Source organism: Dasypus novemcinctus, chromosome 16, assembly GCF_030445035.2.
Source record: "Dasypus novemcinctus isolate mDasNov1 chromosome 16, mDasNov1.1.hap2, whole genome shotgun sequence".
In the NCBI taxonomy this organism is placed as follows: Eukaryota; Metazoa; Chordata; class Mammalia; order Cingulata; family Dasypodidae; genus Dasypus; species Dasypus novemcinctus.
The window spans coordinates 26318762-26607119 of record NC_080688.1 but is presented as its reverse complement, the minus strand read 5'-3'; the positions used below and the strand labels follow the sequence as shown (position 1 = coordinate 26607119).

The 288358-nt window shown below is 44.0% G+C and overlaps 2 protein-coding genes, 1 long non-coding RNA gene, 1 other non-coding gene and 1 pseudogene across 7 annotated transcripts; 2 read left to right on the top strand and 3 right to left on the bottom strand.

Moving 5' to 3' along the window:
* The first annotated feature begins 8331 nt into the window (after positions 1-8331).
* On the top strand, positions 8332-35061 carry RAB12 (RAB12, member RAS oncogene family). The gene is made up of 6 exons (XM_004464734.4): positions 8332-8794; positions 19175-19235; positions 29421-29559; positions 31857-31946; positions 32691-32795; positions 33842-35061. Exons 1-6 carry the CDS (start codon positions 8347-8349, stop codon positions 33953-33955), a joined length of 957 nt encoding a protein of 318 aa, XP_004464791.2. The 5' UTR covers positions 8332-8346; the 3' UTR covers positions 33956-35061.
* On the bottom strand, positions 21941-28959 carry LOC101437306 (myeloid leukemia factor 2 pseudogene; annotated as a pseudogene).
* Positions 35062-91809: 56748 nt separating the features above from the next.
* LOC111761296 (uncharacterized) lies at positions 91810-99151 on the bottom strand. 2 transcript variants are annotated; one of them, XR_011645933.1, is made up of 5 exons: positions 98380-99151; positions 97640-97754; positions 96207-96313; positions 95482-95596; positions 91810-94696 (listed from the first exon to the last, which is right to left on the bottom strand). It is a non-coding gene; the product is annotated as an uncharacterized lncRNA (long non-coding RNA). The 2 variants fall into 2 exon arrangements; XR_009180913.1 differs by having other exon boundaries at positions 97640-99151.
* Positions 99152-99560: 409 nt separating this feature from the next.
* Positions 99561-234154, top strand: MTCL1 (microtubule crosslinking factor 1). Of its 3 annotated transcripts, XM_004481100.5 has the most exons (15): positions 99561-100695; positions 108184-108408; positions 114958-115116; positions 176936-176995; positions 182318-183655; positions 184809-184964; positions 195462-195692; positions 197787-197987; positions 206302-206469; positions 210954-211205; positions 216233-216529; positions 218536-218567; positions 222105-223614; positions 230437-230493; positions 232967-233058. In XM_004481100.5, exons 1-14 carry the CDS (start codon positions 99631-99633, stop codon positions 230473-230475), a joined length of 5733 nt encoding a protein of 1910 aa, XP_004481157.2. In that variant the 5' UTR covers positions 99561-99630; the 3' UTR covers positions 230476-230493; positions 232967-233058. The 3 variants fall into 3 exon arrangements, with proteins under 3 accessions (XP_004481157.2, XP_023441151.2, XP_058133359.1); XM_023585383.3 differs by lacking the exon at positions 230437-230493 and having other exon boundaries at positions 99562-100695; positions 222105-223662; positions 232967-234154; XM_058277376.2 differs by lacking the exon at positions 230437-230493 and having other exon boundaries at positions 99563-100695; positions 232967-234154.
* LOC111761298 (U6 spliceosomal RNA) lies at positions 150659-150765 on the bottom strand. Its single transcript, XR_002794703.1, has one exon. It is a non-coding gene; the product is annotated as a U6 spliceosomal RNA (small nuclear RNA).
* Positions 234155-288358: the final 54204 nt, after the last annotated feature.

The window sequence follows — 288358 nt, the reverse complement described above, 5'->3', positions numbered from 1 at the left end:
CGCAGCGCCCTGCTTGAGGGAGTCCCAGGCCTAAGATTTTCCAAATGGGTCCTGAATTACTGATGAAGGACCCTGTTTCCTCTCATTAAATTTCTTAAATCTAAGAAACTGAAGAAGTAGAGACGCGCAAAAGACGAAGGCCAGCCGTTTCCTCGAAAAGCCTGGCGACTCCCTGTGTTGAGAAACTGTGGCTGGAGACTTGAGGGGGATTTCTGGTGTATTGTGCCCAGGCATAAGGAGGAAGGACAAAGAGTAAGATGAAGGCAGCTCGGAGTTTCTGGATGACAATTCCTTTAGCCTTCCTTCTCCCTGATGGGGGAGAAAAGAGATGTTCATTCAAACGCTAAGATGTCTGCCTGGCCAGACTGAAGTTGAAAGAGAAGAGAGAGAGAGAGAGGTGAAAAATTGGCTGTGTGTGTATGTGAAAGCCACAGTTCTAGCATCAACAAGCCATCATTCCAAATCAAAAGCCTACTTCCACAGATGGGTGCAGTAACTTCAACTGTAAGGTGAAACTAAGGGAACAAGTTCCGGAAGCATGCATTGTCTGGGTAATGGAGAAGCTTGGGCCACTAACGTTTTGTGCACGTGCCCTGCCTGGAGCAATCTGACCTGGTCAGATGGCTGCATGTGAAACACTTCCTGGGAGAATTTGCCTGGAGAGCACTCATTTCACAACTATTAACGCCAACGAGCTTGTTCAGTATTAAAATCAGCATCATGGGGTTCAAGTTTGAATGCCTCCTTTCAGGGAAACAAAAGGAAAGTCTTATTGCTACTTCTAACAGCATGACCGTCAATGAGGAAATCCATTAGACTAGTTGAAATAAATAATAAAACTACAATCTTGGTTTGGGTGCAAATCTTCCATAGTTTGAAAATCCATTACGTACTTTCTCGCTGGCTTACTTGCTTGAGGTGAACGCAAATGGACGCCTTATTCATAGCTCGAACTTTTTTCTAGCAGCTCTTTTGTGTCTCCTAATTTTGAACAAAGGAGTGTAGATACAAACAATTTGAAAGCACTGCTTTCTGAACTCTAAAGTGGTATCTAAATGAAATGCATTATCATTTCCAATTTTCACTCTAAAGCAGAGGGAGATGCAGCCCCTCAAATGTCTAATGTTTAAGAACGGATGGGCTGAAAACAAAGGGCACTTGATTTTTGACTTTAAAAACAAACCGCTTTCAAAGGTAAAGCAATATTTATTTCTTTAAAGTTGAAACAAAGATTTAAAGGGAGCATTAGGTGATGTGTATTAGGATACAAAACCAGAATATTGGGAAATATATTGATTTCTGTATTCTTCTCCAGCTATTCCTACTTGTTGCCACCCCTACATAGCCAGTCCATGGTACAGTTGTCACCTGACATGCTCTGAAACACATGTGTATGGTTAAATGATTACTGACAAAGTAACAAGTTTGTGGATTATGTTCTTTCAAAAGATTAGAGATGGTTCATGCTTACTTCTATAATGTCCCTAATTTGTTAGGATGCATTCCTATTTTTCAGGATTCTTTCAGCTCCAAGTTACAAAAAATGTCTTATTTTGCCAAAGGGCTGCCAATGTAAAGTACCAGAAATGAACTAGTTTTATAATGGGGATTTATTTGGGGTAAAAGCTTATAGTTCCGAGGCCGTGAAATTCCAAATCAAGACATGAGCAGAGATGCTTTCTCACCAAAGTCAGCTGCCACGTGGTGAAGCAGGATGGCCGCCATCTGCTGAGGTCTCTGCCTTCCCCTCCAGCCTATACCATCTCCTGCCCTCAGCTGAGGGCAACCGGGCACAGGGCTTGTCTCTTACCAGGCCTCCGCTCTCAGTTTCGATTGCTCCCACTTTCTTCCCGAGGTCAGCTGTAATCTCTCAAGCATAGGACTCATCTCTCCCTGGGTCTCAGTTCTTTGAGCCTCTCAGGCTTCTCTCCTTGAACTCAGCCGCGGGCAAACCTGGAGTCCTTTCTCTTCCATTGCAGGATCTGATATGGCATCTTCCCTTTCCTCTGTGTCTCCATTTTTATCAGACCCGGCAAGAGGACAGAGACTCAATCTGACTCACGCCTCACTGACGTAGTCCAATCAAATGGGTCTCACACCCACAGGAATGGATTAGTTCAAAAACATAATCCTCCTCTTTTGGGGATTCATAAAAGAATTTCAAACAGTCACAAAAATCCTAACTCAAAATATTTAAACAATGAGGGAATGTATTTATTATCTTGCGTTAATAGGGAGTCTCCATGATTGATCAGCTCAGTGACTTTTTAACAACAAAATCCCAGCTTCTTTTCATCCTTCCATTCTGCCCTCCAGAACATGAGCTAACTTTCCTCAGGGTTACAAGACAGCAGCCACAGCTCCAAGCATTACATCCTCACCCACAAAGGTCTGGAGGCAGTAAAGGGACGATCTCTTCCATGGGTCCCTCTTTAAGAGCCAAGAAACTTTTACCCAGAAGCCTCCATCCTTCAAAATATTTTCTTTGGCTCTATGCCATTTCCTAAGCACTCACTGGCAAGGAGAATAAAATTGAAACAGCTGACTTAGACAAATCCACGTTCAGCCCCAGTCCTGGTGCTTGGACAAGCTTTAACCGAAGCACAAGACTCCACAGAACAGGGCGGATACCTGAACAAATATCAGGGTTCTGTTAGCAGAGAAGAGAGGGGTTTCTGAGTGGGTGAACAACACTGATTGCAAAAGTGCTTGCTGGCATTCTTAGATGCTCTCTTGAGTGAGGAAAGGGGTGAAGATATAATTAGGGCATTAGGAATTGCATATAACACTGCATGTCTCTGTGGAAATGTATAACGCATGAGAAGCTAAACGGCATTTTGGGAGGAACAAGATTGAGACCTGCTTGCTTCTTTATGTTTATGGACTTTGCTGGGCATGTTTTACTCAGTCCAATGCAATCCGCTTCCCACCCTTATTGAAATGAATGCGTGCAGTTCTCTATGTGTCTGGTTCTGATGTGCAGGTATCACAGTTGAGTTCAATAGTGCCAGTCCCCCAGCAACACAGTCCAAATTTCAGGTACCCTGGGATATTTACCCTGAGTAATTATATCAAGGGGAAAACCTCCCACTAGCTCTTCAGTCCACAAATCACGACATAAATAACGGGTGTGCATCACGATCGGTGGCCAGTCGGGTTTGTGTGACCATGCTCCCCAAGTAGGATGGACCCCCACCCCAAATTTGGTTCAGATGTTAACAATGAGATGCCACACACAGACGAAGAAGATAGGAAGAGGCTCCTTACTTTATGTAGTCATAGCTTTGGGGAATGAACAGAGCGGGCCTCCCAAATTGGTTCAAAAATGTCTTGAGAGCAGGGAAAGGAGACTGGTGTGGTTTTGACTGTGAATAGGGGGTGAGGATAGGGAGAGAGTTTCCACTTGGGTTTGCGTGGTTTGACTCTCCCACCAGTGCCAAAACAGGGAGCTCCCAGGTTTTTTTATCAGCTTGCCCAGATGGGGTCAAGAAGAGGGAAAAGTGATGCTTAAACGCTGTTGGCAGTCAAACATCATAAAACGGCATCAGGCTCTGTGTTTCACTTGCTAACACTGCCAATGCAAAATTGGCTTTTTTTTTTTTTTTTTTTTTTTTTGAGGTACGGGGGCTGGGGATAGGAACTGGGGCCTCACATGTGGGAGCTGGTGCCCAACCACTGAGGCACACCAGCTGAGTTGCCTTTTATAATGGGATTTATTAGGGGAAAAGCTGAGAGTTCCAACGCTGTGAAAATGCCCAGATCAAGGCATCATCTGACATGCTTTCTCACCAAGGGTCGATTACTGGTCAGCTCTTGGACTCCTGCCATGTGGCAAGGCAAAATGGCGGCTCTCCGTGTGGTCCCTGCCTTCTCCTCCAGCTCGCTTTCCCTCTGAGCTCAGCGGTGGGCAGTCAAGCCCGTGGCATGGCTTCGACCTTGAGCAGCTCAGTGGGTTGAGCCTCTCCAGAGCCTCTTTCCATGCCTCGTTCTCTGCTAATTTAGAGCCCACGAAGTCTCTGGGTCTTCCCTCTGCCTCTCAGGCCTTCTTCTGTGACTGCAGGAGACCCTGGAGTCCTTCTCACATGGCAGGGTCAAATGACAGTTGTCTTTCTCTTTCTATGGTTCTGCTTTCAGTTCTCAGTTTATATAAGACTTAAGCCAGGTCACCTCTCACTGATACAGTCCATTCAAAGGTCCTAAAACAGTCTAATCAAGAGTATAAGGGAAGCGGACTTGGCCCAGTGGTTAGGGCGTCCACCTACCACATGGGAGGTCCACGGTTCAAACCCCAAGCCTCCTTGACCTGTGTGGAGCTGGCCCATGTGCAGTGCTGATGCACGCAAGGAGTGTCGTGCCATGCAGGGGTGTCCCCCACGTAGGGGAGCCCCACGCACAAGGAGTGCGCCCCGTAAGGAGAGCCGCCCAGAGCGAAAGAAATTTCAGCCTGCCCAGGAATGGCGCTGCACACACAGAGAGCTGACACAACAAGATGACGCAACAAAAAGAAACACAGATTCCTGTGCCACTGACAACAACAGAAGCAGACAAAGAACACACAGCAAATAGACACAGAGAACAGACAACCGGGGTGGGGGGCAGGGAGGGGAGAGAAATAAATTTAAAAATCTTTAAAAAAAAAAAAAAAGGAGTGTAAGAAAAGGGTTGAGTTTAATTTTCACACAAGAGGGAAGCCAGAATCGGCTCTGCCAATGGAGGAGGGAGGGAAAGGGGTTTTAGCGGCTTTGGAGCACCAAGAATTTGAAAATGGAGCCAAACAAGAGAGGCCAAATGGGGGTGGGGTCAGTAGTGAAAGCAGCACCAAATTTGAAAAGCCCAACTAGATTGAAAGTGGTGCTGAGCTCACCCAGCTCCCCAGAATGCAGTAGTGGGGACTCAGAGCAGAACCACAAGTGAGTTGGATCTCTCAGATAGGCTGTAACCCCTGAAGTACCCAATCAATGGGGAACAGGGGAGGGACCCACGTGCTAGGCTTATGTTGTAAACATCACTATTTCTTGTTGTTTGGCAGGCAGGCCATTTTATCCAGGTGGAGTCACTGCCAGTTCTTGCAAGACTGTTAATAAAATTCTTTTCTCCTCCACAATCAGGTGAGCTTTTGTTCTCCTACAGGTGCAGCTTTCTTTCTAACAAGAGTGACTTAATCAAGTTCCCTTAACTGAATTGAATGCAATCAAAGGGCCCCACACCCACAGGAATGGATTAGGTCGAAGAACACAATCTTTTCTGGGTTTCACAAAACTTCAAACTGTCGCAGGCTTTTATTACAACATCACTTCTTCAAGTCTGTCGGTGACTGGTGGCTACACCTGTGTTATTCAGTTCACACTCGGCCAAGCATGGAGGTGTGTTGCGTCCTCATCTCCTAGTGATAAATCCACATGACATTTTATCCAGAATGGATAATCAAGAGGAAATTGGCCAACAAAGATGCAGACACAGCAAAGAGGCAAAACGTGATTATGCTTAAAGTGAAAGTTGAATCAAATGTAAATGGAGTTAGAGAAGAAACAGCTGGCCAGGGGAGTGTTGACATTGCTGTGGTTAGAGATTCTAGTCCTGCAGCCAGAGGAACCTCACAAAAGGGAATTTATTGTCATAAAGGAGAAAAGTGGTTGTTATGAAAAGGATGAAGATGTCCCAGAGGAAAGGGTGCCAGAAAAAGCTTAACATTAAATGAATTCTTGGAGATGTTTCATAACATTGAAAGCACAAAGAATAAAATTTTAGAAGTTGATCCAAATTTAGAAAGGAATATAACAATTTGCCAAGGCGTACAGAAGATGCTTGCTCTGAGTTGTTGTTTGGCAAAAAGCAGAAGGCAAGCCTTATCCAAACCATTTTCTCAACGCTTTCATTCCCAATGTTTCTGAAGTTTCAAATTACAGCATCCTAGATAAATACTAGTGAAATGATTTTTTTCATTTCCTTATACATTTATAACAGATTGTTGTCAATGTTTTGACAAAATGTTCTCAAGGTCAGGGAACAATCAAAATTTTTCTCATTGATTAAGATGGCTTTGCCTGTTTTGAGTTTGCTCAGTTATTTTTATGGTCCCCCAGCAACACGCAAAGCAAGGACTCTTGATCACTCCCTGCTTGGTAAAACTCAGTCCTCCCCTGATTGTCCATGATCCCACTCTCTCCAGATTCCTACTTCCCTCCCTCCCCAGGTTTCTTGGCTTCTCTTTTCCTACCTCTCAGGTACTGATGCGCCTGGAGGTTCTGCCCTTGACTCTTTGTGTCTTACTCTCCATACTCTTTTGATCCTGATCCTCTGTAAAACTCGCAACTTCTCTGTCTTAGGAGGTGACATCAACTCTCATTGCTGAAGGCAATCTCATTTGTTGATGGTAGATGCAATCAGCTGTAGATGCAATCAACAGATGCTAACCCATATACAAAATACCCTCACAGTAACAATGAGGCCACTGCTTGCTTGACCAAACAGCTAGACACCATAGTCGAGCCAAGGTGACATGTGAAATTGACCATCAGATGGAGCAGGCACAGTTTTAGGGCCTGAGAACATCATGGAGTGACAGATGATTGGAATAAAGCTGCACACATGCATTTAACTGTGCCCTCTAGAGGTACCACTTGAACCTATAAAATTTAACCCATTAATTATTCTAATGGAGGAAATTACAGATCTGCTTTATGGGAAGATCTTCTGTTTGAGGCAAGAGAATCTTTGTCCTCACAAGAAACACCACATTCATCAGCCTATTAGTACAAGCAGGGCTATAAATCAGTATAGACCTAATTAATAACTTTGAGATAACCTTTGCAGTTGTGTCTTGCTTTGTGAAACCGAAGTATTCCTGAAAAGTTGTTCATAGATCAGTTTATTTACTGCCTTACATTTTCATAGTCCTTTATGGTTTACAGCAGACTTTGCAAAGACTGTTAGTTGATTTTTTCCCCTGATGAAATTAAATGGCAAGAGGGGTCACTTTCTCATTCCTACTGAACAGAAGAGAAACCCACCGTTCAGAGAAGTTCTGGGATTGCTAGTTAAGTGATGGAGCTGTGTTTAAAATAACTAAGATCAAAGCCTATTTTAAATATCCGAAGAATTACTGAAAAGACTCCGCTTGTGATTGCTTTTGGGAAACCTAGTTCTCTTATAAAGGTAAACTCCCAATTTACTTTGTGGGCAATGCTAGATTTTTACAAATCATGTTTGGAGATCCACATACACACTACGTATTTACTAAACTTAGTTCTAAATAAAGCTCGAGGAAGCCTGAAAGGAGATCTTTCTCGGCAATGTGCCAGCCCATATCATGTTTAGAACCCTCTGTTCTCAAGTGCTCAAGTCACGCTGAGGAATTTGCTATACACATCCCTGGGCAAGGAACTGGGCAGGAATTTTCTGCACCATGAAAGCCTTTTAAATAGAAAAGGCAAAACATACTCCCGAACTCCGTAATTCCAAAACTCCTGGCATTTCAATTTCTCACCAGTTTGAGTTTTAACTCACTGGCTTCCCCAAAGGGGAATGATGTTCGTTTATTTTAAAAATTAAACGGAACAAAATCTTCCGAATTTTAAAATTCTAAAATCTTTAAGGCAGAGACCAGGGTTAAAAATAACAGATGTCGTTTGTTTCCTGTGGAAAATGGATAGGAAAAGACAGCGGTGTGCTTCCCCGCTCAGGACGGCCTGGAGTGACAGCTGTGTGTGGTGTTGAGTACGAGTGTAGACCACAGGGGATTCGGCTGGGTTTGGGGGGCTTCTCGGCGTCCCGGCAGCATTCGCCCGTGGCGGCGATTTGGGAGAAGGATTTGAAGAGTGTAAGTTACGGTGGGGGAAGGGGAGGGTCCACGGCTGGTAAACTGAGCACGGAACTTTGGAACTGTGCCAAGGGCAGGAGGAGGAAGCAAACATTAGAAAAAAGAGGGAGGATGGAAGAGAAAGAAAAGATAAACGAGCCGACAGAAAGGGGAGAGAAGAGAGGGCTGGAAAGATGGTGACGGTACAAAATGAGACAAAACGGGATGCAGTGAGAAAGCAGTGGAGACACTGGGCAGTGCTGGGAAGGACCGGAAGTCCCAGTCCACTGGTCCTCCGACCGGCAGGGGGCGCTCTGCTCCTGCCCGCCCTCTGCGCCCACCAACCCCTGGTCAGGTCCTCCCGCCGACTGGGGGCGCCCTGCTCCGGTCAGCACGCCCGGTCGGGTCCTCCGGTCGGTAGGGGGCGCGCTGCTCCAGCCCACTCACCCGGGACGGTCCTCCCGCCGCCAGGGGGCACACCGCCCCCGGGCCTCCCGCTGCTCCGCCCGCCCCGCGCCGCCGCCGCTTCCTGCCCCTCCTCGCCCGGGATGCTGCTGCCGCTGCTGCGGGGCGGCTGCTTCCCTTCCTCCTCTCCCGGCGGCGGCGGCGGCGACAGCGACAGGGGCGCAGGGGCGGGGCCAGCGGCGCAGCTGCAGCGCGGAGCCCGCGGGCCGGTGGGGCCGCTGGAGCGGGCGGACGCCGGGCGCGGGGCCGAGGCGGAGCGGGCGGCGGCGGGCGGCGGCGGGCTGCGGGCCGCGCGGGAGCCGCATGTGTGCATGGATCCGGGCGCCGCGCGGCAGAGGCGGGCCGGGGGCGGCCTGGGCGCGGGCTCCCCGGCGCTGTCGGGCGGCCAGGCCCGCCGGAGGAAGCAGCCGCCCCGGCCGGCCGACTTCAAGCTGCAGGTCATCATCATCGGTTCCCGCGGCGTGGGCAAGACCAGCCTGATGGAGCGCTTCACCGACGACACCTTCTGCGAGGCCTGCAAGTCCACCGTGGGTAAGGACAGGGCTCCCCGGACCCGCGGCCTGGCTCCTCCGGCCACCCGCCCTCGCCCCTCCTCCAGCCGTCCGTCCCGGGGGTGGGGGGGGCTTCCTGGGGCTAGGTGGGCCTCTCCCCAAGAAGCCCCTCGGGGCCTGTTCTTCAAGCCAGGCAGTGATTTTCGTTCCACGCAGACACGTCCTTGGGCCTCTCCGGTCACAGACCCCTCGCGCCCCTCCCACTTCCCGAGTGGGAGCTTCCACCTCTCCCGCATCCTCCAAGCGTCCGTCCTGGGTCCTAGGATCAGCGCCCGTAGAAACCCCCGAGCCTTTGCGCTACTCATCTAGGAAAGTAGACCGAGAGGGGAAGCAGGCAGGCAGTGCACAGAAATTAAAGCGCAAGGCCTCTCAGGCCGCCGTCGCGCTCCTGGCCAGATGGTCTAGGTGGGTCTTCTAGCTAATTTTGATCCCGTTAACTCTGCCTTAGGAGGAGGAATATTTCCCCTGCAAACCAGGGCTTGCTTGAGAATGGTGAACCCATTTTTATGATACTCTGAAATAATGAAGTTTAGAATTCTCTGTGGAGAATCTGTAAAGACTAGTAAAACTAAAATTGTGCTAAAAATTTTTGTGTTAACCACAAAATGGACAGTTATTTCAGCTGTATTTATCCGTGACATCAAATAACCCAGTGACTCTCAAAAGTGAGATCAGTTCGTTCAGTACCACTTGGGCCAGGGAAGTCCACTGATGGGGCAAGCTCAGCCTACTGGGGCTCAGGAAGTGCAATATGCTTAAAGGTCTAAAACGGAAACTGCAGGGGAAATTTTGTAATGAAGTCAGGTGGGCAGAACTTGACATTGAGGTTTGTCAGGTCTGGTGGGTGCTTCCATGGAAAATCCCTGAAGAACGACAAAACACCGGGAGTCCCGTGGCTGGGGTGGGTCTTCAGAGTAAAGGGAAGTCACCTTAAGTGATATGCAATTTACCCATGGGTGATCCAAGAAACATAGAATGGTAGTTAGATTTGAAATAATAGAGTTTAAAATATCATTCCGTGTACTTATACAAGGTTCAAAGAGCCCTGGCTGGTTTAATTGGAAGTCCTTATCTCACTCTATCTTCCTTGTCCTCATAGAACTTTTGCTTGGATCTAGAATGCTATTTAATATTGTACTCAGTGGTAGTTCCAAAGGCTCTTGTATGTGTTAAAGAGTACAGTACAATTTTAAGATGAACTAGTTTTAAAGTGTGGTATGACAATATGGCGCTACATTTAAAATGTCTTTTTGATTAAGTAAGCCAATTTTTGTCTTTTTTGTTTTGATTTTGAGAACTTATTTTCTTTCATGCTTTTTTGGAATAGATAATTTTGGAAATATTTGTGTTCTCTGTTTATTTTTAAAACGTAGGCTTTGGGGCCATGAGATTAAAATTCAGTAGCATAACTAGACTCTGTTTCAAATAGCCAATCTTGGATCATATAGAGTACAGGAAGTTGGTAATCCATCAGTTGAGGTTTATACTGTCATTTTAGTACCTGGCATAAAGGAGGATTAAAAACAGTTCAGAATTATCAATCTATTGTAGACCCATGCTTAAAAATATAAAAATGAGAGGTGTACTGTGCAATGAAAATAAATCAGTATAGGTTTAGTGGATGGGGTTGAGACAAGAGGACTGGATAGTTTGTTTCTCTGCCCCCTGTACTGACAAACATAAATACACACTCACATACACACCTCTTTCCCCACCACCTCACCCACAGGAGTTTCTTGTGTAGTTGTGTCTAGTCTTGCACATTCTTGTTTCCTGCTATAGTGCTTGGCGCAGTAAATGTTTATTGTGGAAAGTTCCAGGAAAGATGATATCCTCTGGCCTGGTCCAGGATATTTAGACAGTTTAAGAATGCTCTCAAGAGACCCTTCTCTACTTCTGCCTCCAAGTTGCTTTTTCCTCCCAGCTATCAGGTCATTTAGTGAGCACTTACCGTGTGCTGGGTGCTGTGCTACCCACTGGGGATTCAGGGATAACAGGACAAGGTAGTGGATTCCAGGTGAGTGAGGGCAGTGGCAGAGACATGTGCCAATCTGGGGCCGGCTGAGGGCTGGCCAGAGGTGGCTCTCTCCTCCCTCACTGGAATGCTGGGCAGATGAATTCCTTCTTTTAGAAGAATGCTAGTGGAGTGTGGCACTGGGCGTGGTGTGGAATTGTGCCTGCCTCACCTGAATGCTCACCGTTTGAGGCACTCAGCTCACGGATCCTTTACTGGCCAGTTTCTCAGGTGTCATCTCCATAGGGTATAATTAGCTCCACACAGAGAAGGAGTCTTTTCCATGGGAGCTGCTGCTGCTTATCCTGTCGAGGCTTGCAAATGACAGCAGAGGGTCAGAGGAGACTGTGAGCCACACGGCGTGCTGGGATGGCACCTCAGTGCACATTTGGGGCATGTCCAGACCAAGGCGGGTAAGCATCATGTCCTTCACAGACTTAAATAGAGATCTTCAGAAAGTGCCTTTTTAAAATGACTGAGACCCACTTAAACGTTCTGTAAAGATGGTGGTGGAAAGCCTTAGAGCTTTGAGATGAAGCATCTACTATATAAAATTATAAATGAGCAAAGTTTTAATTTTTTATATTCATATCGAATTCTAACTTGATTTAAAGAGACAAAATTCTGGAGTACAAAAAGCTAAAATGATTGTTTTTCATAATTGACCTACTTAATGGAAATTGTCTAATTGTGTATTTTCTAATGTGATTTTGTATTAATGGGATTGAGTTACTTAGTATGATATTAGTATGATATAGCTAGCATAATTCGATAGATTCTCTTGAAAGTACAGGGGCAGCACTTTAATAAAGGGTGGAGAGTTGGAATCTAGTTGGCCATAGAAATGTACAACCATGTAACTTACCTGATCTGTTCTTTCCCTCATACCAATGTGTGTATCAGAAGCATATTTAACCATCTGTCACAAATCTGTGCGTGTGTGCACACATGCGCTATTACTTTCTGGATGGAAGCTGCAGAAACCATTACTGTCTAGTAACTGAATTCTTGGTCTAGTTTTCTTCCTGTTTGACTTAACAGGTAAATAAACTTTTTAAAAAGTATATTTCAAAAAATAACCCCATAAAATTTACATTTTCAACCTTCGTTTTATTTCTATATAACTAGGGCATTAGCCTGTAGAATAAAGTAAGCTAAAGCCCCAAGAATGCTTTTATTTTGGTTAGATTGAAATAGTTTCACCAGATAGAAACCCCACACCCACCCCTGCTCCAGCAGCATTGCATTCTAGGGAAGGAAAAAAAAAAACATTAGATGAGGAATGAGATGAGGAACCTGGGCTCTTGATTGAGGCGGGGTCACTAACTAGTCTGTGACTTTGAATAAGTAATTTGGTTCTGTGCATATTAAATACAGCATTCTGTTGGTAGTAGCTCCCATTTGTAGAGCATTTACATTTGCCAGCAAAGTACACTCTTTCTAATTCTTGCAAAAATCCTAAAAGTTATCCCCATCTGGCAGGTAGTCAGGGCCAAGGTACGCAGTGAGTTCTGTTTTCCTGCTCGTTCCATAGCTTACTTTGAGATTTAAATTTCAACTTTGTTGAAAATACTGATGTAAAAGCTTCACAGGTGTAAAAGCTTCCTGCACCCTAGAGCCCTTTCCTGGTTATTTAATTCCCTCCCTCGCCCCAACCCTATAACATAATGAGATATTTCTTCCATGGTATCAAGGAAATTGACTGTCTTACTATGCCTCTGTCACTTGTTACTTGCCTTCTGGATATTAAAATGATTCTCAAACAATTGCATTTCTTACCTAAAATATTCTTAAATTCAACAAAATGGGTATATTTAGTTGCAGAAGAAGTAGTACAACTGTCTAGACCAAAACTCTGATTTTCACGGACAGTAAAAGTGACCCTAAAATGCTGGAGATCAACACAGGGTCACCAGTTCTTTTATTCTGTTGAGTAAGGACATGTAAAAAGGTATCAGGAATATTTTAAGAAACTATTCAGACCAAAGAAGACAAAAGAAACTTCCTTACTACTTTCTCTTCATTTTTTTTTTTTTCTCATTTTGGAGTAGGGGGTTAAAAAACTTCCAAGACAGGCCCCTGAGGATCCCTGGTCTGAGGAGATGCTAGCGCTCACAGAAGCCCCGTTTGTCCTCAGCTGCTGGTCCTGGCCCCTGAGCTCTTGGCCTCTCTCTGCCCACAGGAACCAGGGTACACTGGAGCACCCCTTTCTGTTGGAGGGGTCCAGGCTGTGGGCTCCTGGGATGCCCATGGGCCCCATTCTACCAGGGCCCGCAGCTACAGGGAGTCTAATTCACCTGCAGAAATTGCTGACTGGATGTGGCCTTGGAGGTTAGGTGACATGGCTTCTAAATGCAGTCCCCGAGGGCCAGGTAGCTTTCCCTAGAAGCACTACAGTAACTGTCAAAGGGGAAGTTGACCACCTGGACTCTATTCTAGAAACTTCAGAAATTTCTGTTAGAAAAGCCAGAATGAACATCTAAATTGGATTAAAATCCTAAACTGTGTGTTTTATTCTGCTCCTCTGTGATCAAATGCAGCCTTCAAGCCAGGCATGCTCTGCTCAAGTGTTTCCCTGGTGAGTGAACTGGGAGACATCATCCAGAATTTTCACGCCAAAAGCCCCAGAGGCTGCAGCTCTCCAGTGTCGTTCTGCTCCATCTGGAAAGTAACTTGTACTAAAGCGTCTAACGCCAAGATGATGTAACATGATGACTCAGGGAGATGCGTGTGTGAAAGAAATGCCTGGGGCCGGGTTAGCATCGGTTTTATACCACATAGCCTGGCCTTGTGTGATCAGGTTTATTTAATGGATTCAGTGCAAACTCATGCTTGTTCAGAGCACGTCCATGTTTGTGGAATAAGGTAGCTGTCTTTCAGAGAAAGTATGCAGCTTTAGTTGGGGTCAGGTTGTCTCGGTTGAATAAAAATCTCTTTAAAGACCTGGCTTTAAATCTCAGGGATCTTCACTCAGACTGGGCCCCTGGCAAAGAAGAAAGGTTTCAGTAGGTGTGATAGGGATCCACATTCTCCCTCCAGTCTGAAATGTGCCAGAAGCAATCTGTTCGCAGATCTCAGAACAGGCTTAGGAAACAGAGTGGGTTCCTTTGAGAACTGATAGGTCCAAAATTATTCTCTAGTGTTGTGTGCCAGATACATTGTTTTAATTAAGCATTTGTTTGAGTTGGTAAAGAAAACATCGTTTTGGACAGTCACCACTCAGCAAATACTGTTTGAGTGGGGATTTATATTTACATAAGACACCACTCTGGTAGCCGTTTTGTGGGGTGCACAGCACGTGCCTGCTTCCCTGCTCTGGTCCTTTTTAGAAGGGGACGTGACTCAAGAAGCTTACCATAATAAGATGATACAGGAGAGGTGAAATGTTGCTGCATTTCAACTGGGGAAGGCACTGATTGTGCTCCTTCTGTCCTTTTATCTCACATCTTTGACATTTGGAAAATATTTGGAGAACCAAAACCACAAACCTAAAATAGTACCCTTATTGAGTGTGGGTAAACAAGGAAACACAACATAGGGTTAGAAGAACAGTATATAATCCTGAGAAAACCTTATCCCCAATCTGACAGATTCCACTGTTCTGTTTCTGGTGCTTATGTAATGCTTTCTTAGTTTAAAAACATGGCAAAACAAAGAGACAACATTCCCTAGTTTCCCCAACCCTTGATTTCATGTAGAAGCTTCAGGGTCCACCAAGCCAGGACCAGGCAAAGAAACAGTCTCCTCTAGATGAGTAATTACCCCTCAGGCTGGGCGCTTCGCAGCTCTCCAGTGCTTTCTCTCCCCTCTGCGCCTGGTGTCTAGGAGAACCAACCCCCCTTTACAGGCTGAAGCATAGCACACCTACACACAAATTATCACTTTTAATTTTTTTCTCCAGGGAAAAAGTGCCAACCCTTCTTGGCCATTGTCTTACCATTCTAAATGTGCCAGCCCGCCAGGGCTGCCAAATGGACATGGTACTTTCCCCAGGTCTTGTGTTTATATTTTGATATTTCATATTCATCTGTATATATTTCCATATGAATCTCTAAAGGCTTAGGTTTTTTTTTTTTTTTTTAAAGTGCATCAGAGTCTTTGCAAAACAGCAGCTACATGGTGGGTAAAAGAAAGGGTGCACAAACCAGAGGTTAATTCCCTCTCCTTCCTGCCTAATGGGAATGCTCCCCGGAACACGTCAACAGCAAGTTTATACCTCCCTCCCCTCCTTGCCTTTCTTTTCTTTTTAAAGATTTATTTATTTATTTCTCTTCCCTCCCCCCCCCACCCGGGTTGTCTGCTCTCTGTGTCTATTTGCTGCGTCTTCTTTGTCCACTTCTGTTGTTGTCAGCTGCATGGGAATCTGTGTTTCTTTTTGTTGCATCATCTTGTTGTGTCAGCTCTCCATGTGTGCGGCGCCATTCCTGGGCAGGCTGCACTTTCGTCCGCGCTGGGCGGCTCTCCTTATGGGGCACACTCCTTGTGTGTAGGGCTCCCTTACACGGGGGACACCCCTGCACCGCACGGCAGGGCACTCCTTGCGCGCATCAGCACTGCACGTGGACCAGCTGCACACGGGTCAAGGAGGCCCAGGGTTTGAACCGTGGATCTCCCATGTGGTAGACGGACGCCCTAACCACTGGCCCAAGTCTGCCACCCCCTTCTTTTCTTATCCATTATTTGACGTAATAGGTGAGGAGGAGCATAACCCGGTACATACCAGCTCGGTGGCCTTGGCAAGCTACCTACTCTCCAAGCCTTGGTTTTCTCATCTGTGAAATGGAGACAATTATAGAAACTACCTCTGAGCTTAAGGGGATCCCTTAAGTTAATGTACATAAAGCCCTTAGAATCGTACCTGAACCGTAGTAAGCACCAGAAGAGTTCATTCTTCTCAGTCTTAAACTTTTGATATGCTTAGGCCTGAGAAGCATTTTTTATGACATGGTGATTTTCCTACTTTCACAGCACCTATTTCTGAGACATATTTGATTTGATGTTTGTGGTACTTAGTTTCTATTCCATTGGCTCAGGTAGGAAATAGTATGATTTCACAAGTTAGGCTGCTGTCGGGAGTCAGTACAGGAATGGAGATAGAGGTCTACAAAGGGCCAGTTCTTGCCTGTGGTAGGTAGTCAGTTCAGGCTGAAGCCTGGGCTCACAGCAGGTGGTTTGCTCTTTAGTGTGTGACTTGTCACTGTTCATTCCTGGATTTCTCTAATTTTTCCAGAAGTAGCCAGCATGTCTCCTGACATGCTCGAGATACCCACGATGCTGCCCTTGGGGCACGTGGCCTGGTGGGGGGGACTGATGAGCACCTGAGACCAGCGGGCACTGAGACAGTGTGAGAGAGAGTGGGTCCTGGGGCTGGGGACGCAGGGAAGAACGTGAGCAGGGGCTGGGTGCAGGCCCGGAGGGGGTTAGGTGGCGCCGCACTTGGACCCAGACGGGTGTTCTGGACAGATGAGGAGAGACAGACGGCAGCAAGGGGTCACGCCTGCGGAGTCAGGGTACGGCCGGGAGCAACCGCTCCAGCCAGCTTGGTGCTTACAAGCCCTGCTCCTGGGGCTGCTCCTGTGAGGAGCCTCCTCTGTGCTGACATTCGGCTGAGTGTTCGAGGGTGACAGTGACGCCTTACCCTCTGAGGGTCCTTAGGAGTTCTGTGACATGCAGTCCATCTATCCCAAACATTAAAAATCAACAGGCTTACAAGGGATTTTGACTCTTGCTTTAAGAAAGTTTTTAGAAACGTTTAGTTGGCTGTATACTTTGATACAAGTAGAATATGTGTCTCAGAACCATAAAGATACTTCATTTAAGAAAGAGGACTTTTAATGAGCTCTTTTATCTGATGGGATTTTAGACTTAGTCACTGAATGTTTTTCTATTGCTGCTATTGATGTTATTGTAATTAATCTACTCACTAAAACTAGATTTGCAGAGTCTTAATTCTAGTCTCTGTCAGTTAATCTTTGTTTTCATATTAAATTTAATAATGTACTTCTAATCATGGTGATAATATTACCCCTTATTTCCTGATTTTAGATATTAATGCCCTTTCCTTTTATTTTTAATTAAACTTTGTGATTACAGAATAGCTCTAGTGTATGAATCTGAAGTTGGAAAAGTTGCTAAAATTGGTTGAAAAAGAGCATCTGACACGTTCGGATTCAGAAGAACAATTCTTAGCAGAGAAGCCTAATCAAAACAAAAATTATCTGCTCTGGGGTTCTTTTGGTTGATTCAAAGCTGAGCTCACAAAAGAGGTATCATGACTGTCAGTTTCTAAAGTAACAGCCACTGTGACAAGTTTTTTAAGTTAAAGCTCTCTGAAATAAATTTTTTTAAAAACCTAATTTAAAGGAACGGGAAACAAAAATAAAATAGAACCGTGCTTATGTGACAGAATATGAATTTGATTTTTAAATTGCCATTGCAGAGTAACATTGTGGCATTGAAATCCTAATGTTATTTTAAATATCATGAAGACAGTGTTTCATCATTAATCTGTGCCAATTAAAATTAGGACATAACATATATATCCAGGCCATGTTTTGTGTTTAGTAGGACATCACTTCTAGTTATGCTATTACCTTTTGTTTGCCTCATTAAGAAACACTGTTGAAAGATAACACTTCTACACAAACTTGCTTCCTGTTTCAAGGCCATGTCAGAGTCATTTAACTTTGGAAAGGAAATCTATTCCAGATCTGAAAGTGAAATTGGCTTAACCAGCTTTTGTTCAGTGACATAAAATTATATCTGGCAGGCGAGATTTCTTTAAATGCCGTTAAGAATTGAAATGTAGTGGAGTGTTCTCTAGCTTTGTTGGCTCGTGATGCTTTACGTTTACACGACTTTGCGTCGTTGTACAGGAGGGCTCCTTGCACACCCTCCTGTTGTAAACATGCCTTTGAGTGTTGTTGGTGTCTGCGGTGTTACTAATTATAAGAGCGAGTCACATGTCTTTGACTTCACCTCCAGTACCATCTGACCCTGAAGTGCTGCATCACCGCACTTGTGTGCTTCCAGCCAGCTGCCCGCAGCCGGCAAATGGCTCCGGCTTCCTGTGCCCTGCAGGCCCGTCCAGGACCTAGGTCTGCAGGGCGCGCGGTCAGGAAACCGCTCTTCTAAGGAGTACGCTCCTGCCGCTCTCACTGAGCCAGCAATCCCTTTCGGTTATTTTCCTTAGTTGTAAAAATTGTGTAAAAGGTTTGTTGAAATATTTAAGTTTTCTATAACTGGGAAGCATATATGTTAACATGCAAATAAAAATGTGGTTTTCAGAAATTTATCTGAAGCTTCTAAGGGCTGAATTGGAAAAAGATGATACACAGCAGTTTACTTAGTAATATTAAAATGAGTAAAACCTTAACATAGGTAAGTTAATCTGGATAAGAGTACATTTGAAAACAGTTTTCCCCACTATTGGGATATAATAAAGAAGTCATGTTTCTCTTTACCTAAGTTTTTGCAAATATTTAAAAAATTTAGTACAATAGTTTCTAAATTTAGAGTAAGGCTCTATGAAATCAAGATTACATTTCCAGGAAGCAGACTTGGCCCAGTGGATAGGGGGTCCATCTACCACATGGGAGGTCCGCGGTTCAAACCCCGGGCCTCCTTGACCCATGTGGAGCTGGCCCATGCGCAGTGCTGATGCGCGCAAGGAGTGCCCTGCCATGCAGGGGTGTCCCCCATGTAGGGGAGCCCCACGCACAAGGAATATGCCCCGTAAGGAGAGCCGCCCAGCGCAAAGGAAAGTGCAGCCTGCCCAGGAATGGCACCGTGCACACAGACACAACAAGATGACACAACAAAAAGAAACAGATTCCTGTGCCGCTGACAATAACAGAAGCGGACAAAGAAGAACACGCAGCAAATAGACACAGAGAACAGACAACTGGGGCGGGGGAAGGGGAGAAAAATAAATACATCTTTAAAAAAAAAAAAAAAGATTATGTTTCCCGTGTTCCATACAAGAATTTTCCCTAAGATAACATTCTTTGAAAGCCATTCATTTGTTAATGTAGTTTTTAAAAGATTTTTTGGCTAAACTTGGGGGAGTAATGAATTATATTATGAACACCAAATGCTAGAAGACAGTTCAGTATAAAACATGCCATAGGTGGGTTTTTTACAGCTGTGTATTAAGCATGACTGTGGCTCAGTAGTTACAGATACAGGCATCCTTCAGCCTTTTCCTTTGGAGTCTTAGTGATATCAGTGTTTCCTCTTCCCATTTTTCTGGTACTGATATACAAATACACAAATAGGGTTATTTTTATGGCTAATTGCCTCCTGATTATTTTGCTTCTTACTCCTTGTGTTTTGTTTTCTTTATAGGCGTTGACTTTAAAATCAAAACTGTAGAGCTAAGAGGAAAGAAAATCAGATTACAAATCTGGTAAGTGGAAGAGCGTATGCCAGTGATGTGCCTCATGTGTCTAACACTAGCCCATATGCTTGTCTACTAAAATTAACTGTTTGAGCTGGTTTGCCTCTCCTACTTTTCTTTGCTCAGTTTAGAATAAAATGAACAATGCCTTCTTCAAGAGAATTTATAATAAGAGAGTCTACTTATTTCATACTCCATTTGCACATGGGGAATTGTAGAAAGAAGAATTTTACTTTAATGACAACTCACTTGGAGCCTTTATGCCTCTATTTTAAATCATTCAACATGCATAGCAAAACTGTCATTGCCAAAGTGATTGCTCAGATGCTTGCCTTCATGGCTTTAAAGTTATTTTGTGTGTTAGTGTTCAAAGAAAGTCCAATATGTTCATGACCAGATTTGCACAATTTAAAGGCTGTTATTCATGGCACAGTGTGACTAGCACTGGCTGGGCATAACCCCCCCAGCTGTGCCACTGGTGCCATGGGATGGTGACTCCCCATTAATGCCAGGTCCCTTGCCAAAGAAAAGCCCCTTTCTCAGCCGTCAGCCTTCTCAGGTCCTAAGCCTGACGAGGGACCAGACCAGCCGTCCTGTAGCCGTGGTCTGTGCCAGGAGCCTCTGCTGCCTGTTGGCAGTCCGCAGGTGGTGTTGGGATGCACGCTGTGGCGGGCGCCATGTGTGCACAGGAGGAGCCTGGGCCTGGTGTGGTGTGAAAGTGGTGCCTGTGAGGTTTTCAGAGAATGCCGTTTTGTTTTAATGACACAGATGCAGCGTATTCAGCTTACTAACTCCTCTTGGCAGGTCACCCTCAGCTCTGGTTGTCTGTCCACCATGTGTGTGTTTGCTTTCATCTGCGTTAATTGCTGCTTCATCTGTGGCACCACCGATCACCTAATGCTTGAATGTTAGTGGCATGTCTTCATTCTCCATCTGTGTGCCTGTCCGGGCACACCTGCAGCCGAGCCAGCGTTGCTTGCCCCCGGAGGTGTCTGAGGTAATGCCTTCATTTGCTCATCCGTGACTTTCTCTAACTCACTTTAAGGATGTGTTTTGTTTTGTGTGTGTGTGTGTATTTTTGGTTCTGATTTGATTATGAAACATTGGCATTCCTGCCTAAAATAATTGAATAACAAAAAATAGATATTTTTCTTTTAGCTCATCCCTGAAGAGGCCGCAAACTTTGTTTTGGATGTCACTCCTCAGTTTTTGAACTCTGGCAATGACAACAAAATATCTTGCACATAAGTTGCTGTTTCTCATTGTAACTCTCTATGGTTTAGCACATCCTTAGGGTTTTGGGTCTGCCCATCTCTGTACCTAGCACCAATGGGTGAAATACTTGTTGATGAGGAGATCATCTCACAGTGGGAAGATGAGCCATGCCTGATGTAGTGGCATAACTGAAAAGATGTATCCTGTATACGTTAATGTTCGTCTTGGATATTAACGATCTGAATTATAAAAGTATGTTCAAACGAGACTGCGATGCTGGTGACATTAGATGCTTCTGGAATCTAGCTGCAGTGCCTTGGAGTCTGATCGGACAGGGCCCTGCCTTATCATGCCCCCTCTGTGGAAGAAAGTGTGATCATACCATTGACCCTCAGAAACTGCTTTTCTCTTGGAAAAACATTCCCCAAAAACAGCTCCTCCCTCTGACTCTTCCCTCCTTTGCTTCAGTGGTCTTCGTTTTTAAAACTCTTTATAACACTGGCAAAGGATATAACTAAGGGAGGGAAAAGGAGGCTCATCGGATTTATCAGAAGTTTGATTGCAGGTTTTCTACATGGAATGAATATTCCAGTGATTCAGTCAGGAAGTCAAAGTTGACTTCCTGAAGGGATTTTCCACAGTGAATGACACAGTCACAATCTGTCGGCCATTTTATTAATCACATAAAACTCAAAATATTTTTATCTCCTGAAATATTTTATCTAAAAGACAAAAACACCTTTTTATTCATATTGCTCTCTAGCAGGTAAAAAGTAAATACTGGTGTTAAGGTTCTAATTCCTGTCGCTTACTCGAAGTACTACGTGGCTCGTTCTGAGTTATCACTGTCCCTGGCCATTGCTGGGGTCATCTGCTTCATCATGGGCAGAGTGTCGTCGTACTCTGTAATCAGTTGAAGCCACGACAGGAGCCAGTAGAGTTGAAAATGGCCCTCTTCAAGGAGACACAGTAGACCGTGCTGTGCTCCTAATAGCTGTGCTCAGATTTCTGGACCATAAACCTAGCTGGTTTTCAATGGAGAGTTCTTGTTAGGAGAAGTGCATTTTTTTCTTGGTGATTTCAGAACATAGCCAACCTAGCAAAATAGTGTTTCCTATGGATTCCTAAAGGTCTAAAGTATCAAAGGGTGCAGATGCCTTTGCCACGTTTTTTAATTCCTTGATTATCCTTGGCCAAAAAAAGGATCACTTTTCTCATCTCCGACTTAAGGTATTTCCAGATATATGTATATAAGAACTTTTTAGAACTAGAGGTAAAATAAAATGGGTTGTTTATATGATTCAGTTTCATGAATTTATATCCAGAGTGCTTTGCATTTATATCCAAAGTGTTGTCCTGGACATATACGAGGTATACTTCAATTTGCTGCTTTGAAGTGAACAAGAAGCCATGAAATATGTTTCCTTCCTTTAGGCCACCCTAAAATGAAACGTGTTCAGTAAGGATTCCTTTATTCTTTTTTTTTTTTTCCATTCTCCTTTATTCCATAAACACCTAGTTAACAAGTTGCACAAATCAAAAATAAAGGCAGGGGAGGGTGTAGGGAAGATTTTTGTGATGAGTGTGGTTGGTTGGTGGGAGGGAAAGAATTGGGAACGAGACCAGTCCTCTCCCTCCACAGCCTCGGGCAGGGGCTAGGCCTCTGTGGCAGGGGCTCTGAGGAAGAGGTGGGCAAAGACCCAGGGTAGCTGAGGGTTGGAGGAGGCCCTACAACCAGAGCTCACCCCAAAGACCTTCCCTCAATGCATGGCAGAGGCAGAATGGGGGAGGTGAGGAGGTTCAAAGATGGAGCAGCAAAATAAAAAATCAAGTTAGCGGATACAGGAGAAGTGGAATCATCATGGTAATGGGGATTAAAGAAGGAAGAAGTAGGTAAAGGGGGCAGTGAGAAGTTCTCCCTGAGACCCCCAGGGAGAGGTGAGGGCCAGCTTGCCTGTTAATTTAATATTAAATTGGGGGCAGGAGTTGGAGAGGGAAAAGTTATTTCAGGGGATGATTTCTCAGCCTCTCACAGTCTGTACAAGAGAGGCTGAGGGCCTAGGGCCCTCACCAGTCATAGCGGCGGGACTGTCGGGAGGGGGAGTCCTCAGGTCCCTGTATAGCCAGGCGGGGAGGCCCCTCAGCCCTTCGGCCCCCACCCCCTGAAGCCTCATGCCGTCGAAATTCCAGAGGGCGCTGCTGCCGGAATCGGGAAGTCTCCCTCCGCCACTCATCATCAAATGCTGCAGCCTCACTCTCATCCAGGTTGATGTAGTCCTGCCGCTCCTCCTGGTCCCCTGTACGGTGGTTTCGGGAGCGCTGCAGGATGTGAGCCCTGTCTCGGATGTGATGCCCAATGGACATCTGCTCTAGGCCACTGTCTGAGTCCCGTACAGTCCTCCGTGTCTCCCGGATCTGCATCCTGCGGCTGGCAGGCCTGGTCCCTGGCATGTTGCCATCTGTGATACTGAGGAAGGGGCTATATCCAAAGCCACCTGACAACATTCGGCTCATATGCTGACGGTGAATAGCAAAGGGGTCCATCAGGAACATGGGATCCTCAGGCTCCGCGTCCCTCATGAAGCGGAACATCCTGCTCTTAGCTCCAGGGGGCTCCACACGGTCCCCGATTCGGACTCAGCGGTGCAGGCTCGGGGCTGCGGCCCGGGACGCGAGGATTGGTCCGGGGTGGAGATCCTCGGTCTCGCGCGCCGCCTCCTCCCACAGCAGATACCTCAGTACCCCCTGCTCGGCCCACGGAGCCCGAACCGCGGCCAGGCCGGGGCGGAAATGACGTCATGATGGGGCCGCCCACCCCGGGGCTGGGCCCGCGGGAGCTCCCTCCTTTATTCTATAAATCATTTGAGTCTATACTGCTGGGAAATTGACAGCATCCTTTCTGTTGGTGTCAAGTTCATTTCCTTCCTTAGAAGAGATAGAGCCTTTCATGTACTTGAAAACGGTTACTGCCCTGCCAATTAGTGATTGCATCATTTAAATGAATATATTCAGTACAAAAAGTTAAGAATCTATAAGTTGCCTAAGTATCTGTTTTACTAATCTGGAAACAGGATTTCAGGAATTTTTCAATTTATACCAGAAGCAGAGGGAAAAGTAATATCCCATGCCAGCTGTAGTAAATGATGATTTAACCGATGTTATTAAGCTGCAAATTGCTTGAAACCTGTGCTCTATGAAATGAAAATTCAAGTTTGTGGAGATAAAGATAGGAAATAATCAGGATTCCACATTCTTCCTAGAAAGATGAAAGCATGGTCAATGCATTGGTATTTTATTATGATCTAAATTTTTGTAAAGTGGAAGCTTGTGCAGGATTTTTATGGTACTGGCAAATAGGTGTTTAACAAATACTTGCTGAACTGAGGACATTTCATGACCATACATGATAGCAGAGAATTTGTGTAGTGGAAATAAATCAGACGGGCTTTTGAGAGGAATAGAAAGTAAAAACTTCCATAGCCCACGTATTTGGGAATATGGAATAATCTTTCAAAGAAAGATGCTTTCCACCTCAAGCATTCAGAGCCAGGCAGAGAAAGATGAACTCGAGGAATGGCCATAGCTGGGCATAGTGAGCTATTGAATTGACTCTCCTTGGGAATTTTGTAAACTAAAACTGTTTGCTCATTTATTTGGATTAGAACAGTTGCCTCATTTTTTGTCTGACTTTAAGCCAATAGAGAGGGCAAATTTCTTGGTGTATTCATGATTCTTAAGTACATTATCATGCAACTTTTTTTTTTTTAACTATATCAAGTCTTTTACTATCCTAGTCCTTGATTGTTGGGTTTTTATTAAAACTTGTTATCTTTAATTTCTCTGGTTTTTTAATCTCCCAATTGCTGGATCCTAATTCATTGAATGTGTAGAGAAATGAATGTGAATTGACTTACACTAAAAGCCAGATTGAAGTTACTTAGAATAAAGATTTATTAAATGTGAGTTCCTAGAATGCTGCAGTGAAGATCTTATATCTTCTTCCTAGTTAAATTTGCAATGCGGGCTATGGTGTACAAATTTCAGAGTAGAAAAATACATGCTGTTTTTGACTTCTTAAAGAAATGGGAGATGTTTCTTAACAGTATTCAAGCAGCACCGAATAGTTTTTAAAACATTTAAGATATTTCATCAAATCCTAACTTAAACAGGCCTTAACTTGTGGTAGGATGCATGGCCAGTCTCTTTTGACTCTTGATTTGACATATTTATGTCTGCCCCCAAATGCCTAGGCTTAGAAAAATAATTTTTGTGCATTGATTCTTTAAGTAAATGAAATGATATCTGAATCACTTCCTTCTCTGGCACCTTGCAGTTGCCTGTTAGTGTGGTCTTTAAGTTGCTTTTAGAAATCTGAAGAATTCAGGCTCCATCTAGCATTATTCTTCAGTTTTTACTTTTTTTTTTTTTCTTTTTTTGGCAATTGTAGGTCTTAAAAATAAATTTCATTTTGCCCTGATACGGCATCAACTTTCCACCTTTTAGGCGTATCTCCTTTGGCCCAGCAGATGTTTCTTGGCTGCTGCAGTAAGCCAGGCACTGTGCTGGACCCGGGCGAACCAAGCAGGCCACCTCTGCCCTCCCACGGCTTCCAGTGAAGGGTAGCAGTGGGTCATTAACATCTCTCTTTTTTTTTTTTAAACAAATCTATTTTATTGACACAGTATTAAGGAAGCATAAAATTGCTACAACGTGTACAATCAGTGGTATTTGGTATAATCAACGCAGTTGTGCATTCATCACTTCAATCATTATTAGAGCATTATCATTATTTCAGTCATATTAATAATAAAAAGCAGACAAACAAGAAAATTCATCACCTCTCAATTTCTCTAGGCTTCCCCTGCTGTACATAGCTGCTATTTCTGGCTATTCTTGTACATTTGCTTTACTTTTTAAGCCTTTTTATGGAGATGTAGTCACAAACCATATGATCTATCCAAAAATTATAATCAGTGGCTTTTAGTATAATTCCAATGTTGTGCATTCATCACCGCATCTTACAGTCTCTTGAACAAAGCAAATGGCCTGACTTTACATGAAAATTCATTTACCATTTTGTTTAACATAGTAATAACACATCACTGATGTGAACTAATTTGGCAGAACGTTGTCTTAGTTTGCCAGAGCTGCTATGAGAGGTTGGCTTAAACAACAGGAATCTGTTGTCTCACAGTTTGGGAGACGAGAAGTCAGCATCAAGATGTGGGCATACCATGCTTTCTCCAGAGTCTGTGTTAGGTGACCACTTTCTGGCAGTCCTCCATCACAGGGCCATTTGCCTCTTTCTAGTCTCGCTTCTCGTTTCTCCTTCCTGGTCCAGTGTCCTCTGCTTCTAAGGGCTCCAGCCATTTTGCATTCAGGCTCACCCTCATGCCGTTTGGCCACACCCTAACCAGAAACATCCTCAGGGGTCCTGTTTGCAGATTAGTTCACATACAGGCCGGGGAGTTGGGGCTGGGCACGTCTTGATGGGGGACAGGCTTCAGTCCCCAGCAGAAGTCTAGCCTGGAGGCAGCCGTAAACTAAAGCAGCATTTCCAAAGGGGGTTTTTAGGGCAGAGGTCTTTGACCAAATAAATACATTTGGAAAGTGCTGTATATCTTCCCCTTTTGGAAACTTACGTGTTATTCTATTAGGGTCTTTCAGAGCCCCCGCAGTGAAGAATTCTGGTTTTTTTTTTTTGTTTACTCCACTGCTCCCCAACCTACCAACTATGGCACACCTGTTTTCTCACACAGCCAGTAGGAGCCACAGGTGAGGGTTCATGGGACTCACTTGGAGAAAAGCTAAATTGTGTATTATGTTTAAAGACAGTGTATTCCTTGTAATCAGAAGCCCTGCTGTATTTATTCAATGAAAAGAGCCTCGTTTAGAACTAAAAATATGTGATGGTTCACACCACTTCTTTTTTTTTTTTTAATGTTTATATCCAATATTTTATTGGTACATTAGAAATGGAAATAAACTGTGACAAACTACCAAAGCATACAACTACATGACTATAAGGGAACAATGGCAGTACCCATTGGAGAAGGTTAAAAGTGGACTATCCTGTAGGGAATGCAAAAATGACATACAGAAATGTCATCAGTGGTGAGATTGTTCACAGCACTGGCTATCTGGAATTTACACATCAATGGGAAGCTTTAAAACAAAGGTAGTGGTGGAGCATTCACTGCCCCTGTCCCCTTAATCAGGGAGTATGAGTGAGAAGACATAAGAAAATGCCTAAAATCTCTACAGACACATAAACTTACAATTAACAAACCCATAACCAAGACAGTCAGGTAATGCTGAAATTTGCTCTTGTGAGGAGACACCATTTTATGATGTTTGAACACATTCTTTCTCCTGCTGGATAGTTTCCTTTGATGGGAGAGTATTTTTTTCTTCAGTGTTAGTTTTCTTCAGGTTTGACGTGTCAAACTTCTCCTTCCGACAAGTCTGGTTTATCACTCATCTTATCTGAAAGCTTGAAGACCTGTTAAGAGACAACTACTGGGCAAGGACAGCTCCTCACCCTAGGCGAGGTACCACACCATTTCTTAGTTCTCAGATTGAGAAATCCGCCTCAACCAGCTCCTGCACACCACCATGCTCATGTCGTTTTTCATGCTGAAAACGGTCAACGTCAGCTTGGAGAACAGTTTTTAGACTTCAGATAGGCAGTGGGCATTAGTGGAGTTTACAGTATTTGCTAAAACTCTTGCTTTTCTTTTCGCCACCTATTCTGTTTGAAAGCATTAAGAAAATAAGACTGATTCTACAGCATTTTTTTCAGTAGGGGAGGGGCCACTGGTCATTTTTTCCGCAAAATCTGATATTAGCCATCTGTGTGACTTAAAGGAGAGTTGCAAGTTTAAAGAGTTTCAGTTATTTTCTGTGCATTTTCTCATTGTTAATCATTACCTGCCTTAGAGGGGGTTATCATTTCCCCCATTTTACATGTTAAAAAATGAGGTTCAGAAAGGTTGGGTTTGCCAAAGAAACCAGATCCGGGAGCCAAGGATGGAGCCCCCATGCCCAGGACTCCACCTGGGGCTCTCCATGGTGCAGGAAAGGGCCGCGGAGCTTCCCAGAATCGGCCATGTAGGGCCTGAGCCAACACTAGCACTTTTGAGAAAAGTGCGGGAAATAATAGCACATTTTCCTGTCACTGTACCAGTGTATAGAAGCAAAATACCTGGAAGCATAATTATTTGACTTGCGCATACTACTTTATGACTAAAACTAAAGCAGTTTACTGTCAGCTCAGCACCAAACTCCTTGTACATCTTTGCTATTCCTCTTACTCCCTCTATATCAGTTTCCTCCAGACTGTAGTAGCCTGGGGTCTTAGAACCTTCTAGAACAAAGTTTAATAGTGGAGAGGAGTATATTATAGTGCACTCATGTCATTTACAGTATTAAATTACTTTCTACTTCTGTCATTTTATTCCAGAATGTAAAAAAAAATTCATTACAAAGGTTATGTCAGCTTAACTTAGCTCCTAGGAAATGAGGTAAGGAACCAAAAGTTACTTTTATACTGAATGATATTTCTGTATGAATTTTCACATTGGAAAGGCAATTCATTTGACAAAAGTTAAGATTTGGTTTTGTGAAGGATTTTAGCATCTTCAGTGGGAACCACCTCCTCCCTCCCCCATTTTGTTGTGCCTGTCTTTTTGCCATAATTCTTATTCTCTTTTTTTCAAAATCTTGGTTTGATACAAATTGGGTGTTCTTTATGTGTTTCTTTGATTGTCACTAGCTCAGAAGAGCTCCTGTCATCCATAGCAGTGGCTCTGCCTGGGGTCTTGGCACAACTGAGGCGTCACCTGGAGAGCGGGACTAAGCCTGCCTTGCCCGGCAGCCCGGGCCAGGGGCGGCCCTGCTGCTGGCTGTGGGCAGGAAGCCTTGTTCTCCTTCCTCAGGTGAAGTAGTAATAGGTGGACTGCCACAGGCACCCAGTCCCCCGAGCACTAGCGCCGCGGGCGGGGCAAAACGGAGGGCCTGCGCTTCTTAGCATCTTAGGATACTCCCGGCTAGCAGAGGGGTGTGAGCATGTGTGAAGGCTGCACTCCCTGCATGTCATCACTTCTCTCTGATCTGTTAAGAATTGTTTTGTAGGGAAACAGACTTTGGCCCAGTGGTTAGGGCGTCCGTCTACCATATGGGAGGTCCGCGGTTCAAACCCCGGGCCTCCTTGACCCGTGTGGAGCTGGCCCATGCGCAGTGCTGATGCGCTCAAGGAGTGCCATGCCACGCAAGGGTGTCGCCCGCATAAGGGAGCCCCACGCGCAAGGAGTGCGCCCCGTAAGGAGAGCCGCCCAGCGTGAAAAGAAAGAGCAGCCTGCCCAAGAATGGCGCCGCCCACACTTCCCGTGCCGCTGAGCCGCTGACGACAACAGAAGCGGACAAAGAAACAAGACGCAGCAAATAGACACCAAGAACAGACAACCGGGGGGGGGGGGGGGGGGGGGGGGATAAATAAATAAATAAATCTTTAAAAAAAAAAAAAGAATTGTTTTGTATGTCACCTTAACTCACCTAAAATGTACGCTTTTAGAGGTTACTTTTTACATACTGTTATTTTAAAACTTCCGTTTTCTTTTAGAAAGGCATGATCATATATTTTGGTGTCATGTGAGCCTTACTGTTGGCGATTTTCTGCCTTTTAGGGGAAAAAGATATTCTGGGAAGTTTGTTGATCTCAATTTATAATCCATCCCCACCCATCCCATTGCACCTCTGTGTGAAGATACCATGTATCTCAGATACCGCTTTCGTCAGCCTGAATTTTTTTTCCTACTCTTTAACTAGTCGTCATCATCAGGGAAGGGATTAAAGAAAGCAGAGGCATGAGACTCTTGTTCCCTCATGCTGGAGAAACAGAATCGTAATGTGTGTTTGCACAGGAATGTGGACCTGCTGGCTCTGTTTCTTGCTTGGGAGCTGATTGCTGCTATTTCTTAGGGACACGGCAGGTCAGGAGCGATTCAACAGCATTACCTCAGCATATTACAGAAGTGCCAAGGGGATCATACTGGTGTATGATATCACCAAGAAGGAGACATTTGATGACTTGCCCAAGTGGATGAAGATGATCGATAAGGTAGGTGTTGCAGTTTGCCACCAGTATCAACTCACTGCTTTGGGGTGATAATCATTTTAAGAGAAAGAAGGGGAAGCATATTTCCTGGCGATACTTGTGCATATTGGACATCATTTGGTCCATGTTATAACGTGCAGTGGGGAGATAGGTATATGTCCCTGTATTATAGACTGCCAAAGCGGTAGACTAATCTGGGATCACACCACTGGTGAGTAATAAACTTTTATTCTGGTACCCCGAATTGCCTGGCTTCAAAGCTGAGATGGGCTTCCCTGGACTTGGACACATGGCCTTCTTGTCCCTCTGTCGTGTTCACATGAGCGCTCAGCCTGTCCATGCCCATAGAGCAAAGCTCAGGGGGGGAGATGGTCTTCCCCGCAGTGTTTGGGTGGCCAGGAGGGCCTCAGTCACCCATTGTACATCTGCCCTCAGAGGTACAGGTGTTGGGGAGCTGACATAGCTCAGTGGTTGCACTGCTCCTTCCCATATACAAGGTCCTGGGTTCAATCCCTGGTACCTCCTTAAAGAAAAAAAAAAACTACAGAGGTCCTTTAGTGCATGACGTGAACAAAAGAAGATGTTATTCTTTGGCTCATGATTAGATATAAATAGGTCACAACTGTTTTAAACCTGCCTTTTAAGTAACGTTGAAGACTGTATCTGCCGGTTTATCAAGCACTTCATCAGCGTGAGCCTCTCAGGAGTGCTTCCAGGACTCCAGCTGCAGGGGGCGTGGACCCAGGACGAACCCCACGCTGCGCTCGCTCTGCCCTTGCCTCGAGTCCCTCGAGCCCTGGGCTCTGCTGCCGCTCCCCAGCCAGTGCTCCTGAGGAAACCCGGGGGGCAGTCCTCCTCGTAGTCTGAACGCTCAGGCCTGGCGTGATGGGTTTAAACCAAGAGTGCCTGACTCCAAAGGGCCCAATTCCAAGCGTGCTTGAGTCTTTTTGTTTTCCTCTACGGGCGAGTCCTTGGATTGGCGAATACACCAAGTTGCTACCTGCCAGAGTCTTGAGCTCCAGAGTTCTCCTCCCTGCGACACTTGGCACTTGTTTGCCTTGCACTGAGCTGTGCCAGCTGTCGCTTCTCGAGCACCCACGGTGCCCCGCCGGGGTCCCAGGCCTCACCACCGTGCTGCTGGCTGCATCACCAGCCTCCGCGGGCAGGGCCACACCATCAGCTGGTTTTTGTTTCGGTCTGTCTCAGAGTATTTTTGGAATGCAGAAAGCCAAATCAGTTCCTCAGGAGAGGTTAGCCTTATTAAAAAGAGAAACCCTATTGTGCTTCTCTATATATATATATTCCACCTAGCTTTTTTCCTGACTATAAAATTAGCTCTACTTCTCACTATAGAAAATTTGGAAAATCAAGAAAAACACTAAGAAGTGAATTTAAAAATCTATAGCTCCACCATCCTGAAAAACCAAATTGAACTCTTACTCCATTTAATTTTATACCCTGCTTATTTCACTAAACATTTTATCATCCTGAGTCTTCCTGTGTCATTAAATGTTCTTCTAAATCATGTTTTTTTGTTTTTTGGCTTTTTTTTTTAAGATTTATTTCTCCACACACCCCCACTCCACCCTCCCTATTGTCTGCTCTCTCTGTCCATTCACTGCACATTCCTGTGTCTGTCTTCTCTTTAGGCATCACCAGGAACCAATCCTGGGACCTTCCAGGGTGGGAGAGAGGTGCTCAATCTCTTGTGCCACCTCAGCTCCTTGGTCTGCTTCATCTCTTATTGTCTCTCCTCTGTGTCTCTTTTTGTTGCGTCATCTTGCTGCACCAGCTCTCCACGTGGGCCAGCACTCCACTTGGGCCAGCTTACCTTCACCAGGAAGCCCCGGGAGTCGAACCCTGTACCTCCCATATGGTAGATGGGAGCCCATTTGCTTGAGCCACATCCACTTCTCAGTGTGCTTTTTTTAATGACTGCATTTTGGGTTTACCTTACCTTATTTAATTCTGATTTATCCTGTTGGACTTCTAGATTTTTTCAAATTGATGACTGTTTTACATATGGAGCATTTCCTAGCTTTTGAATCATTTCCTTAGGAGAGAATCTTAGGAATTATTCGGTCAGAGGCAAGGAACACTGCACTTCTGAATGCCTGTTCCCAAAACATTGGGAGCCCTGTGAGAGCTGGTTCTGCCCAGAACGTCAGTGGTGCTCACAAATTTGTGGAGGGAAGGGACAGATGAGAGCAGAGTGAAAACTCCCATCCCAGTTTTCATTTCCTCCATCAGTGTAGACAGTGTGCGTCGTTGAAATGCAGTTATTTTTTTTATTTCCACAGTATGCCTCAGAAGATGCAGAACTTCTTTTAGTTGGTAATAAGTTGGACTGTGAAGCAGATAGGGAGATCACCAGGCAGCAAGGTGAAAAGGTAAGAAAAGCGTGTACATAAGAGATGTCACAATTCTCACCCTCTTTATGGTTGGCACTTGGTGGACTTTTATTTCAGTAAATTGTGTATTCTTAATTACGTACTATTTCAGACATCTAAAAAAAGTACAAGGAATAATATAGATAAAACAATTATTAGCACGTTTTAAAAGAAATTAGTATAGATAAAATTATTATCCAATTACATCCTTCTCAAGATTTAACTATTTTTAACTTCCTGCTCCTTGAAATTCATTTTAAAATGGAGGGGGAAAGTGTCAGTATTCCCTGCATTATTATCTAATCTGGCATGTCTTTAATGAGAAAACATTTATTTTAAGCTGTAAAAACTGCTTTCATAGTTTTCTCTTACTCTGATGTATTTTAACCTTCCTTGGTTTTTGCTGAGGAGTCAGTCATGGAAAATCATCAGCATTATTCACATGATGGATCCATTACAATTTTCGAAACTTAGGCAAATAACTTGGAGGACCAGTTATCGTTGTAGGGATTTTGTTTTGTTGTTTACTTATAATTTCAGAATCTGCTGGAGTTTATGAAATTCCTCTTGGAGTATGAGTGGACTTGACAGGTCTTCTGGCCTCAGCCTTACCTTTGAAGCGGAGCTGCTGGCTGGGATTTCCCCGGTCCCAGAGGACACAGGCTGCGGTGGGAAGCAGGCTGTGTGCTTAGCTTGGACCAAACTACACCCCACACACAGAAATGCTTTTTTTCCTTTTCTTAGTTTGCACAGCAAATAACTGGGATGCGGTTCTGTGAAGCAAGTGCCAAGGATAATTTCAATGTGGACGAAATATTTCTGAAACTTGTTGATGACATTCTGAAAAAGGTAAAAAAAAAAATCTCTACATCATAGGAGCATTTAATGTGTAACTGGTTATAGTTATTTATTTTTTTTATTATCTTTTTCACTAATAATTTTTTATTTAGAAAGGAAAGTACAGTAGTTACTTTGAGTCTCAAGAACCAGGTAAAGTTGTCTAGGCCAGAAGCATCCAGCTTTCTATGGCAGCAGCTATTTTCCCTCCTTGGGTCTTCAGTGTCACTTCGTATTGACGTATAATATTTTTGCTTAACATTAAAATACAGTTTGGTGGAATGGACTGAGCATGGTATAATAATGCACGATACGTATTGGACATCTGCTCTCCCCCATGAGAATTAAGTTAGATGCAGGCAATGGTGACCTAGCAAAGTGTGCAGATCTCTTGGCGGAACTGAGCACCCTTGGTGTTTGCCTTGCACAACCCCATGCTCTGCTTTCTAGCGGAAGCAGCAGCTTTTCCATGATGCCAAGTTGTAGGAGAATTGCTGGACAGCTTCACTGAGCAACAAAAGCTTCCTCAGGCATCTTTAGGCTAAGATTTCTAGTAAGAACTTTCTCTAAGTTGATTTACAGTATAATTAAGTATAATCTGCTCAGTTCAACTGAAACTTCAGAAGCTTGGAGGAAAATCCAAAGTTGTTTATATCATTGCCAAAGGTTAATTCTTTAGTAATGCTACAACCCCTCAGAATGCAGCCACTTTTTTTTTCATTTCTTGATGTGTTAAATTCCCATTATACTTGGTTCTATGGAGGTAATTGTTTCTAGACTTCAAGTATTTATGAGGTTGGTCTCATCTCTTTTTAACCTTGGATATTAAAGTAGGCTGGGCAGTATTAGGTTTTAACATGAAGCTCCATGAACCTGGTTTTTATTTGTTGGCCTAGCAAAAAATAAATTTATTTTTAAATTTTTTTTAAAAATTGGAGAGCTTTATCTAGCAATACTTTGTTTGCATATTATTGTACTATTCATAGAGCCTGTATATATACATTACGTCATTAAGATGTTTTTGTCAAAAAATATTTGTCTTTTTCTTTATCCTTAAGATGCCCCTGGATATTTTAAGGAATGAGTTGTCTAACAGTATCCTCTCGTTACAACCGGAACCCGAGATTCCACCAGAACTGCCTCCACCAAGACCTCATGTCCGATGCTGTTGAGTTGCTACTTTGGAGACAAAGTGGAAACAATTCCTGGGAAGGGGAGTAACAGTCTCTTCTGCACTACAATCATTTTGACAGTTTCCTTTCGCACTTTGTAATCTGAGTCAGAGCTATACACTAACTTGTAAATATGCAAATAAGCAATCCTGGGTAAGTCTGGGGTATAAATTCCGTATTCCCCTCCAAATTATTATATTTCATTCATGGCCCCAGTGTCTAGTGCACATACACTGGGAAGCGTAGTACTTCTAATATGAAGAATGGGAGAAATACAAGGTATAATGTTTCTTGAAATAAATAATATAATTGTCCTTGTTAATTATATTATGAGGACAGAAGAGATTCTGATAAGAGAGAGCGTGGTGCTTTGCTTACTGTTTTAAAGAAAATTTGTAAAGCTAAAGACTTTGAGAAATGCTATCTTAAGTGCTTTTTTCTTTATTTACAAGACATTTTCCCCCCAACTATAGCATCTTTGAAGTATTGGAGTATTTCTGCCACAAAGCTAAGATCCATTTATAGCCATCATTTAAGATTATTTATTAATGTTATGTCATGGTAGAATATTACTAGTTTAGAGAGATTGAACTCGACTTGGTTGGTCTAAGGCTACAGACTCATTGTCACAGTTTCCTGAAGGACATACCCTGTACTTTTAAGAACTACACAGATTGAATGACGAAAGAAGTGGTTTTGAAACTGTAGAAGACTATTTTAAAACAACGCTGCTGTCCTAAATAAATCCTGTTTAAAGGAATTTTAAAGAGATACATTTTACTATATCAGAGAACATACCTGTATTTGCCTAAACACTCTGTACCTTTGTAATGATAGAACTTCCCCCTTTATGGTGAAGCTTAGCCTAGTAAGCCTAGAAGCCTAGACTGTGCTCTTTTTTTTTTTTTGGAGGGGGGTGGTCTGGTAATGAATTTGTCAGCTCTATCTTTGGTATATCTTTTATTAAACTGCACCTTTTTGTTTAGTCAAGATAAATAAGTAATTATGTATTTGAATAACTCAGCGTGTCTTGAGTGTTGTGGTATTGAAAAGCATTGTGGTCTTTCTACACTAATGAAGTGCAAATAAAATTTTGTATTTATGAATGACAGTGAATTGTCACATTTATTTGGTAATCATATATCTGACAATGTTCACTAGCTCCACTAGTCTTAATCTTATGAGTGGTTTACGTAGGAAAAATACAGTATCATTACCTTGAAGGAAACCTTTCCTGAAACATGTAACTTTTATCCCCAACAGTTGATCGTGGAGCGGGCCAGTTACTTATCTAGTCTCTCCCCCCCCCAATCCCCCTGTGTCTATGAGGCCGGGGCCAGAACCGTAAGCTATACTTGCCCACCCCTCTTGCTTTTCTGGATAAAATCTGCTAATGGGAGGAGGGAGGAAGGCACACAGCAGACCGTCGGCTCCATTCCCAGCTCCCTCCAGGACCCCCACTCCAGCCCTGCTGCCCCTGTCCTGTCCTCAGAAGGCCGTGTACCTGTCAGGCCACCCCTCTCCCCGCCAGGTGTTCAAGTGCTCCTTCAGGGCCCTTGCTCTGAGCACTTCCCTTTTGGCAGCACCCTCCCTGCTGCCTTTTTGTCCTCCCAGCTCTCGGGGTAGAACTTGCTTCCTTCATTTACTAATCACTGACTTAACTTTCGCAGTCCCTTCGGTTTGTTTAGCATTTCAATCCTGGTGTAGCTAGTTCCCTGTCTTTCTTCCCTTTTGTTGAAAAAACAGTTTCTGCATGCCGCAGCATTTGTCCCTGAGTCTGTAATGTATGTTCTATTTTAGATTTCCCCCTCCAGGTTAGTTGCTGCATTTCTGTCATTTGTAGGTGTAGCCACCAGTGGATGCAGTTTTGTGACAGTAAGATCAAGATTATTTTCATTTTCTAGACTATCTACAATTTTTTTAGGGCCTGGTTGTTTGGTGTGTTTCACATGTAGTTAGTACCTTTATGACTAGTTAGTATCCTATCTTGCCCATGATGATGGCCCAATAGGAACCTCCACCATCGTGTGGTAAGCTAAGCCTCTTGATTTTAACTCCTTTTTTAAGAAACTGTAACTAATACTTTTAAGTTTTTGTAGCTCATTGTCCCAGCTTACAGTCTCATTTGATTCTCTCAGATGCTGAGATAACTAGAGTCACATATGAAAATAATTTTCAGTTTCCATATAGATGAAGAGGAACATAAGAAAATTCAAGTAGAACTCACCTAAGAGCCCGTATCTATAGGTTTTGTTATGACCACAAAGTCATAATTCTAGTCCATGAACAGGCTATTTAGCTTAGCTGGGGTTCTGCTGCTTCGTGGAGATTACTAGTGAGTTGACATACTTTCCAGTAGGCAAACAACAGGTTATTCTGTATATTCTGATCTCTACCCTTTCCTTTTTTCTACCCCCTGGGTTTCTAAAATGTGAATGATGAATACTAGTTGATATCACAAGGCAAGAGTTTAGCAGTGCTCTAGCTGTAAAACAAACGACCTGAAATAGTTTCTTTTTTCATGAGTGACTTATTTTACTAGAGAGAGAGAAAGTGCTTGTAAAAATTACTTAGTGCCAAGAATTTGCCACTAGTTCCACACACTGCAGGTAGGGTGGGGTCAGGACATGAGGTATGGGCCTATTATTTATGTTGAAATTCTGTAGTCAACAGAACTGAAATTTATTGAGTGGTTGCTCTGGGCCATAGGCCCTGTGTTTGGCACAGGCCCTGCCCTGAAGGGGTTCATAAGTACAAGAGACAGACAGGTCCATAACTGGAGTGCCAGCCAGAGCCTACCTCATTGCGGAGAGAACAAGCCAAGTCCTGCAAACGCACCAGGAGGGGAGCGCAAGGCCAGTGTGGAGAAGCGGGGAAAGGGGAGCAATGTTTGTCCTCAGCCTGCAAGAATCAGGAGACTACCTACTGATAACAAGGCAGACACGAGGGGCAGTATATTCAGTAGCTGTCTAAATTTGGTACCAAAGGGTACCTCAGGGAAAAAGAATGAAATAGTAAAACGTGCCCTCGTGGCTATTCCAAGGAACTAGCTCTGAAGCTCTTGCTGGGAAGACATTGTGAACTCCAAGTCCTTCTGAGGCTCTCCCCCTCCAACCCCAAAGTACCCTCAGCTTTACCTTTGGGGTCAGCTAGTCAAGCCTAGGATTATTTGAGGGACCCTCTGACCCACTAAGGATCTCTATCCAACTTCCTGAAATGCCCTATAATTTGAAATACGGCTTTTCATTCTATAACTAGATGCAAAAAGTTTGGGTATGTGTCATTTGTTTTAAATGCTCATCACGGAGTAATCTGTCACTCAGTGAGTACAAATAACTACGTAATAGACCCTGCCTCAAATTGAGCAGGAGATCCCTCAGAACAGGGAGGCTTTGGATACCTGAAGGAGAATCTTGAACGTAAGGTAGGAAAATGGTTTAGAAAGAAACAGGAGATCTAAGACAGGAGCGGACTTCCCATTTGGCCATTTGGCTTCACCCTGGGACAAAGCCATCAGCCATTTCCCAAAATGTCTGGCCTTAGGGCCTGACCGCTCCTCACAGGACATGCGGGCACCACATGGGAGTATCTGTCTCAAACGTGCCCCGAATGGACGTCCCCTCTCGCCACCTCGGGAGCCATGCTCCGTAAAGACCTCCCTTCTGTACACTCAACTTCTCTCTGCTAACCTGTTGTCCTTGACCGATACTAGCTTAAACATCGGAAGTTCATAAAGCTTTCCTCTGTCCTGATGCTGAAGCTCCCATCTTTCTCCTCAGGAGCTAGACTCCTTGAAGGAGCCATTCACACTCGCTATCTCCACTCTCACACTTCGTTCATTTCTCAGTTGCCTGCAGTCTTCTAGCCCCAGTGCTCCACAAAAAAGTTTCTTGCCACAGTCTCCAACAGTCTTTTGTGCTGAACTAGTGGACAAGCCCCTGAAATAACTGCCTTCACCTCAGCTTTCTAGCTCCCCTTTCAGTGGGGCTATTTCATGAGCAATCACGTACCAGTGGCCAGCTTGTGTGAGTTGGACTCTTTATCACTTATCAGCTGGGCAACATTCTGGCAATTACTTAACTCCTGTGTTCCTAGGTTTCCCCATTTGAGAAATGGGAATAATGACTAAAGGTGCCTGGCACAGAGAAAATATTCATTATTAGCTATTAGTAGAAGACATTTTATTTTGAAATAATTTCAGACTGACAGGAAATTGTGAAAATGTGCAGAGTCGCCAGAACCCTTCACCCCCCTTCACCTAATGATAGCCTCTTAGGTAACTTCAGTACAGTTATCAAAAGCAGGAAATTTTCACTGGTACAACACTATCAACCAAACTATAGACCTTATTTAGATTTCACCAGTTTGTTATTTTTTAATAATCATACTCTCTTTCCAGAATCCTATTCCTTGGCTTCTGAGACCTCAGATATTCCTGGTTCCCCTAAGCGCACATTTTTGGCCCCTTGTCATTGCTCATCCCATTAATGCCAATGTCCTCAGAATCTAAGCATTTCTTCCTCTGCAGGGAGTAGCAGACGTGTTGGTTTCTAACTAGCAGTCATTTCCTCACATCTGTCTTAAATCCCTAAGACAGGGAGTGAACCTTGGTTGGTATAAACCCACCATGACAATGCCAACCCTTCGCCTGTGGGAAATGGGCATGTGACCACAGTCTTGCCAACAAACGTGGGTTCAAGTCTGCTAGGGGATTTCTCACAAAGGGTTTGACTCCTAGCATGTACACAGGTACCCTCTTTTTGGCCTCTGTAGCTGATCATCATGGGCTGCTTGAAACTTGCAGCCCACTTGGAACCATAAAGGAGTTCTCTGGCCACTGGAGGTGCTGTAGGCAGGGAGAGAAAAAAAGAGGTGTAATGTGGGGGCATTTTCAGAACTTGGAATTGTCCTGACTGACATTGCTACAACAAATACAGGCCATTATATATACTGCCATGACCTACAGAATTGAGTGAGAGAGAGTGTGAACTACAATGTAGACTATAATTAATCCATGCTGAAAGGCACTGCTCCAAATGTGTTCATCAACTGCAATGATTGTACCACACTAACGAAAGGTGTTAATGTGAAGGGTGGGAGGGTGGGGAGTTGGACATATGGGAATCCCTTATATTTTTGTGTGTAACATTTTGTATAGTCTAAGTATCTTTTAAAAAAATATATTTAAAAAGTATATTTTAAATATGGGGGGTGGGGGAGGGAAACAGGTGAGAAAAATGGAAAGAATCCAGGTCCTTTGGTTTTAGAGCTGCTGAGTTAATGAGCTCTGAACCTTTGGTTTTCTTGTTATGTGAGATGATAATGGTTTATATCACTTTTAGTTGGGGTTTTCCTTTCAGCTGAACGCATCCTCAATGGCATACCAACGGTCTGCCTTCCAACGTGCTTTTCAGCCATGGCTCCAACCTCCACCCATGTGCTAATAACTTCCAAATCTCTAGCCCATGCCACTCCTGAGCTCCAAATATATATATAAAGCTACTACTGGCATCTTCACCTTGATTTGCCACAGACACCTCAACATCAACTGACATTGACTTAAAATGGTTATTATCTTCTATTTGTAAACCACCTCCCTCCAATGTACCCTCCTGTATTGCATATCTCAATGAAAGGGACCACCATCTACCCAGTTTCCCAAATATGAAACTTAGAAGTCATGCTATACCTCTCCCTTTTCCACCCCCTATATCCAGTTGGTCTTCAAACCACATTGAGTTAAATCCTCTCCGAACTCCTGAATTAGATGATATCCCAAAATATCTCTTTGAATTCTTACAGTCTCTGATTTGTATACATATTCTAAATTATTCTCCCTGTCTACAAAAAATATATTCTCCAAAGCTTACTTATGACTATTTGGTAAATCAAGTTTTATCAACCAAACACTTTCAGAAATCCCATCTTCTCTGGAGCAATTTTCCCAAATGGGAAGGAAGTCTTTCTTGTAACTCTACCCATGTTCAGAGGTAGCTCCTCTAATTCCTTGTAGGAGGTATTGTTTTTATCTATTTAACTGAGTCCCAGAGAAATTAAGTAACTTGCCCAAACCTGCACAGCTAACTAGGGGTAGAGAGCTAAGACAGAGCCCAAGTCTCTAGACCCCCAGATCCCATCTTTCACAATCCTCCAGTCCTTTGGCTTAAATATATAGTAACATATTCTTCATTTATTTGTAATAACCACTCAGTGGGCTACTAAATTCCTGCCAACTGGAAGATGGCCCTAAAGGTGTATGTTCTTATTGTCACTTTAATTTGCGAAAAAACCACAAGTGTCATTACAGCACAAGCACTGTCTTTTAGAAGATAGTAGAAAACACTAGTAAGATGGTGGATTTTAGCCCAATCATATCAATAATTACATTAACTATAAACAGTCTAAACTTTCAAATAAAAAAATAGACTAAACAGTGTGGCACACTTTTAAAATAATCATATAATCTTGGGAAAATGGGAAAAATCTTGTTGACTTGGAGGTGCCCTTGGCCATGGAGTGCTGGTGGGAAGCAGATGCCAGTAGCTCCCCAAGCTGGTCCCATGCAGTCTTGAGCACCCACAGGTCACTTTCTTCTTTTGCCCTTGTGACTTTGATCAACTCAATGGATGTCCCTCAGTGGATGAATCCTGTCATCCCAGGCACTGATATTTGCAATGAAAATGGAATGACAGTGGGATTTCCAGGAGATCTTGACACTAAGACAAGGCATGTATCCGTGATGGATTCCCTTGGTCTTGAAACACCAAACTGCACTTACGTCCTAGACCCAGAAAAGCTCACTCTGAGGACTCCATGTGAGATCTGCACCAGGAGAGTGCAAGCTGAGTACCAGATGACCATCAGACTCATGGACAACAATGAAACTATAAGGCGGGTTGTCCTGGATCAGATCAGCTGTCCAGCTCTGCTAGCAAAAGAGACTCAGCCAGTGGGTTTTCAGGATCTACAACCTGCACTAGGATTTTATGTCTCTCTCCCTTCTATATATCATCCCTGGCTTTGGTGATGAGTCTATGGTATGAAAGCAACTTTAAAGTACATACCTTAACAACACTTAATTCTACATTAAGGGGTGTGATGGATGCTAATCCTGATAAAATCAGAAATTGTCAGGTTGTATAAAAAGGCAGTATCTAACTTTACTGTCTATAACAAACCCATTTTAAATATTAAAACAAAGATAGGTTAAAAGGAAAAATATGGAAAGAGTTGTCATGAAAACACTAAGCAAAGGAAAGCTAGAGTGGTTATATTATACTAACAGATAGCATAGATTTTAGAACAAGAAATAGAACCAGGAAGAAAAGAGCACTGTATAATAATAAAACGGTCAATTCACCAAAGAAAACATAATGATGTTAAATGTGTATGAACCTAAAAACAGTTTCAAAATACATGAAGCAAAAACTGGTAAAATTGAAAAGAGAAATAAACAGATCCACAGTCAAAGTTGAAGATTTCAGTCCTCATTTCTCAATAAATAGAACCAATGGAAGTTCTATAAGGAAATAGAAGTCAGTCCTGAACAACAACTTGACCTAACTAAACTCCATCCAATAGCAGAATATACATTCTTTTCAAATACACATGAAACATTCTCCAAGATAGACCATATTATGGGCCTTAAAACACACTTGAACAAATTTAAAAATAATGAAGTCAAGCTAAATATGTTTTCAGATCGTAACTGAATCAAACTAGAAATTTATAGCAGAAAGATATCTGGAAAATCTTTAGATATTTGGAAATAAACAACTCGTGTGTCCAAAAAAAGCCAAAAGGAAATTAGAAAATATTTGAATTGAATGAAAATGCAAATAAAACATATCAAAAAATGTGGGATATAGGTAAAGTTATGCACAGAGGAGAATTTATAGTATTAAGTGCTTGTGTTAGAAAAAGAAGAAGACCTTGGGTAACTAAGTTTCCACCATAAGAAACTGGGAAAAGAACAAATTAAACCTAACTCAAGCAGAAGGGGGGAAATAATTAAAGAAAAAGCATAATTCAGTATAATTAAGAACATAAAATAATGGAGAAAAATTAATAAACCAAAACCTGGATCTTTGAAAAGATCAATGAAATTGATCACCTTCCAACCAAATTCATCAGGAAAAATAGAAAACACAAATATATCTAGAATGAAAGATGAAACATGACAATAAACCCTAACAATGACTTTAAACATTAAAATATTCTATTAATGGAATACCACAAACTACATAAATTTAACATCTTAGGTAAAATGAACAAATTCCTTGAAAGACACAACTGCCAAAACTCATTCAAGAAGAAATAGATAATGAAATTTCTCAACTTGATAAAAGTTACCTACAGAAAACCAACATCTAAGATCTACTTAATGGTGGAAGACTGATTACTTTTCCTCTAAGATTAAGAATAAACAAAGTTTTTGCTTTCCTATTCAACATCATACTAAAGGCCCTACCCTGCAATAAGGCAAGAAAAAGAAATAGTGGGAAATAAATAAAACAAATAAATCTGGCTCTATTCACAGATGACAATATTCTCTACATGGAAAGTCACAAAGAATTTTTTTTTTTATTAATTTTTTTATTTTTTATTGACTTTGTAATAATATTACATTAAAAATATATATGTGAGGTCCCATTCAACCCCACCCCCCCACCCCCCCTCTCCGCCCCCCCAACAACACTCGTTCCCATCATCATGACACATCCATTGGATTTGGTAAGTACATCTTTGGGCACCTCTGCACCTCATATACATTGGTTCACATCATGGCCCATACTCTCCTCTATTCCATCATGTAGGCCCTGTGAGGATTTACAATGTCCGGTGATTACCTCTGAAGCACCATCCAGGGCAGCTCCATGTCCCGAAGACGCCTCCACCTCTCATCTCTTCCTGCCTTTCCCCATACCCTTTGTCCATTATGTCCACTTTTCCCAATCCAATGCCACCTCTTCTATGTGGACACTGGATTGGTTGTGTCCATTGCACCTTTATGTCAAGAGGAGGCTCAGATTCCACCTGGATGCTGGATGCAATCCTCCCATTTTCAGTTGTAATCACTCTAGGCTCCATGGTGTGGTGGCACAAAGAATTTTAAATGAAGCTGTTTGAATAAGTGAGTTTAGCCAAGTGATAGGATACAAGGTCAATATACAAACTCAATTGTATTTTTATTTACTAGAAACAAACAATTGGAGGTTGAAATTTTTTTAAAGTACCATTAATTAGTACCAAGAAGTGAGAAATTCTTAGGTACAAATCTAAGAAAATATATGCAAATTTAGAGTTTATATGCTGCAAACTCTAAAAAGACCTAAATAAGTGGAGAAATAGCCTATTTTGATGGACCGGAAGGCTCAGTGTTGCTAAGATGTCCATTCTCCTCAAACTTACCCACTGATACAATACCAATCCAATCAAAATCCCTACAGGATTTTTTGTAGAAATCAACAACTGATTCTAAAATTTATATGGAAAGGCATGTAAACTAGAATAGACAAATCAATTTTAAAAAGAACAGAGTTGCAAAACCCACACTCTCTGATTTCAAGACATACTGTAAGTCATTAGTAATCAAGACAAAGTGGAGAACAAAGCATAGACATGTAGATCTGTGAAATAGAATAGAGTAAAAAAAATAGACCCACATATATATTGTCAATTGATTTTCAGCATCAAAGAGCTATTCAATGGAGAGAGGATAGTTTTCTCAGTGAATGGTCCTGGAACAATTAGATATCCATATGCAAGAAAAGAAAAATGAACCTTAATATATACCTCTTCCCATATGCAAATATTAACTTAAAATTGATCATAAACCTAATGTGACACCTAAAACTATAAATCTTCTAGAAGAAAACATATGAGAAAATCTTTGTGATTTCACATTGTGCAAATATTTCTTGGATACAACAACAAAAGCATGATTTATAAAAGAAAAAGTGATACGTTGAACTTCATCAAAATGAAGAACTGCTCTTCAAAAGACACTGTTAAGGGAATGAAAAAAGAAGCCACAGACTGGGAGATATATATTTGTAAACCACATATCCGATAAAGGACTTATACCCAGAAAACATAAGCAATTCTCAAGCTCAGTAATAAAACAAAAAGCCAATTAAAAAATCGGCAAAGTATTTGAACAGCCACTTCACTCACCAAAGGAGATGCAGGGTTAGAAAATAAGCACAAAAAGAGGCAGCATCATTTGCCATTAGGGAAACAAAGTAAAACCATAATGAAATAAAATCTCAACCTTATTCTGATGGCAAAACAAAACAACAAAACCTTGATGATACCAAATACTGGGAGTCAGAGCAAATGCAAGCCTCATACATTGTTAGTGGGAATACAGAATGGTACAGCCACTTAAGAAAACAGTTTAACAGTTCCTTGTAAAGTTAAGCATGCACTTAATTTTATGACCAGCAATCCCACTGCTGGATATTTACCCAAAAGAAATGAAAACTGATATTCACATAACAACCTATATGGAAAAAAGAAAAGAATAAAAAGGAAAAAAATGAAAAAACAACAACAAAAAACCTATACGCAAATGTTTTCTAGCAGCTTTATTTGTATTCTCCAAAAACAGAAACACCATGTCATGGGTTGAACTGTATTCCCCAAAAAAGATATATTGAGGCCTCAACTCCTGGTACCTGTGAATGTGACTGTATTTGGAAATAGTGCCTGTAGCAGTTTGATGTAGTTATGAATTCCAAAAATAGATATTGGATTATGTTTGTAATTAGGTCTGTACCTGGGCATGATTAAGTTATGATTCGGGCTCTGATTGGGCCACGTCCTTAGGCGTGGCAAAGATAAAAGGCATGGCAAAGGACAGAGTTGAAGCTTTTTGATGCTGGGGGTTTTGATGTTGGAGTTTGATGCTGAAGTCTTAAGCTGGAGCCCCAGGGAGTAAGTACACAGAGGAAACAGAAGCCAGCCCCAGGAATAGAGGAACCCTGAGCCCAGGAATTAGCGAGCCCTGGGAAGAAAGGAACTCTGAACCCAGAAAGAAGCAAGACCCTGGAAGAGAGGAATCCAGGAAGCCTGAGCCCTCGCAGACGTCGGCAGCCGTCTTGCTCCAGCACGTGAACATAGACCTTGGTGAGGGAAGAAGTAACTTATGCTTCTGGCCTGGTATCTGCAAGCTCCTACCCCAGATAAACACCCTTGGTAAAAACCAACCAGTTTCTGGTATTTTGCATCAGCTCCCCTTTGGCTGACTAATACAGTGCCCTTGTGGAGTCGATATGAAATCATGCTGGATTAGGATGGGCCGTAAATCCAATGACTGATGTTCTTATAAGGAGAGAGGGATTTGGAGACACAGAGACACACGGGAAGAAGGCCATGTGATGATGGAGAAAGAGATTGGAGGGAAGCACTTACAAGCCAAGGAATGCCAAGGATTGCAGCAACCCCAGAAGAAGGGAAGCAGCAAAGAAGGATTCTCCCCTACGAGTTTCAGAGGAATCAGGGTCCTGCCAACACCCTCAGACTCTTAAATAAACAGAACTGTGACAGAATACATTTCTGTTGCTTTAAGCCACCCAGTTTGTGGTAATTTGTTACTCTTGACCTAGGAAATAAACACAGATTTTAGTACTAGAAAGAGTGGTGCTGCTGTAACAAATACCTAAAAAGTAGACATGGCTTTGGAATTGAGTAATGGGTAGAGGTTGGAAGAATTTTGAGGAGCATAATAGAAAAAGTCTAGATTGTCTTGAAGAGACTGTTGGTGGAAATATGGACGTTAAAAGTGCTTCTGGTGGGAAACAGACTTGGCCCAGTGGTTAAGGCGTCCATCTACCACATGGGAGGTCCGCGGTTCAAACCCCGGGCCTCCTTGACCCGTGTGTAGCTGGCCCATGCGCAATGCTGATGCACGCAAGGAGTGCCGTGCCACGCAGGGGTGTCCACCGTGTAGGGGAGCCCCACGCGCAAGGAGTGCACCCTGTAAGGAGAGCCACCCAGCGCGAAAGAAAGTGCAGCCTGCCCAGGAATGGCGCCACCCACGCTTCCCGTGCCGCTGACGACAACAGAAGCGGACAAAGAAACAGGACGCAGCAAATAGACACAGAGAACAGACAACCGGGGGAGGGGAGGGAATTAAATAAATAAAATAAATAAATCTTTAAAAAAATAAAAAAGTGCTTCTGGTAAGATATCAAATGGAAATGAGAAACATGTTACTGGAAACTGGGGAAAAGGCAATCCTCGTTTTCAAGTGAAAGAAAGTGGTTGAATTGTGTTCTTGTGTTGGATGGAGAGTTGAAATTATAAGTGATGAACTTGGATATTTAGCTTGGAGATTTCCATGCAAAATGTGGGAAGCACAGCTGGATTTCTGTTTGCTACTTACAGTAAAATGCAAGTGTGAGGAATGAGCTTCACAATTTGGGAAAATATCATCAGAATCAGAACTTGATGAGTTGGAAAACTCTCAATCTACCCACGTGGCAAAAGATGCTAAAGCATGCTCTGGAGAGAGCACCAAGGGCGTGACTGGACGACCTTCACTGGAGATATCAACCTTCACTGGAGAGATTAGGCATTTGATTCATGGATCCAGTCAACCATCTCAGAAGAAGCCAGGAATAGAGGAAGGGCTATCAGGAAGGAACCTCAGAGAACTCTGCTATCTAATGGCATGGGTGCCAGTGACTAAGAGGGTTTTGAGAATGTTATACCATTAAAAGTGCTGTCAGTTAGACTAAGAGGGACAGAGACAGGGCTGTTTGACTTCTGAGAGGCTACAGCCAGGAAAGGGACCAATAGAACTACTTGGCTGTGAACTTGTGTCATCCTTCAGACAAGTAAAGAATGACTCTGAGGACAGAGCCACAGGGAGAGAGGGTGGAGCCACCACCACCTCAGGCCACGAGGACAGAGCAAGGAGCCACAGAGATGATTCTCACCCTTGAAACCCAATGAAATTTTCCCTGCCGGGTTGCAAACTTGATTCGGACTAGGGACTTCTCTACTCCTGCATTTTCCCGCTTCTGGAATGGAAATGTCTATTCTATTCCTGCTCTACCATTGTATTTTGGAAGTAGACAACTTGTTTTCTGGGTTCACATCCACAGGTGAAGAAGGCTTTTGCCCCACAACAGACCATACCCAGAATCTCACCCTTAACTCATTTAGATGGTTTATTAGATTAGATTTGGGGCTTTTTGAGTTTATGATATTTAGATAAAATTTTTGACTTACAGTTATGCTGGAGTGGCTTAAGACTTCGTACTTAGAATTCTTTTGTGATAAGAGCTAATTAAATCAAATCACACACAAAAATTCTAAGGCAAACATAGAAGTAATTTAAGCAGCTCTAGGTTTAGTTTCAGAACTAGCCCACGGGGTGGTTTGGAACTGTAATGTGCTGCATAAAATCATGTTCTTGAAGCTAATCCACTTCTGTGGCTGTAAATCTATTTTAAGTAGGATTTTTGAATAAGTTACTTCAATTAAGGCATGGCCCAGCATGGTTCTTAATCTTCTTACTGGAGGCCTTTTTATATGGAATTACTACAGAGAGAGAGAGAGAGAGAGAGAGAGAGAGAGAAAGTCACAGCAAGAAGCTGAAAGCAATGAAACCCAGATTAGAAGGGAGAGAGCAGCAGACACCACCATGGAGCAGAGGAGCCAGGATTACCTGCAGCCAGTCTTCAGGAAGAAAGCATCCCCTGATGACATCCAGATTTGGATATTCTTCTCAGCCTCAAAACCACAGGCTAATAAATTCACATCATTAAAAGCCAAGCCCAGTTTATGGTTCTACTTTCAGCAGCCTAACAAACTAAAACAGCCCACATCTGGATCCCAGTCAGGAGAGACTGCAGATTGCAGGTGGCTTTTGTATCCTGCAGGGGGAAATGTAGACACGGATGCAAGGTGCATGAATGGAAGAGTTTTGCACACGGATCACCGGCTGATCCGTTCCCTGTGTTTGCAAGAAGAAAGCACAAAGTACATCTGTCCAGGTGATCAGGACTGTGGCACACCTCCTGCTTCTCTATCATCTCGTCCATTTGTCTATAGCCGGTCGCCTGGCAGGGAGTGTCCAACCTTTGCAGCCACACAGGTCTGCTACCACCTGCCAGCAACCCCTCTCAGCCTCATGTGTTCATTTGACAGGTAAGTTTGTTGAGTTGTTGTGGAATGTAAATGAGACAGAAAATCAAGGTGGTTAAGGCAGTCCCTGCTTTTTTGAATATTACTCCCCTTCTCTTCCTCCCCCCGTGACTGATCCCAAAATAACGTATCACAGCCCATTTTAGAAGAGCCAGGAGAAGAATTAAGGGATCGTGAAAAAAATCAAATTCGAAGAGATGTTGAATGGGTTAGGGTGTGACAGCCGGTGTCGACCGTTCGGGCTAGCATTTTCATTAGGCTGTTTATTTTCTCTCGAAATGAAGGCAGCCCCACCATCTGCTTGATGATTTTAAACATATGGATTGCTCTCAATCAGCTACCCAAAATGCCCACCCTGCGAGCTGCTGAAGTTGAATGCGTGCTTCAAATACCTGCTTCTGGACTTCATCAAAAGCTCTGTGGAGGAAGGGGTGGAGCTCAGTGGTTGAGTGAGAGGTCCCGGGTTCGAAATTCCTGGTACCTCCTGAAAAACAAACAAAACACAAAACCTCTGTGAAGCATAGTTCAGATTTCACTCTTTGTTCCTTTCTTCCAGGTTATCTCTCGGCTCAAGAAAGCTGGTAAGGAAACCCATCTCCCTGGCTCCCAGGGACTCTTCACGGGGCTTGCATGTCATACCTGCCATTACCATGGATCGACCTTAAGAAACCATTTCTGGATTCCATTATTAACTTTAGCGAAAGGGCATTGTTGAGCCCATCGTAAGCTTGAATTTCAATTTCTTTTCCTGCTTTATATTAGTGCGTATATTCGTCAAGCCACCTCAAATCCCCTGGAAAATGATCTGGCCTCTAAATACAAGGTAATGTCTTCCTGATAGTGGAATGATCACGGAAGGGCTTCTGCGATAATGAAAGCTATCCAGTAGGGGGCACCACAACACTAAGTTTTAAACATACCACAGTTTAAAATAAGAAATTGTAGAATTATTTCAAAATTAGAATCTTTTTTAATGCTTCAGCTATCTATAAAGGCCTACATAATTAAAATGCATCATTTGAACAAATGGTATAATTTAAAGGAGGAATGTAAAATTTTAGAAGTATGCCCTATATTTAATCAGTAATTTGAACAAACAAAGAATTCAGTTTGAGTGCAGGGGAATTCAAAACACAAAATTTGAGAGGTGGGCAAAGTACAAGAGTTGTTTTAAAGATAATTCTTTTGGTAAATTCAAATCAACTTTATGGTTTGCTTTTTGACCCGGTGCCACTCAAGGAAAACAAATCCATATTTTATTCCCTGAATCGACTTGGCATTTGCTTTTTCAGTTTTAGTCATGAACCACACTCAAAGTTGGCTTCTATGACTGTTGACAGATACCACAGGACCCATTGAGGAAAGAGTAGGAACTGTTGGTGACAGAGAAAAGAGGGTGGTGGGAAACGGAAGGCAGCCAAGGACGGGGTTCCTACAAAGCTTCCCAGTCCCCATGAGGCTGGGGAAGTTTAAAGAGAACATAACTTCAGTTACAGTGTGAGAAACAGAGACCGGAAGTAAGAAAAGGAGAAAAAGAGGGGGAGAATTCAATACAGGAGTTGAATTTTGACAGCATGTAACCTGGCCAGGACATGATTTCTAAATTAGACTCTCTTTTAATGCTTCTAGCTTCGAGCAGCTAGACGTAAAGCATGGCTTCTCTTGCTGTATAATTGTAATCAAAGGATGATTAGGTTTAGGATACAAGACAAAATATGCACTTTCCTCTGACTTCCCTCCTTGGCAGTAGATTTAGGCAGAGGGCGTTCTTGGTTCTTGGAGGGACCACGATGGGATAAGGGGTGAGCAATAGGTGGTCAACAGGAATTGGTGGGGAAAAGGTAATTCTCTCCCAGCCTCTTAGACGGTGGGGAATTGGGGGATACCAGAGGACCAGGGTCCCCTGGACTGGAGGGGACAGAGCTTGTCCAGATGTGGGAGGGCAGGGTAGGCTCCCCTGGAGGCTTTTTGGTTTGGTTCTAGTCTGTCTTGTTTGGGTAATTTTATTGCTGTATAGCAAATATAAAGAAAAGGACACAGACCATAAGCTGTACAACCATAGATTTTCTCAAAGTGGCTATACCTGTGGGGCCAGCTGAGCAAAGAGCAGAGCCTTATCAAAATCTCAGAAGCTCCCTCTTCTCCTTACTTCTAACTCCATAGTGTCTTTCCCTGCGTTTTGAACTTTATATAAATGAGCCAGACTAGCATGCATGCCAGCTTCTTTCACACAATTTTATGTTTTTGAGATTTCTCCATGTTGTTGCATGGGAAGTCGTCCTCACTGTATATAGTATTCCATTTGTGAGTTAACTGTGACTTATCCACTCTCCTAGAGATGGGCTTTTGAATAAATTGGGGTTATTAAAACTAGGGCTGGTAGACCCTGGGGCCATCCCAGGGTCCATGGAATGGAGGAATAAAATATGGATTAGAGTGGACTTACTGATATTCTACTACAAAACTACTGTGATGAGTAATAGAAGAAATTGTAGGTGGAGAAAGTGACCACAGTAGTTGCTGAGGGCAGGGAGAGGGAAGAAGAGATGTGATGTGGGGGCATTTTTGGGACTTTAAGTTGTCCTAAATGCTATTGCAGGGTCAGATGCTGGACTTTATATATCCTGCCATAGCCCACTGAATGCACTGGGGAAGAGAACTACAGGGTAAACTATTATCCGTGTGGTGCAGCATTGCTCCAAAATGTGTTGACCGAGTGTGATGAGTGTGCCACAGTGATGGGGGAGGTTGTTGTTGTGGGAGGAGTGGGGTGGGGCAGTGGGGGGTATTCAGGAACCTCTTGTATTTTTTAATGTAACATTTTTTTTTGTGAAGTATGTATCTTCAAAAAAATCCAATTTACAAAATGATGGGGTGGGGGTGGGGAATGGGGTATATGGGAACCTCTTACGTTTTTTATGTTTTTTAATGTAACGTTCTTTGTGGTCTATTAACTTTAATTTAAAAAGTGTAAAAAATTTTAAATAAAAAAAAAACTAGGGCGCATATGAACATTTTTATTCATTCTTTTGGTAAATACAGGTACTTATTTCTGTTAGGTATACCTAGGAGTAAAATTCCTGGGACATGAGTTATGTATATTCAGAATAAATACTACCAGAGAAGTTTCCCACAGTATTGGCCCTAGTTTACTGGGTTGAGTATACCAGCTATTCCAAATTCTTAAACTGGAAATTGTCTATCTTTTTTACTTTATCCGTTCTGATGACCATAAGTTAGTATGTCATTATTGTTTTAACATTTTTTCCCCATCATTTCCCCATTTTTCTTTTGACTTGTCTGCCTTTTTACTTATGGATTTGCAAGAGCGGTAGCAGTTTGAAATAGTTTTATGACTCCCCAAAAGAGAAAGATTGTGTTGGTGAACTAATCCATTCCTGTGGGTCTGAGATCCTTTCAATTGAAGTATGTTGGTGGGGCATACTCAAGTCGAGTCTCCACTCTCTTGCTTGGGCTGATAAAACGGAGACACAGGAAAAGGAGGCAGCCACATTTGATGCTGCCACTGTGAGGACGGACTCCAGTTCCGCCCACAGCTGAGCTGCAAGGAGAGACGCCCCCAAGAGGCTCCAAGAGCTGAGGCCCAGGGAGAAATGAGCCATGTGTCTGCTAGCTTGCTGCTGAGCTCAGGAAGAAAGCAGAGCAGCCAGAGCCCGGGAAGAGACAAGCCCTGAGTCTGGTTGCCCCCAGCAGAACTCAGGGAGAGAGAAGATTCTGGAGGGGAAGGAAAAGATCACAGTCATCTTGCTTTGCCACGTGGCTGACAGCAGGACCAACAGTAGCTGACTTTGGTGAGAAAGCATCTCTGCTGGTGCTTGACTTGGACATTTCATGGCCTAGGAACTGTAAGCTTTTACCCCAAATAAATCTCCATTATAAAAGCCAACACATTTCTGGGACTTCCTATAAAGCAGACCTTTGGCAAACTCCCAAAGTATTCTTAGAGAGAGATAAATGCTAGTTCCTGAGACCAACATCCTTGAGCAGACAGCACCTCAGATAAAAAAAAAAATCTTCGGGGAGGACCTCTCCTCTGCAGTGAGTGGGCTTCTCTGGGTGATGATTCACAGAAAGTAGCAGACACCAACACCATTGCCTAGATCGATTCTATGAAGCACAGCCTAAATTAAAACAATCCAAAGAATATGGGACTTTGTGTTTTACTGGACAACTTTTTGTAGCTCCTTCCAAAGAAATTCAGAGGGTGTTTGACAGCAAATTCTAGAAGGGAATTTTCTTTCAAATTTTGGTCAGCATGATTTATTGACACAGCAAGAAAACTTCACATATGGCTAATGACTTGCTTAAAAACTGAATCCAAACATTTAGTCCAAGTCGAACAGAATCTTGGCATAGTTTCACTGTTTGGAAACAGTAACATGGTCTGCTCACTTTTCTTTTAGATGAAATTATAAAGTAAATCCTGGCCTTTTTTACTCATTAGGGCTTTTCCGTTTAACCCATGTGTGGTGGATTGGATTGGGTACCCCAACTTGGACAGTTTGGCTCTTGGTCTACATTCTGGTGGGTGTGGGCCCTTGTAGATAAGTTCTCTTCAAGATGTGACTTCAGTTAAGGCATGGCGGAATGAATCAGGTTGGGCTTCAGACCAGATTCTGGAGTCCTTGATAAGCAGAGTGAAAAGTCTGATGGAGGGAAATGCCATGGGAAGCAGCCAGAAGCCAAAGTCAGGAGAAAGGAGAGGACATCGCTGCGTGCATTGCCATGTGGTGGAAAAGTCAAGGACCAAGGATCACCAGCAGCCAGACCCAGAGTGCCGCAGTCTTGGGGAGAAAGCATTGCCTTACTGATGCCTCGATTTCAAACTTCTCCTAGTCTCAAAACCATGAGCCAAAAAACTGATTAAGCTAACCCCTTGGATGGTATTCGCTTTAGCAGCCAAGAAATTAAAAGAGACAGGCAGCCTAAGACCCTCTCAGAGTTGACCTGCTCCGGCTCCAGGTATAATGCTGGCAGGCTGCCCCGTGACTCCTCTAACTGACTTCAACCAGAAGAGCCAAAATATCTTATCTCTCACCTGGGGGATAAGAGTGATAACTTGGAGAAGAGATTTGATAAGAGGAATGAACACCTGCTCATTTGGCAGAACCTGACCCTGAAAACGCAGGCTCAAAACCAGCCCAAAGCCTTTTCGTGTGTATTGCAGCTGGCATGATTTGTGACAACTACTTGAAATTGCCACTTAAATGAAATCCAATTTCACTTTATAGGAAAGGTCTGATTTCACAGTAAGGAATACTTTAAATTCAAGGCAGTGAAAAATCTGTAGCTGTCTGTCAGCGCTAAATATAAAAACGTTGGCGTGCTCACTGGATGCTGAGGGTGGTTGCAGCCCTTTCATTTCCAACTCATCTAGCTTTGTCATGGCCAAGGTCACTCCCTGCCCCACCCATTACTCCCTACTCTTCCCCCTACCCTGACAATCACTGCCTGCCCTCCAGGCAGCCACCTTAGATCTTCCCTTTCTCCCTTTTCCCATTGGGGAGGATTTTAAGCTCCACCATGATAATTATTTTCTTACTATTCCACTCCTTCATCTGCAATGCCCAGCAGCTGGTCATTTTCAGCTTTCCACTGTTATCCTTCCTTTTCTTTGCCATCTGTGCAATTTCCTTTATCACCATTTTACAAATTTCCTTTCATTAGAAAAAGTCTGGCATATACTTGGAGCTCTTTCTGGAACCCCTGAGCCCACCACAGCCCCCATGCAAGCTTACAGCTGCTTGGCCTCCCTCCTCTTAAGCCCTCATCCCACGAGGATGGGTGGTCCTCATGTTACCATGGCAACCAGCATCCTGGCTGAGTCCGCTAGCCCGGGGTGAGCTCGCCTGGGCCTTGGGTTCTTGGTCCAGCCCACAGATCCTCCCTTAGCATTTAGTAAAATGGCCCTACTCAGGGTCATAGAAGACCTGGAAGGAAATCCCTCTGGTTCATTGCAGGCAGACGCCCCTAGCTCTCTGTTCCCACTGTCCTGGCAGGGTGATCTGAGGGCGTGAAGCTCATATCCAAGTGAGGCTGACCACAGAACCTGAAATATTTTCTCTCCAGGGAGATTCAGTGATCACTCTGTCCTCAGAGAATGTCTATTCAAAAGTCACAAATGTCTCTTAGGTTGAAATACTGGTTTGTGCTTGGTCACAGTGTCTTCATAAGGAATTTAGCTGGGGGCAGAGAAGAGAGATAAGGACTCTAAGAAATCTGAGGGAAACCAGACAGATTTTATATCTCATGGGCAGAAGTGATTATTATTGTTTTTTTTTTTTTTAAGATTTATTTATTTAATTAATTTCCCCCCCTCCCCTGGTTGTCTGTTCTTGGTGTCTATTTGCTGCATCTTGTTTCTTTGTCCGCTTCTGTTGTCATCAGCGGCACGGGAAGTGTGGGCGACGCCATTCCTGGGCAGGCTGCTCTTTCATTTCATGCTGGGTGGCTTTCCTCACGGGTGCACTCCTTGCACGTGGGGCTGCCCCACGCGGGGGACACCCTTGCGTGGCACGGCACTCCTTGCGCGCATCAGCGCTGCACATGGCCAGCTCCACACGGGTCAAGGAGGCCTGGGGTTTGAACCGCGGACCTCCCATATGGTAGACGGATGCCTTAACCACTGGGCCAAAGTCCGTTTCCCTATTATTGTATTTTTAACATCTCACCCTTGTTAAAATGTATGAGGAGCTCTTCTCCCTAGGAAAGTTTCCTGTGACAGCGTCTCCCCATGGAATTTCTCTCTCATGCACTTCTCTAGAAACTAGCAGTAATGCAATGCAGATGGACTCCCGGGTTATTGATAAACCACTGTGGAAATTTGATACTATTTATGAATTCCAAAAAAAGATACTTGATTATGATTGTAAACCGGTCTGTTCCTCTGGGTGTGATACCCCTTTGATTGTATTAAATTCAGAGGTTTCACTTTTACTTTATTCAATCAAGATTAGGGCTTTGATTTGACCATGTCATTAGGATGACTCAGTTTGAGTCCCCGCCCCCTTTTGGGCTATATAAGGGGACAGTCACTCCAGTAGAACACAGAAGTAGACACAGAGAAGATACACAGAGCATCCTGTGGCCTTGGGAAGAGAGATGAGCCTGATCGTTCACAGCTGACCTTGTGAAGAGAACAGAGCAGCTGAGCCCAGAAACAAACAAGCCTGAGAGGAAGAGCTACAGCTGAGATCAGAAGAAGCTGGGACCGTGGAGCCTTAGGAGGAAGAGGAAGGCTGAACCCTCGCAGACATGGCCCACCATCTTGCTTCAACACGTGGCAACAGACTTTGGGTGAGGAAGTCACTTTGGGTTGGACTCTTTAGAGCCTTCTAACTGTAAGCTAGTACCCCAAATAAGTACCCTTTATAAAAAACAACCGATTTCTGGTACTTTGCTTTGGCACCCCTTTGGACTCACTAAAATACAAACACTTTTTCATGAAGGACCTCAGGTACTAGTCACCAGGAGAGGCTGAGATTTGGGAGGCAGCAGCGGGGAGGGACAAGTCTCACAGAGAGAGAGGGGAAGGAAGGCAGAGAAGCAGGAGGGAGAGGAGACGGCCCTTAGCCGCCACAATTTTACTAGTCTTGTAGGAAACATAAGCTTCAGAAGCCGTAAACCACCTGACCGTACGATAATCCTCATTGCTCAGCCAGTTGTCGGGGGCACTTAGAGATGATGAAGTTAAAAAAGACTTAGCCTTTGCCCCACAGAACTTTCCTCCTAAGGATGTTGGTATTAATAGCCGCGTTCAAATGGAAACTGGGTTTCCTCACAGGATGTCAATGAAAGGAGGAGACACTGGAGACGATGGCTGTGCTGTGGCTTCTCCGCCTTGGGGGATGGTACAGCCCGCTGAGGCCGGGAGGACAGGGCTGCAGGCACCCTGCCGCAGGCACCTTGCCGCAGGCAGAGACCCCAGCCTGGGGCTCCAAGCAATTTAGTTTCAACTCTGCCGATTACTAACCGTGGGGATTTGGAAGGTTCCTTTTTAAATTTTCCTTTCTTAAAGCAGTTTTATTCATACACTATACAAGCCATCCAAAGTGTACAATTAAGGGCTCTCGAGATAATCTCAGAGTTGCACATTCATCACCATAATCAATTTTAGAAACTTTTCTCGGGAAGCGGACTTGGCCCAGGGGTTAGGGCGTCCGTCTACCACGTGGGAGGTCCGTAGTTCAAACCCTGGGCCTCCTTGACCCGTGTGGAGCTGGCCCATGCGCAGTGCTGATGCGCACAAGGAGTGCCCTGCCACGCAGGGGTGTCCCCCGCGTAGGGGAGCCCCACTCGCAAGAAGTGTGCCCGTGAGGAGAGCCGCCCAGTGTGAAGAAAGTGCAGCCTGCCCAGAAATGGCGCCGCCCACACGGAGAGCTGATGCAGCAAGATGGCACAACAAAAAGAGACACAGATTCCCGTGCCGCTGACAACATCAGAAACAGACAAAAAGAAGAACATGCAGCAAAGGACACAGAGAACAGACAACTGGGGCCGGGCGTAGGGGGCGGGGGGGGAATAAATAAAATAAATCTTTAAAAAAAAAAAAAGAAAGAACCTTTTCTTTGCTACCAAAAAAAAAAAAGTAAAGAAAAGAAAAAAGCCAATACACACAGACCCCTTATATCCCTCTATTATCAATTAAAATATTACTGTTAACCACAGTCCATAGTCTGCATTGGGTATATTTTTTCTCATATTCTAACCTATTATTGGTACCTCCTAATAGTGATGTACATTTGTCCTAGTTCATGGAAGAACATTCTTATGTTTGTACTATTGACCACATTAATCATCCACAACTGGGTTCGTTATGTTATACAGTCCCATGTTTCATCCTTTAGTTTTCCTTCTAGTGACATATATGACCCTAAACCTCCCTTTTCAACCAGTCATAAACCACAATTCAGCACTGGTAATTACACTGAAAATAATGTAATACTGATTTTGTGCTCTCATTGTCCAGCTGTCCTGCTGAGCCCTCTTCCCACACACTCTCCTTTCTTCAGGATCTCCCTGCCCTTCTCCGGTTGACCAGATGACTCTCTGCCAAGAAATTGGCCTGGTCCTTGATGTCTAAGGACTATGACAGGGTGCTGATGGCTCTTCGAGGTGGACCCTGGGAGCCCAGGTAGGGAGCAGCACGCAACTGTTGGATGTGGAAGGCAGCCGTGTGCTCCTGAGGGCCTGGCCAGATGGAGCGTCAAGGTGAGCCATCATAGCCAAGGTGCCACCAACACCTTAAAAGAACCCTGCAGACGTGTTCACGGACTTGCCCAGGTATCCCAATCCAGACTGCAGCCCACTGAAATCTTAAGTCCCAGCTACAATGAAACTTCCCCAAAGCAGTCCTCGAGCTTTCATCTTACTCAATATTTCCCCTTCCTCGAATTGGCTTTAGGGCTTAGCACTTCTGTTGGAGTTTTTTTATCATGTTCTCCTTTGAAGACATCTTCCTTCCCCCCTGAAAATACCACCTGGTTTCTAACCCCACCAATTTTGCAGTCTTTGAATATTATTTGAATGGACTCCAGGGGCATCCTCTGGTTGGATTTTTACAAAACACTTACCTGCTATGTTTGCATCCCAGGACCAAGTCTGGAGGTCAGTTCTGGGATTGGAGGATGGGTTGCTGTCCCTTCGGGGAGCTTTATCTGCATCCAGTAATCAGGACTAAAGTCTGGAAAGAAAAGCCTTTAAAAAGGTGGTGGGGGTGGGGGGGGGGGGGGAGGCTTGGGGTGGGGAGGGAATTCCTACTAAAGCCTAATATAAGACTGTAGCAGGATTCAGGTGAGTCTCTCTGACCTTGACTTTGAGCTGTCTGGGATTCTCTGTGGCTTCCTGGCTACCATGAGACCCATGTACTTGAAGAAAGATCCACATGTGAAGATCCAAGCTAAATACAGCTGATTAGTACTGACCGTTAGAAAAGGACAGTAATTTTCTCGCTTCGCAAAATGATTTGCCATTAGGTTGTTTTCAACTGTAAGCTCTCTCTCTGTACTTTAAAATACATGGCCTAAAATGAATTTAACCAATTTGGGGGCATATACCCTGAAGTGCACCTGAATTGGGCTGTAGTTTGTTTATATATTCATTCAATTCTTTCTTTGTTCCTATATCCAGTCATTCTAAGCCCAAGGGGAATGATAGGGGGCTTCCTAAAAAGCTAGGTAAGAAATGCTCAGCTGACGGCCACCACTGAGGAAGGTGCCGGGGTCTGCAGTCAGAGGTGGGGGCAAGAAAAGGGACTTGGGATTTTTAAGGTTAGCAAGACTTTCTTGACCCCATTGGTTGGTGAAGCCTGATTGGTATTTGAGCAATAATTACTTCTTGTGTGTATCTCCCCAACTAGATGATGGGATCATGAGGGCAAGCCATTTCTGTCATTGCAACCCAAGTGTCCAATGCAGAGCAAGCATTCAATGAATGAATGTTGTCAAGGAATGTAACCACCTCCCCACCTCAAAAAGGAGAAAGCAGTGTAATTGTATACAGTTGCAGTGTGTGGTGTGTTCAAGTAGGTACATGGATGGACACACAGACACATTTTAACCACGACCTTATGAAATTATTTTAGAGATGCTACTACTCTGAGATGGAGAAAGAAAAGTCTCTACACTCACACAAGCTTTATTTACCTTTTGTAACTTGAAAATTTAGCATTAACTGCTACAGAGAAAAGCAAGTAACTAACTTGTGAAAACAAATTGCACTATTGCATTTTTTAGTCTACCACAACTTGAATAACAAAAGGTGAACAGCGGCACTTGCAGTATTGCTCGTGGGAAGGGTAAAGGTAAGGGAGGTAGAGAGCAGGTTCCAACAAGGACCTGGTTTACCTTTTGCAGCGGTTCCTCCAGCCTCAGGGACCAGCCTTTACTTGTTTAAGAGGGTTAGTTCATTCTCAACCTCATTTTACATTTTTTTTCTCTCCTTCTTTTTTTCTCTGGTGAATTCACCCAGGAAAAGGATATAGCTCATCACCTAGGAAACTGGCTCTCACTCCGGGCCAAGACACCCTGGAAGCAGCCCCTTTTCTCATTACAAATGTGCATTTGCCGCTGGGCTCCCGACGACTGCTGCTGCGCAGAAGGACGGAAAGCTAATCCGATCCTGCCCTGAATAAGGACTTGCAGCCCGGCAGGGGCACCTGACGCCCTGAGAACCCAGCCGGCAGCATCTGCTTCTGCCAGGAGCCTAGTTAAGCATGAAACACGCCCATTTCTTCCCTGGAGGAGGAGGAGGAGGAAGCCGGAATCTGGTTTTGTTTTGAGAAGAAGGGGAGCTGGAACCCGAGCTTCCTGGATTGGAAGATGAGGGGCGCATCTACACAAAGCCAGTTTCCTTCTCTTCCTCCTCCCGTCCTTTACGTCATGATGGGCGCTAGCACTGTAAGCCATTAGGTACTATTCGAAGCACTTCATTTGTAGGAAATCACTTAATTCTTTCAAGAAACTATGAGATGGGCACTATGTTTATGCTGGTTTTAGAAATGGGGAAACAGACGCAGAGAGGTTAAGTGGCTTGGGCCAGGGTGTTCTGACCTAGAAACCTGCAGCACCATGCTGCCCCTAGCCCCCCACATGGGTGCCTGAGTGGGCAACTGGGCTTGACCTGGAAGAAGATGAAGAATTCCCAGCGCTGGGGGGCAGGTGAGGGACCTGGGTTAACGACCCGCAACTGGAGTCATCGACCCAACTTCTTCCATCACTCTTTGGCTCAGAGAGCTACTGGGGTCCTGCAGGACCCAACTCCAAGCCTCAGCTCTGGAAATCTCTTGGTCCATCACCCACAGGGCCGAAGCGGTCAGTGCACTTCTTGGCCTGGGAGCTGGTCTGCCAAGGTCACACCCTGGTGGTTCCTGCCCCTCCGTTTGTCCCCGTGAGAGCCTAGGCAGGCTGTGCAACCCCACGGATGCCCATGGTTTGGTGCTCTCAAGGAAAAGACACTTGAGTTCTCGGCTGTGTGCATCAGATGCCCAGGAACGTGATTCATGAGTGAATGATCTGAGATGCCAAGCCCTGCTCTACCGCCCCTGGAGGCAAAGAAGGCAGGTGTAGAAGAGTTAAAAAGCAAGTTGTGGGGTGACACCAAGTCCTCATGTCTTGGGACAGAGCAAGCGGGCACTGGGAAGGCCCAGCTCTCCAGGGGTGGTCCTAGCTGAGACGCGAGGGGATTGAGGAGAAGAGCATGTGTGGGCTCTGGACTTGAGTCTAAATGCAACTGTTTGGAGAAGGAGAAGGAGAAGGAGAAGGCCCCATGTGGGAATCATGGTCCTGAATCACATCCAGATGTTTGCTGGCTCAGAGGAGGAGATTCGCAAGCAGAGGTGGTTATTTTTGATGATGCCAGCTAGGCTTGGTGGAGGGCTTTTGGGGAACCTCATAAGCGCCCCGTTATTCCCCACAGCCCCCCTGGTCACTTCCCCAGGTCTGCCCAGCAGGGTCAGTGGTCCCCCCCAGCCCCCTCTGCTTCAGTGATGGCAGCCACGGAGCCCATTAGCATTTATTGACTGCTCCCCATGGGCCAGGCATTGCCGAGTGTGGCATAGGTAGTTTAGCAGCCCCCAACTCATACTCCCCTTTTCTTAAATTAAACTATAAGCTACATTCAGCATGCCTCAGCAAACAATTGCCTGAGAATAAGTCGATTGTTAAAAATTTTTTCCTTTTGGCATAGTTTTTAAAAATTGTATTTTTATTTATTTTTAAAAGATGCATAGATCACACAAAATGTTACATTAAAAAAATATGGGGGATTCCCATATGCCCAGCTTTCCATACCCCCCATTTTTCCCACATCAACAGCTTCTTTCATTAGTGTGGTACATGCATTGCAATTGATGAACACATGTTGGAGCACTGCTACACAGCATGGATTATAGTTTACATTGTAGTTTACACACTCTTCCAGTCCACTCAGTAGGTTATGGCAGGATATATAATGTCCTGTATCTGTCTTTGCAATGTCATTCAGGACAACTCCAAGTCCTGAAAATGCCCCATATTACACCTCTTTTTCCCTCTCCCTGCCTTCAGCAACTCCAGTGGCTGCTGTCTCCACATCAATGATATAATTCCTTCCATTGCTAGAATCACAATAAGTCTATAGTAGAATACCAGTAATTCCACTCTAATCCATACTTTATTCCCCAATCCTGAGGACTCTGGGATGGTGATGCCCACTACAAAAATAAGTAGATCTTAAAGTCAGTAAAACTGTAACCATGTGACCTTTCCCTCTTTGAGTAAACAATCTGAACATCTGCTTCTTTGACTGTAATCAAAAAAGCATTCTGTAGAAGTCACCATACACCCCTGCCTGCCTTGATAAACATCTTTAAATGTATGTACCTTTAATCTTGAACAAAGTGCTGAATTCTTTTAGAGCTATGTTTATGCCATGATAAAAGACCCAGCAACTTCTCAGTAGGCATAGACAATCAAGCTCAGAACTGTTGTCTTTCCTCCTGCAGCCAAAAACGAGGACCCCTGTAAGAGCCCTAGTAAACATTCATTTACCCACCAAGCTGGACTTGTCCAAGTTCTTCTTTGGTCTGGTGTACCTCTCTCAGTTTAGCAGGAAGCTGATGTTTTACATAGCTCCTCACTATACACAGGACACCGAGGACCATAAGGAGAGCTGCCCAGCACGAAAGAAAGTTCAGCCTGCCCAAGAATGGCACCGCACACATGGAGAGCTGACACAGCAAGATGACGCAACAAAAAGAGACACAGATTCCCGTGCCGCTGACAACAGAAGCGGACAAAAGAACACGCAGCAAATAGACACAGAGAACAGACAACTGGGGCTGGGGAGGGGGGAAGGGAAGAGGAGAGAAATAAATAAATAAATAAATCTTAAAAAAAAAAGAAAAAGAGTGGATCTGTGCTTACCAGGGGCTGGAGATGGGAGTGGAACTTGAGAAATGGCTGTTAATATTATAGTGTTTCTTTTCAGAGTGATGAAATTGTCCTAAACATAAGACTATGGTGATGTTTGCACAACTCTGTAAATGTATTTTAAAAACCACCAAACTGTATACTTTAAATGTGTGAATTTTGGGTATATGAATTATGTCTCAATAAAGCTGTTAAAAAACAAACAAACAACCTAATGGAATGTTGTAAAGAAAGGAGACTTCAAAGAAGAATGGGAAGTGCAAACTCCTGGGAGCAGGACTGAAGGTTCTTGACAGGCTGGCCAGCCTATGCAATCTTCCAGTCTCTGCAAGCTTGCCCATCTCTAATTTCATCCCTCGGACCCTAGGCTCCTGCCACACCAGAGTCCCCACCACTACTCAAACATGGCGCCGCACCATCTCATACCAGCATTTCTCACGTGCCCTTAGATGGGAGAACCCGATAACTCTTTGAGAGTCTACTGTTATACCCCCAGTAATTACACTTTGAAAATAGTGCTTATCTTAGTGAGAACTAGATCACAAGCAAATGGAAGGAAGAATCTACATCTTATACAGGTGGGAAAGTCATCAGAAAATTGCTAACCCCTCTGCAGAGGCTGCTCCCACACCAAAGGTAAGGCTCCATGGAGGGCAGCCAGGAGGCTCCCTTCGTAGAACAGGGGGCGGGGGTTACAAAACCTGGAGGAAGGAAAAGGGTGATGGAGAATATAAAGGCTAGCTAATACTTGCTGCACAATTACTGTGCTCCAGGCATTGTACTTTGAACTTCATACCATTAGTTCACCTAATCTTCCTAACCCCATTAGGATGAACTGTGTTGATTATAAAGTGTTTACAACAGTGTCTGACACATCCTAAGGGCTATACATGTGCTTGTTAAACCAAATAAATACCTCAGTGGAAAAAAGGTAGGAACCATTGTTTTCTCCATTTACAATGAAAGGACCAAGGTCCTGAGGCACAGAGAGGGTTAATAAGTTGCTTGAAGGTAAAAGCTAGTAAGAGGCACTTAGGGCAACCTGATCCTATACTAAGAAAATGGGGAGAAAGAAAAATAATAAGAAAGTGAGATAAAGAGCAAAATTAGTTTTCTGCTTCAAATTAGTTGCTTGGCAGGGGTTTTGGAGTTAGCTTAGTAGCTTGGAATGGGGCCAGCTTGGAGGGCTAATTACCTGTGACTGGAGGTAGAGCTTTACTACTTGGAGAGAGTCTCCTCTGTAACTTCCTATTATAAATTAACAGTGAACAATAACATTAAACAATAAATGCAATTTTATATGATATTTCCAGATTGTATCATAGCCAGGAAAACCACTTACATTGGAACTTTCAAGAAGAAAGCAGAACACTTGATTGTAAATAGATATTTGGAAAAAACAAGTCATATGAGTAGAGGAAAATTTGAAAGATAATACATTACATAATAACATTTCTTTCAGCTAGTCTTTGAGTTTCTTTTAATTTGTTATTTTAGATTACATTGGGTAATATATATTCAAAAAGTTGCTCTTTGTTGAGGATGTTTTCTTTTAATGATAAAAACATAAACACTAAGGATTTAGTTTTTAGAAGGAAAAAAGAAATAAACCAGTGGGAGGGTAAAGACTCATCTATTGTCCTGGCTTTAGGGAAATTTGTATGGAATGTGGGAAAGATTTAATTGCTCCAAGTACTCTGAATTTAATGGACCACTGCAGATGAAATTTTTCTAGGCTTTGCAAAAATGACTTCCATTTCCCTCTACTTTTTCACATAAAGATGGTTTTCCTATACATTTGGATAAAACAGTTTTACACAGCCTTTGGCCTATACAACTTGTTCTCACTCTACTCTGAGCACCAGAATTACCTGAGGAAACTTTTGACAATACACCAATGCCTGTACCCCACTCCTGGAGACCAGTTTAACTTGAGGTAGGGCCAGGCATCAGTGTTCTAGATGATTCTCATGGGCTACCAGGCTGAAAACCACTGCTCTGAGCCCTTGGCACTTCCCACTGGTTCATGATTTCTGACTTCTGACCAATAATACTTTTCTCTTGGAAAATTTAAAATAGGAACCAAGGATATTTTCCTTTTGGAAATCCAGAGATAGGGAAGAGAGACAGTCAGCAGCTGGTAGTGGAAGTGGGGTGGCCAAGATGGTGCTGTGAGAGAGGGCATTATGGGAAACATCAACTGTGAGTGGGGAGAGGAGAGGGTCACTGAAGAGAGGGGGAGGGAGAGTGAAGGAGATCACCATGGAGAGAAAATTTTACTTTCAAAGGGGTTCATGAACCCAATTGATAAAATGACTACCCTAGGCAAACTGGGAATTTGAAGAGCATCTGCCCCTCCCTACTCTAGGTTGGGATTTAAATATTTTTTCAACAAATACTCTGATAACCCTAGAAAAAAGAGAACACATGTAAATTGGTGCATTCAGGGCAAATCCTTTTTTTTTTTTAAGATTTTTTTCTCTCTCCTTCCGCTGCCGCACCCCCCCGCCACCCCCCCGCCGCCCCAGTTGTCTGTTCTCTGTGTCCATTTAATGTGTGTTCTTCTTTTTGTCCGCTTCTGTTGTTGTCAGCAGCATGGGAATCTGTGTTTCTTTTTGTTGCATCATCTTGCTGCATCAGCAATTCCTGTGTGCCACGCCATTCCTGGGCAGGCTGCACTTTCTTTCATGCTGGGCAGCTCTCCTTATGGGGCCCACTCCTTGCGTGTGGGACTCCCCTACACAGGAGACACCCCTGCATGGCAGGGCACTCCTTGTGTGCATCAGCACTGTGCGTGGGCCAGCTCCACATGGGTCAAGGAAGCCCGGGGTTTGAACCGCGGACCTCCCATGTGGTAGACGGACGCCCTAACCACTGGGCCAAGTCTGCTTCCCTCAGGGCAAATCTTAAAAGATGTGTGTGTATTGCACATGTCTGTACTGTTTATTAGAACATATATGGAAGAATAATGCCATATGTTGGTGCTCCATTAAGTGTCATACACCTTAGTGCGGATATAATTTCCACCACCCATTTTGGATGATCTACTAAAATTAGAGCTAACAGAACTACATGCACACCCAAACTGAAGATATGCTAAGGTGCCTGGCATCAGTTCTGGAGGGAGCAGAGTAACCTGGTGCACATACTAAGGGGCAAGTATGTCTGTGCCAATCTGTCTGGTGAGATGTTGGCTTTATAGAATGAGTTAGGGAGTGTTCCCTCCTCTTCAACTTTTTGGAAGAGTTTAAGCAGAACTGGAGTTAAGTCTTCTTAGAGTATTTGTAGGAATTTCCTTGTGAAGCTCTCTGGTCCTGGGCTTTTCTTTGTTGGGAAGTTTTACTTTGAATTACTGATTCAATCTCATAACTGGTAATTGGTTTGTTGAGTCAGTATAGGTAGTTTGTGTGTTTCTAAGAATTTGTCCATTTCATCTAGATTATCTAATTTATTGGCACATAGATTTCCATACAATTCTGTTATAGTCTTTTTTATTTCAGTGGGGCCAGTAGTAATGCCCCCCATTCAGTTCTGATTTTTGTTATTTGTATCCTCTTATTTTCTTTGTCAGTCTAGGTAAAGTTTGGTCAGTTTCATTGATCTTTTCAAAGATCCAACTTTTGGTTTTATTGACCCTCTCTACTATTTTTTGTTTGTTTGTTTTTTATTTTAATTATCTCCACTCTAATCTTCATTATTTCTTTCTGATCGTTTTGGGTCTAGTTTGCTCTTCTTTTCCTAGTTCTTCCAGTTTTGAGGATAGGAAATGATTTGAAGCCACTGTTCTTTTTTCTTGACAAATCAATTTTATTGATACATATTAATAATCATAAATCACCCAAAGTATACAGTCAATAGTATTTTGTATAATTACATAGTAGTGCATTCATCACTTCAATCATTACTAGAGCATTTTCATTCTTCTGATAATAATAATAATTTAAAAGCAAAAAATCCTCATCACCTCTCAAGCTCTCTGTTTCCCCTACTGTGCATAGTTGCTATTCTGTCTTTCTAGTTTATTTGTATTTATATTTTGTAAAAAGTCTTATATATGCAATATTACCCAAAATCATATTTCACATGAGGTTTCACTATGTTATATAGTCCCATGTTACCTTTTTTAACTTTCGGTTTAGTAATATACATAACTTTAGACTTTCCCTTTCAACCACTGTCATACCCATAAAATAGCTCTGCTAGTTATAAACACTCTGATGTGTTTTCATTATTTTTATTCATTTCCAAAGATTTACAAACAACCTTTTGACCAATTCTGTACAGATTAACCCTCAGCTTTCCATGCTCTAAACTCCTTCTCTTTTCTGGTAACCTGTATTCTAAGTATTAACTTCAAGAGTTTACACAATATATTTAGTTCATAATAGTGAAAATTTTTGGAAGAGCTTGAATAAGTTTGATATTAGATGATCTTTGAATCTTTGGTAGAATTCACCTGTGAAACCACCTGGTCCTGGGCTTTTCATATTTGGGAGGTTTTTTATGACAATTTCAATCTTTTCACTGGTTTGTCTAGGGTCAGTGTAAGTGGTTTGTGTGTTTCTAGGAATTTATCCTTGTCTACATTGCCTAGTTTTTTGGCATACAGTTATTTGTATATCCTCTTACGATCTCTATTATTTCTGCAGGGTCATTAGTAATGTCATCCCTCTTATTTCTGATTTTATTTATTCACATTTTCTCTCTTTGTTTCTTTCTTAATCTATCTAAGTGTATGTCAATTTTATTGATATTTTCAAAGAACCAACTTTTGGTTTATTTATTCTATTTTTTGTTGTTGTTGTTCTTGATTTCATTTTTTCTGCTCTGATCTTTACTATTTCATTCCTTCCACTTGGTTTGGGATTAGTTTGCTGTTTGTTGTTGTTGTTTTTTAGGTACCGAGGCCAGGGATTGAACCTGGGATCTTGTTTGTGAGAAACAAGCACTCAACCGCTGAGCCACATTGGCTCTCCTATTATTTTTCTAGCTCCTTCAGGTATGCAGTTAGATCTTAAATTTTAGTTCTTTCTTCTTTTTAATGTAAGCATTGAGGGCTATAAATTTCCCTCTCAGCATTGCCTTTGAAGTGTACAATAGGTTTTGATATGTTGTGTTCTCATTTTCATTCATCTCAAGATATTTCCCGAATTCTTTTTCAATTTCATCTTTGACCTAGTGATTATTTAAGAGTATGTTGTTTAATCTCCAAATATTTATGAATTTTCCCCTCTTCCATCCACTATTATTTCCAGCTTCATTCTGTTGCAGTCAGAGAAAGTGTTTTGTATAATTTCAATCTTTTTAAATTTTTTGAGTCTTGACTTGTGAGCCAACATATGGTCTGGCCTGGAGAAGGATCCACAAGCACTTGAAAGAAATGTCTATCCTGCTGTTTTGGGGTGCAATTCTCTATAGATGTCTTTTAGGTCATTTACCATATTATTCAATCTCTCTGTTTCTTTATTTATCCTCTGTCCAGGTGGTCTATCCAATACTGAGATTGGTATATTGAAGTCTCTAACTATTATTGAAGAGACATCTATTTCTCCTTTCAGTTCTGCCAGTGTGTGCCTCATATTTCTTGGGGCACCCAGGTTAGGTGCATAAATATTTAGTAGTTATTTCTTCTTCATGAATTGCCCCTTTTATTAATGTATAATGACCTTCTTCATCCCTTATAACAATTTTACATTTAAAATCTAAATCCAGCTCTTTTTTGTTTGCTGTTTGCATGGAATATTTTTTCCCAACCTTTCACTTTTAACTTGGTTGTGTTCTCATGTCTAATGTGTTACTCTTGTAGACAGCATAGAGAGGACTCATATTTTTTTATCCATTCAATTAGTCTATGCCTTTTGATTGGAGAGTTCAAGCCATTAACTTTCAATATTATTATTGTAAAGACATTACTTACTTCATCCATTTTTTCTTTTGACTTTCTGCATTTATATCTTTCTACTGTCTGTCATTTTACCCTTTAATTTATCCCTCTTAGTAATCTTCATTTCTACACTTTTCTTCTAGTCACTTGTCCTCATTTTTTTTCCTTTCAGGCTGCAGCACTCCCTGGAGTATCTCCTGTAATTCTGGTCTTTTGGTAACATATTCTATCAGTTTTTGTTTGTCTGTGAAGGCTTTGAACCCACCATCATTTTTGAAGGACAGTTTCATCTGATACAGAATCCTTGGTTGGCAGTTTTTCTCTTTCAGTACATTAAATACATCATACCACTTTCTTCTCACCTCCATGGTTTCTGATGAGAGGTGGGTACTTAATCTCATCAAGTTTCCCTTGTATGTGATGCTTTGCTTTCCTCTTACTGCTTTCAGAATGCTCTCTTTATCTCTGATATTTGTTATTCTCAACAGTAGGTGTTTTGGGGTATGTCTATTTGAATTTATCCTTCTTGGGGTGCATTATCCTTCTTGGAAATTGATATTTATGTCTTTCTTAAGGGTTGGGAAGATTTTTGTCATTATTTCCTCAAATATTCTTTCTGCCCCTTTTCCATTCTCTTCTCCTTCTGGGACACCAATAGTGTGAATATTTGTGCTTTTCTCCTTGTCATTCAAATCCCTGAGATCCTGTTCCACTTCTTGCATTCTCTTCTCTTTCTGTTCTCTGGTCTTTTCCAGTTCTGATGTTCTATTTTTGAAATCTCCAATTCTGTCTTCTAACAATTCAAATCTGCTCTTATGTGCCTCTACTGTACTTTTAATCTTGTCCATCATGTCTTCCATTTCCATGATGTTACTTTCTTTGCAGGCTTTCAGATTGTTTTTTATGCTCTTCATATCCTTTACCTCTTTAGTCATATTTTCTTTTAATTCTTTGGATTGATTTAGGAGAGTTCTGTGATTATCATTGATTAATTATCTTAAATCCTGTATCTTTTCAGGATATTTGGGTTGTTCCTTTGGCTGGGTCATCCCTTCCTGTTTTCTAGTATGTCTTGTCATTTTTTGCTGATGTCTAGGCATCTGAATATGTTGATGAACTTATGCCAATGGCCAGTTTGTCTCTTTTGCCTATTTTTTCCCCCCACAGCTCTTCTTCGATATTTGGTTCAACCTTGTTCTAAGTTTTGTGTTTTTTTTAATTTAAAGATTTATTTTTATTTATTCTCTACCCTTCCCCCTTCTCCCTTCCCTTCTTCCTCCCTTTCCCCTATCCCCCTTCCCTCCCCAGTTGTCTGTTCTCTGTGTCCATTTGCTGCGTGTTCTTGTTTTTGTCCACTTCTGTTGTTGTCAGCAACATGGTAATCTGTTTTCTTTTTATTGCATCATCTTGCTGCGTCAGCTCTCTGTGTGTGTGGTGCCATTCCTGGGCAGGCTGCACTTTCTTTCGCACTGGGCGGCTCTCCTTACGGGGTGCACTCCTTGTGTGTGGGGCTCCCCTATGCAGGGGGCACCCCTGTGTGGCAGGGCACTCCTTGCGTGCATCAGCACTGCGCATGGGCCAGCTCCACACGGGTCAAGGAGGCCCGGGGTTTGAACCGTGGACCTCCCATTTGGTAGACCAGATGCCCTATCCACTGGGCCAAGTCCACTTCCCTGTTCTAAGCTTTTAAAGTGCCTAGCTTAAGTTATCAATAGCTTAGGCTATTTTCACTTTTAATATTTCTTTTTACTTTCTGTCTTTTTCCTTAGCCTGTCTCATTTGAAAGTCGTGTCTTCAAGTTCACTGATTCTTTCTTCTGCCAGGTGCAATTTGCTCTTGAAACCCTCCTGGGCATTTTCACTTCATTTATTGTGGTTTTCCATTCCCTTAGTTCTGTTTGTTTCCTTTTTAAAATTTCTGTCTCTTTACTTTGTTCTCATATTGTTTGTTCATTTCTTCTGTGATACCCTTTAGTTCTTTCTCTGTATTTTTCTTAATCTCCATGAGCATTTTTAAGATAATTTTTTAAAGGTTTTGTTCTATATGTCCACATTCTCATCTTCTTCATTGCTGTTTTCTGCATTTCTATCATCTCCCTTAGAATGGGCCATCATTTCTTGTTTCTTTGCTTGTCTCATGCTTTTTTGTTGCATACTGTACATTTTAATATTTTAAAATGTTAACTCTAGGACTTAATCCCTGTGATGTCTGTTTCTTGGTTTTGAAACCAGCTGGTGATAAGACAGAGATTTTCTTGAGCTTCAACCCTCCTATCAGGAAGATCTGCCCAAGGCAAATTCAGTATACAGGTTTTCCCTGTCTTTCTGGGCTTCTGTTATGTGCTGGGATTTTGCTTGTTGGTTGTTTTGGAATTCCCTTCTTTACAAGTTTCATTGACCCCTCTGTTTCCCAGAAAACAGATCTCCTTCTTGTAAGTGTTTGAAGCCCGCAGGCCTTTGTCCCAGACTGTCTGCCTCTCTAGTTTTTTATGCTACTTTCTTTGTCTCAAGCTGCTTTTACCTGGAGGGTAAATTCTGAGAGGAGGGGCATCCCAGAGAGGACTTTCCCAATTTGATCTTTCCCAGCCAAAATAGGGCCATGAAGCGGGTGCAGACCAGCTCCAAAGTGCCCTGGGGAGGGGATCAGGAAGAGTGCCAAGAGCTTCTCCAATGGCTTCCCAAAGCTGAGCTTTCCTGGCCTGCCAGCAAATGCAACTCTTCATCTAATTGTCCCTCATAGCCCTGCACAGTGCTGCATGTTTAAATCTCCACTGCCTCTGCCTTTGTCTAGGAAGGGCTCAAACAATGGCTGACTCCACCTTTGTCTAGGGTAGAGGTGGGATTTGAAACAATAGCTTCCCTCAGAACTGGGAGCCCAGATCCAAATTTGCTAAACAAAATACATAGTCAGTGATTGGCCATGCCTACTCTGTTCTTGGGGAAGAGGATTTTTAAGTCCTTTTCTGTCACCAGCAACCTAGCCAGAGACTGGACCTCAAAGTGGCTACTATGAGAGTGGGGATGGGCACAGTAGTTACACATGGAAGGAACAATTTACTGTTTTTTCCCATGCTTTATCATCCTCTTCCTTCTGCTCTTCCCTGGATGCTGTACACTGTTCTTCTGGCCTCCAGAATTTTAAAATAGTTGTTGCAGACAGTTCCTCCCTGTTTAATAGTTGTTTTGGGAGACAGAGTGAGTCCTCGAGCTCCCTACTCAACCATCCTCCCTAGGAGTCTCGAGGAATCCTCTTTTGAGGATGATGAGGCAAGGAGATTCATTGGATAAGAGCCCTTTCAAGTCCTTTCTCTCATCTGCCCCAATTTCTCCCCTTCTTTCAAGGATCTTGTCAAGGCTTTCATTTGTTCTTGAATCTGGAAGTCAACATTATAATATATCAGACCTTGATACACATAACTTACCACATTTGTGACTTTTCCAGCACAGGCAAAGCCCACCAATTGATTTTTGACTGCTGTGCCATGTCCAGTCATTGGGCGAAAAGAGTCTGTTCAACAAATGGTGCTTGAAAATTGGGAATCATATGCAAAAAAATAAAAGCGGACCCCTACCTCATACCATATACAAAAGTTAAGTGAAAATGGATCAGCAACCTAAATATAAGAGCTATAACAATAAAACTCCTAGATGGAAACAGGGAAATATCTTCAGGACCTTGTATTAGGTTTCTAAGATTTTACACCAAAAAAATATGGGAACAAGAGAAAAGATTAAAAAATAAACCAGAGAAAAGACAATCAAATCTAAAAAAATCAAAGGTTGTTATAAAGAAAGTGAAAAACAACCAACTAATGGGAGAAATTACTTGGCAAGCATATATCTAATAAAAATTTAATATTCAAAATATATAAGAATTCCTACAACTCAACATCAAAAAAAAAAGCCAATTTAAAAAATGGACGACTTGATATTTTTCTAAAGAAGGTATGCAAATGATCAATAAGCATATGAAAAGATGCTCACCATCATTAGTCATTAGGGAAATGCAAACCAAAACACAATGAGACTACCTCACACCCACTAGCATGGCTGTTATTTAAAACATGGAAAATAAGTGTTGGCAACAATATGAAGAAATTGGACCACTCACGCATTGTTGGTTGGGAATGTAAAATGGTGCAGCCACTCTGAAAAAGTATATGGTAGTTACTCAGAAATTTAAACACAAACTACCATATGACCTGGCAATTCTACTTCCAGCTATATACTCAAAATAATTAAAAGCAAGGCTTTGGATAGATATTTGTGCACCAATGTTCATAGGAACATTTTTCACAGTATCTAAAAGGTGGAAGCAACCTAAATGTTTACCAAGAGGTGAATAGATAAACAAAATGTGACATATGCATACTACTGAATATTATTCAGCTATTAAAAGGAATGAAGTTCTGATACATGCTACCACATGGTTGAACCTTGAAGACAATGTATTGGGTGACGTTAAGTCAGACACAAAAGGACCGGTATTGTATGATTCCACTAACATGAAATACCTAGAATATGCAAATTCATAAAGACAGAAAGTAGAGTACGGGTTCTCTGAGATAGTGGTGGTGGGGAATGGGGATTCGATGCATAATGGCGCGGAGTTTCTGTTGGGTGGCAATGGGGAACTTCTGGTAATGGATGATGGTGATGGTAGCACAACATTGTGGATGTGATTAATGCCACTGAATTGCAAGCTTGGAAGTGGTTGAACTGAGTAAGTTTAATTTGTATATACACTTCCACAATTAAAAAAAAGAGAAACTAAAGAATAATAACATAAAGGGAATACATGATCCTACACTGGATTTAATAATGGAGGAGAAAAGGCCCAAAAGGACATTAATTGGCACAACTGGAAAAAAAAATGGAATGTTAAATTTCTTGAACTTGATGGCTGTACTTAAGGTGGTTACATAGTGAATATCCTTAAGAAATATATATAGAAGAGTTCAAGGAGCACGGTGCAAGCAACCTACTCTCAAATATTTAGACAATATATAAATAGATAATAGATACAAATAGATAGCAGATTGATAGATAAAATGAATATATATGGCAGAATGTTAAATCTTGGTAAATCTGGATAGGGGTTGAATTGGAGTTCTCTTTTGGTTTTGTATTGTTTTTGCAACTGTCATGTTAATTTGAAATTATTTCAAAATTGAAAGTAAAAAAAAACCCAGTAAGATCAGATGAGATCAATCCCACTAGAGTGGTGAGTGTCCAGGGAGCTGATGAAAGCAGTGGGGACTCAGAGGACTTCAGGTGGAGCTGGACTTTTCTCTTCCACTGCACACCAGTGATCTGAGCCCCTTCTCCACCCAGAATCTGTGTTGTGAAGGAGAAGGGGAGAGGGAACAAATTTGGAAGGCTGAGTCATCAGTGAGGGTAAGAAAAGAGCTTTTAAAATATCTTCATCAGACAGAGTTAGTGGAATAAACTAAAATTTACCAATCTGACATGGTAGGGGACTCCTGAGTAAGATTAAATGAATTCTAATGAAGCAAAGAAGCCATATTTTCTTTGCACATCTGAGTGTAGAGTCAGTAAACTGCAACCCTTAAATCATTTAAAACCAAAATATACATTTGGTATATTATGTTTAATCAGTAGAATTTTTGTTCTCTACTTTTAATTTTAATATAAATTATGAATTTTTGTTTATTTTCTGTCTAATTAGACTAAATAAAGGCATTTTTACTTTTGTATCTCTCAACTGAATTTCTACAATGTATTTATAACCTATGTAATACATAATACATCATCTACCCAAATTGTAGAAAATGATTACCCCCCAACTGTTCTGTCTCCCATTTCTGAGTTTAAAAAAATTGTAATGCTGTCAATTTTTACTTGTTAATTAATTGTCTCATCTTTGGATGGTTACAGTTTTAATCTAGAAGGTGTTAATGATAAAGTTCTCAACTAGAGTGAGGTTGAGAAAAGGGGGCTAAACTTTGACACTTACAAATGAAAAATATGCGTGTTTTCAGTTTCTCCAGTTGTTAGAAAATAAATGTGAAAAATTTATTAGGTCAGTAATTGACCAAAATTCATTTGTTTAAGATGATATTTAACATGAACTTTTTTAGTCTTCTGTTTGTGCAATTGTCACTTCCCCTTTATAAAATAGAAGGGGGACATTTGTAAAAAAAAAAAAAAAAGATCTCAATTCTGGACTGCTAAATTTTGAGTCTTCATTAACTCCTTGAGATTCTCACTCAAAGTTAAAAGCCAGAGTGCAAAGTCAATGGGGTTCAATAACTAAGGTCTTCTTTCTTCTTCTTTTCAACTTTTAATTAAAAGTGAAAAATTAAGACTTTGCTTTTCCTTTAGGAATTTTTCTGTCTCAGAAAAGAGGACTACTTTGTTTGTTTGTTTATAAATAAATGGGAGACAGCAAAATGTGGTGGGGAAAAACAATTGACAGAGATAAGGAGATTTGTAGTGAAGTTTATAAATGCTTAAACCTCTCTTTGTTTAGTTTTCCGGCTTTTTTTAATGTGTGGAGGCTGTATAATGCATAGCATTGTTTTTCTATAATTTAATGCAATGTTTGTAAACAATTGAAAGGTGGTGTTTTTGTGTAAGATTTGAGGGTCCTGCTTCTCCTGAGCAGAGGGCTGCAGTGCCGAGTTCGGCAAGGTGAGCAGGGGATGAAGTCAGGATGGAGGACAGGTAGGCAGGGCTCAGAAGGGAATGCCAGCTCAGCCACTGGCGGCTCTTCAGCTAGACCATTGGTTTTCAAAGGGTGGTCCCTGGACCAGGGGCATCAGCCTCACCAGATACCTTGTTAGAAATGCAAATTCTCAGGTCCCTCCTCAGACTCACTGAATCAGAAACTTCGGGAACAGAAGTCTTGGGGGCAACCGGCGTTTAAACAAACCCTCTGGTGACCCTGCCATGGTGAGAGCCTGATGGAAAGAGATGGCGTGCAGATGGGGACTGGCAGTGAGCTCTGGTTCCCTGCCCACGTGGTCTTACTGCGGGAGGGAGCAGAGAAGGGGCAGCCTGATCCTGAACTCTAGCGCTGTGTTCCAAGGCTGCCTTTTGGCACAATGTCTTGATGAGTCAAAACATTACAAATAAAAGTGCAGCTTCTTGGGAGCAGTCCTGGCTCAAGTGGCTCAAGTAATTGAGCACCTGCTTCCCCATGGGAGGTCCCGGATTAGGTACAGATTCCCAAAGCAACAAGCAAATGGAAAAAAAAAACCAACTCAGGGGAGGCAATGTGGCTCAGGAGTTGAGCGCCAGCTTCCCATATAAGAGGTCCTGGGTTCAATCCTCCTCCCCAGTACCTAAAAAAAAATTTTTTTAATGAATAAATAAAGTACAGCTTCTGTGGCCAGAAAGTCCTAGAAATATTGGTAAACGTTAAATGCAAAAACACACACACAAAAGAAGGGAAGAAGAAAGGAGTGGAGGGAAGGGAAGGGAAAGGAAGGTAAAAGAAGGGAAGGGAAAAGAGAACGAATCTCCTGGAAGTATGTCTAAGTGAGAACAGAATGCTTATTTTTAATAAGACTTTTTTGGTGGTAACAACTCAGAATTTCCCATTTTCGCCATTTTTCAGTGTATTCTTCAGTGGTATTAATGACATCACAAGAGCTCCAGGTGGTTCTGCTGCTTTTGAAGATGGCGGCTGGATTCCTTTAAGGACTGCCTTGGGGCTGGGCTGGCGGAGGTGGAGAAGAGCTATCCACAAACCAGCTTTCCATGTACTGATGGGTTCCAAGTGGCCTTAGTCCAATAAATGAAGTATCCCAATGACAGGGACTCAGACGGTGACCCAGTGAAAAGCCCACCTATTGTGTAAAGGGTAGACTGTGGAGTCTTGTTCAGGGAACAGGACTAACTGCTGTTTGCCTCGTCTCTTGATAATCCCAGGCTGTTGGTGAATCCTGGTTTCCCCATTAACGAGCAGCTCCTGCTGAGCTCCCCTCACAGGCAACATGTCCAAGCAAGCCAGAGGAACTCTAATTTGTTTGCAGCCTTATTAGCCATGCTGTTCTCCTGCTAACACATTTAGCGTGGGGGTAATATGATGTTCCCAAACGAGAGGCCTCAGACTCTGCAGATGAGGAGCATCTCTCTTTAGAAGGAGGAGAGAAGAAGCCTCCAAAATGGGGGTACATAAACTTGGAAAAGACAAATAGGGTCACTTCCTTTCTAGACCATTCCTCACTACCCTCTCTGCCTTCACCAAGGTAAAGCTCTTCATGATTTACTGTCTCCACCACCCTCATGTAGCATCCATCTGCCCCAGCATAACACAACATTGCTGTTCCTGCTTGCTTATAGGTTGCCCCTTTTTTAAAATTCAAACTTTATTTCAAACTTTAAAAAATAACAGGCAAAAAGCAGCTCAACAAGTTATGGAAGGATTATTCCTAAAATGTTCTGTCCAGGCACTTTTATCTCAGGCAATCCCAACAACAAATTCAATTGTTCCTCCAGCGTTCAGAAAGATACACAGATGAACACAGATTCATTAAATGACATAGTCAAGGTCTCCTTGTTAATGAAGAGGAAAAAAGTCCTTGATCATATTCGTATCTCACAAAACTAAACCCCATTTTCTTTTTTTTTACCTTTGGCATTAATCTTATACCTTCTTCGTTATTGCTACCAAAACATTACAATATTATTGTTGACTATAGTCTATAAGTTACATTAGTTTTATTTTCTCCATGTATCACTACATTCTTAACACCTTGTAGTAGAAGAACATTCATGTATTTATGTTATTAACCACAATCCTCATCTACCACCAAAATTACTGTTTTACATTTCCCATATTATCCTCCAACTATCCTTCAACTGGCATTAATCTCCCTAGACTACCCGTTTCAGCCACAATCACATCCATAAATACAGTGTTTGTTACACTCATTAAAATGTTCTACGATCAATTCCATCCATTACCACATATTTACAATTGACCTTCTTAAACATGCTACATACATCAGCTTCCCCTTCTCAACTCACATTCTGTCTCTGACTAACCTACACTCCATAGTCCAACTCCATAAGTCTATCATCATATTTCATTTATATCAGTAAGACCATACAGTAATCGTCCCTTTGTGTCTGGCTTATTTCACTCAGCATAATGTTCTCAAGTTTCCTCCATGTTGTCATGTGTCCCCAGTTGATTTCTTCTTGCAACTGAGTAGTATTCCATATATACACACACACACATACATACCATGTCTTCTTTATCCATTCATCAATTGATGGACATTTAGGCTGTTTCCATCTTTTAGCAATTGTGAATAATGCCACTATGAATATTGGTGTGCAAATATCCGTTCACATGCTTGCTTTCAGTTCTTCTGAATGTATTACGAGTAGCAGGATTGCTGGATCTATGGCAGTTCTATATTTAGTTCCCTGAGGAACTGCCGAAGTGTCTTCCACAGAGGCTGCACCATTTTACACTCCCACCAACAGTGAAGGAGTGTTCCTATTTCTCCACATCCTCTCCAGCACTTGTAGTGTTCTGTGTTGTTGTTGTTCTTAATAATGGTGACTCTGTATGGTGTGAGAGAATATCTCATTGTAGTTTTTACATGCATTTCTCTACTAGCTAATGATGCCAAGCATCTTTCACTTGTCTTTTGGCCATTTGTATTTCCATTTTGGAAAAATGTCTATTCAAGTCTTCTGCGCAGTTTTTAATTAGGTTGCTTTTCATTTATTGTTAAATTGTGTCATCTTTTCTGTAGAACGGAAATTACTCCCTTGTCAGATAGGAGGTTTCTGAAGATTTTTTCCCATTGAGTTGGCTGACTTTTTACCCTCTTCACAAAACCGTTTGAAATACAAAAGTGTTTGTATTTTGAGGCAGTCCCATTTATCTTTTTTTTCTTTTATTGCTCATGCTTTGGGTGTAAGGTCCAAGAAACCACTACCTACCACAAGATTTTGAAGATGTTTCCCTATGTTTTCTTCTAGGAATTTTATGGTTCTAGTTTTTATAGTTAGGACATTGATCCATTTGAGTTAATTTTTGTATAAGGTGTGAAATAGGGGTCTCTTTCTTTTAGATACGGATATCCAGTTTTCCTGGCACCATTTGTTGAATAGGCTATTTTGACCCACATGAGTGGGGTTGACAGATTTGTCAAAATTCAGTTGACCATAGATGCAAACTTTCAATTCAATTTCCTTGGTCAATCTGTTTATCTTTACTCCAGTACCATGCTGATTTTTGTGGGGTTTTGTTGTTGCTGTTTCTTTGTTTGTTTTAACCACTGTAGCTAGATAATATGCTTTAAAGTTGGGACGTGAGAGTCCTCCAACTTCATTCTTCTTTTTTAATATATTTTTGGCTCTTTGTGGATCCTTGATAATTGGCATTTTCAATTTTATAAAGAAGGCTATCAAAATTTTTATCGAGATTGCATTAAATCTATAGATCAGTTTGGGTAGAATTGATGTATCAATGATATTTAGTCTTCCAACCCATGAACACAGAATATCTTTGCATTTATTTTGATCACCTTTGGTTTCTTTAAGAAATGTTTTATAGTTTTCTGAATACAGGTCATTTATGTCCTCAATCAAGTTTATTCCTAAATATTTGATTCTTTTGGTTGCTACTGTGAATGGAATATTTTTTTCTGAATTCCACCTCAAATTATTTATTAGTAGTGTACAGAAATGCTTTAGAATGTTGCATATTAATCTTGTATCCCACCACTTTGCCGAAATTATCTGTAAGTTCTAATAGTTTCATTGTGTTTTTTTTTTTTTGATTATTTAAGTATATGATCATATCATGAGCAAATAGCGAAATTTTCTATCTTCCTTTCCTATTGGGCTGCCTTTTATTTCTTTTTCTTGCGTAATTGTTCTGGGTTTAATTTCTAGCACTGTATTGAATAATAATGTAGAGAATGTCTTTGGCTTATTCCTGATCTTAGCAGGAAAGCTTTCAGTCTCTCACCACTGAGCCCAATGTTAGCTGTAGACTTTCATATATGCTCGTCATCATATTGAGAAAGTTTCCTAACTTTCCTATCCTTAAGAGTGTGTTTTTTTTAATCAAAAAAGGATGTTGTATTTTGTCAAATGCCTTTTCTGCATCTATTGAGATATTCATGTGATTTTTTTCTTCCTCAATTTATTAATGTGGTGTATTACACTGATTGATTTTCTTGTGTTGAACCACCCTTGCATACCTGGTATAAAGCCCACTTGATCATGATGCATAATTTTTTTTCTTAACAAATAAATTTTATTGATACATATTAATAAAGCATCAATCCATCCAACATGTACAATCAATGGTAGTCAGTATAATCACACATTTGTGCATTCATCACTTCAGTCATTCTTAGAGCACTGTTATTATTCCATAATAATAATTATAATAAACAAAAAACAAACAAAACTCATCACTTCTCAATCTCTCTTGTGCTTTCCCTGCTATACATAGCTGCTATTCTTTTTCCTTCTCTCTAGTATATTTGTATTTACATTTTGTAAAAGCAGTCTTATATATGCAATATCACCCACGTTCATGTTTTACATGAGGTTGTACTATCTTATACAGTCCCATGTTAAAGTTTTTAACTTTCCTTCTAGTGACATACATGACCTTAGACTTTCCCTTTCAATCACAGTCACACCCATACAGTAGTACTGCTAGTTACAAACACCATGATGTGCTTTAACTATTTCTATCATTTCCAAAGATTTAGAAACAACTTTTTTACCAGGTCTGCACAGATTAACCCTTAGGTTTCCATTCTCTACCTTCCTTCTATTTTCTGGTGACATGTATTCTAATTATTAACTTCATGAGTTTGAGTTTACACAATATATTTAGCTCACAATAGTGCAATCATACACTATTTTTCCATTTGTGCCTGGCTTGCTTCACTCAGTAGAATGTCCTCCAGGTTCATGCATGTTGTTACATGCTTCACAACTTCATTTCTTCTTACTGCTGCATAATGTTCCATTGTGTGTATATACCACAACTTGTTTATCCATTCATCAATTGATGGACACCTGGGTTGTTTCCAACTTTTGGCAATCGTGAATAATGCTGCTATGAATATTGGGGTGCAGATGTCTGTTCATGACTCTGCTCAGTTTTTCTGGGTATATACCTAGTAATGGTATTGCTGGGTCCCATGGCAAGTCTATATTCAACTTCCTTAAGAACTGCTAAACAGTCCTCCAGAGTAACTGTACCATTCTATAGTCCCACCAACAGTGAACAAGCATTCCTATCTCTCCACATCCTCTCCAACATTTACAGTTTTCCAACTTTTTAATTGTGGCCAGGCTAATAGGTATGAAATGATATCTCATTGTAGTTCTGATTTGCATATCTCTAATCGCAAGTCTTGTTGAATATTTTTTCATGTGTTTCTTCACCATTTCTATTTCTTCTTTGGAGAGTTGTCTTTTCAAGTATCTTGCCCTTTTTTTTAATCTGGTAGTTTTTCTTTTTATTATTGAGTTGTATGATCTCTTTGTATATCACAGATATTAAACCCTTATTGGATATGTGATTGCTAAATCTCCCATTGAGTTGACTGCCTTTTCACCCTTTTGACAAAGTCCTTTGAGGTGCAAAAGTATTTTAATTTTGAGGAGGTACCATTATCTATTTATTTTTTTGTTGCTTGTGCATCAAGTGGAAGGTTTAAGAAACTACTGCCTACCACAAAATCTTGAAGATGTTTTCCTACTTTTTCTTCTAGGAGTTTTATGGTTCTTTCTTTTATATTTAGGTTCTTGATCCATTTTGAGTTAATTTTTTTATAAGGTGAGATATGAGTCTTCTTTCTTTTTTTTAGAGATAGATATCCAGTTCTCCTAGCACCATTTGTTGAATAGACTGGTTGGCCCAGCTGTATGGGCTTGACAGCCTTGTCAAAAATCATGAGGATCTATTTCTGAGTTCTTGATTTGGTTCCATTGGTCAATGTGTCTGTCTTTATGCCAGTATCATGTTGTTTTTACCACTATAGAGAAGTAACATGCTTTAAAGTCAGAAGTGAGAGTCCTCCAGCTCTCATTTTTCCCTTTAAAGATCTTTTTTGATATTTGGGGCACTTACCCTTCCAAATAAATTTGTAATTGGTTTTCCACTTCTGCAAAAAAGGCTGTTTGGATTTTTATTGTGATTGCGTTGAATCTGTAAATCAGTTTTGGTAAAATTGGCATCTTAATGATATTTTGTCTTCCAATTCATGAACATGGAATGTCCTTCCATTTATTTAAGTCTTCTTCAGTTTCGTATAGCAATGTTTCTAGTTTTCTGAATACAGGTTCTTAATCCTTGATTAAGTTTATTCCTAAATATTTGATTTTTTAAATTGCTATATAAATGGATTTTTTTTCTGATTTCCTCCTCAAATTGTACATCAGTAGAGTATAGAAATGCTAGTAATTTTTGCATATTAATCTTGTATCTTGCCACTTTGCTAAACTTGTCTATTAGTTCTAGTAGCTTTGTTGTGGCTTTTTCAGGAGATTCTAGATATAAGACCATATCATCAGCGAATAGTGAAAGGTTTACTTCTTCCTTTCCTATTTGGGTGCCTTTTATTTCTTTTTCTGGCCTAATTGCTCTAACTCGGCCCAACAGCACAATATTGAATAACAATTGTGACAGTGATCATCCTTGTCTTTTTCCTGATCTCAGCGTAAAGCTTTCAGTCTTTCACCACTGAGTACAATGCTACCTGCAGGCTTCTCATATATGCATTTTACCATTTTGAGAAAATTTCCTTCTATTCCTATCTTTTGGAGTGTTTTTTTAATCAAGAAAGGGGTGCTGTATTTTGTCAAATGCCTTTTCTGCCTCAATTGAGAGGATCATGTGATATTTCTTCTTTAATTTATCAGTGTGGTTTATTACACTAATTGATTTTGTGTTCAACCACCTTTGCATATCTGGGATAAAACCCACTTGATCTGGTGTATAATTCTTTTAATGTGCGTTTGGGTTCTGTTTTCAAGTATCTTGTTGAGGATTTTTGTATCTATGTTCATTAGAGTTATTGGTCTGTACTTTTCTTTTTTTGTTGTATCTTTTTGGTATTAGGGTAATGTTGACTTCATAAAATGAGTTTAGTAGTTTTCATTCCTGTTCAATTTTTTTGGAAGAATGTGAACGAGTTTGGTATTGGATCATCTTTGAATGATTGGCAAAATCCACCTGTGAAGCCACCTGGTCCCAGGCTTTTCATCTTTGGGAGGTTTTTGGTTTGTTTGTTTCCTTTTATGTTTTTAAAAAAAATTAATTAAGTTTTTTATTGTCTTTTTTTAAAAAGATAAATAAATCACACAAACATTACATTAAAAAACATAAGAAGTTTCCATATACCCCACTGAGCACTGCTATTCCTCATGGACCATAGTTTACATTGCAGTTCACAATCTCCCCCAGTCCATCCAATGGGTTACGGCAGGATATACAATGTCCTGCATCTGTCCCTGCAATATCATTCAGGACAACTCCAAGTCCCAAAAATGCCCCATATCATACCTCTTCCTCCCTCTTCCTGCCCTCAGCACCTCCTTTGAGAGGTTTTTGATGACTTTTTCAATCTCTTCACCTGTGATTGTTTGTTGAGGTCTTCTGTTTCTTCTAGGGTCCGTGTAGGTAGTTTGTGCGTTTCTAGGAAACTGTCCATCTCCTCTACATTGTCTCATTTTTGGCATACAATTGTTCATAGTATCCTCTTATGGTCTCTCTTATTTCTGTGGTCAGTGGTAATGTCCCCCCCTCTAATTTCTGATTTTACTTATTTGCTTCTTCTCTCTTTTTCTTTATCAGTCTAGCTAAGAGTTTGTCAATTTTGTTGATCTTCTCAAAGAACCAAATTTTGGTTTTGTTGATTCTATTTTTTAAAATTTTCTTCTCCCTCCCCCCAACTTGTCTGTTCTCTGTGTCCATTCACTGTGTGTTCTTCTGTGTCCACTTGTATTCTTGTCAGTGGCACCTGGAGTCTGTGTCTCGTTTTGTTGCGTCATCTTACTGCGTTCAGCTCTCTGTATGCCCCCATTCCTGGGCAGGCTGCACTTTTTTCATGCTGGGCGGCTCTACTTATAAGGTGCACTCCTTGCATGTGGGGCTCTATTGCTTTTTTGTTGTTGTTCTCGATTTCATTTATTTCTTCTCTGATCTTTACTATTTCTCTTCTTTGGCTTGATTTGGGATTAGTTTTCTGTACTTTTTCTAGTTCCTTCAGGTGTGCAGTTAGATCTTCCGTTTTAGCTCTTTCTTCTTTTTTAATGTATGGTTGAGGGCTATAAACTTTCCTTTGCAGTGTCCCATAGGTTTGATATATTGTGTTCTCATTCGTTCATCTCAAGATATTTGCTGAATTCTCTTGCAATTTCTTTTTTGACCCACTGATTATTTAAGAGTGTGTTGTTTAATCTCCATACATATGAATTTTCCCTTTTCCTGTCCATTATTGATTTCCAGCTTCATTTTGTTGTTTTGTATAATTTCAACCTTTTAAAATTAATTTGGACTTGCTTTGTGACCTAACATATGGTCTATCTTGGAGAAGGATCTATTAGCACTTGAAAAGAAAGTATATCCTGCTATTTTGTGGTGAGATGCTCTATAGATATCTTTTGGGTCTAGTTCCTTTATCATGATATTCAAGCTCTCTGTTGCTTTATTTATCCTCTATGCATATGTTCTTTCCAATACTGAGAGTGGTGTATTTAATTCTCTATTATTATAGAGACATCTAATTCTCCCTGCAGTTTTGCCAGTGTGTGCCTCATGTATCTTGGGGTTCTCAGGTTAGGTGCATAAATATTCTTCTTGGTGAATTGTCCCTTTTATTAATATATACTGACCTTCTTAATCCTTTATGAAAGTTTTGCATTTGAATCTATTTTGTCTGATATTAGTATCGTTACTCCAGCTCTTTTTTGGTTACTATTTGCATGGAATATCTTTTTCCAACCTTTTACTTTTAACCTGGTTTTGTGTCCTTATATCTGAGGTGTGTCTCTTATAGACAATATATAGATGGCTCATATTTTTTTATCCATTCAATCAATCTATGCCTTCTGAATGGGGAGTTCAAACTATTAATATTCAATGTTATTAATGTAAAGGCACTATTACTTCATCCATTTTGTCCTTTGACTCTCTGTTGTCATACCATTCTATTGTCTGTCTTCTTACACTTTAGTTTACCCTTCTTAATAATCTTCATTTCTCAACTGTCCTCCAAATCTCTCACCCTTGTTTTTTCCTCTCATGATGTAGCACTCTCTTTAGTATCTCTTTTAAATTACGGTCTTTTGGTAACATATTCTATCAGTTTTTGTTTGTTTGTGAAGATTTTGGACTCATGCTCATTTTTGAAGTATAATTTTGCTGGATACAGAATTCTTGATTGGTAGTTTTTTCTTTCCATATATTAAGTACATCATACTGCTTTCTTTTCCCCTCCATGGTTTCTGATGAGAGGTTGTCTCTTAATCTTATTGATTTTCCCTTGTATGTGATACTTTGCTTTCCTCTTGCTGCTTTCAGAATCCTCTCTTTATCTCTGATATTTGTCCTTCTGAATAGCAGGTGTCTTGGAGTTGGTCTGTTATAATATATTCTGTTTAGGGTGTGCTGTCCTTCTTGGATATTGGTATTTATGTCTTTCATAAGTGCTGGGAAGTTTTCATTAATTATTTCCTCAAATATTCTTTCTGCCCCTTTTCCATTCTCTTCTTCTTTTGGGATACCAATAATGTGAATGTTTGTATATTTTGAATTTTCATCCAATTCCTTGAGACTCTGTTCCATTTTTCCCATTCTCTTCTCTTTTTCTTCTCCTGTCATTTCCAGTTCAGATGTTTTGTCTTTGAAATCATGAATACTGGCTTCGAGCAAATCACATCTGCTCTCATGTGACGCTAATGTATTTTTAATTTCATCCATTGTGTCTTTCATTTCCTATAAGGTCAGTTACTTGTCTTTGAAGACTTTCAAATTGTTCTTTATGTGCATGCAGTATCTTCTTAATATCCTTTATTTCTTTTCTTTATTTTCTTTCAGTTCTTTGAAGCGAGTTAGGAGAGTTGCATGATTATCACTGTTTAATTGTCTTAAATCCTGTGATTCTTCAGGATATTTGGTTAGTTCATTTGGCTAGGCCATCTTTTCCTGTTTCCTAGTATAGCTTGTAATTTTTTGCTGATATCTAGGCATCCGAATTGGTGAATGTATCTGATGGTGAATTTCTCTCTCTTACCTATTGTTTTTTTTTTAAAGATTTATTTATTTTATTTTATTTATTTCTCTTTTCTTCCCCCCCTGCCCTAATTGTCTGTTCTCTATGTCTATTTGCTGCATGTTCTTCTTTGTCCACTTCTGTTGTTGTCAGTGGCATGGGAATCTGTGTTTCTTTTTGTTGCGTCATCTTGTTGTGTCAGCTCTCCATGTGTGTGGCACCATTCCTGGGCAGGCTGCACTTTCTTTTGTGCTGGGCGGCTCAACTTATTATAAGTATTTAAAATTAACTGGGTTAAGTTATTGAAATCCGGCCAGGGGTTCACTAATGGGGTGCACATTTTCTCCCAGGGGTTAAGATAGAGTACCTTAAACAGGTTTTGTCCATACAGTTTCCAGACTTGCCAGCGGATGGCACTCATCAGTGCACCTTTCCATGAGGTGTTCCAGTCTGGGCTTTCCTGTGTTCCTCTGTGTTGAATTTCCAGAGCAGAGATTCAAAGCAGGCTCTGCTGGCCAAATTCTCTGAAGAAAAGACCCCTGGCTTCCCATCCCTTTTCCCTTGAAACAGCTGACAGGTAGGAAGATGTCTGTTTCCTTCTCATTCCCAGTAAACCAGGGGTTAACCCAGCCTAATATCTTATGGGGGGGGGGGGGGAGCCCTTCCTGCCACCACTGGGGCTTGCTAACTCATGTTTGTCATTTCAGCTTCTTCATCTTTCTGTCCCTCACCCTCCTGGGAGTTATGTAGCATTGACCTTGTCTGCTGACTCCCAAACCAGGTTCCTTGGACAGCTTTTGGCTCTTTCTCCATTGTTTTTGTGAGAGCACTGAGCTCTGCTTATTAGACCATCACCATCTTCCTGCAATCCCCCTATAATTTTTTTTGCATAAAAAACCTAAATTTTATGTACATACATTTGATCTAACAATGTCCCTTATAGAAAATAATGCACAGATGATAAACACAAAGTGAACAAAGATTAAGCTACTAAGATATGAATCACAATGTTATTTGCTATAAAGGAAAATTGAAAATCACCCAAATGTATGATAATAGCAGGTGAATTAAATAATGTAAGGCACAACCATATGTTGAAGTAACCCCTATAAAGTTTTAAATGAGTTTTTGGATTTGGTTAGCAAGTATTTTGTTTGAGAGCTTGAATAATGTAATAAATTAAGTTGACTGAATATACATGTATAAAGCATTACAACCTAAAATAGCAGGATAGATGTTCTTCTCAAATGCTCATGGATCTTTCTCCAGGGTAGACCATATGCTGGAACCTAAGTCAGATCTCAATAAATTTAAAAACATTGAAATTATACAATGTACTTTCTCTTATCATAATGGAATAAAATTGAAACAGGTGGAAAAAGGGAAAATTCACAAATACATGAAGATTAAACAATACTTTCTTAAATAATCAGTGGGTCAAAGAAGAAATTACAAGAGAAATCAGTAAATACCTTAAGAAAAATAGAAATGAGAAGACAACATATCAAAACTTATGGGATACAACAAAGGCAGTGCTGAGAGGGAAATTTTTAGGCCTTAATGCTTATATTAAAAAGGAAGAAAGAGCTAAAATCAAAGACCTATCTGCACACCTGGATAACTAGGAAAACAACAGCAAACCAATCCCAAAGCAAGCAGAAAAACAGAAATAATAAAGATTAGAGCAGAAATATTACAGTGAAATGAAGAATTTTTTTAAAATTAGAGAAAATCAACAGAACTAAAAGTTGGTTCTTTTAGAAGATCAACAAAATTGATAAAACCTTAGCTAGATTAATAAGAAAAAAAAAAGAAGATGCAAATAAATAAAACCATAAATGTGTAGGGGGACATTATCATTGACCCAGCAGAAATAAAAGAGATCTTAAGAGGACACTATGAACAACTGAATGACAAAAAACTAGACAAAGTTGATGAAATGGACGAATCACTGGAAATTCACAAACCACACTGACCCTAGAAGAGATAGAAGAGCTCACGAAACAAATAAGAAGTAAAAAATAGGAACAGTCATCAAAAACCTCCCCAACATGGAAAGTCCAAGATCAGATGGTGTCACAGGTAAATTCCGTCAATCATTTAAAGAAAACCAAATACAAGTTTTGCTCAAACTCTTCCAAAAAATTCAACAGGAAGTAACACTACCAAGCTCATTCTCAGAAGCTAGCATCATCCTAATACCAAAGCCAAATAAAGATAGGATGAAAAAAGAAAATTACAGACCAATTTCTGTAATGAATATAGATGCAAAACTATGTTACTTCCTTAACTAGAGTCTCTAAGGGACAAAGCAATGATCAGTCATCGTCGTGTTCTCTGTGTTTGGCAAAATCCATCTGCTGAATGAATGTGCCTTAACTAGGACTCTATGGGAAATGAAGTCAGCCCATAGTTCCTAAGACCCATTCCATCCAGCCCTCTTCCTGGACTCTACAGATTTCTGTTGGACACACATGCACATACACACATTTTTATGGAGATTTCAGATCCGTTAAAATTCCCCTTCAGTTCAAAAAATCTTCAAATGGCTGTCATAGCTAATTGCAATCATCCTTCCAGTTGGAAATAGCATCCACCGCCTTCCCTTCCATCAGCTCCCACCCCCACCCCCATCCACTGCACCCTGTGAGGATGAAGCCCTATTCATGCATTGGGACATTTCTGTCTCCATCACTGAACACACAGAAGGCTTGAGAACTCAAACTACCTCATGTCAACCTTGTCAGTTCCTCAGGGGCTGGTGGGAAGTGTACCATTGTGCTATCAGTGAACGAGGGTTTGCTCAGGAAATGAATAGTGTAAATAAGATTGTAGACACTGCTTGCTCAATTGAGAGCGGCTCCATTCGGGGACTGGGAGAACCATTTACACATAAACAGTATAACTGCAGTGTAAGCAAAAGCTGGCACAAATGAGCCTGGTGTTTGATATGCTAATTACAATAGTCTATAATCCACAAAAGGCTGTTTGGAAAGAGAATTTTAGCGTTGGAGAGAAGTGAAAGCCAGTGAGGCTTAGTGACTTGCTCAAAGGTCAAACTCCTAATTAAGTGGAAATTTGCTGCATGTTTCTAATGTGCAAAGGGTTTTCCAGATATTTCATTTAATCTTTGCAACAACTCTGGGGTGAGCAGTTGATTACTATTATTGTGATGCTGTTCGTAGAGAAGGGAAACAACCCAGAGAGAAGTGCAGCAGCCACTTGCGTAGACTTGCTCTCTTTGCAGTGGAAGTAGTGGCTCAGCCCCCAGGAATTTCAGCTTAGGTCAAACTGGCCCCAAATCAAGACATTTTCAGGTCTTTCTTGGTTTACCAGGGACAGAAACAAGATTGGGTACTCCAATTCTTAAATTGGTAAAGAACACATGCTGCCTAGTTCCAGTTATTGTGCATAAAAGGCTACATTTCCCAAATTGAAAAAGAATCAAACTTTCCATAAATTTAAGTTAGCCTTCTATTTACTTCCTGGCCAAGTTTATTATTATGAAGATATTTATGTTTCATTTGATTCACAAGTTGTCTAAATAGCAACAAAGGTTTCATTAACATTGTGAATCAGAAGCAAAAAATTGCATGTGTCTTCTTTCCAGTTTTTTTTTTCTCATTTGAGATTTTGCAGTCTATTTAACAAAGATTGATATGGTATATTCTCTGTCAATTTTAAACATTAAAAAGAAAAAAAGCCAACATCCAGGTTTAAATATTTGGAGATGAGTAATTATAGTTTTGCACAACAAAAAATAAATAAATGTCTCTTTTAGCCAAGAAATTTCCCAGCAGCTGGCAGGACAGCTCTTAGGTGTCTCCTGGCATTTGTCTTCACTCTGGTCCTGGCTGCGCTGCAGTATAAATGTGGAAATGTGGCATTCTCCAGCACCACAAGCCCCGGCTGGGCATTTTCCCTCCCTATACGATGCCGTGACACTGACCAAGCATGCACAGACAGGAAATTTGGAGTTAGTCATTTACCCAGAACCTCAGGCAAACTTGGGTGGTGCAAGGGGTGATGCCAGTGTGCATGGGGTGAGGTGCTAACGACAGGGTGCTGTGGAGGAGAGGGGTGTGGCTATGCCTGGGGCATAGTAGATGCTCAACAAAAGTGTATTACCTGGATGGATGGTTTGGAAGACTTCTGGGAAGGAGAAGGAGAGGGAGAAAGACATACCTTTCAGGGCCTAATATCAACTTAAAGGAGCAGAAAAGAAGCATTGGGAAGGGGCATTCCCTTTTCCTCAGCTTCTGCCTGTCCCTCTGTTCTCTAAAAGTTCCCTCCTATTAGGATTTCAGGGCCAAGCTCTTGGCCATCATTTCACTACCTCTTTGACCCAGATCCACTCTCAGATAGAACAAACCTCCAGTGAGACCTCGATGTCCTCCAAAATGGACAAAATGGAGGAATGATATGATTGTGGCAACTCTCCCCTGCTCGTGAATGTGGAAAAACTGCCAGGCAAGATGAGGAGCTGAGAATGGGTGACATGGGAAGATAAGTCAGCCACAAGCACACACGCACGTGCATGCACGCGCACTGTAAATCAGTAATAACATTGTGAATCCTGGTGCACGAGTTTTGCATTTTTGTCCTTTTTCAGAGCCCGCACACTTCTGGCTTTCCTAAAGCATCTTGTTAAGTCAGCATAGGATCCAACCCACTGTCCCTGTGCTAAATGAATGTCTGAACTTGAGATAGTTTTGGAAGGCATGGCATCAAAGTCATGCTTCTTACTCATTCTAGAGACCATAAGTACATCTCTAGAGCACTCTTGTTCTGCTGGGCACTTTTCCACTGTTTATTTCATCGTGTAGCACAAAAGAAAAGGGTCCGAACACAATTGTGTTCTTGAATGGAAACTGAAAAAATCACAAGCAGGTTCCCTAGTGCTTTAATGGTTTTTGTTTTCCCAGAATCTCAAAAAATCTAATTTCTTCTTCCTTTGCTTCTCTCAAATAATATTCTCCCAGGACCACATTTAAACTTCTGGGGAGATTTAAAGACTTGTTAATTCAGGAACTTGAGGCCAGCCTTTCCTCGCATCCCCTTATGGAAAATGTGCTGCTCCGTGCTCAATGGCTCTATTCAAATTTTTAATTAAAAAACTGCATCCCATGGGAAGTGGATTTGTCTCAACTGATAGAGTGTCTGCCTACCACATGGGAGGTCCAGGGTTCAAATCCAAGGCCTCCTGACCTGTGTAGTGAGCTGGCCCATGCGCGGTGCTGAAGCACGCAAGGAGTGCCGTGCCACAAAGGAGTGTCCCCAGTGTAGGGGAGCCCCACGCTCAAGGAGTGCACCCCATAGGGAGAGCCACCCTGCATGAAAAAAGCACAGCCTGCCCAGGAGTGGCACTGTACATATGGAGAGCTGACGCAGCAAGATGACGCAACAAAATGAGACACAGATTCCTGGTGCTGCTGACAAGAATCCAAGAGGACACAGAAGAACACACAGTGAATGCACACAGCAGACAATGGGGGCGGGGGATAGAGAAATAAATAAAAATAAATCTTTAAAAAAAAAACCTGCATCCCTGCCTTTTCAAATTTTAACTTATACAGAATTGTATAAGTTCTATACAGTTCTATACAGTTCTATACAGATTCCTGGTGCCGCTGATAAGGATGGAAGTGGGCACAGAAGAGCACACAGTGAATGGACACAGAGAGCAGACAACGGGGGAGGGGGGGAGGAGGAGAAAGAAATAAATTAAAAAGAAATCTTTAAAAAAAAAAGGGTCACTGACAACCAACCCCAGGATACCACAATCTTTGGAGAGAAAGCACCACCTTGCTGAACCTAGATTTTGAATTTCTCTTAGCCTCAAAACCATGAGTCAATACATTCCCTTTGCTGAAGCCAACCTATTGTATGGTATTGGTTTTAGCAGCTAGGAAACAAGAACATCATCATCTGGAATGGAAGTTCTAGAACTGCTCCTAACTTTCAGAACCCAGAGAGCAGGCATCTAGCCTTCAATTTCCCTTGAAGAAGTAAGACCAATCTGGATACCAATCTGGTCAACTCTCCAGCTTCTCCCTCATCTGTACATCCTATGACGTGTCCACTTCACCCCTAAGACAAGTCCCCAGGCGACTATGATCATTGCCTAGTAACCCTAGTGAAGAGATCTGGCAGCAAGCAGGGAGGACGGGGTTCACCAGTCTATTAGTGTATGTTGAGAGTCAGTACACACTATGACCATTGGTGTGTAAACCATATAGGACTTCTGAGGTCAAAGCCTGGCCTTGCCACTTTGTAGTTAGTGATATTCAGTGAATGGCTCATCTTCATTGTGCCTTGGTTTCCTTATCTGCAAAACTAAGAGGACAATAATACCCACCAACCTTACCCTAGGTCCTCTTTTCCATTTGATAAGGCTCATTTGCTACCTCGACCATCAAGCCTTGCCAGATTTTATCACTTCCACCTTTATATTTTTGTTCTTGATTTTTGAATTTGCAAACCAGAATACCTATTTTTTATTTTACAATGAGAAATGAAACCATTATGCAAATTCGTTGCCCGTAAGCAGATTTATATGGGAAGCTAAATTGTTGTCAGAACGTTGGTTGGCGAGCAAAGATTCAGAGTACTGGTATTATGAAACAATGAAAGCCTCATATATTCGTCTTCATTAATAATAGCTGATATTTATTCAGCTCTTGCTAGATGCCAAGCAATATGATTTCAAATGTTTACATGTATTAGAACTTAATCCTTAAAATAATCCTATGGGGTACGTGCCATTAGTGTCCTCATTTTACAAGCAAGAAAACTGAGTTACAGAGGGATTAAGTAACTTCTCCAAGGATATATAGTTGGCAATGCTGAGATCTGGCCCCAGAGCTGTGTTCCTGGCCTCTGCATTGTGCTGTCTCTACAGGGAGAAGCTGCATGGCCCGGCTTCTGCTTTTCTCTGCTCCTTTTAGACATGTTCAGATATATGGCCAGAGTAGATTCAGGGGCCTGGACTGCACAGGTCCTGTGCTTAGCAGTACTAAACCTTTGCTTTAATACTCTACTTTTGCATTAAATGTGAAATTCTTAATACATTTATCTTTGAACATGTATTTTTTAAAATTTTGAAATAATTTCAAACTTATAGGACAGTTGCAAAAGTAATACAAAACCCATATAGTGAACTCTAACATGTCCCTCCCTCCCCAGATACTCGGATTCACCAATTTTAATATTTTGCCATATTTGTTGTATCATTCTATTTATTTTCTAAACACTTTGAGACGAGTTTGCATACATCATGTTCCTTGAAAACATAATACTTCCAGGTACATTTCTTAAGAACCAGGATATTCACTTATGTAATAACCTTAAGTGCAGTTATCAAGTTCAAGAATTTTAACATTGATATGAAGCATATAGTCTATATTCCAATTTTCCCATGTTCCAATAATGTCCCTTTGGGCCTTTTCTCCTCCATTATTAGATCTAGCCCAGGGTCATGTATTGCATTCAATTGTCATTGCCTCTTTGATTGTTCTTTTTTTTGAAATTGTGGAAACATAAATACAGCATAAACTTTGCCTTCTCAACCACTTCCAAACATGCCATTCATTGGGATTAATCACACACAGAAAGAATGTGTGGTTTTTAAGGGACAGCCCATGGGGCAATGGAGCATGTGCATAAGCAGAGGAAATGCATACAGGATGTGAGTCCACTGTTCCTTGCCACCTCATGTGCTTGCCACATTTACGGTGTCCCTGAGCACAGACTTCTGGTAGACCCACAATGTGTGGGGCTCAGGGAGACTCAAAGTGAATACAAGGTAAGCATGTGTTACATCCAGGGCTGAGTAAGCTGGGGCACTGACAGCCGTGAGAAGCCATGCTTTCCTTTAGCACCAGAACATGCTTTGAAAGCAGAAGGGAGGCAATGGTGTTCTAAGAGCCACTGACAACCAAGGAACCCCATCACATCCCTTCTTCCCGGGGTTACTTCCCCAAGTTAACCAATCACTTAGGCTGAAAACGGTGATAGAGAAGGAAAGGGAACGAAAGGGTGATCCTTAGCTCCTTTTCCTTAGTCTCTCCTTACTCATCAGTAAGCCATAGGTCGAGAGCATTGGTAGAATGTACACATCTCAAGAAACAAAATGATTCTGTGCAAATGTATTTAGAATAAAATTGTGATGGTGCCAAAACAAAAACAAGCAAACAAACAAGGAACAAAATAAAAACAGCTGAGCTCCTTCTGTGCAGCATTTCCTCTGTTAAGAACAAATTACTTATGCACGTATGCAGCTGGCCCTGGGTTCTGCTGTTATAGTAACATGCTTTTAATTTTGTAATTAATTAATTAATTTTTAACTGTCCCTCTTTTCATAAACTTCTTAAGGGCAGGGCCTGTGCTTTTTCATCTTTTGTACTCAGTGCCTCTCACTGTAAATGCCTTTTTCGAGAATACACGAAAAGAAACTATGAATGGATGAATGGTGAAGAATATTTAAATAGTGGGTCTCAGCACACCTCTGAGGCTTTCTCCTGATCAGCAGTCCTCTGGGACGACTTCACAGAGCCAAAGCTCCGTTGTTGAGTCTCGGTACTTTATGTAACTGATTATTCATGACACTCATAAGCTAGAGCAGTTTGTTTAGAATTTGTATTTTCCACATGTCAGCTTTCGTTGATTTTAAATGGTTTGGTTGTCTTCACATGGATGAATTTTTATTTTTGTTTGATTGCATTTGCTGTTGTTTTTGGCATTTGGTGGATTCCCAGCTGAGATGCAAATGTTCTGGGCATCTTGAGGTTTCCCAGAAAGGGTCAAATAGCAGCAAAAATACCAACTCTGGTGTAGTTAAGACAGTTGCCTCTCAACTGCATCTTTCAATGCACTTGACGTCTATTTCAGGAGGTACCAGACACAAATTCATATAAAAATTCTTTGCAGTTTTCTCACCTCTCTTTAAATTCTCAGGAGTTCTTGCCTCCTTCTCAGCAGTTCCTAAATTTTACAAACTCTTTAAACTGTATGAATATGATTTGTAGTTTACTTTGAAAAGTCGCAGGCATTTGGGAGGTATTAACTGCTGATGCTTTTGATTTTGATTTCTCTATACTTCATTAAATGAGTTTCTATTTGAAAAGGTTGTAAGATAAATATATTTCCTTTTTTCTTAAAGATTTCTTTATTTATTTATTCCCCTCCACACACCTCTGTTGTCTGCTCTTTGTGTCCATTCCCTGTGCATTTTTCTGTGTTTGATTGTCTTCTCTTTAGGTGGCATGGAGAACCGATCCTGGGACTTTCTGGAGTGGGAGAGAAGTGCTCAATCTCTTGTGCCACCTCAGCTCCCTGGTGTGCTGTGTCTCTTATTGTCTCTCCTCTGTGTCTTTTTTTCTTGCGTCATCTTGCTGCACCAGCTCTCTGCTCAGGCCAGCTCACCACGCAAGACAACTTGCTGGGAATCGAAACCTGGGCCTCCCATATGGTAGATGGGAGCCCAATCGCTTGAACCACATCTGCTTCCCTAAATATACTTCTCATCCATCTTCTCCCTGCTGGAAATATGTGTAGAACTAGTATAAAGGAAAGATTTTGTTTTTATAATTTTCAGTGAGTAAAGCAAAAACAAAATCGAGAATGTTCTACTTGATAGAACGTTGGATCAGATTCTAGAATCTTGCTGAATAGATGGAAGGGCATGCTCTCTGAAAAACCTGATTTAAGCAAACAGCAATTCTAAATTGTTCCGAGTTCTACATAATAACTCCCTTGGACTTGATGACACATTTGTAGAAACTGAAGAATAGGAGCAAGGAAGAAAAGAAAAAGGTGATTTCTATGACTGCATAAGCTTTTTCTCACTGTGTAGAATGTTCAAAATCCTAGAGAATGACAAAGCTATTTCCCTTATCATCTTTAAGAATAAAGAAGGACAATGATAGTGACAAAAGCAGCTTCTAGCACCTCTCCAACTCTGCAAGTCTCTAGCTGTTTTCCTTCTTACATATCTTGCTCTGCAAGTTACATTACTTATACACCAGGGAAAGACAAATTACCTATGGTATGCAAATTTCTGTACTGCCCTGTAGCTCTGTACTTGAGAAGTTTACACTCTGAGGAAGACAGCAAGAATAGAACTATACTGGTGAAAGGGAGTCCCTTGTCCAAATAAGAATCTTCTCTATAGCATCTTTGAAAGATGGGCACCTGGCATTGGTAGAACCCTTCCAAAGACATAAACTTCTAATTGTGCTTTTGGGGACACCTCATTCCATTCTATTTCATTTACCCTTTTTAGGGGTGAAAACATTTATATCCTTCAAATACCGTGCTTCATTACCTGGGTACGAGTTTTTATTTTCTTAATCCCCTCTTTCTAAGGCTTCTATGATTTCCATACTTGACAAATTTCCAAACTTATATCAGTAGCTTCTTGATTGTATTTGGGAAGCATCCTACAGAGAAAGTAGAAATAAACCGACGCAAATTCAGTTGCATAGGCTGAGAAGACTTGGAAGTTCATGAAATCACTGAATGCTGTGTTCTAGAATATAAAATGGCAAAAGATCAGAGCTTTGCTTCACTGGAAGACAAAAGAAATTCATGGAGCTAAAAGACTTTGCATTCACTATCTTCAAAAAGCAGGCTTTGAACTGGGCAACCATTAAGAAGATTTAGCTGCTCAGAGATTTAGAACCATTTAATATGTCTATAACTTTTTTCAATATTTATATCGTCACTCTCATGAAGAAACAGGACCCATTAATGCACAAATATTGTTTTCACATATTGAGATATGCCTGTTGTTCAAGGGTAATTATTAATAGTTACCCCTTTCTCTTGCAAGTGTTTTCTGGTCTGGATGATAAATCATAGGATAACCCTAATTACTGAAGAAGGGAGGACTGCCTGAGGCCAATAGCCAGAAAATACGAGCCCTTGGACTTCCTCTAGAGAGGGCCAGACAAATGAAAGCACTGATAAATACTGTTTCCAGCCCCATCCTTCTCAAATCCTATGAGAAATATTCAATATAAAAACATGAAATTTTCTAAGCCCTCTCACGATTTAGAGGTGGAGTGGACATCACCATCCCAGGGTCTGCAGGATGGAGGAATATAATATGGATTGGAATGGACTTGCTGGTATTCTTCTTTAAAAGTGCTGTGACTCTAAAAAAAAGAGAGAGAATGATCTCCTGTGTAAGGAAGTCTGGCCTCAATATACATTAGAAGGTGAGCAGAAATGGTCAGCACAAGGATGTTTTAGAGTATAATACTATTCATTTTTTAAAAATAATATATATTTCTTATTTTAAAAAAACACATGATATTTACTTATTCTAAAGTCTATAATATTAAGAACTACTTAAAAACATGGCTAACTCTCAACATTCTTCCCCAACAGGCAATCAAGAATATGTATAAGCAACATTTGCCATTTATTCCATCATATTAATCTTCATAATTACTCTATTCTTCTGTTAAAATTTAGTTTACATCCTTTGAGGACCTATTGTCTGAGAATGAACAGAAGTGACCTACAACTTACTGTGGACAAGCCCATGCTGATAATTAAAATAGTATGCCCAAGTTCACCTCAACCCTCAGATTCATAAAGCTGGAAAGTACATTAAAGCTTATTTAAGTTCAACTCCCTAATTTTTTAGATAAGGCCACCAATGCCCAGGAAATCTGGAGCTATTTTATCCAAGGTATTTGAAAAAATCATTAGGTCCAGTCATAGAATCCTGTTCTATCTCTGAACTGGTAAAATTTGTCTGACAATAATTAGCGCATAGTAATAATAATTAAAATGTATTTTTATGGGTGGTCTTCTATAGTGTCCTAGCTCCTTAATTGATGAAGATGCTTAGATCATAAGTATTATCTGCCCTGGAAACTTCTACATATCCATTGTTCTATTTTTGTATTCCATGTAAATCTGCCCTTACTGTGTATGTAAAGATGAGCATTAAAGTTGGGCAGGAAAGTCAAGCCTCCATTTTTGCTTTGAAGGGCAGCGATTTTGTAGGTAGAGAAACAAGCAATGCTGAATTATAATAAAAGGAAACACAAGGCCTGCTGTACAGTTCTGATTCGACATATTAAAAATGTGTGGTGTTCTAAATTATGGGGTGACAACATAACCATCAATTTCCCTTCCTTTTTCTGAGTACACATGTTGTTGGCCAGGAAGGGGAGAGAACTTAGAGTGGAGAAGTGAGAAAAATAGAGAAAGAAACTGGGGGAACAAAGGCAGAATGTGTCAATGATGTGGAGTATCGGTCTAAAATACGATAAAAGATAAAACTAATGTTGGTAAGTTTTATTTATTTAACAACTTAAATTTCCCTTGGACATTTTCTCCAAATATTTATTGAAATATAGATGAGATCTTACTAGTTATCTCATCAAAACAGAAGCCCTGCAGATTATTTTTGTGTGCTGTTTCACATGCTGAAGAGTTTGTGGAACAACCAGTGGCAAAATGCTTACCTGAGCAGGTGAGGGTTGCGTCCCCCTTAGAACTTGGCAGTGGGACATGGCCAGGCTTCTCAAGGGAATCTGAGCAGAAAGCAGGCAGGATATCTTCTGAGAGTGTCTCTCCTGACTAATAGGATAAAAAAAAAAAAAATCAGTTTACCTGCATTTTTTAAAAGAAGGTGGGTACATAGGGTAATTTTGTGATGGTCATCACAAACTTTGGAGTCTCTTTCCTTTAAAATTCACAAATCTGTCCTCTTTTCGCCTTCTCTACTCTCACTGCCTCGATAGAGCTATTTATCAGCCCTCACTGGGGCCGTTGTCACAGCCACTGACCTCCCCTCCGCGCTCCTGCCAGTATAATCAGCCCCTAGGATAACTTCCAAATTCCCGGGCGGGAGATTTGGTCCCGCCGGGACTGCTGGCTGGTCTTGGGCGGTCGCCTAGGAGACTAGCCCACCCTTCAAGGCGAGCTTCAAACCTGAGCCCCAGAGGAAGCCTTCGGTCGTCGCTCCAGGCTGGGTTAAACGCCCATGCCAGCGCCTGGGTAACAGTCTGCTCCTCTGTCTCCCTCCAAAGCCAACACTAGGGGACAGACTGGGTCCGATTCCTTTCGGTTTTGTCCAACATCCAACCTCCAGGCATACATTCTGCAGTTTACAAAGTGTTTTCTCACACTTGCTCATTTAATCCTCACAAATACTCAGGGGGCGGTGTTTTCTCATGACACAGGTGAGCACGCCGAGGCTCACCGAGGTCCAGTGACCTGCCCGAGCTCCACCTTCCTCGAGGAGCGCGCGTCCCGGTGGCCTGGGTCTCCGAACGGCGCGCGCTCGGGATCGCGAGCCTTGGGGACCTGGGTCTGAATCCCGGCTCAGTCACTGACTGCCTGGGGGACCCCAGCAAGCGTCATCACTTCCCTGCGCCTGTGTCTTCACCCGTGAAGAGGTGCATCCTGCTGCACGAGGAGGATGAATGGGAACAACGCCCAGAGAGGTCTACCCGCGCTTGCCTCGCGGCCGGAACTGTAACTGGGCGTTCCCTTTGTGGCCCCCGGGGTCCTCCGATTCCTTGCACAGCTCCTCCTTCCCCGAGCTCCCGAGGCCACTGCCGGTGCCCAGTGGGGAGCCTCCTGCTTCGGGTACCGGCTTTCCTTGAAAGGAGCGTGGGGACTGCGGGCCTAGCTTTGGGGAGGACGGTGAGGGAAGGGACTGGGGGGCCCTGAAAGGCAGGGCTTGGAGGAGGGGTCAGGGGGTGGGGGTGTTGGTTCACGCGGGGAGCCGGGCGCGCCCCCACCCACCACCCACCAGCCCACACATCATAGAGGGGCTCAGCGACGCCGCGGGACCTTCCGTCTCCCCAGGTGGCCAGAGTCCGCTTCCCACCCTCCGCCCTCGGCTCCCGGCACCCTCTCTTTAGCCCCCGAAATCGGGGACGATCCCAGGGTGGAGAGGCCTCGGGGACCCGCCCGCGCCCGCGAGCCAGGCCCCGCCCTCCCCGGCCGGCCGCGCGGGGCGCTCGGGACGCGAGAGGCGAGCGCGGGCGCCGGGGCGGCTGGCGAGGGCCGGGGCATGCGCACAGGGCGCCGGGCGCCGGGGAGCGCGCTCGCAGTCCTCTCCTGAGGGAGCCGGGGGAGGACGCGGGCTCGGGCGCCGGGCGCTGCGGGGGAGAGCGGCCCGGCCCAGGAGTGGGCGGGGAGAGGGCGCCGGCGCTGCGGGGATGAATGGGGGGCTGTGAGGCCGAGGCCGGCGCGGCTGCCCGAGGAGGCGCGCGGCGGGGCGCGAGCGCCGGAGCTTCGCTGACCCGAGCGAGCGTGGGGACAGCGAGAGGAGAGCGGGCGGCGCAGGCGTGCGCGAGCCCCGCGGGGACCCTCGGGGCCGGGGTGCGGGCGGGGAGGGCGGGGGAGGCGGAGGGATGAGAGAGCGCCCGGGGAGGCTGCCCGCTGCCACCGCCGCCGGGAGCATCTGCCGCGGGAGCTGCAGCCCGCCGCTCGGGCGCCGGCCATGGAGACATTGAACGGCCCCGCGGGCGGCGGCGCCCCGGAGGCAAAGCCGGCGCCGCCGGGCCAGCACCACCGCCACCACCACCTGCACCCGCTGGCCGACAGGAGGCGGCTGCACCGCGCGCCCTCGCCGGCCAGACCCTTCCTCAAGGACCTGCACGCGCGGCCCGCGGCGCCGGGCCCGGCCCCAGCCGCCCCTGCCCCGGCCCGGGCCCCGGGCCCCGCGGCCCCGCGCTCGCCCAACCTCGGGACCAAGGCGCCGCCCTCGCCCGGGCCCCTCTTGGCCGCACCCAGCCGCCTTTCCCGGCGCGGCGGCAGCGCCCCCGGCGCGAAGGACAAGCCGCCGACCGGCGCCGGGACCAAGGCGGCGGGCGGCGCCAGGGCCGTCCCCGGCCCCAGGAAGGCGGTGCGCGCCGAGCTGCTGGCCCGGGCGGGGAAGCCGCCGCCGTCGCCCGGAGCCGAGCCGCTGGCCGCCGCCGCCAAGGGCCGTAAAGCCAAGCGCGGCCCCGGGGCGCCCCCCGCCCGCGTCGCCGGCCTCCCTGGCCCCGCCGCGCCCCCCGCGGCCCGCGCCGCCGTCTTCCCGGCGCCCGGCTCGCGTCTCAGCCACACGGACAGCAGCTCGGACCTCTCCGACTGTCCCTCTGAAGCCCTGTCGGACGAGCAGCGCCTTCTCCCCGCTGCCAGCAGCGACGCCGAGTCCGGCACCGGCTCCAGCGACCGGGAACCTGCGCGAGGAGCCCCCACGCCGAGCCCCGCAGCCCGGGGGGCACCGCCCGGCAGTCCCGAGTCCCCCGCGCGCCTCGCCGCGCCCCCTGCAGCCAGCGCCGGTCCCGGGGGCCGCAGCAGCCCCGGCGGGGTCCTCGCCGGGTCCTCGGTGCCCAGCGCGGGGGAAGATGGCGGGGGGCGCACAGGGCCAGAACGAGCGAACTCCGGGAAGGATCATGGAGGCGGCGGGACCCCCAAGGAGCCCCGTCCGGGCGAGACGCCCGGGCAGTTGCGGGCCTCGGAGGAGGAGGAACTGCTCCGGGAGATGGAGGAGCTGCGCTCGGAGAACGACTATCTCAAGGTGAGCGGCGCGCCCCGCGGCACGTGTCCCTGGGGTGCGCGCCCGGCGGCCCCAGAGGGCTGGGTGCAGCGGGGACCCACGAGCACCGCCTTCTGGGGCCTAACCAGCGCTCTCTTCCTCCCGCCCTCCATTTCGCCTCCTTCCCGGGTACACACCGGGAAACTTCTCCCGCAACTTCAGAATGGAGCGGCCAGACCTGCAGGTCCTGGGCAGTTGTCAAACCATTTAGCTCTTCTTGTTTCTAGAAGCCTTCTCAGCGCTGACACCTTTGCTCCTCTGGTCGTTTGGGGGAAGGGGTGGCTATAATAACATTTTGGACACATCAGTCTCTGTCCTGCCCCTCCATGCGTGCCCACCCTTACTTGTGGGAGGAGGGGTCGCCCCTGAGTCAAGGCACTCTAGCCCTGGAAAGGCGCGTGGACGGTGTTGCTCAGAAAGTGCGGGCGGCCCAGGCTGCAGACACACCTCGGGACCCTCCTGGCTCTCCTGCTAGCAGACAGAGTCAGGGACCCGCAGCGTCTCCAATGGGGGACTCGGGCAGAGGGGTGTATCCCCTTTTCGGTGATCCACCTCAAGTTCTGGAGTCCCTTGAACTGGCCTGTTGCTGAGGGACAGTCGTGTATGGCTAGCAGGTCCTTTGTAGGTGTCCACCAACCGGGTTTTCCCGTGTCCGGAGAGGCCCACTTCTGGCGCGCGCACACTTTCGAGGGAATCGCAGCCTCTGCCGCCCTATCTGATTATTTCCCTGCGGTGCATGTTGGCGGATGGCTTCTTGGCCTTGTTAGGATGAGGATGCTTAGACTGACTCCATCTTTTCTCAGGAGAGAAAGGCAGGTGCAGCAGCAGGAGGGGTCAGACCCAATGGGAAGATGAGACAATCGGGGTGTCTTGAGAGAAAATAAGGGGTTCTCTTGACTAGAACTAATTTAATTTAGTGTAACCCTCAGGTTAGTAAATAACTTCGATGGTATAAATCTATTCATGTAGCAGTTAAGATCTTAATGAATATCCTCCCAAACCAAGGCGGCGGCCCTCCCCCATCCGTGGGTTAGGCAGTTTGAGCTGCTTCAGCAGATGATCAACCTGCAGGATTCAGGTCCAGCCTTAGGCTGGTGGGGCTGAGGGTGGGGTGCTTTGGGTGAATAGTGCAGTTTGGATTGAAGTGTGCAGTTTGGATTGAATCAGGTCTTATCAGGAGCTGCACTAAACACCTGAGCCCAATGGTTATTTTATCTTGTTGAAAGAGAGAGGCAGAAAGGTGAGAAAGGAGAGCAGGTTGAGACTTGGAGTGAGGAGTTGCAAATAGATATGTTTGTTTTTGCCACCTGCTCTTATCTAGTAGCCAGGAGAGTGAAGTTCAAAGATGTCAGAAGGGAGAGGTGACTCTTGCATGTGCCTCTGTCATCAAACCAGCACTTTCCAAATCCTCCACAAATACGAGCTCCCTGAGGACTAGGAAGATAATCTTGTTCATTTTTTGCAGCCCCAGCTTTTAGCATAATCCCTGACCCATGGCGTTTCTGACTGAACGATGTTTCTCCAAATCATGACTGCTGAGCAACAGAAAACTGAGTTTCTTTAAAGAAACTAATATTTCTCCTCTCGTCTTTGATCTTGATGTAGCCGGCCTGGCATCATTTTCAGGGTGCATTGCTGGGTGACTGGTTATTTGCTTTGTTAGATTCTCCTTGGTGTCTGATCTGGTGTCCATGCTCTTTCAGTTGAACCTTATGACAACAGAGTGTAGTATATTGTTATATATATTATATCCCCAATTTCCCAGACAAGGATGCTGAGACTCCAGAAAGGTCAAATGACTTGCCCAAGGTCATATAGCTGGTAAATGCTGCAGCAGCTTTTATTTTCCTGCTTCCAGAGCCTTTTCACTCTTCACTCCACCAGGCTGTGCCTTGACTTCCAGCCAGGCTGCTTTTCTCAGAATACACTGCCTCAGGATTATTTTATTAGTTCAAAGTGTTCTCAGTGTTTGGCCTTGCTATGGAATCACTGTTTTCTTTTTAGGTGAAAAGGCCATAATGAGTACTTCTCCAGTAGCACGGGGACAGATGGCCTTGTAGATCCCACTGGAAGGGTGTAATTTGGGAAGATGTCGGGTGGTTATTTCCTGTGGAAAAAGGGCCATGGTGAACCCCTTACTCTGCCTGAGTCCATCTCCAGCTTTTTCTCCGAGAACGAGAGAGGGAAGTGGGTTAAGGGGATCTGAAGAAGTCTAGGAAACCAGAAGAACAACTTCATGTGTCTGCTTATGACATGCACGGTCATTCAAAAGCTTAAATGACTATCATTTGCTTTGGGAAAGAATCAAGAATTCCTGGTGGGCTTTGCTGAAAGTCAGTGAGTCCACCACCCACTTGTACAAAATTGGCCAAGATCCTTTCTGGCCTTATAGGGTAGTAGGCCAGCCTTTCCACAAGATCTGCACAGATTGAAATTACTCTTTTTGTTGTTGTTCAGGGGTACTTTTATTTAGATGGTGGGTAAAAGTGAATCCTTGACCTCCTGCCTTCTTTGGGAATGTTGCGCAGAACTCTGTGATGAGCTATCACATCTGCCTGTTCAAAATGTCATCTGACAAGAAGATACTTGCAGTTACTCCCTTGACCCAGAAACATTACCTTGATGTACTCTAGACGATTGTGACCACATAAAGTAGTATGTGCCTTCCTACATTTCGCTGCTGTTATAAAGGACAGTCACAGTTTCTGAGTTAGAATGACCAAAGAGCAATCAAGCAGAAAAATAAGGTTACAAACCCATAGGAGGCTCTCTTATTCATCAGGAAATTCAAGTAGAATTCTCTTGGTTTTTTAGCCAGGCTGTTATTTTTTAAAAAATAGCAGATATGGCAAGTGCATACCTTCTTTAAATAGTGCACTGTATGAGGCCCCCCCTTCCCATTCCTTTGCCACCTCCATTAAAGGGCTCTGAGGTGATGACTTGAAAAATGCACACATGACTCAATCCAGGTAGCTGGCTTTTTGCACGAAGACACAGAAAAGCACTCTTCTTCCTTTCACCTCGGGTGAACTCAAATATATTTGGAAGGATTCAGAAATTCAGGTGAGCGGTTGAGTTCAATTACCCAGATGCCCAGCTCCTCTCACAAACAAAACCCAGGCATGTTTCTTAATGATGAAGGCTTCTGCAAAATGCGGGTGTGCGGCGTGCCTGCCTGCCGGCCTTGCTGTGCTTTGCCGCACCGCTCTAAGCCTTAGCGCTCGTTGTGAACATACCAAAGATGTTCTGCTTCCGCGGGCTTTCAGGAGGGTTTCCTCACTTGGAGTTGATTGGCCTACTTTGCAAATGCTTTTGGTGTTACTGCTGATGGGCTCACAACACCCCCAGCCCCACTGAGTACTCCAGCAGTGCGGGATGGGGAGGGCCAGTGTGGGCAGAGGCTCTTTTATCTTTGCTCTGCTTTCTCAGTTATTTCCTATGAATTGTTTTTGGTTAAGAAATAGAAAAAGTCAGTGCTCACTGCAAGTGCAGATAACACTGGATTTTCGAGATGAAGAATTTCCTAGGGGAGCGTATCCTGAGGGCTGGTTTGGCTTTATAGGGTATGGCCATTGACCCACCCTTACCCTTCTGTTTCACACCTGAGGCAGCACTTTTGAGTCCAGGTCCTCATCGGGCCTGGAGGCAGCAGGTACCAGCCCAGTGCTGGGGTGCACCACCGTCCCAGTTCTTTCCTGGCATTCCCTCTTTCTACCCTCAGGCTGTGGGAGAGCGGCTCTGCTAACCTTCCTTGGCAGGACCGTGCATATCAGGGCTGGCCAAGCCCGCCAGCTGCCAAGCGGACTGTCACTTGGATGAACAATGGTGGCCGGCCCCGTGCCTCCTTAGCTACAGCTGGGACTCAGCAGAGAGCATTTCCATTGTCCAGAGGGAAATGAGGTGGATTATTTGTGTATGACTGCAGACAATAGTTTCTCTCTGCAGCTCCCCGAAGAGGGAATTAATGCAAAAGTAGCCAGGAGACTGTTCCTACTGTCTCAATCAGTTCTATTTAAAGAGGGGTTCATAAAATAGAAATAGTTATTGATTTTGATTCTTTAAATGAGATTAGGATTTGAATAAAATCATGAGTGTATTCAAGAGTTTTCATTGCTTATCCTCGAAAACCATGGGTTCGGTGTTTATTTTACATTTTTGGATAAAACTCTTTGCTTTTTCTCATTGACGCTTTTTATTTTAATTTTGGTTTACTCTAGCACACATTATTCCTCATTTCCCCACTAATTTGATATATATAATAAGGTGAATTTGTTATCTGCAGGAAAAGGGGAATATTTGAGCAGCTTCACACTACTCCAAGAGGTCATTTTATAAATAAGTTTGAAAAATATATTCAATTAAAACAAGATTAACTTTTCAATGAGCTAATGATCAGCCTTTAATTATCTGACAGACCTATTGCTAATTTAATATAAAACTGATGATTAAGGGCAAAGATTTTCTTATTTCTGTATATAAAAAAGGAACAGCAACGTTCCATTTTTATTTACTACCTCTATATTATGTCTGCCAGAAACATATGTTCTGCTTGATTTCATTTTCTTAAACATCTTTATGGTTCTGGAATACACTGTTTTCTAAATTAGGGCATCCTGTCAGAAAATTAATATAATGTTAGTTTGAAAATCACTAGGATGACCCTAACTTGAATAATCACAGTTTTTTCTATTCAGAATGTTGCTGCCAGTTTACATGGCTTATAATTCGCTTTTCTTGTAACTTCTTTTCACTGAAGCTGAAAATTGCTTTTTACAAGGCTGTATGAAAAGAGGTGAAACACTGGTCTTAGTCCCATCTGTAGCAGACAAGTGTGGGAAGCCATTAAACTTAGAATCTCACTATTCTCATTTTAAACTGGGAGTATTAATAGCTTTGATGCATGTTGCAGTGTTTTTTCTGAGGACCAATTGCTGTAATAGATATTATTGTGCACTGACAGTTGTAAAGTCCTAAATATTAGGCAGCTTTTTATTATTTTACATTGATGCTGAACTAAAAGTACAATTTAAATTTAAGGTGTTGTGTTGTTTCATCCATCCTGGTTACAGCAAATAATTTATAGTTTTTACCAGAAAGAATATGTTTGAAAATTGAGAGCCTTGGGTGTGCATTCTAGCTTCAATTTATTAGTTAGGAAGCTTTGGATAAGTCAACCTGCTTGGGTTTGGTTTCCTTGTCTATAAAAGGGAGATAATATGTACCTGGCAGGGTTATTATAGAGTTACAGATAATGAAGGTAACGTGCTAACTAAAGGATGGTTTCTGTTATATGTATATAGATAAAATATGAGTTATAAAAGCAGTGATCCAAATTCATGCAGTTATGGTCTTTCCCAAATTTTCTTTTCAGTGCAGGTAATGTTGGTGATTATTTATGCTCAAAACCATGAGCTGTTTATATCTAGCCTGTGCCATGATCTACAATTGGATAATGGGAAAGTCCTTGGGGCCCAAAGGGGCATGCACAGCCATGGCATGGCCATAGACAGTGGCATAAACATAGATGTAGGCAGAGATGTCGACCTAGATGTAGACATGGACTTATGTGACAAAGCTGTAAATGTGGACATAGACATGGATGTAGACAGATGTGGCAGTAGATGTGGACATTGACATAAACATGGTGTGATGTATCTATTGTGTCAACTCAGCCGGGTAATTGTGCCCAGCTATTTGTTCAAGCAAGCACTGGGCTAACTGTAATACAAGGGCATTTATGGACTTTAGTCACTATTGACTTTACTGTAGTGGTAATTATATCAATCAGGGAGATTGCCATCAGCAGTGAGTGACACTTAACCCAATCTGTTGAATCCCTTAAAATGGGAAGTGAGGGAAGCAGATCTGGCCCAGTGGATAGGGTGTCTGCCTACCACATGGGAGGTCTGCGGTTCAAACCCCGGGCGTCCTTGACCCATGTGGAGCTGGCCCATGCGCAGTGCTGATGCCACGCAGGGTGTCCCCACGTAAGGGAGCCCCACGCGCAAGGAGTGCACCCCGTAAGGAGAGCCGCCCAGTGCGAAAGAAAGTGCAGCCTGCCCAGGAAAGGTGCTGCACACACGGAGAGCTGACACAACAAGATGACACAACAAAAAGAGACAGATTCCCATACTGCTGACAACAACAGAAGCGGACAAAAAGAAGAACACACAGCAAATGGACACAGAGAACAGACAACTGGGGCGGGGTGGGGAGGGGAGAGAAATAAATGAAATAAATTTAAAAAAAAAAAAAGGGGGAAAGTGATTCCAGCATTGCGAGAGAATTTGTTTATGTATGTCTCAGTCTTTGGACAGCCCACATCTTCCAGAACTTGGAGCCCCTGATTGCAGCCTGTCTGCGGAACCTGGACTTGTGCATCCCCACAGCTGCCTGAGAGACTCTCATGGCATTGCATACTGTTGACAGATAGCTCTTCTTGATTCTGTTCTCTAGAGGACCCTGACTAATACGCATGGGCATAGACACAGGCATGGCCATGGCCATGTGGACCTAGACTAGGACATAGCCATAGGTGTGAATACAGCCATAGTCATAGATGTGGACATCGATGTGGAAGTAGTGATAGAAGTGGACACAGATATGTAGACAGACACGGTCATAGATGTGGACATGGTCATAGATGTGGACATAGACTATATATAGACACAGATGTGAAAATAGACACGAACATGGACAGAGACATAGGCTTGGTGGCTGGGAGGGGAAGGAGCCCAGGGGAAGACTTTAAAGACTATTCTTAGTGTGAATACTCTTAGTGTGTATTACAAGGAGAACTCTCCTAGGTGGAGGATGGTGTACAGGTGGATGGAGGGCAGGAGAGGAGGAAGGTCCTCTGCAGCTGGGCCAGGGTCGGGTACTGAGCTGACAGCACTTGTTGCTGGATGGGGAATCAGAGAACTGAAAAAGTTATACCTTTAGAATTGTGAGTTGCATAGTCAAATGCTGAAATTTGTGTTGTGGAACAAAATTTTATATTTCCAGTGGCAATTAACAGTTACTTATTATTATCCCACTAAGCTTTATGTTCTTCAAGGGCAAGATCTTCCTGATTCATCTTAGTACCTTGCTTGTGCCTTAGAGATGTAGGGTTAGGTCACCGTTTGGTTTGAATCTAAAGGTTTAATTATCTGCAGATTTTATTTTATTTATGATTATGATTAACGTAAGGAAATATTAGAGGTGGAGAAATTCTGAGAGGCTGCTACAAATAATCCCAACTGGCTTTTAATTTCTGGATCCATAAGATTTATAAAGGTATTTGACAATGTTATAGCCCATGAATATCTCCAGAAGCTGCTCTGCCATATCACAGATGGGTGGCCCTAAGCTGATGGCCAAGTGTGCAGATCTTTAATATTGAGCATTGACGAGCTGGGCTGGAGGAGGAAGACACCATCTTCTTTTGATGGACTTGACTTGTAAATCTACTTTCTCTGGTTTGTGCAGGACGAATTGGATGAACTCCGTGCTGAAATGGAGGAGATGAGGGACAGTTATTTAGAGGAAGATGTTTACCAGCTGCAGGAACTTCGGCGAGAACTGGACCGTGCTAATAAAAATTGCCGAATCCTGCAGTACCGTCTCAGGAAAGCTGAACAGAAAAGCCTGAAGGTGGCTCAGACTGGCCAGGTGGATGGCGAGCTTATTCGAAGTCTAGAGCAGGACTTAAAGGTAAGTGACAGGGAAGCACGTCCAGCTGAAGCTGCTGGGGATGAAATCTCAGATCCGAACACACAGAGACCCCATTTGCACATTCTTTTAATTCTTTTGAGTGCTTATATTTGTTGCACCAGATTTCAGCATAAACATTATTTTTTTAATTTTTAATTTTTAAGAATTTATTGAAGCGTATCACTCATACATAAACATACATAAACAATAAGTGTATAGTAATAGTTGTGAATTTACAAAACAAACATATAACATCATACAGGACTCTCATTCCTTACCCTACCACCAATACCTTGTATTGTTGTTAAACATTTTTAAATGATTAAAGAGCATTATCAAAATATTAATATTAACCAAAGTATTTTTCCCCCAACCCACCCTATTATTATCTTTCTGTCATTTATATATGAACATACATAAACAATAAATGTTTAGTAAAAATTGTGAATTTATAAGCAAACATCCATAACATCATAGAGGGGTCCCATATATCAAATCTCCACCAGCATCATACATTGTCATGAGACAGTTGTTAGAAATTGTGAAAGAATGCTGTCAGAATCTTACTACTTATTATAGTCCTTATCTTATATTTGGTGTATTTTTCCCCAACTCACCCTATTATTATTTTTTAAATATATTTTTATGACAGAAGTTGTAAACTTATAAAACAGTCATGCACATGTACAGAATTCCCAAACAACACCCCTCTGTCAACACTTCACACTGTGGTGGAGCATTTGTTACAGATAAGATACTATCATTTGATTGTTACCATGTCCATAGTATACATTTGGCATACATGTTCCATACTTCCCCATTATCCACACAGTACATCTTTGGCATAGATGCAAGAATATTATATTATTACTACTAACCACACTCCATAGGTCACTCCAGTTGTATTTTTCCCATGCTTCTCCACAATCCCACCACCCTGAAATAGTGATGTACATTTGCTCTAGCTAACAAAGGACACTCTTGCATCTATACCTTCAAACAAAATTCTCATTCACCTCTTGGTTTACTGTGCTATCCAGCTCCTAGATTATTCTCTAGCATTCTGTCAATTGGCATTTATGTACACAGACTACCATTTTCAGCCACATCCCCATTTATAAACTAGCTGTTACTCACTGTTTGTTACCCTCCACTCTATACATTTCCACAGTTTTACAGTAAAGCTAATTAAAACTTCTACATACATTAAACATCAGTAGTCCATCTCAGTCATCCTCTTATCTCCTTTAAGAATCCCACCACCTACCTCCAAGTCTTTAGATATTTTCTTACAATTTTTTCTAGAAGCTTTATGGTTCTTGTTTTTGTTTTTAGTTTTTTGATCCATTTTGAGTTATTTTTGGATTAGGTGTGAGATAGGGGTCCTCCTTTGGGGAATGGATTTCCAGTTCTTTCAGCACCATTTATTGAATGGACTGCTCTGCCTGAGCTGTGCTGGTTTGACAGGCTAGTCAAAAATCACTTGACTCTACATGTGAGGGTCTGTTTCTGAACCATCAGTTTGGTTCCAATTGTCTATGTGTCTGTTTTTATGCCAGTACCATGCTGTTTTTACCACTGTAGCCAGGTAATACTATTTAAAGTCTGGAGATAAGAGTTTGCTTTTCCTTTTTAAGATGTTTCTGGTTATTCAGGACCCGTTACCCTTCCAAATAAATTTGATAATCATGTTTTCAATTAAAAAAATGCTGATGGAAGTTTTATTGGGATTACATTGAATCTATATATCAATTTGAGTAGAATTGACATCTTAATGATACTTAGTCTTCCAATCCCTGAACATGGAATATTCTTCCTGTTATTTAGGCCTTTTTGATTTCTTTTAACACTGAGTTGCAGTTTTCTGAATATGAGTTCTTTATATCATAGGTTAAGTTTATTCCTGACTATTTGAGTTTTATCTGTCATATTTTTTTTTCATCACTCTTTTGACACTTTTAGTTACTGTTATTGATATAATCTTCGTTGCTAGACTCTCTACCAGGCCTCTCTCTCCTGTCTTTTCTTTTTAGACTCTAGCACACCCTTTAGTATTTCCTGTAAATCTGGTCTCTTGGTTAGAAATTCTCTCAGTTTCTATTTATCTGTGAATATTCTAAGTGCCCTCATTTTTGAAAGACAGTCTTGCTGGATATAAGATTCTTGGCTGGAAGCTTTTCTCTTGTAGTATCTTAAATATATGAGACCACTGTCTTCTTGCCTCCATGGTTTCTGGTGAGAAATCAGCACCTAATCTTATTAGATATCCCTTATATGTTATGCATTGCTTTTCTCTTGCTATTCTCAGAATTCCCTCTTTGTCTCTGGCATTTGACATTCTGATTAGTATGTATCTATTCAGGTTTTTTGGATGGGAGTACTTTGTGCTTCTTGGACATGGATATCTATGTCATTCTATAGGGTTGGGAAATTTTCTACCATTATTTCTTCAAGTATTCCTTCTGCCGCTTTTCCCTTCTCTTCCTCTTCTGGGACACCCATGGCACATATGCTTGCGCATCTTTTACTATAATTTAGTTCCCTGAGACCTTGTTAAATTTTTTCCATTCTTTTCTTCATCTATTCTTTTGTATGTTCACTTTCAGAGGCCATTTCTTCAAGCTCACCAATCCTTTCTTCTGCCTACTCAAATCTGGTATTGTATGATTCCAATGTTTTGTTTTGTTTTTTAATCCCCCCACCTTGTGACTTTTTTGGGTGTGTGCTGTCTGCTCTCTGTGTACATTTGCTGTGCTTTCTTCTGTGTCTGTATTTATTTTATTTACTCTCCCCCCCTCCCCCCCGTGGCTTACTTACTGTCTGCTCTCTGTGTCTGTTCACTGCGTGCCTTTCTGCATTTTTGCTTGTCTCCCTCTTCGTTGATCACCTTGCTAAGTCGGCTCTCCACGGTGCTTGCGTGCTGGCGGCACTCTGCAGTGCTTGCGGGCCAGGCAGCACTTCATTGCGCCCGGGCTGGTAGCTTTCCGCAGTACGCGGGCGAGCCTGCCTTCACAAGGAGGCCCTGGGACGCGAACCCAGGGCCTCCCATGTGGTAGACGGGAGCCCAGCTGATTGAGCCACAGCTGCTTCCATCCAATGGTTTTTTTAAATTTCCATTTATTGTACCTTTCATTCCTGTAACATCTGCTATTTTTCTGTGTATGCTTTCAAATTCTTCTTTGTGCTCATCCAGTGTCTTCTTGAGATCCTTAATCTCTTTAGCTATCTCATTGAATTTATTAAGGAAATTTGTTTGAACATCTGTGATTAGTTGTCTCAACTCCTTTATGTCATCTTGAGGCTCATCTTGTTCTTTTAACTGGGCCATTTTTCCTGTGTCTTGGTGTGGATTGTAATTTTTTGTTGGTGTCTTGGCATCTGGGTTACTAGAGTATGTATTCTGGGTGTAGTTTTTCTCTTTAGTTTAGGGTTTCCTGCCCTTTCTCCATTGCTGGTTGTGCAGTTGGAGCCAAGGATGTAGTTGGTGCTATAAGCTGTGGAGGCTCAAGCTGCCCTCATTGCCCTGGGACCAGTGAAGCTTCTCCCAACTTTATCCTTTTCCAGGGGTCAGGACAGAGTCACAGCTGTGTATAATAATCCAAGTCATGCAGGCCTAGACTGTAGTTGCCCAGAGAGACTGATGAAGCTTCATGCCCCTATCTCCCCTGCCTGGTATGGGAACGGAGCTGCAGGTGTGGGTGGTAATCTATGCAGTGCTGGTCCAAGATGACCGCAGTTGCCCCGGTAGACTTCCGATTATTCAGTCTGTGCCAGTCACATGTTGTGCAGTTACCTGGATAGGCTGGTGCAGGACCTGCCAGTTTCTTCCCTGCCAGAGTTGGGGCTGAAGCCTAGGCTAGGGCTGCAGGCTTATCTAGGGGAAAGAAACTGGTTCCCACCCTCACTGTGATTTTTGGTAAGCCTGGCTTCCCCTCATGCTGGGGTGGAGTCAAAATGGTGGCTATTAGCCTCTTTCCAACTTGAACAGGTTCAAATTTTGGCTGTTCTTAGGGTTATACTTTAGCCAGCTGAATTTACTAAACTGTAGTTGAAATCGGTGGCCAACCATCTCCTCCTTCCCTGTTTTTGGGAAATGGAGCTTCAAATTCCAGCCACAGAATAGCTCCTGGGGTGGCTTGTGCTGCCAAAGTAGGATAATCACCAGCCTCTGCGGCTTGGCCAGGAATTTCCCAGAGATGCTGTTGTAGGTCTCCCCAGGTTCCTCTCTGTCTGAGGTGGGGATGGGGCTTAGGCTAGAACTGCAATTTGATCTGGATGGAAAGAAGCTGGTCCCTACCAACACTGATTTTTAGTCCTCCCCGCTTCCCCTTGTGCCGGGTGCAGAGTTAAGATGGCGGCTACCAGCCTCTTTCTGACTTGGACAGGCTCAAACTTTAGCTGTTCTTAGGATTATACTTTAGCCTGCTGAATTTACTCATCAGTAGCTGAAGTTGGTGCCCAACCATCAATTCCTCCTCTGTTTTTGGGAAATGGAGCTTTCAATTCCAGCCCCAGAACAGCTCCTGAGGTGGCTTATGCCGCCAATGGAGGATGCGCACTGGCCTCCGGGCATGCAGTGCTCTACTTATGAATATTCTCTGTAGATGGGCAGTCTCCTCCTTCCATTCCTTCATGGATGTTGCAGGGTGCTCTTCTGGTCCCCTGGAGCCCTTGAGCAGGTGGTTCAGCTAGGTCCAGAGAGCTCTGGGTGTTTACTAACTGCCTTGTAGCAGGAGCTGACTCTAGGAGCGCCTTACTAGGCCGCCATCTTCATTATTTATTAATTTTATGGCTCCAAGGGCGATGTGTAGTCATAAGGCTGTTGACAACCCAAGGTTTCAGTCTATTATGATATGAGCTGTAATTTTAAAACCTAAGGATGAAATTGTAATAACAGATCTATAAGGAAAAAGAATTAATATCTGCCAGTTAGTCTGACAATTGGACATAAATTAAACAATTTCTCCTAAAGATCTGAACTATTTAAAAAGTTTATTGATTATCAGTTCATTTTAGTCAAGGGCCCCTCTTAAAGATTGACCATAATCACTTAACATTTTTGCGTTAAGTTTTTAGGATGCAGAAATCCTGTAACACCCCTAACCCCAGTGAGACTTGTAAAGCAGATAAACCATTGCTAGTAATTGTCTAAAGGGTCTTTGATGCCCACTGGCAGAAACAGGAATGAGGTGAAGAAATTCCAGACTTTATACCATTGCTCTCTCCATGGTCACCTTCTCTTGTGACCCAATTATCAGATAATTTATCTAGAGATGAATTATGCATAATTATGGGAGGACTTGTGAAATTTCATTTTGCCTTTCATTATGATAACAAGCAAAGAATTTCTGTAATTCTATAAAAGGTATTAGCCACTAACAAAATGTCATTCAACATGGTATAAATTTGGTTTATATTTCTTTTGCAAAGCTTCTTTCCTCGTTTGCTTTGAGAAAGTAAAAATGTTCGTCTGCCTTTAACGTTAACATCTGGTGTGGTAAACCAGAGTTCAGCTGATAATTTACAACTTGACTACAGTTAAACGTGTAAGGCCTACAGAATTATTTTATGTGTGTTTTTGTTTTAGTGGGCAGCTTCAATATTCCCAGTAGGGAGCAGAAATGTTGGTTTTTTATTCTTTATTCTTCTATCTTACTTTGTCACCTGAAGCAAGTGAGCCTGAGCTAAAGTGGTTTTCTTGGTGACATTCTATAAGGGAGTCAGGCTATCCAAAGTGGCTTTTTAATCAAGAGGAAGGTCATATTCTCCCATATAATGTGGCATCCATGTTTTAAGCTAATACCATCCTCCTTTAAAAGCAGGTTTGTTAACAATAGAGATAAATTAGGTAGTGGCAACTCCATATGCTTAGGTAAGAGGAGGGAAAAGATTTCTTTTTCAAAAGGAAAAATATATTACCTTGAAAGTACTTCTCAAAACATAAAAAATTTTTAAAAAATAAAAAATGTTTTAAAAGAGGGAGGTATTTTCCAGTAACCACTGGATTATTTTAGGCTCCCAAACTTTTTTCTTTTCTACCCCTGTAAATAAGTTTCACTCTTTGGCGATTTTCTTCACTCATTTAAGATAACATGCTATTCTAAGGTACAGCTTTCAGAGTCCACCCTCTGTACCTCAAACCCTACCCCATTCCTGCCAGAACCTGTGCTTCTCACCCCTTTTGCCCTCTCAACTGGGCAACTTCAGTACCCCTGGCCCCCTAAAAGCTTTGTGTGTGTGCGGGGAGGTGCTTAACTCTTAATTTACCATTGCCCCTGTGAGGGTTGGAAGACTCCTTGTAACCTTTCTGTGCAATATTTTTGTAATTCACTGCTACGTAAAAGGTGTTAAATGAATTTCAGCAGGGAAGGAGTTCACATAAGGAATAAACCTCCTCTACCACCAAAAAAACAAATAGGTTTGTTATATATTGCCAGGGTCTTTGCTGTTTGGTATAGCGTCCTATTACTTAATTATTCTGTTCCTGAAGTTGTTTGAATGTGCAGAGAGCTTCATATCCCTATGGTTGTTCTCTGTGCCTCAATACAGGTAGCCAAAGATGTATCTGTCAGATTGCACCATGAACTTGAAGCCGTGGAGGAAAAGCGGGCTAAAGCAGAAGATGAAAACGACACTCTCCGACAGCAGGTGATTGACGTGGAGATATCTAAGCAGGCCCTCCAAAACGAGCTGGAGAGACTGAAAGAGGTAATCCAGACCTGTCTGGGGATCTCTCCCTGGGGTTTAATTGTTAGGGGCGTCTCGTTCTTAAGTCCGTTGAAAGCAGGGGTCAGCAAGTGACAGCCTGTGTGACTGGCCATGAGCTAAGGATGGGCTTTACATTTTTATATAGCCTTGAAAAAAAACCAACACACAAAAAGCAGAGTTGGTGACCAGGAGTGCATGAGGCCACAGAACCTCAGATATTTGCTGTCTGGTCCTTCACAGAAGGAGTGCACTAAACCCAGTGTAAAACTATTTTCAATAACTTCCATTCAGATGAGCTGGCCATTAATTCCTTTTACGTCACAATGAGGTACTTTATTACAAGAATTAAAAATGTGTCTTCACTTCCAGAGAGCTGGAAAGTATGTTATGGTTATCTCTTCAAGCTGAGTAAACAAAGAATGTCTGTGTGCTGTCTATGTGTATTATTCAGCCAGTATAATTTAAATATAGATTATCTTTTATTTTAGAGAGTGCATGTGTTTCAGCAAAGCTGTCTGGAAAATGGACATATATAATTTACATTTGCATACAGAAAATGCACGTCCTGTTTTCTTGTTGACTTCTGCTATAAGAATGGAGCTGAATATTTTCTTGGAAGATAGCCCACATACTGATTCAATTAAAAACTCCTGGGAAGGAGACTGGGCTGCTAAAGCCAGCCCATTACCTAAGAGCTGCAGACCTCACTTAGCAGGGCATGTTTTCTTCAGATGAGTTTCCTGATTCGCCCAGCCATTACCTATCCATCCAGGTCAATTTGGCCCACATACAGCAAACAAATAAATGACCACTGTCACAAGTGCTGCTCCCGCTGGGATTCCCTCTCCACTCCTTCACTCTTCGCCGCACTGCTCTCCCTGAAGTAGCTTTTTTTTTGCACCTGGGTTCCCTCTGTCTGAAGCAGGCCCTTCAGATGCTCGCTCACCTTCAGCACCCTCCCTCATCTCCTGGGGTCTTTGCAGAAAAACCTCACCTCAGCAACCCTTTCCTCACTGCCGACCCCACCTGGCCGTCCCTGGTCACTTCCCATCTGACAGATGATGTGTTTTTATTCAGTTACTTGTGTGTTGTCACCACATCACCACGCTCTGTATGGTATTTAATTACCTGTCCTTTGTCAGTTCTTCCCTCACTGACACTCTGAAACGTGCACTCCGTGAGGACGGTCTTTGTGGCTCCCTGCGGAGTCCCCCTGTCCTAGAACCCCTGCTCCTAGCCTCACTCAGAAACGTCACGGTAGCCTGAAGGTTGAAGGAAGGGATGAGGACACAGCTGTGGGGCCAGAGCTCGCTGAGGGACTCAGCAAGATTGTGCTAAAGGGATCTGACTCTCAGAACTTTCACCATGAGTCACCCTCAGGTTTGACTCCGAGAACTTTCTTTCATCATGAGTCACTCTTGTGCCTTAACTCACACCAAACTTGTCCCCAGAGGGATTTCTCCTGTCTTTGTGCATCTTTTCCCTCTTTATGTACAATTCCTGGTGCCTGATTCCCCTCCTTTTCCTTTAATCTAAGTTTGCCAGAAGTTAGGCAGTAATGATTTATTTTCTTAAGATTTCTATACCTTGAGGGTATAGAAAACAATTTCAAAGTATGTTTTATACATTTTTATATGTGTGGGCAAATAAATATACATGTAAGCATATATTTTAAAGCAAGGAAAGATTGTTATGCATATATTTGAATGGATTTGTGTAGGACTTGTCATCAAGTCATGAATTACTCTTTGGGGAAAGAAATGGTGATCATCGGGGCTCTTGATATTCAAAGCAAGGTGAGAGGGGAGGCAAGGATCTTCAAAGAGTTGAGCTGTTGTTTCTGGGAGGTTGTGAGCAGTGGAGCCCATTCCTTCCATTGTGTGTTAGAATTACACAGTGAGGAATCACTCAGTCGGGATAAAAGAAGCATTTTACCTCCAGAATTGCAGTCAGACCGGTGGGACTGCATATTTACATCAAACTTTTAAACAAATGGTAAAACTGATAGGGGCCTCAAGAGGCTTAGCTGCTGGTGTATTATGCTGGAAGCAGAGGCTATTAGAAGCAAGCTATATAAAGGGTCAAAGGTGGCAGAGAAGATACTTACTGGAAAATGCCAGCTATTGTCTTGGTGAATGAGTTCTTTCTAGAAAAGCCAGAACAAAATTCACTCTGACTTCTGCCCTCGAGTAAGGATAATATTTTCTCTGTCCTGAGCTTGGCCTTTTATGGCTCACCTCTGAAGTTTTGTAACTGGATGCATGACATTCTGCAAAAGGAGAGGACAGCTCATGCATTGTGTCTGTGTCTCTAAGCAACAGAAGTAGCTACAGATGAATATGTGCTTCTTGGGCTCAGAGGACAGTAAAACAACATCTCCGTGCCTCTTCAGCTCTGGTGCGCCGGCTGGGCCTTCTCTGTCAAGCCCCAGATTGCATTTTCAGCTGCCTGGTTGATGTCTCCAGTGTGAATTTTTCCTGGCACTTCGGACTCAGTATGTGTCCAGAAACAGATTTATCACCCTCCGCCTCCACCCTACCTGCACTTTCTTCTGTCTTTGTGTTAATGGTACTGTTCTTTTAGTTCCCCAGGCTCAAAAGATTGCGTTTATCCTCACTTCTCTTTCTTTAAAGCTAAATACTTTAGGTTGTGCTTTTGAAGTATTGTATTTTTTCTTTCCACATGTGCGATACAACACGAGTGGACCTTGAAAATACTATGCTAACTGAAAAAAGCCAGGCACGAAAGAGGCCATACACACATATTGTATGATTCCATTTTTATGACATATCTGGTATAGGTCCATCCACAGAGACAGAAAACAGATCTCTGGTTGCCAGGGCCTGGGGAGATGTGGGAACGGGAGGGACTGCTTAATGGGTACTGCGTTTCCTTCCAGGGTGATGAAAATGTTTTGGAAGAAGTGATAGTTGCACAGCATTGTGAATGTACTAAGTGCTGCTGAATTGTTCACTTCTAAACGGCTTAGTTGTATGCTATGGGAGTTTCACCTCGATGAAACATTTTTTCTCTATTTCATCTATACTGAATGCTTGAGGGCTGGCCAAGGGCAGTCATCACCCTAAAGGCATATGCTCTTTCTAGTCTGCCCCTTTTCTGTTCTGTCCTCTATATCTCAAAATTCCGACAGTGTCAATCTCTACTTAAACTTGCCTTGGCTCCCGGATGTCCAGTTCATTAGCCTTTCCCCGAGGTTCGTTTTTGCCTGGCCCATCCCTGACTCCCAGCTATGTCCCATCTCTCCTGCTCCTCACTTCCCCTCCATCCCAGGCCAGTGATCCCCAGAGTGAAATGAGAGCAATTCAGAAGGATGACAGGAACTAATAGTGGCATGTTCTTGTGTCCTTGGAAAAGTCACTTCATTGATAGCTGAGATGACTAAGGCGCGCTGGCTGTGTTGACCGCCCGGTACTCTTCCTCTGGCCTGCCGGCTTCTTTCCTGTGCCTGTCCACTCCTCCTGCCCATGCGCCCAACACCTATGCACACCTCCACTTGTTCAAAGTTCACAACAGTCTCAAGTCTATTTTTAGTTATTTTTCAGTGTATTTCTTCTAATATTCATCTCTACCTATGACGAAAGAACCGTAAATGGTTGAAAATGGTTAACTTTCATTTCACCTTCTTAAAGATTGCCCAAATGCTTTCATTCAACAATAGTTCATTCTACTAAAAGTTGTTTTTGGAATATCTATTACACTCATAATAACTAGCCAAATTAGTTGGCCACTTGTAAGGAACAGAGACATGCTAGCGGTTATCCCAGCCAGCTGGAGCTGTTGAAAGAAACGACGGGGAGGCAAAGTAGTCAGATAGCACTTGTGGAATTGAAGCATCTTTCATCACCATTCAGGATATGCCATTGATTATTTGGGTTTGGTTGAGGCTTCTTTTGTGCCTAATTATTGGTCAGATTTTATAATCGTTTCTTGTGGGATTGAAAAAAATGTGTATGCTCTAATTTGGGGGCAAAGACTTTAGTTTAAAACCATTAGATTGAAGACTTTCAAACTTCAACCATAAGCCACAGGAAAAAATATATTTTGTGTCATCACTCAGTATACAAATATAAATAGAAGTTGTACAAAATAGTGCTTATCTTTGCCATATAGGATGTACTCTGATATTTTCAATTCAATTTAATTTTTTAATTGATGGTTATAGTCTGCTGGTTTCATTTATAGCCCATGAGTGGATTGTGGCAATTTGGGGAAAAAAAAATGTATTAGAACGTTTGTTAATTGCATTGTTCAAATGCTTGATATCCTTCATAGATTTTTTTCCCCACTAAATGTATCAGTTTATGCTAACATCACCCATAATGACTGTGCATTTTAAATTTATTCTTGTAATCCATCACATTTTGCTTTTTTTAGCTATATTTTTAATGCCTACAGATTTAGAACTGTTCTACCTTTGTGATGAATTGTTCCCTTATCATTTGGTAGTGACCCTCTTTATCTAATTTATTTTTTGCCCTAACGACTACTTTGTCAGCTTTTAATATCTAAACCAAATTACTTTGGGTTAATATTTGCCTGGTGTAACTTATCTGTGATTCCTTTAGTTTCTATTTTTCTTTGTCATTGTAGAATCTAAGAATCTCTTTTAAACTGGTGAGTTTAATCTGTTTATATTATGAATATTGATGTGTTTGAATTTGTTTTTATCATGTATTTTATGCTTTTTGTTTCTTTTTTCTTTGTTATGTTGCCTTCTCTTTTTTATTGACTTTTGAATTCTCTTGTTCTCTCTTTTAATCATTACTCATAGTGTTTAACCTGCGTGTTTGACTGAGTCTAAAAGCAATCATTATTTCTATTCTTCTGACTAATACAAGTATTTTAGAAAACTTCAACTCCAGTTAACTCCTACCTTTATGTTATTGTTATCTAGTATTTTAGTTTTATCTTTTAAAAATTATTCCCTTCAAGTTGACTATTTAATATTCAGTGCTTTAGATTCATCTACAGGTTTACCAGTTTACTTATTTATTCCTTCTGAGGGTTACTGCTATCTTCTAGGTTTAGTTTCCTTCTTGCTGCTATATTAATATATCTTTAGTATTTTTTTCAATAGGTGTTTGTATTAGTCAGCCAAAGGGGTGGTGATGCAAAATACCAGAAATGGGTTGGTTTTTACAAAGGGTATTTATTTGGGGTAGGAGCTTACAGATACCAGGCCATAAAGCTTAAGTTGCTTCCCTCACTGAAGTCTATTTTCACGTGTTGGAGCAAGATGTCTACTGATGTCTGCCGGGGTTCAGGCTACCTGGGTTCCTCTGGGCTCAGCGCCTCTGTTTTCTCCACAAGGTCAGCTGTAGACTATGAGGCAAAGGGCTCTGTCTCTCTCCCTGGGGGTCCAACTTAAGAGCAGCATCAAACTCCAACATCCAAACTCCAACATTAAGAACACTTAGCTCTGTTCTTTGCCAGGCCTTTTATCTGTGAGTCCTCACCTTTTGGTGGGTGGGGACTCAATGCTCAACTAGCACAAGAGGTTTATCTGATTACTTAATCAAGTAAACCTATGAATCCAATATAATCTAATATGCCCAGAGGAAAAGATCAGTTTACAAACATAATCCAATATTTCTTTTTGGAATTCATCCATAATATCAAACTTCTACAGTGTTGTTATCTGAAAATATTTTTTTCATAGTCATTTTTGAAAGATATTGAGTTGGGCATAGAATTCCAATACTAAAGATAGTAATTTTATTATCTTTTGGTTCTATTTTGTTTTTGAGAGATATGCTGTTATTATAATTGCCATTTGTTGTAGGTAATCTGTTTTTACTTTCTGGTTACTTATATGATTTTTCTCTTTGTGTATTCTGTAGTTTTAGCCAGATGTATGTAGGGTTATTTTTTTTTTTTTCTTTTGTTCAACACACATTGAAAATATGAGTGTTTGGCTGCCACGAAATCTGGAAAATTCTTACTCTTTAAATAGTATTCAGGAAAGAATTTATCTCTTTGAATAGTGTTTCTTTCATATTCTTTATTTCTTCAAGAATTCTTATTATATTGATCTTCTTTTTCTATCCTCCATGTCACTTTACTGTTCTTTTTTATTTTATTTATTTTTAATCTTTTCATCTCTCTGTGCTACATTCTGGGTAATTTCCCTAGTTCTGGTCCAAGTTACTAATTCTTTCCTTTTGTAAAGAAGAGCATTGCAGTTTTATTTATCCATTAAGTTTTTCAATGAGTTCAACTTTCATTTCTATAATTTTTAAGAAAACTGCTTGCATTAAGTATTTCTTCTTTCCTAATTATCTTTATCTTTCCTTTTAAGTCTTGAAACATTTTCAGCTTATTCTGTTTTCTCAACTTCTTGTTGGTACTAGTCCTTCTCTGTGTGATCTGGGACTTTCCCACACAGTGGAATTTATTATGGGCTCATCTTGAGTGGGAATTCCAGGGGCTCTGTCGAAATGTCCTTCTAGTGAGAGTTTTGCACTTGCCTTTTCTGGAAGCCTCACTTGTACCATTGGTTCAGGTACAACTCGTAGTTTGTGGTTCCAAATGGGTCACGTCAGTCTGGACATAAAACTTGGCATGTGGCCGAGGCCAGGGTCCTTTTACACTTTAAAGGAGATTTTGTCTACATCCAGAGCCCTGAGCAGAAGCCTACCTGACCACTTCCTGAGTGATTTTGCTCTCATTGGGGTACATCTCTTTGATGGGTTAGATGGGTGTGTGAATTGAGGCCTCTTCTCAAGCCCCCGACAGGCTAATTTCTGGATCTGGTAATTTCTACTCTTTTCCCCATCCCCTGACATATATCCTTGTGCTTCTACTCTTGCCTTCAATTCCTTCTTCATTTCTGTCACTTCTGTCTGGGCATCTTTCTACTTTTTTCTCAGCCATTGAGTGGGGACTCTTCTCTGTGTGACCTCACACTCAGACTATCAGGTGACCATGAAATCTGGAAGCATAAGTATACAGACAAAATAGATGGTTTACCTTGCTGTTATGCTACCAGAAAACAAAATAATAATATCTATTTTTCCAGAGTCTATGCTCCCCCCTCCTACTATGGGAAAGGACTTGCCAGGGTTGGCCAGCAGAAGGCATCTGCAGACAGGGTTCTCTACCTGGTAGTTGGTGGTTGACTTTGGGTCATTGCTGGCCCAGTTCACAGTGGACAAGGTAGGGTGGTCACATGGTACAAAGACATCCTGTGTGTTCATGTGGGGCAGGCCACTAGGACACCTCGGAAGGAAGAGAGTAACATCTGCTTTTATTCACTAGTCACAATAAATGACAGCTGTGGGGGGAGGTAACTAGCTCGACAACATGCATGGAGAGATATTTGGTGCCCTAAATGATGTCCCGGTTACGTGGTCTGCTAAACTAAATAAAATGGGATTGAGAGTGGGAGGATAAAGAATTAGGGTTGTCTGAGTAAGCCTCTTCTCAAATGCTGAAACTTGAGAAGAGTCTGGGTGTGTGTGTATACATGTGTGTATGGGTGTACATTTGTGTAACGTGTGCATGTGTGCACTTGTGCATATGTTTGTGTGTGCACTTCTGTGTGTATGTGTTTAACAGCTGGCATCTGGGGAGAAACTCCCTTCTTTGCTGCTGCAAGTGTGAGCTTTACTGTGTCCTTTGTCTAGATAGGAGGGCAGGAAACCGGATTGGAGATTGAGAGCTGAGTCAACCAAGAGATAAAAAAAATGAGGCAGGGAAATCCAGAGTTCAGAGGCCAGAGAGGTTTGTTCAGCAACTGCTGAAAGACCTGGCATAAATATTTTTCAGTGCTTATGCTGGAAACGGAGCAGTTTTGGTGGCTGGGAAGCAAGGGGGTGTGTTTTCAGTTAAACAGCCATAAATAGCACTAATAGCTGATTCACACTCTTGCCGGAGAGGATGCGAGGAGAGCGTCGCCATCTGTTCTGGTCACTCGGAAACCGTTTCTTGTCAAAATCAAGACTTCTTCAGGGTCTCGTGCTAGGCCAGTGAAGATGCTTTGGCCACTTTGCCGTGTGCCCTAGTGCTCTTGTCACACTGTCCTGTGTGATCCCCACCACAACAGTGTTCAGGCCTGCTTGTGTTTCTCCTTCCTGGTGAGTGGTGACTGCTTGCAGAGAAGGGGCACACCTTGCTCAGGTGTTTTAAAGACTTCAGTCTCCTAGGCTTGTGCTCTTTAAGCACCTAGGAACTATGTTCTGATGTCAAAGGAGTTTTTGTTTTTGTTTCTGTTTTTTAACCACATTGTGTGATTGTTTCTGGAGAAAAAGAAAATGATGACAAGGAAAAAAAAGAGAGACTGAGTGCAGGACAGGTGCACGAGTGGCGGGAAGGAGGAACTGGATTTGTCAGCTTGCTTCTACTGAGTGGAAGGCTAAACTTCAGGTTTGCAGAAGGTTATAGCCCAAATCCTGGAGATGCATTAGCTGACCCTTCTCCTTACAAGGAAATCAGGCAGCCAGTTAGGACCAGAGCTGGGGCCCAGTCTCTCTCCCAGACCTGTGCTCTAGATCTGCCTCCTCCTCTGTTTTTGACCTCAAAGGAAGAGGCTCGTTATGAGGCTCCAAACTCATCAGCTGAGTAGGGTGTCTTTTAGGGCAGGTGCCTGGTGTATGTGGGCACCAGAAAGGAATAAGTAACTATCCATGTTTCTTGTTCTGTTGGGTTGGTGAGGAAGGGCACCTGTATCTTTCTTTGACCCATTAATGCTTCTCTATAAAATTAATGTCAACTTTTAGAAGGATTTACTAAGCCATTTCTTTCATCTCTGAGAAAATTATAAGAGGAAGAAGGGGTAGGATTATCTTTGAAGTGCCGACCTCCCTTGTTCGGGGGTATCTGATCCACCACATAGCTCCCCCCAAAAATGGGCAGAAGGCCTGTCAGTGATCCTGAAGCAGTGACTTTTGGGAACGTTTGGCCGCAGATTCAAGTGTTCAAGATTTGTTATTAATTGTGGAGTAGCACTGGATTGGGAACCAGGAGACCTTGGTGCTCGTCCTGGCTTTGTACCAGTAACCTTTGTGATGGGGTGGGCAAACCCCCTAATTTCTCTGGGCCTTAGTTTCCCCATCTGTGAAATGAAGAGGTGGGACAGGCTGACCCCCGAGGTTCTCTCCCACTGTTTTCTTGGTGGTTCCGCGATTTCACCAAGCCCTCTCTGCGCTGATGACCAAATCTCATGGTGACACCGTGGACCGCTCTTCCTTTCTCTATCTTCAGCTCAGAAAGAGTTAAAACTTCAAGTAGATAAATTACACGAAATGTCATAAAATGCTGGTTTCATTCCTGAGCAATACCGAGAAGGATCAGAATGGATAATACATTTTTTTCCTCTTAGGTATGAAAGCTTTAGCTATTCCTCTACAGCACCTCTGCATGGGTTAAACCTTTCAATTCCTGGGGTATCAATCTGTACATCCTCACAAGGGGACCATCACAGTTGCCTCCTAACTTGCCTCTTTGGCCTCCTTCTTCTTTGTAGGCCAGATCTGGTCTTGTCTCCTCTGGGATAGCAGTCAAGACCCTCTACTGGGCAGTCCCAGCCTGCCTGGCCACCTGCCTCCCCCCGGAGCCACCTGCTGTGGCCTTGCCTCAATGCCCTTCTCTCTTCCCATCACAGGGCCCGACTTTGCGATATTCTTGCCCTCAGGCTTGGACCCCGGTTGCCTCCTCTACCTGTTGAGATCCTGCCCATTCTTTAACTCTCCCTGAAATGCCATCACCTCATGGAAGTCTTTCTTTTCTGAACTCTGAGTAGACTTTTTCAGATGAGTAAGCCAATAAGTGTTTATTGCAGAAAATTTAAATGATGTAAAAAAATCGGAGAGAGAGAAATTTCCTATAAATCTAACATCCCAGAGATATATCTGATTTTTTCATATGAAATGGGAAACAAACTATATAGACTTCTTAGTATATTATTTTGCATTTATTGATGTAACTTTTTATTTTGAGATAATTGTAGATTTGCATGCTGTTGCATAAAATAATAGAGAGATCTCCTATACCTTTTACCCAGTTCCCTCATATTGTAACATCTGGCAAAACTATAATGGTATATCACAGCAGGATATTGACCTTGAAAGAGTCAAGACACAGAACATCTCCAACACAAGGGTCCTTAATATTGCCTTTTTATAGCCACATCCACCTCCCTTCTTTCCAACTCTTTAACCCTTGATTACCACTAATCTTTTTCATTTCTATTATTTTATCATTTCAAGAATGTTATAAAAATGGAATTATAGGGTCATATTGACTTTTTTCACTCACTGTAATTCTCTGAAGATTCATCCTAGCTGTTGCTCGTATCAGTAATTTATTCCTTCTTATTGCTGAGTAGTATTCCATGATATGGGCATATCACAGTTTGTCTAACCGATCATTTCTTGAAGGACATCTGGGTTGTTTTCAGTTTGAGGCTGTTACCAATAAAGTTACCATGAACCACTGTGTGCAGGTTTTTGTGTGAACATGAGTCTTCATTTCTCTGAGTCAAATGCCCAGGTGTGCAGTTGCAGGGTTGTAAAGTAATTGCATGTTTCTTCACATTTCCACCAGTTTCTCTGCATCCTCACTAGCATTTGGTGTTGTCATTGTTTTTCATATTAGCCACTATGATAGGGAATATTTCATTGTGACTTTAATTTGTGTTTCCCGCTTGGCTAATGATGCTGAACACCTTTTCATGTGCTTATTTGCCATCTGTCTATCTTCTTTGGTGAAATGTGTCTCCACATCTTGCCATTTTCTAATTGGGTAGCTGATTTTTATACTTTTTTTTTCTAGGGTTTTGAGAGTTCTTTATTCTAGAAAATAGACCTTTGTTGGATATGTGGTTTACAAGTATTTTCTTCCACTTTGTATCTTGTCCTTTAATCTTCTTAACAGGGTCTTTCATAGGGTAAAAAGTTTTTAAATGAAGTTCAATCATAAATATTTCCTTTTATGGTATCAAGTCTAAGAACTTTGCTCCCATGTTTTTCTTAAAAATTTTATAGGCTTACATTTCTTATTTAAGTCCGTGATCTCTTTAGAGCTATTTTTGTATAAGGCATGAGACATAGATTGAAGTTCATTTTTTTGCCTATTGATGTCTAATTTCTCTAGCACCATTTATTGAAATGACTATCTTTCCTTCATTGAATTACTTTTGCTTCTTTGTTAAAAATCAGTTATGCGTGTTTGTGTGGGGCTATTTCTGGTTCTTTGTTCTATCGATTAATGTGTTTATCCCGTGGAGCCACACAGTTTTGATTATTTGGCTATTTAATAAGTCTGGGATTTTGATAGACTGATTCCTCCCACTCTGTCCTTTTTTGTTGTTGTTGTTGCATCATCTTGTTGTGTCATCTCTCCGTGTGGGTGGCACCATTCTTGGGCAGGCTGCACTTTCTTTCACGCTGGGCGGCTCTCCTTACGGGGCACCCTCCTTGCACGTGGGGCTCCCCTACGCGGGAGACACCCCTGCATGGCACGGCACTCCTTGCGCGCATCAGCACTGCACATGGGCCAGCTCCACGGGTCAAGGAGGCCTGGGGTTTGAACCACGGACCTCCCATGTGGCAGATGGATGCCCTAACCACTGGGCCAAGTCCGCTTCCCTCTATTCTTCTTTTTAAAAATTGTGCAAACCATTATAGTTCCTTTGCCTTTCCATAAACGTTTTAGAATAAACTTGTCTGTATCTGAAAAAAATCATGCTGGGATTTAGATTAGAATTGTAATAAACCTCAATTTGGGGAGAATTGACATCTTTACTATATTGGAATCTTCCAATCCTCAAACATAGTGTATCTCTCCATTTAGAGCTTTGATTTCTTTCATCAATGTTGTGTAGTTTTTAGCATACAAATCTTGTACTATGTTTTATTAGATTTATACCTAAGTATTTTATTTTTTGAGAAATTGTAAATACAGTTGTACTTTTATTTTTCATGACTAAGTATTCATTGGTACTATATAAAAATATGACTGATATTTATATGTTTATCTTGTATCACGTGACCTTGCAGGGCTCATTGGTCGTAGAAGTTATTTTTGTAGATTCTTTAGGATATTCTACATAGACAATCATGTCAACTGCAAACAGAGACCATTTTATTTCTTCTTTTTCAATCTGTATGCTGCTTATTTTCTTTTCTTGCTTTATTGTACTTCCCAAGATTTTCCAGCACAAGGTTGAAAAGAGTGGTAAGAACAGACATCTCTGCCTTGTTGCTGATCTTAGGGATAAAGTATTCAGACTTTCACCATCAAGTGAAAAAGCTAGCTATAGATCTTTTTGTAGGTACTCTATATCAAGTTAAGGAATTTCCTCTCTATTTCTGTTTGTCTGATAATTTGTATCATGAACGAGGGTTGAATTTTGTTGAATGCTTTATCTGCATAGATTGGCATGATCATGTGACTTTTTTCTTCTTTAATCTATTAATATGGTGTATTACAATGATGATTTTCAAATATTGAATTAGTTTTGTATCCCTAGAATAAACCTCACATAGTCATGCTGTATAATTCTTTTTATAGATTGCTGAATTCTGTTTGCTAATATTTTGTTAAGCATTTTTGTGTTTCCTTCATGAGAGATATTTGTCTGTAGTTTTGTACTGTCTTTGTCTGGTTGGTATTAGTGCAATATTAGCTCCATAAAATGATTTGAAAGTGTTCTTTCCTTTTCTGTTTTCTGGAAGACAGTGTGTAAAATTGGTGATAAGTTTTCCTTAAACATTTGATAGAATTCTCCAGTGAAACCATCTGGGTCTGGAGAGTTCCATTTTGGAAACTTTAAAATAAAATTTAATTTTCTTAATAGCTAGAGGATTATTCAAATTGTCTGTTTATATTGAATGATGTCTGGTAATTACATTTTTTGAGAAACTGATTTTTTTTCTAAGTTGTCAAATATTTGTGTGTAGAGATATTAGTAGTATTTATTGTTATCCATTTAAAATCTGCTAGGTCTATTTCATTCCTGATATCGGTAAATTGTGCCTTCTCCCATTTTTTTATTTGTCAGTCCCACATGGGACCATGTGGGAAGGAGGTACCCTACATAGCTTGAGCCACCTCCACTCCCTGCTTGTTGTGTCTCTTATTGTGTTTACTCATGTGTCTCCTCCCTGTGTCATCTTGTTGTGTCAGCTCACCACACCAGCCCATTGTGCCGGCTTGCTATCTTGATTGTCTTCTTTAGGAGGCACCAAGAACAGAACCTGGGACCTCTCATGTGGTAGGCAGGTTCCAACTGCTTGAACCGTATCCACTTCCCTTATCATTAAATTTGAAGTGAGTGAAAATGTCTTAATTCCCTTTCATTCCTGAAAGATATTTTCACTGAGTAAAAATTCTGGTTTGACAGTTCTTTACTTTCAGCACTTGAAGTATATCAGGTCCCTTCCTTTGGCCTCCCTGATTCCTGATGAAAAATGCATGTAATCTGAGTTATTTTCCCCTTAAGGATAAGGTGATTTTTTTTCCTGGCTGCTTTCAAGATCTTTTTTTCTTTGTCTTTAGTTTTCAGAGGTTTAATCTTGATGTGTCTTGGCATGGATTTCTTCTTTTTTTTTCTGTTTGGGGTTCACTCAGGTTCTTGATCTGTAGGTTTATATCTTATTGAATTTAGGGAGTTTTCAGTCATTATTTCTAATTTTGGATCTTTTGTTATAGCTCCCCAGGTACCTAAGACACTGTTCACTTTTTTCCAATCTATTTTCTCTCCGTTGTTTTTTATTAGGTCATTGCATTGTTCTATCTTCCAGTTCATTGATTCTTTCCTCTGTTCCCTCTATTCTGTTGTTGAGCCCATTCACTGAACTTTTTATTTCAGTTTTTATGTTTTTCAGTAAAAAATTTCTATTCGATTCTTCTTTATAGCTTCCTTTTCTTTGCCAAGACATTGTTTCTTTGCTGAGGCTTTCTGTGTTTTTTGTTTGGTTTGGTTTTTCATTCATTTAAGTGTGTTTGTAATAGCTCATTGAAATATTTTTATTGAGGCTGCTTTAAAATCTTTTGTTAAATAAATCTAACATCTCTATCCTCTTGGTGTTGGCATCTATTATTTGTCTTTTTTTTACTTGATTTGAGATCACCTGCTTCTTGGTGCAATGTGTGATTTTTGATCAAAACCTGGACATTTTCATATTATGTTATGGGACCCTGACTCTTATTTAAATCTTCTGTTTTAACTGGTTTCCTCTCACATTGCTCTGGCAGGAGAAGGATGGGCATCACCTCATAACTGCCAAGTAGAGGTACAAGCCACCTTCTTTGACACCTGATGGGGGCTCCTCATTACTGCAGGTGGGCCTGGGAGTGCTGACTCTCCAGTAGGCCTCCTATAGCACCAGTTCGGCTCCAAGTCTGGGATATACGAGGCAAAAAGAAAGTGCAGGGAACTTACTACCTTATTCCTTGGGTTCCGAGGTCCCAAGCTGGCCGGTCGTCTTCTACCTTTCAGAGCCTTCTTGTATTTCCTTTTATATATAATGCCATGTTTTTTAACTGTGCTTAGTGGTAGGAATAGGAAACAGTAAGTCTATTTCATCTTTCTGGAAGTGGAAGTCTTTTAGTATATTGTGTTAAATTGAATCTTTTGTGAGCACTTTCTAATAGTCTTCTCTGTTCTTCAGCAATGTGACTTTCAATACCTATGTAGAACTCTCTTGTTTGAATACACTTACCTGATCTTAAACAACTCTTTCTCTCATCTGTCATTCCCTTACAAACTGGTAGCCACTAAATGCCAGTGATTTTTTTTGAAATGTAATCAGATCATGTCAAATCCCTCCTTCAAACTCTCCCTTATGCTGAGAATAAAACTTAAGTTCCTTATCTTGGTTTCTGCAGTTCTCCATCCCAGGAGTCCACCAGCCTCCAGGATCCCATCCTCACCCCCTTTCTTGCCTCACCCGTCCTCCTCACTCCAGCTCGCTGATCAGATTCAGTCATTCAGTCTGATTCAGAATTCAGGTGATTCACCCTGCATCACCCCAGACTGCTCACTTCTCTGCTTCTACTTCTGCTCTGCTCCCTTATTTGTTTAACTTTCAGTCTGTCTCTCTCATGACAGTGTCAAATCCCTATGGTGTTCACTGGCACCTAGTCGGCACTTAATAAATATCTTTTGAATGAATGAATGATGCACAAAATTGCTTATTGTTGAACCTTAAGGTTGTTTTCAATCTATTTTTTTTTTCAGATCTAAAGGATACTTATGTACAATCTAGGACCTAAAGCTATGCGTACTAAATTTTTAGGAAAGCTTCCTAAAACCAGAATTATGAATATTTTAAGAATTTTGGAAACATATGGCTGAATAGCCCAGAAAGGTGGTACAATGTATGCTCCTACCGGCAGTTTGAGAGTCTCATTCAATTCCTTATTGACATTTCGTACCACTCAGATCTTTGCCTAATAGTGGGTGTGTGTTTGTGTACATGTCTCTGCCCTTATCAAGCGCTCAATAAATATTTGCTCAATGAGTGAAAGTTTTATCATCTTTATTTTTCCTTGAAAAAGAGCCATAGCATTATCTGAAAATCTCTTGGTGAGGAATTCCTCATTCTGCAAATGATTACCTCAGGACACTTAATACAAACCAGTAATTCCACTCAAGGCTAATTTTTGACCATGACTGTGTTCCTAAAATCACCCAGTCTGCTTCTCTCCACCAACTTCCTGAGCATTCAGGCAGGCTTGCGGTGTCCACCACTGGGGTTGTGCAACACCAGGTTGTCCCCAGTCAGCCAGACGGTGTCCACTTCTTTTCCTGTTTCCTGTGGCGTCACCCACAGGCACCCTGGATGCTGAGGGGCCTCTTGGAGAGGATGGCGCCCGCCGTGGGATGGCCACCCGAGAAGTGGTGATGCCATGCAGATGAGTTGCCAGCCAGACTCACTGCCTCCAGTGATGCAGGATCCATCCGTGTCTCCCTTCCCCTGCACAGCCTTCCTTTCTTCTATACCGTGGAAGGGAATGCTCCAATATGTTGTCTACTAAGTCCGCACATGAGAACGGAACTTGCCGATTTTAGGGAAATGGATACTGTGTTAACACATCTTTTCTTAAACAGAATTAAAATATAGACAAAGCACATATTGCTGGGTAATTCAGATTTTCACTGGGCAGTTAACTGTGTGCTGAGTTTATAGTGTTGTTTGTACCATGGGAATAAATAGAACGACTCATTGTTCAATGTTTGCCTTTGGTTCTTGGAGTCTGTGGCGTTTCTATGCTGGAAGTGGTGACACTAACAGAATACAATTCAGGTAACTTTTATCCTCAAGTGCAGAATCAAGAGGCAGAGAAACAGGAATGTTAGGAAATACCACATGATCTTACATATTTCCTGAAGTCGACTTTCCTGGTATTTCTCTGATTCACATGTGAACCATCATAGAATGAGTGGTATGATTATAAGCCAAATAAGCAGTTTTGTTGCTTTTTCCCCCCTTGTAATAAAAAATTATTCATCACTGAAAAGACACCAAGGTATTTTGTTGTTTGCACAATCATGTGGAATGCCTTACTATTGAGCATGTGGTCAAGTGGTGTTTGAACTTCTGACCTAAGTATGAGCCTGAGAGGGAAGAGACCCTACGTTCTCCCAGGCTCTTTGACTAATAATTTATTTGTCTAGGTTGATTTTCATTTGTTCCCAATGCCATAACACGGCTGCTCTTTCTGGTGGCCAACAGCCTTTTTTTTTTCATTAAAAAAAAAAGATTTATTTATTTCTCCTGCCTTCTCCCCCGTTATCTGCTCTCTGTGTCCATTCGCTGTGTATTCTTCTGTGTCCGTTTGTAGTCTTGTTATGCGGCACTGGGAAACTGTCACTTTTGTGTGTGTGTGTGTGTGTGATCTTGCTGTGTCAGCTGTCTGTGTGTGCAGCGCCACTCCTGGGTGGGCTGCGCTTTTTCACGCGGAGTGGCTTTACTTACGGGGTGCACTCCTTGCACATGGGGCTCCCCTAGGTGGGGGACACCCCTGTGTGGAACGGCACTCCTTGCAGTCATCAGCACTGTGAGTAGGCCAGCTCATCACACGGTTCAGGAGGTCCTGGGTTTGAACCCTGGACCCTCCATATGGTAGGCGGAGGCTCTATCAGTTGAGCCACAACCACTTCCCAACAGCCATTTTATTGGAAGAAGGGAATGTAGAAAATGTGGGGTGGTTCATCGCACAGTTGGCATTTGAATTTGGACACAGTTCACCTTTGGATGCTAATGTGAGCTGGTTGTCCTGCAAAGGCAATAGCAGTCCTTACCAGATTTGTATTTATTATCTAATTTAGAACAGCTGGAATGAGATGTTTCTTGGTAGTTTCCCAGCACTTTCCCTGAATCTGGAATTCTGGCTGGAGGTATGGGAGCGAGCAGGGCCAAGAGGAGCTGGGGAGGGCGGGAGGCACAGGGCTGCTGGGGTCAGCAGCGGTTGGCTTTAGGACATTGCAGGCGGTCCACAAGCTCCACAGTGGGAGCGGGCAGGTTTGCAACTGTTTGAGCATCTATGTTTATTTGCAAGGATTTGCAATATTTATTTTCATAAATGAATGTATCACAATTGTTTCTGGGGGAGCCAGTATGGCTCAAGTGGTTGAACGTCTGCTTCCCAAATGGGAGGTCCCAGGTTTGGTTCCCAGTGTCTCCTGAAAAACAAGCAAAACAAATGAGAAGACCAACTCGGGAGCCAGTGCGGCTCAGTGGTTGAGCACTGGCTTCCTGCAGATGTGGTCCTGGGTTTAATCCCTGGTACCTTAAAAAAATAAATTGCTTCTGAAAAATCCTCCATTTTTTATTTCTGTGAAACATTTGAAGATCATTTAATTTTATGTAATATATGCCTATTTTGGCCTAATCCGTGTGTTTAAACACTTTTTTTTTTTAAAGATTTATTTATTTAATTCCCTCCCCCTCCCCCCCGTGTCAGGGGCACAGGAATCTGTTTCTTTTTTTGTTGTGCCATCTTGTTGTGTCAGCTCTCTGTGTGTGTGGCACCATTCCTGGGCAGGCTGCACTTTCTTTCGCGGTGGGTGGCTCTCCCTATGGGTGCACTCCTTGCGTGTGGTGCTCCCCTACGTGGGGGACACCCCTGCGTGGCAGGGCACTCCTTGAGCGCATCAGCACTGCGCATGGGCCAGCTCCACATGGGTCAAGGAGGCCCGGGGTTTGAACCGCGGACCTCCCATGTGGTAGACGGATGCCCTAACCACTGGGCCAAGTCCGTTTTCCCTTAAACACTTTTTAACAATCAAGGACTTTAAATATCCCAGCTAGAGGAGTGCAGAGAGAACAACATTCTTTTCAGTTTTGAGGTAACCCTGGGGAGGTTTCTTGTTTGCTTCCCAGGGTTCTCATGTAGGATTTTTGGTTTGGGTTTATTCTTAAAGGAAGATTACTTACAGGGTCACCTAAGGGACGAGACCCGGATGTCATGTGACCTCCATGGAAACATCGCACATGGGAATTGCTTGAGGAATCTTTCGAGTAAAGAGCAGCCTCAGCCTTGGGGCTGGGTATTTGACCTTGGAGTTGGATAAATCTTGTTCGTGGGAGCCTGTCCTGTGCATTGGAGAACACTGAGCAGCCTCTCGAGCTCTGTGCATTAGATGCCTGTAGCAACCCTACCCATTTGTGACAATCAGATATGTCTCCAGACATGGCCAGGTGTCCCCCGGTGGGAGTGGGGAGGATGGCAAAATCACCCCCAGTTGAGAATGAGTGACTCAGAGAGACAACCAAGTGCATTCTTCCTCCTCGGTCATGCCGGCGGGGCTGCTAGCTTTCTTAATTATTTTAGTTTCCGAAGACTGGGCCAGCCTGCATTTTCTCACTCTATAAAGCGATGGGTAGAAGGTGAGTTCTACATGTTCACCTTTGCTCCCAACCTCACAAAGCTCCTTGAAAGGGTCCCTTTCAACTGTTATGCAGGTAGTTGGGTCCCTCTTTGCTGGACAATTAGAGTTAAGCAGTGCTCGGAGCAGTTTTTTGACAAGTTGCTTCTTGTGCCACTGCTTTTATTTAGGTGGTAAAAGATATTGGATTGATTCATGTCAAGGATCAAACCCTTTAGCCTGGTGGTGCTCACATGAGAAACCTCAGAGAACTTGTAAAAATCCCGATGCCCACACCACTTAAGTCAGAATCTCTCCCGGGGGGGACCCAGGCATCAGTGCTTTTAAAAACTCCATGAACTGGATTATTCTGAAGCATATCCATAATTGTCACTAAATACTTCAGGACAGGTGCTGGCGGTTGATTTATATTAATGAAAGGTTCAACAAGAGTTGCCAGAAACAGGAGTTTTGTGCAGATTAGGCTTGGAGTGTCTTATTTTGAACAAGTGACCTCTGTCCATCAAAGCACAGGCCCCAGATGACTTAGCCAGTCCTACAATGTGTAATTACTCCAGAGACTTAGTCACTTCACAGTCTCAAATTCTATATATATATATGTGACTACAGAAGTTGTAAAGGACACTAACTCTATGGCTTTCTGTCCAATAATTACAGTTTTCCTAAGACAAATCAGAGACCAGGCTCTAGTATACTCATGAAATGGCCTTTGCTTGTCTGCAGTTAATTTCAACTTGCTACTCCTAAAGTTTGACTCTCCTCTCGTCCACCTTAGTTTTTTTTTTTTTCCTCCTCTCTTCATTTCCTGGTTTATTCCCCTAAAGAGCGCTCATTCCTAGTGTCCCTGGTTACAGGTGGCTCTTCTGGGTCACTGTCCCATGGGACAGGGACACTTGGCAGAATGCAGTGCAACTCTATGTTCCACTTGGGCTCTGGAACTTCGTTGAATTCAGCTGTTCTTGGGTAGTAGAAGACATTTTCAGTAAGAGGAAGGAAGAAGGGAAGAGTGGTTTGCCAGTCTGGGTGGTTTTGCTTTGCTCTTTATTTCTGGCCATTCGTCAGGTGGGGGGTGGGCGCAGGAGTGTTGGGGGCAGGTAACTGGGAGAGAGCCAGGAGCTGGAGCCCTGCCAACAGGAGCACGGTGAATGCCCACTCGTAGCTCCTGCCTAAGGGCTCCCTGCCTGCCTGGTACAGTTCTCAACCCTTCAGGTACCTTATCTTGTTTCATCCTTAAAGCAGCCAGGGAACTGATGGGGCAGCAGCAGCATCTTCAGTTGAGAAAACCGAGCCTCGGGGAGATGAAGTAACTTGCCCCAGGCAACATAATTGCAAATAGCAGGCAGGACCTTTTAATTGGGGAACATTGATTATAAGGGACAGAGTGAATAGCATATTTTTCAATAAAAATATCTTTCCCTTTACTGAAGAGAAGTATAGACATATGGGGTCAATGCATGAAATGTATAGATGTGCCTACTCTTATGTATTAAGGATGCACATATGTAAAATAAAGAAATAAAATAAAGAAATGGATCCTTTTATTTTTAACTTGCTGTCACATAGTCTGGGTATAGCTGTTTCCCCATTTCACCGACTCTATGATGTCGTTGAATAAAAGGTACAGCATAAAGAGAGAATAAAACATGTGGCCTATTAAATTATGACGTGCTGTAGATTGTGAGATGTGACTGGATTTCAGAGATGTTATGTGAATCTGTATCTCAAAATCAATGAAATATGTATATATTTTTTAAGTTGCCTTGGATAAGCCATAATATGTCTTATATCCAAAGTACTTCCTAATCTGAGTTACGGACCTGAGGAAGCATGAGGAGATTTTGAAGCACTGGAAGAGCTCTTTGTTGCTTTGTAAGACTAAGGAGAATTTCTCTAGCACCTTTTTAAAGAGTGTTCCTGTAATGCATACTGAATATTGCCTGTGCTGTAATTCTTTATACACTCTTCTCTAGGCAGTAGAGTCCCTGAAGGCAGGCAATTGAAATATATCTTGCTAGGGGTGTTCTTTTCTTTCATCTTAAAAACAACAAACTAAATGGAATAGAGTGATTGACATTCATTATGAAAATGTTTTGTTCAGTTCTTGCATTTAGGCTCTATGTTGACACTGAGTAAAGAATTTAAACAGACAAGAAGTTTAAAACTTAAAGAAACTTATGGAGAAAGCAGGAAGTTTCCTGGGTAATGCCCCTCCATGCCTGCATTTAGAGATTGCTGCTGACCTACTTCTGAATGTTAGCCAGCCCTTGCGCCCAGCAGCATGGGGCACATCCTGGGTGTGCTGGGCTGGGCTGTCTGTTCTTGGAACACGCTTTAGAATCCAGTTTACAGCAGATGAAGTGAGCGGACGCATGGCCCAGACCAAGCGAGTGGCCAGTGAAAGGACAGTTGGGTTTCTGAGCTGACTCTCTCAGTGTCCTCTGAGGGGAGAGGGTGACTGAGGTGATTCCAAGTATTAAATGATTCAGGCAAAATGTTGCATATTGGTCTTGAGTTCCATCTTATACTCAGAGGGGGCAGAAGAGCCCTTGAGTACCGTGTTAGTGTTCTCCAGAGAAACAGAGCTATCTATCTATCTATCTATCTATCTATCTATCTATCTATCTATCTATCTATCTATCTATCTATCTATCTATCTATCTAAAATTTATTATAGGTATTGGCTTACCTGATCATGGGGTCTGGCAAGTCTGAACTCTGTAGGGCAGGCTGCAAGCTGAAAACTCTGTTGAAGGTGATGATGGATTCCCCAGGAGAAGCTGGCAGGCTGAAGAAGAGGCAGAAAGTCTTCTTTCTAACTCTGAAATCCTCGGTGCTGCTTTTAGACCTCCGACTGGTTGGATGAAGGATTTCCCCTCATTGCTGAGGGTCCTTTGTTGATTATGGATGCAATCAACTGACTAATGATATAAATCCATCTATGAAATACCCTTAGAGTAAAAATCAGACCAGTGTTTGCATGACCAAATAACTGGACACCGTAACCTAGGCAAGTTAACACCTAAACCTATCCATTACAACTACTCACTTTAAGAACTGACGAAGATTTTGGACCATTCAGGGATCCATAACTAACTGCAGAGCAGAAACTACTTCTCATTTATAGCCACAGTCCTTACCAGTGGTTTGGTTTGGGAAAGTGTTAGCTATTTATTATTCAGTACATAAAAATCCATGATTGGTATAACTTGATAGATTGTTCTATTATTAAATATTTAAACATTTTTATTTACACTCAAAAATTCCCCCTTTCCCTGTTCTCCATCCCCTGCTAACCTTTTTTTTTTAAAAGATTTATTTATATATTTATCCCCCCCTCTCCCCCCCATTGTCTGCTCTCTGTGCCTATTTGCTGTATCTTCTTTGTCCGCTTCTGTTGTTGTCAGCAGCACGGGAATCTGTGTTTCTTTTTGTTGCGTCATCTTGTTGTGTCAGCTCTCCATATGTGCGGCGCCATTCCTGGGCAGGCTGCACTTTCTTTCGCGCTGGGGGCTCTCCTTATGGGGTGCACTCCTTGCATGTGGGGCTCCTCTACGCAGGGACACCCCTGCGTGGCAGGGCACTCCTCGAGCACATCAGCACTGCACATGGGCCAACTCCACACGGGTCAAGGAGGCCCAGGGTTTGAACCGCGGACCTCCCATGTGGTAGACGGACGCCCTAACCACTGGGCCAAGTCTGCTGCCCCTGCTAACCTTTAATTTACTTTCTCCAATAATTCTCTAATCCTAGAAATCTCATATAATTGACATACAATATTTGTCCATATGCTCCAAAAATATGTCCATATTTGTCCACTGTGCTTATTTCACTGAGCATTATGTTTTCAAGGTGCATCCATGTAGCAGTATGTCTCAGAACATCATTCTTTCTTATGGCTAAGGAACATTCCATTGTGTGTACATAACTTTTGTTTATCCATTTATTTATTGGTGGCACTTGGGTTGTTTTCACCTTTTGTTTGTTGTGAATAATGCTGCTATGAACATTGACCATTAGTGTACCAGTATCTGTTTGAGACCTTGTTTTTACTTTCTTTGGATATATTAAGTAGGAGTGGAATTGTCGGGTCATGTGGTAATTCTACATTTAGCTTTCTGAGGAACTGCTATGTTGCTTTCCACAGTGGCTGCACCATTTTCATTCCTAGCAATAGTGCTCTAGAGTTCTAATTTCTCCACATCCTAAGACTTATTTTCTGTTGTTTTTTTATAATAGACTTTTAGTGGTTTGAAATGGTTTCTCTTTGTGGTTTTGATTTTGTATTCCTTAATGGCTAATGATGTTGAACATCTTTGCATGTGCTTGTTGGCCATTTGTATATCTTCTTTGGAAAAAGGTCTGTTCTTGTTCTTTGCTCATTTTTAAATAATTTAATAATAATATTTAATATTTTCCTGTTCATCCCTGTTAATGATTTTGCCTTATATCTTATTAATTTATCTGATATTAATATTGCAACATCAGTTTTCTTTTAGTTAGTTTTTCCTGGTATAATTTTTCTGTATCTTTGTTTTCAACTTCTCTGTTTCATTATGCTTAAGAGTCCCTGCTAAACAGTTTATGACTGTGTGTGTTATAATCTGAGCTGCTAAACTCCATTTAGAGTTATTGTGATGGCAGTTATAGTTGGACATAGTTCTACTTTCATTTTATATTTCCTTTTACCATGTTGTTCCCTTCCTCCCTCCCTCCCTTCTTCTTGCCATCTGTCAATAATGTTGGGAGCTGAGTTCTGCTGGTGCAGTGAGGGGTGGGCAGCAGCCTGCTAGCCAGGAAGCTGGTCCTCCAAGCGTGACTGTGAGGCATGGGGTGTGGGTGGGGAGAGGCAGTGACAGATAGGTGTTCAGCTCGAAGTACATGTGTGTTTCACCCTAGAATTTCCTACTCCTGTCTACTGCATTTAAAAGATATGCTACCAGGCCATCTACTAAGGGTGTATTTTCCAGAGGCCAACATCAGTGTCTTGTATTCAAAGAGATTAGAGTAATTCAAGAACTCGAGAGTCTGGGAGGACACTGCCTTGTGAACAGCACAGCTCTCTAGTAAAAAGGGAAGTAAGGGTGTGTTTAAGAGCTAAGGCAAAGAAGGCCACCAAAAGTATTTATGTTAAGGAGACTGTAAAGAGGAGATTAGAGTAACATTTCCTTTCCGCAAGGTAATTAAAACAACTATAAGAAATGTTTGTCTCCTGGAACTCATCCTGCTGAGTAAGCTTGGAGGCAAATATGTCTCAGTAATTGGTTAGTAAAGTGCTCTTTTCACTCTTCCCTTAACTGGATTGTTATTCCACTAACAAAAATCCGATCTTTACAGTTTTCTAACTCATATGTGCTTAAGGAAGCAGTAACCTGCTCAACCATGAAAAATCCTTGAGAAATAAGTTAATGTCCATATCCCCCCAGTGCTTTCTACTTTGGCTTGATTTGCATTTTATATTCCTGTGGAAAAGGATGTTTAATAGATACCCAGAGGCCCAAGGAGTTTAAGGAACTAATCTTAGATAATTAAGAAAGTGACGCAGTTCAGTTCGGCAATACCTGGAGCATAGTAGCTGTTCTTATATTTCTTTTTTTTTTTTTTAAAGATTTATTTATCCTCCCTCCCCCACGTTGTCTGCTCTCTGTCTCTCCATTCATTACGTGCTCTTCTGTGATTGCTTGTCTTCTCTTTAGGTGGCACCAGGAACCGATCCTGGGATCTTGTGGAGTGGGAGAGAGGTGCTCAGTCTCTTGCATTACCTCAGCTCCCTGGTCTGCTGCATCTCATATTATCTCTTCTCTGTGTCTGTTTTCACTGTGTCATCTTGCTGTGCCAGCTCGCCACACAGGCCAGCACTCCTGTGAGGGCCAGCACTTTGCATGGGCCAGCTTGCCTTCACCAGGAGGCTTCAGAAATTGAACCCTGGACCTCCCACATGGTAGATGGCAGCCCAATTGCCTGAGCCATATCTGCTTCCCGTATTTCATGAATTGAATGGAAAATTGAACATTAAGCCAGATTTTTTTTTTTTTGCCTCTTAGGTCTTCTCATCACAGATTGTGTTCTCTCCATTAAATGACCATAGACCAGCTCCTTGTACAGGCTAGCACTTAAGTTCCACAGGGGAAGTGACGTGGCCTAATCTAATGCTTAGCCCTCTAGCACAAGTCCCAGCCTAAGGCTCTCTTTACTGCACAGCTTCATGCATGGCAACACTTGTTTATGGCAAACATTTTGGAATGAGATGAGTAGAAGGAATTTGAAGGCTGTGGTATTTTTGCCTCGAAACCCTGGCAATGAAATCAAAAGTCTGCGTGAAATCAAGAGTTTGAAACTCCACGGTGCTGGTTAATTATAGTGGTGTTAATTGCCCAGGAATAATTGTTTCTTCATGTCCCTCTCCCTGCTTTCCATGTAGAATTAATGTTAAAAACTCTAGTTTCATTCACTCATCAATACTCTTTCTCTGCTTCTGTGCTCCTAACTGTGAACAAATTGCTTATAATAGCAAGTCCCTTTTATTTCATTGTTAACACTATAGAATTTTTAAAGGAGGGGTTCCAACGGGTTTCATTAATAGAACTGGCTGCTTTTCCAGGGCAAAAATTACATGGATGGCAAGAGCAAACTGTGTACTTAAGAAATAAAAGATTGTGGGATGGGAAAAATAAATGGAATAATGGCTAAATAGAAAACTGCAAAAAATGAGAAGGGCCAACCAACGCATATGCAGACCAGGAAGGGCGTGAGGGAAAATAAGAAAACAATGATTTACGTCCGTGCCAAAGCTGTGCCAGTTAATGGACAGTCGCGGCATGCTGGGTGCTGGGGAGGCTCTCCGAGCCCTTGGTGGCTATCCAGGAACTCATCAAATCAAGTTAATGGAGAGTTAAATGGCTCTGGAAACAAGCTGGCCAGGGCAGCTGGAAGCCAGGGCCTGCCTTAGACTGGCTCAGCCAGGAGGTGGGCAGTGGCTGGTGGGTGAGCTGGCTTTGGAGGGAGAGTGGGGCTCAGGGAACGTTCCTGCTTCCCTGCCCCTGATCTCAGCTGCTCTCCTTCCCTCGGCACGTTCACCCAAGGCGTGCTGGGGCGACCGCTGGAGCAGCTGCTTTTTTTTTTAGGAACTGTAATGCAGTGGAGAAAACTACTCTTTCTGCTACTGAACCAAGCTGATGATTTTCGGAGAGGCAAAAACCCTTTCTAAACACATATAAAAAAATCCGCGTTTGATAGGCGTGTGTATATACAGGTGGGAAGCCTACCTGATTTAATGTTTTTTTCATAATGGAGGGTTTCAAACATACAGCATTTGGGAGAATTGTAAAATGAGCCTCTAAATACTTATCACCAGCATCCACCATTATCAATATTTTGCCAATCCATTATATCTATTCCCCCACCCCTCCCCTCCCACCCCACCTCCCCCCTTTATTGAGTCGTTTAAAGCAAATCCCGAATCTCTACATTAATGGTATTTAGTACTTCTGAATTCCTTCTTTTTCAAATGGAAAATGTAGAGTCTATAATTTATGCATTTTTCCCTTACAAAGTTAAAATTGACTTTACAGGGAGGAAGTATAACAAGAATAGTGCTGTGATTTTCAAAATACCTACATTTCTCATTTACCTTTTTGTTTCAGAATATTCCTTTGAAGTTGGTACTAGAAGTGATTAATAATATTTTTATATTTATCACTGTTAAAACTATAGCTTTATTAAGTTAAGACCATTTGGGAAAACCAAATGTGTCACATTAGCCATTTGGGAAAACTGAATGAATTCCTTTAAATTGTTTTAGGAGAAGTCCTAATAATTTAATTTTGATTCATTGATATTTTCCTGTTCTTTAGTATGGAACATTGTTCTAACAGTTTAATAATGCTTAATCATTTTTAACATATTCACGTATACCTATATAGCATACATAATTGATAAATATAATCATGTAATACATTATTGGTATATTTGGTGTTTTAAAGTAATTTTTATTTTATTTTGTATTTTCATAGTTCTCTCCTCCTCAGCATAGTATTGGACCCAGTCCCAAGTATAATAGGTCTTATAGTAGATCCTAGATAGGTCTTTAAAAAATTTTTCTATAGCTGCGTCAACCAAGTATCATATACCTAGTGGCTTAAAACAGCATAGATTTATTCTCTTACAGCTCTTGTAGTTCCGAAGCTGAAATGCGTCTCCCTGGGCTAAAATTAAGGTGTCAGCAAGGCTGCTTTCTTTTCTGGAGCGCTAAGGGAGCCTTGTCCTTGCTCTTTCCAGCTTGGGGGGGAGGCTCACCCTCTTTGGCTCAGGACCTGCTCGTCCATCTTCAAAGGCAGTCTTGTGGGGCCAAGTTCTTCTCATGCTGCCATCTCCCTGGTTCTCTCTCTTCTGGCCCCTCTTCCGCTTTTAAGACCCTTGTGATTTCACTGGACCCCCTGGATAATCCAGATAAGATCCCAGTTTTGAGGTCAGCTGATGATCGAACTGAATTCCATCTGCCACCTTAAATACCATTTGCAGGTAACATAACGTGGTCCCAGGTTCCGAGGATTAGGGCATGACTACCTCCAAGGGGCCTTTTTCTGCTCTCCACAGTCCTCCCTCCGGCCCAAAGAGTTATGTGAGTCCCACGTGCAGAACACCTTTACCCCACCCCACGGTCCCCACAGGTCTCATGCCGTTCAAACATCAACTCAAGGGCAAAAATCTCACCCAGACCTCATCAGCAACCAAATTCCAGATCTCTTCATCTAAATCAGGTATGGGCGAGACTCGGAGTGTCCCATTCTGGGGCAAATTTAATTTTACAACTTTTTGCAATCTGGATAGGCTGATGGTTTCCCAAATCATCGAGCCCTGTTTCCTTTTTGTTGAATAGTTCTTCCCTCAGTCTGCCACTTTCCTCTCACATCTTATTATAAGCAGCAAGAAGAAACCAAATTGTACCTTCAATATTCTCCTTGGAAATCTCCTCAACTAAATGTCCAGTTTTACCTTTTGTAAGTGCGGCTTTCCACATAACTATAGGATCCAATTCTGAGATTTCTGAACTGTGTAATGAAGATTCCCTTTCCTCTAGTTTCCCATAGCATGTTCCTCATTCTTCACTTTTTAAAAAAAATTTATTTATTTAATTCCCCCCCCCTCCCCTGGTTGTCTGTTCTCTGTGTCTATTTGCTGCGTCTTGTTTCTTTGTCCGCTTCTGTTGTCATCAGCGGCGCCACTCCTGGGTAGGCTGCACTTTTTTTCGCACTGGGCAGCTCTCCTTACGGGGCGCACTCCTTGTGCGTGGGGCTCCCCTACGCGGGGGACACCCCTGCGTGGCAGGGCACTCCTTGCGCATCAGCACTGCGCATGGGCCAGCTCCACACAGGTCAAGGAGGCCCGGGGTTTGAACCGCGGACCTCCCATGTGGTAGACGGACGCCCTAACCACTGGGCCAAGTCCGTTTCCCTCATTCTTCACTTTTATCAGCAGTGCCTTTAACGTCCACATTTCTGCCAACAGTCGGTTGAAGGTGATATTGGTAAGTCCTAAGGCTTTTGATGTTTTCTCTACCATGCTCCTCACTTTCTTCTGACCCTCATTAACAGAGTTTCTAACATCCATAATTCTACTAGCAGTCCCTTCAGAGCAATCCAGGCTTCTTCTGTCATGTGCCTCAAAAGTTCTTCTAACCTCTGCCCATTCCAAAGCCATTTGAGTATTTTTAGGTATTTGTTATAGCAGCACCCCACTTCTAGTTTCTTTATTACTTTCCTGAGGCTGCTGAAACAAAATACTAGCCAACTTAGTGTTCTAAAACAACACACATCTATTATCGCCCAGTTCTGTAACTCAAAAGTCTGGAATGAGTCTCACTGGACTAAATTCAAGGTGAAAGCAGAGCTGCTTTCCTTTCTGGAGGCTCTCGGAGCGTCTGTTTGCTTCCTTCTGCCCAGCGTCTAGAGTCTGTCCTCAGTCTTTGTCTCAGGCCCTCTTCTCTCACTGCCATCTCTCTGGCTTGCTCTCTTTTGTCTCTTTCCTCTGCCTTTAAGGATCCTTGTGATGACACTGAGCCCGACCGAACAATCTAGAGTAATCTCCCGTTTTAAGGTCAGTTGATTAGCAGCCTTTGCCATATCATACATTCACAGATTCTGGGAATTAAATGTGAACATTGGGGGGGGAAGGGCAGATATTATTCTGCCTGCCACAGTAGGAGAAACAAAATTTTAAAGCTGGTAACATTAGAGCTCATTTACTCTCTGCTGCTTTGCATTGTTGGAAAACTAAGGCCCAGAGCATAACATTTATTGTGCACCAGTGGGTGCTGGATGCTTCCAGATACTCATCTAATTTTCATGACTAGCATTTGAAGTGGCCATTTTTATATTCCTATTCTGAAGATAAGAAAACTGAGGCTTAGTCTGGCTAATAAACCTACTGTAGGTCACGTAGCTAGCAAGCAGCAGAGCTGGGAATCACGACCAGCGATGTCGACGCCCCATCGTCCAGACTCTTTGTAACCCTTCCTGAAGGTAGGCAATTAGCCTCCAGCCTCCTGCTTCATGTCTAGTGTTCCTTTTCCATTATACCATTCTGCCAGCTCACGTTTTCCTCCAGTGACATGCGTAATAATGCATTTTCCAGAAGTTCCTTTCTTAAAAAGAAGATTTCAGTATCATTGGTATTTTTAACCTTTTTAAATTTTTGTAGCCTCTGATTTCTTTCTTTAAGGTTAACATGTTTTTTTATCCTCTTGGAGCATGGTTTTTATTGTAAGTCACCCGGTTCAAAAACATCAGAAGACTTATGCAGAAATTCTACGATAAAAATCACACCTGGTTTCCATTCCTCAGCCTTCCTCCTGCTGCTTTCATGATGGAATCCCATATTTCGTCCTCTTTTTGTCTTTGACACATGCCTTCTTTTGTTTCATTTCTCCCTTTAACAAGTTTGGGTACTTTGTTACAGCATATGAACTCTGCTTTGTGCGTGTCCCATTTCAGACATGGTGTGGCATCTCTGAGGTTTGTGAGGAGTACAATAGCCCCTTCATTAAAGACAAGGGCACACACATACTGCTTAACCATTCCTTCTATTTGTGCATGAGTCCTGGGTACACAGGATTTCAGCAAACCATTTCCCGTCTCCCTTCCCCACCCCCAGGGGACCCCCTGATCTAATGGCACCCAGAGGCCTCTGCAGGGAATGTCTGGGACCAGGTGGCACAGAGAAGGGGAGTCGATCTCTCCAAAGGTGGCCAGCTGTGGTCTTCCGTGGTCTCCATCAACCTCCCAGCCCATGAGGAGATCGCAGCAAGGCAATGGCCTGTGCTGCCGATGAAATGGTTGCAGTGGACCAGAGGAGAGGATCCGCCTCCCGCCCCGTAATTGTTTCAGAGGGCTTGAGATTTTGGAGATCCTCATTGCAGAGGTCACCACTTTTTTTATATATAATTTCAAAAAACTATGAACGGCATTACATATAAAATGAATATATATTACATATATCATTTAAAGAACTTTTGTGCTATATTTTGATGACCAGAAGCTAACATCTTAACATGGTAGAAATGTATCAGGCTTTTCCTTTATGATGGTCAAGGTCAGGAGGACATTCTCCAAGAATCTTACAGTTTTGCCTTACACAATTCAGTGCTTGATCCAAATGCAGTTTACCTTTTTGGGAGGGTGTGGCGTCTAGATCTTTTTTTTTTCCCCATGTGGAGGGCCCTTAGTCCAGTGCCATTCACTGCATTTTCCTTAGAGGGATCACTCAGCTTGGAGTTGGAGGGGTGACCGGGGAGCTTCGGCAAACTGTGAACTTCCCACCCCCATTCTGACAGCAGAACCCTGGGTGGGGTGTGCACGGCATGTGAAGGTTTGTGAAGAAGCCCCCAGCTGGCTGCGAGCCCCCCCTCCTTCCTGAGAACCACTTCTTTGGAGGATGGGTATTTTATACATCTGCATACATTGCAAAGGGCTGCTGGAGGGGAGTTCTGTGAGCCAGAACTGTTCCTGAGCTCTGTTCAGAGCCCTCTGAGGCTCAGTTCGGACGACTTCCTTTTGTATGATACGCTTCTGCATGTCCCTTTTCTGAACAGAAAGAGAGGTGCTTGGCAAGCCTGTTCTCAGGTAATAAGAGGACAGATATAATGAAGCACATCCTGTACATAACTGAAAGGATTACAGGGACCCATTTTTCCCACCTGGCGAGTGTGTTCTTGACCTGTTCCCCTGTGTCCCTACTAGACATCCTGCATGACAGGCAGCCCGACCTTTTCTCTTTAATTGGGGTTAGTAGTTCCTCCTGGGTGTGCCATTCTGAGGACTGGAGGTGACAGTGGTGAGGATACAGGAGCAGGAGCTGTGGCTGCTCTCAGTGATATGTGTGTGTGTGTGTGTCCCATGCAGTTTCAACCCAGAAGAACTCTGGATATGTTACTTTTCTTGTTTGTAATGAAAATGAGGTTGGGGATAAATTTGTGGTTTTCTTTCTTGTGGGGAAGCTTTTTTCTTGTGTGTTTGAGGGGTTTGCAGAGCCGGCTGGAAGCTCATTTACAACCTATATCAATCCCTGCACTTTCCCAGACAGCAGGAATCTTTACTTCCCAGTCTGGCTAAGCCCTTGGAGTGATGGGCGTGGTACTGATGTGGGATTGTTCAACAGATAATTACCTCATTACATCTAATGGTAATGAATAATATCTGAGACTTGGGTGTACCTACAATAGGATTTATTTTTAAAATTCAGCTGACTTCTCTGAGCTTCCCATGGGAAAACTCTGTCCTTGTGAGCCTTCAGATGCAGACTTTGGAATCCACTGTCAATACAAAAAGGGAGATTTTTTTCTCTTCTCGGAGAAAGGAGACAAAGCTAAATGGAACAGGGGAGCCTGTTTCAGATTTGGTCAGAGGATCTGGATTTGCCATTTTCCCACTTGGACATGGAAGTGGGGCCCATTTACATTCGCATGACTACCCTTCCAGATGCCCTGTGTTGGCCCAGCTCTTCCCAGCCTCTTTTAGATGGAAATCTACAAGGACGGTCAACCTTTAGAGTGACCTTCCCCAGCATGGTGGTGTCTGGACTGCTGCCACCCCACACAGTTGCGGGGTAAGCACAGAAATAGAGAGTGAACACTTAGGAACTTACGGGAATTTTACGCTGCCGCAACCCCCAAGCACAAGATCTGCAGACTTGTGTTTCCTTTTTAATTTCATCTTTTGAGTCATTCATCCATTCATCCATCCATCCTCTCTGAGTCTAGACATCCAGAACCATGGGAAAGATGAGGGTACTTGGTATGTACGGCACCAGGCAGGTCACGCCCCACCGTCTCATCTAAGCATGGAGGACCTTTGCGCTATCACCAGTCAATTAGCTATTGCTCAAACACAGTTAGCTGATCAAGAATCATTTTTTTAATTAGTCCTTTTGTTTTCTTTATCCACTCCCTCCCCCCACCACCCGTGCTCGCTGTCTGCTCTCTGTGTCCATTCGCTGTGGGTTCTTCTGTGTCTGCTTGTCTTTTCTTCTTGTCTTCTCTTTAGGAGGCACTGGGAACTGATCCTGGGACCTCCGATTTGGGATAGAGGCACTCTGTCCCTTGAGCTGCCTCAGCTCCCTGGCTTGTTGAGTCTTTCATTGTCTTTCCTCTGTGTTTCTTTTTTGTTGTGTCATCTTGTTATGTCAGTTTGGGGTGCAGGCCAGTTCTCCATGGTGTGGGCCAGATTTTCACAGCACGGGCCAGCTTCACCTTCACCAGGAGGCCCCAGGAATTGAACCCAGGAACCCCCCATATGGTAGATGGGAGCCCAATCACTTGAGCCATATCCGCTTCCTGAGAATAATTTTTTGAAGCTATAAAAACTTCTACCCAAATCCTTTAAGATCTCCCATTTTTCTCTGGTTGCTTTTTATTGAAAGTTAGTAAAATATATTTTGACTTGGGTATACTAGATATAATGAGCAAGGTATACTCCCATGGGGAGAAAATAGTAAACAAAAATTCCAACAAACTTAATGAAACCATTTATAACCAAGAGTGTGAAAATTAAAATTGTTGATGGAAGCTTATTTTATAAACAAAGTTGAAGGGAAATTCAGAGCTAGAAAAAAATAGCACATTTTCAGATGCTGAGCTATGAAATGTATATATATTTCTCTTAGAGTGTTTTAGTCTGTTAGGTTTCCAAAATGCAATATACCAGAAACGGGTTGGGTTTTACAATAGGGCTTTATTAGTTTACAAGCTTATAGCTCTAAGGCTGTGAAAATGTCCACATCAAGGCATTGGCAGGCAATGCAAGCCTGGGCTCCTCTGTCACATGGCAAGGCACATGGTGGTATCTGCTGGTCTTTCCCACTTCTGGGATTTCTTCCTTTCGCTTTCTTGTTTCTGTGGCTTTCTCTCTCAGCTACTTTGCCTTCTCTCTCTCTGTTTTGACCCATTTATAAAGAACTCCAATAAGAGGATTAAGATCCACCCTGGCCATGCCTTAACTGCAGTAACCTAATCAAAGGGTTCCACCCACAATAGGTCCACACCCACAGGAAGAGATTAACTCTAAGAACATACTTTTCTGGGGTCCATAAAGCTTCAAAACATCACAGAGAGTTATGGAAATGTATTGATATATTAGTACAGACTCTTCAGAATTTTCTTTAACATTAGCTCAGGGTCAGCCTTTTCTGTCTTTGTGGATGGCATTCCCTCGATTGAGTGCAGCAGTTCAGTGAGGGCCCTTCCATCATCCACCAGACACCCCAGTGATCATGACTCCTGGGAGTCATTGCAGTCACCAAAGAGATACAGTCCTTGCAGAGCAGTTTGTCATGCACAAGGACATGGGATGTATCCTCTGTTTGTACTGTAGCACGTGATGCTGCCCTTAAAATATCATGCATCATTTCTACTTTTAGTTCTGTTATAAATGGAGCCCATGGCTTGCCTCAGGTGACCTTACTAGTCATTTGGTCACAGCAGCTTTTGGTTAACCTGCAGCATTTTTAATCCCTAGGATAATCCTCCCTGTGCAGTATCTCCAAATTCATTATGGAAAGGCATCAAAGAGCAACTGGAAAGTAGTAGATGAGACTCCAGGCTGGCTCCTGGAACTTCAGACCAACCTATTGTGTTGGGAGAAACTTTTTTTTATTTAAACATTTATTTATTTATTCCCCTCCTCCCCACTATTGTCTGCTCTCTGTGTCCATTCTCTGTGTGTTCTTCTATGTCTACTTGTATTCTCATAAGCGGCTCCGGGAACCTATCCTGGGACCTTCTAGAGTGGGAGAGAGGTGATCATTCTCTTGTGCCACCTCAGCTCCCTGTTCTGCTACGTCTCTCTCTTTTTTTTGTCTTTATTTGTTTATTTTTTAATGTTACATTCCAAAAATATGAGGTCCCCATATACTCCCCCACCCCCCTCACCCCACTCCTCCCACAACAACAACCTCCTCCAACATCATGGGACACTCACCGCATTTGGTGAACACGTCTCTGAGCACTGCTGCACCACATGGTCAATGGTCCACATTTAAGTTTACACTCTCCCCCAGTCCACCCAGTGGGCCATGGGAGGACACACAGTGTCCAGTAACTGTCCGTGCAGTACCACCCAGTACAGCTCCAAGTCCTGAAAATGCCCCCACATCACATCTCTTCTTCCCACTCCCCACCCCCAGCAGCCATCATGGCCACTTTCTTCACCTCAATGCCACATTTACTTCCATCGCTAATCACAACAATTCCAGGACAGAGCATAAGCAAGTTCACTCCAGTCCATACTTCACTCCTCCATTCTGTGGACCCTGGGATGGCTATGTCCACTCCACCTCTGTATCAAGACGGTACTTAGACTCCACTTGGATGATGGATGCAGTTCTCCTGTTTGCAGTTGTAGGCATTCTTGGCTGCCTGGTGTGGTGGTTGACCTTCTTCACCTCCCTGTTAGCTGGCTGGGGTAAGTCCAGTAAATCAGAGGGTAGGAGTTGCAAGTCTTTTGATGTTCAGGGCCTGTCTATCACATGGACAGTTCAGAGATTCAGGTCCCGTGAGTATACACTAAACCCTAGCGCCAATCACAGGTACAGTAAAAGTGACTGGAGAGGCTTGTGAACAAAGATCACATCTGAGTCCAACTCCATCACACTCAGGAACACAAACTCCAAAGTAGGGCCAACTGACATGGCACTGAAGTCCATCTGCCATGACCATAGAACCTGTGGGTCTCTGTAGCCCTCACAAGAACCAGTACCTGGGGTTGTATCTACTTTACCTATCTCTGGGACTCTGTTGAGATATGCGTAAGGGTGACCCCTCTAATGATCTCCTGGCTCTTTTTTGGAGACTCATAGCCATATAAACTCATTTGCCCTTTCCATTTCCCCCTTTTATTCAAGATCAAAAAGCATTTTTAACTCCTGATATTACATGTAGGCTGAGATACTCTGCTGGTTTGAGTTGACCCTTTTATTCAAGGTTGTTCTCCAGCCACATCATCAGCTGGTACTTGGTAGTAATCCCTTGGTGCCAGGGAGGCTTATCCCTGGGAGTCATATCCCATGCTGGGGGGAAGGCAATGCATTTACATGCTGAGTTTGGCTTCGAGACTGGCCACATTTGAGCAACATGGAGGCTCCCAGGAGGTAACTCTTAGGCACCCTGCTGCTCTAGGCCTAGTTCTTTTTTTTTTTTTTTTTAATATGGAATACTTCGCGAATTTGCATGTCATCCTTGTGCAGGGGCCATGCTAATCTTCTCTGTATCGTTCCAATTTTAGTATATGTGCTGCTGAAGCGAGCACAGCCTAGTTCTTATTTCAGGCACACAGGCTCACAAGCATAGTCATTAGCATCAAGGGCTCATTGTTGGACCATCCTTCCTTATTGGTCTTAGCCATTGCACTTGGGGGATTGTTGCTGTTCTATTAGGGAATGTGACAGAGCTCCCCCAGCCAGGAGCTTAGCACTCCCCCAGCCGTCGTTCCCAACTGTAACCACTATGAAAATATCCAAACATTTTTATGCACCCCGCACATATGCCCTGGAGAACTCCCTCCCAATCATTTGCCCCCCACCAAGAACCCTCCACACCAGTATTCCCCCCCGGCCACCATCCAACCCCTCTGTGGCGCAAAACCTCCCTGAAGATGAAGACCAATATATTGCCAGGTTCCATTAATAGTAAAATGGGATATAGTGATGGGTTTAAAGGTTAGATATAGAATACATACTAATTTAGAAAAATTAAAGTAAAAATAAATTGGAGTATCAAAAATTAAAAAATGAAAGAGCTTTGTTTTTGATGTTTTGCCTTCCATCAATGCAATATGTTGCCCTGTATGCACTTTGGGAAGGCAACTTCTTCCATCTCTTCCTCAGTGTCTACGTATTTTCTTTTTTTTTTTTTTTCTGATTATTAAGCGTGTCTTCACAAAAGTTTTAGACCACAGTAATTCATATATAAATACACGGTACTCCCACATTTTCAACATCAGACACTTTGTCCCTTCCCCAGCAATAATCTTTTTACATGTTCATACTATATTTACTGCAACTGATGTACAGATTTTGAGACAATATCTTTCAAACAAGGTTACTCTGGGAAACAGACTTTGGCCCAGTGGGTAGGGCGTCCGTCTACCACATGGGAGGTCCGCGGTTCAAACCCTGGGCCTCCTTGACCCGTGTGGAGCTGGCCCATGCGCAGTGCTGATGCGCACAAAGGAGTGCCGTGCCACACTGGGGTGTCCCCCATGTAAGGGAGCCCCACGCGCAAGGAGTGCACCCGTAAGGAGAGCCGCCCAGCGCGAAAGAAAAAGTGCAGCCTGCCGAGGAATGGCGCCACCCACACTTCCTGTGCCGCTGACGACAACAGAAGCGGACAAAGAAACAAGATGCAACAAAAAGACACAGAAAACAGACAACTGGGGGAGGGGAGGGGAATTAAATAAATAAAAATAAATCTTTAAAAAAAACAAGGTTACTCTTGGGTTTACATCATGGTTTATATTTTAGACTACACAATTTTCTAAATTTTTAGTTATGTTTTACATTATGATTTACATTTTAGCCTATAAGCCCCTATTCATTTTTGGCGTAATTTAACACGTCCTATATCCATCCTTACATAATCTTTTGGAACACTTCCATTGCCCCACAGTTAGACTGATTCCACCTATTCAATACCTCTTTCCCCCTCCTCTCAGGGCCCACAGCAACAATCACTCGTCATTGCTTGAAGGGCCATGTTCAGAGATATTTGCAAGAATGTTGAGGACTTGACATGCTCGACTGCCCTAATGTATTGGGAGCCACCATTTCTCTCCAGAGATACAATTCCCTTTATTTGAGAACATCGGTCCTCCCCAGGATGTGGGTATACCTTCACTCTCATTGTATGGGTCTCCATCCAGCAATATAACCCACTATGACAAAATGAGCACCCACATACTCCCTAGAAGCCTGTCCTGTGTCAGATTCTCCCCTTTAAGCATCTTAAACAGGTAGCCTTCCTTATTAATATTTTTGAAAAAGTTTTCTCAACATTATACTCTCAACCACATACCTGACAATCTCCTATGTTCATATGTTCCCCCACCCTCCCCCTAATTTCTTGGGCCATACTACCCATCCTCCCATCCTTAGCCCCCCTCAAGCTCACAAAGCCCCACCCAAAGGTATCCCTATGCCCCCATTTTATCCCTTCCCTGTACAAATACTTCTGAGAGTGGTAGAGAGGTGATCATTCTCTTGTGCCACCTCAGCTCCCTGTTTTGCTGCATCTCTTATTGTCTCTCTTCTGTGTCTCTTGTTGCTGCGCCAGTTGTGTCGGCTGGCACTCCTGCACCCGGGGGGGGGGGTACTCCATGTGGGCCAGCTCACTGCACAGTCCAGCTTGCCTTCACCGGGAGGCCCTGGGCATCAAACCCTGAACCTCCTATATGGTAAACAGGAGCCCAACTGCTTGAGCCACATCCTCTTCTCTTGGGAGAAACTTTTGATCCTCAGCTTGGTAGATTTAATTGCACAGTGAATGGCACTTAAGTTTTCATTTTTTACATGCTAAAGCTGGCACCTCTTGAAGATTGAAGAGGTGTTGGTATCTGCCTGTGCCTGGGATGGTGCTCCAGCTATGAAAGTGCTAGCAATCATGCAACTCTGCAACTCTTCCAGGAAACCAGATATAGTTACATTTGCACAGGGGAGCAATTTACAGAAGTAGTTGGAAATATTCTATATTTTCAAGCTATCTTCTTTATCCAGATTGCAATTCAGTATAGCACTGACAATAAAAGGAAGGCGTTATAATTACTGGGATTAAAGGAACAGCAGTTGTTGCTCTCATGACTGGTTGGTTTAGGAAAATGTTTTCATTCCTAGAGTAAGGAGGAGGTCCTTTGTTTCTTTCCCCCCTCCCTGGTGAAGAATTTCAAGCTGATTAAAAATTAGCACTAATCTGGCACCTTGTAAATTGTGATGTAGCCTTGCTAGTCAAGCTGTGAATGTGTAGTGTTTGCACTTAATCCTTAACTGTATTAATGTTCAGCTTTCTAAACTGATTGCCTCAAGTTCAGGCATATTACAATGCCTTCTTGTGCCCTAGTAAAAAAAATTATATGCAAAAAAAAAAAATCTTCCGAGGGAAATGACAACCATCAGATTTGTATCTTTGAAAGGAACTGAAAGAGACGGGGGTTTGGGCAGGGCAGGCAGGAGGCCATTGTGAAAAGCACAGAGCCTGAGCTAAGTGGATGCAGTGGCGACAGGTGTGTGAGACAGGGAGGGGAGAAAATCGGCAGGCTTCGGCCTCCCGTTCTGCGCCTAGGAGGATGCTGTCTTCACTAGAAACCAGTGTGGTGCTTAGAGCCATAGAGCCTGTTCTGTCACCTCTTCGCAGTGTGGCTTTGGGCAGCTTGCTTAGTTACTTGAATTTCAATGCCTGCGACTGTGAAAAAGAGCTATCAGTACCTCATAGGCTTGTTATGGTGTTTAAATGAGCTCAAGCTTGCTCCAAGAGGAGGTACAGGCTAATGTAAGAATATATTTTCAAGGTGTTTCTGTTAACCCATCTGGAATTTTAAAGTGGTTGTTAGCTAGATGGCCATGTCATTTTACATCTCCCGTGGTGCACCTGCAAAGCTGGATGGTCCTGGAGAGAACCCAGACCTGGCTCTTGCTTCTCAAAGGTGGGGCACCCCCTGCTATTCGTTGTGTTCCCGGTCCTTTCCAAAGGTGGGCAGACAGTCGAGGTGCACTGCATGTCGATGGAACCAATGGAGAGAAGGTGGGAGGGAAGGAATGAAGAGAAGGAGGGAGGGAGGAGGAAACAGATGCCACCAGCTATTTCTCAGGGTTGCAATCCTCTCCAGTGCCTAAATCCAGAGGGCACTGCTTTGCAGAGGGCTTAAGAACCTTTTTTCTAAATGTGGAAAGAAATTGTAAGAAGAAAATTATTCACGTGCGTTTTGAATGCATCACCATCGTAATCAGGTGATTTGTCTTACTTGAGGGAGTTCTTCTTGGCTTATTAGAGTGCTTTATCTTCATTACAGTGGAATGACCTGCTGGTAAAACTTAATTTGTTTCAGGGAGTCACCAGATAGTAACCTTTGGCATTGCTGGGATGGAGGCATGCAGAGCTGCCTTCTATTTATATGTTGATGTATTAAAAAATACAGAGGGAAGAAGCTCCTGGAGGGCTGTGTATGGGCAGATGCTAAGGCAGATACGCAGCCCCTCTGCTTGGTGCACCCGGACCCCCCTGCTGGGTCCCTGCAGTCTGTCAAGCCCGTGCACAGGGGGACTGGAGGAGAAGGTGCTCTGGGCGCCAGATCAAAGCAGGACAAGTGGGTGTGAAGATAGGGCTGAGAGCTTTCATGATCTATGTGTGCATCTCTCGGCACATGGAGTGGATGTGTCTGGATTGTATTAAGAAGGAAAAAATTGTGCAGAAAACAGACTTGTAAGGCTCAAGCTGCTGCTGATTCTGCACTTTCACTTGAGTGTTTATAAGGACTTTTAAAATGTGTTTGGACGTAGCTGTGTGCGTTCAGTAAGAAGGCACCAGAAGTGCATCTTACCAGGCACTTGCTTCTCTTTTGTGTGCACAGACATTAAACAGGTCTCTTCGGGGACCACCCAGGAGCGTTAAGTGATAGTTTCTGTCTTCTTCAGGGGACTTACTATTGTTCTGGGGGCATGCTCAAAAGTTGGCCATCTAAACCCTTTCAAAATGGATTGGTGGTGTTTTGAAACAAGAGAACTCAAATTTTGTGCCATATTTCTCCACAGGATGCCATTTTGACACCCATTCCCTGCCTATCAGCACTGTAAAAACAATAGCTTTTTGTTCGTGGGGTTTTTGCTCCATGCCCTTCAGCAGTCAAAGCGAAGCAGGGTGAACGTTCTCGCTGTTCTGAATCCCGCAGATGCAATGTGGGGTGACTGTTGGGGTGGTGTATCAGGGAGGCAGAATGGAAGTGTGGTCGGCTGCTGACTCAGAGTCTAGCTGTTTTGTAAGCAGAGACAGGGCAATTTTAAAATATGGTCTTGGTAGCAGATGTAGCTCAAGTGGTTGAGTGCCTGTTTCCCATAAATGAGGTCCTGGGTTTAATTCCTAGTACCTCCTAAAAACAAACAAAACAAAACAACTGGGGAAAAAACCAACTCTCATTGGGGAGCAGATGTAGCTCAGTGGTTGAGTGGCTACTTCCCATGTATGAGGTCCAGGGTTCAATCCCAGGCACCTCCTTAAAAAAAAAAAGGTCTTTCATTATTGTTGTCATTGTGAAGACTACATTAGTTTAGAAATATTATAGTTGGGAGAGACCAGAGTCATTAAATGATTCTTTTTTGAGAGTCGTTCCATTACTCTGGGCATAAAGGGTTGGAGACCTAGTTTAGGCTAGTGATACCAGAAAGGAGGAGAAAAGCTAAATGTGGAGGTGTTTTAAAAGGTTTGTGGACTGAATCTGTAAGACCAAAAGGAAGAAAAAGGAAGAAACTGAGAGGATTCCAGTGCTTTGAATCTGGGACGTTCTGATGACAGAAATGGAGAGGTTTGATAGGGGGAGGAGAGGAAGAGTTCAGGGTTGACTTGCTAAGTGTGAGGTAAAATTAAACATCATATTGTATTTTAAGTAAGAGCATCTACGTAGCTTTATTTTGAGTAATGTGGAAATAACATGACTTTATAAAGTCATTTGCATATTAGAAGTATTGAATGGTGGTTTTGCATACTTCATTAAACTGTTCTTTTTAAAATTTCAATTTCAATTTGCATAATAATGGAACGAGGGCTGCTCATGGATAACTTTTAAATAAAAATAGGTTTGCGTTTTTTTTTCCTTTTTCTTTTTTAGTTTTATGACTCTCTTTAGCAATAGTTTTAGTTCTTCTAGGTTTGATCTGGAGGCAAGTTTAAAAAGAGCCTGTTCTGGCTCTTTTCTCCAAGGAAGCCACATGGAATAGCAAGTTAAAGAATGAAAACGTTTTCAGTCTTAGGTGTATTGCAGTTTTTAAGCCACAGACACACAGAACACTCCAGAGTTCTTAGGGTAACTATTTAAAAATCGAACTACTCTCCCAATTTTTAAACTCAATAGAATAATATTAAAAAATATTTTGGCAGATAAGGTCTAGAAATGATAACAAATTAATTCACTTATCAGGTATTATGGAATTCCTACTGAGGTGCAAGCACCACATTGCGTGGATATACAGGCTTTTCTAAAAAACACCCTGGCCTTTCCCCTGCAAAGAGGATAAGGTGGGCAGCTGTGAGTTTTGTACAATGCACAGTAAACTGTAAGCGAGGCCTAAGTGCAGTGTCACCGAGAACTGGGAGGGGAGAGACCTCAGTGAATATGCCAGGTAACTAGGGGATTGCATGTTCACGCCCCACCCCGTCCCCACCATGGTCATTCGGGCCCAGCTCTGCAGGGAGAGAGGGTGCCCCTGGCCAGCCAGAGGCTGAGTGGACTTGCCAGTTTATCACTGATCCCTACGCTATAAACTAGTTGCCTTCAGCAGAGCCTTGGGAGCCCTCAAAAAGGGATGAGAGTAGAAGCAGAGAAGCCAAACTTCTTGTCAGACACCAGGGTTGCCTGGTCCAGGCATGTCACAGCCAGAAGTTGTCAAGCACCCCCCAAACTGGACATAGTGGAGGAGTCCAACATGGACAAGAAAGTTTTCATAAAATGTTGAAGTCATTTTTAAAACATCATGTGCTAAATTCTATTATTACAGGCATGGCCTTCTAACCCAGTTGTTTTCCTTTAACTCCACCAAAAAGCCAGATTTGAGACATTTAATCATTATTTGAAATAAAGATGTTGACAGATCTGGTATTTGATTTTACCCTACTTACAACCTAATACGTTAGCCCATTACTGTGTCATGGCTCCTGGCAGAAGACGCGAGACTCCTGGGTCAGAGACAAAGGACTTTATTATTCAGGGTGCAGCAAGCAACTTGAGATCAGCACAGTCAGCTTCCCTTGTCCCCAAGTCCAGTGGGCGTGGGGAAGGCTGCTGTGCTCATAGTGGGCTCATGTCACAGCTGAGGAACACTGAGCTCGGGGAATCCACTATATCCTAGCAAACGATAAGCAAGTCTGCACTTTGTGGCAGAGGGAGACATTACCTCATCCTTCAAGGTTTCTTGCTGTGAAAAGAGTCCTGATAAACAATGCAGGTAAAGACTAGTCCAAACGTTGAATTCTTGGTACACCCAGCAAGATTTGTAGCATGTGAGAGACCCGTGGAGCCTGTCTCCTAACAGTATAAAATATAAATATCAAGATATCATAGGTAAAAATCATAGAGTGTCACAATTTGTATCTATTTAATAAAGGAACATACCATGGCACAAAACTTTGCTAGGTATTTCTAATTTAAAATACATATACATTCTTATTTTCAAACTATCTAAAATTCCTATTGCTTTTCTTACAGACTCTGATGAGCAGTGGTCGTTTGAAAATCTCTCTTCTGCTTCCTTCCTCTTTCCCTTATCTTTGAACGACCATCTCCAAAATAGCCCCTGCATGTATAATATTCTACCAGGCGCTATTGGGAATATAGAAGAAGTAGGCAATGGAGTCATTTACCTTGGTTATATAAATTATTAGAATGATGAGATATACTTACATGAAAAACCAAAGTAAATCCGTCAAGTGCTTGATAATGAAATACCAGTGGTGTCAGAGGGAAAAGTGAACTGAATCATTCCATAAGCTATCTATGGAGTATGGCTGCATATTTTTTAATTTGTCTGTATTTCTCTAGCCATGGCCATCCTGGCTCCTAATAGCTATAGTTTAGATGCTTACAAAGTTCTGCAAAATGCCTGCTACCTGATTTTGCTCCTCCATCCCCAGTTCTCTGTGTCTTGAATGCCCTCGTGTGCTGTTTCTCTGCCCTGAGTAATAAAGGCCTCTGTCTCTGACCCAGGAGTCTCACATACAAGTGAAATGTACACGTATTAGTGGAGACCAGTTTAGTTCTTCAGGTTTCTTGGGAGTGAAGACCACAGCTTCCAGGTTGAGGACACCTGAAAAAGTCTCCTTCACCGTGCCTCGGGCTCTGAGCAACCCGACTGCTTCATCATTTTCCTATTTGTATAATTTTAAATCATGGAAAGCATGACTTGGGAGTCCCTGGGTGATTCTTGCTGCGTTGTTAAAAAGGCTGCATTTACAGATAATGCTGCATTCCCTCCCCTGTCCTTTCTCACCTGGCACCCTCCTCACCCCCACTCTGCGAGCTGGGGGCCAGCTCACTCACTGTGGGGGGCTGTGGCTCAGGGATGCTGAAGGACACGCCCGAGGGTGCAAAGAGGGAAGTGTCAGGACACGATCTAGGACTGGCGGCTTCTGAGGCCAGGCCAGCAAGTGGTTTGGGGATTTCTGTTTTGGTAAACTAGGGCTTATTTGAGATGAAAACTACTGCATCCTTGCAAACGAAATAAAACAAAATGAAACAGTGTTCGGTCCTTGATCATTTCCCCTCATCAAACTCAAATTTCATAAGAAATGGGGAGGAAAGCGGACTTGGCCCAGTGGTTAGGGTGTCTGTCTACCACATGGGAGGTCCGTGGCTCAAACCCGAGGCCTCCTTGACCCATGTGCAGCTGGCCCATGCGCAGTGCTGATGCGTGCAAGGAGTGCCGTGCCACGCAGGGGTGTCCCCAACGTAGGGGAGCCCCACACTCAAGGAGTGCGCCCTGTAAGGAGAGCCACCCAGCGCAAAAGAAAGTGCAGCCTGCCCAGGAGTGGTGCTGCACACACAGAGAGCTGATGCAGCAAGATGACTCAACAAAAAGAGACACAGATTCCTGTGCCGCTGACAAAACAGAAGCGGACAAAGAAGAACACGCATCAAATAGACACAGAGAACAGACAACTGGGGGGTGAGGGAAGAGAAATAAAAAATAAATAAATCTTAAAAAAAAAAAAAAAAGGTAATGGGGAGGGAGAGGTAATTCTCTAGCCCTAACACTTGCACCATATGCAGTTTTTGCTCTTCATCAAGAGTGATAAACGAGCAAGGTGTCATTTCTGCCAGGGCGGCTTCAAGGGCATGGCACGTCTTCCCCTTCCTTTCCCATGATGAACTCTGTCCCAGAAAAGCCTCCGAGGCTAATCCAGCTTTGGAGAGTTCCAGGACATCTCTCAGGAGCCCCCAATTTAACCTGACCTATTTGTGGTTGATCGTGACTATTTTTTTTTTTTAAGATACTTTTAATATCTGTTGGTACACTGACTGTCACATACCAGGCAATTTAAGTTCTCTGGAGCCACAAGGTTATTGCAAGGATGAAAACCTAACCCAGCCCAGCAAGGTCCTTACCCAAATTCTCTAGACGAGACCGTTCTGTTCCTAGAAATGATAGGATGTTCATTTTGTTCACACTGCTTCTTCAAGACGCCTGAAAAATAAAAGTACCTCATTGGGTAAGAAGTGGGGGGAGGGTTAATGTTCATCTCAAAATGACTTAAAATCTCTGCATTCAGTCATTTTTAAAGATATCCTATAGTCCCTCGAGATAGAGAATGCACTTCAGAAACAAGTTCCCAGGGTCCTATTTACAATTTTATGAAGAGTGCCTCTCCACTTATGAAGCCCAGGCTCACTCCAGAGGGTCCTTTCTCTTCAGACTACTGAATGTCTTCTACAGCAGAGTACACGCTCTTTCCATCTTCCCACCACTGACATTTGGAAGACAGGAGAATCACAGGAGGGGCAGGGTCTTTGCAGTAACCTCTTAATCCAATCAGGATCTTCTGGTGCTGGGTGTCGGGCAATGCTGTCATGCAGCAAACACCTTCTGTGTATCAAACTCTGGCAAGCCTGGTAGGTTAAAAAGCACCGGAGCCAAATGTGACCACTGGAACAGACCACCTGTTTGCCATTTGTGAATGGCAAGATCTCTTTACACAGACTACAGTGCTCTGGGAAAGTTGGTTGTTCATCTTCTTTGAGATATGTCCAATCAGCACATGTTTTTGAGTTTTTCAGGGCCTCGGAAGGGGTGGCGGCAGGACTGACCGTGACTATTTTTAATGTCTAAACCAGCTTTGAAAGACAAACTACCATCTTCTTTGAGAGACTAGAGTCTTGTAAAATCAACAGAATGTCTCTTCACAGGCAGTTGCTTCTGGAGCAGGGCTTAGTCATGGAGGTTATATAGTACATCATGAAACGTTACACAAATATTATTGTCATCTCTTTTACTAGACTTGTCTTCAAAAGAAAGTGCATAAAGTGAGGGCATATGGCTCTGTCCTTTGAGTAAGGAGCCTCCCTTGAGTGCCATGCAAGGTGCCTGGCCTTTCTTTGCCATCATTTACCTGGAGGTTGCCAGATGATTTGGTGACTTCTGACCCTCAGATACTTTTCCATTAGAGAAGAGTATGAGATTTCAGTCTTAGCCATGACAAAGAATTGTACATATCAAAGCCAAGAGATTCAAGTTTTCACTTAGATAGCGTGTCAGGAATATTGAGGGACAGAGGCAAACTTTGTGAGGGAAAGAAAAATTTAGAGACTTTACTGGGGAGGAAAGGAGAAGACAGTGTATGAAAGATGAGTGTGTCTCTGTTTCTCATGCAAGACTATCCCACGTATCCAGAATCCAGGCATTGGTAGCTTTCCATCTGGAACATGGTCACAACCTCCAGAATGCTTAAAAAGCAAAACCCTGAATCCCCAATGGAGCACTTGTATCTAGTGGGAGTGGTCCTCTCTCAGGGCCCTCCCACTGGATGGTGACACATTGGTACCTACTTCCAATGGCTGTGGTTCTCTAAATGACTGTGGTTCTCTAAATGGACTTGACACCAGCACGGTCATGCTCCAGGAAACGGGGGTGGCTCAGCCAACATCTTAGCAGTGAGGGAAGCATATGTTTTACCCTGGAAGAGTCAGCTGGATAGCCCTGAGGGATGGTCCCCAAAGGTTGCTGATGGGAGCCCAAGGCACACCTGTTTTATAAATTCTATTTAGTGCTCTACTTTTTTAAAAAGAGTAATTTGGAGTTAGAAATGTTGACTCCTTTGAGCCACCTGCTCTATACCTGGCTCCAAACCTCCAGGAGTCTTGAACTTAATAGACATCAATAATGGTTAACTTTATTGTTTTTTTTTTTTTTTAAGTTTTAGCTTCTAAAGGGGAAGGTTTTATTTCTCCAGACATTTAAAATTTTCTGTGGACTCCTTCATTCCCTGAGGATGCCTAAAGACATGTGTCAAAGAAAACCCTATATACTGACTTGGCAGCCTATGATTCAGAGACTAAAGGATTTAAGAAAGCTCACATTTTCTTTTTCTTATATAAAATACAGGTCAGTAACAACAATAGAGAAGGCCAGGGAACAGGAAAGCTTGTGAAAAGTTCAAGTGTGAGCATTGACTGGTCATGGAAGCAATGATGATTAGGCTCTTGTAATGGGGAAATGTAATAGGAAAGAGTTACACATCCATGTTTTTGTCCTTGGGACTTTTCAGAAGCTCATGTATGACAAATACAAAGGTCTGCTTGCAGAGACACTTAAAGAAATGGGAGGTCATGTGCACTCTTGAAATGTTGTTTGAAGCTTATTGTCTTCTAATAATGGTGGTCTGGTAAAGTTTCATAGCTCTTTAAAAGCAATATGTCTTTACTGTATTAGATAGTATCATTTGTCTTTTATTGTTGGTATCATGGATAAAGTGTGCATGTGCTTTTGATCTAGGTAAATGTTTCTTCCTCTTACTGGTTTCGTAACTACGGATTTGGCTTAAAAAGGTTTTAAAGATTGTCTTGTCGTGTTTTTATTGAAAAAGTATAAAATAGCATAGGCAACTCTTATGAAATATCTTCAGGAATGACTCATAAGCAGAGGGGGGGTGTCCACTTTCCTTGTCCTTCCCTCTGGAACCATAATCCCTGAATAGTTTCCCAGTTACCTGACTGTGGCTCATGTTACATTCTGAACTGGAGATAATGTCACGTGACATTTTCTCCTTCTGTGGAAAATAATGGTACCCGTCACCTGAATTTTCCTTAACCCATAGGCTTGGGGGTCATTCAAGACAACAAATATAATTTTTCGGGTTGATTAATCTTATCTATGATGAGCTTAGAGCTTCCATCACAGGGTTCTCAGAAAGCTTTTAAGATTTGATAAATTTATAAAACTCTGGTTTTGAATAAGCGATGCTTGTGTTGTGCTGTTAGAGTTTTCCTTAAACTTGTCACCACTTACTAGTCAGGCACCCTCCCATCTCTTAAGGGCCAGAGGACCTCAATGAATTGGGAGTTCTTGGTTCTCAAGTGTTTATGATCAACCAGCGGGGAAACCAGAAAATGGGAGGCACAAGGAAACTACATGGTTGCAAATTTTGGTGACACTCCTGGGAAACCAGATAACTGAGGTTTTCAAAATAGAGATGAAGAGGCAGAATAGATAAGAGTTGTGGATTTCTCTTGAGCATTTCTTCTTTTCTCTACTCTTGTAGCCTGCCAAATATAGTTGAAATAAATGCCTCCTCCAAACTGGCAGCCCAGGATAGTAATAGCAGAGGAACAGGGCGGGGTGGAGGGGTGGGGAGTACAAACCAGGATGGGGATTGTATTGGGGGGCCAGCTGTGTTTTTTAATAATGCATCTGGGAAAATTGCCTTTAAATGGAAAGCCTTCAATGGTGGATCACACACAAATTATGCCAAATGTCTTTAAATTCATTGATAATGCCTCGTAGCACACCTTTCTCTAATGCATATCTCCATAGTTTAATATCTAAAAGTAAATGCTTGTTATTCTCAAAGCAGAAGAAAGTTGTCAAGTGTTTTCAAGATTTTCTTGGAGCTTAATAATAACCTTTAGCTGGACAGGGGGAGCTTAGTTCAAGAGGAATTCTGAAGGAACAACTGTTGATTTCAAAGGCTGTGGTGGAACGCTCACTCTTTCAATCTAAAGAGTTGCTTGAAATTTCTTTCATGCAGCTGTGACACTGCCCCCTCCCCACCCCTATGGGACTCCCTGAGACCCTTCTAACAGGGGAGTTGAAGAGGTTCTCATTTGTCACGAGCAACGTAAAAACAATCTCCTGGGACAAAAACATATTTCAAAAAGGAGAACACCATCATGAAGCTCTTATTCCAAGGCAGTTGTCTGCCCAAGCCCAGAATTTCTAGAGAAGTATGTAATTGGCATGAAGTTTTAGAAAAGAGTATAATGGCCATGAATGGCCAATAGTTATTATTAACAGGTTTTCTATTTCTGCTAGCAACACAGAAAACTTTAGACCCAAGTCTCTGGGGGCCCTGAGCTTGAGGCGGGAGGTATGTGCTCGGGCCCTGGGCTGAGGGGACAGCGGCATGGCTTGGGGCTCTAGGTTCTCCAGGGGCACTTAGAGGGGCTTATACTCATAGAGCCCCAAGTTCTAGAGGATGGATCAGCTCCATGCAGCTCTTTGGGACTTGGGCTCTACAGTAGATCTAGGGTCTTAAGTTTGTTTTAGAGTGGAATCCTTTCTTCCATTATATGAAACGGATCACATTAAAGCAACTCTAGTGAAGTAGAAGTTCTGAGCACCCTCTTTTCCCTCTTGGAACTCTCAAAGTACCCAAGCCACAGCACTATTCCTAGCCGTAGACCTTTCTGGAACGTGAGAGAAGTCAGCTTGGAGATGAACGGTGCCTTGTTGATTCTGATGGGTGTTTTCTCTCACTTTTCTTCATCAGAGGGACACGAGGAACGGGGAAACTCGGGCTTCACATTCAGCTCTGTGATGGTGGGAAGCTACTTCCTGTCTCTGAGCCTGTTTTCTTCACTTATAAAATGAGAATGCTACTACTCATCTTAGAGATCTTGAATATAAAGTATTTGACTATAATGTGACAAGTTATTAAATATAGAACACAAGCAACATGTTTGTTAATTTCTCTGAAATTCTTTGTTGCTCCTTGGGCAAAATGTATGTCACTAAGTCATTAGCAAGCAATGTTACGATTTGACTTCTCAGTTGATACCAGGAGGCTAAGGTAGATGACTAGATGAAGCTATATCTAGGAAGAGAACCTAATGCTCTGAACGTCCCCATTTTGCTTTCCTCTCTTTTTACCTCCATTCTTTCCAACTCCATGTATTCATACTCCTGCCATTCTCTCTTCTTCCCAAATTTCCAGAGCAAGCAGTGTGTATATGTGTGTGTAGTAAAGGTATTGTAGAAAGTATTTCTGCATTGCTTCCAACAAGTTTTAATATTTTATAACTTGATGAAAAATCAAAACTTCTCCCATTAGTATTATATGGTGAGTTCTAGAAAAAAATTTCCAAATAAATTCTAATCACTGAGAGAATTTAATTACTTCTTATGAAGAAACCATGCATTTAATGGTTGATTAAAATATGCTGATTTGAAATTTCAGCAGAGGAGAAACTACTTTTAGACGTACAATTAAGTAAAATAAATTTTCAAATGCTTGTCATAGTTTAAAAAAAGAGTAAGGGCTTTGGAGAAAAAAATCTTGCTAAAGCTTTGGTCACTGTTTAAAAGCTGTCTTCAAAACATTTATAAACAGTATGAGTCTGTCTGAATGTGTCTTTTACAGATTAAAAACCCTGCTAGATGATCTTAGCTTCTTGGCCATAAAAGGAGAAAAAGAAGAATGTATAGTGCTGTGCACATGGAAAGTTCAATAAATCACAGGTTTTGTATAGTGACATCCAACATATAAGCTGTAATAATCCATAGAGGTTTGTTTGGGTTTCTTTGTACTACTCTTACTATAGGCTATTTTGGATATAATCAGTGTTTTAAAAAGGTATCTTTCTGTAAGTTGAGAATTTCTGAAAGAAGATATAAGGGGCATATCACTGAATGGTGTCCCCCTGCTGCCATCCCCAAAACCTCCTGGCACATAAGCTGTCCCTTGTCCATATCTTGTATTGTGAGGTCTTAACAATTAAAACTGACCATGTGCAATGAGTAAACTCATGGAGTGAAACTGTACAGTATAGGTTACTAGGAGATAAAATGTTGGTTGAGAAGGGGGAGCTGATGGTGACTGTATATAGAATGTGTAATAAGGGAGATTGTAAATGTGGGGAAATGGTTAGAGTTGATGGTAACACCTTATAGTGGGTATAATCAACACTGCTGATTCATAAATGTGATTGTGGCTGAAAGGGGTAATCTAAGGTGGTTAATGTCAACTGAAAGAAAGCTAGAGGATAATCCAGGGACTGTGTAACCGTGGTTTCAGTAGTAGGTGATGATGGTGATTAATAGTACAAACCCAAGAATGTTCCTTTATTACAAGTTGTTAAGAATATGGAGGGAAGCGGACGTGGCCCAGTGGTTAGGGCGTCGTCAAACCCCGGGCCTCCTTGACCCGTGTGCAGCTGGCCCACGTGCAGTGCTGATGCGCGCAAGGAGTGCCCTGCCACGCAGGGGTGTCTCCCGCGTAGGGGAGCCCCATGCACAAGGAGTGTGCCCCATAAGGAGAGCTGCCCAATGCGAAAGAAAGTCCAGCCTGCCCAGGAATGGTGCCGCACGCACAGAGAGCTGACACAGCAAAATGATGCAACGAAAAGAAACACAGATTCCTGTGCTGCTGACAACAGAAGTGGACAAAGAACACACAGCAAATAGACACAGAGAACAGACAACTGGGGAGGGAGGGGAGAAGGGGAGAGATAAATAAATAAATCTTAAAAAAAAAAAAAAGAATGTGGAGATAATGGGGAAAATATAAGTAGTGTAACATAGAGACATTACTAGTTAATATATAGTGCCTAATATATAGACATTATAGTTAATAGTACTATTGTAATATTTTTACAGCAATGGCATAGAAGGCACTATATCAATGCTAAGCGTCAATAATGGGGCATATAAGGGGCTGGGGATTTTTCCTTTTAGAGTAATGAAAGCATTCTGAAATGGACCAAGCTGATGACAGCACAACTCTTATGATGAAACTGAGAACCACTGAGTGTACTCTTTGAATAGATTGTCCAAGGCAGGGACCATATAACACAGTGAACCCTGCATTGAATGATGGACTGTGGTCAGCAATACAAATATGAGAATGTTCTCTCATCAACTTTAGTAAATATACAATATTAATACATGGTATTAATAGGAGAGTTTGTGGGGAAGATACACCAAATATAAGCTGAGGACTATAGATAGCAGTAATGGTATGGTGCTGATCAGCATTTGAAAAATTAATGGAGAAAAGAATCATAATTGTTTGGCAGGCTGCCATTTGCTTTTTTATGGATATCACTTAAGCCTATTACTTAATTTAATCCTTAATTTGTCTTTCCTCTTCATGCACATAGCTTATGGAGGGAAATGCTGGCTGCAAAACTGAAAAAGTCTTGGAGATGTTAGCCAATATTGGAATAAATTTGAAAAGCAATTTATTCTGGATGGCAAGATGAGTAAATTGATACCCAGTGTGATGAGAAAAGGCCTTCCCAGGGTCGTGGCTCTGTCTGTAGACCATTTGCTGCTTAAATCTCCAAAGGAGTCTTTCTCAGAGCACTAGTTAATTTCCCGAAGCACTTTGGCATTCCACATAATTTGTTGCAGTGGCCAAGCTTAGGGCCTCCGTGAGGCTGAGGCAGAGGAGCCAGGGAGGACCCCGGCGCACCGACTGAGGCTGCCCTTTGGAAGCTTGTGGCAGGGATGGAGGTGACAGGGAGGATGGCGACATCGGTGCAAGGCCACAAGGACGCTCCTAGGGCCTGGGCGCGTGAGTGGCAAGAAGTGAGTGAGTGAACAAAGGAGCGATTGGCCAAAGGCATCTCAGCGTGGCTCCGCTGTCAGAGGCAGCTGTGAGTCAGTCAAGTCAGAACCCTGCGAAGTGTGTGTGACCGTGGCTAAGTCTTCTCACCTTTGCAGCCTTCAGCTTTCTCCTGAGTACATGAAGGACCACTTTCCCAGTGTCCATGCTCCAGGACGTGAGTGGACTAAGTGACACAGCTGTGTGCAAGTGCAATTGCTGTACATGAGTACTGGACCCAAGTAGCGAACACAAGTAGTGTACACAAGCATTGCGCATGAGTACTACATGAGTATGCAAGTATGGTACGTGAGTCCTGCTGCACACAGGAACTGTGGACAAGTACTCAGTGAGTACTGTGGACAAGTACTACACACGAGTACATCCAGGAGTGTGAGTCCCAAACACAAGGACTGTGCACCTTCTCCTTGCATAGGTCTTCCAGGGGAAGCGTCACTGTGCCCAAATCTGGTCTGTCTTCAGTGGGGTGATTTTGTTGAATAATAAAATCAATCTGTGGGTAGAAGGCCTTTGTCACCTGCCTCCAGCCCTTGGGCACGTGATAGAAGGAGGAACACAGACTTGCCAGAGTTGCATCAGTGGGCCAGTCGGGGGTCTGTCCCCGCAGGGAAGGGCTGCAAGCTCCATTGGGGAAGGGTGTGCAGGCTCCAGTGGGGAAGGAAGTGGGCGCAGTGGCAGTGGGCAATCAGAGGACAGGGCTTTCAGGTACTTCCAGTGGAGCCCGTTTCCTCCTGTCGACGCAGAACCATTAGAACCCAGTTTGACGTCATAAATGGCTTCACACTCAGACCCAGGAAGAGCCGCCCACCTAATGTGCAGCAGCAAGTCTGCATAAACACATGCAAGTCACCATATCTTTGCAGCTTGTGGATAAAGACTTGACCACGTCTGGATTTCCTCAGGCCAGAGTGCCATGTGAGAAATCGGTTGTAGATTTGGTCGCACTTAGAAGGCTCAACGGTGGACAGAAAACTGGGCTGATGTGGGCCTGAGGGCACTTGGCAGGTTCTGCACATTGGAGGGGGGTGGAGGATACACCAGCCTCTCAGGGGGGCCAGGTGGGCGGCCCAGCACCCCCCGGTCAGCCCCCGCTGTTCCCCAGGTCCCAGGCCCTCCTGCAGGAGGCCGGTGAGCAGGGAGCGGCCGACAGGTGCCAGCTTTAACCCTGGCTGCTCCCTTTAGCTGTGAAGGCACCTGTGGAAGCTCCAGGCTGTCAGCAGACACTGCTTCTCAACACTGCCCGGGATAGCGCCCCAGAGAATGAAGCGGCTCGTTCGGCTTTAATCGGAGGAGGCCAGGGTACGCTCTCCTTCCTCCGTGGCCCTGCCCACTTCCCAAGGAAGGGGCTCCCAGGTCGGATGGGAGGGGCAAGGTGGCCCGGGCCCAGGCTTTGGTGTTGGGGGTACCCGTCTACACCCATACCCCAGCCCCAGATTCTGTTCCTCCGCAGCCCTTAGCCTTGCCAGGGCCGGCAACACAGGGCCCGGTTGCGTTTCATGAGACGTGTTATTTGTTCTTCTGTCCACACCACTGGCCCACCGCAGCAGGCCAGGCCTGCCTCCCACCTCCGCAGCTGGCAGCACAGCTCCCTTGCCCCCCGGGCGGGGCTTTCTCACTCGTCCTGCCCCACCCTGCCCAGCCCTTCTCCAGAGTGAGCCATCAGGACAGTGGTGGAGGCTTTTGGAGAACAGAGAGGGCTTTTGCTCACAACCACCGTGATGCCACGGGGCAGCCGCCCCTCCCCACAGTCACCTGGGGGAGTCCCACCAAGTGCACAGAAGGACCCAGCTCCCACCTCTTGGAGAAGAGAATCACTGAAGATTTAGCCAGGAGACAGGAGGGCAGAACGCTGGCCGGAGCGCTTTAGCAATTCCCGCGGCGCTCTGGTGGGTGATGAATGGAACGGGGCTGTGTCCCCAGATAGCGGGGACCCTGCGCAGCCTCGGGGTCAGTAAACCCCAGCTCTCATTAGGCCTCCCCCTGGTGGGACAGCTCCTGTAGGACGCCTTCATCCTGCGATGGCAATTAAAATTTCACAGTTCCATTTGCTGTCCCCTCTGTCCTTTAGGCCTGTCTTTGTCCTCTGTGATGAGATGTATTTGATGATCCCCAGTAGCACCGAGCTAATCCTGCCTGGGAGTTAATCCCCCAGTTTAATTTCCTGCCCAGGTCTGCTGGCTGAGAGGCCGTGGTTCACAGCTCTCCAATCCATTGCTTCCTGGTGAGGCTCACCAAAAGCAAAGCAATATTAGGTTTAGTGCGTTTATGTGGGTGGGGAGGGGGGGGGTCATTGTTTGCATTGTGGGCCAATTCTGTTGTCCCTAAAAAATAACATCTCTTCTGATGGGAAAAAATAATTTGTTTATTGTGGATATTTGGGGAAATATAGAAATCTATAAAGAAGAAACTGAAGTCACCTGTAATTTTACCACCCATTATTAGCATTTGCTTCCATGCATTTTAAATTAAAACCTCTTTTACTTGGTTGACATTATATTAATTATTTAGTTTTTATCTCGCATTTAAGAGATTAGATTTTATGAAAAATTTACCACATCATTAAAAAGTTTTAGTCATCATAATTTTAATGGCTGTACAATGGTATACTAAATATTTTCAGTGAAATTGTAAGCATATGTGTGTAATGTTTTTCTTCCCAACATTTTATTGTGGGAATTTTCAAACATTGTTCAACAAAGCTGAAAGAATTTTATAGTGAACACCCATGTACATCCACCACCTGGAAGCTACGTGAATATTTTACTATACTTAAATTTATCACTTATCTGTTCACCCATTCATCTCTCTGTTAACCCATTTTACTTTTGATGGATTTGAAAATAACTTGCAGACACCAGTTCACTTTTCCCTAAATATGTATTGTTAGCGCGAGTTCATTTTTGTTTACAATTGCTTTTCTTTTCATTTAATTTACATGTACTGAAATGCACAGATCGTAAGTTTATATTTGCTGAGTTTTGACAAATGGGTGAATAAGATTTTATTAGTAAAATTGTACTTAGAATAATATTTGAGGTCAAATTAGAGGGTTTGAAGGGTGGGCTGGCAGATGATTATGAAATAGTATTAGGAGTAACTCAGAACTTTTTCATATATTCTGTTATTTGAAGGTTAAAAAGAAATCAAGTATAAAATATTTTTTCATGTTAGATGCATCTGAACAAAAATGAGTGGTGAGTTTTCTCCAAAAGGGAACGTTTTTTGTGTATTATTTATTTGTTTAGTTTTTGGCTTTGTTTTGTTTTTCAAAGTACTTCTAACTCTTCTGAAGTATTTCATTATACTTGGAAATAACTTGCCTCTCTGGATGAGCTGGTACATTGCTTCCAGGACACTAGTGGTGGGCCAGCAAGGGATTTGTTTTTTTTTTTAAATACAAGCTTCATCTTCAGTTCTGGCTAGGAAATGGCTTGTATTTCTGTAGATTTTCAACCTTATTAGGCCCAAGGACCACTTTCAGGTGCCCTGCTAAGACAGTCAGTAGTGGCTTCTGACATGTGCATTCTAATTCAGCGTATCGTAACACTTGGCACTGTTGCTGAGTGCGTGTTTGTGCACAGAGTGGGATTCCTGCAATTTTGGGGAAGGACTCTTTGAATTCAGTCATCATTGTGGTCTTGCAGTGGTCATGTATTTCAATTTTCTTCTTGCATATTATTTATAAATTACAGTTTTGCTTTATCATCTTAGGTTTCATTTATTTTGTGACCTTGGCTCAGGCTAGTGTGCTGTGATGCATATTTGCATTAACTCAGGTGTGGGCCCATAACTAGCTTCAAGATACACGTCTGTCAGGTTTGAGAAAGGAACCAGCCATGCCCTATCGCAAAGCAAATGCCTGTGACGGGCCCTAAATTTCCATGTGCAGAGCCTTATTGTTCTTTGCAAGGAGGAAGTGACACTTGGCAGGCTGGGCATTCGGGAGGGCTTTGTCTGCCCGCCTGGGGCCCACTTTGTTCCTGGCCTGGGTAATGGATCCATCTCTCTCTCTGCCTTTCCCCTCCTTTTCTTGGCTGCTGGAAATCGAGAGCCAGTTCTGACTTTTAGGGCTGTCCTTTCTTAACCAATGCATCCTGATATAATTTTCTTTCCTCTTCTTCTCATTTGCTTTGTGGCATTTGGTCCTCTGATAATAATTTTCCATCTTGTTTCCAAATATGGACTTTGACTCTCTGCAGCCTCAAATCCTCCCCTAAATCACCAAAGTGCCAATAAATACTATTTCACAGCCTTCAGGTATTTCATGAACATTATAATTTGAAACCAATACTGTACTAGTTTCTTTGTGCTGTTTTGTTCAGGAAAGGCAGAGATCCTCTGGATGAGAAAACCCAGCAGTTTGGGGCTCAGAAACCCAGAGAAAACAAAAACAGCCTAAATTTTGGAAATCAGCTAGCAAAGTCCTGGAAGGAACTTTGTGGGTGGGCAGGCTCAGGTTTGAATCCCATTCCGAGTTTGGGGAGCCTTGAGACATTTTGATTGCCTTAGTTTTCTTGTCCATCTGATTTTATAACTGTGCTGGGTTATCAGCCCCAAACCAACTTTCTAAATGATAATAATCTGCAAGAATTCTGAAAATCATCTGCCTACATCTAGACTCTCTTTCCCGTACTGATTCATAATATATCCTGTCCTAATTCATATTTGCCTCCTTTTATTTTATTTTTTTAAATTTTTTTGGTGAAGAAGTACCTCTTTTTTTTTTTCCAATTTCTCTCCCCTTCCCCCTCCCCCAGTTGTCTGTTCTCTGTGTCTATTTGCTGCGTGTTCTTCTTTGTCCTCTTCTGTTATTGTCAGCGGCACAGGAATCTGTGTTTCTTTTTGTTGCGTCATCTTGTTGTGTCAGCTCTCCATGTGTACGGCACCATTCCTGGGCAGGTTGCACTTTCTTTCGCTCTGGGCGGCTCTCCTTACAGGGCACACTCCTTGCACGTGGGGCTTCCCTACACGGGGGACACCCCTGCGTGGCACGGCACTCCTTGCACGCATCAGCACTGTGCATGGGCCAGCTGCACACGGGTCAAGGAGGCCCGGGGTTTGAACCGCGGACCTCCCATGTGGTAGGGTGGACGCCCTAACCACTGGGCCAAGTCTGCTTCTTTGCCTCCTTTTATTACAACCTAAATCTTAAGCCCCAAGTCTCTCTCTGAAACACTTTGGCCATTGAGAGTGTGTCTGTTTTTCTAAATTTGCTTGGAGACATAGGCCAGCTTTAAGTAGGAAACAATAAGAATTGACATGAAAGTCCAAATATTTGCCTAACTTCACATTTTATTTAATCATACTCAGTACTCAGCAAGTACGTCAGCCTTAGATGGATTCAATTTAGAATCACAATTTTTTTTTCCTTTTCAATAGGAATTTAGAGTTGATTTGTTGGCAGTTAACTAGATAAAAAAAAGAGTAAAATTAATCAACAGGCAATCATCTGCCCCTCATGGGTTCAGTTCATGTAATAATCTACATTTTCCTCTTTCCTGTAATTATCTCTTGAAAGAGACTCTCCTCTGGATCTCTGAGTCATCCAAAGGGATGAACTGGATATGAGTAATTCTCACCTAAGTCCCAGAGCCCAGGTGCTCCAAGCACCTCGCCCACTGTCCTGGACAGGACCCTTAGCAGGTGAGCCAGAGGGCAAACCATGCCTGAGGCTGGAGGCACCTCACTCCTGGTTTCTTGGCAAATGGCCAGGGGCCAGTAGCAACCCTGACCCCCAACCCTCCAGGGGCTTCCTGGTCTCTTAAACCAACTACAGAAGCAAAGGCTGTGCCCAAAGGACCAGGCCAATAAAAACAGCATCAGCTGCGATAGGGAGACCCACAGAGAGAGGCAGAAATTGGCTATAACTCCTGGTGAAGCAGCCCTTTCCTCTTACATAGCAGTAAGATTTTTTTTTTCAATCTTACATGTAAGATAATCCTCTTTTTCCTGTTCTCTTTAAAATAAAATTTAAAAAATAATTTCCTGGGCTTTTTTTTGGTTTGGTTTTGATTTTGTTTGTAAAGGAACTAGCATTCGCTATAGATAACTTGGACACTGGGAAAAGCTACAGAAAAAGAAAATCAAAATTACTCGTAAACCTATGACCTGAAGGTGATCACTAGTCATAGTTTCCTATGTATCCCTCTAGTCCATGTTTCTAATATGTGCATGTAATATATATATAGTATGTATATTATATAAATATTTATATACATTATTCTATGTATGTGTATTATATATATTACTCATATATGCTTATGTATATATACACACAGATATTTAGCAAAGTTGGGATCATAAAATAACATGCTGCTCATTACCTACATTTTTCTTTTTCTATACTCTAAGCATAGAGTATAGGAAAAGAATATCTTTAAATATTTTTAAAAAATATTTTAATACTTCCATAGCATTAATTTACTATTACAGAAAGTACTGCTATGAGCATTCACACACATAAGTCTGAGTATTTCCATAGGCTACATTCCTAGAGGCAGAATAACTAGGAATGTAGGTCATGATAGGTGCATTTTAAAGGCTGAATTGCCCACCTGAAATGCTGCCCTGTGCCGGGGTGCTGGTGGAAGGGCCCACTCTGTGTATGCTTGTCGGTGCTGAATGTCACACTTCTTTGCAGTCCATAAATCTCATAGGTAAAAAACAATCTTCTTTTAACGACTAGTACTCGTGTTTATTGGCCATTTGTTTATTTTCTTTTTTTTTTTAAAGATACATAGATCACGTTTATTTTCTTATTAAGGTGGTTTTCCTGTTGCTTGCAAGATATTATTCTTTTGTCTGTCACATGTTAGACAAATCCTTTTCCAGTTTGTCATTTGCCTTTTAACATTGTCAGTGGTTTCCATTGGTATATAAAAAGTTTTAAAAAAACTGACCAAGTCAAATCACCAATTTTTTCCCTGGATATTTCTGCCTTTGTTTCTGAATTTATAAAGGCCATGCCGTAAGAACAAATAAAAATTCATCTGTTTCATTTTTGTTCCTTTATGTTTTTTTACATGTAAATTTTTAATTCATCTGGGATTAGTTTGGGTATATGTTTTTTTTTTCTGTGTTAGGCAGTTGTTTTAGCAACATGTGCCAGGCAGCCCATTCTTTCCCTACTGGTTTCAAATGCTGCCTCAATCAACTGTTAAAATTTCATGTGCTCTCAAATCAATTTCTGAACTTTGTTTTATTGCATTGACCTGTTTATTCTTATTACCAGCACCAAAACATATTTTAGCTTTATGTTGCATTCCTATATCTGGTGGTACTAGCCTCCCAGAAGCTTTTTCCTTTGTCAAGTGTTCTTGACTATTTTCACCAATTTGGTTTTCTAGATCAGGGTCAGCAAACATTTTCTGTACAGTGCCAGGTAGTAAATATTAGGCTTTGCACGCTAAATGTTCTCTGTCCCAGTCCTCAACTCTGCGGTCATAGCTCAAAGCAGCCATGAACAACAGTAAACAAGGTTCTCTTTCAGTAAAACTGCATTTACAAAGCATGCTTGGTTTTGTCCTGAGCCGTCCCCTGCTCTGGATGATTTTTTAAACCTTTTTTCAAATCCTTCCATCCTCTTATCATCCTTACACATACATGGGGGGAGGGGAAGGGGAGAGAAAGGAATTTGATTATACTTACATTATACTGACACTGATGTGGGAGAGATGTAACATCTTTACAACATGGCGTCTTCCCATCCTGCAGTGTCAGGCATTCTTTTATGGCCATCGCCAAAGCTTTTGTGGTTTTCTTCATATAGGTCCTGCAGTCTCTTGTTAACTTTAATCCTTGAAATCCTTTTCATTTTGGTGGCCATTGTGAGTGGGGTCTACTTCAGGGGTTCCCCAGCTCCCCACATAGTTGGCAGTATGCTAGAAGGATCCCACGGCTCAGAGGCAGTTGCATTCACAGCTGGAGTTTATAAAGAGTGGTCAGGGGACAGGCACACGGGCGGGTCAGAGGTGCCAGCACAGGCTCCTCTTCTCTCCCTCCCACCTGGGGACTCCCACAGAACACTCTTCTCCAGCTTTGAAATGCAGCCGAGGTGATTCTGCAGAGGTTCTAGGAGACGTCTGTCCTCACTTCTAGCTTTAGCTTTCTTCCAGCACCAGCAGTCCCGAGGCATGCTGACCCCCCAGCCTTGACTATTGCAGAGTTAAATCTCCTAGGTTAAAGCCTTGGGGACAGTTTCTCTCCCTGCTCCTTTTTTTGGTAGCTCTTCTCTGTAGAATGTTCATCAGAAATGCTCTTCTCACTCAGCTTCTTCAAATAAAAGCAACTCCTGCAGCAGAAGAATCTTGGAAACCTGCTCTTTACAGGGGTGAGGGAGGGGGTACGCCTCAAGCCATTTTGAAGACAGGCTTTGCTTGACCTGATCGTCCTTACACTTTGACCCTGCTTTTACCAAAAAGGCTGGCTGGAGTTCTCAGCCCTTTGACTCTTCGAGGGAATAAAGGTACTTCTCCTGCTGGAGTGTAGAGACAAGCTGCCCCCCATCCCCTTGAGATTCAGAGAGCGACAGCACCAGTGCTGATGTCATCCCTTTACCAGAGGGCTGCTGCCAATTACCTGCTTTTTTTCCGGGCCTCCAGCCTCCTAGAGGCCAAGAGGCAGCTAGAATTTTAATCATTAGTTAACCTGACATTCCTCCAGTGAGGCCTGGCATCCTGCAGTCGAAAAGCAGAGTCTGGACACAGAGCCGTGACTAGACACAGGAGAACTGAAATCCTGCTTCCAAGCTAGGGGGCAGAATCAGAAGGTGGGGCAGTGGACTCTGCGGAGAATCTCTTCCACTGATAGACTTGCCAAGATCTGAACGATGCCCATTAAGCTTTACTTTCCAAACTACGTGACTCCAGCTTTTCTCAGGAGTAACTTAATCCTTTCAGGTTTCAAGTCCCTTTTTGTTCCCATAGAATGCTTCTCTCTTTTCTGGTCATAGCTGTTTACTTACTTTCCCTTAGCAGGAACTGTCCCCCTCCCCTATTACTCTATTTCAGGCACCCTTGGGTCTTTTATTAATATGTTTCAGGCACACTTGCTATATCCTGCCTGTCGCTGGCAAAGCTGCCCCTCTAGTGCCTGTAGAACTGGGCAGGGACTCAAGGCAGCACAGGACTAGCCAGGCCTCCTCACCGTTGCATAAATTGTGAGCGCTGCATCTTTGAGACAGAGGTTTAATCGTGAAGTGGAGTTCACGGAGAACCCTGCGACCTAGATCAGTTTTTCATCTATAAACTTGGACCACCCTTCTCCTTCCTTACCATTCTTTGGCCACTAGCCCACAGGCAATCCAGAGACAGCAATTAACTTTGATATTAGTCCAAATAAGACCGGCTCCAGAAAAATTACTTATCTATTTCTGAAACTTCCTCCCTTTCTCTTCTTCTTACCCTAAATTGTCCAAACCACCCTTTTCCATAAAAGGTGAATATTTGAGGAGTACTCCAAGGACAATAATTACTATTGAAAGTCTCTTATGAGTTGAGGACCTCACCAAACGTGCCCAACCACGTTTAAGCATTAACTCTTCAGTTGTTTCTTAATTCTAGGGCAAATAAGAGCCTCGTCCTATTTTGTCCACCCTTTGGTGTTTTTCTGCCTCCGTGCACGGCTCTCAGGGCAATTCCTCAGTAACACAGTGTCATTTGAATCTGTTTCAGAGCTCCCTGAAAAGGAGAGGCAGCCGGGAAATGTACAAAGAGAAGAAAACGTTTAATCAGGTAAGTGGAGGTTTTCATTCTACTCTTCTATCTCCTAATGGGGAAATCACTTCATTTTGAATTTTCTCAAAGAGTATTCACTTTGCCTTTAAAATATCCAAAGAAACATTACCTGCCAAAAAATCCGGACTTGGTCCAAACTTCCTTGGGGTGAAACTTTTCTTTCCCAGACAACAGCTCATCCCTTTTGTGTCTTTCTCCGGCAATGATACATTGGTGATTTACTTCAGGAAAGAGAAAAATGAACTGGCTTTGAGTGGAAAAGAATTATATGTAGTTCAAGCATCTGGCAGTATTTGGTATAAAGTGTTTTGGCCTTCAGAGTAATTCACACAGTAAAATAACACAGCTACTGGAGTGTTGAGTCATTCTTAAAGCATTGTTTTGTGTTGGGATTTTTAAGAGTACCTGCTGAACAGTATCTTAAATGGTCCTTACTGAGAGTGAAATATTTTAACATAAAGATGGTAAAATCTCAGCCCTTTCTGTTTACCTGTGAATGTCTTCTTCTAAACTTTCTTAGCCTTTCTGGAAAGTTGTTTTACTGGTTTCCTTTCTTTTTTTAAATTGCTGCTAGTATTAGGTGTTGGAGAGAACAAAGGCTTTATTGGGATATCAGCTCACTGAACCCTCAGGACAAGCAGTAATTAGTGGCCACAATAAGCCCCTGAAATGGAGAGAGCCCTCAGTCCCCACCGCCTCCCTGCACCTGTGAGCTCTGCACATCTTGATTTCCCTGGTCTCTCCATCCTCCTGACTTACTGAACCCAGAGTGCTGTGCAAGGAGAGCCAGCCCTGTGTGAACAGCAGGGATGCTATGCAAAGAGCACCTTCTTTCTTGTACCTCTCCATTCCCTGAATCTCACTTGGAAATCTGCTCACAGAGAAGTTAAAATCTAGCTGCCATCCCACTACCAGGCACCCAAGCCCTCCTAGGCTCAGAGTGTGTTTCCCGCTTCCTGGGTCTTTACCAGTGAAGGTCTTCTCCTGTCAAGGCTAATTCCTGCCCCATTATGAAATGAACAGCCTGACCTCATTCACCTGTGGGGAAACGGGCTGTGCACAGGAGCTGCTGCTCCTTAGGACTGAGAGAGCTGGTGATCAGGGAGTGTTTGAAGCTGCCCTGCTCAGTGTGTGGCATTACTGAGAAAGGAGTTTCTGTTCAGCAGAATGGTGGAATGGAGCGCCTTGGGAACTGCAGATCTGCAGCCAAAACCCAAAGGAAACTGGCACCCCGGCGCAAGGTAGGAATGCCAGCGGCCAGCCTGCTTGGGTGCTGGTTAGATGTCCGACTTGCAAGCCAAAGAATATATGCCAATGCCAATATATTTTTGTTGCTTGACAAGGCCTTTTCCAGCTGGTGGTGGTGGTGGTGGTGGTGGTGGTGGTGGTGGTGGTGTGTCTTCCTCCATACCATGCTTGCATTCTCCACCTGCACAAGGAGTCATTTCATGTGGAAAGTCTGACTCCTGCTTTCATGCTACATCCCTGGAGCCATCTGGCAATCTCTTGAAACCTGAGCTGGATATCCTTAAGCTTAGGATACAGCGTGATGATAGAAAACTCCCCTCCCCTTGATTCTTGGCAGAGTGTTAGACCCTTTATGGTTATAAGATAAGATGGGTATCCAGCAGCTGTTGTTTCAGCTCAGGCTGCGAGGCTCCCATCTTGTTAGGAGAGCAGGCTGGACATGATGGCCTCAGGCCTCCCTTCTCCTCCACATAACTCCTGCAGGTAGACATGCCCTCTCAGCCATCTTTACCACGTGGACCATGTCTGAGCCCTTTGCTAAACAGACCTGCCTTTGGCTGCAGAGATTGCCTTTCTTTCAAAAACTGCTTTAGTCTTGGTGGCAGGACTGGTCATGCATGGGTGTTGAGTAGATGTGACAGCATGCTTTGATCATGTTAGAAGTCTTCCTATTCGTGTAGTTACCTTCTTAAGGAACAAGAAGCATTTCTGTACATTTTATTAATCCTCAGGTAATGGACAAATTGGACACTCTTTAGGGTATGTCATGGACTCTTGCTTCTTTCATTTGCCCCTGTGGGCAGCCCTTACAAAGAAATGGTTAGATTCAAGTATACCACACTGGCAGTTGAAGAGGGAAATGGTGGGAGGTTCAGGGTTTCCAAAATCAAGGAGACTGGGTGCTCTTTGGGATCTTCTGTTTAGGGGTGTGTGAACGAACATATAACCCCCAGAGTGTTTCAGAACCAGTGGAACAGGCCCAGGTTCCATATGCATCAGATCTGACCCCTCCCCAGTTTCTCTATTCAGCTTGTGGGGAAGGCTATACGGAGAGACTGCCTGAGACTTCCTCATCCAGATTCAAGACAACAGTGGGACTCAGGTTGAGAAAAAGCTTTGAGCAGTGCGTGGATCCCTCTGTCCCTTGTCTGCCACGTCCCCACCCTGGCCTTCACCATAGCAGCGGCCTCTCCAATCGCAAGTTCCCGTGTAGACAGGGTTCTGTCACCGCACACACCCCCTGCCCACCCCTTGATCAGCTCCAAGCTTGAGTTCCAACTCAGGGTAGATGGAGACAGAGCACTTTCCCTGTATTTGGGTCACTTTCGGTTCATTGATTTCAGCTACCTTTCTTAGATGCGAAAGTGAATTTCTCTGCTTCCCAGGTGGAGATGGGATCACTTTGATGAGTTTCTGACAGTGGACAGACAATGGCTAAAAGTTCACGGTGGGGCTAAGGACCTCTTTGGTCTTCCTGTCTCAAGCTTTTAACTCCCAAATTAAGCTCATTTATATAGTAGTTAACATTTATCTCCATCGATACTATGCATTTTAACTTAAACTCCATTACTTCATGTGAACAACAGAGAACTGGTTGTGTATTTGGATTTACATATCTACATTTAACCAAAAAAATTTTAAGTGAATTTGGTTGTCCTACTTTTGAAAGTTCTAAGAAGTTGGGTGTTTAAAAGTAAGATGCCAGTTTCTGGTACATAGTCGGTACTCAGTAAATATTTACAGAATGAATGAATGAACCAGCAAAAAGATCAACAAGCAAGCTTTCCCCTTAGTATTAGGATTAAACATGATGTGTGTCTTTTACAGGGCACATAGTCTTTGTAGGATCCTTTTTAAACATACTATTAATCCCACAGCGGCGATGACACCTCAGTCACAGAAACTCTTTTCATGTCTTCCTACCCCAAAACAAACCAAATTCCTACTGTCATAAATTCTTAGAATCCAAAGACCTGTGTTCTTCTGCCAGTGACATTTATGAGATTTCCTGAAGCACTTCCTGTGTCCTTTCCCCAGTATTTGTCCAAAGTTAATTTCAGGGTGCCGAGTGCGGTGAGGCACCATTTACAAGCCACTTGGCATTATTCCATTTGCCCTTCACAAAACTTCATGGTGGAGTGAGGATCCTGCTTTCCACCTACAAGACCAGGTTCCCCGAAGCTCTGTGGTTAGCTCAGGCTCACCTCGTCACCTGGAGCAGAACTCGGAGCAAAGCAAGGGCAGGGCGTTTGTGGGGTGGGGGCGGAGGGGACCGTGGCTCTGCCAGGGAGTCCGCATTTGGTGTCTTGGAGCGCTTGCCCAAGGAACTGGCTTCTGCTTGGGTTGAGCTCTCCTGCAGTCTTTTGTCACATCATTCTCTTTCCTTCCATGGGTTTTTGGTAAGGGGAGGAGAGGCCAAGGCAGGGTGGAAGGAGGAAAGCTGGGACTCATGGAAGGAGGCATTTCTAAGTAAAAGCCACATCAACTGTTAGACCCTTTGACACAGATAATAATCTGAAAGAGGGCATTCTCTTGGGAGGTTGTTTTGTTCCAGAGAATGGTTACCAGCCTGGAGAGCCGGGTTGGATTATGCTTTCGGGTTAGGTAAAGCTTTCCTCTCTGAGCTGCTGCTGGGTTTGAATGCCACAGAGGGAGTTTCTCTGTGCGATGGGGAAAGCCTTGATTCACGTCTCGGTCACGACGATAACCTTTTGAAACTTCTCATGGCCCATCAAAGAGGAATGATTCTTGAATTCAGTCATTTTTCCCATTCATTGGATATGTACAGTAAAATATTGTATAAGACCAAAGCACACAGTTCATGTAGTTTCAAGCATTGAGACCTTTTTCCAAACTGTTTATAAGGAACAGACTTCTCTGACCCCAGCCAAGCAGGGTGGGTCTCAGGTAGCAGAGGGCCTCGGTCGCCCTTGGGAATCCTCTGATCCTGCAGTGGGAACTGCTTCTCGGATTATCAGACACTGAACTTCTGGCCTTGGGTGTCTGAGTTTCATTTCCTGCTGCATTACAGGTGCGAATGGGGGAAGGGATGTAACTAGACTCAGAGGCTGTGCTTACATGCCAGAGGTTGTGTGTAAGCAGGTTCAGCTCGCAGGGCCGTCTCCACTCCCTGCCAAAGCCTGGTGGTGCCTCAGCACCTTGACTCCCAAAGCATACTCATGCACATTATCCCATTTTTTGTCCTTATATCATTCTTTTGTAAATTTGGGATGGGGGTACCCAGGTGGGAAAAGAGAAGAATTTCCCTGTCTTGGTAATGTGCAAACCGGTGGAAAGTTGGCCTCTGATTGGGGTCACCTGCCTGCCCCTGCCAGGCCACACCTGTGGCTTGCTGGTGGGAGAGAGGAAGAGGTGCATGGAGCAGGAAGTAAGCAGCAACAGGGCAAGTAGAGACTGGCTCTATTTGCCTGCCCCAGGCCGCAGCGGAGGGCTCCAGTGCCTCTTTTACTAGAGCTGATAATTAACTTGCTTGGTCCCACAGAGCAACTAGAAATCAGCACACCACAACTAAGGTTTGGGGTCTTATTCATATTTTTGTGTTTTTTTTTTCAGGAGGTACTAGGGATTGAGCCCAGGACCTCATACCTGGGAAGCAGGCACTCAATCACTGAGTTACATCCGCTCCCCAATGAGAGTTGGTTTTTTCCTTTGTTTTTAGGAGGTACCGGGGATTGAACCCCGGACCTCGTACATGGGAAGCAGGCGCCCAACCACTGAGCTACATCCGCTGCCTAGGTCTCATTTGTTTTTCTCCTCCTTCACTCATACCTTGTATAAAGGTTTTCACGTGCACCCAATTTTTTGGCTCTTTTGTTTCTACGACAAAGCAAGGAACTGGAGGCAACTTCTATTACCTCCCCTCTTGTGAAGCCCCCCTGGGCTCACCTGGGCTTTGTTCTGGTCCCTGCCTATGTGTAACTCAGCAGCACCGACCGAAAGATTGGTGTTTCGTGTTTATGCACTGGGGGCGAGGTGCAAGAGAAATCATCAAAAACACTGCCATTTGGTATTTTCGCGTAATCCTTCTCTTGGGCTGTTCTCTCCTGGCAGGATGACAGTGCTGACTTGAAGTGCCAGCTCCAGTTTGCCAAAGAGGAAGCCTCCCTGATGCGCAAAAAGTTGGCCAAGCTGGGCAAGGAGAAGGATGAGCTGGAACAGGAACTCCAGAGGTACAAGTCCCTCTACGGAGACGTGGACAGCCCCCTCCCCATGGGGGAGGCGGGAGGGCCCCCCAGCACCAGAGAGGCCGAGCTGAAACTGCGGCTCAAGCTGGTGGAGGAAGAAGCCAACATCTTGGGCCGGAAGATCGTGGAGCTGGAGGTGGAGAACCGGGGCCTCAAGGCGGAGATGGAGGACATGAGGGCCCAGTACGAGAGGGAGTGCCTGGGTCGGGAGCGCGTGCCCAGTATTCCTACCTCACCCTTCGGAGACTCGGCAGAGTCGGCCACGGAGCTCCGGCGGCACCTCCAGTTTGTGGAAGAGGAGGCGGAGCTGCTCAGGAGGTCCATAGCCGAGATCGAGGACCACAACCGGCAGCTGACCCACGAGCTGAGCAAGTTCAAGTTCGAGCCTCGGCCGGAGCCGGGCTGGCTGGACGACGGCCTGTGCCGGGCCGGAGGGGGTGGCGGTCCCCTGCAGGAGGAGCTCAAGTCCGCCCGGCTGCAGATCAATGAGCTGAGCGGGAAGGTGCTGAAGCTGCAGTACGAGAACCGGGTGCTCCTGTCCAACGCGCAGCGCCACGACCTGGCCGCCCCCCTGGGGCCGCGCGCCCCAAGCCCGCGGGACAGCGATGCGGAGAGCGACGCGGGCAAGAAGGAGAGCGACGGGGAGGAGGGCCGGCCACCCCAGCCGAGGAGGGAGGGCCCCGTTGGCGGCGAGAGCGACTCGGAGGACACCTTTGAGAAGACGTCGGGCTTTGGGAGCGGCAGGCCGTCGGAGGCCGGTGAGCTGGGCTCCAGCGGGCTCACCAGGGCCAGGGAGGACTCGGAGTGCCTGGGGGGCATCCGGCTCGAGGCAGAGAGGCTGGAGAGGACCGTGGAGTGCCTCATCGCCGACACGGACAGCTTGATCTTCGAGGCGCGGCTGCGTGTCGCCGGCGAGACGGGGCCGGAGCTGGGGGTCCTGGGCGAAGGGCCGAGGGTGGAGGGGGGCGAGGAGGAGCCTGAACTTCTGAGCACCATAAACTCCAAGATGAAGGCCTTCAGGAAGGAGCTGCAGGCCTTCCTGGAGAAGGTCAACCGGGCCGGCGCCGAGCTGAAGCAGCACCTGGAGGACCTGTCCCCCTTGCCCCACCTCACTGAGTCCTCCAGCTTCCTCTCCACCGTGACCTCCCTGTCCCGGGACTCCCCCATCGGGAACCTGGGGAAGGAGCTGGCCATGGACTTCCAGGTAAGGGGGCTGCGCGCTCTGCCTCCCCGCTCTGTTCTGCTCCTCCTCCTTCTCGCTGGCTTTGCTGCTCTCGAGCTCATCCTGCTCACGGCTGCTTGGTTATGATTTCAAACCTGCATTGTACTAAAGCCTAAAGCGTCAACCAAATCCTCTCTATTGGTTGGGTTTCCCTTTTTTTTCCCCTTAAGTTCTCTTTTTTATTTTCTTGTTTCTTTTTCCCCTCTGATCTCTCATTTTTTTTTAACCGCGCCGCCACTCTCGGTTCAGAGGCCTTTCCCGGTGGCACGAGGCGAAACCCCAGTGGAAGCCATCGGGGTCGACGCAGTCCATTTTGGCTCCTTTTTTTTTTTTTTTTGGTGTCTCACACAACCAGCTCTGCTGATGAAGAAGCAATGAGGACTTTAAAACAAAGCACAAAAACTCCTTTCGCGGTCGGGATCACTAGCAGACCTGCCGTTGGCATCCGTCCTTGGGTTTATTACCAAAAGGGACACGCACAGTCCAGCCCTGCCCGGCCCCGGGCGGCCCAGGCCACCCACTCCCACTGGAAGATAAGCCCAAACGGGGGAGAGGAACAAAGTTCCGAGAGAAGGATGTTTTTGATGGAAACTCACTGCTGGCTTGCTCCTCCTCCCTGGCCGGCCAGCACGGCGGGAGGCGGGAGCAGCCTTCCGAGGACTGCTTCCCTGTGCATCCCCCTTGGGTGCATGTCGCCTGCCGCCCCGGATTATGGCTTTCGCTCCTCGACCCACTCGTAAGGAAGGAAGAGCCTCGTGTCCCGTCTCCTTCATGGGTAGTATGCTTGCCGTTGAGTTGGAGTCACGCCTCCCCCATCGCATGCGCCTCATAACCGGTGTTTCGCATTCTTTTCTCTTTCTCTTTTTGCTTTTCAGATGTCTCAGGCCATCATTTTGCTCATCCTCATTTTGGTTCTGTCCTCTTCACTCTCTCACGCCATCGTGTTTAAGTTGGTTTTCCTGTTTGTGCTTTTCTTTGTCTGGTAGTTTTATCAGTCACCTACCTTACTCATTTCTGTGTCGTTTTTGTTTTTAATCGCCGCCCCCCCCCCACTCCCTATCCCCTTGTCCTTTGTGGTTTTTTTCTTTTTGTTTAAAATTAAAAAAAAAAAAAATCCCTCCCATGCACCTAACAGTCCAAACTGAGAGATCAGATGGAGTGGCAGCTCAGCCAGGAGCGAGGCGAGGACCGAGACAGCCCACGCCGCCGAGCCGCCGGGGAGCAGTGCCGCAGCGCCGACGGGGACGCCCGGAGCCGCCGCCCGGGGGACAGGAGCTTTCTCCACCTAGAGGTTAGCGAGCCGGCCGCTCCTCCGCCTCCCGCACCTGCCCGTGCTGTGCGCCCCCCCCGCGGGAGGCCTCGCCCTCGGCGCAAGGCGCCCAGGCTGCCCTCGTCGTCGTCGTCGGGACCGTGGCGGGAGGATAGAGCTGGGGGGCCGCAGCTGCAATCACTGCGTGCACCTGGCGCGGGCTTCTGCCCACTGCTGGGTGCGTGCGGGCCAGGTGCCAACCCTGATCGTCACGGAAGCGACACTCACGGCGGACCCAGTGCTCCAGGGCTCCAGTGTGGCCCGGAAGCAGCATCGGGTCCATGAGATGCATTTGTGAGCATGAAGCGACTTCTTGCCAAATCGTCCAGGAAAGTGGTGATAAGACCGGGCGCCCTTTTTCCTATCCTTCACAGGGCTTTTAGCTCTCCGTGTCTTCTCTGCTGGGTCCGCACTTCGATGACAATGCTCGAGCCAGGCGGCATCGCCAGGGTGGCACGGTCTGCACTTGTGGGCTCTTCAGCAGTCTGTTTCCATAGCAACACCCTGTAACTAAAGCTCCGGGCCTCCTCAGATACTTCCATTGTTACAGAACAGTTGTCAACAGTCACGTAAATGAAAGCCCTTAGATGCAAGTAAACCCACCCAGAATGGAATGACACCAGTTCCCCGAGGAGAGGACTCTGAATCCTGGAACAGGTGGTCGAGGCAGATTATTGGCAGTTGAGAGACGCGTACTCTAAATTAGAAAAGGACTGTAACTTCTCCAAGATATTGGTAAAGGTTCTTAATTTTTCAGTCCCAGTAGGGATGTTACAACTTAGGAAGGTGGCATTATGGTGTCCCCCAAAGGACAGGGCAGAGGAAGAAGGGGGGAATTGACAACTGAAAACCTAACAGAAACTCACTCAGCAGAAAGTCAGGCAGCTCGAAGAGCAATAAAGCGGACAGGCCCTCTGGGGAGGCGGTGCTTGAGCTTTCTGGCTCCATTGGCCATTGATGGCCTCGTCTGGCTGCCAACCCCTCGTCAGAGACGGAGGACGGGCTGCTGCCCGGCTCTGTCAGGAGTTTAAATATCTCTTATTTGGAGCTGTTCCCCTTGTCCTGTAAGAGGCATGCCATACTCTATCCTTGTGATTGGGCATGAAATAACATGAAAACTGCCTCCAAGAAAGCTTAAATGAAACCAGAAAGTTTTCAGACACAATGCTTGAGCCCCTGACTCACCAGGAAAGTGACATGCAGGTGGGTGTTCCTGAGGAAGGTAGATGTGAAACACAGAGGTGTGCAAAGCAGACTGCCACAGCCGCAGATGGCCAGGGACGTGCTGGTACCAGGGTTCCAGATAGCAAGCCAAGTCTCAGGGAGCAGAAGCACCCCAGGGGCCTCCCACCTGGACTGGAATCTGAAAAAGGAAGCCCCTTGGAAGCTCCTGGTCCCCATGATAAGCATTTGTTCTTTGCTTTTTTTAATATTTCTGAACACTGTCTTGGGACGTACAATTAGGCACATATCTGAGCGTGCCAGCTTCAGTCTGTTTTCATTCCAGAACTGCAATTAAGATGGTCCTAGGTTTTATGCCAAAAGTAAAACTTGCAGAATAGCCAAATATTTGGAGGAACTGCCATTTCCCCTAGTGGACTGAGGGATTGGTGTGCCTCGTGTAACTCTGTGGAAGCCTCCAAGTGAGCACCTGTCACTGGCCTGGGTTTTATATGGACTTGATACAGAGCCACATTTCCAGTGGTTTGAGGGATGCATCTCTGGCACGGCAGCCTAGGAAGATGCGTTTCCTACTCTTCAGCCAGCAGTGCACCCTTGAGCTCTTTCTAGAATATTGAGCAGTAGTGGAACCCTTGCTTGGTGGGCGTCAGGGCACCCAGTCACCAGCCCAGTCGTGTCCATTACCAGCTTGATTTCTTTGGCAAGACATAAGGCTGTGAGCCTCTATTTTCTCATCTGTAAAGTGGGGATCAAAATACTGCTGTGCCTGTCTCCTAAGGCTATGTGTGGATGATTCTCAGAGCAAATGAGCAGTTGAATGTGAAAGTGCCTTAGAAAGTGTGAAGCGTGTGTAAATATAAAGTATGAGTAATACTACTGAGAGGGTAAAATGCGCTGCCTTTGGAGACTGCCCGGAACCCTGGTCACAGCTCCCAGCGGCTCTGCTCCCTGCAGCCAGCCCTTACTCAGTTCCCACTGAACCCAGCCTCCGACTGGTCCTTTCCCTTTGATACCTGCAGCTCCCATCCCATCTGCGCCATCGTGCAAAGCCTGTCACGTGTAAACTTGTAAAACTTGGGAGCATCTGGGCTTTTCTCCTCCTAGGCCTTCCCTGGATTCTGGGGCAATGCTAGGTGTTCCCACTGCTTGCCTCATACACGAAACATCACAAAGCTTCAGGAACGAGCCACGGTTTTGGAGAGTGAAAGAGGCCCATCGAATTGAACTGAATATCGTGGGAAAATACCCACCCCCCAATAGGTAGATTTGCAGAGAAAATACCCCCCCACCAAGAGGTAGATTTGCAGAGTTAGCTGGTGCCTCTTGACAGAGGGCCACTGAGCAGTGGAGCTAAGAAGGAAGCATCAGATCCTCACGCGAGCGCCCTCGTTCTGTGAATGAGAAAAAAAGAGGCCCTGAGAGGCGAAGTGGCTTGCCAGTGAGCCCCACAGCCGGTTGGCAGCAGACAGGGTCTAGAACAGTCTAGAAGTCCCCAATCCTGGCAAGAATCCCCTCTCACCTGGACACTCCAGCAACATCCTCGGGATATTTTCCTAAATATGTATCACGCAGGCGACTCCCTTGCCGTGGGATGAATTTTCTATTAAACATCTGTCTAGTTTCCTTTAATTTTCCTGAGATAGTAAAAACTCTAGAGTGAAAGGCAAGGCCTGGGGAGAAAAGGAAAGAGTGTTATTTAGGAACTCACCATCCTCTGTTAGGACTTTTTTATTCCCTAAGGTATTTCATACGGAAGAGAAAACTCAGTCGCGTATACAAACACACTTCATATTCCAAAATGTTGTTTAAGAGAGGAAACATTCAAGACAACTTTGATACCTGGATGGTTTCTCTCTCTTCCTAAAGGAGCCGACGGAACCCCTTGCCGGGTCTCAGCTTCAGGGGAAGCTGCTGTGTCGGCTGTGCTGCGTGTGGATGTCACACTGACCCTCTTATGGGTTTGGTCTTTGAACAGTGCATCACATTAAAGAATTGTACATTTCCAGGGAGTAGAACTCTCAAGAGCCTTTGGCATACAACATCCCTGAATTCTTTGCAAGCAATTGCCTTCCTCTGGAATGACGAGGGCAACGGTACACCAAGCGTCCACAATTAGCAGGGCAGCACAATCACAGACCTGCTCTGTATTAGGGACTCACTCAGCATGGCACATCCCACCAAATGCCCTGGCGTTGGGGAAGGCACATGTCGACACTTTTATCTAGAACGAGACCGAGGGAGCTGTGTGTACTGTTGGCAGTTTTCTTGACTCCCTCTCATGTTGCCCTGGTCTCGTCCTCAAGCCAATAACTGCTCTACATGTGTCAATTTTCTTTAACTCTTGGCCCAGCGTTTCTCAGGTGGGGTTGACCACACACCTAGCACCAGCAGCAAAAAATAAGAAACAACTTTCTGAATTTAACTGAAGTTTCTTTTTAAAGAATTTCTCAAGTTCCATTTGTGAAGTGCCCTCTTAGTTTTTGTGGGTTTTTTTTTTTTTGCCTCATCGATGCTCAGACTTCATATTTTGGGAAAGGGGAAGGAAGGTACGTTCTTGCTTTAGAAGATTTGGGCATTTGGGCCAGGTTTTTAAAACTGCTACTATTAATAGTAGCAGCAGCATGAGTAGGAAGGACAACACTGAGGAGGAGGAAGAGAATAACTTCATTCTTAGACTCAAATGTTTTCCAGCAGGTGACACAAATCCATGTCTCTAGAGGTGGCCTGGGCTGCTCAGACTGCCTCACCTCAAGCCCAGGAAGGAATGGTATATCCAACCCCAGAATTCTTAGAAGCAGTCACAACCAGAGAAAGTAGAAGTCAGAACCTACCCACTCACCCAGTAAAGCCACCACACAAAAATGAACTGCTCTAAAAAAGCAAGCCACGCAGACTTCAAAAGTACAACTCTCCCTGTTGCCTAGTCCTCTGTGTAGATACTAGCAAGATTCTCATGCTCTCGGCTAGATGGTTCCCTGCCTTTGCTGTCTATGATTCCCATCAAACCTGCTGAGAGATTGGCATGTGTTAAGACAGAGCAGTCGATGGGATATGTAGTTTGGAATGTGTGGGGCGCCTTAAAAATAGTGCTGAATGAGAAGTAGCCGAGCATGTACCCTGGTCAGATTTCAATGTAAATGAAACCAAGCCTTGGCCCCAGAGGATTGAGTTTCTGAGTCAGAAATCTCAAAGAGCAGCTCTCCCTAACTCCTCCTTTTATTCTTCACTCAGAGAAGCATACAGAGCACTTGTAATTCTTCATGCCTCAGCTGTGAAATACCAAGCACAATCCTATTACGTGGGGTTCGGTGCCAAGTATTTGCACCTATCAGTTGACCTCACATATTGCTTTTGAAAGAGATAGTAGCAAAACTGGCCGGCACAAAATGGAGTTCATCAGAAAATAAAGTCACGGTAATGCAGAGAGAATAGAGCCCTGGTAGGGAAGCAGCATTGTCAGGCATTTTAGTGAGTATTATGTAACACATTTTTTTGTGCGTTTATTGAGCTACTGAAGTTATCTCTCTAGGTGTGGAAAGTAATTTATAAGCCATTTTCTCTGAAGATATTCAGGAAAATTAGTAATGTGAGTCAGTATAGACTACATCCTCTGTGAACTGAGAACATGGGTAATGGGTTTCAAGTCAAATGGATTGTGATGTCATGGTTAAGTCTTGACAGCCTGAGGATGGTAGTCATTTAAATAAATTGCCTTAATAGGTCAAAATGAATTTGTTTGATGTATAATCAAAATCTTATATAGTAAAAAAATAAAAATCTTACATAAGTGAACTTGGGATGGTATTTAGACTCAAACCTCTGGGAATTCTGTGATGAAGGGAAGTATTCATTTTCTAGAGGGAGTTTTAAAATTCCATTAGCAAAGCTGGATAGTAAAGGGAAATGAAGCTTCTCATAGATCGGTAGGCCCTAGATTCAGTTGTCGCCCAGGATAATTTACCCAGACAGCACTGGAGCCACTGTAGGGAGATCACATGGCCCAGATGAATAGCTCCATTGGTTCCCTTCTCTGGGTCCCTGCAAAGGTGTGGTTCAAACACATTTTAATCAAGCGATAAAGAAGTCATCACTTCCATCACATATTTGTTTATAATATATAGGTAAATATATATTTGTTTAAAATAAAAATGGTTTATATACCTTGTTTATTAAAATTAAAATCAAACTAGTTTAGTATACCGCATAGAAACTAAATTGATAGATTTTGCTTTTCTTAAGTTAAGTTTGATTAGACTGCCTGTTTTAATATTTAATAATATAAAGCTTTGGTGCGTACTTGATGTGTTAAAATATGGAGGACTTTTAAATTTATAGAACAATGTGTAATTGAAAAGTGAAGCTAATAGAGCAGGCTGTATCATTTGAAAACACTCCTGCTATAAAATACCTACAAATATTCAAATGGAAGCTCCATGAGGGCAGGGGATTTTTCAGCCTTATTTACTGCTAAGTCTCCAGTGCTTTGGACAGTGCCTGGATCTGTCAGTGCTCAGTAAATATTTGTTGAATAAAAGGCTACATACAATATAAAATATATTAAATATATAGCTGAATTCCCAAAAAAGTTAGAAAATGTTCAAGGGTGGCAGTAGATTTCAGAATTGAATACCAGAGCAATATCTGCGACCTTTAGCTGGGGATGGTTGCCGGAATTGGTAGCCAGGAGCCTTGAGTTTTAAAAGTGATGCGGGGCCTAGGGCTGACAGGGAGAAAGAGTAACCCAGGGCCCTCCAAGGGCTACACACTCAATGGAAGGATGCACAAGAAAAACGTCAGGCGTCTGGTCGAGGGAGAGGAGAAGGAAGTGTGGGAGACAAGCAGGGTCCCAGGCTCTGGATTAAGAGAACATTTTCCCCAAGTGTTTGTAACTGCAGGCTAGTCCTCAAGGGAAAAAAATTTATGTTACATTATCAGCTTCTGCAAACACTGAAGCAATATGATGGAAGATTCTCAACCCACACCACATAGGAAATCCATAGATTACTCCCCACTGAAAATGGACTCACAAGGCAAAACTTCAAACACACGAGCAGAAACACCCAACAGGAGCAGGACTCAGCAGCCACAGCACGTGGCAGTGTGAAACCCGAAGGCCTTCAGATAATAGAGTAGCAGGTCAAGACCGAAATAAGTGTTCAGAATAGGACACAAAAGGGTAAGTCATTCTCATAAAAGACCATGTGCACTGAAAAACAATAACCTAGAGCTTTTAGATAGGAACATTAGAGTATACAAGGTGTAGAGAAATAACCCCTGTTCGAAGGGCTATTAAGTACTGCCTAATAAATGGACTTTAATGTTCATCTCTACCAGCAAATTAGAGATGCATCTTATGTTCTCAGGCGCTTAAGTTTCTTGAAAGTAGGATGAGTTTAAGTCTCCAGCTTTCAAAGTTTTCTCCCAAAGGTGGCAAACCCCTAGTGTCTCTTGACTTCCTCTCTTCTTCATTCTTTTTATAAGTATCCTTCACAAATGCCCTGTGCTAAGGGACATGCTACAGTGTTTTTATCTTCTGCATTTTCTGTTCCTAAGGTGTGATTTTTACCCACCAACAACCCAGGTGACATTAGGTTAGCATGAGCAAGCAGCATCTTCAGTAAGAAATAACAAATTTAGTTCAAAGTGATCAGAAGGCTGAACCAGTGATACGGCACATTTTCTTTTTTTTTTTTTCCTTAACAGCAATCCATTCCAATTCGCAGTTTTATAATCACCTCTTTAAATAGCATAGACCAGTGAGTAATTGGAGATGTTTGGTATAACTGCTTCTATTTCTAAAATTTAAAAAAAATTATTTCCAAGGTAGTAACTGACTATTTGGATATAAAAAGTAGACTTTAGCAGTAATTGTTAATAAAGTTTTCTTTAATGACGTTTAACTCAAAATGCAATAAGTAGATCTCTGTGCAATTCCTCTTGGAAATGTGTACACATTTCAGGGGCCTGAAACCATATGTCTGTCCATCCAAGGATTTACCAATCCCCAGGTTGCCTGCAGCCTCCAGGGCAGCTGGTGCCATGATGAAAGAAAGAGGCTCCCAGTTGGACAGGAAGAAGGGCTTCTGAAAGAAAATTTATGAACATATTGATTATGCAATTGATCATGCATATTAATTATGCACTTTAGAGTTAGTTATGAATTAGGGATGTGGACCCAAGAGGCTAATGTCACTCTTGACCCAGGCATGGGCTCCAAGCTTTGGCTGCACCCAGCATTTTCATGGGAGGCCTCCGCTCCATCTTGGCTTTCCCTGGGTCTGGTTTGTGGTCATCATGGTTGTCGAAGCCCAGGTGATAGGCTTCCGCTCGGCCACCTTGTCCCTTCCGTGGGATTGTCCACCACGGGGGAGAGCAGGTAGCTCTGGGCTCCCCTGTGAACCCTGCCGCCTTATCCCACGGCCGGCTGCGCTGTGCGGTGTGCCTCAGGCTTGTGCAGGCCTCTGTCCTGTGTTTCCACCTCAGGCCGGCTTGGCTCTGGCATGAGAGCCCTACCTTTATCCCACTGCTCAACTCAGGGGACCCCTGGCTCACCTAAACAAAGTCTCCACAGAGGAGCTGCAGGGTCAGCGTGCACAGGCAACCCAGCAGCACCAGACTCGGGGCTGGGATGCATCTGGAAGGGTCATCTGCCTCCTCTCAGATCGGCTCATCAAGATAACCCTCAACCCTATTGCGGTTTAACCGCTTTTCAGTATTTGCCTTGTGGTCTCGGGAAGTTCTTCCTAATCTGTAACCTTGAGTTCTCCTGCCAGCCAAAAAAACAGAGTACCATAAATTAAAACATAAAATGATGAAATGGCCGTAAATGCTACTGGACACAAAAGGGTATCTGTTACTTTTGTTGTGCAGATTTATAGTTTTGTCATTGTTACGTAAGTTTTCTGATGGAAACATCTATAACCCATCCTGGTAAAACATTGTCTTCAAAATAACTGCCAGTAATTGAGCCGTGGCCTGATTAATTCTTCTGGCTATTTTAGAATAACCTGTTACTGGCTAATTATCCTTTATCTGTTAAATTCTTCCCAGGATTCCCAGTAGAAGGGGCTGTACAGTTACCAGCAAACACACATTGTCTGAAGGCCTCCCCGCCAGGGCCTTCCAGCCTCTGGGGCCCTGGACCTAACAAAGTCGTAAACAGAAATCAGGCTCAGAATATTATTTGCTACCCATCTTGTATTTGTTCCTGAAAGATAGCTGCATCTTTAAAAAGCAAATCTTGAATAGCGTGCTATAATATTTTAAAATGCATAGTCTGTGCAAAATAACGGTGCCGGTTGTATCCGAGAACTTATTTCTGCAAGAAAGGTGTGTCACCCATAAGTCCCCCATTGCCCTTGGCTGTGCTGCTCTCTAAATAGGTTAAGACTGATTAAGGAACGTCCTCTGCGCATCGCAGCTTAACGACAGCAAAGCCTAATGCCAGGGGCTGCAAATTCTCTGCCAACCTTTCCCACCAGGGGCACACATTTCAATATATCTCATTGATAGGCTAGGTTTCACGTATTATTACAAAAGGAAATATTTTTATATTCCCTAAAGGATAAGAGGAATTTTTTTAAGTAATTGTAACATTTTTTTTTCCTGCACTGCACCAAAAATCGTGTCTGTAGAGTGAATTTATCATTGGAGATGTTGATAAGAAATGGCAGGGTCCCAGATGTTTCTAGCACTGGGCTCAGGATAAAGGAGAGTTGAAGGGAAGGCTCCCCGACGGGGTGCTGGGGTCTCACTCAGGCTGGTTCAGAAGGGAAGGGAAGGTGTCCACGGACACACCCAGAGGCCTGGGCTTGAAGTCACGGGGCAGAAGGGCCAGTGGGGGGGTGGATATTTCCAGGGCGCTTGGCCATGGTGCTGCAGGGAAAAGGTCAGAGAGAATGTCCCCTCCCCCAGCGCCGCGTCGGGCTGCCCTGGCGTCCCTGTCCTTCTCACACAGTGCCCCCGTTCCCTTCACAGCAGCCCTGAGAAGGGGCCCCTCTCATCTGCATTTGCAGGAGTCAGGCTTTGGCAGATGGGGTCAGGCGCTGCATTCCAGTCCAGTCGCCACTCTCTGACCCGCTCTGTCCCATTCTTTCATCCACCCCCAGGGGTGAAACCTGGTGGTGGGTCTCTGAGGGCGGCTGACATGTTGCCCCTGTCACAGCAGCTCCCAGTACGAAGGGATCTGGTGTTAAGACGATGGCCATGCCATGTGGCCCAGACCCCTTGGCCTTTCCTAGGGTTGCATTGGTTTTCAGTTGTCGTATTGGTGTCATCTCAGGTGGCCTTGGTGATCTTCCCATGGCTCCTGAGAATTCACCTAGTATTTTAGGAAAAAAAGAGAGAAAGCCCACTGCTTTGGGTGTGGGTGCAAGGGGGAGCATTAAATCAAGAGACAGCAGCTAACACTGCTGAGCACGGCTGGCATTCTAACTTTTTTTGGTCTCAGAAACAGAAAGCTTTGAACCCATACACTGATTTAGCTGTTATGGAGATTATTCTCCTGCCCTTATCTGTAAAACAGGGTTTTATTCACACCCTTTTGCTTGGTCATGGTTTGGTGCTAGGAAGTGTGCCTATTACCCGTGTTTAAAACACAGGAACTTAATGTAGAGGTGGAAGATGTTTCTTTTTGAACAACGCTTTTGTTTCCCCAGGAGCTATGCATATCTAATATGAGTGTTCAGTATTAAGCTTGAAAATCGGTTATCAAACTTGGATTTCTCTTTGCTCAACTTTATATGCAACAGAGTCCTACACATTCTGAGAAAATTCCTTCTGACCCCCCAGCCCCCGCCTTCCGCTGTCTGGGGGCGTAAAGATCAGCTTAGGGTTCTCTTTCTAGTCCGAGTTACAGGGGGGCCAGAGGGCACAGTAAAGAAAGGGAAGGATTCCCGTTTATTTCCCCCTTTACGATTGTAATGTGCCTTTATGTGCTGTACCCCCGGACAGAGGGAAATGGGATATACAGTAATGTCAGCTCTAATAAGCCACACACCCAAGAAACCATTTTCCTGGGGGAGTCTAGAGACGTCAAAGAAACACCAAAAAGACATGACAGTGAATAAGGATGGTAATAATCCCTTACCTTGAAATAGCACCTGCTTCTGAATCACAAGACTTGTGAGGGTTTACTATCGCAAGGAGGTAATCAAATGCCACTTGGCAGGGCGGAGGGCTTCCGTGTTTCCAAGTCCCAGCGGGTCTCCCAGTTACACAGAATGATACAGACGCAGTGGTGGTCTGGGCGGGCCCGTCGGGACAGCCACTCGTCATGCTCTCTTTTGTGCGTTCAAGATGGACGAGGAGCACCTCTGTGCCTTGCGGTGGAAAGAGCTGGAGGCTCACAGCCCGGCCGTGCCCAACTCCCTCCACGAGCGGACCTGGAGTGACGAGAAGCACCTGATGCAGCAGGAGCTGCGGTTCCTGAAGCAGAACATCTTCCTCTTCTACGTCAAGCTCCGGTGGCTGCTCAAGCACTGGCGACAGGGGAAGTCAATGGAGGAGGAGGGCGAGGACCTGCCCGAGGTAAGGCCCCTGCAGCCTCATCGCGTCTGCCGGCCCTTGACCCCCGGACCCTGCTGCCCAACCCCCCACCTCCCCCCAAATCATGTTCTGTTATTGTAGAATATTTTATCAAGGCAAGTCCAAGCCATGGAAATGCAGTGGGTTGTCCAGTTATGTATTAAACTGAGAATTCCAGATGTACTTGAACTTAGTTTAATAATATTCTGGTGGGGAATTCCATTCTGCAAAGTTATGCTGCCTTCTCTTTTGGTGCTGTTTTTTTTTCTCTCTCCCCTTCCCCTTCCCGCCCCCCAGTTTTCTGTTCTCTGTGTTCATTTTGCTGCGTGTTCTTCTTTGTCCGCTTCTGTTGTTGTCAGCAGCATGGGAATCTGTGTTTCGTTTTTTTTGTTGCGTCATCTTGTTCTGTCAGCTCTCCGTGTGTGCGGCGCCATTCCTGGGCAGGCTGGACGTTCCTTCGTGTTGCAAAGCTCTCCTTACGGGGTGCACTCCTTGCGTGTGGGGCTTCCCTACGCGGGGGACACCCCTGCTTGGCAGGGCACTCCTTGTGTGCATCAGCACTGCGCATGGGCCAGCTCCACACAGGTCAAGGAGGCCCGGGGTTTGAACCGCGGCCCTCCCATGTGGTAGGCGGATGCCCTAACCACTGGGCCAAGTCCGCTTCACCTGATTTATTGAATAAATTCTTTTAAAAAGACCACCCTGTGGTCCTTCACCATTTTATTCAACCATGCCAGTGTGTGAAACCTCATTCTAAAACCTTCTGCTCTCCATTTTAGTTTTTGTTCCTAGATGCTGGAACCAGTCCTGCTGATACAGCTTTTTTTCTCTCTTCCCTCCCCACCCCCCATTGTCTGCTCTCTGTGTCCATCCACTGCATGTTCTTCTGTGACTGCTTCTATCCTTATCAGCAGCACTGGGAATCTGTGTTTCTTTTTCTTGTTGCATCATCTTGCTGTGTCAGCTCTCCGTGTGTGCGGCACCATTCCTGGGCAGGCTGCACTTTGATGCTGGGCGGCTCTCCTTACAGGGCGCACTCCTTGCGCGTGGGGCTCCTATGCGGGGGACACCCCCATGTGGCACGGCACTCCTTGCGCGCATCAGCACTGCGCATGGGCCAGCTCCACACGGGCCAAGGAGGCCCGGGGTTTGAACCGTGGACCTCCCATGTGGTAGGCAGACACCCTAACCACTGGGCCAAGTCCGCTTCCCTGATACAGCTTTAAAAGTATCCCTTCTAAGCTTTAGAACGTCACTTTTTTGCCCCTTCTTAAATTTGTATTTCTTCCTCTTCTGTCTTAATTCCTAGATTCATAAAATACAGCAGAATCACTTGCTCCCTAATTGATGTTTTGTTTCTTAAGACAAAGTGACCTAAGCCTTCCTGTCTGATACCTGGCCCTGCTTCCTCGTAAACCCATGGAGGGAATTCCCGGGCTTCTTGCATTCTGTTTATCCATCTATTCCTCTTGCTGCTCTGTCCACTCTTTCAAGACACTGAGAATACTTGTTTTCTTTTTTTGCACAAAGACCTCTTGTCTCTATTGAACAATATATGTAATTTTAAGTTGTTGTCTGGAGGGAAGATACAATAATTCTTTCCTCAGGGTGAAGAAAGTTTTCAAAAATTGAGGAGCAGATGTAGCTCAAGTGGTTGAGTGCCTGCTTCCCATGGACGAGGTACCAGATTCAATTCCCGGTGCCTCCTAAAAGAAAAAATAAATTAATTCAACCAACTTCCAAATATCTATGACATAGAGAACCATCTCTAAGAAAAACTAGAAACAGCTGAAAAGTGTCCTCTTGGTCAGTACTTTGGAATTCCTCCTTCTCTGATTTATTAAACCATAGCTGTAAGCTGTAATATTCCAAAATAGTAACATTTTTCATGAATATTTTTCAAGAAATTGAGCACCCACGCTATGCCACTTAAACGGAGGAAGCGCCAGTCGGCAAAATGGCCAAAATGAACGTGTTGGGGGAAAGCACTGAGAAGTAATCCACAAAGTGGGTCATTGTCCTCAAATAATAAAAGTCGGCCTACACAGGCATGGGATTTGGGGCGAGCGGTTAACGGTCGTCTCCTGCTGTTTTCAGGGCGAGCATGCAGAGACCTTCCCCGAGCTCAACGAGCTTGGCACCCCAAGACACCCAAAGGGGGAAGGACCTGATGGAGAGACCTGTGGCCCGGGCCTTGGCTTCAAGGTGGGAGACTACCCCCAGCACCCTCCGGCGGAGGTGACGGGTGACCGCGGACCGCGGCTCCAGACGACAGATGCCACGCTGCACCCAAAGCAGGTGTGTGCCGGGACCCACCCCCGAGCCAGGAGGCACCTCTTCAACTCTGGGTCATCTTAGCTCACATGCTGGCGTTCCAGGTAGCAGAATGCTCCTCTGGCCTGCCGTGGCAGCCCGTTGCCGTGGGCAAGGCTGTGTCCTCACTAGAAATCCCATAATTCAGGGTTTCACCTTCCTGTATGCCAGTTGGCTTACACATATAAATAAAGACCATATTGAGCGTGTCTCCTCAGGGCCAGTGAATGTTCCTCAGGTGACAGAGAAATAAAGGATTCTATTGAGTGGCCTTGTAAATATTGACCGTTATTCCAAGGAAGAGAGTGAAAACTGAGTGGGAAAAGACCTTACAGGGCTTTTTTGTTGTTGTTTGATGTTTAGCCCAACAGCTGTCAACAATATCACAAGTTTGGCATCTTAATGCATTAGGAGAAAAGAACAAGTGTGGAAAAGAAATCTCCAAACCTGTCTAAAATATTTCGGGGCCATTTGCAACATGCCCCAAATAAAAATATTGGGTGACTTTTTAAAAAATGAAAACGTGGGTAGAGAGGTGGAACTGCAGTGTGACAATCTTAAATAATTATTAGTGTCGCCAGATGCCACAAAAACCATTCTGCTCTTTAAACCAGAGGATGCTATTGGTGTCTTCCAGATTTTTGCATTTTTCCCACAAAGCGGCAGCTGTGGCACGTTCGGGAGACCGTGACTCCTGAGGGTGACTCGGTAGTAAAGCTCTCTTGCTCCCAGATATCTCAGTCTGCATGCTTTCAAACTTTCCTTTGCTTCTCAGTGCTCAGCAACGCAGAGCCCGAGCCAGCCAAGCCCCGGAGATTCCAGCGTGCGGGCAGGGCTGGCGGGCGGGCTGGCGGCGCTGCAGCAGTCACTCTGGGCGTGGGTCCAGCCTCACAGCCACCACATTTTTGGGCACTCCCTCTGCACTGGACACCACAAGTGCTGCTCCTCCCTCGCCCAGGCTCCCCGAGTCAAGTGAGACACAGTTGTTATCAGAACTTTGGCTCAGATCCACGTGAGGCAAAGGGGTGATATTCGAAGCTCAGGCTAAGGGGAAATGTTTAATTCCCCCCAACTGCTTTCACTCTCCATATTCAAATCAGGTATTTACAACCAAGCAGCTGTTTTCTATGAACCCCATCTACTCTTCTATTCTCTCAATAATATGACTCAAGAAGGACTTTCAAAGGTATTTTTTGTTAGAGTTTTAGAAAGTGTGTCATTTTGCCAGTGTCCATGGGGAGGTTTTAGATCATGCAATGAGTTTTCCAGCAATGATCTAGCTGGAAAATAAATTGTTACTGTACAAAAAATGCCTTAAAAATCTAAAATGTAATTTTAACGTTTTTAAACGAGATTTTTGTCCACCAACTTATCATCATCTGTGATGAACTCAAATCGTGTTCCCTGATTGCCATTTATCCATAAACCTGCTGCATATAAGACCACATGTTGGGTGTTGCCCACACGTGCATCCAAATGCTTTGGAAAAGGAAAAAACGCAACACATCTGCTTTTCTAAACAACAGTCATGGAAAATTTTCACCCTCAGGTTGGAAAATAGTTCAAAGTCACTTGGCTGGAACCCCACATTTCTGTTTATTTTAATGTCACCTCCCTATGCCTTCTCCTCCTTCCATCCCAATGTGTAGCCATCGCCCTTAAAAGTGGAGGTGGGCAAGTGCAAGAGAATCACAAGTCTGGGCAAACAGAGTGGGGTCCAGCCAGTCAGAGCGAGCTTTTCCCTTGAAGCGGTTGCCTAGCAGTTAAGGTAAGATGCTGCTGCTTTGGAAGTCTCCGTGTGCACATGCCGCTCACTGGAGGCAGGAGATTAATGGGCTCTACTGTACGTGACAGCTGTTTTTACTGACAGTGAACACCCTCGGCAAGAAGAGTTGGCTCTCATATCTTAGGCAGAGTTATTAGCTGGGCAGCCTAGAACTAACATTTCTCTCCAGAGCTGCTGTGCGGAGCTGGGCCCTTTACAGAAACTCTGAAACCTCATTAGGTGATAAGCAGAATGGGAAGCAGGGCAAAACGCCTTTCCCAAGGTTGAATTTGCAAGTAGCAAAATTTCCCAGGCCTTGCTGTTAGCTTTGGGTCATATTAAACATTCTCATGGCACATTGGAGATGGCAACATTTATTGTATCCAAAGAGGTTTTTTTTAAAAAAAAAAAAAAAGTTACATATACGAGTCAACCTTGATACTGGTTCAAGGAAACTCATTAGGTTGCAAAATGTTGGGCTGTGCAAATGTTCCCTGTTTTACCGATCTTTAGTTAAAAGATCTGGTGGCAGCAACCTGATTGTTCTCTAGTACAATAGGTGCATTCAGTTTGCCTGGCTGTCTGGAAGGGCAGGGCCTGGGGACAAGCACAAGACCATGTTGTGTATTTCTCACCAAGCTTAACTTACGTTGAGTTTTGGAAGCCAGCACCCAAAAGGCCATTTATGCATTTTTATACTTCTTAGTAATTCCTGCAATTAAGTTTGAAGCCAAGATGATTAATGGGGCCAGAATTATGATTCTGTGATACCAACAAGTCGTCCTGACATTGAAATAATTTGTTCAAAGAGAAATTACTTTTCCATTCCTTGATGCAATGTGATACACTTTGTTAAAACAACTAAGTGTAAATACCAGTAGCCTAATATAAAATTTTGGAGCAAGATCTAAAGAAAGTATACAATCTTCAACTGTTGCCAGTTCTGAGTAGTCTAGCCCAGTATGCAACCTCAGGAATGAGCAGTCTATTCCCCTGCACCTTTTGTGCCTTGTTCAGGGCTCACCAGCAGCATGAGAGCTTTCAGGAGCTGTCCTAAAAACCGGCCTTTTAGCATCATGGGCTCTGTCTGTCTCACCAACACTCTCGAGCAGCCCAGGCTGCCCACCTCTCTGCTGTGCCTCAGAAGCAGAAACTTAAGGAGGGAGGAGCTCTGGCCAGATGAATCATTATTATGAGCCACTGTGGTTTTCTTCTTCTTTAATAGCAAAGCTCTCCTCTTCTCACATTTCAACTTTCTATGCCATACCCAAGGTCTGTTCTTTAGACGCTACTCCAGCTCTTCTGCAGCTTTCTAGCCTCACCTACAAGACACAATCATCTGTGTACAAAAGGAACCAGGCCAGAGGTTGTGATTGTGAAATGTGTTCCTTTTGCTGTTGCTTTTACCCTGAAAGTGGTCCATGCACGTGGTGAAAATTCCTAGGCACTGAAAGGCACTAAAGAAAGGACCCTCTTCTGCCCCCAGCCTTCCTCCCATAGTGAACCACAGCCCACCGTTTGTGAAATACCTTCCTGAGTACATAGTAAAAGCCCTAAACCTCGCTGATAGGTGTATTCTTCTCATCTGCCACTTGATTTTCACCAGCTCTGCCCTGTTTTCCATGTTCATAATGTATTAAATATACATCTCGTTAGTTCTCCGGCAATGTGAGACACCAGCCTCTCATAACTCGAGGGCAGGTGCCTTAAGTGGAATGAATCTACCATTCCAGGAAACTTCCATCACAGGTTATATTTTCATGGCCAGTCTTCAATGGCTCATTCTTTTTTATCTGTGAGGGGATGAGGGTCTTAGATAAGAATCTTAAAATTAATCTGAATGTAGCAAGGAAGGTAAGAATGACAATAAATGGCTTATTTATGAAAATGTTACTAAATGTTCAAATGTATCATTTCCAGCACAGTAAAGGGTATGTCTCATGACTCCTGCAGACAGAGGAGTTACTGTCATTGTATCTGGTCCCCTCTTATGTGTATCAAATAGGAAATAAATGTATGTGGTGGGGGGAGCAGGGGCAGCCACCACAGCATTCTGGAATTCCCCGGCCTCGTGTGTGGTCGCCCGGATGAGGAACAGGAGGCTACCACTCTGTCCTGTGACTGGCTTTGGTGGGTCTGCCCACAGAAGCTGGTCCACATACCTTTTCCAGCTTTAGCTTAAACCCACCTCCAAAGTCTATAATAAATGGCTCGCTCTTATGCATGCACAGCAGTTGATGGCAGTTTAGCTCTTTAACTGAGTTATAATTTCACCTGATGCTCCTGTCTGGGAAATCTTCTGAGGCAAGAACAATTTTGAAATGCCTGGCATTGCATCACAGTTGTCTTGGTGTATTCCCTTTTTCATAAACGTTTACTTCCATTTATTGTCTACTTTGATAGCAATCAGATTGGCTGAAGCCCAGCCTTGAACTGTTATAAAATTTAACACTTTAAAACACAGTTAAACCCGTGATCACAATTTTAGGATTCTTTTAGGCCTCACTCAAGAGAAATGAGCTCTGGAGGGAAGGCTGAAATGACATTATTCTGAAAAGGAAATGGCGCATCCCTTTTAATCTGCTTCTTTGCTAAAAAACCAACCTGCTGATTTCTAAAGAGATTGAAAAAAGGATGAAACTGACCGATACGTAGCAAATGTGTAAGGTGAAAGACTGCAGGGCTGAAGCCCAGCAAATGGCGCAGCAGGTTCATAAGCTCTGTATCCAAGAAGGCTTTTCAGCTGCAAGACCTCTCCATTGACCAGAGAATCTTCATTATATTATTGACAGGATTTGGGTCATGATTTTATCTAAATCATAGCCCAACAAGGGGCACCAACTAGGAGAAAAAGAACTACCTTTTATTTTATTTATTTATGTATTATTTATTTCTCTCCCCTTCCCCCACCAACCCTCCTGTTGTCTGCTTTCTGTGTCTATTTGGTTCGTGTTCTTCTTTGTCTGCTTCCGTTGTTTTCAGTGGCACGGGAATCTGTATTTCTTTTTGTTGCGTCATCTTGTTGTGTCAGCTCTCCGTGTGGGCGGCACCACTCCTGCGCAGGCTGCACTTTCTTTCACACTGGGCAGCTCTCCTTATGGGGTGCACTCCTTACGCATGGGGCTCCCCTACATGGGGGACACCCCTGCGTGGCATGGCACCCCTTGCGCGCATCAGCACTGCATGTGGGCCAGCTGCACACGGTTCAAGGAGCCCCGGGGTTTGAACCACGGACCTCCCATGTGGTAGACAGATGCCCTAACCACTGGCCAGGTCCACTTCCCAAGAAGTACCTTTTAGGTATTCTTTTAGGATGGCTCACTTCTGTTACCCCCATCAGTATGGTAGATAAACGCAGTTTCACAGAGATTAGAGCACTTCTCAAAGGCAAAGTGGAGGACGGAAAAGCCCTGGGCAGGGTATAGTGTCCAGAGGGCAAAGATCCTGACCTGGGCTGCCTGGCCTTGAGGTGGGACGACCCAAAAGGCATCTGCAATGTGCACCTCCTATCACAGCAGGACCCCAGGCGAGTTGCTCAGCTGCGTCCAGCTTTAGTTCCCTGTCTGCAAAACTGGGGAAGATTTTGCACTAGGATACAAAATCCACTAGGATGGATGGGGGTGTAAGTAAGAAACCATAGGAGATGATTTAGCACACCCCCTGACCCATCAGAAGCAGTTCATTTTGTTAGGACTTTTTTGCATCTAAACGTAAAGTCATTAGAAGAATCATGCCCATCTATAGATCCTTCTGGATCTTCAGGAATTTGTATTCTGGCATCAGTTCTTGAGTGTGTGCATGAATGGCAGAGAGCTTCCTGCCATCCCAGACCCTGCTCTCCAGTAACATTTATTCTCCAGATTCTTTTCGTCACTTTCACTCCCAAAACAATCTTGGAGTTTATTTCCATGATGATTAGACTGGGATAAAAGGACATGAAGGCTGATTATTTTGGCCCCAGTGTGCATAAAAACATTAAAGCTTAGTTTTATTTGGTCTAATAATCTGCTAATGTCAAATTGTACATTGAGAAGAACCACATTTTCAATTTGCAAAAGGACTGTAATGTGAAAATCCTGCTTGCTGGGAGCTCAAAGTTCTGATTCTAATGTTCCTAGTAGTAGTTTGGCTATAGGTGAAAAACAGCACAGGATGATAGCATAGGCAACTTGAGGTTCACAGGAAATTATTGATTACATACATGTATGGATTTCTACTTCCTTCTCAGTGAAAATTAGATGACTCCAAAACTGATTGAAAATTATTTCATGCTTGAAATACTTTGCTTCAAAAAGTACTGGTTTTTAAATTTAAAGTCCAAAGATGAAAATACCAAATAAATCTACCATAAAATAAGCATAATTTTTCAGCAAATTCCATATTTATAAAAAACACCTGTGACTTCTTATATAACTGCACTTTTAGAATTTTAGATAGTTTTCCTTTGGGGTTGAAAAATAAAACAACTGTCCTGCATTTATTGCAACGTCACATCTTTCATGAGCAGCTTTTTGATTCTAGTAGTAATTTTTTTAATACTCAGATGGTTGGAAAGGACATGTAGGATTTTTGGATTTTTATTCTCTGTCAAGTTTTGCAAATGCTAACTGAATTGCATTCTTAACATTTTTGTCCCAAAGTAAAAATTGATGTTCAAGGTGAGAGAAACCAAGGAGCAGTAACTGCTAATAGGCCTTTCTACTCCATCAAAAGTCTACTGTATCTAACCTAACTTCTCAGATAGATTTTGGTGAAAACTATGGAGCATTCAGTAACCAACTTGCTCATCTTAAAGAGTTTCTTTTCTCTAATTCGACTTTGTTTAAATCCAAACACGCATCCAAAGTATCTTAGATTCTTCCCGTATTTATTTAATACCAGTTCTCTGTGTGTTTAGTAGATGAACTCTATGGTTCTCTTTTTTAATTAGAGAAGTTGTACGTTCACAGAAAGATCATGTGTAAAATACACAGTTCCCATATACCCCCCCAATTATTAACACCTTGCATTGGTGTGGTATCTTTGTTACTGTTGATGAAAGAATATTATTAATACTTTAACCATGCTGTTAAATATAGTCCACGGTTTATGGTAGGTTCAGTGTATTGTACAGTCCTTTGGATTTTTAAAAAAAATTTTTATCCTAGTGACATGTATAACACCTAAAATTTCCCCTTTAAACCACAGATATATAATTCAGTGCTGGGAACTACACCCACACTGTTTTGCTACCCTCTGTATGGCCTTAAAAGCCCAGACCGACATCCTAACATGAGGGGGGACTGACATCCACGCAGCCCCAGGCAAGGAGCCGAAATGCCCTTTCCCTGCTCAGCCTGGCACGAGCGGTTTATAGACAGCATGGTGGACTCAGAGTGCAGTGTTTGCGCTTCTGTAGTAGACATCGTCAGCATCCAGCTTGGTTCCCTCCCGCGCCCGACGGACTTGGAGGGCATCTTTCTGATTGGGAGAGCTGGATTAACGTGGCTTTTATTATCAGGGTGCCACAATACCTGCTGTGTGATTAATTCATTTGGACAGACCTTTCTGATACAGTGCCCGCACCTCAGTACCTTTCAAGGTACCAAGACAGAAGTCATGGTCTTGAAGTTTGCCTTCAAAGGGCTGGGTAGGTGTCAGAAAATACAAAACCTTTTATGTCAGGAGCAAGCTGATGAGTACTAAGCATCATTCTTCTGTGCACCAGACTTTTATCGCCTGCTTCCCCCGAGCTAAACATGTGCTGGATGCTGCAAGTGGGGGGCGGCAGGCTTGCCTCCCCCCCCCCCCCCCAGGCACTGCAGTGGACAGGGGAGGCACAAGTGAGCACGCACGTCTGTGGTTGTTTGTGCACCCTGTGGGAGGCAGAACGGAGGTGACTATTTCTGTCTTAGGGAACCGGGAGAAAGCCTTCATGAACAAATTAAGCATTTCACCTTCGGCTTTCATTATTAAAAAAATACACCGCCGCCCTCCCGTGGCCATGTTTCTCAAAAATATGCCCTCTTAGTAACTCCAAGTGCAAATCAGAGTTAGGATCACCCGCTGTTTACGTGCCCCTCTAATGCAGTGCTGGCACTAAGATGACAGCATCTGGGTGGGGAGCACTGCTACTTTACATCTGTACCCCACAACACGTCAGTCCGAAGGCGCACAGGGCTTCCTAGCAGCCCTGGATCGGGGGCTCCCTGAGGCCCCCTGCAGCTCTCCCCTGGGCTCCTCAGTCCGGAGCTCCTCTCCTGTACCAGCTCCAATGGCCAGCAGCAGCCTTCTTCACCTCCGCCCTAACCCAGCAGGCCCCGAGTGGTCTTAGCTCCCTGGGACAGTGGCACCCACCTCGGACGTCCTGTCCCACCTCCCCAAACCCCCCACCCCCAGCAAATTCCCCAGCCGGCTCTGCACCTGCTGCAGGTGACACCCCAGGTGGGGACGGCCCCAGAGCCATCGTGATGGCCAGGCATGGGATCTGCCCCTCTTGGCCATAAAGAACCCCTGAAGTGCGGCGGTGGAGGCCTGACTCTCGTGTCTCCGCAGGTGGTGGAAAACCAGCAGGTGTTCGGTGCCCTGCGGACCTTGCTGGAGGACTTGCGCTCCGAGCTGTGGGAGGACCAGCAGGCGCGGCTGCGGCTGCAGCAGCAGTATGCCAGCGACAAGGCAGCCTGGGAGGTGGAGTGGGCCGGGCTCCGGTGCCGCCTGGAACAGGTGAGGCGCCGCGGGGTCCCTCTCATTCCTTACCCCCTCGGGAGGACGACGCCACGGGCCCCTCGTGCAGGAGAAAGAGCCGGGTGCCCTGGAGGAAGCGGGAGCAGCTGCTTGCAGGCTCTGAAACCTCCCGCCCTGCTTGCGGGCTCCAAAACCTCCCGCCCTTTCCAGGGCCCCTTATTTCCCCTAATACCTCCCTTCCCAAGTATGGAATTGGTGTCTACCAAACAGTATTGCAAAAGTAGCTTGCGTTTTTTCCCATTCTGCATTGTACTAGAGTTGTTTCTAGCCCCATCAAGGAGGACCAGCTGAAGTTTGCAGATTGAGTTGATACAGTTCTAGACAGAAGCAAAGCATGAGCAGGTTGCTATTTAGTTGTCACTGAAAAGGGTAGGCCTGTGTGCATTTCTTTAGATTTTCCAAAAAGTTGAAAACAGCTTGGAGACCTTCCACTACACACCCTAGAAGTCTGATCAAGTTCAGCGTCTTTATGTAAACGGAGGGAAACCCAAGTCCAGTTGGAAAGTGACTTTGCAACGTCACGTAGCCTTTTAGTGGTTGAGTGGGATGGGAGCCCAGATCCCTGCCTGCACCCCATCCGATGGAGGGGAGAACCCTGAGGTTTTACGCTACGGCCATCGGAATTATGGCTAGACATAACAGGGTGCATTCCCTTATATCGCTTCCCTGGAAAGGCTCGAAAGGAATGTCACTTAGCTACAAATTGTCTGCTTACCCAGGTCGTTTCTTGATCCTTCTTCCAGTCCCTGATTGTGATGAGGGAGAAGAGGTCCTGTGGATCCCAGATCCTCTGTTTTCTAGGCCCTGGTTTGAGGCAAATCACTGAGTAATTAAAATTTTATGTGAATTGGCAACTTAACGAAAGAATAAGAGTTGCACGGAAAGCAGATGTCTTCCACGTGGCACTGATGAGAGATGACGTGGCCTGTTGCATCAAAAGAGAACGGCTCCCCGGGTGCCCTGAGCTCACCCACGTTGCCATCTGGTGCCTTGGAGAAATGGTATCAGGTTCACAGGCCAGGGTAGAGTGGAATACAGCCTTCTTGGCAGAGGAGGTGCCCGAGCCAGGCCCGTCAAAGGCAGTCCTGCTTTGCATCTGGTGGGTGGTTCTTGCCAGGTGCGCTGTTCACCTTAGCACATGGCCTGAGGAGCCAGCAAGGCAGGAGAAAGGAGTGGGAACACTCCGTGAACTACTCTAAAACCTACTTAACACATTTATGAAGGGGAAACTATTTTCAAAGACTTAAGCGTAGCTAAAGAAGAGAGGCACAATTTTTATGGGAGCCAGTTTCAAAACATTTTGTTGCTGTTTCAACTGAAGCCGGCATCCACCCACCATGTTTGCTCTAAGTAAAGTCTCAAGGAGAGTCATTAATGCCGAAAAATAAAATTAGTGCTTCAAACTTAGGAGCCAGGTAGTCAGGAGGAAAGAGTTCATCGTTGGCCCCAGATGTTGAAGTTTCTTAAAACTGCAGGCCAGGAAGCAGTGGAATATGGACTGAGGCTAGTTCACTTGTAATATTCCCATCTTGATCCTTGTATACATAAATAGGAATCCGTTGAATTCTATCAGATGTTATTTTCTCTCGGTGGAGGCCACGTTGAGTCAATTCCCAAATCTGTGATTCTTTCACTTGAGCCACAGTCAGGCCTTATTCCAGATGCTGAGGAGTCATCAACAAATAAGATATTCCCCGCAGGGGCTCTCGGTGTGTTGGGAGATGCAGACAAGGGCGTGTAGTTGATAGTAGTGAGGCAAGCCCCGTGGCATAGGGGCACACGGAGCACACACTGCAGCTTGGAGGCTTGGGAAAGGCTGTCCGGGGAAGTCCTGCTTAGAACAAGTCTTGAAGGGTGGGCAGGAGTTGGGAGATGGAGGAAAGGAAGGGTGTTTCAGGCAAAAAGGAACTCTGTGATTGCAAGAGCATAACACATCCGAAGGAAAAGAAGAGTGTTTAAAGAACTGAAAATTGGATCCTGATTTTACCTTGGAAGTAAAGGGTTTAAGTAATGCATTTTTAAAAAGACTGTAGAGAATAGATTAGAAGTCATTAGGATTGAATGGATTAACCTGGGTCCGCAGACAAATTCAGGGATGTGCCAAATTGAGATAGGGGAAAAAAAGCATTTTTATGTTTCCTAACCTTTAACTAAAATTAAGGTTGTCCTTCAATTATAAACGTAGGCAACAAGATCGAGAGAATTCAAGATATTTTCATTTCACCTGACAATTTTAGCTATCTTGAAAAACCAGCATTGAGCAAGAGATCTTGGGTCTCAGCAGATTACCCAAGGTTTAGGCAGCCTGGATTGCAGAGAAAATAAGTTAGAGTTTCAAAAACAATTGCAATAATACAGGTGAGGAAAGGTGTGGACCTGAAGAAAGTAGTAACAGTGGAAATGGAGAGAAGGGTGCAAATCTGAAATACCATAAAAGGGGGAATTGGCAGAATTCAGTGACCGATTAATTAGATGCTGTGGATTCTAACTTGGGTGACTGGGTGAGCTCCTGTTCACTGAGACAGGAACAAAGCAGGAAACCAGTCAGGAGGAGGAGGAGCCGGTTGGATTGGAGGTACCTGGGGTATGTACAGAGGGCTGGACTCAAGCTCTTTACCCCTGTGTGTGAAAGCATAGGTGGTGGTAGAAGCCAGAGCCACAGGTAGAACCGCCAGGATGATGTGTAGAGTAAGAGAAGTTCAAAGAAGGAACTTAAATAACTCGTTGTCAAGAAAGTAGAAAAACAGATGAGTCTGGAAAGGAGCATCCAGAGAAATGAGTAGAAACCCAGAGCCAATGTTGTCCCAGAAGCTAGGGGGAGAGGTACCACAGAATTCTGAGTGTTCAACAACAGCAGTCACTTTAGAAGGGCCAGGTAGGGTAAGGGATGAAGAGTTTTGTTGAATTTGGCAATTAGGAAGTCACCAGAAAATTTGAACAGTATCACTGGGATGTAAAGCTGAAGCCAATTGGAGTGTGCTAAGAAAGTGAAAGAAGCAAGTTTGATTTTGAAGGGAAAGAAGAGGGTGAAAGAAATGTTTTGGTTGCAGAGATAAGTGAGATTTGAACATTCAGGAATATTGATGACACAGGATCCTTAAGGAGGTGGAGGGGTTGGTGTAGGTGCATATAATTTTATGGGTAGGGATTTGCCTTTACTGTGTTTATGAAACAGGCCAGCAGCGGTCATTTGCCACCAATGAACAGGTGAAATATTTGAGGAGATTCTAAAGAGAGGAAGTCCTTTTGGTGAACGGATCAGTCAATGAGAAGCTTAGCACTGTATCTTTTCACCCCGGTTATATGGGCTGTCAGGAGCTACTGTAAATTAGAATTTTGTCATTCCTACTTTGCAGTCATCTTCTGGTTGACTCTGGATGCCCAGCCTCCTTGATTCTGTTTTATCTTTCCACTTGAAAAAAAAGAAGTGTTTTGTTTTCCCCAGTCACACATTTTATAAATAGCAGATCCAGAGGCATTTTCTTTGATTCTGCTCTTCACCTCCATATGCCAGCATCCCAGCCTACCATCTCTGCTTCCTTGGGTGTGTACCCATGCCGGTCCACCCCCCAAGTCCCAGGGCCACACCTCTCCTTTCTGTGACATTTCTTGAATTCATATTGCAATATCACAGTTTTAATCTTCCCAACAGTTTATTACCTACTTATTATATCTGACAAAATGGGGGCTTAGAGATGTTTAGTACCAAAGACCATAGAACTAACAAGTAATGGAGCCAAGGTACAAACCCCAGATCTCTGCCTTCTTTGGCCACTCTATATTCATCTAGTGGGTTTTCTCGGTACTGTGGGACTGTACTAATTTATTGGAGAAAGTGATTTCATTTCTTTGACAAATATTTATTGAGGATGACTAAGTTCCATATAGGGAACCCAGTACCTGCCCTCCAGGAGACAGGTGAGAGTGAGTGGACTTACACTAGGAAAGTGGAGCTGGGAGGCAAGCCCCAGGAAGCTTGGCAACCCTAAGTGGACTTACTGCTTCATGTCCTGAACACTGGCCATGGACGCTCCACATCCATGCCCAAGGGTCTGTTTTTTTTAAAGCAGTTTGATTGAGATATATTCACATACCATACACTCTATCCAAAGTGTTCAGTCCATGGCTTTTATTATAATCATGGTGTTGTGCATTTATCATCACAAAAAAATTTTAGAACAATTTCATTACTCCAAAAAGAAAAAACCTCCCACCCCATCCCAGTCACCTCTCAGTCCTCTTTCTCCTTCCCCAGCCCTGCAAAACCACTAGTCTAGTTCCGTCATTAGCAAAGCTTCTTAATTAGAACTTGAAAGGGACATACATGTGTGTCTTCCATGGGATTGGCCAAATCTTGCTTAAACCTGTTCCCAGGGAGGATACATCAGCGTGTAGAGATTTTCCTCATCTACTAACACAAGGCTTGCAGGGGAATGACTTCCTGAGTCTCCTCTCCTTGGCAGCTGGAAGAGAAGACGGAGAAGACCCTGGGAGAAGCCGGCCCCGCCGCCGACGGCAGAGGGGCGTTCAAGGAGAGGGAGGCGCACCAGCAGCTCCTCGCCGACAGCCACGGCCTCGTCATGGACCTGCGCTGGCAGATCCATCACAGCGAGAAGAACTGGAACCGGGAGAAGGTGGAGCTCCTTGACCGCCTGGACAGAGATCGGCAGGACTGGGAGCGGCAAAAGAAAGAGCTTCTCTGGAGAATAGAACAGGTAAGGAAGCTGCCCGCCCCGGCCCCAGAGAGCAGGGAGGACAGGGCAGACAAGTAACCCGGCCTGGACGATAAGAGCACTTGGCAGAAAAAAATAGAAATCAGGCTGCTTCGAGGCGCTTGCTGCATCAGCGTCTCTCATGGGTAACGTTCTAAAGGAATTTAAAGCCTGCACTTGAAAGAGGAGTTCATTTCGGGTCCTGTGCAGTGATTTCTGCCAAAAAGCATACCAACTTTTAAGTTTTCCATCAAAGAGAGGGTCACGGTAACTGCGCCAGCTCGAACGGAATTGTTGTCTGTTAGTTCAGACGTTGCTGAATTAAGTTGGAAGCCAGGCTGTCTGCTGGAGATGGCACCTGCTGTGGATATTGCCAGGCCGTGATCAGATAGGACCATAGTCAGGGGTGGTAGCTCATCCTCTGTGGCTAAACAAATGATTCAGAAAGCCAGATGGATTTGGGAGAGGAGGGAGGGATGAGTTGTTTTTGTGCCGCCCAGATAAGCATTCTCTGCATTGCATCAGACTTAGAACACATCGCATAGTTGCAGTAGTTCTGGCATGAGGCACAAATTGAATTTTCACATTAAGTCGACGAAGGTTTGGAACTCTTCCCTGGCCGGATTTGAACATAAACATACATTTTATTTATTTCAGCCTGTCACTTATAAATCCCCAGGGCCTCAAGGAAATGTATTAATCAATGAGGGCCCGAGTACAGGGACAATAACCTCATTACTGTACTATAAATAACTATACGGCCTGCATTTACGTAGGAGCCTTTTGAAAAATGTGCTCCCTCCTGCACAGACATCGTACCTGTGTTCTCTGACAAAGGTTAATTGAAGCATAATGATGGGAATGACGGAGAATGAACTAAGTAGTAAAAAAGACCAGTTGCCTTTGTCTTAGGAACCATAGAGAGTGGCGTGTACACTGTCAAGAGAAAGCAGCCTAGCACTCGGTTCTTCCTAGGTTTGATCACTCACACAATTGAGTCACCTTCCTGGTATTTGATACGGGTCCACTTCAGAATTCCCCAAGAGCTATCAAGAGGAAAGCTGGCTACTTCCTGTTTGGCTTGGAAATGACCCCTGGAGAAGAGTCTTCTGTATTAAATTCTCTTCTTTGTGCCTGTGTGCTGTTGGATGGATCATCGGTGGTTGTGTGGAAATTTTAGGCATCAATGTAGCATGTGTTCTTGTATGAAAATGCTCATGAATTTATCATACCCAACTGCAGTTAACCAGTATCACTTGTAATGCTAGATGCCTTGTAACCAGGGAGATTCCTGCTTGTATGTCCTTTCCCCTACCCCCAGGGAGACCACCGTGACCCCTGTGGCGCGCCTTCTGAGGTCCCCATTGCCTAGTAGCTCTAGTGGATTTTTGGTCTTGGCACAGACTTCATTGTGAAAGTCACGCCTTAGGTCTAAGATAAGTAAGTCTTTCAGGTTCCTACTTAACTTCTGGGAATGAAGGCTTTCTAGTAAAGGAAAGATTAGGAAGACACATCTGATGATACTCAGCTTTTAAGATTTAGTGATCTAGGGAAGAGTGGTCACCTCATTTGAAGAACATATTTTGGAAAGATAAGGGTGGCCAGGAGCTGAGCCCCATTTCCAGATTGTCAGTATTGCAACAGATCTTCCAAACTGATAGCCCCAGGGCTTTGGTTTTCAAGGTTGACATCTCTGAACATCATGTGTTCCAAACACATGTGTTTCAAGCCTTCCTCTGGTCCTGAAATCTGTCTTGTGGATTCCACAGTCTTGGTACAATGATTTCATGGCTGCTTATAGAAGAGGATGTGTTATCAATGAACTGGTGCTTCAGACATGCCATTGTGGTTTTCAAAAATAAATCTGGCCTGCCACCCAAAAAAAAACAAAAAGCAATGACAAAAATTAATTAATTAATTAAGAAAAAATAAAGCTGGCCTTTCCCCCAAAGTAGTCAACATTTTTTAAAGAAGATTTTATATACCTAGGTGCCCCATCCTAAAAATTAGGTATGATGGAATTAGGCACTCCTGTAAAACAGAAAATTGGCTGAAGTGTATATGTGTACTATGCATATTTTATTTGTTTATATTATCAGTTATTGGGGTGCTCGTTCATTTCCCATTTAGCTGCGCATTCCACAGATAAAGAAGAAATACAGCCGCACACTCTGTAAGCTATTTAGCAATGTATATGCTCGATATTTGACTACTTGCTAAGCTATATAACCTTGACTCTGATAACCTAATACAGATGGTGAAAGAAGCAACACTAAATCCATTTTCCACTTACAGAACACATGCTTCATACTTGACTGGTGTCATTAAATCCTACATGATTTCTAGGCCACATAAGGCATTTTATATGATGCATGACTGTGGGAATGTGGTCAAGGTCACATAACACATATCATCTATCTTAGTATCTCTTGTCTCAATCCAGATTTGACTGGTTGTAGTGAACTTTTCTGGATTCGCACTACATCTGCCCTTAGAATTAAGTTCCCCGTTAACATGCAGAAAATATAGAGCCGGTACTTAAAGATCTAAAGGAAATCTATGCCAGTCCATTCTCCTTCCAAGCACTGTCTAAATTCAGCTGCCTTTACAACATGAAAAGCCATCCTTTTCAAACCTGTTTGCACCATGACCTTTCTTCTTTTGTTCATTCCAGATAAAGTGACCCTTCAGAGGGTTTATTGTTTCTTTAAAATGCAGATCTTTAAAATTTTCAATTTGGATGAAAAGTTGTTCTCCTGCAGGATTCTTAGTACAGCAGGTGCTGATTCCCTGGTTTGAAAGGACTCCCCCAGGAAACTCCGTCCTTCTAACACCCCAGAGGCACCATAGCCCTCCTGCTAAAACCATTCCAATTCATTTTCAGGAACCCAGTAGCTTTGCCAGCTTTCGTGCTGGTAGCTCCTGGCCGCCCCGGGTTTATTTCTGAACTCGCCCTTTGCACAGTTCCAAGCCGGCTTGCTCATAGCTCTCCCTCAGTCCTTCCTCTCCCTACTCACACCCTTGGTGCACATTTGCAGCTGCAGATGTGCTTCTTGCATTTTAATTCCTTGCCCAAAATAGTGTGGAGATGATCATGTGTTGAAACAGAATTGTGCTGACATACATTAGACGAACATAATAAAAAGCCTTCCTTTTGATTTTTGTAAAGAAAGCATTTCTCTTTTAAGAGCAGAGGGCAGGGGAGCTGAGCTAAAACCTAGAGTGGTTTTATCCCCCAGTTCGACTGGGCTTCTGCCTCTCATGCTAACAATTTAAGTCAACTGTTTGAATCTCTGCCTTTCCCATAAAATAGAGATAGCCCTCGGAAACTTGTTTTACCTCCTCAGAAATGAGTGGAAAGGCCTCTAGCCCAGTCATCTCCCAAGACTTTGTTCCTGAGTGCATACACCACACTCATCCAACTAGTGGGTAAAGGTTTAAATGAGGGCACAAAAATACTTTCTGAGAGACGTGTTTTAATAAAATTCCAAGGGTTCACCGTCTCAGGAGGCAGTGGGGAAAAGTCCGAGGCAAAGCAGAAGGAGGGAGGGGCGTCTCTGTGGGGGAGAGGTCTGCCTCTGAGCCCCTTTACAGCCTGTTCCAGCAGCTCCCCATCACTTTGCCTTGGCCCCTTTCCTAAAATGGCGTCCACAGGACCGAGTTCCAATGCTGTAAAATAGGCAAGGAAGCCACTTCCCTGCGGGCCCAAGGCCCAACGGAGTCAGTAGGTCTGAGGGAAGTCCAGAGGTGGGTTCACTGGCAACTAAAGAACTCCTGAGGTTCTGACAACAACCCCGTGAAGGAGTGTGGTTGCCCTTTTTACAGAGGAGGAGACCAAACTGAGGAGAGCTGAGTCGCTTGCCCTAGTCAGCAGGCCACAAAATAACGATTCAAACTCAGTTCCCAATGCCACATGGTTGTGCCCCCCCACCCCACTGTTTTTTGAATTTATCAAGTCAGGCAGAAAAAAAATTCTGATGGTAAAATGTGGGGCTTATTTTTTTTTCACTCACAATGGATTTTTTTTTTCAGGAGGCACCAGGGATTGAACCCAGGACCTCATACGCAGGAAGCAGGCACTCAACCACTGAGCTACATCCGCTCCCCAATGAAAGTTGGTTTTTCTGTTTGTTTGTTTTGTTTTTAGGAGGTACTGGGGATTGATCCCTGGACCTCGTACATCGGAAACAGGCGCTAAACCACTTGATCTACATCTGCTCCCACTCACATTGGATTTTTAATTGCCTTTGCAGCTAAGTTTTAAGCCTCTCAAGCCAAGCATAACTTGTTTTTGACAACAAAGGGTTATAACCCAGTTTAATCACTCAGATTATGTCTCTAGGACATAAATGTTGGGGCTAGTTAGGAAAATGTTCCAAATGTTGGGGCTAGTTAGGAAAAATCCAAGTCAATCTCAGATGTTTGCCGTCACTGATGATATTCCACTGAGTATGCCTTAAGTTCTGAAGCCAATTCCAAAAGAAACTTCTAAACATGTTGTTTGCAATATTCGGTTTTTAAAAAATGTATAATTTCCCATTTATCACCTAGAGGTGTATACAATTATAAGTAAGTTAGAAAGAGTTGACCATACTTTAGCAATTATATTTTAGCTAGAAAGAGTTGACCATACTTTAACTTTTCTTTCAAAAATCTTTTGGTTTGATTTCCCCAGCATAGTCATAGGTAAATTTTCACCGTTTTGGATGTTCCCTGTTTCAAAAGTAGGCTTGAGTAAACCTTTTTTTTTTTTCAGATTGTGGTGATAGTTAAGGTGAAATAATGACATAAACAGTTGTGTCTGAGGTTAATGCAGATTTTCCAGTTCAGGTAAAATTGTGGGTTTTCTTCTTAGCCTTTGTACTATCGTATTGTATTTTGAAACTTAGGTTGGAACTTTAAGAACATTTGCCTCTCACAATGCCTTTCACATTGACCCACATCATTCCAAATTGTGGAGCAAAGATGGTCTCGGAAGAGAGACCGACAAAAAAGGGAGGCTAATTCTCTTTCCTTTACGAACTCTCAAGTTGCAGAAAGAAAACAGTCCCCGGCGAGGCAGCGGCTTCCTCTGTGACCACAAAGAAGGCAACCTCCGCCCCTTCGCCCCCCAGGGCGGCGGCCGCGCCCCTCGCGCGGTGGGAGCCTGGCCCTGCCCGGGCGTCGACGCCGTCCCGTTTGAAGACCGTCCTCTGGCCAAGCTCAAGGAGTCGGACCGCTGCTCGGCCAGCGAGAACCTCTACCTGGACGCGCTGGTCCTGGACGAGGAGCCCGAGGAGCCTCCGCCGTGTCGGCTGGACAGGGAGTTCAGGAACTGCCGCCCTGAGGTGGGTCCCCGCCCTTCCCGGGTCCCGCAGAGCCACGCCGTCGTTACGCACGCCCATACCCTGCCCCCTGGCGGGCTCCCGGGGCTTTCGTGGCTGCAGCCTCTGAATTTAGTCAAGCCCAAGTCTTCACAGGGGGAGGGTTTTGGCCTTGCGGTCCTGACCCTAAACCCCCGGTGTGCTCCGTGGTGGAATCTGGTCCCGCCCTCCTGTCTCCACGGTCTGGTTTGGAAACATGGACACAATGTCCTAGAGAAAGGCAAGGTCTCACAAGGGAACGTGTCCAAAGAAACATGCGAGAGAAAGGAAGTAATTCTGGGAAGTGTCTATTTTCAATTTCCCTTAAAAGCAGAGTTTAGTCTTCTGATTCTTGAAAACTAATAACTGAAGGAAAAAAAAAATCTGTTTTAAAGAAATAACTCAACATTTTGAAGTAGCTAATATTGCTAAACAATGGCCTATTATAAATATCTCCTTCCAGGCAAAGGGGAAAATATCCCATGCTTGGAAACCTTACATAAGATCAATTACCGAATAGCTGAGGTAAGCTAAATACTCAAAATTTCCATAGCGCATTATTAATTATTTTATCCTGGTTATATCCCTTCTAAAACTGGGTTTTAAAAATTGATTCTATTAATCATTACCTGAGAAGCATCTCTTCAGTTACTTTATCCATCATTTTGTCTCCCAAACACTTAGCAGAATTAGAAGAATTCACATCAAGTAGTGTTGTTGAAATATGGAGAAATCACATTACACACACATCAGTGATGTAAAGTATCGTATCCTCAGCATTATATAACGTTGAACCATATGAAATTGCCACTGTCCCACCATTTTCGATCTACTGGAAGTTTCTTATGGTTCAATTTAATAGTAGAAAGTGGGGTTGGAGTCAGGAAACCATGTCCAATTCTGTGGAGTGGCCTTGTCTGCCTGGCAGGGCTAAGGGGGACTCACTGTACCCTGCTGTTTTCTTTTTTTTTTTAAAGATTTATTTTTTATTTATTTCTATCCCCTTCTTCCCTCCCCCCCCCCCCCCAGTTGTCTGCTCTCTGTGTCCATTCACTGTGTGTGCTTCTGTGACCACTTCTGTCCTTATCAGCGGCACCAATAGTCTGTTTCTTTTGTTGCATCATCTTGTTGTGTCAGCTCTCCGTGTGTGCGGCACCATTCCTGGGCAGGCTGCACTTTCTTTCACGCTGGGCGGCTCTCCTTACAGGGCGCACTCCTTGTGCATGGGGCTCCCCTACGCAGGGACACCCCTGCATGGCAGGGCACTCCTTGAGCGTATCAGCACTGCACATGGGCCAGCTCCACATGGGTCAAGGGGACCCAGGGTTTGAACTGTGGACCTCCTATGTGGTAGGCGGACACCCTATCCATTGGGCCAAGTCCACTTCCCAACCCTGCTGTTTTCTGTACCGAGAAATCAATTTGTTACTGTCAAGGGTCCTTCTTCAAGAACATGTGAGCACAAGGGTGTTTTTTTCCATTTTCACGTTCCTCTCTGCCAGCACAGAGAGCTGCCCTTAAAGGATCGCCACTGTAACTGCACCTCTGAAGTTAAGTGGAAGCGTTTAAAACCAGGCACGTGCTTCAGGCTGTCATACCAGCATCTACAAGGCAGTTTGGACCGAGAGGGATGGCAGCCCCCACCTTCCTGCACCAGCCCACCCGCCTTTCTCTCTGCCCGCTCCTTGCACACACACAATCTCTTATTCAGGTTTTGGATTTGGGCTTTGAAACTCACAGAATTAGCTAAGTCCTTTGAGTTTGGGCTCCTCCCCTGAGGACTGAAACAACCCCTCATCAGGCTTGGATTTGTGGTTTTATTGCTGTACTTCAAAGGGCTTGGGGCCTGGCGCTCCCAGCCAAAACACTGCCTCAATGTACATTTTAAGTGGTATTTCCCTAGGGGAGCAGAGCAAAACAAACCATTTCAGCACACTCAAGGCAACCAAAATTAACGGATTCAGACAAACTTACTTATTTCTTCTTTATAGGAAGAAGAAAATCACAAGGGAAATCTTCAAAGGTGAGTAAGATTGAGGAAAACTATTCATAGTAGACTGCTGAAATAAACCTCTCGGTTTTACGACTCCATCTCGTTGATGCAGTTTATTGTACTACTCTTCAAAGTGACTTAAAGCCAGACTTCTAAGTAAGTCGTGTTTCATTAATTCAGTAAACACGGCAGCTACAGAATGGCCAGGTGAGAGGGTTCGTGTCCTGCCTTAGTTTTATATAAGGGCCTTCAGGTTAGAGTTCTCCTGTAAACAGTGGAATGCTTTATGGCCACTGGCTTTTGAAAAGTCCATGGAATCCTCTCTCCTCTAAGTTTGAAAAACTCCCTCTTGCTAGGCCGTGAGGCATTTTATATACCGTATATTTAAAAGCTCTACGAGGAAGATTTATTAAAGTATTTCCTGGCAGTAATCCTTGAAGAAAATAAAAGTGGATGATGTCATGGGTATTAGTCACACACCTACTTTTCCTCCACCCCAGTCTACTCTCTTCTAGTTCTGCTCTTTCTTTACGCGGCAGATGCACACATACCATTTTCACTATGTGGAATTTCTCCTCCAAGCGACTGGCCATTTTCAGATCTCATCATCCTTGACCGGAATTCCCGCCTTGGAATTACTGCCTCTTTATTTTGCACTTTATCAGATTCCCCAACACCTGGAATTGCCTCGGGTTGCATTTCTATCTGCCAAGCTTTTGGCTCTCCTGGTTATTCTCAGACTGTACAAGACAGTGCCTGAGAGCCCAGGCCCTAGACCCAAATGGCCTGGATTCAAATCCAGTCCTGCCCAGACTAGCCGCCAGACCCTGGGTAAGTTGCTTAACTCCCTCCATTCCTCATCTGTAAACAGAAGGTGTTCTGATTTTTCTTTCACTTAAATATGTGACTAAAGATGCAACAATGAAAGCCATGCCTGGCACACAAGAAACATGGAACAAATTTTAGCTATTATCACCCTCTCCCGCTTTCCCTTCTTTTCACAGCAGTAACATCAATGACCAAGTTAATGTTCATAGCAGACCCCTTTTGCCACTAAGCCGTCGAGCTTTCCGATTTCCTCCTTCACTTTAGCTATTCGTTATTATTTTTATCTTAATGGCTTTTGTTGATGACAGATGTAATCCATGTGCTTGTTATAAAAATTCGAACAATTTGAAACATCCCAAGTAAAAAAAGATAAATGTGTCCTCCCCACCATCCATCTTTCCCCGTCTCCTCCCTGCCCTTCTCTAGGCATCTGCAAGTACCTGTGCATTTTCCAAGCACATCCTGCATTTTTGTAGTTGTGGTTTTGTCGGGTTTTTGCCTTGGCCTCTACTAAGGTCGAGCCTCCCTTCTCTCTGGCTGTGTCATCTCTTCTACTACCTCCACCCAGCATAGTGGCACAGAGGCTCCATGTCCTCTGAAAGCCTTTCCTCTGGAGGCAAAAATGGGAGTTCCATGAGCTAAAGAAACAAATGTGGAAAGGATCAAGTCTCCGTATCTGAGAGCATTAACCCCTCAGTGAGAAGTATTCTGGAAAGTCATTATTTCAACACTCCTTGGCTCAATCAGAAGCAAGAAGAGGAAAAACAGGCTTGCTGAAAGCTCAGGACCTAGTGAAAGTCCATCCATACCTTTTATTTTCCTTTGTTTCCAGCACTGGCTGATAGCCAGCTTTCTAGTTTCCTAAAAGCCACTGGACAGTTCGTACATTATTTTTAACAAGCAAAAATACTACCGCCGACTTTTCCATCTAATGAGAGATAACAAAATGGAATGCCTGAAAATGTCATTTTTAGCCTGCTGCTTTAGCCCATGGGGAGACAACAGGACCATATGTCTTGTCCCCAGATGAAGGCACTTGTCAGCAAAGCTACCCAGAGCCTTGCTGGTTCCAGGGCCAGCTCTTCTCTTCCCAGGACTTAATCAGAGCAGGATCTCAACTCCATCTTCACCATCCTCAGCAGGCCCTATGGAGGATTGGCCCTCTTTGGGTATTTAGGGCCTAGGGTATTTAAAGCTCTCTTGTAGGGGGTCAGGGGATATTAGATATCATAGGAGAAACTGAGCTCATTGCAGACAGTCCACATCTACCTCACCTCCCCACCCCACCCCATCCTATCTGGAGCAACTTCAGACCTGACTCAGCAGCCAGCCCAGGCTCAGCCCAGCCCCAAACCTGTCCTGACACCGCTTCTTTGCCCTGGGTGGATGGACGAGCTGCTGAGCAGGCCAGTGACCTGCAGGCTATGACCGCCCCCTCCTCTCGGCAGGTTCGAATCCCCAGCACCTCATATGCTGCCTGCCTGCGCATATAGGAAGCCTTCCGTAAATCCACACCAAATTGAAATACACTGACTCAGAGTGCTCACGTACTGAGGAATCTGGGTTCAAAGACTACAGGCTACAGGTTCCCCCAAACTGGCACCTGTCTCCAACCTCCCCTTGCACTCGTGTGTCCGAGGGAGTTTTTTTCTTATCTAGGAATAAATGAGCAAGAGCAAAAGGAAGGCTTGGCTAGAAAGAAGGTAGAGGGGAGAGCTGAGCCCCTTTGGTGAATTTGGGAAACACTAGACGGAATTTTCATCAGAAATCATATTTGGAAATTATTTGCCAATCTGATTATGTCTTCCACGTCCCTTCTTTTGTCCACACCTTCCATTCAGCCTTTGGAGAGTTTTGGTACTGATGGCAGAGAAGAGACTTCAGATTATAATTACTTTGTTGTGGCGTCTCTCTCCTGCATTAGCTCATCTGGATAGGGGCTGTGGCGTGCGTTCATCTCTGTATTATGAGCCGCTGACACAATGCCTGGAACTTAGTAACTTCACCGTAGAGCATGGCTTAAATGCTCTCCCCACTGTTTGAGATGCCAATTCCAGCAGTTTCCCCACAGCTTCCCTGCCTTCTTGGGGGAATATGAGGGGCTAAAAATGAAACTAGTAGCCCCAGCGTTTGGAGTCGATCTATGACTTTTTCTAGCCCCAGCCTTCCACATGTTCCTACAGCATTTGAGAGTTGCTTCTACGACATTCCAGCCAATGCAAGTCTCCTGGAACAGCTCCACAGCCACAGAATGTCCACTGACTCCACAGGGTCAGCCCGCAAGTGGGAAGAATCAGGCAGCTGAAAATGTTCTTTGGATGCCAGCTACTAGTTTAGACCAGGCTGAGCCCTTCGCAAATACTCATTCAATGCACACTAAGTCCTCTAGGGGGAAGGGGCTGCTGGGGGATGGTACCTAAGCAGGCTCCCCTGGAGGTGGGCAGGGGTCTCCCTGCAGGAGGGATTCTCCCTGTGGGCAGGGGTCTCACTATAGGGGGGGTCTCCCTCTAGGAGGGGGCCCCAGTAAGGGGGTCTCTAGGTAGAGGTCCCACTGTAGGGGGTCTCCCTGTAGGAGGGGACCCCAGTAAGGGGGTCTCTAGGCAGAGGTGTCCCTGTGGGCAGGGTCCCTGTAAGGGGGTGTCCCTTTAGGCAGAAGTCCCACTGTGTGGGGGGCCTCCCTGGCAGGGGTCCCCCTTCAGGAGGGCGGGCTCCCTGACATCTCTCTTCTGGCTTTCCCAGGGCAGTGTCCGTGTCCTCCATGTCCGAGTTCCAGCGCCTGATGGACATTTCTCCCTTCCTGCCCGAGAAGGGCCTGCCTTCCAGCAAGGAAGACGTCACCCCGCCGCTGTCTCCCGACGACCTCAAGTACATCGAGGAGTTCAGCGACGCGGGCTGGGAGTACTCGCCGCGACCCCCCGAGCTCTGGGCCGACCGGACAGCGGCGGGGCGGGTGGGGGGCGACGCGGGCCCCGGGCCCTTCCCGGACTCGGCCTGGTACCTCACCACGAGCGTCACCCTGACCACCGACACCGTGGCCAGCCCCGAGCACGGCCGCCGGCAGCCCCCGCGGAGCCACGCGGTGGCCGAGCGGGCCCTGCGCGGGCTGCCCCCCAGCCCGCCGGCGCTGCGCAGGCTCGACGGGGCGCCGGGCGAGCAGGGCCGGGGGCAGCCCGGCAAGGCCAGGGCGGGCGTGGCGGAGACCAAGGGGGCCCCTCCCGAGCCCGCGCTCGGCAGGTGGCCGTGCGAGCCCCCCAGACACCCCCGAGACCCAGCGGAGGGCAGGCTGCGCCCCCTCGACGGCCCCGCGTGCGCCCCCCCGGGCTTCGCCTCCCCGCCGCGTGGCCTGGAGATGTCGAAGAACCTGAGCGATGACATGAAGGAGGTGGCCTTCTCCGCGCGGGGGGCCGTGTGCGCCGAGCCCGCGGGGCCTGCGGTCAAGGACACGGCCTGCCAGACCAACGGGTGCCGGACGACGGGGACGCAGACCGCCCAGACCACGAGCGTGGGCCTGCAGACCGACGCCCTGCGCGCCGGCGGCCTCACCAGCAGCCCCCACAAGTGTCTCACGCCGAAGGCGGGGGGCGGCGCCACCCCCGTGTCCTCTCCTTCCCGCAGCCTGCGGAGCAGGCAGGTGGCCCCCGCCTTCGAGAAGGTGCAGGCCAAGTTCGAGCGCACGTGCTGCTCCCCCAAGTACGGGTCTCCCAAGCTGCAGAGGAAGTCCCTCCCCAAAGCCGACCAGCCAAACAGCAGGACCTCCCCCGGGGTGCCCCAGAGGGGCTACAGCGAGTCGGCCTGGGCGCGCTCCACCACCACGAGGGAGAGCCCGGTGCACGCCACCATCACCGACGGCCTCTCCAGCCTCTTCAACATCATCGACCACAGCCCCGTGGTGCAGGACCCCTTCCAGAAGGGGGCGCGCGCCGGGAGTCGGGCCCGCTCCGCCGAATGCCGAACAGAGCTGGGCCCGGGCCAGGAGACGGGCACCAGCTCCCGGGGGCGGTCGCCCAGCCCGGTGGGGGCCGGCTCGGAGCCCTGCAGGGAGGAGGGCACGGAGGGCACGCCTGGGCGGCAGGACTGGTCCGGCGCCTCTGGGCACAGCCTCACGGAGAACACTGCCCGGATCCTCAGCAGGAAGCTGTTGGAGCATGCCTTAAAGGAGGAGCGGCGCCAGGCGCCCCACGGCCCTCCGAGCCTGCACAGTGACAGCCACAGGGGAGAGATGCTCAGAGCCGAGCCGGGGTCCATGGAGGTAATGAACCCCGACTACCCCGCGCCTGGGGAGCCTGAACCTGCCCTGGTAGGAATGGTGGTTGCAGGGGAGGGGTGCTGAGGGCTGGGCAGGTGTTGGTTTTGAGGGAATGGAACAAGCAAAGGCATGGAGCCTGAGCGGCTGAAAGAGACCTTCAGGATGCTGTCCTCAGGAAGTCATCGAGGGCCTGGCTTGATGCGGGTTCTGTGGTCTGGGTGATGGAGGCTCACCTGTTCTCTCTGGGCCTGTCATTTAGGGTCAAAACCTGCCCTCTCTGCTTGAATTTGTATCCAGAAAATGTGTGTGTGTGGTGGTGAAAAGTGTGTCAGAATGTGTCGGGGTGCCCTGCCTGCCACAGACCTTTGCAAGACAGAGAACCTGAGGTGAGCTGGAGAAGGCTCTGGCAGTGGGGAGATGAGGGCCTCTCTCGTCAGAAGAGGGTTCCAGGGCAGCCCCCGTATAAAACAGCAGTGTGACATCGCACAAGGCCTTGCCCCCTTGGATCAGTCTGTCCCCTAGCAGTAAAGCCAGAGGAGGCCGACGGATGGCATCCACGTTCTGCCTCGATGCGGCGTGATGACCGCTGTCTCCTAAGCCTTATTCGCAAGTCCGTCGGCCTGGGATTCTGTTCCGATGCATTCCCAGATGTGGTGTATTTATGCCATACCACTTTTAAAACATGCCCATTTCAAGAACGGGCACAGTAAAATAAAGCCAGTTATAACGCTGGTGGCCAAAGCAGTGACAAGCTTCCCGTTTCGTGCAGTCCTGAAAGGATACGTTTCCTCATCAGCCTGTTTCACGATTGGTCCTTGATCGTGAGGCCTGTCACCCTGTAACCCAGGTGGACACCCCGGGGCCAGCAAGCTCCTGGACCACCAGTTACCTGTAAGTGTTCTCCAAGCTGGGCAGCTCCAGCAGCTCTTCCAGGGCTCAGAGAAGGAGAGTAAGGCTCCCTACAAGGTCCTCGCTTCTCTCCACCCTGGCCCGGCAGCCGCAAGCTTTCCTGGTGAGGATGGGGCCCAGGTGAATTTCCTATCTCCACCTTCCATGCCACGTTTCCCTACAGTGGGAAAAAATGAGGGTTAGGTTCCCACTCCAATTCACCATGGAATATTTAACTCAAAATGCAGAGTTAAAATCTAAAATAGGTTAAACCATATGAATCACAATGACCTACAGAAAGGGCAATTTCAGATGGTTCCACCTAAAACAATATCTGCACTAGACGTCGTTAAATACCTAGACCACAGGATCTTGCTTCTATGACAAAGGAATGTCAGGTTCTGAGCAGCGTGCAGGTAAGTGAGCTTTCTGCAAGCGTGGTGTAGGTTGAGTGTTGACCGTAGAGTCAGGTTGGTTGTCTGGTGAGGCCATGTTTGCCCTTGTTTTTGTATGTTCCTGATCACATGTATCAGGCAGGGTCAGCTGCTTCTGCCCTTTCTCCAGTAGGAGAATACTGTTTCTTGGTACTGGCAGAGGCTGTCTTTCTCTCTGTTACTCTGTCAGACTGTCAGTTCCAGAAAAATGTTCAAAATTTGCGATCACCACAACTCCACAATGGAGGGCTCCACCACCGCCCATTAGTGAGTTTACTATTTTAAGCCCAACAGCCCAGCCTCGGGCCTAACTTTTCTTCTTCCTCAGCACTTTTGGTCATCTTCTTACCCAGTTAGCCCATGTCTGAAGAGCTGGCTTGGCCTTTCAGCCCACAAATAGTCAGGTCTTGGTCCACACCCTAGAAACTCAAGATGAGAAGAAGCAAAGAGGAGTGAGCCCAGTGCACGGGCTCTCTGGACACCTCCACCGCCTGCTCGCTCTGGCAGTACCTGCCAGGAATCTTTAGTTCACACTGAGTCTCCCACACCACACCTTGTCTCAGTTCCCCTGCTGGTTCTCACAGTCTTCCTTCTTTCTCTTGGAAAAATGATGCCTCATAAGTCTTTATCTCAAGCCCATCTCCCCACAAAACCTTCAAAGGCCTACTCCTTATTGTCTTGGGTAGCTTAAACGTAACACGTATTCCTGTTCTCCCCAGATTTGCTCGTCCAGCTGTCTTTCCAGTCTTTCCAGATTCAAAACTTTAGATATTTTGCTCTCCTTATCCCCACATTCAGCCATAGAATTATTGTTCACACCATGCCTTCCTTTCCATCGTTGCTGTTATTCTTCTGGTTTGTAGCCCCTCTACTCTTGCTTGGAGCATTGCATTAACCTCCAAATTAGTCTTTATTTTATGTCTCTTTCCATTGCAATCCAACACACATACAATTGACCCCATCCTTTCATTAAAATAGAATTCTGATTATTTTAGGTCCTTAATCAAGGGCTTTGAATGGTCCCCCCATTCCTTGAAGACTAAGGATCAGATTTCTTAGCATGTTGTGCATGATTTCTGTGATGGGATCCACCCCACCTTCCTTATCTTATTTCCCTCCAACTTTTCTGCTTCCTGAACTCAAGGGTATCATCAGACACAATCTGCTCTTACCTACCTCTGGGCCTTTGAAATCTTTACCACTGGTCAAGGCTCAAGGGCTGATTCACCTTCTGTGCCTTCCCCCCACTCCCTGACACCCTGCTTGTCTTCTTCCATGGCACACTTGTAGGAGTCACTTGGATTAATGAATCTTCTTGCAAAGGAGAGAGAATTCTTACTTCTCCTGCAAAACTGGAAACTTCTTTTGAGCACAGACTACATTCTGAGTTCCCCAGGATCTAGCATATTGCTTTAAGTATAGATACACGATCTTTACTAAATTAAAGAAAATCTATGCAGGACTGCCTGGTTTATCCCTAAGTCCTTCCCATACATGTCCATCCTTTCCTTTCTAGAGTCTTCCCTGGAACAGTTGACCTACATCTCAGAATAGTGCACTAAGGCAGTGTTCCAAGGTGGTTTGCAGTGAGTGGCATGACGCATTCCTCTTTGCCGATCATTCAAAGAAAATTTGGACAGTTTGGCCATTTCAGGCTTGCCTGGCCCTTGCTTGCTTTTCAGCTTTTTTTTTTTTTTTTTTTTTTGCATTTCTCCTTTCCAGATTATATCAGCTCAAATCAGATTTTATATTTCATACACCAGCTCAATTAATATTTCTCTGTATAATCAGCTCATTCACAAGAATCACAAGGATAGCTGCATTTTTAGTGTTCCTTTGAATTTTTAAATATTAATAAATCCGATGTATCTGGCTATTTTCTGTGCTTTCTCCAGTGCTCTTACATCTCTGCAGTTCTGTCCCCACTGATACTGCCTGTGGCAATCATTAAGAGTTGGCTCCCTTGCCCTTCGTCCAAAATCCCCATCATCCATTGATCTTAACAGGGTCACAACTAAAAACGAATCTATTAAATATCTCTTTGCTACTAAATACTTAGCCTTTTAGAAAACATCTCCCTTTGTTTATAGAGTCCTAATCCATCTTTAGATGGATCAAGTCTACAGTTATATTTGCCGAAGCGCCATGCTTATTAAATTGAAAATACATAAAAGATATAGCACCCCCTTTTCTTGAAGGAAAATTCTGATCTTAGAAAAAAACATTCCCTGCAACCTCCATTCAACATAGTTGCATTTCTTTGAATATCTTTGAGCTGTGTTGCATAAGAGCAACTCATAGTCTGGGCATTTGAGTATGTGTGTGTGTATGTGTGTCTGTAAGCACATACACATACATGGACAGTCCTGGGGAAATCATCTAAAATCCCACCTTGAGAGCCCCTTTAGGGAGCTCAAGACTTGTGAGATATTGATGCACACAGTGCAACATCCTCTACTATGAATGCCTCTTTCTCCAAATGGGCACCTGAAGGCTTCCAACGGCAGAAACTTAGGCTCAACAAACCATGCCAGTTTCCCTCTGCAGTGTTTTCCAAGTGTGACATCAGCACAGCTGCCTTTCTAGACAGGACCTTAATTTGTTGCACCCTGGACACCTGAAGCAGCTGTCGCCCTGAACTTCCTCTAGCTTGCCGAGCTCTCCAACCTGGGCGGCTCGCAGGAGGAAGAATCTTCCGAAAGCATCCTTAGACTCCCTCCCTCACCCCGCAGAACTGTGGTCCCAATTAACCTCATTTCTGTAAACTCCTCCTCATCAGGGACCCTCCCCAGCTGGTCCTATTTCTCCTCCCTTTGTCCCTAACTGACACAGCCATCATTAAACCCAAATTCAAACCCAGCCAGACAAGACTACTGCACATGGAGTTATTTCACAAAATTATAAAGTCACTTTCAAAGGCCTTTTAAAAAATTTTAAATAGTTTTATTCATACACCATATAGTCTATCCAAAGTGTACATCAAAGGCTTTTCAGTGACATAAACATGATTATGGTCCAGAAAATTTTCCAGAAACAATCAAAATATTATGTGCAGAGCTGAGAAATGTTTCACTTTTCATTTCTTAGGTAGATTACACTCAAAGAGCAATGAACTTAGGCTACAAAGTATCATACCAGAATTTTAAGTCTATTTGAAGAAAAATAGGATAAGGAATAAGGAAGTAAACAAAAGGACAACAAATGAGATTTTGTCATCATTATCATATATAGTCATTAAACATTATTAAATGCTAAAGTAATCACTTTAACCTCTAAGTCCTTGACTTTGTAGACTGTTCAATTTCTTTTCCTTAATTATAAATCTGAAATACATAAAAGTTTAGTTTATGGTATATGCAAATATTTAAGAAATTAAGTTTGTTATGTTATGTTAGTTATGACCAAGAACTTTCAATTGTATCTTACTTGAGAATACCTCTTTCCTTTTTATTGGTAAAGAGATATTTTTACCCTTACAAATACATGTAATTATATGGGTTTTTTATTTATAACATTACATCCCTGTTTTTAAAAAGTTCAAACATATGAAAATACACCCAAAAATCAGGTTATCATATCCTATTGTATTGTCCAATTTCATTTGAAAATTTACAGCTCTTTCCCTGCACTGTCCTTTTTCATTATAATATGCATTTATCCCAGTCCTGTTCTTATTTCTCTGAAATTCCAGGGGACATATAAGTGGTTCCCACAAATGTCTCCCGCACCTCCATATGGATCTTGCTTATCTTCCTGATTAACAAGACTTTAGAACAATCTGTGCTTCTTCTGGGCAGAAATCCTCTTGCAAAACTCTAGGAAACACACAAGGGATAGCCCAGAATTCTGACACATTCTCACCGCCCTACTTTTGGGTGTCTCCACAGGCCACGGGCACTCTCTCTCCCCACCCAACCCCCAGAATCAGAAGGCATGGTCCCCAGCTTCCTGGAAACTCCTCCCTTTCCTTTTCCAAGTTTCCTAGAACATTCTCCATTGTCATGTCTCTGAGTCCATAGGCACAGCCAGAGTTCATTGCTATTATATGATGGACGTCTTCTAAGGTAGGAGACTATGAGGGGACAAGAATGATGGACTGAGTGTTCTCAGGTAACAAATGTGCCTTCGGGGAGCTTCTGCCAGCCCAGCCCTGTGGGCCCAGGTAAGTGGCTCCCTGCCTCCGGGGGCCATTAGTACGTGAGGGTCCTGCCTTCTCAGGGCTCTGGGGGAATCTGATGGAGTCGGGGCTGTGTCCTAAAGCATTAACTTGGCCGGGTCTCTAGAATCCATTTATACTAGAAACTAAAGAGAAATTAATTTTAGGAACAACAACAAGAAATGCTTTAAGTTCCTAACAGTGGGTGCTCCAAGGAATCTATGATCATATAAAGGAAAGCTTTCATGTCAAGGCGCAGCACGATGGTGGGAAAATTATTTTAGAGTGCCAGAAGGCCTGCGCCCTCGCCCGCAAGTGGGGGCCTCTGTACAGGGTCTGTTTAGACTTTCTTCTCACCTGGTGTGTTTGCTCCCCAAAGGCAACTGGGCTGGAGGGAGCACCGAGTGATCCCGGGACTCAAAGCCCTCCTAGGCTCTTGCCGCGGCGGGTAATCGTCCAGGACCTTCTTCCCTAATCTGTTGGGATTGTGTTTGTTCTCAGTGTTCCAACGGAGTAAGTCCTTGTTTGAATGGACTTACTGTACCAGCCCCATGGCTTAGCCCTCCCCGTCACTCCTTAACATACACAGTAGTTCTGGGTTTTCATTCCGAAAGAACCAGAACGACCGCTGGGCTCGTTCCAATCTCTCCTCCAACTCTGAGCATCCTGTTTTGGAGTCTGTTCGTGAAGGTTACCCTGATACCTAGACAAGGGGGTGGCAGAGGCACTGCGGCAGGATTGTCGGCAGAGGAAGGGAGGGCTCCCTCTCTCCCATCCCTCTCCCTCCACAAGCTGCATAATGCTGCTTTTCCTCGTGAAGCCACAGCACCATTTCAGCAATGCTTGGACATGCTGGAAGAAAGAGTATCACCCGGCATAGGCCAGGCCGCCCTTCCCTCCCGTGCCCACGTGGGAAAGGTGAGGAGAAAGCCTTAGGAGGAGCAGTGGTGGCCCCAGCACTGAGGGCCAAACAAGCCCGGCCGAACCACGTGCTTCCCATCTCGGCATCTGAAATGTGAAAGGCTAGAGGGTGGCTAATGGGCGACTCGGGGAAAAAAAGATGCAGCTGTTCCAGGGACGGGTCTCACTGCTCCAGGGTTACCTCTTGGCTCTCACGGGGAGCGATGACAAACCCTTCACTCTGCTGGAGAGCGCGGCTGGGTTCTCCGCCTCCCTCTTGGAGTGAATGAGCCCAGTTCCCAGGGACTCCCCTTTCTCCAGGAGAGGAGGGGTGACCCTCTTCGGCACCATACTTGTTGACTGTGAAATCTGTACTCTGGTCTCTTATATAAAAAAAAAACACTTTCCAACCTACTTGCTTTTCTTCTCTCTCTCTGTTCTGTCCAGAACCAAACTGTCTTACTAACTGCCCCCTGGGGACTCTAGCCCTGCCTGCCTCGAGCTGTAAGTGCCTTCCTCCTTGTTTCCAGACTGCCTGCAGGGGTCATTTTGTGTAACTCAGGTTTGGCATGGCATGGTCACAAGCGTTCGCAGTAGATGGCTGCCCCGTGCAGCCCCCTCCCACACTCACAAGGGCTGGGCATGGGGGGACGAGCTCAGCCATAGTGTCAGTTTTCACGGCTCACATCTCCCATTTGCTTCCATCTGAGTCATCTGCGTCATCCCTCAGCTCACTGGGAAGAGAGGCTTTTAGGTTATAGATTCGATTGAGACTTTTCCCCTCTCCCATGCAATTTGCAGCCAGTTTGCTTCAGAATAAAAAGATGTTGGCTGGTAAAGGTGGGGTGGGCGCTTTCTACAGCACAAGGTGTTACAAGAAAGGGACTTAAGACCAGCTTCTGTTGGGACCTCTGTTTCCCAGTTGGCCCTCTCCTGCTTCCTGGTACTTCCGCCCATCACCCTGTGTTGTAATGGGATGTGGCCATAACCGATGATGCTTGCTCCCACCCCAAACCATCACGCCAGAAAGAATAACTCTAAATGTGTCTTTTCCTACTGAGGGTTTACCATAGGGGACACAGTAAGTGCTCAATAAGTAGATGAATGGATAAACAACAAAGCCATCCCTGTTCCAAAATTTGAGAACTTCTCCCAGAATTGCCTTCAGAGCCTGAATCAAGGCACATGAGAAAAGACACACTTGTATATTTAATCAAGAATCTTGTCACCCACTCACCTCATCCACTGGTCTGAACACAAACTGTTCATTACAAAAGAATATAGCCTGCTCGCTAAGGCAAAAGATGTGCCCCCAGGGAAAAAAAATGACAAAGAATATGTCCATCTGGGGGCCACCTCGAAGAAGCCAACACCACACCTTCTTAGAAAACGATAATGTTTTTTGTATGTGCTGGCAGGCAGCTCAAGAAAAATATCCCTCCCTTGAAATTATGGCGACACAACATTTCTTTATCCCCTGGGAATTTGCAAAGATGCTAGTCAAGGAGGAGTGCAAAGAAGATCGAATAAAAACCCATCCTTGCTCAGCATCCATGGAGACAGGGCCTGCAGGGGGTCAGGGGGGAAAACCATAGCAGCCTCGCCAAGCATGCACACACACCCACCACCCTCTGCAAAAATGGAGACACAAAAAGTCACAAAATAGTTGCAGATGTCCCAAGCCGTCTGGCCTCTTGTGCACTGTGCGCTGAGATGAGGTAGGATGCAGGCAGCCCCCTGGGGTAGTTCCTGCCCGAGAGCTCATCGTGGTACCTGTTAGCAAAGTGCTTGCTCATTGAGCCCCCTCCACCCAACGGGTGTCCTGTCCCCTGGTCACCTGGCTTCACCCTCTTCCATAACCGCTGCCCATTGGATGCAGCTCTTCCATCTCTTGCACCTCTGCTTTCTCCACTGCCTCATCTCTCCTCGATCCAGTCTTTTCGGTTGCGTGTCTCATCTCTTTAAATCCTCCCATGCTAAATTCATTTCTTAACCGGCTCTGTGGCTCCTTGTCTGTCTTTATTCTTCCCGTGACTTCCACGTGGAGGTGACCACCTTGCATTTTGGTTGTTGAGCATCATTTGGACAGTCAGGTTTCCCCATTGTGTCGCTCACGGTCTCCTCATGCTACAGCTTTCTACATTTCTGTGTGCCAGCGAACTCCAAGTTTGGGCAACCTTGTTTCCTAGCCTGCAGTGCAGGGACAAGTTGTTCGACATTCTTTAAAAAAAAAAAAAGTATCAGGGAGCCCTTGAAAAGCAATGTTCCAGGTGATTGGCACTTCGGTCTGTCTTGCATTGATGTGTTTTCAGAATGTGCGGAATGCCTCACAAAATCACAAGTGCATTCTGACTCCTCCTTTTAAAAATGCTGCTATGGTGAGAAGTCCTTAAGGGAAACTAGACTTAACATTTCTGCCTTCAGCATTTTTTCCATATGGTGACAGTTTATTTAACCTACTGCCTGCGGTCAATTTGATACAAGCAGTAGCACAGTTTATTTTAAGGTGAGTGTCGTTGCTAATACAGTTGGGTGAAATCATAGGTCTCTTCGTGGGCTCCCCAAAGGACCAAGGCATATGTAACGTTTTTTGGTCAAGAGTGCCAAAAAAATTAAATCAGCTGGACTGAAAGGTGATACGGTGGCCCATGGAGACGCAGCCGCAGTCGCTTCTCCCCCAGCTTGGCTACGTCCCGGCCCGGTTCTGAAGGAGCTGTGGAAACAGACCCGTGTCACAGTGTGGCCATGTCTTGATCCTCTCTTCCAATCGATGTATTCACTGGTCATTTGTGTTGGATTCTTTCCTCATCATTTTAAGTGCTTCTCCATGAGCAAAATGTTCATTCATACTCAAAAGTTGGCCGCGGTCTATTGCATTTAACACCAGTCCATTGAAATATGGGTTTTGGGGGCAGGGATTGCCATTGCAGAAACTGCCTTTCCGAGTAACCCTCTTTTCCCTTTCTCGGCTTCCAAGGAACTCCCTTGTTCTGCACTAGCTCCGTCCCTAGAGCCCTGCTTCTCCAGGCCCGAGAGACCAGCAAACCGCCGCCCTCCGTCCCGTTGGGCCCCCCACTCCCCAACTGCCTCACAGTCTCAGTCAACCGGAGACCTGACCTCCTTGGAGGACCACGGCGAGGAGGAGCCCCCCGTGGAGAAGCTCAGCCAGTGATCAGACCCGCATGAGTTATCCCGGAGTACTTCACAGAGCTTTACCCGACCACTCCATCACCGTGACCCAAGCTCTGCCCGCCAGGAGAGAGCGCGTTTTCCCAAGGTCGAAGAATGTTTTTAAAAAAAATACACAGCTGCTGAACGTTCAACCTGTGAACCTGAGATGTTTCTAGAATGAAACAGTCAACGTGCCTGTAATAACTTAATTTTTTTTCATAGCTCAGAAAACTATTTTTGTCTCCATCTTTTTTACACAGTATATTAAACAAAAAAAAAAGGTAAATGCAATATAAATTTAAAAAATAAAAGTTTTAAAAAGTGTACATTTTAAGAGATGCTAAATGCCCCCCACTCTCGATACTGATTGCCTTTAAGTTGAATTTGCACTGTTAACGTTCTGGTTTGCTTTTATTTCCAGGTTGAATTCGAGTATTCTAAGTTAATTTTATTTTGTCAGTGTTACTTTTTAAGAATTTTTTGAAATGCTTCGGACTGTTCGAATTAGGGAACTTTTTGTCGTGAAAAAGCCATTAAGCCAGTAGACAAGATAGATATTCTCTAGAGTAACAGGGATACAAGCCAACATTTTAGAAAAGGTATAAAGAGTCCTCAGATGGACTGACATGTTTCGCTGTATAACCCACATAATCTCCTCCACTTGCATGTCTTTGGCTCCCAAGCCCCCACGTGCATGTACATATGCTCCTGTATTCTTACCACCTAACTGTGCGTCCGTGTGTCCCACTGTAACATGTTGTGAATTTCCTTGTACTCTACTTTGATTGTCGATCCTCTGGCATTGATGATACAACAGCAACATTTTTAAATTATTGTTAAAAGATTAACTGACCATGGACAGTGTTTACTCAACTTTTTCTTGTTTAAGGAAACCCAATACAAAAAGTCAGGAGGCTACGAATTTGAATCAAATAGTGGTGTCTCCAAATCTGTATGAGACAATGATGAGTAGAAATAAAGCCTTTACAAGATGGCGGCGTGTTCTCCAATCTTGTGCTTCACAGGCCCTCCATCTTTTCCTAAGGACCCAAGCCAAGAGTTGTCCATAGCTAGGGGAACAAGCGAAAGAGGAGAGCGTGTAGAAAGGCAACAGCTGCTGAAACGGCTAACAGGAAATGGACGCTAAGTACCTGATCATGTTGCAATTTCATTGTACTGTGTAAGAGGGCCCTGGGATAAAAAGATGACTTCATTCATAGCCTTCAAGTCACCATGTACTAGGAAAGAGGGAGTGGCTAATAACTCCAGAGCAGGTGCTTTCTGTTTCTGATATGAGAAGATAGCACAACCTGTTAGGATTTGATCAAGTAGGAATCATAAGGAAGTGGTGCCACCAAAGAGCACAAGAAGGATTTCAGGCCAAAGCTTGCAAGTTTCATTTTCATTAACCCAACCATTTTCTTCTTATTTAAACAGGCTAATGGAATAAGTTTTACTTCCAGCATGACCACGGTTCTCTCTTTAAAGTTAATATTAAACATTTCACTTAATTAACCTCCCAAGACTTACTGCAAACAAATGATCAACAAGTTAACACATACTGATTTTGTGCCTGTCCTGCCTCGCCCCCTGGTAATTGCTCAGAGATGCGGGAGCAGTCTTTTTCCTTTTGAAACAACTCAACCAGAAGGAACCTTGCTGGCTGCAGCAGGCATATTCTTGAGTCTATTTATGGTGGAACCGCTCCATTTGGAAAGGCAAGGCAGTAGAATGAGGTCCTTTCTTCACTCCCATCTCAAGGAATCACCAAGTGGCTGAGCCATAATGCACATCTCTGAAAGGAGGACAGCTGCACAAAGGAGACTGTCGACAGGAAGCATCTGCCTGTGTCTCCAAGAGCCTTCGTTAACATGACGTTTACTTGTCTGTCCTAAAGAAAGATGCGGAAGCCGAGTCCTAAAACCCAGCCAGTAGCCCTCGGCAGCCCAAAGACATTGCTCACTGGACTGCGACTACTCCTGGGGGGAGGCAGCTACCCTTGCCTTATCCTTCTCCTTATGAGAAGGTAACATGTTATAGTAAGGTTTTCAATAGCGGGTGTCAGTTTACTTCTGTGTATATCGTAATTCTAATTCTTATTTAGCACCTTGGTGTTTCACCCTCTTTTTTCACTCAACTTGACAGAGTTACACATATTTATTTTATCCAAATAAGCAACTGAGAACTACAAGGACCATTATCTGTTTTCTAATTCATTGATATTTTTTATTATGGTGAAATACGCATAACATAACACCTGTGACATTGAGTACATTCGCAATGACATGGGCCATCACCACTATCTAGTTCAGAGTATTTTCTTCACCCCAAAGGGAAACTCAGTGCCCGTTTAGCCATTACTCCCCATTTTCCCCTCCCACCCCCACCTGGGGTAATCACCAATTTGCTTTTTATCTCTACGGATTGGCATATTCTGGATATTTTATATAAATGGAATGATACAAAACATGACCTGTTGTGTCTGGCTCTTTTCATGTAGCATCATGTTTTTTTGAGGCTCATCCATGCCGTAGCATGAATCAAAATGTCATTTCTTTTTATGGCTGAATACTATGCCATTGTATGGATATACCACATTTTGTTGAATTTGTGTTTAGATATTCATCATTTAATGGTATGTGCCTCTTTTTTCAAAAAATAGAGTCGTAGGCTTACAGGAAATTAGGTAGAAAATTCAGCATTCCCATATATCCTCTCCCCCATTATTAACACGTTGGCATTAGTGTGGTACCTTTGCCTATTTTTAAAAATAGATTTGATTTTTTAAAGCAATGTGAGGTTTGCAGAATTTTTGCACAGAAAGTACAGAGAGTTCCTGCATACCACCCCTCCCCAGCCACACAGTTTCTCTGATTATTGACTTCTTGCTTTTAGTGTGGTACATTTGTTACAAGAGATGAACCAAACTGAAATGTTATTATTAACTAAAGCCCGTGGTTTACATTAGACTTCACTCTCTGTGATGGACAAATGTACGTCATGCATCCACCATTACAGTATCATAGGGAATAGTTTCAGCACCCTAAAAATGTTGTGATACGTGTCTATTTTTAAAAAAAAAAAGAAACCCTTTGATTACCTTACTTTAAACAGCCTTGAGTGTCCCCTAAAGGGAAGCAGTTGACTGATTAATCCAGCCCCTCAGTTACCAGTGACAGAGGAACTTTGGTGGCATCTTTAAATCTTAAGCAGAGGGAAACGGACTTGGCCCAGTGGTTAGGGCGTCCATCTACCACATGGGAGGTCTGCGGTTCAAACCCCGGGCCTCCTTGACCCATGTGGACCTGGCCCACACGCAGTGCTGATGTGCGCAAGGAGTGCCATGCCACGCAGGGGTGTCCCAATGTAGGGGAGCCCCACGCGCAAGGAGTGCGCCCCACAGCAGAGCCACCCAGCGCAAAAGAAAGTGCAGCCTGCCCAGGAATGACACCACACACACAGAGAGCTGACACAGCAAGATGACGCAATGAAAAGAACCACAGATTTCCAGTGCTGCTGACAACAACAGAAGTGGACAAAAAGAAGAACACGCAGCAAATGGACACAGAGAACAGACAACTGGGGCAGGGGGGTGGGGGTGGGACAGGAAAGAAAGAAAGAAAATCTTTTTTAAAAAATCTTAAGCAGAGGAGCAGGTGCAGCTCAGTGGTTGAGTGCCTGCTTCATATGTGTGAGATCCTGGCTTCAATCTCCAGTGCCTCCTTAAAAAAAAGGACACTCATAGAGGTTATACTTATCATGCTTTTCTTTGATTTGCATTTACTTCTCGCATCATTGTTCTTCGAATGCAGCATGCATTAAAATCCAGCAGAGCCAGACACCAGGCTCTGAATCAGAAGCCAGTTGGTCGTTTAAATGGATGTGATGGCCCTGAATCTTTGATGCACTCTCTGGACCACTAGAAAAATCTGGACTCTGGACTTCAAGTGCATCCTTGGGCCATCTCTTCAAGACTCATTTGAAAAAGAGCAGCAATAGTCCCTACTTCCCAAGGTTGTACTAAAGATTTAGGCTTATTGTGTACATCCTGTGGGCAAGACACTACGCCAAGAGCTGCAAACGTAGAGATGAACCAAAAGTGCCAGCTCCCTGCTCTCATGGAGCGTAGGTCCTAGTGATGGATCATGCAGTGAAGAGGAGGTATAGTTTGGTCTGAGGCCTGAAGAAGAAGCAGCAGTCAGCCAGGCCCAGGCAATGGCCCATGTGAAGCTGGGATGAAAAGGGGCCGACTTGATGTGTCCCAGGAAGCAGAAGGGATAGGAGGTGAGGTCAGGGAGCTTGGGAGACGCCAAACACGTCGCATGGACAAGTCCACATGAAGGGATTTGATCCTAGGCAGATAATCTGGTATCTATTTTTAGACAATTTCATTGCTGTAAGGATGAGACAGGGGCAAGGTTGGGATCAAGACTCCCAGATTGAGGTCCGCAGTTCAAACCCAGGGCCTCCTTGACCCGTGTGCAGCCGGCCCACGCGCAGCGCTGATGCGCGCAAGGAGTGTCCTGCCACGCAGGGGTGTCCCTGCCTAGGGGAGCCCCACGCGCAAGGAGTGCGCCCCAAAAGGAGAGCCGCCCAGCGCGAAAGAAAGTGCAGCCTGCCCAGGAATGGCGCCGCCCACAGGGAGAGCTGACACAGCAAGATGATGCAATAAAAAGAAACACAGATTCCCGTGCCGCTGACACAACAGAAGTGGACAAAGAACACGCAGCAAAGAGACACAGAGAACAGACAACTGGGGTGGGGGGCGGAGAAGGGGAGAGAAATAAATAAATAAATCTTTTGGAAAAGAAAAAAAGACTCCCAGATTAAAACAAAAAACAGCTATGGTGCCAGTGCAGGGAGGCATTGCTGGGGGCTTGGGCAGCTCTTCTGTTGTGTAATTATTAGCGTCACCCTCATCAGCCTTGCCCCATTCTGTTCGTCAAGAATCTGCTGTTTTAGAATCTGCTGCTGAAGAGGCTCAGGCCCGCTGCCAACTCAGGCAGGCTTTAGGAGCCCCAGAATCTACCCAGTTGTTCAGAGAACAGCTGAAGGAAGCCCTCGTTTGTTCTCGTGCAGCCTGGCAGACTTACCTGGCTGTCTAACTTGTCAATTGCCTGGGGGCAGGGTGGGGAAGCCCCCACCTCACTTCCTTTCCTTCTGTGCACAGATTACCCAGAAGCAGCCGCATCAGGGTTTGTTTGTTTTTTTAGGGAAAAAAAAGACCTACTTCTTCTCCAAGAGGAAGCGGGCACTTATGTTATCAGTCATTTGTGTTTTAATAAAAGTGGTTGCTGCTCCGTAAAATTGTTTTCCATAGAGGGCATAGAAGGGCTGTGGGTGAGGCAGGGGGCCCAGGAGGTAGAGCTAGCTACACACGACCGAATCTAGGTGTTGGAATAGGCACACGAAGAGTGCCTACCTTTTATTTTTTTCTAGGTCGCATTGCGTCTGTTAGATCCAAGAACCCATTTCATTTCAAAGACAGAGGATTCCACAATTTTCCAGGAGGTTAGTAAACTTGTGCAGGGAACCAGGAATCCAAACCAACAAATCCTGGAACAAATTCAGCCCTCATCAATGACCCATCACCCTGGCCCAAGCTGGTCCCCTAGAAATAGAATTTTAAATGATTGAAATAAAACCAAAGGGAAGCAGACTTGGCCCAGTGGTTGGGGCATCCGCCTACCACATGGGAGGTCCGCGGTTCAAACCCCAGGCCTCCTTGACCCGTGTGGAGCTGGCCCATGTGCAGTGCTGATGCGCACAAGGAGTGCCGTGCCACGCAGGGGTGTCCCCGGCATAGGGGAGCCTCACGCACAAGGAGTGCGCCCCATAAGGAGAGCCGCCCAGCTCGAAAGAAAGTGCAGCCTGCCCGGGAATGGTGCCGCACACACGGAGAGCTGACACAGCAAGATGACGCAACAAAAAGAGACACAGATTCCCTGTGCCGCTGATAACGATAGAAGCGGTCACAGAACACACAGCGAATGTACACAGAAAGCAGACAACTTTTGGGGGGGGGTGGCGCAGAGAAGGGGAGAGCTAATAAATAAAAAATCTTAAAATAAAAGATAAAACATTTAAAAACAAAAACCAAAGCACTGCTGAGTCCATGATGAAATAGGTGTGCCTAAAAATAGCTGGTGGGATTCTCAATTGGTTCAATATTTCTGGAGAGTAATCAAGCCTGGTGCAATTAGTTCAGACTTTCTGAGACAGTTATTTCACTTAGGGGAATTTAGCCCCAACAATCCCAACGAAATGAAAGTAATTTGTAAAAGAGATTTGTAGCAGCACAAATCATACAGTGCAATTTGGATACAGGCTAATCAAGTTAGGGTTCATCAACAGGCTTGAATGTTGTGTGCTAGTTCATCGAATAAACCTTAACAGCTATGCCCGCGGGAATGCAGAGGTGAATGTGCCAAGGAGGCAAATGAGCTGGGCTCCAAGCCCCCGTGCCACTTTCTACCTGAATGACCCAGAGGAAGTTACCTCCTCCCTCTGCACCTCAGTTTTCTCATGTGCAAAATTAAAATTAATACTATTAATAATATAATATTCAGTGTGAAAATTATGATGAAATTATTTAAATCTTTATAATATATCATTTTAAGTTTTTAAAATATTACAAGATTAAAACTAAACATAACAGTTATCAGGATTAGAATAGTTCCTGGTACTAAGTTTTGTTAAAGAAAATTATAAAAATATCAAATTATAATATAATATGGTAAATGCTATCAAATTAGAGGCAAGTATCGAATTAGAGGCAAGTATCAAATGGGCACGGAAAAGGGATTAATTCTGCCTGGGGGAGATGGTCACAGAATCACCTCGCACTGACCTATTTCATAAGTCTTGAAAGAGGCCTCGGATTTCTCCAGGTAGAAATGGTGAGGGAAGGGAGAGAGCGAGAAAGAAAATTTTTAAAAATACTGCGTAAGTTAGACATATCATACGCCTTTAGGATTTTCCAAGATAGGGTCAAAATTGTTTTCAATTACTTTTGGATATTTTTATCAAAGGAGTTACTGTGCTAAGTTTTATTGGAAAGAGATTCCAAGGGGAAAAGGAGCTGACGTAACCCATCCTTATAGCCGGAATTTGCCATCCGTCATCCGAACATATTAATCGCCTAAAAATGGTTGAGTACAGTGGTTGTCCTAGCAACAACTCCATTTTACTCCTGGGTAGCCCATCTTCTATGGAATTTCGTAGGAAGAGTCTTGTTCCTTTAAAGACCACCCCCTGTCCCCATGGATTCCTGTTAGCTTTTTAAAATTAACTGCCAAACTGTCTCCAGTGAAACCCGCAGTGGGTCTACATGGTCTTTTTTTTTTAATTGATTTTGTAAAAATATTACATTAAAAAAAAATATGAAGTCCCATTCAACCACCCTCACCCCACCACTCCCCCCCCCCCAGCAACATTCACTCCCATCATCATGACACATCCATTGCATTTGGTAAGTCCATCTCTGGGCATCTCTGCACCTCATGGTCAATGGTCCACATCATGGCCCATATTCTCCCCCATTCCATCCAGTGGGCCCTGGGTACATGGTCTTGTGGTGGATTTGTGTCAGTTTTACTTGCCAGTTAGACTCTGAGCAGGTGCCAAAGAACTCAACCTCATTCTAATAAAAATTAGATGGGCACATAAGATCACATTTCCCCGATCCCTTTGAGGTTCCTTTGGCCAATGAAATGTGCATAAAAGCCACAGATATCACATTCTTTTCTCTTTTTTTAAAGGAGGTACTAGGGACTGAACCCAAGACCTTGCACATGTGAAGCAGGTGCTCAACCTCTGAGTTACACCCTCTCCTCAGACATCACATTCTAAAGGAAGTTTCAAAAGCCAATATGCTATTTGCCATATTCCCTTTTCTGCCTCTCCACCTGGGTCCCCAGGGAACTGTGAGACATGGACCTACTGGAATATGTAGCAAAGGTGAAAAGAATCGCTTGTCGGGTTAAGCCACTGAAATTTAGGAATTGTTTATTGCTGTGGCATAATTTAGCCTATTCTGACTGAGATAACTGTCCAAAAACTTAGAAATGCAGATATAAATAATATCAAGGGAAAAACCAGAAGACAGAAATTTCCCAGCGCATTAAAATGAGACTTGACATTAACAAAGACAACTTAAAGCTCTGCAGTTATTTTTGTTCAATTCTTTGAATTCATAATAAAGGAAATTGCCAGTTCCTTTAGCTAAGAGGGCAGATGAAAGTATAGAGCTGTGCTTATTATTAACCCAATGAACTCCATGTATGACGCAAAGGTGAAATGGGCTACATTTTCCAATGATGCTGCTTCCCAAGTCCTTTCCTTCTTCCCAAGTCCAGTCATTGCTTGAGAAGTACAGATTGAGTTCCTCCCCAGAGCCAGGGACAAAGGTGAGCAGTAATTTGCCTAGAGACTTGCAAACACAAGTTGGAAAGGACAATTCAGATCACCCTTGCCCAGGCTTCGTTCCATTCAGAAGCTCAAGAATGGCTGCCATTCTCATTGTGCTTGCAGAGCTGGGGGCTTGACTCAGACCTGGCACAGTCCTCTCCGCCTGGCTCCTCTCAGAACCAGTCAGAGGGCCTTGGAGCACAACCTCAGGCCAAGCAAATCCCAATCCCCTGGGGCTGACCGATAAAGCCTTCCTCTGGTGACTTGAAAGCACAGCCGGGCCTGAGAAACCAATTGGGCACATCCGTCCCTCACCCTACTGGGATCTGTTACACATTTTACAGGATTAACTCAGACACTGAATGGATTGCGGAGAAGACAGGGAATTGGCCTCAGGTACTTCTACATGCTTGATTGATGACCCTTGGACCCTCCACGTTAAAAGAAAGAAAGAGTATAAACTCGTAGGACTGGATGGCACCCAGAGCCGTTGGTTTGGACCAAGCTTTGAAATGTGGTTTGTTGCCTTAAAATTGGGTGCTCATCATTAAGGAAGTATCTTCAGGGCATGCCCCAGGGAACTCCCTGGGAGTGGGAACCAGGAAGCCACTGCTGATTTATAAATGTGGCTGAAGGGGTAGTCCAGGGAGGTTAATGTTAACTGAAAGACAGCTAGAGGATAAGCTAGGGACTGTGTAACTTAGTGTTTTGGGCGGTAGAGGAGGATTGTCGTTAATAATATAAATACAAGAATGTTCCTCAACTACAAAGTGTTAAGAATATGGTGGTACACGGGGAAAATACAATTTATGTATTTTATAGACTATAGTTAACAGTAATTTTGTGATATTTTTGTAAGAGAGGCAAAAAAGGTACTGTAGCAATGCTTAAGGTTAAAAAAAAAGGAATACAGGGTTTATTTTTATGAGATATGAATATGGTCAAGCATTTTTTTCCTTCATTGGCTTCATTAACAAGGAGAGCTTGGTCATGTCATTTAGCCAGTCTGTGCTCATCTGTGTATCTTTCTGAATACTGGAGGAACAATTGAGTTTGTTTTTAGGATTAAATGATAAAAGAGATAAGTGTGCCTGGACAGATTTTTTTTAAAAAAATAATGCTTCCTTATTTTGTTAAGCTGCTTTTTGTCCATTATTTTACTTTTTGAAGTTGAAATAAAGTTTACTTAAATTTTTTTTTTTTTAAAAAAAAGAAGAGGCCACCTCTCTGACAGGCAGCAGCCGGGTGAGCCAGGCAAGGAGAAAGAGGCCACTGCATCATCCCCCACCCCTGCATTTGGACCCAAACCATTGAATCTCCACTGCTTATGTACAGTGGCATGAAAACACAATTTTAAGACATTTCCTAGTCTCTATCTGTTATGGATTGACTCATGCCCCCACAAAGCCATGTTCAAGGCCGAAGCCCATGTCCTGTGGCTGGGAACCCATTGGTAAATAGGCTCTTGGAAGATATTATTAGTGAAGACGAGGCCAAGCTCAATCAGGGCAGGCCATAACCCCATAGGACTGGAGGCATGATAAGCAGAGGGAAGTTGGGCACAATAAGAGACGGACGGGGAGAGAGACGGCCATGTGACAGGGGCAGAGATTGAGTTGTGGATCACTAGCAAGCCACCACCGGAACCCCACAGACTTTGGAGAAACCATGATCCTGCCAGCTATTGAACATCTAGCCTCCAGAACTGCAAGGCAATAAATTCCAGTCATTTAAACGAACCATCTGGTATTTTTTGTTACAGCAGCACTGGCACGCTGATACCATCCAACTAGAATGAAGCCTCACGCTGCTCACTAAAGCAGCCACAGCTGTGCTGACACGGTATTTCTGCAGCAGAAGCTGTTGGGTTGCAGGGTGTTTAGGACAGCTGTCCTGGCAATTCTGGTTTCTGAGTGTGAGAAGCCATGGTTCTCCTGGCTACATCAGGCCCCTCTTACCTGGTGACTCAACCTCTGTCCTTAAAGGGGTTACTGGGAGACCATACTGGTGAAAGCAAAGACTCAGAGCAACGAGGCAGGCACATCTTCCCCCTGAGAACACTGTGTCCTTAAAAGTCGAGTCCAACTTGAACTGAATTTGCAGAGCCTCTAAAGATCTTGTCTAAATTTACCCTGACCCACTTAGGGGGGCGCCAGACCAAGTGGAACTTTTTTTTTTTTTTTTTTTGGAATTTGGGACACTGTACTCAATTCACATAACGCAGATCGAGATGAGGTTCCAGTCTTAATCTGCCGCCCACGATGTTGATGTCCACTGGGGCAAGGTGACGCGCGTCCCCACCTGGCCCGGGGCCTCCTTGGGGTCAGTGACGCAGACAGAGCGGGTGACGTGGGGGCGCATCTCGTTGCCTAGCAACGCAAAGACAGTCAGTCACACCTGAGAGCCTCAGAAGCCTCATGTGGTGAGCAGATGACTCCTGTTACTGTGGCATGTCAACAAAGCACCAGAGGCCCGGGTGGAAGATAGAATGCCGTGGCTAGCACGTGGGGGGCTCTCCTCCGCTGTGTTTAAAACGTATCCCCCCCTACGCCCGGTGCAGGGGTGCAGCCCGTGCTGCTGTGCGGACTCCCCAGGGAAGGTCTTTGTATTTCCAGCTTCCGCCAGCCTAACTCTGCGCTCCACGGGCCGCCAGAAGACGGCTAGGCGTCGTCTCGGCCTGGCTTGAACCGTGCATTTTGGCTCTGCTGGCACGCTGGGTGCGTAGCCGGGTGAAAGGCAGGGGTCTCCCTCTTCACCCCACAGCGCTGCACCTATTAGGAGATCCTCAGCAAACGCCTGTTGGCGCCACTGCTCTCATTTGCAATGTGTTGGGTTTTTTCCTTAGGGGGAGGCGGGGTTAAAACTCAAGGAACGCCCCCTGATCCGAGTCACCTGAAAGACTCAGCACAACACACTTCACAAGATTGGGGATCTGGAGGGTTGAACCTAGTGTCTTTTTGCTGCAGTCACTTTGGCCTGCTCACAGGTCTTCTCTTAACTTGTGGTCAGCCAGGAGCCCCTCAGAGGCCCTGCCCACCCTCAGACTCTGGGTTAAGGGAGTGGGTGGGGGAAAGGGAGGTGTCAGGAGCCCTCCTCTCCCCTCTGCCTTGGGCAAACTGGACCAAGTTCTGTTCCTCCTGCATCCAGGCACCCGGGAGAATCAGATGGCCTGATACTTCCACATCTCTCCGTGAGTAATAAGCACAATACCAAGCGCCATCTCCCTCGATCTAACAATCCTGGGCATCTCCTAGATGCAGAAGCGGGGGCTCAGGGAAGTTAAGAATGGACAGCCAGCAAAAGGGAAGCCGGGGACTTAGGAGCTGGGTAATCTGACCCCAAAGTCCACGCACATGACACCTGCCTCCACGTGATTTATCCTCTGTGCCCCTCGCTCCAGGTTGAAATTGTCCACTAGCCTTTCTGAGCATCTCCAGAAGCACACAGTCACCTGCGCCGTACTGGGGCAGCATTTGAGGGCAACTGTGCAAGGCAGTGGTGAGGTTTGGGGTCCATCTGTTCATGCCATCAGCAAACCCATGATGAGTGCCAGGCGCTGCATACGGGTGCAAATAAAGCCTGGTTCCTGCCCCCAAAACACTCGCTGTCCAGAAGAAGACACAGCCATAAGCAAATAAATGCCGGGTGCGTGTTAGGTAAGTTAGAAATATGTTTGTTTTAGTCTGGTAGGCTGCCAAAAGCAACATACCAGAATGGGTTGGTTTTGACAGTGGGGATTCATTAAGTAACAAGCTTACAGTTCTGAGGTCGTGAAAGTGCCCAGATCAAGGCGTCATCGGGCCATGCTTTCTCCCTGAAGATGGGCTGCTGGCAATCACGAGGATTCCTCTGTCACTTGGCAAGGCACGTGGCAGCTTCTGCTGGTCTCTCCCTTCCAGGTTTCATTGCTTTCAGCTTCTGGCTTCCCTGGCTTTCTCTTCTCTCTCTCTCTGAATTTCGTTCTCTTATGAAGGACTCCAGTAAGAGGATTAAGACCCGCCCTGGAGTGACTACTGGAGTAACTTAATCAAAAGGCCCTTAACTGAAGCGATCTCATTAAAAGGCCCTGCCCACAATAGGCTTACCCCCCCCCCCGAATGAACTAACTTTAAAAACATAATTTTCTGGGGTCCAACAGCTTCAAACTTTCACAACGCCCCAGCCAATAGGGCGCAGGGGGGAGGGGTACCTACTCTAGGGGGGCCCAGGAATGAAATCGCAAAGGAGATGAGGCATTCTACCCTCTGCTGTCATCTTCAGATAAGACTGATGAAACCCCAGGAGGGAATATGCAAAGGCTTCCCCCAGGGATGTTTTAAACAGTCACCTCCTTTAGACCCAGAAAAGACAAATCCCACCCCAGCTCCCCCAAGGTGGCCCTTTCATTCACTCGCTCACAGACAATTGGGGTCTCCTCTGCACTTGGGGGTCCTCTGGGGACTGGGCAGGCAGCAGCGCAAGCCCAGGCCCTGCCCTTGCAGAGCTGGCAGCTACTCACCAGGCCTCTCACATGCTGAAAAGCTGCCCAGGTATGCATGTGCGACACTCTCAGCTCCTACCAGGATTCACGGGGGTACGTTTTGAAAACATTGGCACACACACAGTTGTTTACACTAGGAGCCATTTCCCTAGCTGCCACGGGCAGTGTTAGAACAGACACGCTACCAGTTTCTACAATGGCCCGGGGACAAAAATATGACTATCCTGACACTTGCCAAGGAGTGTCCTCCTGTAAGATGATATTTTGTCAAAAACAGGTGATCTGTGTGATTAGGCTCATTTCTCAAAAATCTTTCAGGAGAGATAATATACCCATATGTCATTCTTGTCCTCATTGCTACCCTCCAATTCCCATTCTTCTATTAATTGTACAAGTTAAGCCATCATGAACATTTAACGCTTAGTAGATAATAAATGAGCTTAGCCAGGACTATGATGTGCCTAAAATCCTGATTGTGTTTGAAGCCACTATTGGTCTTTTATAGCTCTAGGCCCCAATTCTGCCAGCCAAGCCAGATGTTAGAGACGTGCAGTGTCTCCGCCTCAATTTTCAGTTTAACTCTTCATTATTCCTTATGTGCCCAGTCATCTCTCTGTCCATCAACCCTCATTCATTTTATTCCCCTGTTCATGCTGGTCCACAGGTTATGAAGCCATCCGTCAGCAGCCTTCCTGGCTCAGGAGAAGAGGGGATTTTGCTGGGAAAGGAAGGAGAATGTTATGACCAGGCAGCTTGTACCGTGATCAAAGAACATTAACGTGATTTGTGGGAAGTTTTCTGGGAAGTTCTGTCTGATAATAGAGTTCCTACAAAGGAGGAAGCACTTGGCAAACCACCTGGGCATCAGCGGTCATTCCTATCCGAGATGTCCTCCAGGAACCACGTCACCGCCAAGGCCACACTGCTCTCTTGAGTGGACCAGCCCCACCTCAGGGAGTCAGAAGCTCCGGGCCAGGTGGCCATATCTACACTAAGCAGCTAGGGCAAACCTCTTCCTCCCTCTGGGACACCTGCAGGGAATGGGAGGCTCCCCAGGGTTTTTGTATTAGTCAGGGTTCTCTAGGGAAATAGAATCAATGGGAGATATCTGTAAATAGCATGAGATTGTGTAAGAGCCTCTCACATGACCATGGGGATGCACAAGTCCAGGTTCCACTGGCAAGCTGCAAACCAGGGGCTCCAATGCAAGTCAGATGAAGGTCCTTGATGAGTTTCTAGGAGACGATGGCTGTCCAAAGACAAGCTGGGAAATTCTCTCTGAATGCTGAAATCACTTCCCCTTTTAAGGCATTCAACTGATTCCATAAAGCGTCCCTCTTTGCTGATGGCAAACTTCCTGACTGGTGTAGAGGTAATCAGCTATTTATGCAGTAAACTCACTGATGACTAAAGTCCATAAATGTCCTTGTATTACAATTAGCCCAGTGCTTGCTTGACCAAACCATTGGGCACAATTACCTGGCCAAGTTGACACATTAGCCTAACCATCACACTTTCCTAGGGTGAGGAGGAGGGGTGCGAGTCTCTACCACTTGTTCTTTCTCATATGCCAAAAGGAGAAGAGCTTGAGCAGTAAATACAGCTCCCACCTGCCTCTACCATCATTGTAGTATTATGAAAAACGTGGTTGGTCTTTGTCCATAGTTCTCGGGGAAGCAACTTTTGAGTCTGGAATTTCCCATAATGGGAGCATCTTCTGTTCTTCATGGGAGGCCCAGGACCACACCTGGTAGTTCCTAGGTTAAGGAGATGATAGGAAGAGGGCAGCCACAGCTGCAGCCTGGAAGGGTGGGGGCTAGCTCCACCGAAAGAAAAATCAGGTGACTAGGGGGTTGTGGTTTGAGCCAAGTTGTATCAGCCCATCTCACCAACCTCTGGGGGGAGGGGTTGCTGCAGGTTGAGTTCAACCACATGGGCATCGATTCTACCCACCATGCCTGTGTAATGAGATCCCATATAAACTCGGGGCACTTGAAGCCATGAAGAGCTTCCATGACTGAGAAAATACAGGACTGCTTGATGAAAGAGTGACTCCACACAGAAAGACAGGGAAACTTGTGTTTGGGACCCTCCCAGACCTCGCCCTGTGCATCTCTTCTTTGGGCTTCTTCTTATTTCTATCATTTTACTATAACAAAACTATCACCTTGTACATATAGGACTCTCAGGGAGTTCTGAGAGTTGTTCTCGTGAATTGTCGAACCTGGGTGGGTGGGGAGGTGGAAACCCCTGAAATAGCAGTCAGCTTGTCTGAAGTGCAGGTGGCCTGGGAACCCCTGAACTTGTGACTGCCGCCTGAACAACCATCATGTAGAGGATTGCCTTTGAACACAAGGGGTCTGACTCCAGATAGTTAGAGTCATAATCAGATTGATTGATTACTGCAATATTTGCACTTGCTGACTGAACTTCTGATATCCTGTATAGCCATTCTCCTATGGGGAATACAAATTCAACCATTATCCCACTTTCCGTCCCACATGGGATCCTTTGCTCTTACTAAACTTCCCCTAGGACGTTTGCACGGCACTGCACCTCCAGCTTTCAGTGCCTGACTGCTGACCTCCTTTGCGAGAAACCCAGTTAACTCTACTATGATGCGGTTGTTTGCAGTGTAACCTCCAATTACACAGTCATACCAGAGTCTTAAATTTCTTTCTATTAGTCAATCGACAAATATTTATTAACCATTGTATTATTTTGCCAAAGACTGCCAATGTAAAAATACCAGAAATGGGTTGGCTTTTAGAATGGAAATTTTATTAGGGATAAAGCTTACAGTTCTGAGGCTGCAAAAATGTCCAAATCAAGGCATCATCAGAAATCTTTTCTCATCAAAGGTCAGCGCTAGCAGATCCTGGATTTCTGCCATGTGATGAGGCAAGATGGTGGGTCTGACAGTCTCTCTCTCTACAATTTTTCCTCAAGCTCAACTGTGGGAAATCAGACATCTCTCCCTGAGCCTGGTCTCCTTGAGCCTCTCAGGTCTTCTCTATCTTTCTGCAGCTGTAGGCAAACCTGGAATCCTCTCTCTCACATGGCTGGGCCAAAATGGCAGAGCTCCCTTTTCTACATCTCTCTGTGTCTGCCTTTATATAAGACACCAGTAAGAGGGTGGAGACCCAATCTGGGTCACACCTCCCTGACTAGTCCAGTCAAAAGCCCTAAAACATTCTAATCAAGTGACCTTATCAAGGTCCCTTAACTGAATCTAATGCAATCAAAGGGTCTCACACCGACAGAAATGGATTAGCTCAAAAACAATCTTTTCTGGAAATTCACAAAATTCAACCCATCATAACCATCTACTTCCCCAGTGTAGAGTACAGGGATACAAAGTCAAGTTAAGTAGATACTCATCTCAAGGAATGCTTCAGAGTCCAGTTGAAGAGAAAGTCACCATTCTATGAATACAGAACAGGGTGCCAGGGAGCATGGGGAGGGCAGACCTCATTCTGGCTTGGGGGAAGCAACTCAAGCAAAAATGAACCCCATTAGGACATCATTTTCTCAGGGATGTTCATTAGTTTAGCCCCTTGGGGGATGAGACTCTTGACTCAGGGTCCTAATTTGTGTTTTGATATGAAAAAATATCCAGCTAGGTTCTTTATTTTAAAATCAATTTTATTAATATATATTAATAAAGCATACAATTCATCCAAAGTGTACAATCAATGGTATTTGGTATAATTACATAGTTGTGCTTTTATCACTTCAATCATCATTAAAGCATTTTCAATACTTCAGTAATAATACTAAACAAAAACAAACAAACAAAAAAGTATTTACCTCTCAATCTCTCCATGCTTCCCCTGCTCTACATAGCTGCTATTTCTGGTTATTCTTGCACAATTTATTTATTAAACAGTTTTATTAAGCTATATTCATATATCATACCATCTCCCCAAAGTATATAATCAATGGTTTTTAGTATAATCACAATGTACATTCATCACCACAAAAAAATTTTAGAACTATTTCATTACTCCAAAAAGAAAAACTCTATACCCCTTCGCAGTCTTTCCCAGACCCCTACATCTAGCTAGGTTCTTTAACTCAGAACTTTATGATGACAAAAGTGAAGTCATATCCATATTAAGAAGTATATACACCATGGCAACAATGAAAAATAAACCTAAACACTGGCCATGGACCTCCCATTCCTTAAGCAAGGCGGCTGGAGTAGGGGCTCCTCCTGTGCCATTCTCCTTCAGGCCTCCCCCATGTAGGCCAGCACTTTGGATTCTTTGGAGCCGTTTCTGATACAGTTGCTAAAGGAACAGTCTTTATCTGTTGGTTTCTTTGAAAGGGCATGTGCCCCTCAGTGGACCTCCTGGAAGCTGTCCACACAGCTGGAGTCCCTAACTCTCTAGCCATGGTTTCTTCTCCTTCTCCTTCTCCTTCTCCTTCTCCTTCTCCTTCTCCTTCTCCTTCTCCTTCTCCATTTTCTTTTAAATGTTACATTAAAAAAATATGAGGTCCTCATATATCCCCCACCCCACCCATGCCACCCCTCCCACATCAACAAATTCTTCCATCATTGTGGCACATCCACTGCACCTGGCGAATACATTCTGGAGCACCACTGCAGCACATGGACAGTGGTCCACATTGTAGTCCACACTCGCCCCCAGCCCACCCAGTGGGCCACGACAGGACACACAATGTCCAGCATCCGTCCTTGCAGCACCACCTAGGACAACTCCAAATCCTGAAAATGCCCACACACCATTTCTCTTCTTCCCTCTCCTGACCATCAGCAGCCACTGTGGCCACCCTCTTCACATCACTACTACAATATCTTCCCTTACTAATCACAACGGTTCCCCAGCAGAACACAGTAACTCCACTCTAATCCATATTCTATTCCTCCATCTTGTGGACCCTGGGATGGTTATGTCCACTTCCCCACTATATCAAGAGGAGGTTTAGATTCCACATGGATGACGGATGCAATTCTCCTGCTTGCTGCTGTAGACACTCTTGGCTCCCTGGTGTGGTGGTTGACTCTCTTCATCTCCCTGTCAGCTGGCCTGGGTAAGTCCAAGAAACCAGAGGGTAGGAGCTGCAAGTCTGCTGAGGCCCAGGGCCTGGCTGTCACATGGACAATTCAGAGATTCAGGTCTCCTGAGTATACACCATCCCAAATGCCAACCACAGGCCCAGTAAAAGTAACAGAAGAGGCATGTGTAGAAAGGTTATATCTGAGTCCAACTCCATCACACTCAGGAACACAAACTCCAAAGTAGGGCCAACTGACATGGCCCTGAACTCCAGAGTCATCTGCCATGACCATAGAACCTGTGGGTTGCTGTAGCCTTCAGGAGAACCAGCACCTGGGTTTCCATCTACCTTGGCTGTCTCTGGTACCCTGCTGAGACATGCATAACCATCACCCCCTGATGAACTCCTGACTCTTTTTTGGAGACTCTTTAGCCATATAAACTCACTTGTCCTTTCCATTTCCCCCTTTTTATCCAAAGTCAAAAAGCAGTTTTTAACACCTGATATTACATGTAGGCTAAGATATTCTGCTGGTCTGAGTTGACCTCTTTGTTCATAGTCTTTTTGTAGTTACATCATCAGCTGGTGCTTGGTAGTAATCCCTCGGTGCCAGGGAGGCTCATCCCTAGGAGTCATGTCCCAATGCATCTACATGCTGAGTTTGGCTTAGAGAGTGGCCACATTTGAGAAACACGGAGGCTCTCAGGAGGTAACTCTTAGCACCCCACAGCTATAGGCCTAGTTCGTATTTCAGGTACACAGGCTCATAATCAGAGCCATCAGTATCAAGTAGCCACAGTTTCTTGGTGCCACTGCCCTTTCTGCAGGATCAACAGTGCTGGTGATATCAGAGTTCTCAGGACTACAGCAGACACTATGAAAGAAACAACACTTCCTTTTAGACTCTGAGCTGCAAACAGATCCTCATTGCATAGTCACAGAACAGGGAAATAAGTTCTGTGTGCCCTGGGAAGTAGTGGGTCCTGATGTAGCTATGGAATCTCTTCAGGGTATGTGTTGTACAGGCTACAGAGGTTGATAAAAGAGTATGGCTAGGGAAGGAAATAATACTGAGAGAAAGCTGAGAATCTGGAGGGGAAAGGAGGCTGTCAAAGCATAGTTCTCAAGAAAGTCAAAATGCAAACATAAAGGGAAAGGCTGTAAAAATTAGGATTGAAATTGGCTGTGAGGGACAGAAAAACCTAAACTGTAAACAAGATTGAGGTGTCTTTCTTTCATATAGAAACAAAGGCAATATGGGGCTGGTATGTGATCATAAGGAATGTAGGTTCCTTCTATATTGTGGCTTTATCACACTCAACATGGTGGCTTCTGACACATGATCCAAAATGGTTGCTCAAGCCCCATTCATCATATTCTTAATCCAGTCACCAAGAAGGAGGAAAGAGTAAAGGATGGATTGCCTCCTTTCTATGAGGACAGTTCTCAGAACGTGCATATATGCTTCTGCTTATATTCCACTGAGCCAGAACTCAGTCACACCTAGTTGTAAGGGGTGCTGGAAAATAAAGGTTTTATTCTGAAGAGCTGTGTGCCCCTCAAAGGCAGTTGAAGGCTTTCTAGCAGTTTAATGTGGCCTGAGTAAAATATCAACGTTTAAGATCTCAGAGATGAAGCACTGCCAGGTGATGGCCATAGGAATGAAGTTCATTAATATATTGAAGTCAGGAAACAGACTTATCCGTGGGAAAGATCATTACCAATATAGAAGATGAAGCCACACAAATCAGATGAGGAATTTGTGTGGAGTGATTCCAAGGCCAGTGATGAAGTCCTTGCTGTGTGGTGGAACTTGCATGGAGCAGTGACTTCAGTTTGTCCTAGAATTATCTAATTGTTGCACTAGGTGAAAATGTACCTTAAGACATATCAAGATCTTTCTCTGCTCTCTCCCTTTTGATTTCCCACAGTGCTTTAGACACTGAAAACCCTTAATGAATACAGAATATCAAACATGGCCTCTTCCAAGACCACAAGGCTCTTGCTGACTGAGCATTAGAAAAATGGCAAATATTCTTTTCATCGTGGCATAGTATTTTAGTCAACTGCCCAGCTTTACAGGAGACCCATTTGAAATGTGCTACGTTTTCCGTGAAGACTGAAAACAACTCAGGGTAAAAACACACAAAACAAGACAAAATTAGGGAAGTTTTATGTGTGTTGTGTTGTTATGGTAGAATGAGAATAGACCAAAGAGTTAGAGGAGAATATCTATTTCCAAAATAGCCACAACAGGGAAGTGGACTTGGCCCAGTGGTTAGGGCATCCATCTACCACATGGGAGGTCAGTGGTTCAAACCCTGGGCCTCCTCGACCCGTGTGGAGCTGGCCCATGCGCAGTGCTGATGCGCGCAAGGAGTGCCGTGCCACGCAGGGGTGTCCCCCGTGTAGGGGAGCCCCATGCGCAAGGAGTGCGCCCGGTAAGGAGAGCCGCCCAGCGTGAAAGAAAGTGCAGCCTGCCCAGGAATCGTGCCGCACACAGGGAGAGCTGACACAACAAGATGACACAACAAAAAGAAGCACAGATTCCCGTGCTGCTGACAACAACAGAAGCAGACAAAGACGCAGCAAATAGACACAGAGAACAGACAACTGGGGCAGGTGGTGCGGGGCTGGTGGTGGAGAGAAATAAATAAATAAATAAATCTTCAAAATAGCCACAACAGAGGGGACTCTCTTTCTATAAAGATTATGCCGGGAGGGGGCAAGATGGCGGCTGAGTGAACATCCCTGTTAGAGTCTTCTGCAGGGAATCGGCTGGGTGGCGTTGGAGACTCTTTGGGACCGGATTGTTTCGGGATTTTTGCTGGTCCGGAGGTGTCTGGACATCGATTTGGAGGGAAGGTAACAGAGAGGATTCGTCTGTGAAATATACACGGAGATCCCAGCTACCTGCAGAGGATTCCCTTCTTGGGTAGGCGGAGACGAGGCATCTAGCCCCGCTTGGTGGGGCTGAGCCAGGCCGGGCCGGTGCAGGCCCCGGCGGCGGGCCGCGGTAGCGCTTGGAGCCGGGCGGGGCCGGTGCAGGCCCCGGCGGCGGGCCGCGGTAGCGCTTGGAGCCGGGCGGGGCCGGTGCAGGCCCCGGCGGCGGGCCGCGGTAGCGCTTGGAGCCGGGCGGGGCCGGTGCAGGCCCCGGCGGCGGGCCGCGGTAGCGCTTGGAGCCGGGCGGGGCCGGTGCAGGCCCCGGCGGCGGGCCGCGGTAGCGCTTGGAGCCGGGCGGGGCCGGTGCAGGCCCCGGCGGCGGGCCGCGGTAGCGCTTGGAGCCGGGCGGGGCCGGTTCAGGCCCCGGCTGCGGGCCGCGGTAGCGTTTGGAGCCGGGCGGGGCCGGTTCAGGCCCCGGCTGCGGGCCGCGGTAGCGTTTGGAGCCGGGCGGGCCTGGGTCAGGCCGCGGCGGGTACGGAGCCGGGCAGGGCCGGTCCAGGCCGCGGTGGCGGGAGGTGGATGCCGGAGCCGGCTGGGCCGCTGTAGCGAGCGGAGCTGGGTGGAGCCAGGCCAGGCCAAGGCGGCGTGAGGAGCCGGGCAGAGCCGGTCCAAGCCTCCGCGGCGGGCGGAGCCGGGCCTGCGGAGGGGTTTCTGTTTTTTTTTTGTTTTTTTTTTTTTTTGTTTGTTTGTTTGTTTGTTTGTTTTTTTAATTTTACTTAAATTTTTTTTTTTTTTTTTTTGAGCATCTGCAGTACTGGGGAGTTCGTGGGCCCTGGGCGGCCTATTGGGGGTTTGTGGGAAGGGAGGTGCTTGCAGACCCATTTGGGCAGACAGACGGGGGGGTTTTAGGGCAAAGCGGGGGGAAGTTGTTGTTTTAGATAGTGTTGCAATTGTGACACGTGTGTACCTGTATCTCTCTTCTCCCTATCCGTTCCCCACCGTTTGCCCATCCTCTTTTTCTTTCTTCATTTCTTCTTGCCTTTCTTTTTTCTCTATTATAATTAGTTTTTTTTTTTTTGTTTGTTTGTTTTCGGTTTTCTCTTTCCCTCTTGTCCCTCATCTTCCACTTATTTTTACTTTAATTCAAGTATACAATAGGTGCTACAGGGAACGCCTCACATTTGCTGGGTTTTCCCATCCTCCACTGCCTCATTTCTGTGTGAACTGATTTAGGCTACCTACACTATCCCCCTTCCCCTGCATCTTGATATCCACTATCATCTACTGTCTCTCCTATATTCCACCCCCCACCTCCCGTTCTTTGATCCACAAAGTGTCTAACTCTTAATTTCTAATACCTTTGTTCTGTTTTCTGTCTATTATCCACTCTTGAAACTATTACCTTTCTTTTCTTTTTCCCTCTCTCATGAAAACAATAGCTGTGTAGTTCATACCATATTCCTCCCAAATTCAGTCATCAACTTCATAAAAGGTACTCTACCTACAGCTATAACTCTATACAATCTACATGAATCTAACCTCCATCCTTCCAGATCTCATATTCCTGCTTTATTAACATACATCACCAATACAACTTTACACTTTTCCCTTGCTTACACAATTGCCTTTCCCCAACACTAATACTTTCCTCTAAAGTGAACTTAACCAACAACAAGTAACTAGAATAAGAAGATAAAAGTGACAAAGAGAAGATATAACACCTGTGCAAAAATAACAACTAATTAACCTCCAAGAGCAGACAAAGAAGCTAAGGAACTGATTAAATTCGTCAAAATAAAGAGATGACCAGAAAGCAACAAAAATCTACGAACCAAACCAATAATCAGGAAAACATGGCTGAATCCAATCAACAAACCAATAATCACGAAGGGGAGCAAAACTTGGCACAAGCAATGAAAGATCTCAGAACATTTATCACCGACAAAATTGATGCAGTAATGAAAGAGGTTAACAACATGAAGACATCACTTGGAGGGGAAATTGCAGACATACGCAAAAACATAACAGATATGATGGGAATGAACACCACAGTTCAAGAAATCAAAAATACACTTGCAGCAAATATCAGCAGACTAGAAGAGACAGAGCAGAGAATTAGTGATGTGGAAGACAGTACATCAGAAATCAAACAGATAGTAGAAGGGGTCAATAAGAAGATAGAAAAAATCCAATTAGGATTTAGGGACCTGAATGACAATGCAAAACGCTCAAACATACGTATTATAGGCATTCCAGAAGGTGAAGAGAAGGGAAAGGGGTCAGAAAGAGTGTTGCAGGAAATAATGACTGAAAACTTCCCAAATCTACTGAAAGAGACAGATGTACATATCCAAGAAGCACAGCGCACTCCACAAGTCATAAACCCCAACAGGCCCACCCCAAGACATATACTTGTCAAATTATCCAATGCTCAAGACAAAGAGAAGATCCTAAAAGCAGCAAGAGAAAAGAAAACCATCACATACAAGGGAAGCTCAATTAGATTAAGTGCTGATTTTTCTTCTGAAACCATGGAGGCAAGAAGACAGTGGTATGATATAGTCAAGGTACTAAAGGAAAAAAATTTCCAACCAAGAATACTCTATCCAGCTAAACTAGCATTCAAACATGATGGAGAGTTCAAAATATTCGCAGACAAACAGAAACTGAAAGAGTATACCAACAAGAAACCTCCCCTTCAAGAAATTCTAAAGGGAGTTCTGCAGGAAGAAAGGAAAAAACAGGAAAGGCAAAGTTGGAGGAGAGTATAAGACCAACAACAACAACAAAAAAGACAAAAAAATATATACAAACAAAATATGACAAACACAAATCCAATCAAAATATGGCTAACACAAATAATTCCTTGATAGTAATAACACTGAATGTCAATGGATTAAACTCACCTATCAAAAGATTCAGACTGGGACACTGGATAAGGAAATATGACCCATCCATATGCTGTCTACAAGAGACACATCTTAGACCCAGAGACGCATGGAGATTGAAAGTGAAAGGCTGGAAAACAATCATACAAGCTAACAATAACCAAAAAAAGGCAGGAGTAGCTATATTAATATCAGACAAAATAGACTTTAAATGTGAAACAATTGTGAGAGACAAAGAAGGATACTACATTTTAGTCAAAGGGAAAATCTGTCAAGAAGATCGAACAATCATAAATATCTATGCCCCTAACAAGGGTGCCTCTAAATACGTCAGGCAAACGCTGGAAAAACTAAGTGAAAGAATAGATACATCTACAATTATAGTGGGGGATTTTAATACACCACTATCAATTCTGGACAGAACATCTCAAAAGAGAATCACCAAAGACACAAAACATCTGAATAGTATATTAGAGGAGCTCGATCTAATAGACATATATAGATCGCTACACCCAAACACAGCAGGATATACATTTTTCTCAAGCGCACATGGATCATTCTCCAAGATAGATCATATGCTAGGCCACAAAGAAAGGCTGAACGAATTCAGAAAGATTGAAATCATACAAAACATTATCTCTGACCACAGTGGAGTCAAGCTGGAGATTTGCAAGGGAAAGAAGCCCAGATTTCACACCACGATTTGGAAATTAAACAACACACTCTTAGAAAAACAGTGGGTCAAAGAGGAAATCTCAAAAGAAATCAATGACTACCTTGAAACAAATGATAATGATAACACAACATACCAAAATTTATGGGATGCAGCAAAAGCAGTACTGAGAGGGAAGTTTATAGCCATAAATTCATATATCAAAAAAGAAGAAAGAGCAAAAATTGAAGAACTAACTGCACATTTGAAGGAATTAGAAAAACAACAACAAAGTAACCCAACAGGAAGAAGAAGGAAGGAAATAACAAAGATAAGAGCAGAACTAAATGAAATAGAAAATAAGAAAGCACTTGAACAGATAAACAAGACCAAGAGCTGGTTTTTTGAGAAGATTAACAAAATTGACAAACCTTTAGCAACACTAACAAAGAAAAAAAGAGAGAAGATGCAAATTCACAAAATAAGAAATGAGAAAGGCGATATCACCACTGACCCCACAGAAATAAAGACTATCATAAGAGGATATTTTGAAAAACTATATTCCAACAAAAATGACAATCTAGAGGAAATGGACAAATTCCTAGAAACACATAAACAGCCCATATTGACAAAAGAAGAAATTGATGATCTTAACAAACCAATCACAAGCAGAGAGATAGAATCAGTTATTAAAAATCTCCCAACTAAGAAGAGCCCAGGGCCAGATGGCTTCACAGGTGAATTCTATAAAACATTCCGGAAAGAACTTACACCAATCCTGCTGAAACTATTCCAAACCATCGAAACAGAAAGAACATTACCCAACTCCTTCTATGATGCCAACATTACCCTAGTACCAAAGCCAAACAAAGACATCACAAGAAAGGAAAATTACAGACCAATTTCTCTAATGAACCTAGACGCAAAAATACTTAACAAAATACTTGCTAATCGTATTCAACAACACATTAAACGAATTATACACCACGACCAAGTGGGATTCATCCCAGGTATGCAAGGATGGTTCAACATAAGAAAATCAATCAACGTAATACACCATATAAACAGATTGAAGGAAAAAAATCACATGATTATATCTATTGATGCAGAAAAAGCATTTGACAAAATACAGCACCCTTTCTTGATAAAAACACTCCAAATGATTGGAATACAAGGAAATTTTTTGAACATGATAAAGAGTATATATGAAAAACCTAAAGCCAATATTGTTTACAATGGAGAAATCCTAGACTCCTTCCCTCTAAACTCAGGAACAAGACAAGGATGCCCACTGTCGCCGCTCCTATTTAACATTGTCTTAGAAGTACTTGCTCGAGCACTGAGGCAAGAACCAGAAATAAAAGGCATTCAAATTGGAAAGGAAGAAGTCAAAATTTCATTATTTGCAGATGACATGATCCTATACATAGAAAACCCTGAGAGATCTACAACGAAGATTCTAGAACTCATAAATGAGTTTAGTAAAGTCGCAGGTTATAAGATCAATGCGCAAAAATCAGTAGCATTTCTGTACACCAATAATGAGCAAGATCAGGAGGAAATCAAGAAACAAATACCATTCACAATAGTAAATAAAAAAATCAAATACTTAGGAATAAATTTAACTAAAGAGGTAAAGAACTTATACACTGAGAACTATACAAGATTGTTCAAGGAAATCAAAGAAGACCTAAATAAATGGAAGACTATTCCTTGTTCATGGATAGGAAGACTGAACATTATTAAGATGTCTATCCTACCAAAATTGATCTACACATTCAATGCAATCCCAATAAAAATCAATGCAGCCTTCTTTAAGGAACTAGAAAAACTAACTATGAAATTTATTTGGAAAGGAAAGAGACCCCGAATAGCCAAAGACATACTGAAAAAGAAAAACGAAATTGGAGGAATCACACTACCTGACTTCAAAACATACTATAAAGCTACGGTGGTGAAAACAGCATGGTATTGGCATAAGGAGAGACATATAGACCAATGGAATCGAATTGAAAGCTCTGATATAGAACCTCACATATACAACCACATAATATTCGATAAAGCCACCAAACCCTCTCAACTGGGAGAGAGTGGCCTATTCAACAAATGGTGTCTGGAGAACTGGATAGCCATATGTAGAAGAATGAAAGAGGATTACCATCTCACACCTTATACAAAGCTCAACTCAAGATGGATCAAAGACCTAAATATAAGAGCCAAGACCATAAAAACCTTAGAAAGCAGTGTAGGGAAACATCTACAGGACCTTGTAATAGGTAATGGATTTATGAATATCTCACCAAAAGCACGAGCAGCAAAAGAACTAATAGATAAATGGGACTTCCTCAAAATTAAAGCCTTCTGCACCTCAAAGGAGTTTGTCAAGAAAGTAAAAAGGGAGCCCACACAGTGGGAGAAAATATTTGGCAATCATATATCTGATAAGAAACTTATAACTTGCATATATAAAGAACTCCTACATCTTGAAAATAAAAAGATAAACAATCCATTTAAAAAATGGGAAAAAGACTTAAACAGACACTTCTCCGAAGAAGAAATACAAATGGCAAGAAAGCACATGAAAAAATGCTCCAAATCTCTAGCTATCAGGGAAATGCAAATCAAAACCACAATGAGATACCATCTTACACCCATAAGATTGGCAGCTATGAAAAAAACAGAAGAATACAAGTGCTGGAGAGGATGTGAAGGAAGGGGAACACTCATCCACTGCTGGTGGGAATGCAGAAGGATCCAACCATTCTGGAGAACAGTATGGCGGTTTCTCAAACAACTAGCCATAGATTTGCCATATGACCCAGCAATACCACTGCTGGGAATATACCCAGCAGAACTGAAAACAAGAACACAAACCAATATATGTACACCAATGTTCATAGCAGCATTGTTCACTATTGCCAAAAGTTGGAATCAACCCAAATGCCCATCAACAGACGAGTGGATCAATAAAATGTGGTATATACACACAATGGAATACTACTCGGCTGTAAGAACAAACACACTACAAACACATGTGATAACATGGATGAATCTTGAGAACCTTATGTTGAGTGAAGCAACCCAGACATTGAAGGACAAATACTACATGACCTCAATGATATGAAATAAACAAGCTGCCCTAGATAGCAAGAGACTGAACGATAGGCTTGCAGGAAATCGGAGGGTGGAGGAAGGATATGAGCCGATGTCTGCAGGGGTGGAATTTAAGACGAGATGGTGGTAAGTATGAACACAAAGAAGAGATAAAAGGGGGGCAAGGGGTTGCCTTTGCTTGGGGCTTTGCGGGTTTGAGGGTGGCTGGGGAGGGACGGGTGGGTAACGTTGCCCAAAAGTGGGGGGAGGGAGGGGTAGCATACGAACCAGGAGAGGGTCAGGTGTTGGTGGAGAGTAAAATGCCGAGAAAATCATATCAAAATATAATAAAGAGGGTTACCTGTTTAGAATGCTCGGAGGGGAGGGTCTGATGCAGGACGGGCTCCTGGGGAATGTCTAAATGCTCATTCTGCCAGAGTGGGTGACACCATGGGGTAGAAACCCAAGTAGTGAGAGTGGGGGTGGACCCACATCCTGGGGAGGACTAATGCCATCCAATAGAGGGAACTGTATCCCTCGAGAGAAAGGGTGGATCTCAGGGCATTGGGGCAGTTGAGCAAGTTAGGCCCTGAACACTATTCCATCTATCTCTGGAAGTGGCTCCTCAGGAAACGGAGGTTGGCTATCACTGAGGGCACTAAGGTGGAAGGGAAAATGGACGTTAAATGTGTGGAACCAAAGTAAATGGGGGGTAAGAGAGGAGTTTCTTGAGAGTACACAAGGATGGATATAAAACATGTAATATTACACCATAACATATAGGAGATGACAGACTGATAATGTAAACCATAATGTAAAACATAGGATAACTAAAAATGTAAAGAACTGTGTATCCTAAAGTATGCACCATAATGTAAATACAGATGTCACCTTGTTAGAAAGCTAATGTCTCAGACTCTGTACATCACTTTAAGTAAATATGATATGAATAGGGCGTAAGAGTATCACTGTGGAAGGGAAAAGGTTTTCTGGTGGATGTGTGGGAGTGCTGTATATTATATATATACATTGCTGTGGTCTAGGACTCCTGTGAAGAAAAGCTGAATAATTAGGGGGGGGGGGGGAAATAGGATGTGGAATTTTTTCAAGTCAACATTCTTTATCTAAGTTCTTTATCTAACTTTATCCAAGTTCTTTATCTATCCTTTAAACTCATCGCTATATGCCATTCCCTAGTAAGGGACCATGACATTATATTGGGCTTCAAATTTCGGGGAGTTCTGGATCACAGAGTGTTTCAACAAGGGCAATGGAGGGATACTGGTATGGGATACCAATGACAGATGATATATGACTGACAGGGAGCTGTACAGAACATATGTCCAGGGTGCATGGTAATGTTTGGATATACTCATAGTGGCAACAATTAAAAACCACAGTAGGGGGGGTACTGGGTTCCCGGCCAGTGGTGCTCTGTCGTGGTCCCTAGGGGAGCAGCGACAGTCTCCCAGGTACAGTGGTGGGGACCGGGAGGGAGTGAGGGTTCAACAGTGAGCCCCTGATACTAATGACTATGCTTGTGAGCTGATAAACCCAAAATAATAACAAGGCCTAGAGCAACTTTGTGCCTGGGAATTCCCTTCTGTCAGCCTTCATGTTACTCAAATGTGGCCAGTCTCGAAGCCAAACTCAGCATGTAAATGCAATGCCTTCCCCCCAGCGTGGGACATGACACCCGGGGATGAGCCTCCCTGGCAACGAGGGACCACTATCAACTACCAACTGATGATGCAACTGGAAAATGACCTTATATGGAAGGTTCAATGCGGATCAGCAGAATATCCATGTCTACATAAAATACCATGACTTTAAAATGCTGTTTGACCTAAAGTAAGGGGGAAATGGAAAGGAGAAATGAGTTTATATGGCTACGAGTTTCTAAAAAAGAGTCTGGAGGCTGGCAGAAGGTTTGCCCTCATGCACAACTGAGCAGAGTCAGAGAGACAGATAAAGCAGATACAACCCCCAGATATTGGTTCCTTTGAGGGCTAAAGAGACCCATGGGAGTTATGGTCATGGCCGATGGGGTTAACTACCAGGGCAGATGGCCCCTCTTTGGAAATGGTGTTTATGTGTGATGAATCTGGACTCAGATGGGATCTCCCTTCATAAGACTTTCATGCTAATGTGCTGGAGGTGCAGTTAATGTTGGGGTTTAAGATATATTTAGGGGATTTGAATCTCTGGACTGACAATGTGATAGCCAGATCCTGAGCCTCAACAGACTCCAGCACCTACAATCTGATTTATTGGACTTACCACACTCAGCTAAGATGGAGGTGAAGAAGGACAACCACCACACCATGGAGCCTAGAGTGATTACAACTGAAAATGGGAGGATTGCATCCAGCATCCAGGTGGAATCTGAGCCTCCTCTTGACATAAAGGTGCAATGGACACAACCAATCCAGTGTCCACATAGAAGAGGTGGCATTGGATTGGGAAAAGTGGACATAATGGACAAAGGGTATGGGGAAAGGCAGGAAGAGATGAGAGGTGGAGGCGTCTTAGGGACATGGAGCTGCCCTGGATGGTGCTTCAGAGGTAATCACCGGACATTGTAAATCCTCACAGGGCCTACATGATGGAATAGAGGAGAGTATGGGCCATGATGTGAACCAATGTATATGAGGTGCAGAGGTGCCCAAAGATGTACTTACCAAATCCAATGGATGTGTCATGATGATGGGAACGAGTGTTGTTGGGGGGGGGGGAGAGGGGGGGTGGGGGGGGGTTGAATGGGACCTCACATATATATTTTTAATGTAATATTATTACAAATTCAATAAAAAATAAAAAAATTAAAAAAAAAAAAAAAAAGATTATGCCAAATCAGTGATCCTTTTTATTGTTTGGGAAAGAATATAGAAAGAGAATCTCCCTCTGTGTGGTTCTTTTGGAAACAGATGCTGTGTGTGGTGGTTTGGAGATACTTAGCCCAGAAAAACATGTTCTTAACCTTCATCCCTTCCTGTGGGTGTGACCCATTGTAAGTAGGACCTTTTGATGAGGTGACTTCAGTTAGTGTGGCCCACCTCGGTCAGGATGGGTCTCAGTCCTGTTACTGGAGTCCTTTATAAGCAGAATGAAATTCACACAGAGAGAAAAGGCATAGAAGCAAGAAGCTAAGGTCAGAGGAACCCAGAAGAGAAGGGAGAGGCCAGGAGAGGCCACCCTGTGCATCTTGTTTTTGTTTTTTGTTTAATCTGATTGTCTTTCTGGGGCATTAGACCATTTGCATAATAATATTATTGATAGGATTGAATTTAAATTTACCATTTTCTAGTTTTTGTCTATGTGTCACATCTGTCCTATGCTCCTTTTTCATCTGCTTTCTGTTAATTATTTTTTTAATGCTTCTATTTCATATCCACTACTGGACCCCTTCAAAATGTTTGGTAATTGCTCTAGAGTTTACAGTATACATTTGAATCATCGCACTCTACTTGCAAACATGACACAGTAACCGAGGGTTAAGAATTAACAAATGATTATGATTACTGAATCATTATAGAGATGCCTGTTTACTTTCTAGTATATTGTAGAATAGCCAAAACACTTGAAATTACTGAAACTTGCTGAACTAGAACCCAGATGCCTTGATATCTGATAATGATTGTAAAACTAAATAACCTTTACCTTGTGATTGGAAAAATCTTGTCACTGACCCGTTTTGTACCCACCCCCTCTCCTGTTTTACAACTCTAAAGTCTTATGATCACTAGACAGACCCTTAATGTTTATTAATGAAGGAACCTGAGCCAGCCCCACCCCAATTACTCATTAGCATAAGCCTGCTTGTCTTTGGATACTACGAAACTATCAGAATCACTGCAGTTCCAGGAGGCAGATTTTAGGTCATCAGACAGGGCTCCTTGCTGTTCACTGGCAATAAACTCTTTCTTTGAAACCCCGGAGTCTCAGGAATTGGTTATTTGATGTGCTTCAGGCAGAAAAGAATCCCGCTGTTGCTCAGTAAAAACACCACTCTGCACATAGTAGAAGAATTTTATAACAATGCACTTCCATTTCCTCCCTCCCCTTTTTTGTGCTATCTTGTCATACTTTTTGTGGCCACATATGTCACAAGTCCTATATTTTGCTTTAGACAATAAATTATTTTAAAGTAATTAAAATAAGAATAAAATACTTTTTTTTTAATATTTACCTTCACTTTGACCATTTATAGCCCTCTGCTATGGAAATTTAGGTTTCTTTCTGCCTGAAAATTTTTCTTTAATATTTCTTGTTTGTGCAGGTTTGGTAAGTGGTTTGTTTGAAAACATTTCTACCTCACTTTCATTTTTCAAAGATCTTTTCATGGAATATAGAATTCTGGGTTGCCTTTTTTTTTCTTTTTCCTCTACTTTCACGAAATCATTCTGTTTTATTCTGACTTGCATGGTTTCTGATAAGAATGTTACTGTAATTCTTTGTTCCTGTATATCTATTTCAATACCCTCTGACTACCTTCAGGATTTTTTTCCTTTGGTTTTTAGCAATTTGATTATGTAGGGATGTATTGTATGCATATGTGTATATTTATCTTACTTGGTGTGCTCTAAGTTTTTTGGCTCTATGTTTTGTTGTCTTTCATTAATTTTACAAAGTTCTCAGCCATTATCTCTCCAAATATCTCTTCTATCTCTTTTTCAGTTTCTAATCCTTTCTGAACTCGAATGATACCACTGTTAGAATAATTGATACCATTCCACAGCTCCTGGATTCTACATTCTAGATCCTCCCCACCCCACCCCACCCCCAACATTTCTTTCTCTTTGTGCTTCAGTCTATGTAATGCTTTATTTATTTTCAGGTTCACTGATTCTTTCCTCAACTGTGTCCAGTTTGCTGATTAGCTCATGGAAAAAATTGTTTATAATGTTTTTATTTCCAGCATTTCCATTTGATACTTTCTCCTAGTTCACATTTCTCAATTGAAATTCCACATCTGTCCATGCATGTCATCTATTTTTATCACTAGATCCCTTATTATATTAATCATAGCTATTTTAAAGTCCCAGACTGTTAGGTCAAACACTTGGGTCTGGTTCCACTGAATGTTTTATCTTTTGACACAGGCTGTTTTGTTTCCTCTTTCTTCCTTTGTAAACATAGTATTTAATGTCGAACAGTACATGTAGAAGAATAGTAGCAGCAAATAAAAATAAAGTACATAGTATTTATCCCCAGAAAGGGGCACTCCACTTCTTGTGTCAGACTTAGTGACAGTCTAGGCAGAAGTGGGGTGGGTTTGGGTTTTGCTGTTGCTGTAGTTATGCCCCATACCACAGACTTCCGTCTCCTCCAGCCCAGGGCTGCTGTGACCTTGCACTTGGTGTGGGTCCTGTGGTTGCCAAAGGGTTTTTCTCAGTGTTCCTTCTCCACTCTGAGCTATTGCCAGATCCTCCATGCCTGCCACAGAGGGGGCCTCCCCCCTGCTCTTGCCCTCCTCTGGAAGAAGAGTGCTATCCATTGTTCCTGTGTCCTTTTTGTGGTGGAGAGATGGTGATTCACGGTTCTTCTGGTACTGCCAATCTCATAACCTTGATATTAGTTATGAATTCCAAAAATAGATATTGGATTATGTTTATAAACTGGTCTGCTCCTCTGGGCATATTGGAGTGTATTGGATTCAGAGGATTCACTTTCACTTGATTAAATAATGATTGAGGCTTTGATTGGGCCACATCAGTAGGACTCACAGAGAAACTGCACCACAGGGAAGGGAGTTTGGAGTTTTTGGATTCTGAAGCCTGGGAAGGAAACACATAGAGAAGCAGATACATGAGGAAGGAGAGAAATCTCAATTAGATACAGCAGTGCCCCTGGGACAAGAGATGAGCCATTTGCCTGAGTCTACAGCTGGCCTTGTGGAGAGAGCAGGGCAGCTGAGCCCAAAGAGAAACAAGCCCTGGGGAGAGAGGAACCCAGGAAGCCTGAACCCTTACAGACAGGGGCAGCCGTCTGGCTCCAACACGTGGTAACAGACTTTGGTGAGGGAAGTAACTTATGCTTTATGACCTGATAACTGTAGGTTTCTACCCCCAATAAATACCCTTTATAAAAGCCAAAAGATTTCTGGAATTTTGTGTCAGCACCTCTTTGGCTGACTAATACAAGTGGGTTTCCTGCTCTGTCCCCATCTCTCTGGGAGCACCTGGAGGTCCATGAAAAAGAGCTTGCATGCGGGTACAGCTTCCCTTGTGTCTGGGGCTTCTGGTTCCTCTAAATTATCATGCTTAGGCCACACAACCCTTAAGAATCGGTGAAATGTTTAGCTGTTTTATTCTTACCCACTTTAATGGCAACCATGTCCTCCTTTCACATTCTGCAAAGGAGAAACAGTTTTTGCATCCCATCCTTCCTCGGAAGAGCCTGTCACTCTTTGGAATTATGTTCACTTCATTATCTTGTGACATCACCTCCCAATGGGTTTAAGAAAAGTTATGATTTTTCAGTGCATCAGACCTCTTCTCATTGTATAGGGGAAGCAATGTTCTCGTGCAACTTTTCACTGCCTAAGTGGATGTGGAACCCTGACTCATTCTAACAAATATTTGCTGAGTTCCTTTAGTTTTGGTTTGCCACAAGCTCCCTATGCAGACTAACAGGAATGGGCTGGCTTTTCTGGTGGGAACTTACTAGGGTAAAACCTTACAGTTCTGATGCTGTGAAAATGTCCAAATCAAGGCATCATCAGAGATGCTGTTTCACCAAAGCTCGGCCATTGGCGATCCTGGACTCTGCCACTAGACAAGGCAAGGCAAAATGGTGGCTGGACTCTGCCTTCTCCACCAGGCTCATTTCCTCTCTGAGCTCAGCTGTAGCAATCAGGCATATAGCTTGTGTCTCCCTGTACCTTGTCTCTTCATCTTCAGGCTGCTCCACTGACTCCAGACTCGGCCTCTTTCTCAGCCTCTTGGGGTTTCTCTGCCTTTCTGCAACTATAGGCAATCCTGGAGTCCTCTCTAACATGGCAAGGTAAAGCTTACAGTTCTCTTTCTCTGTGCATCTCTGTTTTCCGTCCTCAGTTTATATAATCAGTAAAAGGGTAAGACCCACCCTGGGCCCTGCAGTCTAATCAAAGGCCCTTGCCTGAAGTGATCTAATCAAAGTCATCTAATCTAAAGGTCCCTTAACTGCATCTAACCAAAAGGCCCACATACAATTTGCTTCCATGCACAGGAATGGGTTAGCTTAAGAATATAATTTTCTGGAGTCCACAAATGACTCAAACCAGGATACCTTTCTTATGTCAGGCTCTGCACGCACAGAAAAGATAAAACTTGGTCCTAGCTCTCTGGTAGCTGAGCACCTAGAGTCAGACAAGTTGCTAGGGTGTGATCACTGCTGCTGTGTATGACAGTCCCTGGAAGCAGAGAACCAAGAGCACTAATTCCATCTGGGGCAGCCATGGAAGGTATCGTATGGAAGTCAAGCCCACACTGATGTCTTACAGAGGAATAGAAGGTTGCCAGGCAAAGAAAGCATTACGCCTCTAGTCATGGTGGCATGAAAGAGCAAAGCTGGCCTCGTGGGGACCTGGCTCTGAACCCCCAGGCTAATACCCCCTGCTGGAGCCCCCTAGTAGTTACCAGACCCTCAGGCCTCTCTTGGGTTGCCATCCGGTTTTCTAGACTTTCTACCAGACAGCTCTCCCATAGAAACACAGGTCCAGGCAAGGGCACCTCCCCTGGGTGGCTGTCATACTAGTCATGCCACTGTGATGTGATGCACAAGCTCTGTGTCCTTCCTGCCAACTCCTGCAGACTGGAAGCCACCAAGGGAAGGGATAGCGTCATTCATCTCTGCATCCCTAGCACCCACCCAGCCCAGTGCCAGGCTTAGTAGAAGCTCAATAAATGTTTGATGAACCAAAATGAAATTATACCTTGCCAGAGTGGTCTGGACCACTCTCTGGCAGCTTCCCCTCCGGCCAAAAAAGTGGGGTGCCTGAGACCTCTCCACACAGATTCTGTGGTCAATTTGCTTTTTTATTTTAATGGAAAAGAGGGACCAACTTTTCCAGGCTGTCATTACCTCCTGGAATTTGCAAATCTGGTCTTTTCTAAATGTTACGTTTTAGTGCGCTCAATTATTCATTCATTCCTCTGACCTGGTGACATTTTAATTGCTGTGTTCACTGTTAAATGTTGAATGATCTCAGATTATTTGAGCCTGCCTTGGGCAGTGGTGGCTGCAAAAGGAGGGTAAGAAACCACTTGCTCTGGAAACTGGTTTCAACCATGATTTACAGCAAGTAACTTACACTTAAATAGAGGAAACAATAGGGGCATCTGTTTTTAAATGTGACTTTTTTTTCCCATGGGAAATGTTTTCAAATGTGTTTTGACTCTGCCTTTTCCTTTTGGCTGTGTACTTGCCTCTTATCAACAGAACAATGTCATCCTTTTCCAGAACGTAGCTCAATCTTGGTTAATGTGATTGGAAGATATTCTGATACATAATTTACCAAAAACATTTCTACCTAGTACCTAATTGCAAAAAAGTCAAAGATATCAGATAAGGTAATGTTTCTCTATATATTCATAGTTCAGTAATTACTCAGGTGTTTAAAATACATAAAACCTATTTATTTATATTTATGGTTTAAGGTACAGAGCTGAGAGAGAAATGAAATCTTGGGCATTAGGAAAGGAAAGTTTGGATTGGCTTCATAGAGGTAACACTAAAGTGCAGTCTTGAAGGATGAGTAAGAATTGGTTGGAGAGGAGCTTTGCAGAAAAAAAACCAGAATATGACAGGGTTCTGGATTATTTGGTGTTACAAATTTAATTCACCTAATTGTAACTAAATACTTATTTTTTTTTCTCTTCATTTTTAGGTAACTAAAATGCAAACTCTTTCCAGAATATGTTTTATTGTCTCTTTCTTTATTTAAACTCTCAATCTCTTTTTTTATTTGACTCCCATTCCTTTTGTGATTTTGTGATTTTGTTTCACATCCCTTCCCACACTCTCCTGATCCATCTCTGCTGGTGTGCAGTGTGCAAACAGTTGGAAGCCACCTCCTAAAGGCAGAAAGTGGCAAGGTGTTTTTTATTTGCCTTCTCTCTGCCTCTTGGCTTCCCACCCTAGGGTTCTGGGGATGGCCAAACACACAACCTGACTCTGGACAGGTGAGTTGGACAGCAGTTTATAAGCCATAGACTCACGGCCCAGGGGAGGATACAGCTTACCATGCAGAGTCACAGGGTTGCACTTGGGAGCAGAGTGAACCAGCAGGGTCTGTGGGAAGCAGGCTTTGTAGAAACAAGATGGTGGAGTGTCCCCTGGTTCCCAAGGGAGGATGTGACTGGCTTTTTAGAATAATTCCTTGGACAGGCAAAGAAGTGAATCTGTTAGGCTGAGGACCAGGTACAGTGCAACTTGTCTAGCTGATAGAGGAAATAACTGGGTGGGGAGCCTTTTCCCCTGGAACCCAGCATAGTTAGGGAGAGCAGATAGGTGAGGCTCAAAGAAGGTAGCACACGGTGCCTTGGAGGTAAGTGCCCCAGAAAAACATGCTGTAATCTTAATCCATTCTTGTGGGTGTGATCCTATCGTAAGCAGGACCTTTTGAAGAAGTTATTTTTAGTTGAAGTGTGGCCACCCAAATGAGGATGGGTCTTAATCCTATTACTAGAGACCTTATAGAGAAGGTGAGAAAGAGAAAGCCACGAGAAGCCAGAAGCTGGAAGTCAAAAGGTCCTGGAAGGAAAAGGAGAAGACACCATCGTGTACACTGCCAAGTGACAGAAAAGTCAAGGGCCAAGGATCTCCAACAGCCAGCCTCAGAATGTCACAGTCTTCAGGGAGAAAACATCGTCTACTTGATGCCTTGATTTTGGACTTCTCCTAGCCTCAAAACCATGATCTAATAAAATCCTGTTGCTAAGCCAACCCACTCTATGATATTTGTTTTAGCAGTCAGGTAACTAAAACACAGCAATGAAATTTTATAATACACAGACCCTGAAAATGGTGGGATAAGAAGCAAATAAGTGCACACACCTCTGTGTATTTTCAAATTTTCACCAGTAATATGCGCTGAAATGTTTAGGGAATACTGACTCTCGAGACAGACATATGAACAGGTGTTTCTTATTTCTTGTCAAATCATAGGTGAGCTGACAAGTACTAGACTTCAGAATAAAGTGCTGTGGGACCTCAGAGGGATTCCCTCTGGCCAGGTCATGGAAAGCTTCACAAATTGGGGAACAGGAGCAGATCCATGTTTGGAGGGGTATAAAGGTTATACAATTTGGATGATCCTTTAATGCAAAAATACCTTACTGCTATAATTTTACAACAGAAACAAATGTCCATGCTAACACTCCTTCCTAAGTCTAGTAGAGGCCAGTGCAAATGAAAGGCCTGAAGTTTACCTTCCACTGGCTTCACAGAAACATCTTCCCTGGAGATGACATTTGAGATGGATTTTGAAGGTTCTTGGAGTTTTCCAGATAAGGAGATAAGGGAATAAGCCACCTGACAATGCTGTTACTATTTGCAAGGGCCAAAGACATGAAAAGGATGTGTATCACTGCTGTAATTACAAGAGGTGAAGTGATGGGAGATATCGGAGAAGAGGCCCTGCGTCAAATTGAGAATGACCCTGATGTACTGAGGAATTTTGATTATATTCTATGTCATAGGCTCAAAAGAGTCTTTTTTAAGGAAAGGAATATCAAATTTTGTGAGATGCAGCTGGATAAATTTATAGCTTTAAATTCTTATGTTAGGAAAGAAGAAAACTCTTAAATTAATAGTCAGATTTTCCACTTTGAGAAAGGAGGAAAATAAATAGCAAATTACATGCAAAGTTATCTAAAGAAAGGAAAAAATAAAGATAAGAACAGAAATCAATGAAACTGGAGACAAATTACAGACAAAAAGCATTGAAAGGAAAAGGTGGATCTTTGAAAAGATCAACAAAATGGATAAACATTATCAAATGATAAAGAAAAGACAGAGGACACAAATTATCAATGTCAGGATTTTTTTTAAAAGGAAGTTACAAAAAAAAAAAAAGTTTAAAAAAGATTAAAAAAAGAAGTAAAGAAAAAGAAATTTTAAAAAAGAAGTTACCAGAGATCCTAAACGTAAAAAAAAAAAAAAAAAGAAAGCATTGTGAACAACTTTTTGCCAAGAAAATTGAAAACTTTGATTAATTTGACAAAATCCTTGAAAGACACAAACTAACAAAGTTCACTCTAGAAAAAATAGTTAACCTGAACAGCCCTATGTCTATTAAATTCTTTGTGACACAAAGACAATTTTCACTCAGATGGCTACACTGAGGAATTCTACTAAACATTAATGAAAGAAATAATACTAGTTTTACACAAACTCTCCCAGTCAATGGAAGAGAACACCCCTAAAATCATTTTATGAAGTTAACATTGTCCTGATATGAAAACCAGAAAATGAATTATAAGAAAATTATAACCAACATCCTTCATGAATATGGTCACAAAAATCTTTAACAAAATTTTAGCAAATTGAATCAATACATAAAAAGGGAAAAGGGGGAAAGTAGTTCTGTATAAGTCACCACACACAAAATAACAAACCATAGAACTGCACAAAACAGAGTAAACAATGAACAACACTAATAGCATAATTATATACTGTTGCATCAATTGTAACAAAAGTACCACATTAATGCAAAATGTAAAATAATAGGGAAAACTGTGTGTGAGAGAAGAGTATGTGGGAACTCTGTGCTTTCTGTGTGATTTTTCTGTAAATCTACAACTTCTTGAATGAAAACAAATACAAATTAATGAAGAGATGCTAGAGATAGAGATAGAAATAGCGATAGAGATAAAGATAGAGATATTACATCATGGCTAAACAGGGTTTATTCCAGGAACGCAAGGTTGATTCAACACTAGGATAGCAATAAATGTAATTCACCATATCAACAGATTAAAAAAGTAAAACATGGTAATCTTCTTAGTCAATTTTTAAAAAAGCATTTAACAAAATTCAACAGCCATTGACTAGGAAAAAAAATTCTCAACAGATGAGGAATAGGCAATCTGACAAAGTGCATCCATGGAAAACTTACAGCTAACATCATACTTATATTGAAAGACTAAATATTTCTCCCTAAGATTGGGAACAAAGAATCATGTCTGTTCTTACTAATTCTGTTCAACATCGTACTGGACGTTTTAGAAATGGCAAGAAAATGAAATAAGATAAACATTGGGAAGGAAGAAATAAAGCTGTCTTTATTTGCATGCCACATGATTATCTACATAGAAAATTGGAAAGAATCCACAAAACAGCTGTTAGAACTAATAAGTGAATTTAGAAAGGTTGCAGCATACAAATTTAATATGCAAAAATAATTGTACTTTTTTATATCTTAGTTGCCATCAATTGGAAAAATAAATCTAAAATTTCTTTGATAATAATGTCAGAAACCATAAAATATTGGAGAATAGATGTAAAAAAAGATATCTAGAACTTTTATACAAAAACAAGAAAACATTGGTTAGAAAAATTAGAGATGACCTAAATAAAAGGAGATATATCCTATGTTCATGAATTAGAATATTCATTATTACTATCAGGTCTACAAATTGATCTATTCTTTCACACAACCCCAACTGTAATCCCAGGAACATTTTTTTAATAGAAATTGACAAGCTAATTTGGAAATGTTTGTGGAAATGCAAATATACAAAACAATCTTGAAAAAGAACAATATCCAAAAGGAATCTTGAATATCTAAATTAACTTGAGAGAGTTTGGAGGATTTATACTACCTAACTTCAAGACCTACTATAAACTCATTCAGTGATCAGTGAAGTGCGACATAACCATGAAAAATCGACAAATGGATCCATGGAAGAGAACAGAGTTAAATTTATAATGCTATTTTAATTCATTCTATCATCAATGCCACTTCCAGTGATTTTTTTTTTTCCTCCTTGTTATAGCTTGTATTTTTTGCATTCCTGGTGACTTTTTCTGGGATGCCAGACACTGAAATTGTAGTTGTTAGGTGCTGGATTCTTTTATATTGTTGTAAATGTTTTTGAGCTTTGTTCTGGGATGCAATCAAGTTACTCAGAAACCTTTTGATCTTTCTGAGGCTTGTTATAAGCTTTCATAGGCAGGACCAGAACCATCTTTATGGCTAATTTGGTCTGGCTACTGAAGCAACACAATTAGGAACACTCTTTCCAAAGCCTGTGGATTCTGAGGTTCCTTCACTCTAGCTAGTAGAGACGTAAGCCCATTCCCAAAGTGTTCTGCTTGTTCCTTTCAGATTCTTTTATTCCCATCCTTAGGTAGTGTAGCAGTTAGATGTGATTATGAATTCCAAAAATAGATATTGGATTATGTTTGTAATCTGATCTGTACCTGGGCCTGACTGAATTATGAACAGAGCTTTAATTGGGCCACGTCATTAGGGCATTGAGTCCCCGACTCTTGGTGGGTGGGGACTCACAGATAAAAGGCATGGCAAAGGATAGAGCTGGGGGTTCTTAATGTTGGAGTTTTGATGTTGGAGTCTGATGCTGAAGTCTTAAGCTGGAGCCCTGGGGAAAGAGACAGAGTCATTCACCTGATAGTCCACAGCTGACCTTGTGGACAGAGGCAAAGCCTAGAGAGCCTCATAGTCTACAGCTGACCTTGTGGAGAAACCAGAGGAGCTGAGCCCAGAGGAACCCAGGAAGCCTGAACCCTAGCAGATGTTGGCAGCCATCTTACTCCAACACATGAAAATAGACTTTGGCAAGGGAAGTAACTTAGGCTTTATGGCCTGCTATCTGTAAGCTCCTACCCCAAATAAATACCCTTTATAAAAACCAACCAGTTTCTGGTATTTTGCATCAGCACCCCTTTGGCTGACTAATGTAGGTAGTGTTTGATTAGAGCTTTGATGAGGTCCTAAAGGACTCATACTAGAAGGCTCCGGTGACTTCTCCTTGCACAGCCCTCTTCTTTCCGGCATTCTGCTATGGAAATTCTGGCTGCCATGGCCCTTCTGAATTCTCAACGCTGACTCCTCAACTCAGGGAAACTGCCTGGCTGTTTGGGTTTCCCTCCTTGTGCTGCCACTTGGGAATAAGTTGGAGCAGCCGTCAGGTCTACCTCATTTGTTTCCCATCTCTCCAAGATGACGGCATTCCTGAGCTATCTGTTGTTCAATGTCTGGAGACTTCATTTCATATATTTTGTTCAGTGCTTTAGTTTTTAGGACCTCCATAAACACTTACTGGATGGATGAATAAATACATAACAGAAACGGGAAACTAGGCAGGTCATAAATTCACAACATGAATGGGAAAACCATCTTTCTAGATCAATCTCATTCCCTCTTTAAACTGCACTTCTTAGATTGCCCAAAGGAACGCAATTTTCTTTTGAGTGCCTTATTCTTGGAAAGTTTCTTTTTTTAATTGTTGACACTGAAAGTATTTTTTGCACATTCTAATATTTGCCACAAAATCTATAAGATTCTGAAACAGCCCCAGACTCTTGGCTTTTGGAATAAAGAGGTTGCTTCTGTTAGCAATTCACCAAGTACAAGATAGTAAAAGTGGCTTTTAATCACTGTCCTCTGTCTTTCTTATGGAAAGAGCAAGGGTTCTAACCTGACAGGGAGAACACGAATGACCATAGAGACCACTTCTTCAATGAACTAAGCAGTGGTGAAGAGGGAGCTCCTGGGGTGGGAGTGCTGAGGGGCTGGACAGGCAGGTCCAGGCTTCTGGGCAATCCAAGGAAGACACATCTGCCTGGCCAACCAAAGTCTTGGTTTCCTTTGTGCTCCGAACACAGTGGTATTTGGTGGGCTGGATCATGGAAAAAGAACAACTCCCTTTTAAAAACAAAAACAAAAACTACATTCATTCTTCATTCGGCGTCCCGTACTTTTTTCCGTGAATTGAAGCCTATTAGCTTCTTGTTTCTAGAGGAATGGGGTACCTTAGGGCATTACATTGACAGTCTCTTGAGCCAGATAGATGTTCTCCCCGGGCTGCAGTTTCTTATGTTGCTATCCTGCTACAAAACACTATCTCAGTGATTCACAGTGGGTTTTTTATCTGCATTGTGCAAATGAGGAACCCAGACTCAAATAGTTAGATAACTCATCAAAGCCATGGAGGAGCAAGATGTGGCCGAGCTGGTCCTCAGACCAGCTGTTGTGACCAGGACCAGCTGTTGTGACCAGGACCAGGTGTTGTGGCCATTGAGCCTGCACTTTGAGCACTCAAGTACTGTTCATAATACTCGTGAGTCTAGACTAGCTTGGGAGTCTGTACTCAGCATCTGAGGCTGTCACTGTTTAAATTCATGTATTTTGGGGCCATCAGACATTCCCTGAGACCTGATGTCAGAATTGTGGTAGGAGACCCAGGATCTCTGCTGAGCATTCCCATGAGTTGGGGCGGGCCGAAGATGGAGAGCCCTATGTCTTCATTCCATCCTTCATGTATTCAGAATGGTTCTTCTTTATGTCATTTCCCGTTTCTGACCGAGAAGGAAATTTAAGATTACCAATGAGGGTGAACCACTCAGAAAGGGATATTCAGAGCCAGCCTTTGAATGGAAAAGGCAGAAGTGCTCCCTGCCTCTCGCTTCTCCATCGTGGACAAGCCAAGATTACGGTGCTGGTAAAGTGGGTGCAGGAGAAGCCACACTGAGCTCAGACAAAAGTCAGTCTTTTTTTGTCTTAACTTGAAGCAAAGATGGCTGTCAGGAAAGGAAAGAAAGGATCTAAAACCTTTTAAAGAACTCAATAGTTGGCAAGGCTTCAGTTTCTAATGCTGCAGGATGATAAATTATTCAAAATGAAATAACCCTGGATTCCACTCACCGTCGCCCAAGAGTATCGATCTGTCCGGTTCCAACCCACAGAGGCCTTCTTCATAAGACGCCAATGTGAAAAGGAAGGGCGACAGCTTTTCTGCTTTGGATTTTTTACCCTTTCCTTACCTTGACATTTAGTTTGTTCCAGAAATGAACTGTTCTTCCAGTCATGTCAAACAGCAACGTAAAGATCGAGAATCTATATAATGTCCCCGAGGGGCTACGAATTCCAGGTGACCAGAGATTGTTTCAGGACGCCTTCCACCAAACAAGATGGTATTCCACTAACTAAATTTTAGACCAACGCTGTTTGAACTTTGATGTGCACGAGAACTACCTGGGGATCTTGTTAAAATGCAGATTCTGACTCACGAGGACTCGGATGCCTGAGATCCGTCTTTCTAACAAGCTGCCGGCCGATGCCCACCCCACTGGTCCATGGAGCGCTCTTTGAGCAGCCATGGCTGTCAAAACCAGGCCCGGTTTTATCTTGGAGTGATGAAGATGTTTTGGAGCTAAATGGAGGTGGCGAGTAGCATTGTGAATTGCCACCGAATTTTCACTTGAAAACAGTTCATCTTACAATGTGTGGATTTCACCTCAATAAAATAATAATTTAAGGAAAAAAAAGCCCTCATCTAGTACACTCGGCCTTTACTCTGCTATTTCTTCTATCTGGAATGTCCTTGCCCAACTCCTTCAGAGCCCTGCTCCAATGCTGCCTCCTCCATGAAGCCTCATCTCTGATCTTCTGGCCAGAGCCATCCTCCTTCCTCTGGCCTCTGGCGTCACTCCCTTCCTACCTCTCCTAGGGACGTTGTGACTCTACCTTCTGTGCTGACTTTTGCAGGACCTTATCTCTTGACCTTTCCTTTATGCTGTCCTTTCTGTACTTCCTTAGAGCAGAGTCCTGACTGATTAATGCTTGTCGCTTACAGACACCCAGCACAGTAACTTTTTGTTGAAGTAGAATTTAAATCAGTAAAATGCATAGATTTTTTCCCCCACTGTTTGCCACTGGTTTAGTTTGAGGAAAGCAGATACAGGAAATGATTCAGCTTAACAATGGACATTTTTTAGCTTACAGTTTTGAGGCTGAGAAAAATGCCCCAAATCAAGACATCATCAAGGTCCTGCTTTTTTTCCCAGCGGCCGGCGATCCTGGCCTCCTCTGCCAAAGGCACATAGCTGTGTTTGCTGGTCTCTCCCTTCTCTTCTGGGTTTCGCCGCTGTCAGTGTCTTGCTTCTGTGGCTTTCTCTCTCTTTGCTGAATTTCATTCTCTTATAAAGGACCCCAGTAAGAGGATTAAGACCCACTTTCTTAGTTTGCCAAAGGGCTGCTGATGCAAAGTACCAGGAACGGGTGGGCTTTTATAACGGGAATTTTACTTAGGGTAAAAGTTTACAGTTCTGAGGCCATGAAATATCCAAATCAAAGTACCATCAGAGATGCTTTCTCACCGCTCAGCTCCTGGTGATCCTGGCGTCCTGCCACGCAGTGATCAGGCAGATGGCAGGGCTTGTCTCCTCAACCTCTTTCCGTGCCTCTGTGCATCCTAGATGTTCCTCTCATCCACAAATATTCTGCCCTGGGTCTTCTCCCAGCAGGTTTGCTGCCAGGCCGAGTAATTCATAAAGCAGAATGGCTGCAGTGTGCCTGGGAGATCATGGACCCCTATGTATTCTTCTTAAAATGCAATAAAACTCCAGTGCAGAGGACTGAGGGCTGGAATTTGAGGCATGTAGCCACCCTAGAATGGAAAATGTGGTTGGATAAGTTTTGCCTATATACTGCAAACCTTGAATCACAAGACAGAAGCCAATGTGCACGGGGAGGGGAGGGCCTTGGGCTCATCTGCCTGGCTCCCTGTCGTGAGTGCTGTAACGAGAGGGCAAGGATGTCATGGTCAGCCTTCCTGGCACCCTGCTATGAGACCAGAGGCATGGTCCAGGAGCCGGAGAGAAAAGGGGGAGGGGTTGGGGGAGAAGGCTGGGTGCCAGGCAGTCCCCTGGCTAAGTCCTGAGTGTGGGGCCATGCATGTGCCACGCCCTGCACCCCAAGCCTCAGTTTCCTCACCGGTAAGCTGAGAAGCCAGGGGCATGCCCGTGCACATTGGCTTCTGTCTTGTGAATATTTGTGGATGAGAGGAACATCTAGGATATAAACCATGGCTTAGGATTCTGTCCAAGAGCCTGGGACCAAATGGGGCACTCAAATGAATTGGGGCTTCATGAATAGGCTTGGGGGAGGAGACATGATGACAGTGACTGAGATGAGATTTACCTTCTACAGAATTTTGTTAGGTGTGTGTTGGAGTGTTAAGACCATGAGCTTCGGAACCAGGCAGAACTGGGTTTGCCAGTCCCTGACTGCCCTTGGCAAGCTGCTTGAGCTATCTGAATCTCAATGTCCACGGACTACAAATTGGAGATTTCCATCCTACCCTCCATGGTGAAAAGCATCTAGCAGAGAGACTAGAGCATGGAGATGTTCGAGAAATGATTGCATTAAATTCAGTTAAGGAGCCTTTGATTACATTGCTTTAGGGCTCTGGATTGGACGATGTCAGTGAAGTTAGGTCTCACTATCCAGGTTAGGTCTCTGCCCACTTGCTGGCATCTTATATAAACTGAGAACACACATATGCCATTGGAGTCCTGAATCTCAGCAGAATTGCAGCCAACACCTACTCTCTAGTTCATTGGATTTGCCCAGGACAACTAACAAATGTGTGATGATGGACAATGCCCATCCCAAAAAACAGAGAGTACCTGCAACCACAAGCAAGACAATTCCATCCATCTGCTCCATGGAACCTAAGCCCCCTCTCAATCAGGAACAGAGTGGACATCATCATCCTAAAATCCTCAAGTTTAAGGAGTGAACAAACATAAGGGGGGAAATGCAAGTATGGACCAAAGCAGACTTATTATTATTCTAGTAATTGAAGAACTTGTAACACTGATATAAAGGCAGTGGTCATCAGAGATTCTGAGGTGAGGGAGAGGGAAGAATAGGTGTAACATGGGAGTAATTTTGGCACCTTGGAATTGTTCTGCATGATATCACTATTATGGATACAGGCCATTATACATTTTGTCCAAACCTATAAAATTGTGTGGTGCAGAGTGTGAACCATAATGTAAACCATAGCCTATGGTTAGTAGCAATGCTTCAATATGTGTTCAATTGTAACAAATGTACCACACTATGAAAGAAGTTGTTAATGGGGAAAAGTGGGAGGAGGAGGGGATAAGATATATGAGAATACCCTTTATTTTTTATGTAACTTCTATGTAATCTAAAACTTATTTTAAAATAAAAGAAAAAGAAGAAAAAAAAAAACTGAGATCATGCATGAGAACCGAGAGAGAGACAGGAAAGGGAGCTCTGCCATTTTGGCCTGGCCATATGAGAGAAAGGACTCCAGGTTTGCCCACAGCTTCGTCAAGGAAGCTAAGCCCAGGGAGAGATGCCTGATTGCCCACAACTGAGCTTGAGGAGACCAACAGAGCCGCCATCTTGCCTCACCATGTGGCAGAATCCAGGATCCGCTAGCCGCCCACCTTTGGTGAGAAAGCATCTCTGACAGTGCCTTGATTTGGACATTTTCACAGTCTCAGAACTATGCGCTTTTACCCCCAGATAAATCTCCTTTATAAAAGCTAACCCATTTCTGATATCTTTGCATCAGCAGCCTTTGGCAAACTAGGACAGGGTTAAAGCATCTTTGCTCAGAAAGGACAATTCCTTCTGGATTCCGTTGTGCCTCAGGCACCCTTGGGCTTGGAGCTTGCTGAGACCTCACTGTCCAGGACCATTGGTGAGAGGGTCTGAGGAAGCTGGCCCCAGTGGCGGGGCAGCAAGTTCTTGTGAGCATATATTCCCAATGGACCATGTTCAGGCCTGATGTTTAGAGGTCATGTACCCTGCATTTAAAGGCAACAGGTGCTGATCAAATCAGGAGGGGCAACTTCGGCCTCGGGTGGCTTGTCCACGTGTGACAGGATCTATACCATCCCCTCTACCTCTGGTTAGCCTGAAACCTGCAGCACAGCCTGATGGCCAGGGAAGGGAGCCTGGCAAGAGCTGGCCACTTCCCAGCACCCACTGGGCCAAACGCAGAGCCCTTGGGTAGCGCCATGGGGCGGATGAGTCAAGAAGTCCCAAACCCAAGGACTGGGCCGACTCTGGAACTGCAGGTCCCAGGGCCGTGGCAAAGGACGCTCAGAGCTAAGAGAGCCAAGGAAGTGGTAAGGCAGGAGCCCATCTGCCTAACGGCCCCCCTGCCTCCCAGGCCAGTGACTTCATCTAGATCCCGTGGCCGGGGGCTCAGGCTGCGGTGGACACACTGCCTCCCTTCATCCCGGCTGATAGAGAAGCCAGGCAGGGCTGCGTCGGAAGGCAGCAGCCACTCCCTTCAGAGGAACAGCAGAAAGCAGAGGCCAGAGGACACAGCACTGACAGGGCTGCAAAGCTTTCACCCTGACCCCGACTTCTCCAGAGAGTAACTGCTCACCCCAAAATTTGCTCTTCCACCTGCTGCCATTCCACCAGCCTTGTACTTCTAAATCCCTGAGCTGCTCCTCCATGTACGCTGCCTTGGGCTGTCATCGGATGTCAGATCATCAGTCTCAATTTTATTTTTAATTTCTTCTCCTCCTCCTCTTCCTTCTCCCTACTCTCCTCCTCCTCCTTCCTCTTCTTCACCTTCTGAGGCTTCTGCTCCTGACTAAAGACTTGTGTCGGAGTGCTCTGGCCACAGCCTGGAGCACTTCCCGGGCAGACAGTGGGTGGGTGCCCCTGGCTGGGTTCCCTCCTAAAATCTGCCTGGGCAGGGCTCGGGCTGCTTCCTGGCAGGGGATCAATGCAGCTAATGGCTTCGGCTCCATTAGGGGCTGGAGGATTCCAGCCTGTGCAAGTCCACAGCAAATGGCTTCTCAGCCCTGCCAGGCAGAGGTTCTGGGAACATTCTGATGGTTCTCTGAGCAGTCAGGGCTGGTACGATGGACAGAAAACCCTCCTGCATCCTCCCAACTCCTTGCCCTGAAGAGAGAACCCCTCACAGCCAGGTGCCCTGAGGAAAAGGTTTTCTCGGCTGTTCTTTTAGTAGAACTCTTTAAACAGTCATCCCTTTCCCAAGGACCCAAGGCAGTTCCTGTGAATTATCTTAACTGTAAGGGCAGCTTTGCCAGCAAGAAGAGGCTCGGCCAGACCAGGGATCCGAGGCCTGGAGGAAGTGAGGGTAGATGCAGCTCGTGTTCGCTCAGGCACTGCAGGTTCTGCGTCTGGGTCTAACTGACCCTGCGGAAGCGCCGTGGTACGTGGTGGTTGTCGCACTGTGCCAAGCCAGTTGGGCTGGGCGTGCTCTTCTGGAACGTGGCTCTTGGGAATCCCAGTGGGGATGTATTATTCCAGAAAATAAGCAATGACTATTTCCTCATTGCTAATGGATCCCTCAGGAAAGTAACTTGTCCCTTCGCCTACTTGGTGCATCGTTCCAGGAATGATGCTCAAATCCCTCTGTTCCATCTGGAGCGCCTTGTGTCACCAGGGGGGGGAGGTCTGATTTACCACGTCGTCCTCACCTCAATCCATCTTTCAGCAGCTGTGATGTCACCGATGATCTCTAATGGTGCATCAAAATCCCAGCTCCCCAAACCAAATGTGGGACATGGCTGAAATGTCCCCCTCACGTGAGCAGCAACTTTGGAGGAATACCGACAGAATTGGATGGGCAAGGGGTTGGATTCTCCACGCGTCTGAAAACTCACAGCCAAGCACGGCAGCCTTGGTTTCCCACTCTGATGTGCTACCACGTTTGAAGCAGGCCGGCACACGCCCTGTCTGTCCGAAGTAATAACTGGGTTTGAATGGTTCAATTGTAGCCCAAGCATGAAAGCCCTGCTGAGTAACTTGCATTTAGGAAAGGCATGCTGGCAGAAAAGCCACGGCTCTCTGTTCTTAACCCGGGTGTGGAAGGAGCTCTTTTGTTCATGAATCTGTTGCTAAAAATGGAATAGGCCCTTCTCTGCTTTTATTTTTATTTTTTAAAGAGACTCTTCTCTTCTAAGTGTCCTTCCCCCACCAAGAAACTCAATCATTTCAGGTCACATCATTGGAATTTTCCATAAATAGGGCAAAAAAAAATTCTCTTTTCAAAATCATCTTGATTATGAGCAGGACAATATATCAACCACCACCACCGTTCCCATCTATGTTCCCAATACCAACCAGAGATATTTTAAATAGCTTTCCTACTAGTCTCGGGGTCCCACTCTTTCCCACGGTCTCACCTCTTCTGTTTGAAATGTGAAACAGAATTCTTAAGACTGAGCTCTTGAGACAAACACATCTGGATTCAAATCCAAGCTCTGGATTCCTAGGGATGTGGACATTTAAAAATAAGCCAGCACTCCATCTCTACAAAACATAAATACAAATAAATTAGAGACAGAAGAGGTGATTAGTAATGGGTAGAGCACTTTTTTTTTGTTTTTAGTCTGTTTTTTGCATTTTATTATTATTGGAGTAATGAAAATTCTCTAATATTGATTGAAGTGATGAATGCACAACTCTATGATTACACAAAATACCATTAAATTGAATGGGTTGTATAGTTTATGAACATGTATTCATAAAATTGATTAAAAAAAAAAAGTCGGCAAATTTTTAAACTCCTCCCTTTGGGGATGGTGGCTTATGTCTCCTTCCCTTAAGTCTGAGCCCCAGGCCTGCTCCCTTAGTAAATGGCAATAAAATTAACAGAGCCAGTCTTAAAGTCCAAACCTTAAGAAACTAGCAACCTCTCTTGCCTGCCTCTTGGGACACTCCTTCTCCTTCTTGGAACCCAGCCGCCATGCTGTGAGGAAGCTGAAGAGCCCATGAGGAGGCCCTGGAGAGGGGACCCGGTTCTCAGGCCGACAGCACCGGCTGCTCCCAGCCCATCATCAGCACCAATTCGCCAAGCTCACGAAGGAGTCACCTTAGAAGTGGGCCACCCAGTCCCCAGGAGAGCCACCCCACCCAATGCCACGCAGTGGAAAGATGAGCTTTCCCTGATGAGCCCTGTCCATGTCACAGATTTATGAGCACAATAAATGGTTTTTGCTGTTTTAAGCTACTAAGTTTGGGGGTTGTTTGTTGCTAGCAGCAGATAATAGGAGCAATTTCCTGATTGTGGCTCTTAGGTTAGAGGAATTGTTAAAAAGCTTTATGTCAATACCTATATGGCAGCAATTGGCAATAGCTGATCACAGAGTCATAAAAATTTGGAACTGCAGGGGACCTATATATTCTCCTTCATTTGATAGATAAGAATGAGGTCCAGAGAGCTGAATGTGACTTGCCCCAGGTCTCAGAGCAGATTAGTGCCTGAGCGGGGACTCAAACCATCTCTCCTGACATTGGGCCCAGCTTCTGCTCTGTCTGAGTAATAGAGAAGCAATTCCTGGCTGAGAGCTTTCTCCTGCACAGGCTTTTCAGGTACTAGGAGTTTTTGGCTCCTCTGGTTAAGCCCTAGCTATTTCATAGTTAAGTGACTGGAAATAAACCCCAGAACAAAGTCCATACCCTGCCCCAGCGTAATAGGTTCTTTATTTTTTTTTTATGATTTATTTATTTATTTCTCCCACCCCCCTCATTGTTTGTACTTGTGTGTCTGTTTGTCTTTCCTTTTTCTTTAGGATGCCCAGGAACTGAACCCAGGACCTCCATTGTGGGAGGGAGCCACCTAATTACCTGAGCCACTTTCGTTCCCTGCTTTGTTGTGTCTCTCATTATGTTTTTCTTTGTGTCTCTTGTTGCATCAGCTTGCTGTGCCTGCCTGTTGCACCTACTCATTGTCTTCTTTAGCAGGCACCAGGAACTGAACCCGGGACCTCCCGTGTGGTAGGCAGGAGCCCAATCACTTGAACCACATATGCTTCCTCTAATAGGTTCTAACAAATTAAATTTACACTTTCAATGGGCTTAGCTTTTATTTTAGAAAATACTTTTTGATTTCTCTTATTCAGCTCAAGTGCAATTAGCAGGGAAATGAATGTGGTACATTCTGCTTTTCTCAGACTTAACTCTAATAACCTTACTTTAAAGAAAAAGAAGGCAGAAATTGCCCCCCAACTGCTTTCCATGGGAAATATTCTACTCTGGGCACTTTTTCAGCATGCCCTTTCAACAACAACAAGAATTGCTGTTGCAGTGTATGTGAATTTCAAGTTTCTTCTTTCCTGGGAAATAATTAGGAAAAAAGGCAAAAAGTGGAGTTCAGCAGTAGAAAAGGGAGGTGATATAAAATAAAAGAAGTAGGAATTTTACCGAGAAGACTTGGGAGGAAAGAAGGAAGTGGAAGGAAAGGTACACTGAACTTTGGTCAGCTCCTGCTCAGTGAGAAGTGGACCCACCAGGGCCCAGCAGGGTGTGCTGGCTCCAGCCACCCAACCAGAAAGGTGCCAAGTAGGTTGTTTTTGATGAAAACTTTCAAATATACTAAATTTAAAAATCAAAAAGGTATTGATCACAGTTAGGGTGTCAGTTTGATTTGGTTATGAATTCCAAAAATAGATATTGGATTAGGTTTGTAATCTGATCTGAACCTGGGTCTGATTGAGTTATGATTAGGGCTTTTTTTTAAAAAAAAGATTTATTTATTTATTTCTCCCATCCCCCGACCCAGTTGTCTGTTCTCTGTGTTTATTTGCTGCATCTTCTTTGTCCACTTCTGTTATTGTCAGCGGCACAGGAATCTGTTTCTTTTTTTGTCGCATCATCTTGTTGTGTCAGCTCTCCGTCTTTGCGGCACCATTTCTGGGCAGGCTGCACTTTCTTTGACGCTGGGCAGCTCTCTTTACAGGGTGCACTCCTTGCGCGTGGGGCTCCCCTACGCGGGGATACCCCTGCGTGGCAGGGCACTCCTTGCGCGCATCAGCACTGCACATGGGCCAGCTCCACACGGGTCAAGGAGGCCCGGGGTTTGAACACGGACATCCCATGTGGTAGACAGATGCTTTAACCACTGAGCCAAGTCCACTGCCCTGATTAGGGCTTTAATTGGGCCATGTCATTAGGGCATTGAGTCTCCGCCCTTTTGTGGGGGGGGATTCATAGATAAAAGGCATGGCAAAGGACAGAGTTGCCAGCTTTGTATGTTTGAGTTTAATTTTGAGTTTGATGCTGAAGACTTAAGCTGGAGCCCTTGGAAGTCAGCATGCAGAGGAAAGAGAAGCCAGCCCCAGGAAGGAAGGAACCTTGAAGCCAGAGTAAAGCAAGCCCCAGGAACGTAGGAACCCAGGAAGCCTGAACCCTCGCAGACATTGGCAGCCATCTTGCTCCAAATAGACTTTGGTGAGGGAAGTAACTTATGCTTTATGGCCCGGGATCTGTAAGCTCCTAGCCCAAATAAATACCCTTTATAATGCCCAGCAGATTTCTGGTATTTTGTACCAGCACCCCTTTGGCTAATACAGTAAGTATATGTTCATACAATAGAATGAGCCTTTATGTACCCATCACCACCAGAATCAATAATTATCAACTCACGGATGATTTGTTTCACCTGCAGAGTTGTGTCAGCGTTCAGCAGGTGTGGCTGGGTTGTCTGGTCAGGGTAGAGCAAAGTCAAAATCAAGAAGCAAGTGTCGGCTGGGCCAAATTCTCATTTGAGGCTCTGGGGGAGAAATCTGCTTCCAAGTTCATTCTTGTTATTGGCCAAATGCAATTCCTTGCAGTTGGTGAGGTCTCAATTTCCTTGCAGGCTGCCAGCCAGGGCTGCTCTGTGCTCTTCTCCTACTTCAAATCTCTGTCTTCCTCTCCCGAAACCAGCTGGAAAAACTCTCCACTTTTCAAGGATTCACATCGTTCTGTTCGGTCCACTCTGGTAATCTCCCTTTTTAACTGATTTGGAAACTTAACTGCAGCTGGAACGTGGCATTCCAGCAGTTCCTAGGTGGTCCCTTGACTGGGTACCCAGGAGAAGGTGCTTGTGCCTCAGGGACAGGAATCTTAGGGCTGTGTCTAGGCAGCTGCCCCCTCAACTGGCCACACCACCTCTTCTGCTGTGGGTCTTCTCGTCCAGCTGCCAGTCCTGGGCAGGTCCTTGGTACAGTTCCTCTCTCCTTCTCAGCTAAACTCAGGAAATGAAGAAGGCAGGAGTGGCAACTGAAAGAGAAGCTGACCCAGGGCATTGGAAACTGCGGCTCAGGCTGTCCTAAGGGAAACTGGGGTGGCCTTTCATAGTGAGCCCAAGCCAAGACCAGGTGGCCAGGCTTTTGGATTCTGCATCAGTGGCCACAGGCCACTGGCACTTTCTGCAGGGGGGCGATGCATGGTCTTGGTGAAGGGTGTGGGGGGCAGTCTCCAGTGGGGCCATGGCAGGGAGGCATCTGTGGTTCCCAGCATGACAGCCATGTCCGTCCTGCCCTGCCTTTCTCCTTTCAGTAGTTCTCCACATTACACCTGGATATTCTTTTTTAATCAGCCAAGACCTTTTGGCATCTTTGTTTCCTACTTGTGCCATGACTGGACAAGCAAAATGCTGCGGCGGCTTGCTCGGTCGGTAGAGGTGGGGTCTGGCTGCGGACGAGGGGTCGGTCCAGCTCTGGACGAGGGGTCGGTCCCGCTTGGGACGAGGGGTCGGTCCCGCTTGGGACGAGGGGTCGGTCCGGCAGCAGACGAGGGATCGGTCTCACAAGGGGTTGCGCGGTTCGGCTGACGGGGTCGCCCGGCGAAGCGTGCGACGAAGGGGTCGCCCGGAGAAGCAGGCGACGAACTGGGGACAAGGGAGGCCAGGCCCTTGTCGGGGGCTCTCAGGAGTGGAGGGCGCACGGCAGAAGAACTACCGCAGAGACAAGGTAAACACGCAAGTCCACTTTACTGAGGGAGAGGCAACAGTTTTATAGGGGCTGGGGAAGGCTGATTGGTCGAAGCCACGCCCTGTTCTGATTGGTTGCCGGTGAAAGGTCAGTGGGCGGTACTGGACGGGGGAGGGGTGGTGGTTAGGGATTGGCTGTCGCTGTTGCTGGGGGAAGGGGCAGGGTTTAGGGATTGGTGGCTGCTGTTGCTGGGGTGGAGGGCAGACTTGAGTTTCCCGCCCACGCCTGGCTGTTGCTGCTGTCGGGGGAGGGGAAAAGGGCAGACTGGATTTTTCCGCCTACGCCTGGCTGTTGCTGCTGTCGGGGGAGGGGAAAAGGGCAGACTGGAATTTTCCGCCCTGTGCCTGCGCAGGGAGAAGGAAGAAGAAGGGTGCCGCCCCACAGGCATCGTGTGGCGCCATCCGGGAGGAGGGGCGGCCGCGGAAGCATGGCTGCCGAGAAGGGGAGACCCGAGGGCACTCTGCGCCCATGCCGAGCTTCCTTCAGGGGTGGCGGTGAGTCCGACCAGCCACCCTATTATGGGGGCAGCGGCTTGGCCTACCGCGGCCGCTCCCCTGCCAGGCCAGCAAACCACGCTTCAGCCCGAGGGGTGACCGCAAAATGCCTTCATCTTTCACGAGTCATTCTGCTATGGTGAGATAGATATTCAAGCATGCAGTATCCGTGATCCCGAGTTTAATGTATAAAACCATTTTATTGGTACTTTCATTTGTAAGCTTTACTAGGAGTTTGTATGGGAATAAAAATTTTAAGCCCCCTTAAATCCTTTCTGGAACAAAAGGAGAAATGAAATAGCAAATGTTTATGGCTTCTCGTGGGTTCGCTTATAGGCTGAGTCCTGCCAACTCCATTTTCCCCATAAAATTTAGGGGAGTTTTCTAAATCCCTAAGCCCAGTAGATTGCAAGCTTTACAAAGCCTGAGAGCTGCCTTGCTCCCCCTCTATCTCTAGCACCATCAGGCTGTAGGGTGCCCCCCTACATGCTCAGCAGCAGAATATCTCAACCTACATATAATACCAGGAGTTAAAAATGCT

What these genes read in the sequence shown, in the direction of transcription:
- MTCL1 (XM_023585383.3), top strand. Translation starts at nt 99,631, where the DNA reads ATGGAGACATTGAACGGCCCCGCGGGCGGCGGCGCCCCGGAGGCAAAG. An exon ending in AGCTGGAGAGACTGAAAGAG is followed by an intron (nt 115,117 to 176,935) that starts GTAATCCAGACC and finishes AATCTGTTTCAG; the next exon opens with AGCTCCCTGAAAAGGAGAGG. An exon ending in TCAGGAACTGCCGCCCTGAG is followed by an intron (nt 216,530 to 218,535) that starts GTGGGTCCCCGC and finishes TCTTCTTTATAG; the next exon opens with GAAGAAGAAAATCACAAGGG.
- RAB12 (XM_004464734.4), top strand. Translation starts at nt 8,347, where the DNA reads ATGCTGCTGCCGCTGCTGCGGGGCGGCTGCTTCCCTTCCTCCTCTCCC. An exon ending in GGCCTGCAAGTCCACCGTGG is followed by an intron (nt 8,795 to 19,174) that starts GTAAGGACAGGG and finishes TTTTCTTTATAG; the next exon opens with GCGTTGACTTTAAAATCAAA. An exon ending in TTGATGACATTCTGAAAAAG is followed by an intron (nt 32,796 to 33,841) that starts GTAAAAAAAAAA and finishes TTTATCCTTAAG; the next exon opens with ATGCCCCTGGATATTTTAAG.